Source organism: Salmo trutta, chromosome 19 (assembly GCF_901001165.1).
Source record: "Salmo trutta chromosome 19, fSalTru1.1, whole genome shotgun sequence".
Lineage (NCBI taxonomy): Eukaryota > Metazoa > Chordata > Actinopteri > Salmoniformes > Salmonidae > Salmo > Salmo trutta.
Genome location: NC_042975.1, coordinates 45,560,814 through 45,829,459, shown reverse-complemented (window position 1 = coordinate 45,829,459; position 268,646 = coordinate 45,560,814). Strand labels below are relative to the sequence as shown.

At 42.9% G+C, this 268,646-nt stretch overlaps 17 protein-coding genes, 2 long non-coding RNA genes and 1 pseudogene across 48 annotated transcripts; 9 read left to right on the top strand and 11 right to left on the bottom strand.

Annotated features, from left to right (window-relative positions):
* Positions 1-1,901: 1,901 nt before the first annotated feature.
* sms (spermine synthase) lies at positions 1,902-14,672 on the bottom strand. The gene is made up of 11 exons (XM_029701309.1): positions 14,332-14,672; positions 13,172-13,292; positions 6,305-6,392; positions 5,983-6,047; positions 5,673-5,848; positions 3,463-3,617; positions 3,193-3,282; positions 2,936-3,050; positions 2,637-2,716; positions 2,125-2,240; positions 1,902-1,990 (listed from the first exon to the last, which is right to left on the bottom strand). Exons 1-11 carry the CDS (start codon positions 14,375-14,377, stop codon positions 1,960-1,962), a joined length of 1,083 nt encoding a protein of 360 aa, XP_029557169.1. The 5' UTR covers positions 14,378-14,672; the 3' UTR covers positions 1,902-1,959.
* A 10,049-nt stretch (positions 14,673-24,721) lies between these two features.
* On the bottom strand, positions 24,722-31,921 carry LOC115154758 (transforming growth factor beta-1 proprotein-like). The gene is made up of 8 exons (XM_029701308.1): positions 30,818-31,921; positions 30,411-30,683; positions 27,181-27,450; positions 26,854-26,931; positions 26,587-26,734; positions 25,988-26,138; positions 25,693-25,803; positions 24,722-25,550 (listed from the first exon to the last, which is right to left on the bottom strand). Exons 2-8 carry the CDS (start codon positions 30,679-30,681, stop codon positions 25,503-25,505), a joined length of 1,077 nt encoding a protein of 358 aa, XP_029557168.1. The 5' UTR covers positions 30,682-30,683; positions 30,818-31,921; the 3' UTR covers positions 24,722-25,502.
* Positions 31,922-35,561: 3,640 nt separating this feature from the next.
* LOC115153716 (B9 domain-containing protein 2) lies at positions 35,562-37,575 on the bottom strand. 2 transcript variants are annotated; one of them, XM_029699313.1, is made up of 4 exons: positions 37,521-37,575; positions 37,143-37,256; positions 36,911-37,036; positions 35,562-36,152 (listed from the first exon to the last, which is right to left on the bottom strand). In XM_029699313.1, the coding sequence occupies exons 2-4, from the start codon at positions 37,228-37,230 to the stop codon at positions 35,839-35,841; spliced, it is 528 nt and encodes a 175-aa protein (XP_029555173.1). In that variant the 5' UTR covers positions 37,231-37,256; positions 37,521-37,575; the 3' UTR covers positions 35,562-35,838. The 2 variants fall into 2 exon arrangements, with proteins under 2 accessions (XP_029555173.1, XP_029555172.1); XM_029699312.1 differs by having other exon boundaries at positions 37,143-37,566.
* A 4,354-nt stretch (positions 37,576-41,929) lies between these two features.
* LOC115154757 (tyrosine-protein kinase receptor UFO) lies at positions 41,930-50,216 on the top strand. 2 transcript variants are annotated; one of them, XM_029701306.1, is made up of 18 exons: positions 41,930-42,363; positions 42,772-42,929; positions 43,030-43,130; positions 43,212-43,394; positions 43,541-43,621; positions 43,719-44,033; positions 45,670-45,809; positions 45,916-46,060; positions 46,218-46,347; positions 46,442-46,536; positions 47,100-47,195; positions 47,338-47,415; positions 47,516-47,608; positions 47,739-47,860; positions 48,016-48,125; positions 48,811-48,970; positions 49,116-49,252; positions 49,404-50,216. In XM_029701306.1, the coding sequence occupies exons 3-18, from the start codon at positions 43,073-43,075 to the stop codon at positions 49,867-49,869; spliced, it is 2,409 nt and encodes an 802-aa protein (XP_029557166.1). In that variant the 5' UTR covers positions 41,930-42,363; positions 42,772-42,929; positions 43,030-43,072; the 3' UTR covers positions 49,870-50,216. The 2 variants fall into 2 exon arrangements, with proteins under 2 accessions (XP_029557166.1, XP_029557165.1); XM_029701305.1 differs by having other exon boundaries at positions 42,722-42,929.
* LOC115154755 (ryanodine receptor 1) lies at positions 50,174-122,507 on the bottom strand. Of its 5 annotated transcripts, none has more exons than XM_029701300.1 (108): positions 122,341-122,507; positions 117,674-117,793; positions 117,481-117,582; positions 116,481-116,501; positions 115,186-115,260; positions 114,425-114,503; positions 114,229-114,341; positions 114,016-114,115; positions 113,804-113,900; positions 113,234-113,308; positions 112,974-113,130; positions 112,636-112,800; positions 112,310-112,431; positions 111,913-112,102; positions 111,672-111,807; positions 111,443-111,538; positions 111,214-111,332; positions 110,906-111,039; positions 110,568-110,809; positions 110,296-110,488; positions 109,966-110,182; positions 109,786-109,890; positions 109,585-109,688; positions 109,415-109,498; positions 109,027-109,186; positions 108,409-108,556; positions 107,979-108,184; positions 107,708-107,882; positions 107,367-107,575; positions 106,870-107,228; positions 106,390-106,516; positions 106,057-106,217; positions 105,807-105,969; positions 105,592-105,678; positions 105,172-105,398; positions 98,038-98,482; positions 97,371-97,952; positions 97,058-97,258; positions 96,867-96,978; positions 96,593-96,736; positions 94,177-94,450; positions 93,952-94,066; positions 93,704-93,836; positions 93,360-93,454; positions 93,120-93,255; positions 92,825-93,014; positions 92,585-92,699; positions 92,352-92,472; positions 91,958-92,127; positions 91,556-91,776; positions 91,195-91,285; positions 90,896-91,036; positions 90,604-90,767; positions 90,056-90,134; positions 89,867-89,956; positions 89,604-89,747; positions 89,420-89,497; positions 89,246-89,321; positions 89,004-89,127; positions 88,810-88,925; positions 88,618-88,685; positions 88,370-88,491; positions 88,111-88,160; positions 87,959-88,019; positions 87,727-87,853; positions 87,510-87,621; positions 87,207-87,288; positions 86,773-86,903; positions 86,321-86,641; positions 85,990-86,230; positions 85,702-85,789; positions 84,972-85,064; positions 84,286-84,300; positions 81,547-81,717; positions 81,351-81,410; positions 81,119-81,253; positions 80,342-80,454; positions 71,850-71,946; positions 71,643-71,749; positions 71,478-71,529; positions 71,254-71,346; positions 67,428-67,527; positions 67,170-67,249; positions 67,013-67,089; positions 66,803-66,876; positions 66,246-66,263; positions 64,812-64,892; positions 64,582-64,670; positions 64,295-64,423; positions 64,097-64,201; positions 63,198-63,203; positions 59,197-59,278; positions 57,784-59,093; positions 57,562-57,674; positions 57,237-57,402; positions 57,020-57,106; positions 55,444-55,728; positions 53,293-53,423; positions 53,136-53,178; positions 52,906-53,039; positions 52,621-52,681; positions 52,344-52,490; positions 52,122-52,256; positions 51,857-52,013; positions 51,648-51,712; positions 51,419-51,519; positions 51,279-51,330; positions 50,174-51,154 (listed from the first exon to the last, which is right to left on the bottom strand). In XM_029701300.1, exons 1-108 carry the CDS (start codon positions 122,386-122,388, stop codon positions 51,059-51,061), a joined length of 15,336 nt encoding a protein of 5,111 aa, XP_029557160.1. In that variant the 5' UTR covers positions 122,389-122,507; the 3' UTR covers positions 50,174-51,058. The 5 variants fall into 5 exon arrangements, with proteins under 5 accessions (XP_029557160.1, XP_029557161.1, XP_029557162.1 ...); XM_029701301.1 differs by lacking the exon at positions 63,198-63,203 and adding an exon at positions 62,137-62,154 and having other exon boundaries at positions 71,272-71,346; XM_029701302.1 differs by lacking the exons at positions 63,198-63,203; positions 84,286-84,300 and adding an exon at positions 62,137-62,154 and having other exon boundaries at positions 71,272-71,346.
* A 426-nt stretch (positions 122,508-122,933) lies between these two features.
* Positions 122,934-130,819, bottom strand: LOC115154754 (uncharacterized). 5 transcript variants are annotated; one of them, XM_029701298.1, is made up of 15 exons: positions 130,675-130,752; positions 130,236-130,550; positions 129,897-129,982; positions 129,611-129,707; positions 129,232-129,518; positions 128,957-129,120; positions 128,724-128,864; positions 128,526-128,597; positions 128,259-128,370; positions 126,018-126,076; positions 125,775-125,928; positions 125,597-125,672; positions 125,317-125,475; positions 125,205-125,253; positions 122,934-125,104 (listed from the first exon to the last, which is right to left on the bottom strand). In XM_029701298.1, exons 2-15 carry the CDS (start codon positions 130,350-130,352, stop codon positions 123,576-123,578), a joined length of 3,102 nt encoding a protein of 1,033 aa, XP_029557158.1. In that variant the 5' UTR covers positions 130,353-130,550; positions 130,675-130,752; the 3' UTR covers positions 122,934-123,575. The 5 variants fall into 5 exon arrangements, with proteins under 5 accessions (XP_029557158.1, XP_029557155.1, XP_029557157.1 ...); XM_029701295.1 differs by having other exon boundaries at positions 125,205-125,475; XM_029701297.1 differs by having other exon boundaries at positions 125,205-125,475; positions 125,775-125,925.
* A 4,387-nt stretch (positions 130,820-135,206) lies between these two features.
* LOC115154752 (protein FAM98B-like) lies at positions 135,207-138,245 on the bottom strand (annotated as a pseudogene).
* Positions 138,246-139,626: 1,381 nt separating this feature from the next.
* Positions 139,627-148,450, bottom strand: LOC115154751 (heterogeneous nuclear ribonucleoprotein U-like protein 1). Of its 4 annotated transcripts, none has more exons than XM_029701291.1 (16): positions 148,315-148,450; positions 147,477-147,763; positions 146,865-147,338; positions 146,555-146,771; positions 145,505-145,578; positions 145,266-145,405; positions 144,996-145,095; positions 144,761-144,873; positions 144,391-144,657; positions 144,135-144,257; positions 143,912-144,040; positions 142,385-142,553; positions 141,239-141,496; positions 140,979-141,145; positions 140,678-140,863; positions 139,627-140,583 (listed from the first exon to the last, which is right to left on the bottom strand). In XM_029701291.1, exons 2-16 carry the CDS (start codon positions 147,724-147,726, stop codon positions 140,473-140,475), a joined length of 2,778 nt encoding a protein of 925 aa, XP_029557151.1. In that variant the 5' UTR covers positions 147,727-147,763; positions 148,315-148,450; the 3' UTR covers positions 139,627-140,472. The 4 variants fall into 4 exon arrangements, with proteins under 4 accessions (XP_029557151.1, XP_029557153.1, XP_029557154.1 ...); XM_029701293.1 differs by having other exon boundaries at positions 147,501-147,763; XM_029701294.1 differs by having other exon boundaries at positions 147,591-147,763.
* Positions 148,451-150,286: 1,836 nt separating this feature from the next.
* Positions 150,287-151,886, top strand: LOC115154753 (uncharacterized). Its single transcript, XR_003867940.1, has 4 exons — positions 150,287-150,518; positions 150,603-150,753; positions 150,847-150,952; positions 151,185-151,886. It is a non-coding gene; the product is annotated as an uncharacterized LOC115154753 (long non-coding RNA).
* Positions 151,887-154,943: 3,057 nt separating this feature from the next.
* On the top strand, positions 154,944-158,997 carry LOC115154749 (radial spoke head protein 6 homolog A). The gene is made up of 7 exons (XM_029701290.1): positions 154,944-155,266; positions 155,352-155,580; positions 155,693-155,995; positions 156,087-156,536; positions 156,633-156,777; positions 158,211-158,328; positions 158,458-158,997. Exons 1-7 carry the CDS (start codon positions 155,172-155,174, stop codon positions 158,696-158,698), a joined length of 1,581 nt encoding a protein of 526 aa, XP_029557150.1. The 5' UTR covers positions 154,944-155,171; the 3' UTR covers positions 158,699-158,997.
* Positions 158,998-162,589: 3,592 nt separating this feature from the next.
* Positions 162,590-167,275, bottom strand: LOC115154748 (alpha-soluble NSF attachment protein). The gene is made up of 11 exons (XM_029701289.1): positions 167,056-167,275; positions 166,624-166,706; positions 166,413-166,529; positions 164,957-165,003; positions 164,727-164,804; positions 164,525-164,580; positions 164,312-164,396; positions 164,108-164,212; positions 163,949-164,017; positions 163,736-163,786; positions 162,590-163,651 (listed from the first exon to the last, which is right to left on the bottom strand). Exons 1-11 carry the CDS (start codon positions 167,148-167,150, stop codon positions 163,550-163,552), a joined length of 888 nt encoding a protein of 295 aa, XP_029557149.1. The 5' UTR covers positions 167,151-167,275; the 3' UTR covers positions 162,590-163,549.
* Positions 167,276-167,459: 184 nt separating this feature from the next.
* Positions 167,460-171,507, top strand: LOC115154733 (zinc finger BED domain-containing protein 1). Of its 2 annotated transcripts, none has more exons than XM_029701253.1 (2): positions 167,460-167,718; positions 168,363-171,507. In XM_029701253.1, the coding sequence occupies exon 2, from the start codon at positions 168,383-168,385 to the stop codon at positions 171,008-171,010; it is 2,628 nt and encodes an 875-aa protein (XP_029557113.1). In that variant the 5' UTR covers positions 167,460-167,718; positions 168,363-168,382; the 3' UTR covers positions 171,011-171,507. The 2 variants fall into 2 exon arrangements, with proteins under 2 accessions (XP_029557113.1, XP_029557114.1); XM_029701254.1 differs by having other exon boundaries at positions 167,460-167,906.
* A 532-nt stretch (positions 171,508-172,039) lies between these two features.
* Positions 172,040-182,067, bottom strand: znf541 (zinc finger protein 541). Of its 5 annotated transcripts, none has more exons than XM_029701249.1 (16): positions 181,852-182,065; positions 180,777-181,003; positions 180,401-180,614; positions 178,555-179,692; positions 178,415-178,461; positions 177,574-177,673; positions 177,261-177,392; positions 176,822-177,170; positions 176,674-176,728; positions 174,838-174,980; positions 174,202-174,305; positions 174,028-174,103; positions 173,757-173,845; positions 172,987-173,103; positions 172,661-172,812; positions 172,040-172,474 (listed from the first exon to the last, which is right to left on the bottom strand). In XM_029701249.1, the coding sequence occupies exons 2-16, from the start codon at positions 180,949-180,951 to the stop codon at positions 172,285-172,287; spliced, it is 3,081 nt and encodes a 1,026-aa protein (XP_029557109.1). In that variant the 5' UTR covers positions 180,952-181,003; positions 181,852-182,065; the 3' UTR covers positions 172,040-172,284. The 5 variants fall into 5 exon arrangements, with proteins under 5 accessions (XP_029557109.1, XP_029557108.1, XP_029557110.1 ...); XM_029701248.1 differs by having other exon boundaries at positions 172,041-172,474; positions 172,661-172,815; positions 181,852-182,064; XM_029701250.1 differs by having other exon boundaries at positions 172,041-172,474; positions 172,661-172,815; positions 176,822-177,074; positions 181,852-182,064.
* Positions 182,068-192,026: 9,959 nt separating this feature from the next.
* On the top strand, positions 192,027-195,490 carry LOC115154745 (guanine nucleotide-binding protein G(I)/G(S)/G(O) subunit gamma-8-like). The gene is made up of 3 exons (XM_029701288.1): positions 192,027-192,368; positions 194,805-194,949; positions 195,119-195,490. Exons 2-3 carry the CDS (start codon positions 194,866-194,868, stop codon positions 195,245-195,247), a joined length of 213 nt encoding a protein of 70 aa, XP_029557148.1. The 5' UTR covers positions 192,027-192,368; positions 194,805-194,865; the 3' UTR covers positions 195,248-195,490.
* Positions 195,491-195,974: 484 nt separating this feature from the next.
* On the top strand, positions 195,975-205,079 carry LOC115154742 (transmembrane protein 45B). Of its 3 annotated transcripts, none has more exons than XM_029701279.1 (7): positions 195,975-196,129; positions 198,192-198,290; positions 203,542-203,744; positions 203,875-204,087; positions 204,274-204,458; positions 204,560-204,702; positions 204,844-205,079. In XM_029701279.1, exons 3-7 carry the CDS (start codon positions 203,555-203,557, stop codon positions 204,944-204,946), a joined length of 834 nt encoding a protein of 277 aa, XP_029557139.1. In that variant the 5' UTR covers positions 195,975-196,129; positions 198,192-198,290; positions 203,542-203,554; the 3' UTR covers positions 204,947-205,079. The 3 variants fall into 3 exon arrangements, with proteins under 3 accessions (XP_029557139.1, XP_029557141.1, XP_029557140.1); XM_029701281.1 differs by having other exon boundaries at positions 195,984-196,129; positions 198,196-198,290; XM_029701280.1 differs by lacking the exon at positions 198,192-198,290 and having other exon boundaries at positions 195,985-196,129.
* Positions 205,080-207,611: 2,532 nt separating this feature from the next.
* Positions 207,612-221,228, bottom strand: LOC115154731 (nuclear factor related to kappa-B-binding protein). 5 transcript variants are annotated; one of them, XM_029701243.1, is made up of 26 exons: positions 221,151-221,228; positions 220,590-220,725; positions 217,378-217,579; positions 217,171-217,298; positions 216,914-217,085; positions 216,668-216,766; positions 216,502-216,575; positions 216,228-216,339; positions 215,944-216,133; positions 215,603-215,714; positions 214,689-214,815; positions 214,504-214,581; positions 214,316-214,401; positions 214,169-214,215; positions 213,987-214,047; positions 213,688-213,862; positions 213,499-213,605; positions 213,257-213,380; positions 212,813-212,892; positions 211,904-212,076; positions 211,535-211,787; positions 209,803-209,994; positions 208,905-209,615; positions 208,569-208,675; positions 208,306-208,441; positions 207,612-208,136 (listed from the first exon to the last, which is right to left on the bottom strand). In XM_029701243.1, coding segments are annotated over exons 1-26 (3,822 nt in total). In that variant the 5' UTR covers positions 221,153-221,228; the 3' UTR covers positions 207,612-207,998. The 5 variants fall into 5 exon arrangements, with proteins under 5 accessions (XP_029557103.1, XP_029557105.1, XP_029557107.1 ...); XM_029701245.1 differs by having other exon boundaries at positions 216,255-216,339; XM_029701247.1 differs by having other exon boundaries at positions 217,171-217,215.
* Positions 221,229-235,722: 14,494 nt separating this feature from the next.
* wdr73 (WD repeat domain 73) lies at positions 235,723-238,218 on the top strand. Its single transcript, XM_029701272.1, has 8 exons — positions 235,723-235,846; positions 236,093-236,160; positions 236,265-236,350; positions 236,453-236,541; positions 236,623-236,690; positions 236,883-237,047; positions 237,167-237,535; positions 237,691-238,218. Exons 1-8 carry the CDS (start codon positions 235,785-235,787, stop codon positions 237,927-237,929), a joined length of 1,146 nt encoding a protein of 381 aa, XP_029557132.1. The 5' UTR covers positions 235,723-235,784; the 3' UTR covers positions 237,930-238,218.
* Positions 238,219-239,146: 928 nt separating this feature from the next.
* On the bottom strand, positions 239,147-241,019 carry LOC115154741 (sialidase-3-like). 3 transcript variants are annotated; one of them, XM_029701277.1, is made up of 3 exons: positions 240,813-241,019; positions 240,355-240,603; positions 239,147-240,228 (listed from the first exon to the last, which is right to left on the bottom strand). In XM_029701277.1, the coding sequence occupies exons 2-3, from the start codon at positions 240,583-240,585 to the stop codon at positions 239,236-239,238; spliced, it is 1,224 nt and encodes a 407-aa protein (XP_029557137.1). In that variant the 5' UTR covers positions 240,586-240,603; positions 240,813-241,019; the 3' UTR covers positions 239,147-239,235. The 3 variants fall into 3 exon arrangements, with proteins under 3 accessions (XP_029557137.1, XP_029557135.1, XP_029557138.1); XM_029701275.1 differs by having other exon boundaries at positions 240,817-241,014; XM_029701278.1 differs by lacking the exon at positions 240,813-241,019 and adding an exon at positions 240,627-240,776 and having other exon boundaries at positions 240,355-240,510.
* Positions 241,020-245,607: 4,588 nt separating this feature from the next.
* Positions 245,608-246,832, top strand: LOC115154747 (uncharacterized). Of its 2 annotated transcripts, none has more exons than XR_003867939.1 (5): positions 245,608-245,743; positions 245,883-246,018; positions 246,098-246,187; positions 246,322-246,562; positions 246,753-246,832. It is a non-coding gene; the product is annotated as an uncharacterized LOC115154747 (long non-coding RNA). The 2 variants fall into 2 exon arrangements; XR_003867938.1 differs by having other exon boundaries at positions 246,322-246,363; positions 246,753-246,811.
* Positions 246,833-249,522: 2,690 nt separating this feature from the next.
* Positions 249,523-266,554, top strand: pold3 (polymerase (DNA-directed), delta 3, accessory subunit). Of its 3 annotated transcripts, none has more exons than XM_029701270.1 (12): positions 249,523-249,656; positions 250,138-250,193; positions 250,288-250,387; positions 250,565-250,604; positions 263,832-263,964; positions 264,084-264,330; positions 264,426-264,498; positions 264,617-264,767; positions 264,992-265,101; positions 265,228-265,319; positions 265,449-265,527; positions 266,159-266,554. In XM_029701270.1, exons 1-12 carry the CDS (start codon positions 249,600-249,602, stop codon positions 266,356-266,358), a joined length of 1,338 nt encoding a protein of 445 aa, XP_029557130.1. In that variant the 5' UTR covers positions 249,523-249,599; the 3' UTR covers positions 266,359-266,554. The 3 variants fall into 3 exon arrangements, with proteins under 3 accessions (XP_029557130.1, XP_029557131.1, XP_029557129.1); XM_029701271.1 differs by having other exon boundaries at positions 265,219-265,283; XM_029701269.1 differs by having other exon boundaries at positions 249,524-249,656; positions 265,219-265,319.
* The last annotated feature ends 2,092 nt before the right edge of the window (positions 266,555-268,646 follow it).

Here is a 268,646-nt window from a genome sequence, read left to right as displayed (position 1 = left end):
CTAAGAACTCTAATACAAATTGAACAATATCAAATGCTTCATTCATAGAACCAAAGACTTGAGGAAAGCCTGCTCAAGGAAATAGTGTATTACTAGTGTTTACTTGACCAATATACAAACTCTACGGCAAAACAAACGGTGGGGCAAATACATTTGAGACACAAAGGAGTTGTGACAACTCACAAGTATAAATGTGTGGGTGGATTTTAGAACCACACTGAGTATGCAAACTACTGAAAATGTTATTACAAAAGTTACCACCTGCCATAACACAATTAAATACTTGTACCCCCCAGTTCTCTTTCTGACATTTTGCATTGGTTACTTGATTTTTCTTGATTTTTAGTTGGAACCGAAATTGTCAGTCAGATTAGCTAGTAATCCAAGATGTTAAAACTATCCAATACACTATTGAAAATAAACATTTCCTTGCAAAAGGAACCAAATATTTTTTTCTCCAACTCGTTTTAATAGCAGGTAGTCACTGCTGAACAACATTAATTTGTTTCCAGTGGGATAAAACAGCATTTGGTGAAATAATATCCAATAAATAAATTTAACAAAGCACCACAATAATGATCAAAGGCATGAATGTGCACTGTGTATATGGTAAGCTACATTCAATAAAACTTTCATTTTCCAGCACATGCAAACAGAATTTTAGATTTTTTTTAAAACAAAGTATGTAAAAAAACAAAGCATTACAAGCAAGAAACCGCCACAAAGGAGGACCCTTTTCCCTTTTAAAAACACGTTCGGACACTTCAGCCTCGATGGGCAGAGTCACACTGCCTTTTCAACATCTTGAAAAGCACCTGTAATCAAAAATCACACTCAAGCCACAGTTACAACAGAAGAGGAAAATCAAATCACACAAACAAGACATTCAGTTGAAACTATGGTGAGCACATATTCTATCACACAATCAGAACCCAAAAGCTATTGTATGTTGGTGCTGCTTTTAGAACCCAAATTTGAAAAGTAACCCAGAGGGACAGGTGCATAAAGTGTGTGTCAATACTTGCCTGGTCCCAGATCTCTATGAGCTTTAAGCAACTCCTCAGGAGTATTGTTGCCCTTTCAAACATGTATAAGACATGTAACATGTATGGTATGACAACAATAGTCAGAGAAGTCTAAAGCCCAGACAGGTCTGGGACCAGGCTATAGTCAGAGAAGTCTAAAGCCCAGACAGGTCTGGGACCAGGCTATAGTCAGAGAAGTCTAAAGCCCAGACAGGTCTGGGACCAGGCTATAGTCAGAGAAGTCTAAAGCCCAGACAGGTCTGGGACCAGGCTATAGTCAGAGAAGTCTAAAGCCCAGACAGGTCTGGGACCAGGCTATAGTCAGAGAAGTCTAAAGCCCAGACAGGTCTGGGACCAGGCTATAGTCAGAGAAGTCTAAAGCCCAGACAGGTCTGGGACCAGGCTATAGTCAGAGAAGTCTAAAGCCCAGACAGGTCTGGGACCAGGCTATAGTCAGAGAAGTCTAAAGCCCAGACAGGTCTGGGACCAGGCTATAGTCAGAAGTCTAAAGCCCAGACAGGTCTGGGACCAAGGCTATAGTCAGATAAATCTAAAGCCCAGACAGGTCTGGGACCAGCTATAGCAATGCTGAAATTCTGAGTCATCCTCTACAGTAGGTTTCAGTGTATCCAGTGGTAGCAGCCCCACAGCGCTCCCTGGAGGGCACACGCAAAAACAGCCCAACTCAAACTATCCAATTAACAGAAATACAATCTCTTGCAAGTTTAGACCTAAAATTATAAAACCAACATCTAAAAAGAGTTTGAGAGTTGGACATGGAAGGATAAAAATAAAAATAAAAACAGTGTGAGTAGAGATTTTTTTTTTTTGGGGGGGGGGGGGTCATATCTCCCCTCAGTGCGATAGCGGATCATGGGGGGGGACAGTTTTCACATTCCGGCAGGCAGGGCTTGAAGGGGAGAGAGGGAGCTCTTTACTTCTTCCAAACGGTGTAGAAAACCCACCTGAGTTCATTAAGGAGAATTGCATGCAAACAACAAGCAAACACACATCTCTGTATGAATGTTCGACTAGGTCTGGCTGTAAATGGGACAAGTGTCTGATAACGTCAATATATATATATATTTTTGAAGGATACAGTTCCATATAAGAGGGCACACACACCACCTCCTTGGAAAAGTCCACAGGACATGAGAGCCTTCCCAGCTGTTCCTCATAGAGAGCCAGTGCCTCAGTCAGATTTGCACAGTTTCCCTGAGGACACACAACTCAGGGTTAAAACATGGACCACATGTGACAAAATATATGTATGTATCATTAAACATCACACTTGGATAAATTTCTCTCATAAACAACAAAGACCCAAGAGGCAGACGGCACGGGGCTCCTGAGTGGCGCAGCGGTCTAAGGCACTGCATCACAATGCTAGAGGTGTCATTACAGACCCTGGTTCGCTTCCAGGCTGTATCACAACCGGCCGTGATTGGGAGTCCCATAGGGCGGCGCACAATTGGCCCAGTGTCGTCCGGTTTAAGGTTTGGTCGGGGTAGGCCGTCATTGTAAATAAGAATTTGTTCTTATTAACTGACTTGACTAGTTAGTAGAGTGACTGTATGAAGCATTCAGCTAATATGAGAAAGGCAGTTTTACCTGTGTGAAGTACTTCCCAGTAGGACGCAGTACTTTGATTGAAAGATCCAAGATAAGCTGTAGGAACTCCCATGTAGAGTCTGAGACATAGTAAACCATCTGTCAATCAATTATGTGAGTGTGCCATATAAGCCTATTTCCTCCTATCCAAGAAACAGTTTAACATTACACTGTCCACATTCTAAATCAGATCAATTCTTTGCGATGGGGTACAATGCAGTTCCTCCATACCGGTATTCATCAACATACAGTTAGAAATTCATGTCCAAGAGAACCTCATGAAAGCATCTGTCACTCACCTTCCTCTGGCGCTGTGGAGATTGGAACTGCTGTGAGGTCATTGATGACGTAATCAAACGTCTTCCCTTCCTCAACATACTTTTTCAGAACCGGAACACAGTCCTCCACCAACACCTGGAAATATAGTCATGGTAACCCCTCATAGTAACATAAGAGACCATATAGACCAGTTCAACCCTTTCAAGAGTAGTGGGCAAATGACAAATATTCCATCTCTACTAAGGAAAAGTGCAATGGACAGCACTGTAATCCTCACCTGGTAACAGTCTCCCTTCAGGTTGTCCAGAACACTTCCACAAGCCTTCCTCATGTGCGTCCTGCACCCATCAATCACCATTTGGTCGATGTAGACACTTTGTCAAGGCATTACAAACCAGGCACAGATCACAGACCAGATAGTCCTACCGGGTTACGTCTTAAAAACAATGCTCAAAAGGTTAGTGTTAAATAGTTTGGGTGCAAATCCCTGAAGCAACATGTTAACTGGGCACAGAGGGAAGTGACAGATAGCGTCCTGAAAGGATATCTCCACCATGGTGATCATCTTTGGCTTGAGTTTGACGGCCTCAGCGAGGATTCCTCCATCACCGCCTCCTAAGATCAGCACCTCTTTTCCTGTATAGTTCTCTTTCCCTCTGCCCATGATGGCCTGGGTGTAGGGCAGGTCACTCTCTGCCAGATCTGCCATATAATTACATTACAATATCATTAGATATGCCATTACTGAAACCCAGTCAAATGTTACTCTTATTAGATTCAGATTTCAAATCATGAAAAATTACAATAGTGACCGCAATTACAGTAAATAACAATTATAAAAGTAAATATAAATTAATGATAATCGTGAGCAGTAAGTGATGGAACAATTATCAAAAATGATATCTTAAAAGGGATAGTTCACACAAATATCACATTAGTTTCCTTACCTTGTATGCAGTCTATGGACAAGGTAAGACATGCTTTGGTTTGATTAGATTTTCCTGGCAGTTTTCAAACGCTAATGTTTTAGTATTTGTGGCACAAATCCCATTTAAGTCATGCACTTCTCACACATCATGTCCAATTAATCAGAACGTATGTCAAATGTATTGCGAAGCTCAACAAAAATCATGTATAGATGATTAGAACACAATGTGTGGAAAAACACTAATAAATCGGTACCATGCCTTAAATGGGATGTGCCACAAACGCTAAAACGAGAGCATTTGGAAACAGTGCCCGGGAAATTAAACCAAAGCATGGATTGGTGTCATACCTCGTCCATAGACCGCTTACAGAGTAAGGAAACCAATATGCCATTTTAGTGAACTATCCCAATAAATCACGGCCTGTAGGAATCAAAGTACAGAGTTGAGTGGTTGGAAATCCCGCTCATCGCTTACGTAGCGCCGTTTGCACACTGGCGCTCCACATCCTCTCCAACCGCTTCGCTAAAAACCACTCCAAACTCAAATATATATATATATATATATATATATATATATATATATATATATATATATATATTTTTCTTTTTTTTTAAACTGTCACTCCAAATTTGCTCCATTCATTAAAATCACAATTTAACCAACATCCATCTATTTTAGTGTCTACCTGGACCTATAATATGGTTTTGAAGTATTGAAACCAAACTTCATGATTTCAATGAAACCATATGAGCTACATGTCATATTAAACAGCATATAATCACTAAATAGGTCAGGATCCAGACAGGGATCCTAATAAGGGACAATATATTATTAGCCTATTATTTCAATTATTTCAGGGCTATGGCCTACAAACACATAAATTGTGAAGCATTTGCGAGTTCGACACACTAGGCTGGCAGGGACATTATAGCGCTCAGCATTTAAACATTGTATTAAATCATTAGTCTATAAATTGAGCATATAGGCTGTGACTTACTTAGAATTAAATAAAATGTAAACGAAAAATGCCTTATTAGGCTCAGTCCACAGTGTCTTTGAATTTTGAAACAAGAGTTTGGTCAGAGTCTAACTTCAGGCTCATGCGATGGTGCCTGGAGAGCAGGCCAGCAGTGGAGAATACCCTCTCCACACTTGCAGAACCACTGGGGATGCTAAACACCCTTCGAGGCACTCTTGCCAGGCTGGACAGGGATGAGGAGTTATATTTAGGTAGGCCTAAAAGGTTTAGGCTAAATAACCCTATGAAAACAGAATGCTCCTTGAAAGAGGTAATATGCCAGGCTTATTGGGCCAACATCAATGATAGCCTATCATATAGATAATAGAACGAAAATTAACAAAAAACTTAGAGATCTGATTAAAAAAAAGAGTGTTTTACACACTTTGCTACAATGACACACTTAGCTAGCTACCTACCTCCTTCCTTCCTCATGTGCACGTAGTAAGTACACCATCATGCTTTCAGGATATGGCTTTTCAGATTCCACAATGATTCTTTAGTTGTGGACTCTACATCACCGCACTCCCTCTCTTGCTCTTGGTCCTCATCTTTGTAAGTCACCTTGATTTTGCACCTGTGTGTTTAATCTGTTTCTTTATGAAAATATTTAGCAAAGTCCATGACAGTAGCTAAAGGGGCTATAGCAGCACACCAGTAGCCTACAAATGCTTGCTGGGCCAGGCATGCCCTGAGTGAAATTGGAGCGGGCGAGAAGGCTGACGCTCCAGCCTTTGGGAAACTCGCTCCGTGCTTCAATCATATTGGACACGCTCAGATACTCTGGTAGGAATGTTATACTTTACTCACTAACATCCCCATTGAGGATCAGGATATTGCCAAACTGCTGTGAGTGCAAGATCTTTATGTTCTGGTATGCAGAGTCCTCATCGTATACAACCCGATCGATGTCATACTCCACCAGTCTGCCGTCTGCCGTGGGCCAGTATCGATCAACAGCTGCACCTCGTGTCAGAGCTGGGAGCCTGGGGATGGGGGGGGGAATAGTCAATCATGTTCATGGTGACAGGGTAATCACGTCACACTACAGCTTGTGTAGCTCTCCAGTCATCACACAACAAGGCCACTACAGTATGATCATCCACCACTCGGGGCTTACCTCTTGACCCTCCTAATGTTTCCATGTAGGAGACTTTTTAGCTTCTTTTCCAGTGCATTCAAAAGCTGAGAGAAAAACAGAAAAAATGTATTTATTATGTTGCATATCCCAATGTTACATTAAGCAAAATATCCTAAATGTCAAAATAGTCCAAAGGCCTATGGTCAAGTGTTGCTGTTACGAACTCATGGAAAGGTGTCTTACTAAGGGCATTCTGAAGGTCTGTTAAATAATATTTTTTTTCAAATATATATTTCCGTTATTGTGATTGGATATTAGCAGGTCCAGTGCAAAGACAATTGTTTTTCCTCTCGTCACCTACATTATCTATTTGTGCAATGTTATCTCCTTCACAACACTGCAGATCAACGGTAACCAGACCTTGGGAGTGCACACGCAGAATAACCAACCTGAAGAGAGACAGAGAGAAAGAAGCACAGAGTTAAAGTGAGGGGGAGAATAGCATTGATTCTAGGCTATAACTTCTCACTCACTTCCCTCCTTAAACCTAGAGCTCATGATTAGCAGATATCCTATAGGCTACGGCTGTGGCATGAGAGGTTGTGACCTATTACTGACCTAACCTTTCTGAAAGCACAGTGGAGAGCCAGGGGCAGCTGAAGGTTGAGCATTTTTTAGCCAAAATGGTGTGTTGTGTTGCTGCGGGCAGCCATATTCATGCAGGCTTAGGCCCACACAATGCCTCACCAGCTGTGTTTACCACTCGCCACACAAAACAGGAAGCAGCAAAGCCCTTTGATCCGATACACAAAGCCACTAAAGGGCCATGCTTTCAACTGAACGAAAGCCATTGTTGTACCAATGATACACTTAACTGGCCAATCAATGGTCTTCCTAAAGAGTGTCTGACCACTGTAACACACCTGGTGTTTTCATTAGGCAGTCTGGGTATTGGTAAAAAGAACAGGGATTTTACAAATTCCTCACACACATTAAATATTTCTCAATTCCAACATTTTTGTGCAGCCTGTATAGCCTTCCCTTTCATCCCGACAGATAACTGCCGTTAGAGTATTTGCTGAGGGAATATTACACTGTTGAGCTAACTACATTGTTTGCAATTTCAATTTTGTGATGGATCTAAGATGTTATCTACCAATACAGTTCAGATACAGTCATTTCCATGTAAAAGAACCCATGAGCACCAACATGAAGTTTATAGGAGCAGGTCACATTTTGTGTCGATTGAAGAGAGTCAATATTTTGGGGAAATGAAGGCATTGATAGGTTTTTCAACCATTTTCCATCCTAAAAATAAGGAATAAGCAAAGGCTTTGATTTCTGGTCACACAGATGGAACATAGGACTTTTTCTAGTAATGTTTTTTAAGACCTAAGGTATTAGAAATACATTAAAACACAATAATGTTGAAGTCCCCTGCCAAATAATATAGTTTTACAGAAATTATTTGCTTTCTGTAAAAGCTTATGAAATTGTCATTCCGTTACAAACACCTTTATGTTTTCTAATTTCTCTACCTCGTTTTTCAGCATCACTGTGCCTTCTTTAAGGTCTGAAAAAGGCATGATGCCGAAATGTTAGTAGTTTACCAAATAAATTACTGGGAGTTTGGAAGTAATTAAGTATAGATAGGATGTGGATAGATAGAATGTGCAACAATTTTTTATAGCTTACAGTTTATTCGCTGTTAGCACATCTACACAAAAAAAAATTATATTGGTGCGCATGCTTTTTATTAGCGGTTCACAGAAGTAACAAGTAAAAGTAGACCTACCAATTAGTTTTTACTGATAACAATTTTGTTTACGAATAAGCGATCAAAAATGTGCCACTTACCAAATCAGGCACACCACGTAATTTCAATATGGAAATTTGGGTAATATTTGGTTGAGAAATTTATCAACGAGATTTCAACCTTTATTCACCCATTCAAAAAGACAGCCAGAAGTTTGTTCAATGCCCAATGTGTTATCACTATGGTTTCAACCATCTAAAAGCACAACCAAATTCCAATGGAAAAACAATGTCTGATTTTTGGTTTAGTTGTCATCTAAATGTTTTATCACTGCGCTTTCAACCATTTAAAAGCACAACAAAGTTCAAATGGGATTAATATATATTAAAAATGGGAATACAAATGTCAGATATTTTGTATTTACAATTAAAGTCAGAAGTTTACATACACTTTAGGTTGGAGTCATTAAAACTTGTTTTTCAACCACTCCACAAATTTCTTGTAAAACTATAGTTTTGGCAAGTCGGTTAAGACATCTACTTTGTGCTTGACACAATTAATTTTACACTAAGTTGACTGTGCCTTTTAAACACCTTGGAGAATTCCAGAAAATTATATCATGGCTTTAGAAGCTTCTGATAGGCTAATTCACATCATTTGAGTCAATTGGAGGTGTACCTGTGGATGTATTTCAAGGCCTACCTTCAAACTCAGTGCCTCGTTGCATGACATGATGGGAAAATCAAAAGAAATCAGCCAAGACCTCAGAAAAAAATATTGTAGACCTCCACAAGTCTGGTTCATCCTTGGGAGCAATTTCCAAACACCTGAAGATACCACATTCATCTGTACAAACAATAGTACGCAAGTATAAGCACCATGGGACCGCGCAGCCGTCATACCGCTCAGGAAGGAGATGCGTTCTGTCTCCTAGAGATGAACGTACTTTGGTGCGAAAAGTGCAAATCAATCCCAGAACAACAGCAAAGGACCTTGTGAAGATGCTGGATGAAACAGGTACATAAGTATCTATAGCCACAGTAAACAAGTCCTATATCGACATAACCTGAAAGGCCGCTCAGCAAGGAAGAAGCCACTGCTCCAAAACTGCCATAAAAAAGCCAGACTACGGTTTGCAACTGCACATGGGGACAAAGACAATTATTTTTGGAGAAATGTCCTCTGGTCTGATGAAACAAAAATAGAACCGTTTGGCCATAATGACCATCGTTATGTTTGAAGGAAAAAGGGGGAGGCTTGCAAGCCGAAGTACACCATCCCAACTGTGAAGCACGGAGGTGGTAGCATCATGTTGTGGGGGTGCTTTGCTACAGGAAGGCATGGTGCACTTCACAAAACAGATGGCATCATGAGGTAGGAAAATTATGTGGCTATATTGAAGCAACATCTCAACACATCAGTCAGGAAGTTGAAGCTTGGGCGCAAATGGGTCTTCAAAATGGACAATGACTCCAAGCATACTTCCACAGTTGTGGCAAAATGGCTTAAGGACAACAAAGTCAAGGTATTGGAGTGGCCATCACAAAGCCCTCACCTCAATCATATAGAACATTTGTGGTCAGAACTGAAAAAGCATGTGCGAGCAAGGAGGCCTACAAACCTGACTCAGTTACACCAGCTCTGTCAGGAGGAATGGGAAGCTTATTGTGGGAAGCTTGTGGAAGGCTACCTGAAACATTTGACCCACGTTCAACAATTTAAAGGCAATGCTACGAAATACTCATTGAGTGTATGTAAATGTCTGACCCACTGGGAATGTGATGAAATAAATAAAACCTGAAATAAATCACACTCCTATTATTGTGGAAAAACTGAGTTTAAATGTATTTGGCTAAGGTGTATGTAAACTTCTGACTTCAACTGTATACATCAACTTAATGAGTTATCACTGTGCTTCAGCTAATAGCATAACCAAGATTCCGTGCAGAATATGATTGCATAGGAAGTATAGTTACAGTAAACTAACCTCAAAATGTGGCCATGGATGCGTTACTCATTTTTAAAAGGTTGAATAAATACTGTTACATTCAGGGGTAAAAGTACATTCCATGTCTTACCGGTATGGGACCTACTATATAGTCATAGATTTACATAAGGAACACATTAATTTATGGCGTTTGTGTCTGATTGTCAAACAATCCCTTCAAAAACCGCTCCTGTTGGCTAGCCATGCACGTTTGTCCACTCACAAAATAATTCCAGCATCTCAAAAGTGGACCTGCAATTTGATGAACGGAGAGAGAAATATGTTACAAAAAAAATCTAATAATGTAATGACATTCAGCAATTGTCACTAAGCTTGTAGTATGAATTGATGCATCCACTGCTGTAAGCTACGCATGCACGTCTCAATCTCGGTCACTTATCACCGCCTTAATGTATAACGAAAGTATTACTGAATTCTGTTTAGTTGACAAAAAAACAAAAATCAACATTTGAAGCATTTGTAATGCTTGGATAGTTTCATCTGAGCTACTGGCTTAATCCTAATTTGTATTAAAGTTAAAGAATAGGACTAAATCAAACTTTATTTAAAGCTACAATATGTAACTTTTGGGGGGACTCGACTAAATTCACATAGAAATGATAGTTATAGATCGGTCACTCATTAAAAGCAAGCTTAAGAAGCAGCAGATCCATTTCTATGCTTCCCATTCTTCAGTTTTGTACACCAGCTTCAAACAACCAAAAATATTGTATTTTCAGCTATGTAAAATGTTTCACAGCGGTTTAGATGGTACAAGTTTCAAGTTCCTTCGGCGTACACATCAGCGACAAACTGAAATGGTTCACCCACACAGAGTGTGGTGAAGAAGGCGCAACAGTGCCTCTTCAACATCAGGAGGCTGAAGAAATTTGGCTTGGCACCTTAAACTTTTACAGATGCACAATTGAGAGCATCCTATCGGGCTGCATCACTGCTTGGTCACAGCAACTGCACCGCCCGCAACCGCAGGGCTCTCCAGAGGGTGGTGCGGTCTGCCTAACACATCACCGGGGGCAAACTACCTTCCCTCCAGGACACCTGCAGCACCCGATGTCACAGGAAGGCCAAAAACATCATTAAGGACAACAACCACCCGAGCCACTGCCCGTTCACCCCGCTATCATCCAGAAGGCAAGGTCAGTACAGCTGCATCAAACAGCTTCCATCTCAAGGCCAGACTGTTAAATAGCCATGACTAGCACAGAGGCTGCTGCTCTATATACATAGACTTAAAATCACTGGCCAGTTTAATAAACGTAAAACACCAGTCACATTAAACATTTGTTTATATATCTTGCATTACTCATCTCATATGTATATACTGTATCTTAGTCTATGCCGCTCTGTCATTGCTCGTCTATATATTTATATATTCTAAATTACATTCCTTTACTTAGATGTGTGTATTGGGGTATGTTGTGAAATTGTTAGATATTACTGCACTGTCGGAGCTAGAAACACAAGCGTTTCGCTACACCCGCAATAACATCTTCTAAACACTTGTATGTGACCAATAACATTTGATTTGATTTACAATGATTCCCTGAACAATGACTGCTTGTTTTGTCACAAACTGAAATTAGGCGAACTATTCAACATTTTTAAGCCTTGAGACATGGAATGTGCATGTTTTTCATTCTGAGTGTGAATGGGAAAAACAGAATTAAGTGCATTTGAACGGGTATGTTAGTAAGAGCCTGGCGCACCGGTTTGTGTCAAGAACTGCAAAGCTGCTGGGTTTTTCATGCGCAACAATTTCCCGTGTGTATCAACAATGGTCCACCACCCAAAGGACATCCAGCCAACTTCACACAATTGTGGGAAGCATTGGAGTCAACATGAGCCATCATCCCTGTGGAACACTTTCAACACATTGTAGAGTCCATGCCCTGAGAAATTGAGGCTGTTCTGGGGGCAAAGGGGGCCCACTCTGGTCTTGGCATGTGCACTCCAGTCAACAGCTCGCAGATACAGTGCGGGTAGGCTACCTACATGAGATTACAAATGGACAATTGAGCAATATTTTATTTTGTCACACGGCAGCCAAGCATCATGTCACCAGAATAAGACACTCAATATTTATTGGAAAGGAGCGTCAAGCTCATCATCATGCACGTTCACCACCCTGCGAAGTTCATTATAACTTATTTCATCTGTAGCCTAATAAACTGCACGCTTTCCCGAGTCGTAGTGCTTGGACCACACAACATATTTTTGCGTGACTCCAAATTTACTTCAATATGGTGGTTGTTATCTCAATATTTGCGCATAAAAAAAAAGGTGCCTCCACCTCCATTTCTTACATAATTAATTTCAGGCACAAAAATAACCTACCTTGTCTAGCGTATTGTTTTGTCGACATTTGGAAAGTTTACCGACAAATTTGCTGTTTCCATCAGGCCTGTCGTGACCCTCTTTTATCCAACATGTACTTTACTTGCGTAAAAAAGGTTGGATGGAAATGCGATTATAGAAATATAATTATTTATAATAGGAAGCAGTGGAAAGCAACATCATTCTAGTTTGGAACAATCTGTTGACTGCATTTGACCTAACAGATCAGCATGCAAACTTATGGTGAATCTAAGCAGCCCTAAGAGGAGACAGGGTACAGATTTGGTCCAGTCTGGACCAACCAAATTCGGTATTGTTTGGTGGCGGAGCTCATTAGAATAATAGCCAGTGTGTAGAATAATATCCAAACATGCAAAGGAGCATAATAAAATGTTCTACCTTTGTGCACCTATTCACGAACAGAATTACATTTATAATTAGGCCTTTTTGTATAGTACAGATCAAGGACCCATGATGTCATTCTGTTCCTGCGTTACCTTCTTCTATTCACTTACTGTAGTTCAATAACCAAAATAGATTTTTTCAAACTCAAGGTGTCACGTCATTCTTTCTGCAGACATCTTTGAATCTTAACTCGACGTAGATATTTAACCAAGTTTTTGAGAAATGTAGTCACAAACTGAGGGAGATTTTACTGTCATTCTGTTACCAAACTTTGCATCTGCGCCTCAAGAAAATTGTTGAAAGTAGACTTCTGCATATACATCGGTGTATGGTTTGTTAAACTTTGCAATCAATGTTTTTTGTTTGGCAAACATTTTAAAGTGAAAAAGTGAGTCGGTGTCACATGGAAATGCCCATACATGAACTAGTGGCACCCTGCCCTACGGAGTGCCTAAAAAAATTCATTCACTTCCATTTTATCTTGGAAGATTGTAACCATGACCACATAATCTTCAATTCATTAACCCCTGTGCAAAGCATAGCATGGTAGCTTGTTATCTATCAATAGTTTGAATACATCCCCATTGACTGTCTCCTGTGCTTTTTTATGTCTATTTATTATTATAGCACTTTGACTTTCTGAAGAAAAAAATATATATATTTATTCTACAAAATATATTGATTGTGACATAAATAATGACAGTGTTGATTGAACTGGTGCCTACCTGCCATTCTTGCCAATGAAGGTAGCAAGGTATCCATGTCCCTCAGTGTCATGGACAGTCTCTGTCATTTCCTGCTCTTGAAATATAGACTGCAGCCCACGCACAGTTGAAGGACAGTCAGCTAAACAGAAAAGGAGAGGGGTATACAATGGTGAGAACACAGTTATGACCACAACAACCACCTCGTGAAATAGGCTATAGCTCAGACATCTCGGTGTTTCACAGCTCCTAGTGTGAGTAGGCCTGCTAGGTAGGGGATTAGCCCTGGGAGCCTCTTTCAACCCCAACTAAACAGAATGTATCAGGTGTGTTCGAGAGGGCCAATGACTGCAGTCCCTGTGTAGGTTTAAGTAGGTGTCATCTTCCTAGGTATATAAGAATGGGTTTCTTACTGCACCTTGTAACAACCACCTATAATATTTGGCGAAAATTACGAATAATACTCTTGATAACTAGCTAGCTACTGTATGTTTTAATCTTAACTGAGTGTGCACCATACAGGCAGACCATACTGTTAGTTGAAAGTGCTATGCAGCACAATGCAAAGAAAATGATGGCAGTAGCCTAATTTAACTAGAAAATTAATCTTGCAAGCCTTTTTACAGTGAGTGGCTATGGATATCATACCGATTATTGGCCACTGGGACCTTGTGCTTTATTGATGGCTAGCCTCATCAATAAGCATGGTCACCATTGTTTAGCTAGTCGCAGTTTGACTGTCTGTCCAGTCACGCAGACAGGCGCAGCAGCACACACATGGCTTTGCTAATCTAGTTAGCTTGCTAGCAACTGCGCGAAAGGTCATATTACCCGTTTGCCTGTCAATCTGCTGGCAACCAGTGACTTGGAATTATGCTACCTAGCTAGCTATCAAGATAGCGGATGCCATTTAGCTAGTCATAATCTTACTCAGTATTAACGAGTCGTGTCCTCGGAGAACCCCCACCCACCCCCACTAATCGTGCATAGCTAGCTAGCTATATTATGCAAGTATATTGGACAGACTGCGCGTATTGTCAACGATTAGCTAGCTAACGTACAGTAGTTAGCTAGCTAGATGAGGATAGACAACGGCCCATGTCCTGTAGTGCAACCTGGTCTCAGAGCATTTCGTGCTGAAACCGTTCGTAGTCTAGCGAATGCCCATGTGTGCAATTTACCTGGCGCTGAGAGGTTGAAGTCGAGGGTGTAATGTCGCAGTGCCATGACTGGGTACAGCCGTCAGCCATGCCTGGAGTAGGCAGCCGGTGTGAAAACGGAGTTTGCCTGTGGAGATTGAAGGAGGAACCGTGGGGCCGTGATCGTACTGCCAGTACCGCTGCTGCTGCTTGAGTGAGAGGGTTTTCTAGAACGCAGACTGGTCTGTTTGTGGGCTCGCAGGGGGATGGTCCGATGACTCTGTGACTAGTCTACCTCGTGCTTTGTTCAGACTAGGTCTACAGTAGGCTTCCTGTGAGTTGGGCAGAGAGAGACCTGTTCCCAAACGAACTGTTTTTATATTTCTTGAGATTAAAGGCCCAGTGCAGTCAAAAACGTTTAATATATATATTTCCACACTGAGTTTGGAATACTATGAAATTGTAGAAATTATGATAATTTCCTTCTAGTGATGAAAAGAACACCTGAAATGTCAGCCTGTTTTGGTGGGATGGAGTTTTGGCCTGCCTGGTGACATCACCGTAAACTAGTTAATAGACCAATAAGAAAGAGATCTGCCAATAACAGCTAGTTTTATTTTTTCCCTTCCCCACTCAGACCACTGCCAGACAGTCCTAGAACAATTATTGCTTAAGAAATTGCTCTTTGCTAAGAAGCTATTTTTGTTTATTGGGGAGAATTTTTATGGAAAACAATCACTGTAAGGTACTTAACTGTTACCCAGAAAATATTTGACATTGAGATAAAAATGTCTGCATTGGAGCTTTAATATTTTATATGTGTTCCACACTCCAGTCCTTTGCAGGGATGGGCAACTTCAGCCCGAAGCATCCAGCCAATTTAATAGGCACATCTCGCAGTGTATTTTAATTTAGTTTAATGAAACTAGAGATTTAGCTGAGTAGCCTAAGCAGCTGATTTCTTATGCATTTCATCTCAGTGCTTGGGAAGTGAACTGCTTTGACCAATCAAAAATGTCCTTTTGGTACAAAGATCCTGATTAAATGGGGGAGATTTTGGAGATTTCATATAAGTAATAACAGAAGGGAAAGCTTCCATTCCCACTGAAAGGTGACTTCAAGCTGTGTGGCTCTTAGATGTAAAAAATAAATACAAAAAATCTGCAATTTCAGTGTGTTTAATGAAAACACTTGCAGCCCACATCTTGATATTAAGTAATCCAAAATGTAATTGGCTATTTTTAAGAATGTAACTGTAATCTGATTAGGGCCACACATTTAAGTAATCTGGGTTGATTAGTTACTTAGTTTTCGTAATCTGATTACATTATAATCCTTGTTACATGTAATCTGTTATAGTGTCGCGTGGACGTCCTTCCAAATCCTGTCTCGTTCACTCGACTATTGAAAGTTTGGGAAACTTCAGTATTGGATTTGGCGTTTGAATGGGAGTGCTGGCATTCAGCAATAGTGAACCTGTTTAATTTTAGTGGAGATCCCTCAAAAATCATTCTCACTATAGCACATTAGTAATAGTCAGACAAATACACTGAGTGGACAATACATTAAGAACATCTTCCTAATATTGAGTTGCAACTTCCGGCGCTCGTTTACAGTGAACACTGAGACTGTACCCTTACAGTTTTAGGAATTAGGCTATTGTGGCTATTTGAGTATAATGTAGGCCTACCAACAAAACCAATGGAGCAAATCCCATAACATTTTCACAAAGAAATAGCTTTTGATTTCTATGATATAGCCTACAGTAGCCTATATGTGGCCTCCATTGCATGAGACTTTTAAAAACTCATTAAAATGCAAATCAATTGATAAAATTTTTGACATGTGTTTTTCTGGATTTTTTTTATGTTATTCTGTCTCTCACTGTTCAAATAAACCTACCATTAAAATTATAGACTGATCATTTCTTTGTCAGTGGGCAAACGTACAAAATCAGCAGGGGATCAAATACTTTTTTCCCTCACTGTATGTGAATGCTTCCATACAGCTGTTACACAGTAGGTATTGTACAGCATAGCACAGATCATTTTCGACCAACCTTCACTTGGCAATAGTTTCTCAATTCCCGACTTGGAAAACGACACGTCTTGTGAAAGTCCATGTCTAGCTGCAGGGGGTTCGTTTGAATTTGCACTGAACAAAAATATAAACGCAATAAGCAACAACTTCAAAAAGGAATTCAGTCAATTGAAGTAAATTCATTAGGCCCTAATCTATGGATTTCACATGACTGGGAATACAGATATGCATCTGTTGGTCACAGATACCTTAAAAAAAAAGGTAGGGGCGTGGATCTGAAAAGCAGTCAGTATCTGGTGTGACCACCATTTGCTTCATGCAGCGCAACATCTCCTTCGCATAGAGTTGATCAAGCTGTTGCTTGTGGCCTGAGGAATGTTGTCCCACTCCTCTTCAATGGCTGTGCAAAGTTGCTGGATATTGGCAGGAACTAGAACATGCTGTTGTACATGTCGATCCAGAGCATTCCAAACATGCTCAATGGTTGACATGGCTGGTGAGTATGCAGGCCATGGAAGAACTTGGACATTCAGCTTCCAGGAATTGTGTACAGATCCTTGCGACATAGGGCCGTGCATTATCATGCTGAAACATGAGGTGATGGCGGCGGATGAACGGCATGACAATTGGCCTCAGGATCTCGTCACGGTATCTCTGTGCATTCAAATTGTCATCCATAAAAAGCAATTGTGTTCATTGACCGTAGTTTATGCCTGTCCATACCATAATCCCACCGCCACATGGGCTACTCTGTTCACAACATTAATATCAGCAAACCGCTTGCCCACACGGCACCTCACATGCTGTCTGCCATCTGGCCGGTACAGTTAAAACCAGGATTCATCCGTGAAGAGCACACTTCTCCAGAGTGCCAGTGGCCATTGTGCAAACCCATAGTTTCATAAGCTGTCCGGGTGGCTGGTCTCAGATGATCCCGCAGGTGAAGAAGCCGGATGTGGAGGCCCTGGGCTGGAGTAGTTACACGTGGTCTGCGGTTGTGAGGCCTGTTGGATGTATTGTCAAATTCTCTAAAATGACATTGGAGGCTGCTTATGGTGGAGAAATGACATTCAGTTCTCTGGCAACAGCTCTGGTGGGCATTCCTGCTGTCGGCATGATAATTGCATGCTCCGGGGCATTGTGTTGTGTGACAAAACTGCACATTTTAGACTGGCCTTTAGACTACTCAGCACAAGGTACACCTGTGTAATGATCATGCTGTTTAATCAGCTTCTTGATATGCCACGCCTGTCAGGTGGATGGATTATCTTGGCAAAGGAGAAATGCTCACTAACAGGGATGTAAACAAAGTTTTGCACACAATGTGAGAGAAATAAGCTTTTTGTGCATATGGACATTTTCTGGGATCTTTTATTTCAGCTCATGAAACATGGGACCAACATTTTACATGTTGCGTTGAATTTTTTTTTCAGAAGTAGAAAATGCTTGGTCATTTTTTCGCTCCATAAAGGAATTCAACAATGTGTAAGCTGCCATCTTGTCTATTTAAAATCGTCTCATTGATAAAGACAGGTGAGTGTTATCATGACCCAAGATGGCAGACCCAAGATGGCGTAGCAGTCGGACGTGTGTTTTGTCTTGTCCCGTCCTGTCCCGTGTATATATCGTTTTCTTCTTATATATTTTGTATATATTTTAAACTCACTTTCCATCTACGGACTGAATATACTCTCCTGCAACCCGCCTCACCCAATGGGGTACGGATCTGATATTTTTATACTTTAGAGGCTCCGGACTCGGGAGCGTCGATGGAGGCTCCGGACTGGGGAGCGTCGCTGGAGGCTCCGGACTGGAGAGTGTCGCTGAAGGCTCCGGATTGGAGAGCGCCGCTTCAGGCTCCGTGCCATGGATCATCACTACAGGTTCCGCGCCATGGATTATCACTGGAGGCTTCGTGCCATGGATCATCACTGGAGGCTCCGGGCCATGGATTATCACTGGAGGCTTCGTGCCATGGATCATCTCTACAGGCTCCGGGCCATGGATCATCCCTACAGGCTTCTTGCCATGGATTATCCCTACAGGCTCCGGGCCATGGATCATCCCTACAGGCTTCTTGCCATGGATTATCCCTACAGGCTCCGGGCCATGGATTATCACTGGAGGATTCGTGCCATCGATCATCCCTACAGACTCCGGACCATGGATTATCACCGGAGGCTTCGTGCCATGGATCATCACTACAGGCTCTGGGCCATGGATCATCACTGGAGGCTTCGGACCATAGATCATCACTAGAGGCTTCCTACGTGGAGCTGGAACCGGTCTCACCGGACTGGGGAGACGCACAGGAGACTGGGTGCGCAGAGCAGGCATAGGGTATACTGGGCCGTGGAGGCGCACTGGAGGTCTGGAGTTTAGGGCTGGCACAACCCGTCCTGGCTGGATGTTTAATTTAGCCCGGCAAGGGCAGAGCGCTGGCACAGGACGAACTGGTTTGTGCTGGTGAACAGGGGGTACCGTGCGTAGAGCTGGCGCAGGATAACCTGGACCGAAGAGACGCACTGGAGACCAGATACGCTGAACCGGCGCACTTCTACCTGGCTGACAGCCAACTCTCGCACGGCAACGGTGAGGAGCTTGCACCGAGCGCACCGGGCTGTGAGTGCGCACTGGCGACACAGTGCGCATCACCACATAGCACGGTGCTTGCTCGGTCACTCACTCCCCACGGTAAGCACGGAGAGTTGGCTCAGGTCTCAACCCCGACTTCGCCAATCTCCCCGTGTGCCCCCCCCCAACATTTTTTTTGCCGCTGCCTCTCAGGCTTCCGTTGTTGCCTTGCCTGTTCCTCCCAGTATCGCCGTTCCGCTTTCGCTGCCTCCATCTCCTCTTGCGGACGGCGATACTCCCCAGGCCTTGTCCAGGGTCCTGCCCCATCCAGGATTTCCTCCCAGGTCCAGTCATCCTGCCCACTCTGCTTGGTCCTTTGGTGGTGGGTAGGTCTGTTACGACCGTCGCAATGAGGGGACCAAGGTGCAGCGTGGTAAGTGTTCATCTTGATATTTATTTTTACTCAGAACACTAAAAACAAAATAATAAACAATAGAAACGAAAGCGCACAGTTCTGTCAGGTAAAACACAAAACAGAAAACAACTACCCACAAAACACAGGTGGGAAAAGGCTGCCTAAGTATGATTCCTAATCAGAGACAACGATAGACAGCTGCCTCTGATTAGCAACCATACTCGGCCCAACACAAAGAAATACAAAACATAGAATGCCCACCCCTAACAAAATAGAGAAATAAACCGTCTCTCTCGGGTCAGGGCGTGACAATATTGTTATTTATCCTCTTGCTCTTTTGCACCCAAGTATCTCTACTTGCACATCATCATCTGCACATCTATCAATCCAGTGTTAATGCTAAATTGTAATTATTTCGCCTCTATGGCCTATTTATTGCCTTACCTCCCTACTCTTCTACATTTGCACACACTGTACATAGATTTTTCTATTGTGTTATTGACTGTACGTTTGTTTATGTGTAACTCTGTGTTGTTGTTTTTGTCGCACTGCCTTGCTTTATCTTGGCCAGGTCGCAGTTGTAAATGAGAACTTGTTCTCAACTGGCATACCTGGTTAAATAAAGGTGAAATAAATAAAATAAAATACAAATTACATGCGGCACTTTGGGGTGGACACCCACCTGTCTGAATCAATGAGAGACAATTTGAAATAGTTTCTCAGTGTGGAAGTACTCGCAGTACTTTGATTTGGTAGAAGGACAAAATGACAAGAATATAACTGTAAAAAGTGTAAACTGTGCCCAGGAGAGAAACACCTCTCCACTGCAAGAAACACAACTTCTAACCTCTTGAAGCACCTGCAAAAGCATCACGCCATGACAAAACTCGTAGCGAAAGAACCACGAGGCCTGACCACTGATGCTGAAGATAACTGTAGGCATACTTCCTCTAAACAACCAAGGCTTGATTTTAATCATTCAGGAGGACAGGTTGTAACCCAGGGAGAGCTGAACATGCTAGTAGCTGGGTATGTAGTAGAGGAAATGCTGCCATTATCCAGTTGTGTGCAAGCCTAAGTAACATAACGTTGACATTGGTTACATTGAATGAGAACGCAAAAAGTAATATAAAGAGTGTAACTCAGATAATATAAAGAGTAGTGTAACTAATTACTTTTCCCAGGGAGCAATAAGTAAAGTAATTTGTTACTGTTGAAAGAAGAAATGAGTAGTAGGTAATATATTACTTTTTTGAGTAATGGCCCCAACACTGGTGAAGGTGATGCTAATTGACATTGAGCCCCTACCTTCCCCCTCTATGCTTGTGTAACAGTGTAGGTTCCGTCCCTCTCTTCGCCCCAACCTGGGCTCGAACCGGGACCCTTGCACACATCAACAACTGACACCCACGAATCATCGTTACCCATCACGCCACAAAAGCTACAGCCCTTGCAACGCAAGGGGAAACCCTACTTCAAGTCTCAGAGCGAGTGACGTCACTGATTGAAATGCTATTAGCGCGCACCACCGCTAACTAACTAGCCATTTCACATCGGTTACACTTGCTGATAGGGGTATTCGTTATTGCCTCTCATCAGGGGAAACCATCAGGCCCAGGGTTGGCCAAATACAGCCTGTGACACAACAAAGGTAGGCTACTGTCTGTCCACACAACTATCAGTGGGAAAGGGGAAATAGCAGATTTAGCCATTTAGAAATATGTATCATATAGTTTTGTTGAGCTCTTTATAGATTGGAGTGACTGTGCTGTCCAGGATTCAGGCTAAGACCTGGGCAGCTGATGGAATGCCCGCTGCCCTGGCTGGGTCTGCACTGACATGGCAGGCCCCTAGTCCACCAAGAGCCCTAAGGAGCTCTTAGGCACTTCTTCCTGAGTGGGCCAAGGAGCCACATGGACAGTTGGTGTGGGACAAGACCGTTCAGGAATGGTAGATGGGAGACAGCAGGAAGTTTACCTCATCTCAGAGACTTGAGGTAAATTGCGGGTTCCCCCCTCAAAAAAATATAATATAATAATAAAAAATATATATTTTTAGAGGAACTCAGTCCGGCTTTAAACTTACTCTTGAAAGTTGGAATAGTAGAATGCACAAGGTTCATTTTCGAAATTGTGTAGTACATCATCAGTTCCTCTTGTCATGTCAGCCATTGCGTACCTTAGAGAGCTATTTATAACTGGTCAGAAATGTCCAGATCAACTAGCCCATGTCAGCTAATATTTTTTTATTTAGGTTTTTCACCCCATAGATATTGTTGTAATTTTTTTGTCACTCAAATATTACATGAACACACATTAGACATAGCAAAATGTATAGAATTGGAAGAAAATTAGCTTTAAAACGGCAAAATGTTATTTTCACCCCATGACAAAATGTGTAGAATTGCAAGAAATAAGATTTAAACTTGCAAAATGTTCTCCACCAACAAGAGGGGTGTGAACAGTGTGCCATGAATAGTGCTTGTGCCTACAGAAATAGACAAGTCGCACACGCGGGATAGGGGAGGCGGGATCTTCCCCAATGCTGGGAACAACCTGATCTCCATGAAGGCAGATGCCACTTCATTAAAGCTGTTAGATGCCATTTACCACAGCACACTACATTTTTTCCACAGGTGACAGGTTTTGCACTCATCACTGCATTCTCTATCAGAAAGTAGGCTGGCCCTCTTTCACGTCGCATAGGTAAAAAAACTCCCGCATTACCTATTGCCATTACTAACCTTTAGATGTACGAGATAGCATACCAGGTCACAGGGCTGGCGAACTTTGAAATTCCTTCTGTCACTACAGATTTAGGTAAAACAGCTTTTAGTTTCTTCGCACCTCACTTATGTAACAATCTACAGAATACCCTACGTTTGGTGCCTTTCGGGCAGTTCAGAGAGTTGGTAGAGGACCTCTGCAGTACAAAAAAAAAAAAAAAGGTATGAAATGTATGCATTCACTACTGTAAGTCGCTCTGGATAAGAGCGTCTGCTAAATGACTAAAATGTAATGATTGTGTCTTTAGTTTTTTTTTCATTGTGTGTTTCATATGCTCCTGCCTTGATTGTAACTTTTATTGTGTAATTGCTTGGTCTTGTCATGCAGGGCTCCCTTGAAAAATGGGACTCCCCTGCCTAAATTATTAAAAATATTTTTATATATATATGTCTGAGACAGGGATTTACAGGGAAACCTTGTTCAACACTGTAACTTTGTTTATTGAGTCAAGCCCCTAGAGGGCACTAAAGACCAATCAGACACAGGCCTAGAAAGCCTAAAATAATATTGTCTCAAAAGGCAGCTTTTATTTTGTACAGCCATGCTTCAAAATACATTTTACTAGTAGATTAACTTTAGACTAATTTAACATGTTGTGGACACCTGGGTGTCTCGTTATTTTCCATGTGTTCACCTCTGAAGAAGAGACCCCTTTTATTCAAGCTACTTTTATCTTCCTCCCCCTTATTCATTGTATTGTGTGAATCACCTTCTGACTGCCTCCCACTGAGGGAGTGGTACTGTATTTCCACCAGATGGAATACACTGCGGAGAGGGAAAACGTGAAAAGTGGGCCGCAGGTGTCTGCAAGCACAAAGACTCTCACATGCACTTAACCTTGAGTGAGAGCCAACCAGCACCATCACGTCGACCTGACATACCATCAGAGAGTGTCAGTCAAGCAGCCTGTTAACTTATTTATAGTTAAAGACACATAGTATCTACAAATTATGTAAACTGTTGGTCGAGTACGCTTAATCACAATTAGTTTTTTCTTTTTATTCAATTACCTTCTTGAGACTTGATGAGGGGTGTGATGAAGATGCTTTAAAAGATGAACGGCAACTAATAAGAGGGAGTTCATGCTATTGTACATTCAGTATTTTGAGTAACAGACCCAAACTAATCCCGTCTCCTTCCTCTATACTTCCTGAGGAAGTGCCCCAGGGATCATACAGTGCATTTGGAAAGCATTCAGACCGCTTGACTTTTTCCACATTTTGTTACTTTACAACCTTATTCTCAAATTGATTAAATACATTTTTCTTCATCAATCTACACACAATACCCCATAATGACAAAGCAAAAATACATTTAGATTTTTTTTGCTAGTTTATAAAAAATACAAATATTAAATTTACATAAGTATTCAGACCCTTTACTCAGTACTTTATTGAAGGACCTTTGGCAGCGACTACAGCCTTGATTCTTCTTGGGTATGACGCTACAAGCTTGGCACACCTGTATTTGGGGAGTTTCTCCCATTCTTCTCGGCAGATCCTCTCAAGCTCTGTCAGCTATTTTCAGGTCTCTCAAGAGATGTCCAATCTGGTTCATGTCTGGGCTCTGGCTGGGCAACTCAAGGACATTCAGAGACTTGTCCCGAAGTCACTCCTGCATTGTCTTGGTTGTGTGCTTAGGGTCGTTGTCCTGTTGGAAGGTGAACCTTCACCCCAGTCTGAGGTCCTGACTGCTCTGGAGCAGGTTTTCGTCAAGGATCTCGCTGTACTTTGCTCCGTTCATCTTTCCCTCAATCCTGACTAGTCTCCTACTCCCTGCCGCTGAAAAACATCTCCACAGCATTATGCTGCCACCACCATGCTTCACCGTAGGGATGGTGCGAGGTTTCCTCCAGACTTGACGCTTCGCGTTCAGGCCAAAGAGTTCAATCTTGGTTTCATCAGAGAATCTTGTTTCTCATGTTCTGAGAGTCTTTTAGATGCCTTTTGGCAAACTCCAAGAGGGCTGTCATGTGCCTTTTACTGAGGAGTGGCTTCCATCTGGCCACTACCATAAAGGCCTGATTGGTAGAGTGCTGCAGAGATGGTTGTCATTCTGGAAGGTTCTCCCATCTCCATAGAGGAACTGGAGCTCTGTCAGACACCATCAGGTTCTTGGTCACCACCCTGACCAAGGCCCTTCTCCCCCGATTGCTCAGTTTGGCCGGGCGGCCAGCTCTAGGAAGAGTCTTGGTGGTTCCAAACATATTCCACTTAAGAATGATGGAAGCCACTGTGTTCTTGGGGATCTTCAATGCTGCAGAAATGTTTTGGTACCCTTCCCAAGATCTGTGCCTCGACACAATCACGGGTTTTCGCTTTGTCATTATGTGGTATTGTAAAAACGAATCTGGACAAATGACGGACTATGTAAAAAAACAGTTGGTCCCTAAATCCGTCTAGAAGAACAACGTAAAAACGGTTGGCTGGTATGCCCTCACCCGTCTAAGCGGTCGGCTGTGAATGCCCTCACCCGCTATATACTTATAACTGATTGGTTTGTTTCTGCCCACTATAGTGCTGTCTGGTTAGAACATGATGTTGAGGCCCATCACTGTACTCTTGATAGTCACCTCCACACACACACACACACACACACACACACACACACACAGATGTTTCCATTGAAGATGTTTATATGATTTTGGTAATCCGAATGACTTATTGTTGTGGTTATTTCGATGCACACACACACAACAGTCAGACTTTCGTGTTACTGTCGACAATAAAAAGTCCTCAGACACATGCGTCTTCTCCATTCAGACAACAATAATGCTCTGACCTGAGTGGGTGAGTGCAGTGTCCAGATGCCCCTTTCCAAGCACTCTGATTGGTTGGGAATGGCAGGGCTATGATGGGTGAGGGATAACTTAGGTAGGCTGAGCAGCCAAACTAACGGGACTTATGGGAAACTGAAGGAACTGTGAAGGGGAAGTTAGGTAGAGAGGAGAGGAGGGGGACAACCTTTTTTACAGGTATTGTGTGTAGATTGATGAGGATTTTTATTTAATTTAATCCGTTTCAGAATAAGGCTGTAACGTAACAAAATGTGGAAAAAGAGAAGGGGTCTGAATAATTTGTGAATACACTGTAAATACTGAAACACAATGACAATAAGACAAGTCTATTGACACACCCAGGACATTGGCAAATCTAAATAACTATTAAAAAACTCCATAAACCACTATATATATATTTATATATATATATATAAAATAAATTACAATAAAAAAAAAAAAACATCCACTAATCATTGAATAGGGAAATCCTCAGCTGGGAAATATGTGAAATAATATTATTAACATTCGGAAATGATGTCTGGACTACATCCAGATTTTCGCCAGGACTCCATGAGTACAAGGAAATACGATGAATAAGAAAATGGATATATATGTAATTCTAGCTACACTTGCAGGACTTAACAATCATATTGGACAACTGCTCCACCTGTGCAAGAAAAGGGAAAAAAAGGAAGAGTACCTTCAGTGGATAGACATTGTTCAGAAACATTTTAACCCAGCAGCTTCGTTGACTATCATTTCAATTCAGTGAAGATGTTATGAGAGTTAACAATACAGTATTCACAGACCTTGTGTTGTCTACCCACATAGTAGAGAATGGGTAGGGGCTCCAAGACCTGTGGAACACAGCAAGGTTGGGCAGAGGCTCCAGGATTGTGGTGCTTATACAGAGCCAGTACCTGTGGTTAAGTAAACAAAAGGTTACTAGATATCTCATTGAACAGTTACAGACCATCTCGTTCTGTATATAGTCTCAATCTCACCCCGTGGCTATATAGTGGCATTACTTAAAGCCCCAACTGTACAGATCCTTTAGACAATAAACAATAGGGAGGCTTACAGATACATGATTGGTAGCATTACCTGGGAGTACTTGTTCTCTGTGTTCCATATATAGGTGCATGGGCCCATGCAGTAGTTAGCAAAGTAGCCAGTGGGTTCATGGATCCATTTCCAGCCCAGGTCCTTACGGAAGTCAATGTAAAGCTTTCGCACACAGCAACTCTCCGATTTGCTGGGGGTACACACACACACCTGTGAGTTATACACCTCATCTCTTAAAAACAGGGCGTTAACAAGGCGTCTAAGTAGGCCTACACTATATCCATCAGCTAAAAGAGATTATAAACTGGGTGGTTCGAGCCCTGAATGCTGATTGGCTGACAGTATACCACGGGTATGACAAAACATTTAGTTTTACTGCTCTAATTACGTTGGTAACCAGTTTATAATAGCAATAAGGCACCTCGGGGGTTTGTGGTATATGGCGAATATACCAAGGCTAAGGGCTGTATCCAGGCACTCCGCGTTGCGTCGTGCGTAAGAACAACCCTTAGCCGTGGTATATAGGCCATATACCACACCCCCTTGTGCCTTATTGCTTAATTAACACACATTTAAGAGACATGAATTGATAGTTATAACATTTTCTCTTGGGCCGGTGGAATAAAGGATAGTCTCACTCTGAGCAGATCTCTTCAGTAGTGGTTTGTCGTTTCTTCCGAGAGCTATGCTGGCTGTGGCGTTCCACAGGAAGTGACATCAGTAAAATGTGAGGCTTTGGCATGTTCATGAAGAGAGTTTCTTTATCTCCCCTGGGCTTGTTCATCCCTTTTGTATAAAACATTGACACATTTGTTAGTAAAGAGATTTACAGTGGAGGTTTGTCAGAAAACGTGTGGCTTGAGTTGATTTCAATATAGTGAATATAGCTAGTAGACTGCAAATACCTGCTATTTCAAATCGGAATTCTTCCATTGTTTTCCCACAATCACAAGGCAACTTCAATTGGAATCCTTGCTCCTTTCCTGTAAAATGTTGTAAAAATCCAAATATGAATTGTGTATCAAACCTCTTTTTAAACCTGAAGGAATAGGTCTGCTGTTTTAGGTGTAAAAGTCTATTGGAAAGTTCTTACACATGCTTTGCCATAGGCCTTCTTTGTAGTGCCACTTAAATCAAACACAGATTTGTAACAGGATATGATTGTCATTGATTCAACATACTGTTTGTGTTATGCAATTATGACTACAACCCTAAAGGAAATTGTAACTTACCAGCCCCTTGCAGCCACTCCCTCAGAGTCTGTGTAACATCAAAGGAGATCCAGCGATTGGCCCATTCCTTTGAGATAAAATGGGACTTCATGTAACGTGCCTTATCTCCAACGCCTCTGTAGAGTTCCAGCCTCTGCTCGCTGCTGTCCTGCATGCCACGATTTTTGATGAGGAGACGGAGCTCAGCTTGAGAGAGCAGTCGATCTGTCCCTAATACAGACCGCATCTCAGACATGTTGAAGAGCATTTGGTGCTTAATGTTGTTCTCACCTGGGAATGAAGGAGTCAGTCAGTGATTGTTTGTTATTTCTACGACAGGACCAGTCAGTGCAAGAGAAGAGGCCATAGAGAAAGCATTGTACCGGTAATAAAACTATTGTGGATAGATTCTGTTATATAAAAAGACACTCTCAGGGAGAGGCGAATGCAGTTTCAGGTTTGGCTTTTCCTCAAATACTATCCGCTGGAGCCAAAATTACCCCTGTGAGTCTATAACAATAATTACACATTGGAAAGGCCGCTGAGGAAGTGAGCCTGCTCTGGGGGCCAGATCACACCATGCTGTGGCCTCTAGCTAACTCTAGCATCTATTCACAAAGGTATCTTCTGTCGCGGTGGGGGACGGGGAACCCTAACCTTTATAAGGTTAGGGTTTCCAAACAGCCATATTTCCATGTTACAGCGATTGGTTACGGAAGACAGACAGAAGACAGAGGCGACTACCTGTGCTAATTAGCTATCTAGAGTGCTCCGAACACCTGTGTGTAACGGAATAAGGAAGCCAAAAAGTGTTATAACTGAAAAATACTGTTGGCTGCAACAGTAAATGTATAATTTGCATTTGTGAAGTTATTTTTATGTGATGTGAAAGGAGAGGGCTTTATGTTTCCAAAACCTTATTGCAAGTGAGGATTATTAACGTTTATAAACATTAAAGCAGAGTGTCGGGATTGTAGTTCACATGGTCCCAGCCTCTGGGCGATACTTACGCCTGAGAACTCTAAGCAGAATGCCACCTTGGGTTCTCGAGAGCAAACCATGATGCATCACCACATAGCATTACACTAAACCAGCAGCATAAAAAAAGGAGTTCATCAGAGGTCACGATCCTGACCTGGGGCAAGCCTAACCGGCTCAGTGACTGCCTGGACAACAAGTTTGCACTGCAGAGATTTATACTGTATTTTAGACAGAAAAGAGGAAGGATCCAGCAAAGGGAAGGAAACATCTGGTAGGGAGAGGTAAAAGGTTGAGGCAGGCCGTGGTTTTAAACACAGCAGACAGGGCCATTGCAGTCAGTTCAGTAAACCAATGGAAGAAACACCCATTTCCAGTCAACAACCTTATCTAAAGGACATAATTATACACATTTACATCCACCAACTGCAGTTTCTAAATTTGCTCAGTCAGAAACTACAGCACTATTTCAAATGCATCATATTCACAACATATGACATGGGTGAAATAGCCGTGCTTAGCTTAATCATTTGCAAGTCTGCTAACCCTCTCTGCATCATCCTACGTTGCACAATCCAGTGTGGTGAAAGGTTAGACAGATGCTTCATGGTATACAGGGATAGAAGCCATTTTATTTGCAAGGGCACGACTTGAGTCATTTAACAGAATGTATCCTGAAGTGTTCCTTCCTGCCAGCTGTTCAGATAAGCACACGGGAATCAGTCCGAGGAAACCTCCCTTGCCCCATCCATCGGTCTGACCCTCCACATTCTAAGTGACAATATGGTCTAACATTACTCTGGTCCAGCTGTATAACATTGAGCCAACTTGCGAGTTTGCTGACACGTAGCTGTGCCCGTTTGGCTACACTTTTTCCACATCGGAGAGCAGATCAGTGGTCGGTTGACGGTTCTGATAAGGAAATCGTTGCTTGCATCGCTGAGTGGTGCCCAGGAAAGAATGACATCCAATTGTTACATTTCCCCACTCCCTCTAAATCAAAACCAAACATGGATTCCATGTTGTGTCTAGCTTAGCACAGACACTGGTGTTTCACATGTTTGTCTAGAATAGATAATCAGACCCGCAATTGGGTAACTTGCTGCCTCAGACGGGAAGTAGAACTGAGCATGTTTGGTTTTGATTTCGAGGGGGGTGGTAGCATCTGACAATTGGACTTAATTCATTCCTGGGCACTGCCCAACGATGCAAATGACAATTTCCTTATCAAAACCGTCCACGGATATACTCTCTGACGTGGAAAAGCGTTGCCAAATAGGCATAGGTCTGCAAATATCTCGCACGCCTCTCCAATAGTATGCCCTAAGATGAAACGTTAAAATAACTGTACATGACGGCCAGCCTTGATTAAAGATTTATACCTTAAAATCAACCTTTGAAGATCCCCCCTACACACATCAACCATTTAACACGCCTATACCTGACTAAAGTAAGGCTAGGGAAACATCCACTTTAACTTGACAAGCTACTCGCAGGCCTGGGCAACTCCAGTCCTCGGGGGCCTGATTGGTGTCACAGTTTTGCCCCAGTCCCAGCTAACACACCTGACTCCAATAATCAACTAATCATGATCTTCAGTTTATAATGCCATTAGTTTAAATCAGCTGTGTTTGCTAGGGATGATATTATACTAATACAATTGCACAGAGAAATATATTTTGTTACAAGTACCAAAATATATTTTGTTACTTGCAATGGTATGGTGTTATGGGGCCATTTTGCTTCCGCTAGTCCTGGGGCCTTTGTTAAGGTCAACAGCATTAGGAACTTTACAAAGTACCATGACATTTTAGCCAAAACCTGGTTGCCCCTGCCAAGAGGATGACACTTGGCCACAATTGGATCTTCCAGCAAGACAATAACCTAAGCACACATAAAAAATCCACAAATAAATGGTTAATTGACCACAAAACCAACATTTTGCAATGGCCATCTCAGTCTCCAGACTTGAACCACATTGAAAACCTCTGGTTTAAATTGAAGAGGGCAGTCCATAAGCGCAGATGAGGGGTATCAAGGATATGGAAAGATTCTGTATGGAGGAATTTTTTATTTTACCTTTATTTAACTAGGCAAGTCAGTTAAGAACAAATTCTTATTTTCAATGACAGCCTAGGAACAGTGGGTTAAATGCCACTAGGCTACCTGACGGTCTAAGATCCCTTCCAATGTGTCCACTAATCTCATAAAACATTTTAGAAAAAGGCTCAGCGTCGTTATCCTCGCAAGGGTAGTGCGCTGAGTGTACTCACTTTGTTTCATGTTGAACTTGTGGACCTCCTTTGCAAAGTATGCAACCTCTTCTGTATCCTGAGTTGGTGGTATGCACGTGTGCACCTGCTCCTCACTCAGCTCCACTGTGCTGTTGTAGATGGATATCAGGGAGGTTGGGACTTCCTCGGAGTCTCCCTGGTCAATCTCTGGCTCCTTGGGCAGCCGCAGCTTGCTCAGTATCTGTCCACGGATGGCCTCAATGCGTTTTCTCTTCACCAGCTCCAAGTCCAGTGACTTACAGGTGGACATGGCTTCACTCCGACACATATATTCCAGCGCCAATAAGACAACCAGCGTCAAACATTCTGCCCTCATGGCACACTTTAAAAGAGGAACAATGTTTAAAGACAGCAGGCTTTCAGAGGTGACTATTATGTGGATTTACCGTCCTGTTTGAGCTCGCCGAGTCCCGTTGCGTGAGCTGATTTCAATGGACTACTCCTGCTGCTGTCACAATACTCACTGAAACACAGGAGGCTCTTCAGGATCTCAAGTTGAGCTCCTCTGTGACTGGTGCACGCTGTGGAACCGAGGTCAGACCACGGAGAAGCACCACAAGAGCTCAGCCTAGACTGAGTCACTGTCTCACTGGTACGGTGCCTCACAGACTCTCAGTGCTCCCTAGAGGCAGTCTCAATTCAGGAATGAATGAACTACAGCACATCACCACATTACTACCTGTCCCTGGGACCCAAATACACACGCACGCACACACACACACACACACACACGCACGCACGCACGCACGCATGCACGCACACACGTTAATATAACAAACAAGCTCTGGAAACAGGGGGCCCTGTGTAAACTGTGAGATTTGGAAAGTAACATTATGAACTATAAAAGGGAAATCTCAATGAAAATTGTCAAGCTGTCTCAACTTTCTTCCCCACCCTCTATAAACTGTACATTTGTTAAAATCAGTTCCTAAACACATTTTTTTGCAAATTCTTACAACATTACTGAACACGTTTTAGTCCGTTGACCCAATTCCCTTTCCAAGCAAAAGGGCCGTTTCATTAGTGTAGAAAAATCACGATATTGAGAAATGAAAAATGTCTTAACGAGTTATTCATAAACACACGCACACAGCATATTGCATTAAGCAAAATAAATGTTAGGAGTCAAAAACTACTGCCTAGCTTCAATTCAAATTCTCCAAGACTGATGCTGTCACTCACTAGACCAGTAGACGCACTTTCCAATCCCAACCTTGCCAGAGAACACCACAACAAATGAAAGAGCGGAGACATCCTAACAGCAACAACAACCTCACTCACACGTAGTTACAGCTCCTTCTCTAGTCTTTACTATATTCAGACCCAGTTAGTTAAAACGTTTCAGACTAAAATAAAAACTCTGCACACAATCTTTCCAGTTAGACTGTTCACACATTCATTGTGCGGTTTGTTTTACTAGTCATCCTCAGCCACTGATATTTTTCTCCGGTTGTTTGAATTTCTGTCTAGTTCCTCTCTTGAACTAAAAATGTATGACACTCTAAATCCAGGAAGTGAGCAGCATTGTGAAACTTCTGCCATTTCAAAGCACAGTGCTGCTTGTTCTGTTAGCTTTGCTGGAAGACAAGACACATGGAAGAATTTAAAATAACTGGTTGATTTGCTAAGTTCAATCCACCTGCAAGTGCTAAAAACGTAGCATCATCCACAGTATCATCTAAATAGACTGCATTGGCTACAATATCTTTATAGTTCATATACAGTTGAAATCGGAAGTTTACATACTTAGGTTGGAGTCATAAAACTTGTTTTTCAACCAGTCCACAAATTTCTTGTTAACAAACTATAGTTTAGGCAAGTCGGTTAGGACATCTACTTTGTGCATGACACAAGTAATTTTCCAACAATTGTTTACAGACATTATTTCTCTTATAATTCACTGTATCACAATTCCAGTGGGTCAGAAGTTTACATACACTAAGTTGACTGTGCCTTTAAACAGCTTGGAAAGTTCCAGAAAATTATGTCATGGCTTTAGAAGCTTCTGACAGGCTAATTGACATCTTTTGAGTCAATTGGAGGTGTACCTGTGGATGTATTTCAAGGCCTACCTTCAAACTCTGTGCCTCTTTGCTTGACATCATGAGAAAATCAAAAGAAATCAGATGAAAAATGGTAGACCTCCACAAGTCTGGTTCATCCTTGGGAGCAATTTCCAAACGCCTGAAGGTACCACGTTCATCTGTATAAACAATAGTGCGCACGTATAAACATCATGGGACCACGCAGACGTCATACCGCTCAGGAAGGAGACGTGTTCTGTCTCCTAGAGATGAACGTACATTGGTGCGAAAAGTGCAAATCAATCCCAGAACAACAGCAAAGGACCGTGTGAAGATGCTAGAGGAAACCGGTACAAAAGTATCTATATCCACAGTAAAACGAGTCCTATATCGACATAACCTGAAAGGCCACTTAGCAAGGAAGAAGCAACTGCTCCAAAACTGCCATAAAAAAGCCAGACTACGGTTTGCAACTGCACATGGAGACAAATATCATACTTTTTGGAGAAATGTCTTCTGGTCTGATGAAACAAAAATATAACTGTTTGGCCATAATGACCATCGTTATGTTTGGAGGAAAAAGGGGAGGCTTGCAAGCCGAAGAACACCATCCCAACCGTGAAGCACGGGGGTGGCAGCATCATGTTGTGGGGGTGCTTTGCTGCAGGAGGGACTGGTGCACTTCACAAAATAGATGGCATCATGAGGACGGAAAATTATGTGGATATATTGAAGCAACATCTCAAGACATCAGTCAGGAAGTTAAAGCTTGGTCACAAATGGTTCTTCCAAATGGACAATGACCCCAAGCATACTTCCAAAGATGTGGCAAAATAGCTTAAAGACAACCAAGTTAAGGTATTGGAGTGGCCATCACAAAGCCCTGACCTCAATCCTATAGAACATTTGTGGGCACAACTGAAAAGGCGTGTGCAAGCAAGAAGGCCTACAAACCTGACTCAGTTACACCAGCTCTGTCAGGAGGAATGAGCCAAAATTCACCCAACTTATTGTTGGAAGCTTGCGGAAGGCTACCCGAAACGTTTTGACCCAAGTTCAACAATTTAAAGGCAATGCTACCAAATACTAATTGAGTATGTAAACTTCTGACCCACTTGGAATGTGATGAAAGAAATAAAAGCTGAAATAAATCATTCTCTCTACTATTATTCTGACATTTCACATTCTTAAAATAAAGTGGTGATCCTAACTGACCTAAGACAGGGAATTTTTACTAGGATTAAATATCAGGAATTGTGAAAAAACTGAGTTTAAATGTATTTGGCTAAGGTGTATGTAAACTCCCGACTTCAACTGTACACTGACAGTGCAAAACTGAGTATACAAAACTCTTTCAATGACTATGATCCCTTATTGTTATATTTTTTCAATCAGTGTAGATGAAGGGGAGGAGACAGGTTAAAGAAGGATTTTCAATCCTTGAGACATGGATTGTGTATGTGTGCCAGTGAGGGTGAATGGGCAAGACAAAAGATTAAAGTGCCTTTGAAAGGGGTATGGTAGTAGCTGCCAGGCGCACCGGGTTGTGTCAAGAACTGCAACGCTGCTGGGTTTTTCACGCTCAGTTTCCTGTTTGTATCAAGAATGGTCGACCACCCAAAGGACATCCAGCAAACTTAGCATTGGAGTTAACATGGACCAGCATCCCTGTGGAACCCTTACAAAACCTTGTAGAGTCCATGCCCCGATGAATTGAGGCTTTTTTGACGGCAAACTGGGGGGGGGGGGGGGGGGGGTGCAACTCAATATTAGGAAGGTGTTAGTAATGCTTGGTATATTCAGTGTATTTTGTCTCCACCCTGTGTTTACTACAATCTACTACCAAACTTTAACGACTGCATATTATTACGAAAAATAAAATTATTGATGAGTTAATTAATTGTGTCATTCGATATGAAACTTGCAAACTTTGAGGGAATATTTGTAAAGCAAAATGATGCAGGTTAGGTTATAGATCACAGGCATGCAGGTAATGATTTATTTACATAATTCTACTATATATAAAAAAAAAAGTTCATAGAAAAATAGAAAACTGAAATTAAGTACAGTACAAAATCTGGTTTGCATTTTTAAATACCTCCAGTTATATACATTTTTTCAAAATATTGAAAATCAGGAAGGCAGATGGTGTTGAAAGGCTCACACCCCCCTTTGTAGAGAAAGAGGGGAAAGACACACATTTGCATGTTGGGGTCTTAGCATACACTACATGACCAAAAGTATGTGGACACCTGCTCGTCGAACATCTCATTCCAAAATCATGGCCATTAATATGGAGTTGGTCCCCCCTTTGCTGCTATATCAGCCTCCACTCTTCTGGGAAGGCTTTCCACTAGATGTTGGAACATTGCTGCGGGGACTTGCTTCCATTCTGCCACAAGAGCATTAGTAAGGTCGGGCACTGATGTTGGGCAATTAGGCCTGGCTCGCTGTCGGCGTTCCAATTCATTCCAAAAATGTTCAATGGGGCTGAGGTCAGGGCTCTGTGCAGGCCAGTCAAGTTCTTCCACACCGCTCTGCAAACCATTTCTGTATGGACCTTGCTTTGTGCATGGGGCATTGTCATGCTGAAACAGGGAAAGGCCTACCACAAAAATGGAAGCACAGAATCATCTATAATGTCATTGTACGCTGTAGCTTTAAGATTTCCCTTCACTGGAAAAAAGGGGCCTAGCCCGAACCATGAAAAACAGCCCCAGACCATTATTCCTCCTCCACCAAACTTTATAGTTGGCACTATGCATTCGGGCAGGTAGGGTTCTCCTGGCATCCGCCAAACCCAGATTTGTTTGTCGGACTGCCAGAATGTGAAGCTTGATTCATCACTCCAGAAAACGCGTTTCCACTGCTCCAGAGTCCAACTGCGGCGAGCTTTACACCACTCCAGCCAACGCTTGGCTGCTCCTGACAAACAGTTATTGTGCTGACATTGCTTCCAGAGGCAGTTTGGAGCTTGGTATTGAGTGTTGCAACCGAGGACAGATGATTTTTATGCGCTACACGCTTCAGCACTGAGCCGTTATTGCTCCTAGACGTTTCCACTTCATAATAACGTCACTTACAGTTGACCGGGTCAGCTCTAGCAGGGCAGAAATTTGACTTGTTGATTTTATACACCTGTCAGCAATGGGTGTGGCTGAAATAGCCGAATCCACTCATTTGAAGGGGTGTCCGCATACTTTTGTATCTATAGTGTATGTATGCAACATCAACGCATCTCACATGGCAAAATATCTAATCTGACCTGCTCAGTCTTTATGTACCCGTTGCAGATATGGTCAAAATCCCCACCCACTAACAATACAGTGCTCCATTCAGGCCTCTCTCCATTCACCCTTTGCTCTGTCCCATCTCTCAACATTTCAGCTCTCTACACCATATCTGTCAAAGTGTCGCATGATGATGCCTAGCTCCAGCTCTACAGTGCCCATAGCCACTGTGTGCAGCCTATATCTGTCCGCCCCACTGTATATGATGTCTGTGGAGCGCAGCTGGGGACCTCCACCCACAAAGGTTTGAGCTATCTGCTCCTGCCAGGATCCCAGTGGTCTCCAGGTCACACAGCGTACATGGTGGTGCCCTGGGCTGGAGGGCACATGGCAATATCCATAACCATACAGCTGACAGCGCCCAAATGCATCCTGGTGCCAAACCTGCAGGTGAAGCTTGGGCCAGCCTAATGGGGAAGAGAAGTCAAATTAGTCAATCAAACCAAATACAACAGGTGTAGACATTACTGTGAAATGCTTACTTACAAGCCCAACAACGCAGAGTTAAAAAGTAAGAAAATTAGCAAATAAAAATAGAAAATAGTAACACAATGAATAACAATCATAATAAATAACAACAGCGAGGCTACATATAAGTACCGGTTCTGAGTCAATGTGCAGGGGTACGAGGTAGTTGAGGTAATATGTACATGTAGGTAGGGGTAAAAGTGACTAGGTAATCAGGTTAGAAAATAAACAAAGCAGCAGCGTATGCCGAGAATGTGAAAGTGTGTGTGTTTTGTGTGTGTGAGTGTATGTAACGTGTGTGTGTGCATGTGTTGGAGTGTCAGTGTGTGTGTGGGTAGAGTCCAGTGAGTGTCCACGCATAGAGTCAGTGTAAAAGAGTCAGTGCAAAAAGAGGTCAATGCAAATAGTCCGGGTAGCTATTTGATCAACTGTTCAGCAGTTTTATGAATTGGGGGTTGAAGCTGTTCAGGTGCCTTTTGGTCCCAGACTTGGCGCTCTGGTACTGCTTGCCGTGCAGTAGCAGAGTGAACAGTCTATGGCTTGGGTGGCTAGAGTCTTTGACAATTTTCCAGTCTTACCCTGTTATTATTAACCTGAAAGCTAGGCTTGGTAGATGTAGGTATGTAAGTTATGTAGCTTTTAATTGACGTCTGTGATGAACTGCTACTTATAAATTGTCAGGAAGCTAGCTAACTACCTTGCAGTCCTTTAGTGGTGTAGTGCAGATCAATGGGATGACTCCAGTATGCCATGTCCCCTGTCTGAGGCAAATCCACTTGGGTCTGCCCCTCCTTCAAGCCAGAGAGAAGTCGCCATGCACCCCCTTACATAACGAAATAGACGTGTGGTTGGAAACAGAGTATCACAATCACAACGGATGAGGTGAAGTAAAATGCTCAATAAAATAATCTGAATACAACAAAAGACACCTGTATGAATTCCCCACTTGCAGAAGAGACTACTCTGAGGGAAGCCGCTTGCCCCGACGATCTGACCGATAATGTGCAGCTCTGCCATTACCGGTATATGTGCAGCTCCTCTGCCTGCAGGTAGAGCACATAATAACGCTGAATTGAACATCTGTTTACAGTGTCAGTGGCTAGCAGGGATTAGTTAGCTATCTGGCTAACGTTAGCTAGCTAGCCTCGTAGTCGTAGGTTCAAATGATAAATTCGTCAACATAGCTGGCCAGAAATATGGTTGTTTGTTAGCTAGCAAACTAGAACATTTGATGACCGTTTTAATACATCACTTTATACAAAACATAGTCAGTAAAACAAAAGCAATAATGTCAAAAACACAGCTACCGCTTAGATTCAATCAGATGAAAATGCTGAAGCCACCATGATCCTCATTTCCTTGGCAACCAAACAAGAAACTACGGAAGCTGAGGTTGAGAGAAATCGGCAAAAGGTTTTGACCGCTCTGTTCCCTTCCTTCCACAAGGGAATCAAATATATATGTCAAGAGAGGGAATTTGTCTTTATAAAGTTTTTTCTTTTTATATACGTTTTTTTTAATCAATAATTGGTGTTTAACTAATGCTCTTATGGTTGTACTCCTTGCTTGGATGACCTTGTAGAAAACTAGGGAAATTGTGAACTGCCTTATTGCAATGGAAGACAAAGATGCGCAACAGTATAGCCGACTGTGTACATTTATATCAATCAAATGTTTGTGATGATGCATTATTGTGTACTAACTAGGGTACACAAGGCTGCAGATTGCTCGCTATGGGGGTAAGAGACAATTAAACACTTTTCCATTGGACCCTGGTATTTAATTAAGCAACATATAAGTAAACTAAAAACAAATAGTTGAAAAGAGAAGGTATGCTTACATTACATCATTAAAAACAGTATCAAGAAAGCCGTGCTCTATCCACAGCCAGAGAATGGCATCAGACAGGTTGAAAACAAACAAGGATAAAACATAAGAAAATAGAGCTTCAATGTTTTTTTTTATCAGCACATATCACTTACAAATGGGCCAGCAATAAGAGGCAATTGCCCTTGTATTTTCATAGAGTACCACGGTATGAGTCATAATACCCATAAAACCTAGCGGTCAAACAAGGAAATGGTTCCAATCATTTTTCCCATAGGGGATTTTAGAAGTCACCTTGTCCGAGAGAGATTTACATGGTTATCAAAACGTCATGCCATGGTAAGCCTACACAAAACACAGCCCTTATTTTAAGTGTTTCTAAAATTCCCTATGGGAAAAATAGTGTAAAAACAATTGGAACCATTTCCCTGTTTGACCGCTAGGTTTTATGGGTATTATGACACCTCCACTGTGGGGCTCTATTAAGGAGGGACAGGAGGATTGAAAGTCTTGGCAGTAGATGTCATCATTTTCCCACTAGAATGAATGTCCCCCACAGTCAAAGGCATCAAAGTCAGAGTCAGCCCCCTTTAAAGTCAAAGTTGTGGAAGTGAGGAGAGTCAACAGTCTGGTTGCAGGAGTGGTACACCCCTGCTGAGCCCAGGTCAGAGAAGTCTGTGGTGGGGGCAGGTCAGGAGGCCTTGCGTCAGAGTTAGCAGAGCATGCACCCAGGTAAGCCATGGCAGAGGAAGCAGCAGACCTTCTCATCAGTAAATACACAACCCTCGCTGCCCAGGCATCATGGCTGGTGCCAAGGCACAGACAGTCCACTGGACTATTAGTCCCTTTGTTCCTCTTCATCTGGAGAGATTGCATGCCTGTGGTGGATGGTTGAGAGAACATCTATGTCATGCACATCCTTAATTGAAATGTACACCACTACACGTCGCATAAAACTCTACTTTTATCAAAAACTACAGCTTTCAGCACCCGAAGAAAAGCTTGCATTTACACAGGACAAACATAGATACAAAGAAAGCATTAAAGAATGAAAATTTGTACTATCGACAGATAGGGACTCGATGTATTCGGGGGTGCAGTCCGCCCACACTCATCGCCACTGAACTCCATCGTATGTCGTGGGAACTTGTCAGGGATCTTCAGGTCCAGTTCCCGACTTGGAATTCTGAGTTGGATGACTGTTCAAAACGATTTTTTCCCAGTCGGAGCTCGTGTTTTTTCTGAGTTCCCATATTGTGTTGAACGCACCGAAGTCGGAAGTCAGAGATTTCCAAGTTCCCAGTTGTTTTTAACGCGGCATTGTAGATCAGTCAGCCAGCAGTCGCCTTCACTGTCGGCTGCATTGTCGAACAATCCCTGTTTCCACATGTTAGAAACAAACTGGCTAGTTATGAGGAGGGAAAATCCACTCGAATTCAATCACTTTTTGACAGCAACCCTTTTGATTTAAACAAACCTTTCCATACATGTTTGCCCATGGAAGAAGTGGTCAGAAAGTTACTTTTTGTACCTGAATACCAAAACATTTAGGAGATAAAAGGGGCTCAAAGTTGACCCATTTTGCATAGGGTGAATTACGAATAAGTGGGACACTTTGCATTTCCGTCTTCTGTACCCTCTTTCGACATCTATTTAACATATTAACCCAATACATGATACATTTCTGAAATCAAGATTTTTTATAATTAAAAAAAAAGTACATTTTGATATCATATTTACAGGAGGCATGCATGACACACCCATTTGTGCTAAACTGGGACACCATTATTATAGTCCTAATTGTACCCCAATGACAATTCAATAAACTTTTGTGTGATTAGGAAACTTCTGAGGATTTCAGAAATGTATCACGTGTTGGGGATAATATGTTGGATAGATGTCTGAAGAGGTTAACTCAAATAACAGTACTACAAGAACCAGAGCCCTGCCTAACCGAAGTACATGGGATCTCTAATAAAAACGGGATCTCTTTTCTCCATTGGAGAAGTGTATTATGCTGTCCCACTTTATCTACTCCATACTGTCCTACTTTAGCTAGCTATGGTTGGTAAACAAAAAAAAATGACAATTACAAAATTGGCAACTTTCTATATATTTTGATGCACCAGTACATAGTATGCACAGTGCATTATTTTGGACAGTTTTAGAACCTTAACATCAAAGAGAAAAAAAGCCTTACCTTGAGCTTCGTGTTTGTAGCTTGCTGTGCCCCCCTCTGTGATGTCACACCCATGAAGTGATGGAATTTTGAATTTTGTGGATTCTCTGCAAGGGTTTAGTAACAATAGTTTAGATTTTCTCTTGTCAGACCAAGAAATAAACACGGCAGGATTAAACTGTCCCAGTTTATATGATGTCCCACCATTTCCAAATTCACCCTACCACAACATACGATAAGACATCCATGCCTTCATCACTGGAAAAGATAAACGGTTGTGTTTGATATTATTTAATTAAAAGCTAGCAAACAGTCTTCTCAAACTATTGTATAATTTCTTGAAAGAAAATGTTTTTGAATGAAAATAGTTTTTCTTAACCTTTAACGTAAAAAAATGTTTGTGTTGTGCCTGCCATCGGTTGAGACACATCATGCTCTTGAATACAGTATGGGTGTCATTTTAATCATAGAAATATAATTTATAGAATGGGCATATCCCTTCAGACCACTGCAATTTAGTTGGTACACAATTGACATTTAAATTTAATTAAAATTGTAACTTCTAATTACTGCCACAAAGATGGCCACCGGTCCTCCCACAGTCTAATTTAAACTTTAATGGTCATGTCTATTATTGTCTATATTTCTATGATTTCAATATGGAGGATTGACAGTATAATTTAAAACAACAAATATTCCCATCTAAGTCAACATTCTCTGATGTGTGAACCTCCAACCACCATCTTTGTGGTGCCATTCGAAAGTTGACATTTCATTTCTCCCATTTTAGTAAATTTATCAGCCTAAACATGTATTCAAGAGAATGTTGTCAACCAATGGCAACACAACACGAAAAAGCTCAGATTATGTAAAATAGGGTCTAAGCTACAATATATGTGAATATGAAAACAATTGGAGTTTACAGGTTTTTAGATGATTGACGTTTAAGGTTAAAAATGACATAATTTTTTTCAACAAATTATTAAATAGTTTGACAACCCTGTTTGTAAGCTTTTAAATTATATCAATATCAACCGTTTATATTTTCCAGTGATGAAGACATGGATGTCTCATGGTATGGTGGGGTACGCAAAATAGGTGAGCTTTGAGCACCTTTATTTCTTGAATGTTTTGTCATTCAGGTCCAAAAAGTCACTTTCTGAGCCCTTCTACAATGGGCAAAATATGTATGGAAGGTTTCGTTCAAATCAAAAGGGGTGCTGTCAAAAAGTGATTGAATTCAAATGGATTTACCCAGGAGGGACATTTGCATCTTAAATTATATTTATTTTATTGACATAATGCTTGTTTGCCATTAACAAATCAGCGTTTCTAAAAGACTTCAGACCACTTGAATGCATCCAACTGGTACTTACGACTTCACAACTGGTAAATTCCCACATCCCATTTGGTTACGAACGCAGCATACTTTCTAACGTCAGATAAATAGAAAAACTATTTCTTCATAGTATGTAATGTATGCTAGGGGCGGAACAAATTCTCTAAAAGTATACAGTATTCTCAATTTACTATTTCTTCAACGTTTGAGTGTGCATGAAAGTCAGAAAAGTGAATGAAGAAGAGGGAGTAATGGAGGGAAAATAAATGTCAAGGGCTAGCCCAACCGACCGCAAGAAGGCGCTATTATTTCGCAATGGAATAATAGCGCCATCTTGCGGCCAGTTGAGCTAGTCAAGAGCTAAAGTTTTCCCTATGAGTAATTCAACCCTGAGACATGCCTAATACTCGCGGACTATTTGCCTATTAAACTAAATTCAGTCTCGGGGATCGGCTACATCATATCCAGCAGTAGTAGGTTATATTGTGAATTCGACTCCTGGAAGAAGAAAAACTGTTTCAATAATTGCTCATGAATGGCATAGTCTACTCTCAAGGATAACTTTTTGGAAAGCGTCTGAAACCTTCAAGAAATAGTCTAACGTGGATAGTGTGCGAAGAAGAAGATGACACATTTCTTGCCAGGAAGAATGTAAAGATGTCTGTCTGAGGCATAATTTTAGTCGTAGTAGAGACCAATCTTGTTCTTCAAAAGCAAACCGGAACGAGGATGAAGGGCAGCAGAGGGTGTTTGCCGTTATTTGTTCTTCTGTTGATGGGTATAGGTACAGTGGTCCCTGTGCCAGGTGAGAGTCAGCGTTGATGATAACAGAGATTATGTTATCATTTTAGCAATATAAATTACCTCTCAGAAATGATCATAACGTATGTTTTATCATTTGAAAAACTTTCTAAATTGTATTATTTGAAAAACGTATGTGCTTTTCTTTCATTACGGTTTATCTTACTTATGAACGTTTTAGGCTGGTATATAGGGTTAGGTTAATATTACAGTTAATTGACAAGATAAGTTTACCTTTAAATATAGTGTAAAATTAACTCACGCTTCCCCAAGTGAACTTGGTATGCATGAATCTAATTTAGGGACAATATTTACTGAATGTCAGTTTAACATTCAGATTAATGGGTGTCCTTTGAATCAAGTGTTTCAGTTTGTGAAGAGCCCAGCCAATGTAACCTCATCCCTGGGTAAGCCGGTGCAGGTGCTCTGTACTCTCCAGGGAGATGGAGGTGGAGAGGAACCTCCGGATGTGGTGTGGTTTAGGGACGGTAAATCCTTGGATTACTCTGACACCAATCAAGTCCAAGTGCCTGTCACCGAAGGAAGTTGGTTGACCATCAGTGAACTCAGGTCATTCTCCATTACGACTCTCTCCCTCTCTGTTTATGTCACACATTCTTGGTCTGACTTGTCTTTTTTCGGTGACAGTAATATGTCTGTCTGTCATCAGAATTGATCATGTGAAACTGTCAGACATTGGGAGATACCGTTGCATGGCAACAGTGGGACGGAAGGACTTGATGTCTCAGGAAGGGGTCATTCAGCTAGAAGGTAGAGTTTCTGTCTGTCTCTTCAATAATCTGTCTTTTTATTTTCTACAGTATCTTACTCACAGTTCATCGTCTTTTCCAGGAATCCCTAATTTCGCAGTGGAGCCTCATGACGTGACAGTAGTGGCTAATGTTAGCCTCAGCCTGCAGTGTATGGCCCATGGGCCTCCAGAACCTGTCAGGATCATCTGGCTGCAGAATGGAGGACCACTCAACACTCTCCAGGACCCGGTATCCCACTCTCCCTCCACTCTCAACATCACAGGTAAAGACTTTTCTCTTACTTTTGCATTTTGCTTACAAACAGCACATTATACAGACTTAAAATTGAAACCGCATTCTGTAACTGTCTATTTGCTTTTCTGTCAGTCTTCCCTCTGACCGACCACCTCCTTGCATCCCTGTTGTTAGGCCTCAACCATACAAGCAGCTTCTCCTGTGAAGCACACAACAGTAAAGGTGTAGCTACCTCGGCCTCCGGAACAGTGACAGGTCTGTACCAACAGGGAAGGCGTTCAACGTAAACGACTTATGATGATGTGGATTTCGTTGGTCTTATTCATGACTACCTCTCTTGTCTTGGTTTTAGTGGTTCCCTCCCAGGCACATGAAGTCCAGGCTGTAGAGGTTACCATCTCTTCCCTGCTGATCTCCTGGGAGCCTGGCTTTGGAGGGGTGTATCCTGTCTCTGTGTGCTCTATACAGGCAGCTCCATCTGGTCCTGACCGCACTGCATTGCTTAATCACCTGATCCACAATCAGAATGTAAACGTTGTCCCACCTGCCCGACACCTGATCCCAGACCTGGAGCCCTACTCCTCCTACGACGTGAGGGTGGCTTGCCGTAGCAGTCAAGGTGCTTCCCCCTGGACACCATGGGTAACACTGCGCACATCCGAAGGAGGTAAGCTGTTTGCCACAGTCCTCTACCCACAACCCATCAGCGTGTGTTTATAGCATTCTATTACCGATCATGTATTTTGTTATATGTATTCACATCTACAACTCTTAGGTATTCTAGCAGATGATTTCGTCCTGAGTGACTTACAGTAAAATAAGTTCATGTTAAAGTGCGATACCTATGTAGCAGAGGTCAGTGACTTACAGGGGGAACAATGAGAGTTGAGTGACTCGCTGTGAAACTAGGCTGGTTATGGGTCAAAGATTGTTCTGGGGAGAAAAAAAAAACGTTTTGGAATTGGTTAAGGAATCTCAAGTGTTTTTGATAGAACAGACAGAAGAGATACAGGTTTATGGTTTTGAAAAGCAGAGGGGTCTAGCGTTTCATTCTAAATATTCATCTGAGAAGGGCCAGATGGATGGAACCTGACGTTAAATCAAGATTTTCAGTGCTATTCCTCTGAGCTGGCAACAGGCAGTCACATTTGCCAGTAAGAACACCCTTCTCTCCATCCAAAGTGTTCTTAAATATAAACTTCTATATTGAGAAAGTTGCTTGAGCGAAGGAGGAGGTACTGAGGGCAGGAGGGAAACAGATTAAACATTCTCTATTCATGGTTTGGCAGAGGTGGCTCAATCCTGCTGTGTCCATATAATGCTGCAGTGTGTTTGAATTATGGCGAGTGGAGAAGCGGTTTTTCCATGCCAACTCATGCTTTCCGCAGTCTGTAATGTAGACATGTTTGTGTAGAAGGGAAATAGAAAGAGAGACCTTCGGAGAGAAGGGGAAAGGGGGAAACAGCCAATTTCACAGTGGTGCAGTGCACATCAACACACCATCAACTGACCAATGAAGAATTTTCCTCTTGAAGAAAAAGTCCTCGTTCTATCAAATCAGTTACCAGATGTCAGGCTTAAAAGAAAACACCCTTCTTGTGCTGGGAAAATGCATGTTTGGATTCATTTGATTCCATTAGCTAAACGATGCTGACCGTGTGAAGCAAAAAGAAGTCACCGTCAAATTGATTTATTTCAAACACTTTTTTGTTGTTGCATGCGGTAGATAACTCATGACTCCTAGTTCTTAGCGTAACCAAACCATTTAGACTCTTTGCTTTTGTCTCTCCTATTTATCTGAAAATAACATGCGCGCATGACGTGGCACAGACCTGTAAGGTGTGTGTGTGTGTGTGTGTGTGAGCGAGCTATATTCCTGACCTCCCCACAAAGTAAAAGTATCTTATCCCTCCCATCTACATCTCTCTCCACTGCTCCTGGGTCAGAGGTAGAGGGGAGTGAGAGAGGCGCGGGCTGAGGGAGCGAGCGAGAGAGAGCCGGGTAGATGGAGGGAGAGGGGAAGGTGCTTGTGTTTTTGTTGGCTGAGGTGGAGCCACATGTGGAAACGATCAGCAGTGGAACACTCACCGATGACATCACCAGGCAGGGTCCAGCCGCAGCCCACGCTATGACTCACAACGTGACAGACAAAGATGCCTTTATTTACATTGTTGTCTCAATTAGATAAATATTACACACGGAACTTTGCACACTGGTTTTAACAACATGAGTCTGGTAGTGTGTGTTACAGGTCATTTTGATATGTTGTGAAAATGATTCCTTTTTTGGCATGGATCTGACAGTACCAGAGGCAGCACCAGACAATGTGAGTGGACTGTTTAATGGAACAGAGGTTATTGTCAGCTGGACCAAGCCACCAGGCAGACTGAATGGCCAGATACTAGGGTACAGAGTGGAGTACAGAACCCCTAACAAGTCCAAGGTAACCCATGTCACAGTTGTCAAAGTAAACATATGTTGTAGGCATTCTCTCTCTCTCTCTCCCCCTCACACACCATCTTTGCTGTTGTTTTGTTTTCCTGCTTCAGGCTGTTATGGAGTCAGTTCAGTCCTCTGAACTAGCTATCCCTCTCTCCAGCCTCCTGGACAGTGTGTCCCTGAGTGTGAGTGCCTGTACTGTGGCAGGGTGTGGCCCCTGGAGCCCTGTCCAAACCCTCAAACAGAAACAGCCTGGTGAGTCTGGACAGAACAGAGGGAGACAGTAGGATGGTTGGGATGGGCCAAAGGAGAGGAGAAAACAGCAGGAGATTCCAAATGTTCTAGGTTGATTCATTAGGTAGCCTATTTTAGTGTGTAATAGCTGACATACCTCTCTTTCCTGCCTTTTTAGATTTCTCCCCACGTCAGGCATTTTCCTGGCATTGGTGGTATGTGATCATGGGGATCGCTGTCAGTCTGGCCTTGATAGGGTTCATCGTGGTATATGCAATCATATTGCGTCAAAGAGAGACATGCTTTGGGTATGTACCTATGGGTCTCCCTGTATCCCTTTGTTTCATTTTTTGTTGTTGTCATTACTGTTCGATGATCAATTGTTTGTGTGTTGCGCGACAGGAAAACATTTTACCCTATGAGAAACGGCGGTGGGGACTTCGTAGTAAGATACAGAGCCCGACGCACCTACAATCACCAGTCGAATGAAGCCACATGTGAGTTGTCATGCCAGTGACGTCAGAGAAACAGTCACCAGTAAACGCCTTGGAACCAAATGGTGTGTCATGAAGTGTGGGAGTTCAGGAACAGATGTTGAAAATCAGATTTCATCCGTTTGCTCAATGTTGTTCTGAGCCAGATGTGGTGGGGCAGAGTGGTGTCGAGATCTGGCTGTTAACACAATCCGCTGGAGAACACAGAGATATTAGTTTGAGAATGGAGTTCAAATCTTTGTCGAGTCACACTGCTATTATTCTTAGGGGACAAGGCTTTCAGTACAATTGGGAAATGTTTTAAATCATAGTTTTGGAATGTGTTTGTTCCTAGAGCATTTTGTTTCAACACACATTGTTGTGAAAAGGCAAACAGGAAGAGAAAACAGACTAAGCCTAGAACAGTCGAACAATAACGGACTCATATTCTGTATTGTTTTTCAAAACGGAATTTCTCATTTGTTTAAGGGCAATGGGAGAGGATTAACGCAAAAGTTATTTTCCAATATTTAATGTTTTAAGAATCCCCGTTTCTGTGTAAGAGAGAGTATTAACCCTTTCCGCAGTGAACAGCCTGGTGATCAGTGACGAACTGAAGCAGAAGTTGCAGGATGTGATGGTGGACCGACACAAGCTGACCCTGGGCAAGACCCTCGGAGAGGGTGAGCTCTGACTGAAGCCTTCATCATACGTTATGTACTGTAACCTAGTCAGTCATGAACTACTACATCCCAGACCCTTAAGAGGCTTAGATCCCCAGATACACCCAGCTGACTAACAACATGTCCATGTCTTGATCTGCAGGGGAGTTTGGCTCCGTCATGGAAGGCCTCCTGGTGCATGAAGAGACTGTCCTGAAAGTGGCTGTGAAGACCATGAAGAGTGAGTGATCGGACAAGTGTCGGATGTCCCCACGTCCGTCTCCCATGGTGCAGTATGTGTCAGTTTGACCTCAGCCACCCTCTCCTTCTCCCTCTCGTAGTTTCCATCTGTACTCGCACCGAGATGGAGGACTTCCTCAGGGAGGCTGCTTGTATGAAGGAGTTTGACCACCCCAACGTCATGAGACTCCTCGGTGAGAGACTGGGCTGATTTTGTTTTGTCACTTATGGCGCTACTATTAACACGCTGTCGTTTTTGTCTCGCAAGAGTCCTTTTACCAAGTAGGTAGATTCATTCTGTTGTTTCCCCAACCCTCCCTGTAGGAGTGTGTCTGCAGACGGTAGAGAGGGGAGGCTACCCATCCCCTGTCGTCATCCTGCCCTGTATGAAACATGGGGACCTGCACAGTTTCCTGCTCTACTCTCGACTTGGGGACAGTCCTTTGGTCAGTTCCCTCCACTCCCACGCAGATGGGGAAAGTTTTTGTTACACAAATAAATTGTAGTGTTACGCTCTTTTCTCCTTTCATACATGTTCCATTTGTGCTGCTGTATAGCCACCCCCTGTCTGTATCTTATCGTCTCTGTCTCCATCCATCAGTCCCTGCCTTCTCAGATGTTGGTGAAGTTCATGACAGACATCGCACGGGGAATGGAATACCTGAGCAACAAGAGGTTCATCCATAGAGACCTGGCAGCGCGAAACTGCATGTGAGGATTCTCACCTCTGTTCTGTCTGTGTCCCCTGTTTCTCACACATACTCTTCAATGTTTTTTCTGTGATAGTCTGAGAGAATGATTGTGAAACAAGTTGAGTGATACGAGTAACAGTACTGTTTTATGTTGCTATTACGTTGTTTGTGCTCATCTGCATACACACTGAGTGTACAAAACATTAAGAATGCCGTAATATTGAGTTCTACCCACCCTCTTTTGCCCTCAGAACAGCCTAAATTCATCAGGCATGGACTCTACAAGGTGTCGAAAGCGTTCCACAGGGATGCTGGCCCATGTTGACTCCAATACTTCCCACAATTGTGTCAAGTTGGCTGGATGTCCTTTGGGTGGTGGACCATTCTTGATACACACGGGAAGCTGTTGAGTGTGAAAAACCCAGCAGCGTTGCAGTTCTTGACACAAACCAGGGCGACTGGCACCTACTACCGTACCCTATTCAAAGGCACTTAAATCTTTTGTTTTGCCCGTTCACCCTCAATGTCACACATACACAATCCATGTCTCAATTGCCTTAAGGCTTAAATCATCTACACTGATTGAAGTAGATTTAACAAGAATAAGGGATCATAGCTTTCACCTGGATTCACCTGGTCAGTTTCTCACGGAAAGAGTAGGTGTCCTTAATGTTTTGTACACTCAGTATATATCTGTCCTGCAGGCTGAACGAGAATATGACTGTGTGTGTGGCTGATTTTGGCCTATCTAAGAAGATCTATAATGGAGACTACTATAGACAAGGACGCATTTCAAAGATGCCAGTAAAATGGATCGCCATCGAGAGCCTGGCAGACCGAGTGTACACCACCAAGAGTGATGTGGTGAGCTATCCTAACTTTGTCCAGCTACATTGTGACCCATGTCTCCTACTGTATTTGGGTTTTAACATCCTGCAGCAGAATTCATAACAAAGAGTAAATACAAGAACATTCTTTTTGTGACGGCGCTTATTCCCCTCTCTCGAAGTGGTCGTTTGGAGTGACTATGTGGGAGATAGCCACTCGGGGGCAGACGCCCTACCCTGGAGTGGAAAACAGTGAGATCTACGACTACCTTAGACAAGGCAACCGCCTGAAACAGCCCCCTAGCTGCCTGGACACCATGTGAGTGCCTGTTTCTGGATCTGTACATATAAATAATTGAGTAGTATGACTTATCGTTATTTAGTGGTGGATAGTAGAGGCAACCAATGTACCTCTACCTTTCCTGGAGTATCTGGATTTTGGGGAATTTTGTATGTCCTCTATACTGTAGCTACTCCCTGATGTTCTCCTGCTGGCTACTGAGTCCTAAGGACCGCCCGGGGTTCCCCTCTCTGCGCTGTGACCTGGAGAAAGCCCTGGAGGAGATGCCCGAGCAGGAGGAGGCCGATGACCTGCTCTACGTCAACATGGAGGAGCCCTCAGGCTCTCTGTCGGGGGCCGTGGGGGGCTGGGAGCCTTTTGGACTGACTCACCCGTCCTACCAGAAGAACATGGGCCCTCTGGAAACCGCCCAGGTGCATCGTCATCACGCTGATCGCTATGTACTCTGCCCTCAGCGCGAGGCCCAGCCCTATCTCAATGACTCTATTGACAGCCTGAGCTGGATGGCCTCCTCGTCAAGCCCCACCCTGCAGCTCCAGGCCTCCTGCTCCTCCTCCCCCACCTCCTCTCTCCTTCTCGACGGGCAGGACAACAGGGAAGGAGAAGGATGGGACCGGAGGGTCTTCAGGAAGTGAGGTATAAAGGCACACAGAGGGACTTCCAGTAGTTGTGAAGAAATACTGAAGAAAGTAGACAAGTTCACTACAATACGGTAGTCCAAATGAACAAGATCAAAACAAATCAAGGATTGGTTGTGTTACGGACAGTTCAACAGTTGTGTACATACTGTATACACTGTAGTCAATTGCCACCAATCACATGCTAAATAAATATTTATCTTCCCAATATGAATATTAAGAAACCAAATCAACTAATCCGTTGGCACGGACTGTGTAATAAATTGGTATAATCCTTTACTGAAAGGAAACTACATCAAACTGTAAGTGCATCAAAGCCTTTATTTAATAAACCAATGAACAAACCCATTAATAAACCAGTATTTTTTTGGTTTTAAGAAAACAAAATAGTGAGTTCCCTCAAACTAAACAATGTACTGGATACAATAATGCATTCATGGCGTTCAGACTAGCCAGGCTTAAAATACATTCAATAAATTAAAAACAAATAAATACACAAACCCTAGTTACTACGTCAACAACACAGTAACCATCGTCAGTTCTGTTGAGAGAAATAGTAATAATTAAAACAGATACAAAGAACATTTCAGGAAAAACCTTGTCAGTTGAAAAGCAGCAGCTGAAGAGCATTTAAAGTCAATACTGTACTGTATGTAGTGGTTATAGAGCTTTTCCAGTGGGCTGGTAAAATATTATCTAAGAGACTGTTGTGTAAATAGCTTTAAAGGATAAAGTACCATCAACTATACTCCAGTTGTGTTTACAGTATATCTGGTACCGGTATCTCTTGCTTTATGAGTAGGAGGAGATAGCCGGGTATCAAAGTACTATACCAATAATGACAGTTTTGGTACAATATCAAGATGCTGCTGTAGCATGCGACTAATAAAGTTTGTTCCAATAATTTAGGCACTGAAGTTTTAGAAAATTGACATGCATAATGCACTTAATTATTGAGAATATTTGTGTGTGTTGGCAAACGGGAGTATTTTCCCACATTCACTCGCACAATGACATTTCAAGAATTACTGTCACTGTATGTTTCAACTTGACATTGCTACAAACACTTCTAAACGCAGTTATTTAGTTTGCATGTGTTTGGGCCCAACTCTCTTCCATACAGTATAGTACAGTTATTTTAGTACGGTTTAATATGTTATTAAACCTACGAATTGTAGTAGTATGGTTATGCAAGCTGATCCTCATATTGCTTCCTGAAACAGTCCCCAGCAGGGAAGAAGTCCCACGCTCGCTCCTGGTACATCTTCCACACATACGACTCCTGGAACAGAGGAGAGGAGGAACCAGGACAGAGGGAGAAAAGAAGAGACAGCCAATTGAAATGAATGGCTACAAAACGTGAGGCATTTGGTGCCACGAACACAAAGACCGACTGACAGACTCACCTGGCCAGTATGCTCCGTTTCATCTTTGTTGATGAGGTACATTAAGAAGAACCTGTAGAGAACAGACAGACAGGCAGGTCAGCGTGATGGCAGATGGACATGGACACACACTGTTGACTGATGACAGGCAGAACACATACATGTAGTTGGCCAAGTTGTGTTCCTCCAGGGTGTGGGTCTCGAAGCCGTGCGGCGTCGTATCGAAGTAGTCGCTTCCAATTCCACAGATGAAGCACTTGGTCTACAAGAATCAAATAAACAGAAACAGTAGGCAAGATGGTGATATGTGCATAACTAAGTTACTGACTTAAACTCACCTAAAAATGATGAACGCCAAAGATACAATATATATATTTTAAAGATCTGTACCTCCATGTCTTCCTTAACCTGCTCTTGTTGGTCTCGGAGCTCTCCGAAGGCGTCAATGATCAGACCTGTAGGAAACACACAATCTCACAGCCATCACATCCCTTACAGCCGAATGGAATTATGACTAGATATCCGAGATTGCCCTTGCTTGAGGTACTGTACAGTGGTGGAGTAGCGTTTTGGAATGCATAAGAGGGACGGTGCCATACCCTGGATGATGGCCAACAGGATGACGATGACAAAGAAGAAGAAGGTGATGTCAAAGACCACCCGGTAGAGCTCGTACACGTCTCCCGCCGGGTCCTCGATCTCGTCCCCTATGCCACCGCCAGCACGCACTCCCACGTACATGTGGAAGAGGTAGCACTGACACAAGTGGAGGGAAGAGAGCACATTGAGTATAGTGAAGTAGTAAGTAAACTCAAACATACTGTACGACTACAGAGTATATGGTATATCATAGAGCTGACTCACAGTCATCATGTCATCACATTTCATATCCGGCTCATCCTCATCTTCACTCTTGTTGTAAAACTTGCGGAAGAAGATAAAGGCCACTACAGTGTAGAGATACACCACCACTGCCAACAAGCCCAATGTCATCATGAGCTAGGAGGGGAAACAGGAAATGAGTCGTATCAGCAGCACATTCACTGAAAAACGGAGGCTGGAAGGGTGTTACTGTTCAGGTCCTACCTGTTTCCCGTTGTGGGTGACAGAGGACAGGATAGTACGCAGATCCTTCACACCGATGGCTATGTCCAGCAAGTGACAGGCATAGAAGAAGTTGTTGTAATGTCCAAGCAAGGACATGATCGTGTACCAACACAGATAGAGAAAAGTCTGGGGGAAGAGATTGAAATAATAATATAAAGTTTGTCTTCAACTTACAGTATGAAAATGAACAATTATTATAACCAATACATCTACAGCACAAATCTAGAAAATACTATTCATCTATGATCCCTCTTACCCCGTCTGTGAACACAACTCCACATTTCCAGATCTGGTACTTAAAGTCAATAGATGTACACCTGAAAAATATATGATTGGATTTCAATGACAAAATGTTCTTATATTTATGTAGCTAGTAGGGTTAACAATATACTGTTAATTTAAGTGGCTCAATAACCCCATGAAAAGCTCCCCTATCAAGATATGCGTATCTTGTGTGTATAACAGCATTGGAAGTGTGTATAACAGCATTGGAAGTGTGTATAACAGCATTGGAAGTGTGTATAACAGCATTGGTTAATACCAGGCCAACGTGGAATTGTCTGGTTCCTCCGGCTTCTTATCAGTTTGTTGACTGACGTCCAGCGAGGCTAAATCCATGCCTAGGAGCTCTGCGATCCTCTCTCTGCCGTAAATGTCTCCATACTTATCCAGGACCTGGCCACACAGACATACAACATGGACCATTCCATCCTGAGACCAACTCAACCAACTTCCTCCCTACATAGCCTCCAAAACCAAAAAGTGTCTTACCTTTCGCTTAACAAACTTGTCCCAGTAGTTGTTTGGGAAAGAACTGTGAATAGAAATGTGGAAAGATGTGCATCATTTAAGCTGTAATTCCTCACATTTTCTGAAAGGAGATGATATAATATTATTGGTAGAGGTGGACTTCTAGGAGCTTGCTTACGGTGTGTTGAGGACCAGTCTGTCCCATTGGCCTTTGATGTCATCATCCTCAGGCTGCTCTGTGATGTAAAGACCATCAAACTCCAGCTTCCTGGCCAGCTCCTTCTCCCTCTTAAAGATCACCAGAGGTATCTGAGAGGAACACACATTGTCTGTTGTCATTGAGATGTTTATTTCATAATACAGATCACTCATGTTCTTGATGAAAAGAATCCCACTAACTGTTATGGGGCAAAGATACACTTGATGTCTGTTGTTATTGTAGTTGTATGTATTAGTAGTGTGTAGTATGTAGTAGTAGTAGTATGTCGTAGTAGTAGTTGGTAGTAGTAGTGTGACTCGCGCAATACGAAAGCGGTCAGATGACGCGGATGCTACGCTACAGGATTGGAATATGTTCTGTGATTCATCCAATAGCATTGAGGAGTATACCACCTCAGTCACCAGCTTCATCAATAAGTGCATCGACGACGCCGTCCCCACAGTGACCATACGTACATATCCCAACCAGAAGCCATGGATTACAGGCAACATCCGCACCGAGCTAAATGCTAGAGCTGCCGCTTTCAAGGAGCGGGACACTAATCCAGACGCTTATAAGAAATCCCGCTATGCCCTCAAATGGACCATCACACAGGCATAGCGTCAATAAAGGACTAAAATTGAATCCTTCTACACCGGCTCTGACGCTTGTCGGATGTGGCAGGGCTAGCAAACTATTACGGACTATGAAGGGAAATACAGCCGCAAGCTGCCCAGTGACGCGAGCCTACCAGACGAGCTAAATGCCTTTTATGCTTCGAGGCAAGCAACACTGAAGCATGCATGAGAGCACCAGCTGTTCCGGACGAATGTGTGATCACACTTTCCTTTGAACAGGTCAACATTCACAAGGCCGCGAGGCCAGACGGATTATCAGGGCGTGTACTCAGAGCACTCGCGGACCAACTGGCAAGTGTCTACACTAATATTTTCAACCTCTCCCTGACCAAGTCTGTAATACCTACATGTTTCAAGTAGACCACCATAGTCCCTGTGCCCAAGAACGCAATGGTACCTAAATGACTACCGCCTTGTAGCACTCACGTCGATAGCCATGTAGTGCTTTGAACGGCTGGTCATGGCTCACATCAACACCATCATCCCGGAAACCCTAGACCCACTCCAATTTGCATACCGCCCCAATAGATCCACAGATGACGCATTCTCAATCGCACTACACACTGCTCTTTCCCACCTGGACAAAAGAGACAGCCAATTCCTGTTCATTGACTACAGCTCAGAGTTCAACACCATAGTGCCCACAAAGCTCATCAATAAGCTAAGGACCCTGGGACTAAACACCTCCCTCTGCAACTGGATCCTGGACTTCCTGACGGGCCGCCCCCAGGTGGTAAGGGTAGGCAACAACAATCTGCCACGCTAGTCATAGACTGTTCTCTCTGCTACCGCACGGCAAGCGGTACCGGAGCGCCAAGTCTAGGTCCAAGAGGCTTCTAAACAGCTTCTACCACCAAGCCATAAGACTCCTGAACGTCTAATCAAATGGCTACCCAGACTATTTGCATTGCCCCCTCCCCCCTTTTACACCGCTGCTACTCTCTGTTGTTATCATCTATGCATAGTCACTTTAATAACTTTACCTACATGTACAGATTACCTCGACTAACCGGTGCCCCCACACATTGACTCTGTACCGGTACCCCCCTGTATATAGTCTCGCTATTGATATTTTACTGCTGCTCTTTAATTACTTGTTACTTTTATTTCTTATTTTTATCCATATTTTTTTAACTGCATTGTTGGTTAGGGGCTCGTAAGTAAGCATTTCACTGTAAGGTCTACACCTGTTGTATTCGGCGCATGTGGCTAACACAGTTTGATTTGATTAGTATGTAGTAGTACAGTAGAGGCTGCTGAGGGGAGGATGGCTCATAATAATGGCTGGAATGGAGTGAATGGAAGATACACTTCTACTACAGTGGAGGGCGCTGAGTGAGTATGTATGTATGTATGTATGTATGTATGTATGTATGTATGTATGTATGTATGTATGTATGTATGTATGTATGTATGTATGTATGTGTAGTAGTAGTATGCATGTATGTAGGAGTAGCAGTAGTTGTAGTATCTACTATTGCATGAACCTCACCTTTAGACAGTTGTAGCCGATGATGCAGAGGAAGGCGATGACTGTGTGCAGGGCGGCCAGGAATGTGAGAGTGGGCTGCATGTAGCCAGTGCTCTCCTCCAAGAAGAAGTAGACTGGGCCCTCCTCCTCCTCCTCGTCTCCTCCTTCATCCCCACCAGATCCCTCCATCTCTTCTGCTGAGCCCTCAAACAGCCCACTGCCCTCAAACAGCGCCCCCACCCCCGAGCCCTCAAACATGCCAGAGCCCTCCACCTCATCACCTTCTCCAGGGGGGCTGTCCGACACCTGAACAATGGACACAGGCAGAGACACAACACAGATGCATGTGAACATTTAACACTTGACGTGTTATGCAGGGATGAGGTCAATTCCAATTGAAGGCAGTCAATTCAGGAAGTGCTTTGAATTTCAAATTCTAAAACCCTGGTTATATGTAATGTTTAGGTCAGAACACTATACAACCACATGTCACTTCCCACCTGGAGAGGGTATTACACATAAAACAAATCAAATGATGGTCAGATACTTTTGGTCATGTAGTGTATGTCGACACCTGCTCGTCAAACATCTCATTCCAAAATCATGGCCATTAATATGGGTTTTTCTCCATTTTACTGCTATAACAGCCTCTACTAGATGTTGGAACATTGCTGCGGCCGGGGACTTGCTTCCATTCAGCAACAAGCATTAGTGAGGTCAGGCACTGATGTTGGGCGATTAGGCCTGGCTCACAGTCGGCGTTCCAATTCATCCCAAAGGTGTTCGATGGGGTTGAGGTCAGGGTTCTGTGCAGGCCAGTCAAGTTCTTCCACACCAATCTCCACAAACCATGTATGTACGGACCTCGCTTTGTGCACGGGGGCATTGTCATGCTGAAACTGGAAAAGGCCTTCCCCAAACTGTTGCCACAAAGTTGGAAGCACAGAATCGTCTAGAATGTCATTGTATGCTGTAGCGTAAAGATTTCCCTTCACTGGAACTAAGGGACCTGAACCATGAAAAACAGCCCCAGACCATTATTTCTTCTCCATAAAACTTCACGGTTGGCATTATGTATTGAGGCAGGTAGTGTTCTCCTGGCATCCGCCAAACCCAAATTCGTCCGTCGGACTACCAGATGGTGAAGCGTGATTTATCACTCCAGGGAACACATTTCCACTGCTCCAGAGTCCAATGGTGGCCAGCTTTATACCACTCCAGCTTGGCATTGCGCATGGTGATCTTAGGCTTGTGTGCGGCTGCTCGGCCATGGAAACCCAATTCATGAAGCTCCCGATGAACAGTTCTTGTGCTGACGTTGCTTCCAGAGGCAGTTTGGAACTCGTTAGTGAGTGTTACAACTGAGGAGGACAGATTTTTACGCTCTACGCACTTCAGCACTCGGTGGTCCCGCTGTGAGCTTCAAATCAAATCAAATGGCCTACTGTACCATGTTTCCACTTCACAATAACAGCACAGTTGACCGGGGCAGCTCTAGCAGGACCGGAAATTTCTCAAGTGGTGTCCACATACTTTTGTATATACTGTGTATTTCAAGTGACAGCTATTTTTATATATACTGTAAGAAGTTGTTCACCTTGTAGAAGAGTAGAATGAAGTTTAGAGCAAATGCAATGAACAGTGCCAGAAAACGCAGATTGTAAAAGTTCCGAGAGAGGTAGTTCTGGGAAAGAAAGAGACAAAATGTTCTATTAATCACAGGTGGACAGAGGAATTGACAGTATCCAAATTGCCACATCAGCACATCACAAAAACGATTAGAGGAAAGCAATTATTGAATTGCCATGTCTAACCAAGAATTTGTTTCTTTGGATGTCCAGCTCAGTCCAGAGTTGGAACCCTTGCTCCCGGTGTTGTTTCTTATTTTTCTTATCCTTGGCCTTCTTTTCCTTCGGTTGCTCCTGTTTCTCCTCCTCTTTGGTCTCGGCTTCCTTCTCAGCCTTCTCTCCATTTTCAGTGCTGAAAATTAAGTAAATGGGGTGTTTGGTTTATAGCACGTTCCAACACCAAAAGATGAACGCATGTACAGTATTGGTTAATAAAGGGGGATGGGAGAGTGTAGGGAGGCAGGACAGGTTTATCTACTGTACATGTAGGAAGATGGCCTGAGGTACTCACTCTGCCTTCTCAGGCTCTGGAGGGGGCTCCTCTATGGCAGGAGCAGGAGCAGGAGCAGGAGCAGGTTCAGCAGCTTGGCCATCAGCAGCTGCAGCAGCACCCTCCTCTGGTTGCTGCAAACCACAAGAAAAGCTAATTAGTATAAGTGAATGTAGACATACTTTACTGAAAAGCTCACAATGCACCTTTTAGTCTCTGCATTAAATAGGAAAGGTGCCTCACCTGTTTCCTCCTGGTCAAAGGAGTACCCTCAGGAGTAGGAGGCTCAACAGTGGCCTCAATTCCCATGTCACCAAGTCCTCCTGGAGCATCAATGCGTGGTGGCCCCCCACCTTCCTTGTCTTGGTTGTCCTCCTCCTCCTCCTCTCCACCGCCTGTGTCCATTTGGTCAGTCACCCCTCCTGCTTCCTGCTCCTCCCCAGTCCTAGGCTCCCCTGGCAGGTCCCCGTGCACCTCGTCCTGGGTGGGGTCGGGCATACTGGCCAAGATCTCTGTCACTGTGATGTTCTTGGCTCCCTCCACCAGGCCTCCTCCAAATAGAGTTTGCCAAATGAGCAGGAAGAAGCCCTTACATACACTGTAAATGAAGTGCAGGATGCCAATGAGGATAGTCCAGAAGAAGGTGGCCAGACCCACCACTATCTGCTTGATGGTCATCTTCCTCACTCTGCGGTACTGCCTGCGCAGGTTACGGAAGGTGAAGATACTCAGGAAGTTCAATAAGCTGTTGATGAAGTCTGCAAAGGCAGAGCTGGACTCTGGCTCTCCTTCCTCTCCATTGCCCTCTTCATCTCCCCCTCCACCTCCTCCTGCCTCAGCTCCTCCTTCAGCTGGCTCATCATCATCCTCCTCCTCCTTCTCCTCCTCCTGCTCTGAGATCTGGGAGGCGATGTTCATCTCAAAGATGGTGTCCTCGCAGAAGTTGACAAACATCTCCATCTTCTCCGACTCGCCCCCCTCATTGACCACATCAAAGATGAACTGTCGTTTGGACTCTCTGACCTGAGGCATCTCCCACTGTGTGCGGTTGACCTCGCTGATCTCAAAGTAAATACGCTCTATCTTCCTGCTGGCACCCATGATCTCTATACGGCCCAGGAAGGGGCGGAAGTAGTTGAGTACACTCTCTGCCTGCTCTAAGAAGTTCTTCAGCCTGAGGTCATGAGGGACATGTTCAGACAGGTTGGTCAACAACACTGCAATGTTAAATCCAATGTCTTTAGCTGGCTCCTGGAAGCGGTCGGCAAACTCCTCAAAGTTGATCATGTCATTCTCATCGGCCTCTGAGCAGGACAACAGGAATTGGATCTCAGAGGGAGAGTACTGTTTCTGGCTGTCCATGGCCTTCTGAAAGTCCTTCTTAGAGATCAACCCTCGGGGGTCGGTCACGTAATCACGGAAGGCGTCTGACGCCACAATGTCCTTCAGTTTGAGAAACATGTCAAAGAATTTGAGGATCATCTCCACATTGCTGGACGATTCCACCAGCATGTCCACCATCTGACGGGCAATGGTGCCATTCACAACATTACCTGAAACATGGCATAAAATGGAGGCAAATAATAAAGGAGGTCAGATAAATTAAAGAGAAGGCAGAAACAGCAGAAAGATTCTGTCATAAAAATGCATTTTTACCCTCCAATAGAGAGAGCAGCATAACCACCATGTCTTTTTGGAGGTCCAGTAGCTCCTTCAGCAGGCCAATCTGGCTGGAATCCTATGAGACAGCACAAACGCATACAGTGCCTTCAGAAAGTATTCACGCCCCTTGACTTTTTTTGTTGCGTTACATAGTGGGATTAAAATTGATTTAATTGTCTTTTTTGGTCAACGATCTACACAAAATACTCTGTCAAAGTGGAAGAACTTTTTTTTTATTGTAAAAAAAATATATATATAAAAAGTTTAACACTAATACATCTTGATTAGATAAGTATCCAACCCCAAGTCAATAATTGTTAACCTTTGGCAGCGGTTAAAGCTGTGAGTCTTTCTGGGTAAGTCTCTAAGAGCTTTCCACACCTGGATTGTGCAACAATTGCCCAATATTCTTTCAAAAATTATTCAAGCTCTGTCAAATTGGTTGTTGATCATTGCTAGACAACCATTTTCAGGTCTTGCCGTAGTTATTCAAAACAGAATCAAGTCAAAACTGTAACTCGGCTACTCAGGAACATTCACTGTCTTCTTGGTAAGAAACTGCAGTGTAGATTTGGCCTTGTGTTTTAGGTTATTGTCCTGCTGAAAGGTGAATTCATCTTCCAGTATCTGGTGGAAAACAGACTGAACCAGTTTTTTCTCTAAGATTTTGCCTGAGCTTAGCTCCATTCTGTTTATTTTTTATCCTGAAAAACTCACCAGTCCTTAACAATTGTAAGCATACCCATAACATGATGCAGCTACCACTATGCTTGAAAATATGGCGAGTGCACTCAGTAATGTGTTGTATTTGCCCCAAACATAACAATTTGTTTTCGGGATGAAAAGTGAATTGCTTTGCCACATTTTTTGCAGAATTACTTTAGTGCCTTGTTGCAAACACGATTTTGTAATATTTTTGTTCTGTAAAGGCTTCCTTCTTTTCACTCTGTCTGCTTCTTTGCGAGGCATTGGAAAACCTCCCTGGTCTTTGTGGTTGAATCTGTGTTAGAAATTCACTGCTCGACTGAGGGACCTTACAGATAATTGTATGCGTGGGGTACAGAGATGAGGTAGTCATTAAACAAATAATGTTAAACACTTATTGCACACAGAGTAAGTCCATGCAACTTATTATGTGGCTTGTTAAAACCTCTTAGGATTAGCCCCTTTTTGTCAATTTTCACCTAAAATGAAATACCCAAATCTAATTGCCTGTAGCTCAGGCCCTGAAGCAAGGATATGCATATTCTTGGTACCATTTGAAAGGAAACACTTTGAAGTTTGTTGAAATGTGAAAGGAATGTAGAAGAATATAACACAATAGATCTGGTAAAAGATAATACCATGAAAAAAATATATATTTTGTCTTTTTTTGTACCATCATCTTTGAAATGCAAGAGAAAGGCCATAATGTATTAATTTAAGCCCAGGTGCAATTTAGATTTTGGCCACTAGATGGCAGCACTGTATGTGCTGATCCAATGAACCATTGCATTTCTGTTGAACATTTTGTAGCAAGACTGCCCAAATGTGCCAAATTTGTTTATTAATAACTTTCGTGTTCAAAATTGTGCACTCTCCTCAAACAAAATAGCATGGTATTGTTTCACTGTAATAGCTACTGTAAATTGGACAGTGCAGTTAGATTAACAAGAATTTAAGCTTTCTGCCAATATCAGATAGGTCTATGTCCTGGGAAATTCTCGTTACATTCAACCTCAGCAGCATTAGCCTACGTTAGCTCAACCGTCCCGTGGAAGGGACACCGATCCCGAAATTAAGCACAATTTTACTCTTGAACTTATTTAGGCTTGCCGTAACAAAGGGGTTGAATACATATTGACTGAAGACATTTCAGATTTTCATTTTTAATTTGTAAACATAAAAAAAAATATATCTATTTTGACATGATGGGGTATTGTGTGTAGGCCAGTTACAAAACATCTAAATGTAATCAATTTTAAATTCAGGCTTTAACACAACAAAATGTGGAAAAAGTCAAGGGGTGTGAATACTTCCTTAAGACACTGTACAGAACATTTTAGGCCTGTAGACTTATAATGATAATGAAGATAATTCTTATGCCAATGGAATCTAGAAGTATTCATGCAGTATGACAGTAGTGGGATGGCCCAAACCCACATGGTTTGGATTTCAGTCCAAACACCTTTCATTAATGAGTATTCAATGAGTTCACCAGCACAATGAGTCTCCAAATCTAAAATGTCCTTTCCCACCGACAATGTGCTCTACCACTCCTGAGAGTCATGCTATATCTTCTTTGATAAATTCACCCACAGTGGTTGAATAACAACTCCTGTACGTCATCTGGGGTCTGCGCTGTATATACAGGTAACTGCCAAAATAAAGGATACACTTGGCTAAATGAGGGATACAAAGTATATTGAAAGCAGGTGCTTCCACACAGGTGTGGTTCCTGAGTTAAAACAAATAAAACATCCCATCATGCTTAGCGTCCTGTATAAAAATGCCTAGTTGCCCATTATTTTGGCTACCATGGCAAAAGAGATCTCAGTGACTTTGCAAGAGGGATGTCAAAGGAGCATAGGGGGTTTAAAGTGTGTGTGTCTCAGTCATCAGATCTCAACCCAATTGAACACTTATGGGAGATTCAGGAGTGGCGCCTGAGACAGCGTTTTCTACCACCATCAACACCAAATGGTGGAATTTATCATGGATGAATGGTGTCGCGTCGCTCTGATAGAGTTCCTGAAATGTATGCGAAGGCGCATTGAAGCTATTCTGGTGGCCAACGCCCCTTTAAAGACACTTAATGTTGGTGTTTCCATTATTTTTGCAGTTACCTATATGTACTCCAAGAAATACATTATGAACTAGTACGAAACTGCCATTCGAGTAAATGTGTCCATGTTAAGACATAAGGAGCTGAAGGTTAAAGGGATATCACCTTACCCTTAAGATGATCCTTTGCTTGCATTTTATTGAGACACACATTTAAAATATCTCACGATAAACAATGAACAAATCAGGAGAAAAATCAAAATGTACCACACACACATCAAGTTACATTTTACATGTACGGAACTTACAATTCAAGAGAACCTGTATGTTAACTTGTTTTTTTGGCCAACAACATTAGTTGAAAAACTATTGAAAGTGAAAAAGAATATTAATTGAACACAGAAAGACTAGAGAGTAGCATGCAACTCCAACTTTATGCTAGGGCAAAGTAAGAATTAGTCAGAAAGCATCAGGTCAGAAGTGAACAGTATACAGCCAACCATCCGTTACTGTGTATCTAGGTCATCCAAGTCATAAATGAGGTCACACAGAGGGGCAGATTAATACAGTGTATGCTCCATCAGGGATTGTTAAAGGGCTGTCTCTTTCCTCAGTTAGCTTTACATTCACCTGCTTTGAAGCGTTTCATGTTACTATGCCTAATGCAGACCGTTAAAGGGGCAATCAGCAGTCGCTACATCCATTTTATTTAAATGAATAATGTAAATGTAAACAAAAAACATGGTGAAACCCGTCATTTTGATATAATGTATGGTCAATCCTTGCATCCATAGCTCGGTCTATGAATTTGAGAGTGGTTACATTTCTCCAGCCCCTTCCCTCAGCTTTTTACCCGAAACGGGGCAGGGAAAACGCTTTGTTATTGATTCGACTGCTGATTGCCACTTTAAAGAAGTTGAGTAAAGTCTGGAATGAGAATCCAATATACAGCAGGTAGGTTAGTAATGTAATTTTATAAAGCACCTGACGTTAACCAAATAAAGCAATGTGGACCTCTGCCTTTCATTGTTGCAGTAGGTTGTTTTCAGTTGTTTTAATTGTTTTGGATGTTGCATTACAAAAACAATGAGTACTTTCTAGTTCTTATTCCAGCTTTAAAAGGCAGGTGAGTATAAATCAAACCGAAAAAAAAGGAAACCAGGGATGAATCAGGAAAAAAACTGGTAAACACTCAATCACGTCAATGATAGATAAATAAAATGAATACATACTTTACCCTGCATAGACCATGTGAAAGACAGTTTACATAATCATTATCTCATACGATTTGTAAGCAGAGTAAAAACGTAAAGACAGTGCTGCATTTCAAAGTACTTTGCTTTTTCCTGTTAAACTTTTATCAAGGTGTTAATGTACTAACATTACATCACTAATATACGTAATTCTAAGTACTGTACATATACTTTAGCAATCTACTAACTATTTCCTTGTAAGTAACTAACATACCTAGAGTACGATACAAATATGGTGTTCATTTCTTCAATTGCCACTGTTCAATAGCGTGTCATAGTCATATAGGTGGTATGTCTGCAAGCCAGTGCATTTCTGTGAATGTCAGGTAAAAAGAGAGCATGAGGAGATATCTGTGAGGGGGGGGGAGTAAGAGCGGACACTTTGATGTAACAGGGGTTTTAGCATCACAATAATATTTAGTTCACCATTCCAGATTCAGTTTCTGCAAACTACTTCTACCGTAAATATATAGATTTTTAGAAATGACAGACTCAAACAATGCAACAAAATAATTCAAGTTGTTTACTTGAAAAGTGTTTGTTAAATGCAAAGTTGGCAGTCAAGTGTAAGTTCATAACAAATGTTCACCCCTGCAACGGTAGCACAAATCACTTTGATTGCGAAACCACAATCTTGTAGGTGCAGTTGCAAGCTGATCGTGTATTTTGTGCACAGCAAGCAGTGTATACTAGATACATACAGATTTGTACGTTCACATATCAGATACATGTGTGTGATATTTCAACTGTGTCATTTCCTCATGCACAACAAATCAATGTTCGCTTAAGGTAGACCATTTGTGGTTTCTAAATGCTGCTGGCGGTGTTTTGTATGGTGAGAGATGGGTACTGTATGTGTTGAGGTAGACAGCTTGTACCTGTGCCAGCTTCATCATCATGTGGGCAAAGACGTGGAGGAAGCCCACCACTGCATCCCACAGCCTGCTGTGGGTCAGGGACTGCTGGTTGCCTGTACACGGACCCTGAGGGGGGGCACCAGGTACGGTCACACACATACCATACCCAGTAACATCCAGTCATCTACATGCTGTACAGATGAATGGGTTTATACTCACCTGGATGTACTCAGTCAGACTGTTGAAGATCTGTTTGGCCACTGTCATGGCCTTGGAGAAGTTCTTCTTGCCTGGCTCATCAATGATATCTTTCCCAGAGTAATACCAGTAGAAATCACTGATTGACTCCTTGAGAGAGAGAGAAAGAGGAGAGAGAGAGAGAAAGAGAGAGGAGAAGTGAAGAGAGAGAGAGAGAGAGAGAGCGGGAGAATGAAATATGTGCATGGTGAAAGGGATAACAGGACAACTCTTTAACAGGTATGTGTTAATAATCAGAGTCCCAGTACCTGCAGTCGGAGGAGGTAATCCACAGTGCAGATGATGATGTTTATAGTGGTGGTGCTGCCTGTCTGTGTCCGCAAATAGTTCTGGAAATCTGAGACAAAACATACAGTAAGAGTCCACTCAAAGACTGCCAACTGTTGACGAGCATTACAGCGAGTCATGATTCAAGTCATGATTCAACGATAAATCTGTCATTCCTTAAATAGAACACCACTGGCATAATTCCTCTCACCGTTATTGTGGCCCTCACAGAGCAGCTGCAACATGCGGAAGAGATCGCAGGTAAACTCATCATCCGCCATGACTTTCTCACCTGGGAGGGGGAGAGACAAAGGCACAGAGCATCAGACTAGTTCTAGGAATACTGGAAGTCTTTAAGAGGTGGGGGGGGGGGTTCAGTCAGGCTGCCTCTATCTGTATGCGGTGTAGGCTGGAGGCTAACTTGACAATTTGAGCCATTCATCGGAGTGTTAGCCTGTGTGCGCCATGGTCAGCAGCACACAAGCTTGCAGCAATAAGGTGAGCGTGATGGTCATTGCACAGCTCTCCATCACTTCTGGGTAATCGTATTAGTAAGAGCTGCAATGACCTCCTTACAGGCTGTCCATCTTCCTGATCACCTTGGCAACATAGACGAACAACCGTTTTAGTTGGATACCGGGTTGTTCGCTGTAACTACAAAACAGGAAACCTCAAACCCTTGCTGGAATCACGGCCAAGAGGTTGGCGTGTACCGTAAAAGCACATTCACAGCAACAAGCTATGATAAGAAGAACTTCTGCACTTTTAGACACACAGACACCATTAACGTCACATACATAAAACACGTACAGAAACAGTTGTCCATAAACACTGAAAAACACAGTATACTATATACACAGTATACACAGAAAAAAGTACATGGTCACATCAACATGGATAGATACAATGGACATCACAGTATACAGACATACAACGTAATGGAGAAGTTCACTCCCTCAGTTCCTTAGTCAGTACATGCAGAAACACAGTCATGCAGCACAGACCTACTATACTCCTCTAACTCCCCTGAGTGTAGGTTAGGGCCAGAGTTTGGTGTTCTGTCCAAGCGCAAGGTAAATAGGAGGGTTGATGTCATTGCGGGGGGGGGGGGGGGGGGGGGGGGGGTTACAGCGTAAGTCATGCGAGTGTTCACAGAGTTGGGTGGAGCAGACACAAAGGGCTTATCGGGGAATCATGGCCAGGGACCAGGGTTAGCGGGTCAGCACTGAGGATGAATTTGAGAGATCGATGGGATTGAGATATTGCGCTGATTCCGTGCTCAGGAATTCTTAGAAATCACAATAGTAGTGAGCTTCGGAGTTTCAGTAGATCTGCGGTTAGACACTCAAGGGGAAAGAATGCTTTTCAGTCATTGTCTGTTGCTAGTGCAATGAACTCTTTGAGAGTTTAATACGTTTGCCACGTATACATAGACATGTATTCACCTGAAGAAAACAACGGCATTGGCATTACTTGACATGACTGAAAAGTTATTTCATAAACTCTTTGAGTGGGAAATTGAATAGAGGTGGGCGCCACAACACGAGATCATTCAAAAGAGCTGAAGGAGATGAAGAGACAGGGAAGGTGACAGGGAGAGAAAGAGAAAAAGGTAGAAAAACAGAGGGACAGAGGTATCATTTACCCCGTTCTGACTTCATGTCTGAGGACCAGCAAAGGATGGAATGGGAGAGGGGAGGGAGGGACGCAATGATGGCAAGGTAGGGAAAGAGAGGGGTAGTGAGTTGACAGACAACAGTAGAATACTTAGGAGTTGGGAGGGGTGGTTAACAACAGTCTACTGTCAACAATTCTAACTTAGAATTAGTTTACAAGTACATTAGACTTACAAAGTATTCTACAAATAAACACTGAGTGTAAACAACACAGAATATTAGCAGGTCAAAATACAGTACTAGACAGACACTCTGTAAATTCAAATCACCATCTGACAAAATTACACAGTTAGATCAAAACATTGAATCATTCAATCATTATTGGACAGTAGAGTTTATGGATGTTACTACTAGTTAACACTCATAAGATGAGGAATGAAGTGGAGGAACTATCACTCTGACCATAGGCCCTGAAACTGAACAAGTGTGTGTGATTGCCTGGACAGGACATGGATGCAAAGGTGGTGCAAGGTGAAGCAAAGGTGGAGAACCAGTGTCCAGTATGGTCAGCGCTTTAAACACTTACTTGTTCCCTCCTCCGACACCATACCCAGCCCCTCTGCCTTGTTCTGTCTCTCAAAGGCATTCAGGTCCAGGACACTGCCATGAAAAACCAACACTTTTCTAAGCATACATAGTCACCTTTAATCAAACTTCATAAGCTGTTGACTCCGTTTTCTAGTATGTATGTAAGTTCTATTCTATACTTGAGTAATTCAGGGGTGAAGACAAAAACCTGCACGTCTGCATTAGAGCCTGGACACTCAAAAAGAAGCCAACGTCCTTCTTATCCTTCAGGTATTCAAGCATTTTCTGCAAACAGATAGTGAGACCAGTCAATAACGATTATAACCTCAGGTCAGATGGACAGAGCCCACTGGGGTGACACTAACCTGTTGAACCTCAACGTTACCCCCGTTTAGGATGGAGATGCCCAGTTTAAGAGTGGAGGACACCATGCAGCCAGTCTCACCTAGATGGAGCAAAAAGTACTCTTTACCATTCTAGATGACGGGTACAAATAATGTCTTCGTAATGTGTCGACCATGACAGGTATCCTTCAAATACACGCACTGTGACTGAGAGACGTTGACTTGTAGGGTTAGTATGTAGGGAGCATGCATGATGTACTGTACAGGCCGTGGAAGTACCTTTGCAAGCGCTGATCATCTGCAGCACCATCTCAGCCGCCCCACGGTTGTGGAGACGGGACTGCTGGTATAGGAGCCTCTGCTTCTCCATCTCTTTTTCCTGCGATAAGAGACACAAATGCTGTGACTGTGTCCTGGCGGTCACACATCCCCCCCGCAGTCGCTCTGCATTCACACAGCTAGTTCCTAGCTGGCTAGACGTTCTCCCTAACCTCCACTGACTTACAGCCGTAAATGTTTTAATACTGTAGGCCTATAGTTTTACATGCTACACGTCACAGGCGGCAGGTGGCAGCTTCATTGGGGAGGAAGGGCTCAACGTAATGGCTGGAACGGAATAAATGGAACGGTATCAAAAACATAGCTTCCATGTCATTATTATGAGCCGTCCTCCCCTCACCAGCATCCTGTGCTACATACTGTAGCGGTCTACATTTGATATGGTTTCTCATTCTCAGTATCTACTCTCCGTCTCTATTTCTTTCTTGTCATTTTCCTCTCATTGTGTGGAGAAAAAAAAACGAATTCAAATCCGCATGCTTGGTGTGCTTTTTGACTCGTTTTTCCACTTTTCATTACCTTCAGATCAGCTGTCTGTCTCATTCTCTCTCCCCGGTTAATTAGTCATGGAGTCGTTACACTAGTTCTTGACGTTTGCCGACTTGGGCAAACGTTCGACTACAGCAAACAGCCCTGATGGCCTTGCATAATGCAGTGGTAGCAAATGCAAAGGGACCATACAGGATCTATTGAATAACCACAGCGTCTCCCCTTGGTGTCTTAGATCACATGTTGAACTTTACACAGCCCTCAGAGTGGAGCTGTTCTGCTCAGGAATATTATGGCGGTTCTATCTAAAAAAAGCAAACCTCTCTTTGTCACAGAACCACATTTACTGTAATGCAGTTCAGCATATATAAGGTATAAAAACGAACCAGATCTAATATTGTAACCGACATTTTCTTTAAAACATGATTTAATTCAAACAAAATACAAACATGTTTTATCAGTATCACCACCCACAGCCTCCCACCCCCCTAAACCACCCACACCCACCCGCCGCCCGCGTATGCCTGACCATGGTCTACCCAGTAAGTGTGGGGAAGGTGCACTTGACATTACTTAGAGGGTTTCCAATCCATGGAAACAATAGGGATTTTTGGATAAGCCCTGCCTGAGGTGTAGTATACAGTTTGTCTACCAGTGAATGTGTTGTTGCTGTAACTATGTGTACACATACTGTTACTGTATGTGTCTGCCTATGTGTCTAGGAGAGTAGACTGGCTTTCACTGTAGTCTATTGGTCAATACGCTAAGTAAGTATGGAAAGGAACAACATTGATTAGTAACATTCAGTTAATAGAAATGAACGTGTTATGCCAGAGTAAGTGGGAGAGTGGAAAGAGAACATGGAACTGCCACGGACAGAGTCAGTCAAGGGTTCATTAGTTGGTTACGGTCTGAGAAACAGACAGGATCAGTTCTGTTAGAGATTCCCATCTGAGAAACAGACAGGATCTGTTCTGTTAGAGATTCCCATCTGAGAAACAGACAGGATCAGCTCTGTTAGAGATTCCCATCTGAGAAACAGACAGGATCTGTTCTGTTAGAGATTCCCATCTGAGAAACAGACAGGATCAGCTCTGTTAGAGATTCCCATCTGAGAAACAGACAGGATCTGTTCTGTTAGAGATTCCCATCTGAGAAACAGACAGGATCAGTTCTGTTAGAGATTCCCATCTGAGAAACAGACAGGATCTGTTCTGTTAGAAATTCCCATCTGAGAAACAGACAGGATCAGCTCTGTTAGAGATTCCCATCTGAGAAACAGACAGGATCTGTTCTGTTAGAGATTCCCAACTGAATCTACATGAAAGTCCATACAGTACACAAGGGGAATGAGCTAACAGTGATAGGCTAGACTTGGGACAATGTGTAGTAGTATACATGTAGCTAACAACATGGCTAATGACCTCCTCCACTCTAAAAGGTAACTATTTACAGAATTCCTATTCATCCAAACATAACACTTACTGTATATAAATATTAAAATATACCGATATACACTACCGATATACACAATTTATTAGGTACACCCATCTACTACCGGGTCGGACCCCCCTTTGCCTCCAGAACCACCTGAATTCTTCGGGGAATTGACACTTTTCTCAATTGGTATCAAGTGACCTAACGTGCGCCAGGGAAACATTCCCCACACAACTACACCACCAGCCTGTACCGCTGACACCAGGCAGGATGGGGCCATATAATATACGATATAAAGGTAATGCCGCATACGCCAAACCCTGACTCTGCTTGGTCCGTCGAATCCCAGTTCCTGTTGCGTCATGCTGATGGCAATCTTTTTCCACTCCTCAATTGTCCTGTGTTGCTGATCGCGTGCCCACTGGAGCCTCTTCTTGTTTTTAGCTGATAGGAGTGGAACCAGGTGTGGTCGTCTGTTGCAATAGCCCATCCGTGACAAGGACCGACGAGTTGTGCGTTCCAAGATGCCGTTCTACAAACCACTTGTTGCACTGCGCCTATATTTGCCTGTTTGTGGCCTGCATGTAAGCTTGCACAATTCTTGCCATTCTCCTTCGACCTCTCATCAACAAGCTATTTTCGCCACAGGACTGGATGTTTTTTGTTTGTCGTTTCAATCTCTGGAAAACTCTAGAAAATGCTGTGCGTGAAAAGCCCAAGAGTCCGGTCGTTTCGGAGATACTGGAACCGGTGCGCCTGGCACCGGCGATCATACCACGTTCAAAGTCACTTAGGTCACTCGTTTTGCCCATTCTAACGTTCAATCGAACAGTAACTGAATGCCTTGATGCCTGTCTGCCTGCTTTATATAGCAAGCCACGTTACTCACTGTCTGTAGGAGCAAATCATTTTCGTGAAACGGGGTGGTGTACCTAACAAACTGGCCACTGAGTGTATATACGAATTATGGAAAATGTCATTTGTATTTCTGGCGAAAAAAAATGGAGGATCCATTATATCTTGACAACATTAATTTGACCCATGTAAACACATTCTGCCTGCCAAAATGAAGGAATACACATCAGTGGAACTTTGTGCTTAGCAGGTAGGTCGATGCTTTAGGAGGGTCCACATGATTTTGTATGGTCTACAGCAGGGTTGCTGAACTGACTGCCGAATTTGGCCCCCAGGTGTTTTCTGAGCAAACATTTTTAATATATATACATATAGTATTTATATTTTGTTGTTGTTGGACATAAAAAAACTTTAAAAACACCAGGAAATCAGCTCCAAGTGATTTTAATTTTGGAAATCTGTTCCCAAGTATTCCCACGCATAATAGAGAGACGTGATCATATACAAATGTAAGCAAAGTTTGAAATGATTGTTTTAGTCCAATATTATATCAATCAATTTGCAGTCTAAAAATTATTAGTAATTATGTTCCACCCCCCCCAACCATGCACTCAATATTTTTTTTTTTCCTGCGGCAGAATCTAGTTGATGATCCCTGGTCTACAGAATGTGTTTTTTTTCCGGATCACTTTGTCATGCAACATCTCCAGAATGTTAACCACGATGTTAACCACAATGGCAAGGTACAATCCAGAAACATTTGGGTTGACGCAAAACACACATAAGGAGAAAGAGGGACCGAACAGATAAAACATTTTGATGAAGCAACACACATACAGTAGAAAGAGAGACGAAAACAGACAGGAGAGACAGAAGAAAGACATGTGGATGCGGGCTGATGTGCAGTGAATGATGTGGTCACTCGATGCGTTGAGAGCTACCGCTCCAGTGTCTCCCCGGTCCCCTGTCCCTGGTCGCCCCATACCAGTTCTGTCTGTCGCACCTCAAAGGACATCTCATCCTCAGCCCCTTCCTCCACCTCCTCTCCCCCTTCGTCCTCCTCACCAATGTGGCAGCTCTACAACACAAAGAAAATGAAAAAAAACATGACATACTGTAAACAAAACAACAACACATTAACATACAAATAACCATAACACGCTAAAACGTTACCTCCTAAAATGTAATTCAAACAGAAAGATTACTCACCTTTGCCATAATATCAGCGTATGCCATATATAGGTAATCTGTATCAAGTTTACTGTAACAAAGAGAAGGAACAGAGGCTTAGGCAACATATCAAAGGTGGAGATGTGTTGAATTCAATCCAAAAGCTGCTCAACTAAAATACTTGAGGGAGAAAAGGAGTCCCACCTCTTTTCTGTGAGAGCAGTACGGCTGAAATGCAAAATGAGCTGGTGAAGGGGGTCTGGCTTGGTCTCCGTCTCTTCCTCCTCCTCTCCTTCCTGCTCCATGGCTTTCTGTGTTAGAGAAAGAAATGGGGGAGTAAAACTGTAGGAGGAAACTCGCAGATCCTGACGTCCTCAAAAGGTGAATCAAGCATGCGGCGGCAGAGCTTACAGACAAGTCGTCTATCATTCTGTCCTCAAAGGAGTAGCCCTCAGTATGGATCCAGTTGCGTTTGTACCCTTCCAAGAACATATTGGAAGCTCTATGCCTGTGAGTCAGACAGAAAAACGATGTTAGTATCTGTATTTTACTTGTGGCTGTGTGTTACTAACTATACAGTGGCACCAAAAGTTTAAAAAGTGTTGATAGGGGACAGAATGCGGTCGGTCCATCACATAATTGGCATATATATTACTCCTACAGAATTTCCACGTGGGCGAGGATATTGGAAATTTTACCAAAGCCAATTGAATGATAACTTGTTTTTAACTAGGAAAGAAGAACTTCTAACCAACTTTTTCCAACATAACATAGGTACAGCAGATCCGCTTATTGTATGGGACACTTTTAAATGTACATTTGGAGGCCATGCAATTCAGTACCCATCTCTAAAACAAAAGCAATTTGGGTCGAAAGAGTCCATAGGAAAATGGAGGAACTAACAGTACAGTAACAGTACAAACAGCAATAAAAAACTGTACAATAGAGGCTCAGAATAAGTTAGAGGGAAAACAAAAAGAAATGGAGGAACTTATTCAAGAAAGATCAAGTGAATATACACTACCGTTCAAAAGTTTGGGGTCACTTAGAAATGTTCTTGTTTTTGAAAGAAAAGCAAATCTTTTGTCCATTAAAATAACATCAAATCGATCAGAAATACAGTGTAGACATGGTAAATTACTATTGTAGCTGGAAACTGCTGATTTTTAATGTACACCTATCTACATAGGCGTACAGAGGCCCATTATCAGCAACCATCACTCCTGTGTTCCAATGGCACGTTGTGTTAGTTAATCCAAGTTTATCATTTTAAAAGGCTAATTGATCATTAGAAAACCTTTTTACAATTATGTTAGCACAGCTGAAAACTGTTGTGCTAATTAAAGAAGCAATAAAACTGGCCTTCTTTAGACTAGTTGAGTTTCTGGAGCATCAGCATTTGTGGGTTAGATTACAGGCTCAAAATGGCCAGAAGCAAAGTACTTTTTTCTGAAACTCGTCAGTCTGTTCTTGTTCTGCGAAATGAAGGCTATTCCATGCAAGAAATTGCCAAGAAATGAAGGTATACCAAACCTTTTTTGATATACTCAGATGATTGATATACTCAGAGGACCGTTATGTTTTAACCACTCCTAAATAAATGGTAGATTATCGGACGCTCAACAAGAAGGTCTGCTTTCATTATTACTGAAACAGGATCCAAGTGGTAAATATAAAGATCTAGTCCATTTAAAAAAATGATAGTAAAATGCTTGGCGCATAGAATTAAAAAAGTATTGTCGGATATTATTAATACTAATCAGACAGGTTTTTTACATGGACGATACATTGGAGATAATATAACACAAGCACTGGAAACAATAGAACACTATGAAACATCTGGGAAACAATGCCTGGTATTCATAGCTGACTTTGAAAAGGCTTTTGATAAAGTCCGACTGGAGTTTATATATAAATGCCTGGAATATTTCAATTTTATAAAATGGGTTAAAGTTATGTATAGTAACCCTAGGTGTAAAATAGTAAATAATGGCTACTTCTAAGAAAGTTTTAAACTGTCAAGAGGAGTAAAACAAGGTTGTCCACTATCGGCATATCTATTTATTATTGCCAACGAAATGTTAGCTGTTAAAATCAGATCCAACAATAATATTAAGGGGTTAGAAATCCAGGGCTTAAAAACAAAGGTGTCGTTGTATGCTGATGATTCATATTTTCTTTAAATCCACAATTTGGATCCCTCCACAGCCTCATAGAGGATCTAGATACTTTTTCTAACCTCTCTGGATTAAGTGTACTATATTACGTATTGCGTATTGGATCACAAAAAAATACAACTTTTACATTACCGTGTAGTTTACCAATAAAATGGTCTGTCGGGGATGTGGATATTCTCGGTATACATATCCCGAAAGAAAGAAATGATCTTACGCCAATAAATGTTAATCAAAAGTTAGCAAAAATAGATAAGATCTTGCTACCATGGAAAGGAAAATACCTGTCTATTTGTGGGAAAATCTCCCTGATTAACTCCTTAGTCATTTCCCAGTTTACCCATTTGCTTATGGTCTTGCCTACACCTAGTGACCCATTTTTTGAAATTATATGAGCAAAAAATATTCCATTTTATTTGGAATGGCAAGCAAGACAAAATTAAAAAGGCCTATTTATATAATGAATATGAATTCGGAGGGCAGAAATGATTAAATATTAAAGCATTAGACCGCTCACTAAAGGCGTCAGTCATACAAAAGTTATAATTCAATAAAAACTGGTTCTCTGGCAAATTAGTAAGAATGTCTCCCCCATGTTCAAGAATGGCCTTTTCCCTTTATTCAGATTACAACCTCTCACTTTCATTTATTTGAGAACGATAAAAAATATTGTTATTTTTAAAACAAGCCATAGAAAGTTGGTTGCAATTTCAGTTTAATCAACCAGAAAAGACAGAACAAATAATAGAACAAATATTGTGGATACTCAAATATAAAAGAAACATAATTGTTTTATAAAAAAATGTAAAATGTATAATCTTTGTAAATTATATCATAAATAGGACTGGTGGAGTTATGTCACACATGCAGCTAACAAAAATATATGGAAATGTTTGCTTTACCCAAAATTACAATCAACTAATTGCAGCATTACCGCAAAAATGGAAGAGGAAAGTGGAAAAAGTAAGGAACTTGTCTGTCGGCCCGGCATTAAAGACCAAAATTTGTTAAAGAAAATGGTGATAAATTAAAATATGTACCAGTTTCATTTAAGGACCAAAAAATGAAACAGCTGTACCATATAGATTGCAAAATAGTTGGGAAGAGATTTTCGATGTATCGATTCCATGGAACGTGGTTTATGAAATGATACGAAAAACGACACCGGATTCAAAACTTTTTCAATTGAAATTATTATACAACATTCTTGCAACCAATAGAATGTTTATATTTATATTTATATTTATATTTATATATATATATATATATATATATATATATATATATATATATATATATTGGTACTGTCCATATGTAGCTAGTTTTTGGTCGCAGGTTCAGGAATGGCTGAAGAATTGCAACATTTACCTGGAGCTAACTCTGCAGATAGCAAAACTGGGTGATATGAAAAGTCATAGTCAATCAATCAATAATATAATAATACTTTCAGCAAAAATGTTTATCTTTAATTTACAATCTGTAGAAACTATGAAAATAGAAAGGTTCAGAACTTTTCTGAAGCATCACAGCGCAGTTGAAAAATATAAGAAAAATATAAATACAATATGGATGGTATTAAGAGATAGATGGGAGGAGTTGAATGGAGCTGAAAGGTGGGACAAAAACAAACTAAATATAACTATTGTAAAATAGATTGTGTCTGTGAATGTATTTATGTATAAGATAGAAGTAGAAGCCTAAGTGTTGTTGTTCATTAGTTTACTCCAATTAGGGGAGGGGGGTGGTAGGGTTAGTGGAAAATATATTTTAAAAAGATGTCTGTACATACATACATACATACATACATACATACATACATACATACATACATACATACATACATACATACATACATACAGTGCCTTGCGAAAGTATTCGGCCCCCTTGAACTTTTCGATCAAACATAAAGATATAAAACTGTAATTTTTTGGTGAAGAATCAACAACAAGTGGGACACAATTATGAAGTGGAACGAAATTTATTGGATATTTCAAACTTTTTTAACAAATAAAAAACTGAAAAATTGGCCGTGCAAAATTATTCAGCCCCTTTACTTTCAGTGCAGCAAACTCTCTCCAGAAGTTCAGTGAGGATCTCTGAATGATCCAATGTTGACCTAAATGACTAATGATGATAAATAGAATCCACCTGTGTGTAATCAAGTCTCCGTATAAATGCACCTGCTCTGTGATAGTCTCAGAGGTCCGTTTAAAGCGCAGAGAGCATCATGAAGAACAAGGAACACACCAGGCAGGTCCGAGATACTGTTGTGAAGAAGTTTAAAGCCGGATTTGGATACAAAAAGATTTCCCAAGCTTTAAACATCCCAAGGAGCACTGTGCAAGCGATAATATTGAAATGGAAGGAGTATCAGACCACTGCAAATCTACGAAGACCCGGCCGTCCCTCTAAACTTTCAGCTCATACAAGGAGAAGACTGATCAGAGATACAGCCAAGAGGCCCATGATCACTCTGGATGAACTGCAGAGATCTACAGCTGAGGTGGGAGACTCTGTCCATAGGACAACAATCAGTCGTATACTGCACAAATCTGGCCTTTATGGAAGAGTGGCAAGAAGAAAGCCATTTCTTAAAGATATCCATAAAAAGTGTTGTTTAAAGTTTGCCACTAGCCACCTGGGAGACACACCAAACATGTGGAAGAATGTGGAAGAAGGTGCTCTGGTCAGATGAAACCCTAACTTTTTGGCAACAATGCAAAACGTTATGTTTGGCGTAAAAGCAACACAGCTCATCACCCTGAACACACCATCCCCACTGTCAAACATGGTGGTGGCAGCATCATGGTTTGGGCCTGCTTTTCTTCAGCAGGGGCAGGGAAGATGGTTAAAATTGATGGGAAGATGGATGGAGCCAAATACAGGACCATTCTGGAAGAAAACCTGATGGAGTCTGCAAAAGACCTGAGACTGGGACGGAGATTTGTCTTCCAACAAGATACAAAACATAAAGCAAAATCTACAATGGAATGGTTCACAAATAAACATATCCAGGTGTTAGAATGGCCAAGTCAAAGCCCAGACCTGAATCCAATCGAGAATCTGTGGAAAGAACTGAAAACTGCTGTTCACAAACGCTCTCCATCCAACCTCACTGAGCTCGAGCTGTTTTGCAAGGAGGAATGGGCAAAAATTTCAGTCTCTCGATGTGCAGAACTGATAGAGACATACCCCAAGCGACTTACAGCTGTAATCGCAGCAAAAGGTGGCGCTACAAAGTATTAACTTAAGGGGGCTGAATAATTTTGCACGCCCAATTTTTCAGTTTTTTATTTGTTAAAAAAGTTTGAAATAGCCAATAAATTTCGTTCCACTTCATGATTGTGTCCCACTTGTTGTTGATTCTTCACAAAAAATTACAGTTTTATATCTTTATGTTTGAAGCCTGAAATGTGGCAAAAGGTCGAAAAGTTCAAGGGGGCCGAATACTTTCGCAAGGCACTGTACATACATACATACAAAAATATTTTGAACATAAATAAGCCGCACATGTCTATAAGCCGCAGGTGCCTACCGGTACATTGAAACGAATGAACTTTACACAGGCTTTAACGAAACATGGCTTGTAACAAAAATAAATAGGCTTTAACGAAACACGGCTTGTAACAAAAATAAATAGGCTTTAACGAAACACGGCTTGTAACAAAACATTTAAAATTAGCAGTAAGCTTTAGTTGTCTTATTGCACTGAGTCAATTCCTCACGCTGCTGTTTCCAACGTCTTATCATCGACTCATTAAGACCAAGCTCCCGTGCAGCAGCTCTATTTCCTTTTCCAACAGCCAGATCAATCGCCTTCAACTTGAAAGCTGCATCATATGCATTTCTCCGTGTCTTTGCCATGATGAGGGTGACAAAATGACTACCGTAATCAGAATGATGGGAAGTTTGAGAGCGCTCGATTTAATCTAAACAGTAAACAAAAAAGTTGTTTGACCGTAACCCGTTCGGCAATTTCATTGGTCTAATGAAAGCTTCATGCCACCAAAAAACTGAGCACGTCACAGAATGTGTTTTTTTGGAGAAAAAAATTGAAAGCGAGAAAAATACATATATTAGCCGCATCATTGTTTAAGCCGCAAGGTTCAAAGCCTGGGAAAAACGTTGCGGCTTATAGTCCGGAATTTACGGTACTTGGAATTGTGATACAGTGAATTATAAGTGAAATAATCTGTCTGTAAACAATTGTTGGAAAAATTACTTGTGTCATGCACAAAGTAGATGTCCTAACCGACTTGCCAAAACTATAGTTTGTTAACAAGAAATTTGTGGAGTGGTTGAAAAACAAGTTTTAATGAGTGTTTGTAAACTTAATAAGTGTTTGTAAACTTCCGACTTCAACTGTATATATACACACAGTTGAAGTCGGAAGTTTACATACATTTAGGTTGGAGTCATTAAAACTACCAAGTTCTCATTTACAACTGCGACCTGGCCAAGATAAAGCAAAGCAGTGCGACACAAACAACAACACAGAGTTACACATGGAATAATCAAACGTAGAGTCAATAACACAATAGAAAAAAAGTATATATACAGTGTGTGCAAATGACGTAAGATAAGGGAGGTAAGGCAATAAATAGGCCATAGTGGCAAAATAATAATTACAATTTAGTAAGTAAACACTGGAGTGATAGATGTGCAGAAGATGAATGTGCAAGTAGAGATACTGGGGTGCAAAGGAGTAACAACAAAAAAATAACAGTATGGGGATGAGGTAGTTGGATGGGCTATTTACAGGTGCAGTTATCTGTGAGCTGCTCTGACAGCTGGTGCTTAAAGTTAATGAGGGAGATATGAGTCTCCAGCTTCAACTGTAAATATACACACACACACACACACACACACACAGTATATATTTTCTACATTGTAGAACAATAGTGAAGACATCAAAACTATCAAATAACACATAGAATCATGTAGTAACCAAAAAAAGTGTTAAACAAATCTAAATATATACTGCTCAAAAAATAAAGGGAACACTAAAACAACACATCCTAGATCTGAATGAAAGAAATAATCTTATTAAATACTTTTTCTTTACATAGCTGAATGTGCTTACAACAAAATCACACAAAAATAATCAATGGAAATCCAATTTATCAACCCATGGAGGTCTGGATTTGGAGTCACACTCAAAATTAAAGTGGAAAACCACACTACAGGCTGATCCAACTTTGATGTAATGTCCTTAAAACAAGTCAAAATGAGGCTCAGTAGTGTGTGTGGCCTCCACGTGCCTGTATGACCTCCCTACAACGCCTGGGCATGCTCCTGATGAGGTGGTGGATGGTCTCCTGAGGGATCTCCTTCCAGATCTGGACTAAAGCATCCGCCAACTCCTGGACAGTCTGTGGTGCAACTTGGCGTTGGTGGATGGAGCGAGACATGATGTCCCAGATGTGCTCAATTGGATTCAGGTCTGGGGAACGGGCGGGACAGTCCATAGCATCAATGCCTTCTTCTTGCAGAAACTGCTCACACTCCAGCCACATGAGGTCTAGCATTGTCTTGCATTAGGAGGAACCCAGGGCCAACCGCATCAGCATATGGTCTAACAAGGGGTCTGAGGATCTCATCTCGGTACCTAATGGCAGTCAGGCTACCTCTGGCGAGCACATGGAGGGCTGTGCGGCCCCCCAAAGAAATGCCACCCCACACCATGACTGACCCACCGCCAAACCGGTCATGCTGAAGGATGTTTCAGGCAGCAGAACGTTCTCCACGGCGTCTCCAGACTCTGTCATGTCTGTCACATGTGCTCAGTGTGAACCTGCTTTCATCTGTGAAGAGCACAGGGCGCCAGTTCCGAATTTGCCAATCTTGGTGTTCTCTGGCAAATGCCAAACGTCCTGCATGGTGTTAGGCTGTAAGCACAACCCCCACCTGTGGACGTCGGGCCCTCATACCACCCTCATGGAGTCTGTTTCTGACCGTTTGAGCAGACACATGCACATTTGTGGCCTGCTGGAGGTCATTTTGCAGGGCTCCGGCAGTGCTCCTCCTGCTCCTCCTTGCACAAAGGCGGAGGTAGCGGTCCTGCTGCTGGGTTGTTGCCCTCCTATGGCCTCCTCCACGTCTCCTGATGTACTGGCCTGTCTCCTGGTTGCGCCTCCATGCTCTGGACACTACGCTGACAGACACAGCAAACCTTCTTGCCACAGCTCGCATTGATGTGCCATCCTGGATGAGCTGCACTACCTGAGCCACTTGTGTGGGTTGTAGACTCCGTCTCATGCTACCACTAGAGTGAAAGCACCGCCAGCATTCAAAAGTGACCAAAACATCAGCCAGGAAGCATAGGAACTGAGAAGTGGTCTGTGGTCACCACCTGCAGAACCACTCCTTTATTGGGGGTGTCTTGCTAATTGCCTATAATTTCCACCTGTTGTCTATTCCATTTGCACAACAGCATGTGACATTTACTGTCAATCAGTGTTGCTTCTTAAGTGGACAGTTTGATTTCACAGAAGTGTGATTGACTTGGAGTTACATTGTGTTGTTTAAGTGTTCCCTTTATTTTTTTGAGCAGTGTATTTTAGATTTTAGATTCTTCAAACCCTTTGCCTTGATGACAGCTTTGCACACTCGTGGCATTCTCTCAACATATATGCTCTTAATGTTCATCTATGTTCTTAATATGTTCTTAATGTTTTGGACACGCTGTGTATATGTGTTTGAATACAAGACTGTGGTAGTCTCTCTGACCTGGGTAGGTTGTAGAGTGGCGTCATCCTAAAGCAGGCTACCACAGCCTTGCGTCTCTGCTTGGACAGCAGCTTGTGCCACACCATCTTTTTGGATTTGAAGGGGTGCTCCGTCTAAGTGAGAGAAGAAAGAACAGAGAAACGGCACCACTGACATCATGCCATGTGTGTCAAGTAGGATTATAGGGACGCTGTAGGATTATACTGATGCTGTAGGATTATATTGATGCTGTAGGATTATAGGGACGCTGTAAGATTATACTGATGCTGTAGGATTATATTGATGCTGTAGGATTATAGGGACGCTGTAGGATTATAGGGACGCTGTAGGATTATAGGGACGCTGTAGGATTATATTGATACTGTAGGATTATAGGGACACTGTAGGATTATATTGATGCTGTAGGATTATATTGATGCTTTAGGATTATATTGATACTGTAGGATTATATTGATGCTGTAGGATTATATTGATGCTGTAGGATTATATTGATACTGTAGGATTATATTGATACTGTAGGATTATATTGATGCTGTAGGATTGTAGGGACGCTGTAGGATTATATTGATGCTGTAGGATTATAGGGACGCTGTAGGATTATATTGATGCTGTAGGATTATACTGATGCTGTAGGATTATATTGATACTGTAGGATTATATTGATGCTGTAGGATTATAGGGACGCTGTAGGATTATATTGATGCTGTAGGATTATACTGATGCTGTAGGATTATATTGATGCTGTAGGATTGAACATGGGTGTATTACTCTACTCACCACCTCAATGTGATAGAGCACAGCTGACACCTCCTGCACCCTCTTCACCACTTTCTCTGGAGCGTCAGCATCCTCAGCCTTCCCTGCCATCTCCTTATACAGGGACATCTGCCAGCGCATGGACGGGTTCTCCACCTGGACACAACACACACACACTGCAGCTGGGGGAACACACACTGCAGCTGGGGGAACACCATGTATCACTTTACTGTACCAACCCACTCCATCTTACCTTGCCTTGAAGATGCAGGTTGTTTTGCAAGAACTCCCTTACTTCCTCATCAGTGTCCCTCTGGAAGAAAAATGTTTAGATATTTATTTTGGGAACAATTTCTTTGTCTAGATATACAGCCCTATGGTCCGGCACATAAGACTAGTCTACATGGTTACTATGGCAGAGTTATTCAAGACAGCCGAGGGCACACTACCAACGAGTATCGGATCTTGGCCAGGTTGATAAGCTCATGATCAGCAGGGGAGCACATGTTGAGGCCGATGGGGAGCATCTTTTTCAGGGCAGCCACAATAAGTGACGTCTGCACCGAGTAACGGTCTCCCCGTCTCTTCTTCTTGGTACGCTCCACGTCTGAGCCACCAGCCTGGAGAACATAAGGAGGGACCAAGGCGTTACGCATGTCTTCCTCATACATACGGTTGGCGCCACACCCACTATACGGGGGCACTGTACCACGTATCAATTAACACTGCTTAGCATTGAACCCATGACAGCACTGATTCAATGTCACAACACGCATTATTCCCAGCTTGCTACCTGTATTCCAGTGGACATGTGACCACTGCTTCTCGTTTGAATGACCTGTTGAGTTAGACAGTGTCCCCCTACCTGTTCACCCGGACAGTAGCTATCACAATACCAATAATTAACACCCTGTAATATCAAGAGCCATGGACTCCTCTCTGAACCCTTGAGTCTAGGTCACTTCCTTTACATGACCATATCCTTCAGTGTTTGCTGCGCGTGGACAAGCAATGTACTGAATGAGCAACCTACGGATACCCAGAATGAGGGCTACATCTCAGCACCATAACGATCCGAATCTCTGGCTGGTAAAGGGGAGGGGAATGTGAGAATGTAATACTGTATTGAGAAGGACTGGGGGGGGGGGGTGATGGGGTTGGGGGACGACAACTGAAAGGAAATCATTCTGATCTGTAGGACAGGAAATCAGTCAAACTGCACAGATAAAAACATGCTTACAACACACACACACATTACGTCCACATGAAAAATCATCCAGCATTCGATGGAAACACTGGCGAAAAACAACCTTCTACGGTATGTTTCTCAGGTGGGTTTGGCACCAGCAGAACTAGGTGAAGAATGAATACGTTACATGGTGTCGGAGAGTAACAGAAGCTCCTGTTGAAAACACACAAAACTATTTGCTGTTAGTAGCATTATGTTGATGGGAACTACAATCAGACTAATGGTGTTAGCTACCAACTAGCAAATCACACAAGCAAACCAAATGTCCGTGGGATACGTCCCGTCGCCCCTGTGCTCTCCTCCCGCACTCCTGTGCTGTTTCTGTGAGGGAACATTGTCTGTTGTCTGCCCTCTCTGACGTCCCCAGCAAGCTTGTATGCGTGTGTCATACAGCAGGCTGAGGACGGCCAAAGGAGTGAAGATAACGGAGGACCCCACAGTAATGGCCGCCCCACAAAACAGGAGAGGATGCAAAGCCCATAGAGATCCTATTAAATGAGTATTCTAACTGCTACTTCTATGGCAAAGTCGCTACGAACAGAGAATGTGTCGTAGATAAACGCACTGAAGGACTAAGGGAATCTGCAGTGGTGAAAAGTGAGAACAATGTGTTACAGTGAACTGCTCTATGTATCTGCATCTCAGAGTATGCCCTTTCACGCACCTAGCTTTTCCCCGTTACGTTTCCCTGTGAGTGTGAGTGGTAGGAGTGTTTCAAAGCCACTGATAAGTCCAGGCAGATTCAACCGCTTCTCCAAAACAGTACTTCAATGCAAGGAGTGTGTTACGAATAAGGCTGGTTTAGAGGAAGGTGGGTGCGATGGTTTTAAGGGAGATTTTAGAAGACGGGTTTGATTAAAATAGAATGAGGTGAGGTAAAGTCACATCGGGCATATTCTACATAGGGTAGTATAGAGCTCGTTCCAGAGACCTGCTTCAGTCCTGTTAAATATAGTGTCAGGTCAGGGTTAAAGTGGGACAGGTGGGTGGGTGGAGACTGACTGGCGGATAATGATGAAGAACAGCCATGGTCTGACACGGCAGTTAAAGGGAGTCAGTGCTGAGCGCAGAGAGGGGGGCTAACAGCATCCCCTTGTGGAGGGAGCTTGATCACAAACGCTATAGACCAACCAACCTTCAACAGAAAAGTAAAGACATGACTCCAACCCAACTACAATCAACTAAGTGCAAACTCATTGGCAGGATGATGGCACTCTGCTCCCACTGCTGCTTTGGGCAGGCCTAGTGCGGAGCCTAGTGTCATGAGCCCGACTCTAAGGCAGAGTACTTTCATCAAGCGCCTCCAGACTCCCTCCGTCACACACTGGCAGGACTGAGGGTGGCCCACGGTGGCCCGGCCCTTCATCCAATAGTGTTGTATCAGTATGCTGCATGTGTGCTTTTTTTTATCTGGCCTTTTCTACTGTGCCCGTCACACACTCGGTCACACAAGTGTGCTTATGAATGTAATTCTATGCAGATGACCAGTAAATGTTTTATGAGAGACTAAGAGTTGACGTTTAGCTGAGTGTATGTCACCGTCTAGATATGGGAACACAAGCCTGTCCCCAGTGTCGTCGACAGGGTAACTGGATCCAAAGCATATCAGTGACGCATGTAAGTCAATACAGACCAACTGTTTTCTATTTCTGTGTGTCATAGTGCAGATATAAACATGTGAAATGCTGGACCCAGTTTCGTCCCATTGGTGTTGCAGTAGAGTGCGAAACACGTAGCTAGTTACTGAGTGGACATGCACACCTGTCTCTATATACAAAGTATTTGGCTGCTAGTTGTGTGTGGGTGTTGTATTGGAACACGCTAGAAGCGTGGTTGTGGTGTCCCGGTGTGCCAGTGTGTCGGAGGGGTTGATGAAAAGCCCCTCAAAGTGAGGTGCCATGCGGTCAGCACAGTGGTCGTGCAGAAACAAAAGTCTAACCTCTGAGTCGCTGCCCTGGAAACCCAGCATCAACACAGAAAAAGAGGACAAGGGACAGTCAAAGAGAGAACACTTAACACACCTGCTAACGTTTCAATACTCGACCGCTCTACTGACATATACACGGCCTAATCTTATAGATTAGGATCGTATGCTTCTCTTAGTCCTCAAACGGAGAGAGAGAGAGAGAGAGGCCAAGGCCGGCATGAAAAACGGCTGAAAAGTTGCCAAAATGATCTAGCAAAAAAAAAAAAAAAAAAAAACGTTTTTAAAAGGCTTCCAATATACAATACCTGCTGAAGATGTCGTAGGGAAAAGACTTGAAAGAAGAGCCTTTTCTGTGGGGTTATTGTCAGTGATGATACAGCATTGTGCTATGCAGATATCAAGTACACAGTTTTGAAAAAGATACACCCGATTTGTATAGGTAAATTAAACACAACATGGTTAGCTCCAATAGGCTAGGAGAAGATCAATGAATGAATTGACAATTAAGTACGTGAGACATCTTTTATTTTTTTTTTGCTGCTGAAACATTTGAAAGCAAATGACGCAGGACATGAAACGCCGGCGTAAATGATGACCTCATTTATGATCGACGTTTCAGAAATTCATAGTCTTCCCAAATCCGCTGACATCAGTCTAACATGTCACATCACCTCAACGCTGAAGGTTGGTGGTCTCACCTTGCTCATCTTGCTCTTGCTGTCAGCAGTGAGGAAAGACATGTTATTAATCTCATTCATCACCACAAAGTTCTGCTCCTCTCGCTTGAAGTTCTACAGAGACACAAGAAAGAGAAAGATAATAATAATAATAATAATAATAACAGATTGGGTTTATATAGCACCAACTAGACCTCAAAGAGCTTTACACAGTAAGGGGGAAACTCACCTCATCCACCACCAATGTGTGGCACTTACCTGGGTGACGCATGGCAACCATTTTGTGCCAGAACGCTCACCACATATCAGCTTGCATGGTTTGCGCGGTAAGGAGTGATATATGCGAATTAGGAATGATTAGGTGGCCATGATGGAAATGGGGCCAGGTCGGGAATTTAACCAGGACTCCGGAGTTAACGCCCCTACTCTTACGAAAAGTGCCATGGGATTTTTAATGACCACAGAGAGTCAGGACAGCCGTTTAACGTCCCATCCGAAAGACGGCACCCTACGCAGGGCAACGTCCCCTTCACTGCCCTGGGGAATTGGGATTCGATAATTTTAAGACCAGAGAGAAGTGTGCCCCCTACTGGCCCTCCAACACCACTTCCAGCGGCATCTGGTCTCCCATCTAGGAACCGATCAGGACCAACCCTGCTTAGCTTCAGAGGCAAGCCGGCAGTGGGATGCAAGGTGGTATGCTGCTGGTGATATGACAGAAAAAGTTGTCACCTTTCAACCATTTACTCACATGAGATTTGGACCAGAAGATGAAGACCTCTCCAACCATTCTGAAGAGCTCCTCTGCATCTGGGTCCGGGCATGTCAACCACCTCGCCCTGCAAATGGAGGACATCTCTTTAAGGTTCTAGTGACCGAGAGACCGCCAACACCACAACACACATGTAGGCAAAGACAACTGGCAGGGGGAATGGCTTCTAACATGGACTGTTAGTGTACAGTAGAATACTGGCTATGATAGGGTGTACATTTCTAAAGAAAAAACATGACTGGCCACTAGTTTGCCTGTGTGCTGTACCTGTTATTGTCCACATAGCGGATGAGGAGAGGGTAGAGGGCGTACAGGTCCCTGCAGAGCACAGCAAACTCATCCCTGATGGTGCCCTCCTCCTCGTCCCCCTCGGCCTTCCCCTCCATACGCAGGTGGTCCTCCTCGGCCACCACCTTCCCTGTCCTCTTCTTCAGCTTCTCCATGGTGGGGATGAAATGGGACTTGAGCATCTCTGGCCTGGCCCTGCTCACAATAGGCTGGGAGAAGACTAGGGATAGAAGAGGAGTGGCCATGGTGAGATGGCAAGAAAACACACACAGACAGGCATAGTACACACATAGCATTGTGGCAACCTCACCAGCCAGCCTCTTCATCCAGGAGGCCTCGTCAATGCCCAGGTTGTTGACCACGATCTTCATGATGCTGCCCAGCAGCTGGTTGAGCTGGTCAGAGGTGACGTCGGTGCAGATCTGGCCCTCCAGCTCAGGGAAGTTCTCTACTCCTCTCTCCCACCAGCGAGGCAGGTAGTTACACAGCATGGGCAGAGTGATCTCGATCACATGGGGCATCTCAGTGTAACGGGCACCTGACTCTGCCAAGTCCCCGATCTCTTTCAGCAGAACGTCTAGCTCTGGTATGTCCTGGCATAACTCCTGGACCTCGTTGGGCAGACCCAAGACTATGGACATGGACAGAGACAGAGCGAGAGAGTCAGAGAGAGAGAGACCGGAGGTTAGAGGAGAGAGTGTTGAGGAACTCAAAAGTCAGGGTTGGACAGAGAACAAGTCACAGGAGCAGATGGGCACTCACTGGCTCTTTCTCTGGGGGTCTTGGTGGTGTAGACAGAGAAGGCATTGTACTCATTGAGATGGGGCTCGAGGTAGGCCACAGGCATAGCAGCCGCCAGATGGGCTAGACACTCCCCCAGGGCTGGCCTCTGCCTGGAGGAGGGATGTCAAGGCCAGTCAAACTCACAGATGATCAGGTGTTGTATTACTGTGCCGTTCACACAGAGAAACAACCACTTTACAATAGTACATCTATATCTTTTGGGGGGGGGGATAGGATAAAGTAATCCTTCTACCCCCCCCCCAAAAAAAAAAGATATAGATGTACTATTGTAAAGTGGTTGTTCCACTAGATATCACAAGGTGAATGCACCAATTTGTAAGTCGCTCTGGATAAGAGCGTCTGCTAAATGACGTAAATGTAAACGTAAGAAACAGAGCCTGACCCAGACTCACCTCTCCACATGAGGGTTCTTGACACTGCCCAGGGAGTAGATGGCGCACATGATGCGGTAACACGACATCTGGAGATCATCCACTGACCACCAAGAACACAGACACAAAAAAATTTAATAATAATAAAGCATTTTTTTTAAATCAACTAGACACTTTTCACAGTTTTGAGAGGAAGTAAACTGGAATGCTGTGTCATCACATGAATGCTGTGTCATCACATGAATGCTGTGTCATCACATGAATGCTGTGTCATCACATGAATGCTGTGTCATCACATGACTGCTGTGATGGCATATGACTCACGCATGACATCATCTCCAAACTGGTGCTGAGAGATGTGGTCGAACAGGGAGGTGAGGACTGGGAGCAGAGCAATGGTGGTGTAGTTGATGTTCTGGGACACGCCTTTCACCTGCTGTAGACGGACCATACAGTAGGGCAAGACATTTCAGACCAAAAGGCAACAGTTCTGGAATTGTTCAATTCCTACCTGTTTCACTTGTAGACACTTTGCTCTTACCTGGTTGCCTTTAGACACCTTTCCCAGTTTGAGGTTCTCCACCATCTTCTCGATATCATCAGCTGCACCCTCAAAGAACGACCGGAGCCCTGCCTTCACAATCTCAGGCCCAGACTTCATCACCGTCCTGAGGAATACGGAGCAGGGATAAAAAAGGACGGCTATGAGAAAATCTTGATCGAATACCTTTGTATTCGGATTGTGAAAACATTTTCCGACAAGTGCCGATTACCTTGCATCGAGTGATCGTGCCAGGATGTGAAGACAGTTGACGATAGCAGCAGCGTCGTTCCCTTAAATAGTGCAGAGGAAAACATAAGGGAAAAGACAACGGCTGACTGGACGAGACAGAACTAAATCATCAGGACAATGCGGATGTCTTACCGAAGAGAGAAACTCTGTGTCTCACCAGAGCAGCCATTTTACAGAAGATACTACGACAGGAGAGAAATCCAACAGGAAAAAGAGGAGGAAATGCAGAGAAAGGGAATGAATTATGAAAATAAAGGTACGAGAAAAGGAGAAATTACAGCACAGGTTCAAAAGAGAGACTTGAGAGGATGAATAGAGATAAAAGTGGCTAAAGCCAACTAACTAAAGTGAGGCGTAACAATATACTTAAGACGATGTGACCGAGAGTTACCTGGCAATCATCTCTTTCTCCTTGTTAGAGGAATGTCCTCCACTACCCAGGACTTTGGCCGGTGTGGACAGGAAGTACAGACAGTGGTTTTTAAAGTACTGGTTGATCAGGGGCAACAAGATCTGAGACAAACACAGTTCATCATCACATATATTGTTATACCCCTGCAGTAAACATGTAACAGCTGGATCAAATGTCATCTGTCCTCCCCTCGAGTCGGGCCTGTTTCAAAATGATTCTGCTCTCACCTTGGCAAAGAATTTGATCTCCTGCTCATGAGGCGACTTCTCCACTCTGCCACTGCTCACCACAGCCTCTGGAAAAACACACAAGAAAAACATTTTGGAGTGTTGTTAACAAGTGAAATGTCAACACTGACATTAATTGAGCACTATTTCATTGGTTATTATCATCCACCCTCCTCCCAGAGCCCACTCTACCAAGATGAGCTATGAACTCTTGGGCGATCTCCATCCACTTCAACAGCTTCTGCAGGAAACCATAGGCAAAGCGCTTCTCGATAGATGAGATGTCTGACTCCATGTCTTTCATTCCCCTAGAGAAAGCATTAAAAAGCATGACTTGTTAATACATATTCAGTTGCTTCTATAACGTCAATGACTTCTCCTTTTACCTGGTGACTGCAAATCCATTGAGTTGAAGAAATTTGAGAAGCTCGTGAGCCTTTTCCCTGTCTCGTGCCTTCTCCTTTGCTGTCAGGGTGTCATAGGGTACAAGCAAAGGGTGGGCGCCTCCTCCTACACACAGTCAAAACACACAGAGTTGCCATTAACTTTGCTAAAAGCGAAAGGTGACTGGTAATTCTGTAGTCTATATCCTCCCTTTTCTTCCCCCCAGAACAGAATGACCTCTGACCTTTGGACTGCAGCTCCATCTTCTTCTTTCGACCCCAGGTGTTGTGATAGTTCTCTGCAAGTTGTTCTGCCATTGACTGGGCAAATGAGAAATTAAAAGAAGAAAAAAAACATGGTCAAATAACAACGTGTGAAGCAAATAAGACGGACGGTCCAAACTTCAGTGTCATCATACCTGCAGCTCTCTTGACAGTGCCATGTGGGATATTTCAATTGGTTGGGGACTGTAGCCATGGCTGGGGTCATATGTTGCCTGAAAGACACATATTTGTGTTCGTAACGTTCGTTAAGACTTCTCATCATCTCTGTCTGATCTGAAGAACGGTTATTCATCCTTTGATCTTCCCACTTCTCTGTACCTGCGCAGTCTGAGAGATCTTCCGAGCTGCCTTCTTCTGCTCAGCCTTGGCTTCATCTCCTTCCCTCGTTTGATCCAGAGTCCACTCCCATGCAATCATGGCCTTCATGGACTCTTTGATGGGCCAACGGTAGATCTCTTTGTCCTATAAGGGAAGAGATCGTTACAGACAGAGGGCATCAGTGAGCAGCAACATAAAGACCTGCGGTGGTTGACAGAAATCACTATGCATTGCGGAAGAAAATGATCAACTGTGCCTCTTACCTTCTCGGAGAACGTTTTGTACGGTCGGAGCATGGGGTGAGTTTTTGAATTTTCATCCAACATCTCTCCATACGTCCAGTTATTCTGAATCTGCAGGTGAACAGACATGCAGCAAATTACTTCAGTTACACCGTACATTGTACAACTGATGTTGATACACAAATACTTCAAGTTGATATTTTTACTGACCTTTTCAAAGGCCCACTTGTCATGTGTGTACTCAGCATATCTGTTGATGAAGCCATCCAATCTCTCAGGGATGATAGTACTGTAATACAAAACATTGTAGACTTCAGTACGCCATTGTCATAACTTACTATACAGTAGCTAAAAGCAGAGGATGTTGTGTAATATTTATAAAAATATCAACACTGTCCGTTGATACGGTGTCTTATCTATTTAAGCTGTAAGGCCCGAGGGGGTGTGGTATATGGCCAATTTACCACGGCTAAGGGCTGTTCTTACCCATGACGCAACGCGGAGTGCCTGGACACAGCCCTTAGCCTTGGTATAATGGCCATATATCATAAACCACCGAAGAGCCTTATTGCTATTATAAACTGGTTACCAACGCACTTAGAGCAGTAAAACAAATGTTTCGTCATACCCATGGTATACGGTCTGATATACCATGGCCTTCAGCCAATCAGCATTCAGGGCTCAAACCACCCAGTTTATAAATTGTTTTAGAGTATTCTCCTATTGGTTTACTGCCTTCTCCCATTCTAGGGTCTTACTTTGTGGTCTCCACTGGTTTGGGATCAAAGTTTCCCTCTGCATCCACCAAAGCTTTCTTCTCAGTCTTGGAGGAGTAGCTGGCATCTACATAATCTGGAGGGATGGCGCCAGCAATGGCGCATATGCACGGCATGGCAATTTTGAACAGCTCGGCATCAAATTTCTGAAACCAGAACCAGAGGACATAGCGGAAATAAATTCTACAATGATATACCATATCAACGTTTTCTTATTGGAGGAAAACATTTCCTAGGTTTCCATGCAGCTGACAGAGCAGTGTAATAGTGTAACCTTGTGGGCCAGGGACTCAAAGATGCCCCAGAAGAGTTTACGGGTTAGATGCAGCTCCTCCTCTGATGACACTCCAAAGTTGCCCCAGCCGTTGGGCAGGCAATAGTACTTCCAACAACGCTCATAGTGATTGGTCAAAAGCTGCAGCCAACAAAATAAGATTATGAAATCAGCTTCATTTGGCATACTAACATCTGGATGATAAATTCATTGACTATCTTGACGTGGCCATCTTCATTTATTTGTTTTGTTTCTATAAAGTTTTGATTGGACAATGACCGGTTAAGACATGTCCATACCTTGAGTGGCATTTTGGCATATTCATTGAGAATTGGCACATCAAATACCAGCCTTCTCAACAGGTGTTGTAACATGGATGGCCGCAGATTCCTAAGAAATAGAGGCAAATAAATCAGCACATGTAAATAATCGAAATAAATAATAATAAGAAAATAAATGCATCAAACATGGTTAAACAACTCACTAAAAGTTCACTGTACAAATAGTTTACGGAAGAGGACATCCCAATGTCCAGGAGATATTAACATTAACTGATAGGGGGAACAAAGAAAAAAAATCCACTTATGCAATGCAGAAAGACAGATTTTAGATAACGACAGTTAGAAGGTGAACCGTGCCAGGGTAATAAGTCCAACTCACTTGCACAAAGCCATGAGACACTCCTCGATAACATCCCTCTGGGCCTTAGTGAAGGCTCGTCCGCGGGACAGACGGTAGATGGTGTGCAGCATAGAGTCGATCATGATGGCCCGGTGGTCAGTGCCAGCGAACAAAAAGGCACACTTGGTGATGAGGGGCAGCACGGCCAGAGAGAGGTAGCGGTTCAGTGCCAGGGCCATCTCTGTGGTGCAGAAAGCCGCCTAGTGGGGAGAGATCCCTTTAAACGGTCATATTCGCTGCATTCAAAAGTCCACACACTACCTATTCAATACAAAGCAAGTGTTTATATGACACCTAAATCAATGAGGAGCGTAAAGCGCAGACAAGGTGAATGTCTTATGTGGTGTATATGAGTAGTGAGATAGAGAGAGGATGACTCACTGTGTCCAGAGAAGCAGCTGCCCTCATGTCAGGCAGGAAGCCCACCTCCAGCACATGAAGCAGGAAGTCTTGGTTGTCAATACCATACACTCTGTCAAGGAACAGCACCATGGGAGCCTTGTGGTCCGGCACAAAACTGGAAGACATCTTGGGTTCAATGACGCTGTTATCTAGACGTCACAAAAAGACAGAGGGAAGTTGGAAGAGGAGAATAATGTTAGGATTCACATTATTTAACGATTCTGACTAATTACAGATATAAAATTGAATATATTATGATCAAACTAAACTTAAACCCTCTGTTGTTCCATTTCCTCATCAAGACGTCAAGATTCTCTTTCCTTGAGCCAGCACAAGAGTTCATTGAATCCAAATGGTTTTGCCTCGGACTCACCTTTTCCAAAGTCTGGTATCTGGACAGACAGGCTGATGACTCCCACCAGGTCCTCCATAGGCACCAGGGACCTCAGGATGGCCCTGATCCTCAGAGCCTCGCCCTTCCCAGCCTGGATCAACTGCGGGGCAAACAACAAATAGCAACGTCTTAGAATGAACCGCAGCAGCTTGCCAGCTCCATTCCATAACCCTTGGCTTCTCTCTCAATGTTTTCCAATGCTCAGTACTCACATGCATCTCTGGAGCGCAGCGTCCCAGCAAGTCAATGAGAGCTGAGTAGAAGGACATGATGGCATTCCCCAGGTGAACCTTGTTCTCCTCGTGCTGCTCCTCCCCACCAGGGAACCTACCAGTGAAGAAGGAAGAATCAACACGCAGGCCCAAAACTTGTCAAAGGAGAACATGTTCTCATCTACTACACTAGTAAATACTGTAGATATTCAATCAGTGCCTCGGTGGTTTGGCTCTTACATGCCGGGGAAGCGCCTGTCTTTCTTCACGGTGGGGCCGTCCCTGGCAGGATCTTCAGAGATCTTGATGGCCTCCTCTATAGCAGCCAGCAGGCCATTCCCACCCTCTCCTCTCAGGGCCGGGCCAAAACACTCTGGCCGACGGATCAGAAGACGCACCACCACATTGGCATTCTCCTCTACGCTCTCTCCTACAGGGGGGCATAGAGCCAAACCACGCTCAGTGATGAAAGGTAAACAGAAAGACATCATCCCAACAGTAGTGTATTCCATTACGAGGTCCGCAAAACACAGACCATTGACGAAGACAGCGAAGCGGAGGAAGTCCAGGTATTTCTCTCCGCCACACGGGTTCCAGCCAATGTCAGGGTAACCCTTAGCCAGGAGCTGGGGACAGCTCTGGAGCCCACAGCCTGCGAGGTACTTCACCACCTGGGAGGAAAAACACAGGACAAAAGAGACAGAAAGAGAGATGACCAATGTGCTATATGCAGCTGCCTCAGAGAAACTGCACGTGTTTGTTGAGGCTGTCCAACCTTCTCCAGGTCTTGTTCCTGTAGAGCCAGAGCCAGCTCATTGTTGTCAATGCAGGATGCTGCAGCCACGTCTAGAGGGGTGGAGCCACGCATTCCTGAAAGACATCCATAACATGTTCAGTCCCAACACACAGACAAACTATTCTGCCTTTAGAGGGATTATGTCAACCTAACCTTATAAGAATACAAACTTGTATTGGCAGAAGATTTTTGATTTAACCCTTATTTTACCAGGTAAATTGACTGAGAACACATTCTCATTTACAGCAACGATCTGGGGAATAGTTACAGGGGAGAGGAGGGGGGGATGAATGAGCCAATTGGAAGATATCAATGTCCCTCACCAAGGCCAATGCCACTGTTCTGTAGCAGGTAGCTGAGGTGGTCGAACATGGAACGCTGGTTCTGGCGACTGATACGACAGAAGTAGCACAGGAAACGACAGCAGTTGGTGACCATACGAGGGAATCTGATCTCCTGCGGAGGAACACACGCAAGGGGAATCCACTGACTACGGCGTAATACCATTTAACGCATTCCCATTTTCAGCCAAGCATTGATCCTGTTGTTATGAGCCACGTAACCACTTTACCTTGGAGTCGCCACCACCCAGCACGTTGACCATCACCTCCATGACAGTCTCGTGCATGCCCAGCGCTCGCATCAGGTTGGGGTGCTGATAAAACACTTTGTTGCTCATGATGTTTCTGATGGAGAGAGAAGGCTCATGTTGACTCTCAGTTCCTCCTGTTGATCCTCAATCCATCCAGTTTTCTGTATAGTAAATTATTTTACTGGTCTACTGTGTACTACTGACCCGATGCTCTGGATCATGAGTCTCTCCTCCTCGGGGCCCATCTGGACGATGAGCAGCGAGCGGATCTGTCCCAGGCACTCCAGCAGGTCCATAGTATCCTTTATGGAGATGGCGTTGATGGTGTAGGCCTTGGGCAGGGCCCGGATCAGCTCCCCCAGCCCGTCATACTGACGGTGCAGCAGGCTGAACATCAGACGCACCAGCTCAGGGTTCTGGATGAACGACTCCTGGGCCCAGTGGATCATAGTGTGGGAGATTAGCTCCTGGAGGGTGCCTAGAGGAGAGAGAGGGGAGGTTATAAACAAGAGGCATCACTTGATTGATTGATTGTTGAAACCGAATGAAATTATCCCATGACTAGACTGACATTTCAATTTTGTAATGTTGTCTCCAGCTGGAGCAGCCTCCTGCTTTTAAAGGTGCAATATGCAGAAATCACTATGCCATTTGCTGGTTGCTAAAATTCGAATAGTTCGCCAAATGTCAGTTTATGTGACAAAACAAGCACAAAACAAGTCTAGAGAATCATTGTAAACCACTGCGAAATATCTTTTCAATAACCCATTTTTTTTTTTGCAGCTGTTTGAAGCTAGTGTACAAAATTGAAAGTAATAGATGCAAAAACTAAACTTACAGTTGAAGTCGGAAGTTTATATACACCTTAGCCAAATACATTTAAACTCAGTTTTTCACAATTCCTGACATGTAATCCTAGTAAAAATTCCCTGTCTTAGGTCAGTTAGGATCACCACTTTATTTTAAGAATGTGAAATGTCAGAATGATAGTAGAGAGAATTATTTCTTTCAGCTTTTATTTCTTTCATCACATTCCCAGTGGGTCAGAAGTTTACATACTCGCAATTAGTATTTGTTAGCATTGCCTTTAAATTGTTGAACTTGGGTCAAAGGTTTCGGGTAGCCTTCCACAAGCATCCCACAATAAGTTGGGTGAATTTTGGCCCATTCCTCCTGACAGAGCTGGTGTAACAGTCAGGTTTGTAGGCCTCCTTGCTCGCACATGCTATTTCAGTTCTGCCCACAAATTTCTATAGGATTGAGGTCAGGGCTTTGTGATGGCCACTCCAATACCTTGACTTTGTTGTCCTTAAGCCATTTTGCCACAACTTTGGAAGTATGCTTGGGGTCATTGTCCACTTGGAAGACCCATTTGTGACCATGCTTTAACTTCCTGGCTGATGTCTTGAGATGTTGCTTCAATATATCCACATAATTTTCCTGCCTCATGATACCATCTATTTTGTGAAGTGCACCAGTCCCTCCTGCAGCTAAGCACCCCCACAACATGATGCTGCCACCCCCGTGCTTCACGGTTGGGATGGTGTTCTTTGGCTTGCAAGCCTCCCCCTTTTTCCTCCAAACATAACAATGGTCATTATGGCCAAACAGTTCTATTTTTATTTCATCAGACGAGAGGACATTTCTCCAAAAAGTACAATCTCTGTCCCCATGTGCAGTTGCAAACCGTAGTCTGGCTTTTTTATGGCGGTTTTGGAGCAGTGGCTTCTTCCTTGCGGAGCGGCCTTTCAGGTTATGTCGATACAGGACTCGTTTTACTGTGGATATAGATACTTTGTATCTATTTCCTCCAGCATCTTCACAAGGTCCTTTGCTGTTGTTCTGGGATTGATTTGCACTTTTCGCACTAAAGTACGTTCATCTCTAGGAGACAGAACGCGTCTCCTTCCTGAGCGGTATGACGGCTGTGCGGTCCCATGGTGTTTATACTTGCGTACTATTGTTTGTACAGATGAACGTGGTACTTTCAGGCATTTGGAAATTGCTCCCATGGATGAAGAGGTCTTGTGGAGGTCTACAATTGCTTTTCTGAGGTCTTGGCTGATTTTCCCATGATGTCAAGCAAAGAGGCACTGAGTTTGAAGGTAGGCCTTGAAATACATCCACAGGTACACCTCCAATTGACTCAAATGATGTCAATTAGCCTATCAGACGCTTCTAAAGCCATGACATCATTTTCTGGAATTTGTCAAACTGTTTAAAGGCACAGTCAACTTAGTGTATGTAAACTTCTGACGCACTGGAATTGTAATACAGTGAATTATAAGTGAAATAATCTGTCTGTAAACAATTGTTGAAAAAATTACTTGTGTCATGCACAAAGTAGATGTCCTAACCGACTTGCCAAAACTATAGTTTGTTAACAATAAATTTGTGGAATGGTTGAAAAACGAGTTTTAATGACTCCAACCTAAGTTTATGTAAACTTCCGACTTCAACTGTATGTGAATTTGGTCAGGTCGCCCAAAACGTTACATTAATTAATTATCCAATAAATGCAATCAATCAATCATTCAGATTGTCTTCTGGCATTGAAGGTACATCTTTGGCTTGATTTTACTGTTTTTCAGTGGGACAAGTGATAAAGAGTGAGACTCACTGGGTTTGGTCTCTTCTACAGGTTCCGGCTCCTCCTCTACCTTCTTCTTGCGGAGGTGCCTCAACTTGTCCAACATTCTGAAGAGTCGTCCTTTGAGAGACATATCCAACTCCTCCTCCACCTCTTCCTCTTCAATGTGTACACCTGACGGTGACATGAGGGATGAAAGACCATTGACACTAGCTGCTCACCTCAAATTTCGGCTATATACATGTATACAAGTGACGTTCTAAGTTACATTTGGCGATATAGGTACTGAATGAGTTTGACTGACCGCAGTGTGCAAGCAGGTTCTTGTGAAAAGACAGCAGGGCATCGCGGACCTCGTCAGGCACAGGACACTCCTCATCCTCCGCAATGCTCTTAAAGTTCATCAGCATGTTGACCTGCAGGTGAAAATCAACACGTTGTTGTCACCGTTCATGTACTGTTATAAGCGGGACGGTACACGGAGGCTGAAGGTACCTGCTCCTGCGGTGGGGAGCGGAACTCGCGGGTCTTGCGGGCAGTCTCGGCAGCGCTCATGGTGAACGCCAGCATGAGCTCGTTGTAGCGGGCTCTCTGGTTGGCCTGCACCTGGCTCACAAACTGGTCTGAGAAGGCTATGATGGCCTCCACCCTGTGGCGCAACTCACAGTCACAGAAATACTGAAGCAGAGTGCACATCTGACGGACAGAAAGGAAAAGACATGAGATGAAGCAATATTGATTAGTATAATTGGTCAAACTTTGGAGGATTTTGAAAGTTACAGTGATGTGATAAGAGACACACACCAACCTGTAGCTTGACAGACTCTGGCAGCTTCATGTGCAGTAATCCCTCTTCCAGACCTACTTGTTCTTCTGCCTCTCCGTCTGCCTCTCCAGGCGTCACCTCCTTCTCCGTCTCCTCAGCACCTTTCTCTCCATCCACTTTCTCTCCGTCCTCCTCCTCTTCTTCCTCTTCTTCCTCTTTTTCTACCGGCTCCTCCAGCTCTGCCTCCAGTTCCTCATCTTCCTCACCCATCCCCTCGTCCTCCATTTCTGTTTCATGTCCGCTCTCTACTGCTCCCTCCTCTTCCTCCTTCACCTCCTCCCCCCCTTCTTTGAGCGCCAGCGTTTGGCTCCCCGCGCCCTTGGCTGTGGCTTCTGCTTCTTCTGCAGCAGCCTCTGCCTCGCCACTGAACACCGTGGGCTCTATCATCTTCAGGATGTGCTTGACATCTTCATTCTCGAACACGCCCATGATGAGCAGGGTGCTGATGAGCTTGAGGATGGGGACAAAGTGGAACTCAACACTGCCTCCTACAGGATCCCTCATGGCCTGACCACCGTCTTGTACAGCTTCTGTCAGCATGGTCAGGGCCTTCGCCTTCAGCACCTACAGGAGAGAGACATTAATCACCATTGGTCAGTTCAAACAGAAAACCCTTCCGCTCTTGCTCCATCAGCCTGAGGCTTTTTACCTGTAGGGGGATGAATGGGCTGAGGGTGTAGATGTCCAGGTCTGTCCCCACAAAGCCAGTGGGGGAGAAGTGGAGTTTGGGGCGCAGGCAGGTAGTGAGGCCCACCCCTGGTAAAGCATGGGAGTTGTCAGTGTCTGAGTAGAGGTTGATGCTGCGTGTCTCGTCTGTCATGGGCACGATGAACTCCTTGTTGGTCATGAGGCGGTTCCTCTTGGCCGACTCCAGGTGCATGCTGATGAGCAGGTCGTAGTAGCCGCTCCTCATTGGTCCAGGCAGGTAGGTGTTCTCTATGGCGTAGAACAGCTGGGACTCGTCAACATGACTGCATAGGGCGTGAGCCACGCGGTTGTTCCCCAGAGCACAGACCGAGCCGTATAGCTTCAGAGTGTGGTAGTGGAACTTCAGCAGGTCCATACGCTCCGACAACTCCAGGACGTCAATACATCTAGAGGGGACAAAGGGAATAGAACTGTATGGCACAAGGCTGTATAGATTGACAAGTCTATTGCATCAGAGCTAGAGTGGGTGGCTATATTTCTTTTCCAATACTATAGCAAATACTGAAATCAACAAAAGCCTGTCCATTTCATCATGTGATCTTTGTTAAAAGCTGCAGTGCCTTCAGAAAGTATTCACACCCCTTGACTTTTTCCACATTTTGTTGTGTTACAGTCTGAATTTAAAATGGATTGGATTGAGATGTTTTGGTCACTGGCCTACACACACACAATACACTATAATGTCAAAGTGGAATTGTGTTTTTATACATTTTTACAAATGAATTAAAAATGAAAAGCTGAAAGGTCTTGAGTTAATAGGTATTGGCTCACGAGTGGCGCAGTAGTCTAAGGCACTGCATCTCAGTGCTAGAGGCATCACTACAGACCCTGGTTCGATTCCAGGCTGTATCACAACCGGCCGTGATTGGGAGTCCCATAGGGCGGCGCACAATTGGCCCAATGTCGTCCAAGTTAGGGTTTGACCGGGGTAGGCCGTCATTATAAATAAGAATTTGTTCTTAACTGACTTGCATAGTTAAATAAATAAAAATATTTAACCCCTCATGGCAAGCCTAATTAAGTTCAGGAGTAAAAATATGCTTAACAAATCACATAATAAGTTGCATGGACTCACTCTGTGTGCAATAATAGTGTTTTTGAATGACTACCTCATCTCTGTACCACACACATACAATTATCTGCAAGGTCCCTTGGTCGAGCAGTGAATTTCAAAGACAGATTCAACCACAAAGACCAGGGAGGTTTTCCAATGCCTCGCAAAGAAGGGCACATATTTTTTTAGTTATTTCACCTTCATTTAACCAGGTAGGCCAGTTGAGAACAAGTTCTCATTTACACCTGCGACCTGGCCAAGATAAAGCAAAGCAGTGCGACAAAAAACAACAACACAGTTACACATGGGATCAATCAAATCAAATGTATTTATATAGCCCTTCTTACATCAGCTGATATCACAAAGTGCTGTACAGAAACCCAGCCTAAAACCCCAAACAGCAAGCAATGCAGGTGTAGAAGCACCTTGGGGGGATAAACAAAAGTAATGTCAATAACAATAGAAAAAAAATCTATATACAGTGTGTGTGCAAATGGAGTAAGGAGGTAAGGCAATAAATAGGTCATAGTAGCAAAGTAATTACAATTTAGCAAATTAATACTGGAGTGATAGATGTGCAGATGATGATGTGTAAGTAGAAATACTGGTGTGCAAAAGAGCAAAAAAAGTAAATAAAAACAATTTGGGTATGAGGTAGGTAGTTGGATGGGCTATTTACAGATGGGCTGTGTACAGCTGCAGCGATCGGTGAGCTACTCAGATAGCTGATGCTTAAAGTTAGTGAGGGAGATATAAGTCTCCAACTTCAGCGATTTTTGCAATTCGTTCCAGTCACTGGCAGCAGAGAACTGGAAGGAAAGGCGGCCAAAGGAGGTGTTGGCTTTGGGGATGACCAGTGAGATATATTTGCTGGAGCGCGTGCTACGGGTGGGTGTTGTTATGGTAGATGACCTGGAGCCAGTGGGTCTGGCGACGAATATGTAGCAAGGGCCAGCCAACAAGAGCATACAGGTCGCAGTGGTGGGTGGTATATTGGGCTTTGGTGACAAAACTGATGGCACTGTGATAGACTGCATCCAGTTTGCTGAGTAGAGTGTTGGAGGTTATTTTGTAAATGACATCGCCGAAGTCGAGGATCGGTAGGATGGACAGTTTTACGAGGGTATGTTTGGCTTCATGAGTGATGTAGGCTTTGTTCCGAAATCGGAAGCCGATTCTAGATTTCATTTTGGATTTTAGATGCTTAATATGAGTCTGGAAGGATAGTTTACAGTCTAGCCACACACCTAAGTATTTGTAGTTGTCCACATATTCTAAGTCAGAACTTTCCAGAGTAGTGATGCTAGTCGGTCGGGCAGGTGCGGGCAGCAATCGGTTGAAAAGCATGCATTTAGTTTTACTAGCGTTTAAGAGCAGTTGGAGGCCACGGACGGAGTGTTGTATGGCATTGAAGCTCGTTTGGAGGTTTGTTAACACAGTGTCCAAAGAAGGGCCAGATGTATACAGAATGGTGTCGTCTGCTTAGAGGTGGATCAAGGAATCACCAGCAGCAAGAGCGACATCATTGATATATACAGAGAAAGGAGTCGGCACAAGAATTGAACCCTGTGGTACCCCCATAGAGACTACCAGAGGTCCGGACAACAGGCCCTCCGATTTGACACACTGAACTCTGTCTGAGAAGTAGTTGGTGAACCAGGCGAGGCAGTCATTTGAGAAACCAAGGCTGTTGAGTCTGCCGATAAGAATACGGTGATTGACAGAGTCGGAAGCCTTGGCCAGGTCGATGCAGTACTGTCTTTTATCGATGGCGGTTATGATATTGTTTAGTACCTTGAGCGTGGCTGAGGTGCACCCGTGACCAGCTCGGAAACCGGATTGCACAGCGAAGAAGGTATGGTGGGATTCGAAATGGTCAGTGATCTGTTTGTTAACTTGGCTTTCGAAGACTTTGGAAAGGCAGGGCAGGATGGATATAGGTCTGTAACAGTTTGGGTCTAGAGTGTCACCCACTTTGAAGAGGGGGATGACCGCGACAGCTTTTCAATCTTTAGGAATCTCGGACGATACGAAAGAGAGGTTGAACAGACTAGTAATAGGGTTCGCAACAATGGCGGCGGATAATTTTAGAAAGAGAGGGTCCAGATTGTCTAGCCCAGCTGATTTGTACGGGTCCAGGTTTTCCAGCTCTTTCAGAACATCTTCTATCTGGATTTGGATGAAGGAGAAGCTGGGGAGGATTGGGCAAGTAGCTGCGGGAGGTGCGGGGCTGTTGGCCAGGTTTGGGGTAGCCAGGAGGAAAGCATGGCCAGCCGTAGAGAAATGCTTATTGAAATTCTCGATTATCGTGGATTTATCGGTGGTGACAGTGTTTCCGAGCCTCAGTGCAGTGGGCAACTGGGAGGTGGTGCTCTAATTCTCCATGGACTTTAGTGTCCCAGAACATTTTGGAGTTAGAGCTGCAGGATGCAAATTTCTGTTTGAAAAATCTAGCCTTTGCTTTCCTAACTGACTGTGTGTATTGGTTCCTGACTTCCCTGAAAAGTTGCATATTGCGGGGACTATTCGATGCTAGTGCAGTACGCCACAGGTTGTTTTTGTGCTGGTTAAGGGCAGTCAGGTCTGGAGTGAACCAAGGGCTATATCTGTTCTTAGTTCTCAATTTTCTGAAAGGGGCATGCTTATTTAAGTTGGTGAGGAAATTACTTTTAAAGAACAACCAGGCATTCTCTACTGACGGGATGAGGTCAATATCCTTCCAGGATACCCAGGCCAGGTCGATTAGAAAGGCCTGTTCGCAGAAGTGTTTAAGGGAGCGTTTGACAGTGATGAGGGGTGGTCGTTTGACCGCGGAACCATAACGGATGCAGGCAATGAGGCAGTAATTGCTGAGATCCTGATTGAAAACGGCAGAGGTGTATTTGGAGGGCAAGTTGGTCAGGATAATATCTATGAGGGTGCCCATGTTTACGGATTTAGGGTTGTACCTGGTGGGTTCCTTGATAATTTGTGTGAGATTGAGGGCATCTAGTTTAGATCGTAGGACGACCGGGGTGTTAAGCATATCCCAGTTTAAGTCAACTAGCAGAACGAACTCTGAAGATAGATGGGGGACAATCAATTCACATATGGTGTCCAGGGCACAACTGGGAGCTGAGGGGGGGTCTATAACAGGCGGCAACAGTGAGAGACTTATTTCTGGAGAGATTAATTTTAAAATTAGAAGCTCAAACTGTTTAGGCATAGACCTGGAAAGTATGACAGAACTCTGCAGGCTAACTCCTCCCCCTTTGGCAGTTCTATCTTGTCGGAAGATGTTATATTTAGGGATGGAAATTTCAGGATTTTTGGTGGCCTTCCTAAGCCAGGATTCAGACAAGGCAAGGACATCAGGGTTGGCGGAGTGTGCTAAAGCAGTGAGTAAAACAAACTTAGGGAGGAGGCTTCGGATGTTAACATGCATGAAACCAAGGCTTTTACGGTTACAGAAGTCAACAAATGAGAGCGCTTTGGGACACATAGGGCCTGGGTTAACCTCTACATCATCCGAGGAGCAGAGGAGGTGTAGGACGACGGTACAGCTAAAGGCAAGCAAAACTGGTCGTCTAGTGCGTTGGGGAAAGAGAATAAAAGTAGCAGATTTCTGGCCGTGGTAGAATAGATTCAGGGCATAATGTACAGACAGGGGTATGGTAGGGTGTGAGTACAGTGGAGGTAAACCTAGGCATTGAGTGACGATGAGAGAGGTTGCATCTCTGGAGGCACTAGTTATGCCTGGTGAGGTCACCGGATATGTGGGAGGTGGGACAAAAGAGATATCCGAGGCATGTTGAGTGGGGCCAGGGGCTCCAAAGTAAAATAAAACAATGATAACTACCCTAAACAACAGTATACAAGGCATATTGACCTTTGAGCGAGGCATAAAGCAATCACAGGTGTTTATTGGGAGAGCTAGCTAAGACAACCATGGGTAAGACAACAACAGCTAATCAGAGTTCGAGGCTGGGACCAACAGATAAACAAAATGGAGCACCATGATTAATGAACAGTCCTGCAGGCATCAGCTATGTAGCCAGGTGATCATAGGGTCCAGTGAACAGCAATAGATGAAACAGGGAAGCCATTAGGTAGTCATTCCTACGCTAGCAAGTGGGAGACACGGCGTTCATAAAGATAGCAAGCCGGGGCTAGCAGAAGCGTCTTCACCGACGTCCGGCAAAGGCCGGTTGAGGGCACAATGGACGGAATTACGTCGGCAGACCAGTCGTGATGGATCGGCGGGGCTCCGTGTCGATAAAGGGTCCAGGCCAATTGGGAAAAGAGGTATTGTAGTTGGAGTAATTTCGTTTGCTAGCCGGGAGATGAGCCTGGCTCGAGGCTAACTGGTGCTAGCTTCGGGACAAGGGTGTTAGCCACTATAGCCACTCGGTAGCAGCTAGTTAGCTGCGATGAACCGATGCAAAGGTCCAGAGCTTACGGCAGGAATCCAGTGATGTAGTGGCTTCTAGTCATGTTAGTGAAGAGTCCGGGAGGCATCAGCTGTGTAACCGAGTGATCATAGGGTCCACTGAGCAGGCCGGGAGATTGGCCTGGCTCAAGGCTAGCTTCGGGGCTGGGCCACTCGATAGCAGCTACCTAGATGCGATGATCTGGAGTAATGGTCCAGAGCTTACGGCAGGAATCTGGTGGAGAAAAGCAGTCCGGTATGCTCAGGGTTGATATCGCACTGTGCAGACTGGCGGGTATTATCCAGGCTAAAAGCGGCTGGTGTCTGAGCTAAAAGGTAAAGGCCGCTAGCAGTGGCTAACAATGACTAAATAGCTAATAGCTAATTAGCTGGTTAGAATCGGATGGCTAGCTTCTGATGGATGTTCTAGCTATAAGGTCTAAAAATAGCTATTGGTAACTGAAAAAAAAAGTATGCAAATAAATAAAATAAAAGCAGACATTGAATATCCCTTTGAGCATGGTGAAGTTATTAATTACACTTTGGATGGTATATCAATACACCCGGTCAGTAGAAAGGGTCCTTCCTAACTCAGTTGCCAGAGAGGAACACCCAGGGATTTTTGCCATGAGGCCAATGGGGACTTTAAAACAGTTACATTAATTGCTGTGATAGATGAGAGAACAGATCAACAACACTGTAGTTATTCCACAATACTAACCTAATGGACAGAGTGAAAAGAAGGAAGCCTGTACATAATACAAATATTCCAAAACATGAATCCTGTTTGCAAAAAGGCACTAAAGTAATACTGCAAAAAATGTGTTATGCAAATCCAATACAACACTCTCCATATTTTCAAGAATAGTGGTGGCTGCATCTTGTTATGGGTATGCTTGTATTCGTTAAGGACTGGGGAGTTTTTCCGGATAAAAAAGAAATGGAATGGAGCTAAGCACACGCAAAAACCCAGAGGAAAACCTGGTTCAGTCTGCTTTCAACCAGACACTGGGAGATTAATTCACCTTTCAACAGGACAATAACCTAAAACACAAGGCTAAATCTATACTGGAGCTGTTTACAAAGAAGGCAGTGAATGTTCCTGAGTGGCCGAGTTACAGTTTTGACATAAATCTACTTGAAAATCTATGGCAAGACTTGAAAATGGTTGTCTATCAATGATCAACAACCAATTTGACAGAGGTTGAAGAATTTTGAAAAGAATAATAGGAAAATATTGTACAATCCAGGTGTGGAAAGTTCTTACCCAGAAAGACTTTAAACTGTAATCATTGCAAAAGGTAACTCTAACATGTATTGACTCAGGGGTGTGAAAACTTATGCAAATGAGATATTTATGCATTTAATTTTCAATACAGTTGAAAACATTTCTAAAAACATGTTTTCACTTTGTCATTATGGGTATTGTGGGTAGATGGGTGAGAAACATATATTTAATTTCCGTGTAATAAGTCAAGGGGTATTAATACTTTCTGAAGTATTTGTAAGTTCAACATATGAACAATAGCTACCATTCTTGATTACTTGATAATCAGTTCATCAAATACAATAATCCTCTGCTTAGAGGTCAGTAACTGTGGCCGTGTCCTGACCTGTTCTCCTCAGGGATGTGCAGGGCCATCATGGTGAGAGGCTCTCTACACTCCACCATCCAGCCGTGCCTCTCGTTCACACGGCCCGTCTCTGGGGACAGGAAGTGGTTGGGCATACGGCTCCAGATGACTGGGGTCAGCATCTGGACGTCCAGCCTGGGAGGACACTGGGGGACCGGGTTCTTACGCTCACTGCGGAACATGGCTGCCGAGATGGGCATGATGTTCTGCGGCGAGAGGAGAGAACAAACACTTACTTTGGAGAGTAGAAGGGTGGTCGTTGAAGTGACATGATAGGTTGAGTGAGAGAATTAAAGGAAAAAAACACATCCATAACAATTTAAAAGCAGACAGTAATGAGCTAACACTGTAAAAGCAAACAGTGACAAATCTACTTGAGTGATTCTCTGTGAGACTGACCTTGAGCTTGCCCAGCTCCACTTGCAGCATGTTCTGACTGGAGGGCAGGACAAAGACAGCTGGGAACAGTTTAGTGTTGGGCTCCACCTGGAACAAACAACCAGTATCACAGACGAAGCCCATAGCAGTTTGTACTTTTCCCAGTAAGTCCATTAACCCTTGACAAGCTTCTGAGTAAATAAATACATGTTTACACTGTGAATACAGCATCTCACCTGGTAGAAGGTGTTGATCTCTTTCCCGTTGGCTGTGAAAGTCATGAGGCCAGTGTCCAGGTCAATAAGGCAGCCAATCACAAAGTCCTCCTGACTGACACGGGTCTGCTGGGAGCTGCTGAACTCCCCTCCCCACACCATGTAGCAGTTACTGCGCTTCATACTGAGGGAGACAGAGAACAGTACGCTAAGATAATATCTTAATATCTCTGTGTATGTGTGTGTGTGTGTGCTTGTGTGTGTGCCTCACCTGTCATGGATGTTGCCTTTGTCATCTCCCACGGTGACAGTGACATTTCTGACTTTGCTGAGGTCAAAGTGCAGGTCGTACTGGTGGTAGTCCGGGGTGATCCAGCCCACCCACACACCGCTGGGTTCTTGTCCCGCAATCACTCGCACTGAATAATAGTACTGCACACAGAGGAAGGGGGCAGAAAACATGACTAGCAATGGATTGAACTAAAACAAACAACAAATAATAATCATCACTCCAAAAATGTCCTGGTGAAGAGAAGTGATTATCCAATCAGAGAGTTAGGTTTAGACACTGGGGTCTGAAGAGGTCACATGTCAAAGGTCATACTGTGGTGGTGTTGAGGATGATGTCGTCGTCATCTCGATCGTCTGGTACAACTTCCTCCATGAGGCGGGGCATGGTGGGAACAACAGGGGGCGGAGTGAAAGCTGCCTTCTTGGCCTTGAACAGGAACCTGAGGGGCACACGAACAATGTGGCAGTGTAGTAGGACCTCCTATACAAGACGACTGACAAAACATGACGATGATTACCGTTAAAGTGCAGTTTTCAGCAGTTAAATTCAGGAAGTCAATTGAAATTGCAATTTAATAGGGTAAAAAGGGCATCTGTGCTCAACGATTTCTCAATTAACTGATTTTCACATTTTCAATTCAAATCACTTCCTGAATTGGCTTACTTCAATTCAAATTGACCCCAATCCTGGTTTTCAGCATTCACTTTCTACTTTTTTCCAACAGAGTTGTTGTAGCCTATCCAAAGACTATGGTCTTTCTCTTTACCTATCTGACCCCTGCTCAGTACTGACCCCTTCTTCTTGCTCTTCTCTGTAGAGGCATCTTTCACGTTCTCTCCTCCTTCGTTGACAGGGATCTCCTTAGGCACAGAGGGCTCCTTCTTCTCCTCCTCCTTCTCCGTGCGGCTGGCAGACTTCTTCAGTACCTCAAAGTCAGAGTCGGGGTCAACCTCCAGAACCTCGTCCTCAGGGATGGTCAGAGCTCGGGTGAGGGGGGTGGTCCCGGCCATAACCTTAAAGGTCTCGTGGAACTCCACGGGCATGCTGAGCCTCAGGAACAGCAGGTCTGTGTTGGCGTTCTGAGAGCCAAAGGTCTTATGGGTCAGCTTCAGACACGGAGCGCTGTCCACTGTCCCATCCACACGGGACACCTACAAAGGGTACATGGGACGGTGGAAATCTAAGAGAAACCTAACTTTGACATTTGTCAATTTATGATCATGTAATATGGGAACAGAAGCCATTTCTAAGTATAACGAGCCACTGTTACTGAACAAGATATGCTGTACCTCAATGTGAGGGTGTTCTGTAGGAACAGGGATGAACTGGGGTAGGCTCTTGCTGAACCACATGGTAATGTCTCGCTTCATGTTGATGGCGAAAGGCTCAAAGCCCTCCTGCAGGCCACAGATGGTGAAGTAGCGCAGGCTGCTGACGTTCTGGCCCAGGTTGAGCCGGCCAACCTGAGACAGGCCCAGACTACACACAGGGATAAAGCCTGGAGACAGAGAGACACAGTTTAATGAATGGCATAGATCTAAATGACACTGAATCATACTGAATCATACTATCCACCTGTTGAGCAGCAGATCAAACCTACAAGGATTTACCTGCCACAGCAGTCACTCACCATCTCCTGTGTCTATGTCCTTGAAGGCCATCTCAGAGCCAGAGTCGCTGATCAGCATCTCTCCGTTCAGGGTGAAGAAGATGTTCTGCTCTACCAGGTCGATCATACAGCCTACCACGTCACCTGGCAACCAGCTACGACCAAACGGCTCATTGCCCACATGCCAGCGCTGAGCCTACAAAAAAGAAAAGTCAAAGTTTAAAAGTAGGACACATTAGTAAATGTTTTCCTTAAAACAGACACAGAACAGATCCTTCATCACCGACCATACCTTGAAACCATTGAAGACGTAGGCGAGCTCATCTGCCCCCAGCTCTGTGTCAGCGCGGACACTGGGTCTGGCCCAACCCACTCTCATATCCCCCACAGTGACAGCCTCAAACTCAAAGTACCACTTCCCCTGGGTCACTGCGTATGACTTCTCAGCCCGAAACACCCGGATCTTATTCCCACGGGAATGACCTTCCCCATTACCACCTTGCACAAACAGAGATACAGGTGTCATTATTAAGAGATATATATATATATATGCATATATATATATATATATATATGGTACATAATTATTGGCACCCTTGACCAGTAGTATATATATGTATGTGTGTGTGTGTGTACAGTATATCTAGCTGTATTTAACAGGACTAGTAGCTAGTTCAGTACAGTACTGAAATATGAACAACTTGGCAGACAGACAGACTCACTGCTCTCCTGGTCAGGTGGCTCAATGTTGTAACCGTAGCCGATGAGAGTGCGGACAGCTGCACAGACAGTGTCTCTGTTGGTCTTCTTGGTCTTTTCGTCCAGCAGGTTGTACGGCACCAGGCGCGGGTTGCGCTTGCTCATAATGTCCTGAACATGGAAACAAAGACTTAAAATCAACTCAAACGATTGTGGGAGTCATAGACTGATTCTGTAAGTCATGGACTTACATCTTGATACATCTTAGAAAGAGTGATACCGTAATAGCTCAACAACAAAAAAAACAGATTATTATTCTATTTGTCTTGAACAGTTACATAAAATGTTGGCTCCGAAAACATCCCAGCTTCAACGACTCATGAGTCAGGTATGAATAATGCATCAGCCAGAGTTCAACTTTTATAAAGTACTAGAGCTGCGTCACTTTAAAGGTGAGCTTGTTGTGTGCCCACCTGCACGCCTACGTGCGCATTAGAACCCACCCCACAAAAACACTACCGATATTCAATAGCCCTTGTTCGAAAAGGACTTGAGCTACAGCATTACCACAGGTTTGGCTTTACTCGCTGTGTGCGAGTCTCCTGCAAGAACCAAGGACAGGCAGAGGGAGAAAAAGCTACCTGGACAATGCTGTAGGTCCATCCCTGGTGGACCCTGTCACGAGCCCACACGTTGTGCCCATTCTCTGCCAGTCTCTCCACTAGGTTGGTCTGGTTGGGTGTCAGCTTGACATGGTTGAGGTCCAGAGGGGCAGGCTTGTATCCACTACTCATCATATACCTAATGGACCAAACGGGATGTCATGATTCCACTCGTAAGTCACATGTCATTACTGCTATTCATCTCACTAAAGTGAACAGGCCTCTACTTAAATGACTATCCAACATTTCGCGATGCACATCTCAGATAGCGTAAAACAATTCACACTTCAACCACGTTAAGTGAATATCAGAGAGTATTGACGTCATGCCTAAATAAGTCAGATCCCAATCTTGAGGTATCGCTCACGTTTTGGGCATCTTGATGTTCTTCAGGTTCTCCTCTGCTTTCTCATCCCCCATGCCCACGTGACAGCCCAGCGCCAGCAGAGTCCTTTGAGGAACAGAAGGAGAGGTGGTGAACACCTAGCACACGCAGACATACTAGGCTGAGAGTGCGCGTCCAAGACCTTGACTCACTTGAGTGTTTCTCCAGACATTGCAAGGTTGTAATTCTTCTCTGGCTCTGGCAGGCTCTGGAAATCTACCAGGCAGGGGTGCAGCTTCTTGTTGTCATCTCGGAACTGGAGGAGAGGAAAGAATCAAGATGTTTGCCAGATTGGATTAAGTAGATATCATCTAGTCATGTGATCTGACTGAGGCAGTATGGGAAGCACTCACCGACCCGTAGGTCCATCCTTGTTCAATGCGAGTGGCGGCCCATAGCTCATGGCTGTTTTCCGCCAGCTTCTCCCGAATGCGCTCCAAGTGAGGCGGAAGCACAATCTGAAAGGACAACGCGGTGAATGGAGGCAAGAGATAGGAGAACGAGATGTGCACAGGTCGTTCAAGGGTTTTTACCTGTACTGTGTCCACAGGGCAGGGGGTGAAGGCGGTGTGCGAGAGGGACTGTGTAGGCCCCAACAGATTGCGGACACCATTGAAATCATGCTTATACTCCTTGATGGGCTCAATACGCAGTCGGTCCTTGGGCAGCACAGCCTCATAGCACGGGGCATAGCCTGGCGGTGGGAGGAATTTGAAGTCCCCATGACGCCCTCCCAGGAGAAAACGAACCCTTGGCGTTTGCGAGAAGAACATGAACAGTGATCACTCATTTGACATCACTCATTTTCTTAAGGCTCATTGTAAAATGACAGCAGCTCTATAAGCCCCATCGGTGGTCCTCACCTGACGCCTGCAGAGAAGCTGACGACAGGGAAGAAGAGGCCGTCCAGGTTGAAGTTCTCAAACATGCCCTGCACCGGGTGCCCGTTGATACGGAACGAGATACTGGGCACGCTCAGATCCAGGCAGCAGCTGACCACATCGTCTGCCGCTAGGATGTGCATGTTGGGGGAGGCGACATGGCGGAGGACTCGTCCTGTGGAGACACACGGATCTATAAAATGTCAACCAGTGACAGAGTTCTGCATTCTAAAGCTAGGCCCTGCTTACCGTACCTGACCACAGGTGGAGTCCATCAAAGGCGTAGGAGTAAAGGTCGTCGCCAACTCCGTTGCCGCCCCAGCCCTCACCACCCCCAGGGTACGGGCTGTAGCCCTCTGTCAGAGCCCAGCCCACACGCAGGTGGAAGGCCTGGGCGGTCAGGAAGGGCTCCACATAATCCACCATCACCTCAAAATACCACTTCTTATACTGAGTGGATCCCTCACAGGTTCCGAGGAAGATGTTGGGTCTCACACTGAGATGAAACATAGTTAATGGTTTGCAGGATAAAACTAATTGCCGTGGTTGTATTTTCACAATTGATATTTAGTACGACCAGATGTCTATATACCTGGTGACATAATTGATGATGTTGGACTGCAGGAGGAGGTCGCGACCTGGAAGCAGATTCTCTGTGATGAGATTCTGATTGGACCTTACAGCCACACCGTTACACACACACAAAGAGCAGAGCACATCCAACACCTAGGGAGAGATAGAATTCTAAAATCAGCTCTCAAATCATAAGGAGATAGACTGTCAACAACATATGAACACTTCTCTGGATAAGCACAGGCCTAAATAATACAACTTAATAATAGTAATAATAAATATAATAATAACAATAAACTTCAATGACCTGCACATGTATTCACTGACCTTGTGATTGCGTCCATGCTTATCCAGTAGAGAAATTATAGATTTAATGTGGTTCTCCTGGATGATGTTCAGGACCTCTGGACTCTCAATCAGAACGCAGTACAGCACCTCCAGGATGCCTGTGGTGAGCATAACACGCAATGAAGCACAGAGGCCACTCCCGGAACACATTCAAGTCAATGTGATTCAGTGCTGAAAGGTGACTGAGTGCGTTGTAGTGGGACTTAACCTGAGGAGGCCTCTAAACGGTCCAGTTTGCTGACCAGCCAATCCAGGTTATCACAGAACAAAGCACAGTTGGCCCGGTTACCTCTGATGAGAGAGGCTTCACAGGAAGAGAATGACAGAGATCAGAGCTAGGTCATGTTCAGATTGAAAGGGCATGTTGCCACAGTAACCACAGCCATGCAGAAACACGATGGGACCTGAAATAACGGGCTGAATAGAAGGTCACATACCCAGCAGCTCGTACAGGAGATTAACGATTTCCTTCCAAGACTCGGCAGCTTCCTCCCCTGCAAACTCTGAGAAGTGGGCCGCCGTGTTGTAGACATTGAGTCGGTCAATACAGTCCAGCACCAGGGTGATCATGCCCTGTGTGGAATGACGCAAATAACATAGGAACACCAAAGGGAGGAGCAGTGCGGGACAAATATTTTCAACGTACATCTTCCTCATCTGTTGTCCGTGAGCACTGACCTCCTCTTGGAAGAGGTTCTGTCTGTTCTTGAGGGAGCGTAGTTTGGTCTGCTTCTCCTCGTGCTCCAGCTCCTCCTCGGGGGGCCGGAAATAGAAGATGAGGTCCTGCAGGGAGAGGGCAACTGAGTCCATGGGCAGAGACGGGGGGCCTGAAGATGACTTGTTCTTCCCACTCAGAGAGTCCAGCGCTCTGGAGACACAGGGAACAGGGAAAAACGTCACTGTGCTGACCATGAGGTCAAACACTAAACCAAGGCGCTCCGCCTCTCCTGAAGGATAACAGTAAGTCAAAGGGGTCTATACATACGTCCATAATGTGTACAAACTCAGAGATTCCTAGCTAAGTATTTTCTCAGACAGCCATAGCAAAGGCATTGGGAGTGGAGAGGGGCCATACTTAATGAACTGGGTGAAGAGGCCTGCTGTGTTGTAGATCATACGAGCAGCCTGGAACTCCTCTGTCTGGGAGCGGGCCACGGTCAGGGCATCGTCCATGTGGCCCTCCTTATGAAGGATGGCCTGAGAGAGACATTGACAACATGGATAAACACCAGTTGCACTCCAGGGGAAAGCGGAGTATTTGAAAAGCCTGAACAAAATGCATTCACAGTAAATCACTATATTACGGGGTCTTCATTATCTCTTAGCCTTCCCTTTGTTGTTGTTCTTCCTGTCCTTTAGCTCAGGTGTTTTTAGGCACCTTGCCACACGATTACTCCGTACCTTCCTCTTAAGAGGTCCCAGGCGAGCGGACTTGGCATCGACAGAGGCGTATGTAAGCCAGAGGCCAGAGGAGACGTGCTGTACAAAACACATGGACTCCCCATACTTAATCTCTGGTGTGCCCATCCCCTCCACATCTCGCTTCTGAGCCACCTCGATCTTTTCCTGCGGGTTGGAACACGGAACAACAAGGAGAAAGAATGAGTATCAACAGCGCTAGGTACGGAGGGATGATATGAACGCTGCCAGAAGCTTTTGTTCCGTTCTATGAAAAGGACCACGTGGGTTTTTCACACTGCTCTTTATATTAACAGAGCGCCATTCGGGACGACCCTGACCTTGGAGATTCTGAAGCAGAAGGCTGACATCTTGGCGTTGGCTTTTTCAGGGTCCACCACCAGCAGTCCTTTCTCTTCATCCAGGCAGAGGTAGCGGCCTGTGGTTATATGACGCACTCGGAACGACTGGCCCCATTTCATGTGACCTCCACTCCATCTACACAGAGCCATAAGTACAACCCCAAGGGAGAACTCATGTAAGACAATTGTAATGTTTTTTTTGTTACATACAGCTGATGAACAGAAGGGCATCCACTCACCCAATCCGGAGGGGTTCTAGTCTCCATAGTGACCGGGCATGGCTACAGACAGCACCCCCTTCATAATGAGCAATTCTGAAAACAGAGATGGGCTGTTAGTGACAGGTGGTGTTTATGCAGTGTCAGAATAAATATCTGATTAACATCTGATTAACCTTCCTAAGTTCTCCCATGTCACACCGCTCCTCCGCACACTTCACTGGCTTCCATTACAATACCATGGTGCTTTCCTACGGAACAGCAAACTGCCCCTCCCTACCTTCAGGCTATGCTCAAACCCTACAACCCAACCTGAGTACTCCGTTCTGCCACCTCAGGTCTCTTGACCCTTCCACCCCTACGGGAGGGCAGCTGTCGCTCAGCTCAGCCCCGTCTCTGTCCTGGCACCCCAACGGTAGAAACCAGCTTCTCCCTGAAGCTAGGACAGCAGAGTCCCTGCCCATCTTCCCAAAACATCTGAAACCCTACCTCTTCAAACAGTATCTAAATTATCCCACAGCACCCCGCCCCCTCCCCATATATATATATATATAAAATGTAAATGTGGAATAGTTCAACAGTGTTCATCACCTGCGCTGGTCGTCTCCTTGTTCGGCAGCAGGGATAGCCAAGCACTCATCCATGTGACCATGGAACAGTCTAAGAACATAGCCTCCAGTCAGAAAGCCTGAGGGGTTGATGTTACACTGGCAATGAGAGAAAGACACGGCAGTCAAGTGTAGTGTTTCTAGACGGTCAGCTAACGACTAGGAAATAGAAAAGCAATCAAAACATATACACACCTTCAGCAAGCTCACAGCCAGACATCACAGGGCTCATGGTCCACAGCGTCTGCATGAAGGAGGCGTCCACCATGAGGTCACCACTGGCGTAGGAGAGATGCTGGAGAGAGAAAGAGAGGGGGGAGAGATAGAGAGAGAGAGAACATGTCAGCTCCATCCATAACCTGGTGGGGTTGAAAGTCCACTTGGCAGTGTGTCACCAACGCGGCTCACCAGGTATCTCTCAGAGGACACGCTGACCAGGATGAGGTCATCTCCCACCCTGACCTTTTCTCCCTCTGACCTCTGCTTGGACGCAGGGTGAATGGTCCACCAGCACGCCTCCCCTGTGGAGGAACGCTTGCGTCACTCAACTGAACACTGTGCAGAAAATTAATATGAGCACTGTTCTCTATGGTAAAGGCCATACCGGTGGAGTCTTCCTGTAAGCCCACATCAAAGGCCAGTTTGTCTGTGAGTGACCTTGAGGTAGTCAAACAGCTGAGGTACTGCAGCACACAGAGAGTAGAAATTACACGCTGAATAATGAAGCGCTAATTGAAAAGCAAACCCATGTAACTGCAACACAGTCTCCCACACTATCTCCCACACTACCACCCACACTAAAAATGTAAAGGGCTGGTATTACGTAAAGGCCTGGTATTACGTGGCTATGGCGAGTGAGATAGAGGGAGAAAGTGTGGGTGGCAATGTGGGAGATAGTGTGGGTGGTAGTGTGGGTGTGGGTGATAGTGTGGGTGGTAGTGTTGGTGTGGGTAATAGTGTGGGTGGTAGTGTGGGTGTGGGTGATAGTGTGGGAGATAGTGTTGGTGTGGGTGGTAGTGTGGGTGTGGGTGATAGTGTTGGTGTGGGTGATAGTGCGGCTGGTAGTGTTGGTGTGGGTGATAGTGTGGGTGGTAGTGTGGGTGGTAGTGTTGGTGTGGGTGATAGTGTGGGTGGTAGTGTGGGTGTTCGTGTGGGGGATGGTGTGGGTGGTAGTGTGGGTGTGGGTGGTAGTGTGGGTGATAATGTGGGTGTGGGTGGTGGTGTGGGTGTGGGTGGTAGTGTGGGTGATAGTGTGGGTGTGGGTGGTAGTCTGGGTGAGGTAGAAGTAGAAAGAAGTGGATGATAGTGGGTTGGTGAAATGAGAAACATGTGAGACTACGCAGTGAGACGGAGGAGGCTGTTTACCATGCTGGAGTGAGTGTGCTTCAGTAGGATGGCATGGCCATACAGCAGGGTACGGTGGCCCCCTCCTTGAGATGACTGGGCAGAACACAGGAGAGCGAGAAGTTAAAAATCCAACCGAAGAGAGTCGTGTATGACTCAACATTCAGCCTGCTAAGGTCAGGCACACAGGACTGTTAAAGACTGAGGAGGGAGGCAGGAGTTGAGGAAGTCATCCTCCTCGTACCAAACTGAGAACAACGTGGCAGGCAACAGAGAACCTGTGTCCTGAACGTATGTGGCTGAGAGGAGTCAGAGAGCCCACCACAGAGAGCCAACACAACACATAGTGTCAATACAAACCAGGGGTGAGTGGAAAGGGAAATTGATTAACAAAAGTCAAATGATTAACACTACTGGAAACAAGAAACAATACCACAGAAAGTCACATGTCGCATTTAACTGGAAGGCAGAAAAAGTGACATTCGGACAATCAAACAATATTGTTTCTTCAACATTTGTTATAATTAGTGGTTATCATTTCCACCGTCAACGTTGTTATCATCATGATTATTCATTGAGTAAGTGGAGAGTCAGAGCACAGCGCAAGACTGACTTCTAGGTCAGATTTAGTGAACCCGTGTGTGTGTGTGTGTGTGTGTGTGTGTGTGTGTGTGGTGTGTACGTACGTGCATGCGTGCAGTTTGATATTCAAGGTTACACTTTGCCCTACATTCCAGACTTCCTGAAGATTAAGATGAATTGGCGTGATGGTTTGGTCAAACCACAGTAACTCATGGGATGACGGAATAGCAAGGATTAAGAAAACCTAAAAGGGCTGGTCTGGTCCACATTCAATGAACGGGACTTATGTGCCTGTGAGGAGTGAAGATGGGAGTATGATGAAGGTTGTATAGGAGACTTTCAGAGGGACAAGGTCACAGGGAAGTAAGTGCCTTGTTTCAAATGTCACCATCCAATACTAGGTCTGTGGTCCATGATTCTGCTGTTCGTAGTGTACAGATTACACGGCAGCCAGAAGCCCTCGACGGCAGAGAGCTTCTTAGTTGCTCCTGTGTTGCTGACAGGAATCCTTCCTGGAGTGTCATCTGAAACGCCGCTCGGTATTTCAGCTATGACAACACTGAGCAAAGTGTGGAGTTAGGTAGTATGAGTGAGGGCAGACGAAAGTGGCGCATCACTGTTTGAGACAGGGACATTGGGTGAGAGGTGAGAGCACTCTCACGGTAGACAAGGGGTGGAGAGGAGGGGAAAACTTTGGGGAAACGTGACAGGAAGGGAAACATGAGCAGACATACCCATTTGTCCAAATCGACTGCCTGTGGTTGGCAGGTGAGGGGTCAGAAAAGAGACAAAACGAAGTTAAGTTGCTAAATGAACAAGAGACCTTGATATAATATTCATATTTCAAATACATCAGTGATGTGTCATTAGCACATAACTATTCACGACAACGCTACTTTTACAACTATGTGTCGATGACATAAGAGAGGATGTTCTCACTACCATATAAGGCATAACAGTATTTTCTGAAATGTTTAACCAAAAGCACTGATTCTCATATTATGGGAAAAACATGACATTTTTTTGTATTAGTTCGATTCAGAACGAACTAAGCCCACCAGACACTACACAAAGACCACCTCTATTTTCCAGCCAAATAAAAACTATTTCCACGTACTGTACACTGAGTGATCAAAACATTAGGAACACCTTCCTAATATTCAGTCGCATCCCTTTTGCCCTCAGAACTTCCTCAGTTCATCGGGGCACGGACTACAAGGTGTCGAAAGCGTTCCACAGGGATGCTGGCCCATGTTGACTCCAATGCTTCCCACAGTTGTGTCAAGTTGGCTGGATGTCCTTTGGGTGTTGGACCATTCTTGAGACACATAGGGAAACTGTTGAGCGTGAAAAACCCAGCAGCGTTGCAGTTCTTGACTCAAACCGGTGAAGCCTGGCACCTACTACCATACCCCGATCAAAGGCACTTAAATCTTTTGTCTTGCCCGTTCACCCTCTGAATGGCTCAACTGTCTCAAGGCTTAAAAATCCTTCTTTAACCTGTCTCCGCTCCTTTATCTACACTGATTGAAGTGGATTTAACACGTGACATCAATAAGGGATCATAGCGTTCACCTGGATTCACCTGGTCCGTCTATGTTATGGAAAGAACAGGTGTTCATAATGTTTCGTACACTCAGTGTATCCTGTAGAATTGTTTAACATCAGATGTAAAAGAAGCTCCTTTAATCCCAACACACAACAGAACCACCAGCCCCTCTGCTGGTCTCTTACCTCATTGAGCTCCATGGTGTTGGACAGCATCTCCTGTAAGGCTCGTACCGACAGGGATTGCTCCAGGATGAAGCAGCAGATCGCCAAATCAGGTGGCACATTCTACGACACAACACGTCCGTCAGCAAAACCCCGGGAACGGCAACGACTAGAATATAGACGTAATCAGAGCGTGGAACGTGGTTCTCTCTACCTGAGCATTGGAGGTGGTCTCCAGGAAGCAGAGGCGGTTCCCAAAGCCCTCACACGAAAGACAAAGTTTGATCTGTTCTTTCAGAATGGAGGCAGTGCATTGTAGCACAACCTGGTCATCCTACATACAGGGAGAAAAAAAGAGGTCAGAGGCCAAAACAGATGAAGTTAATCAGCCGAGCTAGTCTATATCACAATTATTATTTAATTGTTTTACATGATGATGTTTCATCACTTGGGTAACATTTCAAAAGTAGTATTTTATATTTAACTTGCCATTCATAACCTTGATAGGCCCATATGACATGAATACTGGCCAGGATTAGAGTTACAGCCAAAACCCATTTAGAGGGGCTTAAGTGTGGATGTGTAATGGTTATAGCGGAAGAGAACATAGTAAAAGCGTGATTATGATTCCTGTGCACCAAACAGGCATATTTTATGTCACATAAGAACAAGGCTGCAACCCTGACCAACATATGGTAACAATAACGTGAGCAGATAGAGCCAGCAGAGTGATAAATCCGTCGTAACAGGGAGCCTAAATATAGTAGGTCAAAAAGCAAACAAGGAGTGGTCGGCAGAACCTCTCTGGTCTTGAATCTCACATTCCTAACCTTCACATTCACATTTTCTTTTGTCATTCTTCTGTGCCTGGCCCTGTCCTAACACTAATCTCCTTGGTAGTCGGACTGTGGGGAAGAACCCACCCCTCCCGTCCCTCTATTTCAGAACCCTGCACCTGCTGCTCACACATTCCCCTCAGTGGAGCCGTGGATATTTGAGACCCAGTCAGCCTGGCATAATCATTTGTAATGCACTCACACAGAGAGCAGTGAGACAGACAGACCCGGCGTCAAACTATCATTCTTAGACTGACAGCTCAAGTCACACTAAACTTGGCCAAAGTCAACCATAGAGAGCAGCCAAAAGTGGGTAAAAGTCATACTCCTTAGTTATGACAGAAGAACAGTGGGCACTGATAAGTTTACATTGTAACAAGAAACCTTTTTACAAAGCCTACAGTGCTGTAGAACTCAGTGTACTTCCGTTCATTTGTACTAGTACTACCGCTGCCAATCATACCAAAACTATCAGAACACATGACACATATACGACATCATCACTCTAACCTGGCAAAGATAATATAAACAAAAGCACTTCATCATACTCAATATGTAGAGCGAGTGCAGTTCTCATAGGGCCAGAACTAAACAGGTGCTCCCATGGCCCTGGCTATAAACCTGCTAATCCCAAGACTCCGTAAATATAGACCTCGGCAGAGTTCAAGATGAACAGCATCAAAGCAAGTGACGGCCAGCCTCTCTCACACCTCCAAATTCAGCTGACCAACTCAAGAAAATGGTTCCCTTCTTGGCGAGACGTCATCTTTATGAGTGTACCGTGGCTAGGGTACACTCACACACAAACGCATACATGAATACAGTAGATGTCTTTACACTACTTTATGTTCATAGTAAGTACTGTACTTTTACAGTAAAGTACATGTCCACGGCTCTCAAATACAACTCCAATAAGAATCTAACCGACTCAAGTAACGATCATGAGAGAAGCACTAAACAGACTTAAAGGCCCAGTGCAGTCAAAAATGTGATCTGCCTGTGTTTATAGACACTGAGTGTACAAAACATTATGAACAGCTGCTCTTTCCATGCCAGACTGACCAGGTGAATCCAGGTGAAAGCTATGATCCCGTATTGATGTCACGTGTTAAATGCCCTTCAATCAGTCTAGATGAAGGGGAGGAGACGGGTTAAAGAAGGATTTTTAAGCCTCGAGACAATTGAGACATGGATTGTTTGCGTCTGCCATTCAGAGGGTGAATGGGTAAGACAAAAGATTTAAGTGCCTTTGAACGGGGTATGGTAGAAGGTCCAAGGCGCACCGGTTTGTGTCAAGAACTGCAACGCTGCTGGGTTTTTCACATTCAACAGTTTCCCGTGTGTATCAAGAATGGTCCAACACCCAAAGGACATCCAGCCAATTTGACACAATTGTGGGAAGCATTGGCGTCACCATTGGCCAGCATTCCTGTAGAACGCTTGAAACGCCCCCAGTTATTGACACAAACTGGTGCGCCTGGCACCTACTACCATACTCCGTTCAAAGGCACTTAAATCTTTTGTCTTGCCCATTCACCCTCTGAATGGCACACACACACACACAATACATGTCTCAATTGCCTCAAGGCTTATAAATCCTTCGTTAACCGGTCTCCTTCCCTTCATCTACACTGGCTGAAGTGGATTTAACAAGTGACATCAATAAGGGATCATAGGTCAGTCTATCATGGGAAGAGCAGGTGTTCTTAATGTTTTGTATACTCAGTGTATATTTCCACACTATGAAGTTGGAATACTACTGTGAAATTGATGATAATGCCATTTTAGTATAAGAGCTGTTTGAAAAGACTGCATGACATTTCAGCCTGTTGTAGTGGGATGGAGTTTTGGACTGCCTAGTGATTGAATGAATAAATCAATAACATTTACATTTCAGTCATTTAGCAGACACTCTTATCCAGAGCGACTTGCAGTAGCAATTAAGGTTAAGAACCTTGCTCAAGGGTAGATTTTTCACCTAGTCGGCTCGGGGATTCAAATCAGCAACCTTTCGGTTACTGGCCCAACACTCTTAACCACTAGGCTACCTGCCGCCCCAATAAGAAAAAGAGTTTTAAACTTCTCTGCCAATAACAGCTAGTTTTCCACTTTCCCTCTCCCCACTAAGACCACTCCCAGACAGCCGTAGCATTTACATTTAAGTCATTTAGCAGACGCTCTTATTTACATTTACATTTTAGTCATTTAGCAGACGCTCTTATCCAGAGCGACTTACAGTAGTGAATGCATACATTTCATACAATTTCATACATTTTTTTCTGTGCTGTATTTCATACAATTTCATACATTTTTTTCTGTGCTGTATCCAGAGCGACTTACAGTATTGAATGCATACATTTCATTTTATGCATTTTTTTTTGTACTGGCCCTCCGTGGGAATCGAACCCACAACCCTGGCGTTGCACACACCATGTTGGCGTTGCAAACACCATGCTCTACCAACTGAGCCACAGGGAAAGCAAAATTATTGCTTGAGAATTTGCTCTTTAACAAGAAGCTATTTTTGTTTTCAATTAAAATGGGCAAAACAAATAACAGTAAGGTACTTAATTGTTACCCCAACAAAAGATTGGATATTGATATAAAAACAGCTGCTCTGGACCTTTAACAAAGCAGAGAGGCAATGTAGGACAAAGCCAGCCTGCTATGCTCTTTATATGCAGCAGGCACTATAAAAAGAAAGTGTTCGTGCTCTGTGGTGAATAATACCTCTACAAGTACACACAACACCCCATCTCTGCCTGGCATCAGTCAGGTTTGACACAGCAATACATGTTATATAAAAGCCTTCCTTGCCTTTGAAATATGATTTAGCCTCACGTCAGCATGGGAGTCCCTAATGAAGAAAAGAGCTCTGCCTAAATCGAAACAGGAGAGCCTTTTTCAAAAAGGCATGTTGCATGCCATGCTCTTTGTCAATATCTTGTTGTGATTGTACATTCTACGTAGCTTACAGGTAGTCTTTGAGAGAGATATATTCACTTTGAAAATAATGTGTACAGTATATAATACAGTATGTCAATGCCTGTTACCAAAAATATCAGTGCTTAGCGTTATACTTGTTTCCACTAACTCGTTTCTCGGTGTATCTTAATATAACAGATATGAAATGCTACATGCTTCATTCATCCGAGGCCTTTGGTCCCTGTGAGAAAACCTTCACCCCATCAGTTTTGTCTCTGCTCCACCATGTCCCCAGAGGTTCAGTGAGACGCAGTGCGAGAGTGTCTCTCCACACTGGCTCAGTGGTGTGAATGGTCTAACCCTCCACAAGCAGGCCGGTCTCTAATTACTGTACTCAAATCTAAGAACAGGTCACGACACACCATTAGGAAAAAATGTGTCTAACACAAAACCTCTTCTACATTCAGAAGATGAACAGTGTGGAAATCAGCATCTTCATCATGCTGGTCTCAATGGTGTCAAAATGTGCTGTAGTCAGTCACTAAATTGCCGTGAAGACATGCCTTCTCTTGACTGGACCAAATGCGCCGACGCACCAACGTAACCTACCACTCCTTTCCATCATGTCGCCACCTCATGACCTGATATGTCAGTAAACCCATATTACTGCACCTAAAAGTAAAAATCAATATGATAGTCAATCTGATTTGACTATCTGATTTCCCGTTACATCTTTATGTTCGTCATTCTTCGGTTTTTTTTATTACTACCCCTCGTTTTCATGCGTTTCTATTTGCCAGCGTCAGCTGTTACTTGGCACCCAGCAAGCTGCCCAACTCCTAAACAGTAACATTTCAAGCTGCTCTGGTATATAAATAGATAACAATGCAGACAAGCCCAGCACCTGTCCATGTCAATCTGGTCTTTCCAAAGTCAAAGGGAAGCCATGAACAAAACGTATGAAAGTTAATACATTGGACTATAAGTTACACCAAAGTCACACATTAGGCCTACGGCAAGATAAGGCAAACTGATCGTAGCTATACTGCAGTATGGTTTCTCTCACAGCCTTTATCAGTTATCAAAACGAACAGAGCAAAAGGAGTCCAACATCACTCACCGTACGTAAGAACTGAATCTCCTCCTCTCCATCTCCTCCTTCCGCCATCCTCTAATGTATTACTTATCACTCTATTCTCCCTGGTTGTTCCTCAGCAAGCCTCGCTCTCTCTCTCTCTCTCCCACCTCTTTTCTCTCACTCCCAGCGTCTGTCTGCGTGTGGGCGTACTGAAGGACAATGTGGGTCCAGTGGCTGTGTTATGAGACAGTGACAGTTAACTCCTGCTCACTGCAACATGAAAAGGGAAAAGTGGGTGGAGCAAACTGTAAAACATTGTGCCACCTTTACCAAGTCCTATAGAATTGTTGTACCATATTAACAAAATGTACTGGTAAACGTGTGCCAATCAGATTTTAAATATCTACAATATGTGTCAATGACCAAGCCATAGCCCAAAAGGTTTGTGTTGTTGCATTAGTCCCAAAGGGATTCCCATTGGTGAGGTGTGCAACAGGTTTGTGAATACACAGATTTTTAAACCTTGGTACTTACTAGGTCAGAAAAATTAAGTCAACCTCTAAACAATCAGGAAAACACCTCTAATTTTACTAAGAGGGATAGACTAATCTGATGGAAATGAATAACTCAAAAGATTAAAATAAATCATTTAATTCAAACTGAAATACATACATTTACACAAATGATATATAGTCAGATATGTAAAACGCAACTTGACAATAATAAAACACAGCAGAGACTATAATAAATCAAACGCGTGAAAACACCTTAAAAAAAGGGTCAATCAGTTGCTACATAACATAATTTACTTGATATGATAATGATATTTACCCATTGATTGACAGCTTAGTAACTGTTGTACACCATCGGAACCCAAAATAAGCTTATTTTACTCCAATGTTTGAAAAACAATGTAAACAAACACGATATAGTCTCAATACATGATTAAAACTATAATTGTTATATTATGGACAGGCAGTCCTTGCATCCATAGCTTTGTCTATACATTTGAGAGTGGTTACATTTCTCCAGGCCCATCCCTCGGCTTTTTACCGAAACGGGGAGGCCACTTTGTTATTGTTCTACTGCTGACTGCTGCTTTAAAATACTACTTTTCTAGGATAACCTAACTTGGCATAACAGACAATTAAATATATATAAAAATAAAAAAACATGGCATTCTTCATGCAAGTGATCTTATTTTCCCCATTTTTAAACCCTACTACTCAAGACCAATGCGTTAGTTACGGAGTACCATTTAGTCTGTCCTGTACCCCTCAGATCTGCAGAGTGTCCCCTGTGGCCATGCTAATCTCATGGACGGGCCAGCAGGGCGAGTCTCTGTAGCGTCTCTTGGTGGCCGGGAGTCTGAACTGCAAGACTGGTGATGGAGAGAGTTCAACGGGGACAGAACCCCCATCACTCACCCCCATGTCTATCTCTATGAAGCCAAAAGTCATGACAGAGGAAAGGGAGCAGTTAGCCACCAAGTGTGCAGTGTAGAGGTCAGTTGATGTTCTGTCTAGTGGTGTGGGAGAGGGTCCACTGGGAATGGGAGAGCATGTTTCTGTTTGAGAGAGAGGGGAGGGCTTGGAGGGAAAAGGGAGAGGGAGTTTGACTTCTGTACTTTTGGACTCCTGCTGTAGGGGGGCCATGGTCTGAGGTGGAACATCTAAGACCGTGTCGGTCAGAAACGGTCTATTCACCTGCATTGGAACTGTGATGCGTTTCTCTTGCTCCTCCTTTGGATTGCAGGTATTCAAGTGCATCTCCAGCAGATCATCATGTAGCTCTGACTCCTTAGGTTGTTCCTCCACAGGTTCCAATTGTCTTTCCTTGAGATTCAATTGTGATTCTTTAAATAGCCCTTGGCAGGATTCCTTGTTCTGCTTTGGATTGGGTGACGGAGGAGCGCACAAATCCTGGATGGTCTGCATGAGGTTTTCCTGTTGTAGTTGAGGAGTATGTTGGATTTCAAACTGTCCCTCTTGGGCAAATGGATAAACACTAAGAGCGGGCTCTGGAGGTGGACATAGGACTGGCTCACTGAGGCTTTGAACAACCACTGGCACCTCTTGATGATTTTTAGAGGCTTGTCCTGGCCAAGGTCCGGGGACACCATCATGACTGATGGAGCGTCCAAACCGCCGTGCTCCCTGCCGGCGCAGACGTACAACGCTCCGCTGACCCCCCTCCCGTTGACTCTCATGCAGGACATCATTGAGCTGAGGTTCAGGGGGCCTTGGAGGAACCCTGGGGTTACGGAGCAGCGTTGTCAGAGCGTTAAACCGTCTAATGCGCTCTGCTACAGACATGTGCTGGTGTGTCCTCTTAAAACCCAGTCCTGACTCGGTCACCTTCCCTTTCTTCACCGGCAGTTGAAGTGTGTCCTCAGAGACTCCATCTTCTTTCTCGATCATCCAATCTGTTTTCTCTTTCTTGTAAATTTCATCTTGAATCCTCAGTTGGTCCAATGTCACCTCGGGCATACTGATGGAGCGACGAGGGTGACGGGGCTTCTGACTGACAGATATATCCACTTCTGACTGCTTCTTGCTTAGACCCACGTCTTTAGGGTCCTCTTTTATCCCAACCTGCTCTGGGCCCCTCAATACATGGTTCGTTTCATACCGTCTAACGGTTTCCTCTATTGTCTCGTTTTCCAACTTGACACCAGAGCATTCACATGATTCCCCAGCTTGTGTCCTGATAGGAGAGTCCAATGTCGCGAGATCTAGGAAGTGATCAGGATTTTCAGCAAAGCTGTAATTCAGCAGATCAGGGTCATCCTCCACTTCATTCCCCACTAGAATTGAATACAGATAAAATGTCACATTGAGTATTTAAGTGACTAACATGTAGATACATGGATGTAACTGAAAAAATATATATAAAAAAATATAAACCTTGTCCTGGGCAATCAGTCATTATGACAGGAATCCTGGCTGGTCCCACCTCAGAGCTGGATGCTTCAGTCATACCATCAGTCATTATGACAGGAATCCTGGATGGTCCAACCTCAGAGCTGGATGCTTCAGTCATACCATCAGTCATTATGACAGGAATCCTGGATGGTCCAATCTCAGAGCTGGATGCTTCAGTCATACCATCAGTGACCATTATATTGCCCATGATCCAATTCTCAGTGTCATTCCCAATGGATGTGGGGGAAGGGTCCTGAGAATAAAGTCGTAGAGAAAGTAGATAAGTCAAATAATAGAGCTCAGCGTCAAAAGAGAAGCATGAGCAACGTGAAGACCCAGTGTTAGGACAGAATATTGGACAGCGCCAGACTTACAGGGCTGCTCCAGATTGTCATGTTGAAGAATCTAAGAGATGTCCTTCGATGAGCCTTGTCCTCCTGACCCGGATGCCTTCAGGAAACACAGATACAGTCAGACACAAAAACAAGGCAATAGACAAACAAGGGTTAAATATAAGAACTAGAATCAATGCTTATGATGCTTTAGATTAACTTGTTTGATGTTTTATAATCTTTCTTGTGATTCCTCCTCTTCTCTGGGGCAGTGAGAGTGACAGAGAGCTCGTGCTCCCTACTGCCCTCCACTCCACTCAGGACAGAAGTGTGACAGCGGGTAGGGCTTTGGCCGACTGCCGCCTCAGAATCTACTGGGACAGTCAAAACATAGAACTTGTCATACAGTATCTTATGCGACTGACTAAAAGCTATTCTGCAGTACAGGCTATAAATACATCACCATTGGAGGGTTGTTTGCTCATGGATTGGTTGTCTTCTCTAAGGTCATGGATAGACCGTCTGGTTATACAGAGAATAATAATATTAGCATCAATAATAATATTAACATCAAATTGATCAGAAATACAGTGCAGACATTGTTAATGTTGTAAATGACTATTGTAGCTGGAAATGGCTGATTTTTTTATGGAATATCTACATAGGCCCATTATCAGCCCATTATCAGCAACCATCATTCCTGTGATCCAATGTGTTAGATAAACTTGGATTATCATTTTTTATTTATTTCACCTTTATTTAACCAGGTAGGCAAGTTGAGAACAAGTTCTCATTTACAATTGCGACCTGGCCAAGATAAAGCAAAGCAGTTCGACAACATACAACAACACAGAGTTACACATGGAGTAAAACAACATACAATCAATGATGCAGTAGAAAAAAATAAGACTATATACAATGTGAGCAAATGATGTGAGATAATGGAGGTAAAGGCAAAAAAATGCCATGGTGGCAAAGTAAATAAAGTATGGCAAGAAAAACACTGGAATGGTAGATTTGTAGTTTGAAGAAAGTTAAAAGTTAAAATATAAATAATATGGTGCAAAGGAGCAAAATAAATTAAATAAATAAATACAGTAGGGGAAAAGGTAGTAGTTTGGGCTCAATTAAAGATGGGCTATGTACAGGTGCAGAGATCTGTGAGCTGCTCTGACAGCTGGTGCTTAAAGCTAGTGAGGGAGATAAGTGTTTCCAGTTTTAGAGATTTTTGTAGTTCGTTCCAGTCATTGGCAGCTGAGAACTGGAAGGAGAGACGACCAAAGGAGGAGTTGGCTTTAGGGGTGACCAGAGAGATATACCTGCTGGAGCGCGTGCTACAGGTGGGTGCTGCTATGGTGACCAGTGAGCGGAGATAAGGGGGGACTTTACCTAGCAGGGTCTTGTAGATGACCTGGAGCCAATGTGTTTGGCGACGATTATGAAGTGAAGGCCAGCCAACGAGAGCATACAGGTCGCAGTGGTGGGTTGTATATGGGGCTTTGGTGACAAAACGGATGGCACTGTGATAGACTGCATCCAGCTTGTTGAGTAGGGTATTGGAGGCTATTTTGTAAATGACATCGCCGAAGTCGAGGATTGGTAGGATGGTCAGTTTTACGAGGGTATGTTTGGCAGCATGAGTGAAGGATGCTTTGTTGCGAAATAGGAAGCCAATTATAGATTTCACTTTGGATTGGAGATGATTGATGTGAGTCTGGAAGGAGAGTTTACAGTCTAACCAGACACCTAGGTATTTGTAGTTGTCCACAAATTCTAAGTTAGAACCGTCCAGAGAAGTTATGCTGGATGGGCGGGCAGGTGCAGGCAGCGATCGGTTGAAGAGCATGCATTTAGTTTTACTTGTGTTTAGGAGCAGTTGGAGACCACGGAAGGAGAGTTGAATGGCATTGAAGCTCGTCTGGAGGGTTGTTAACACAGTGTCCAAAGAAGGGCCAGAAGTATACAGAATGGTGTCGTCTGCGTAGAGGTGGATCAGAGATTCACCAGCAGCAAGAGCGACATCATTTATGTATACAGAGAAAAGAGTTGGCCCAAGAATTGAACCCTGTGGTACCCCCATAGAGACTGCCAGAGGTCCAGACAGTAGGCCCTCCGATTTGACACACTGAACTCTGTCAGAGAAGTAGTTGGTGAACCAGGCGACGCAATCGTTTGAGAAACCAAGGCTACTAAGTCTGCCGATGAGGATGTGGTGATTAACAGAGTCAAAAGCTTTGGCCAGGTCAATGAATACGGCAGCACAGTAATGTTTCTTATCGATGGCGGTTACGATGTCGTTTAGGACCTTGAGCGTGGCTGAGGTGCACCCATGACCAGCTCTGAAACCAGATTGCATAGCGGAGAGGGTGCGGTGGGATTCAAAATAGTCGGTAATCAATTAGCCTTTTAAAATGATAAACTTGGATTAGCTAACACAACGTGCCATTGGAACACAGGAATGATGGTTGCTGATAATGGGCCTCTGTACGCCTATGTAGATATTCCATAAAAAATTGTTTCCAGCTACAATAGTCATTTACAACATTAACAATGTCTACACTGTATTTCTGATCAATTTGATGTAATTTTCAAAATGGACCAAAAATGTGATTTTCTTTCAAAAACAAGGACATTTCTAAGTGACCCCAAACTTTTGAACGGTAGTGTGTGTATTTATTTTTTACAGACAGTTAAATGCAAGTACCTTTTTTTAGCAGAGCTCTCAACATCAGGGACAGGATCTTCAGTCGATTTTCGTTTAGATGTGACTGGTGATTCAGGTGTTTTGTGGTGAGCGGTCTTTGTATTTTGCTGGCCTGTGAGGTCAAGGTTATAAAGTCAGAGGCAACACACTTATTGGCCCTTACTGACAACAATCATTTCAGCATCACTTTTTACTAAAAGCATTTGAACTTTGCAACCAGTTAATAAGCAGCAAAATCATATCATTACCACAACATTATGCACGTACTGTCTGGGGGATGTAAAAGGCCAGTGTGAGTGCGGCCTGTCTTCAATTTACTGAGAGCGTCCACAAATATCTCTGGAGAGATCAAGCAAAAAAATCATAAATATCTGAATTGAATTCATACATTTTCCAGCAACGTATTTATTCAGAAATTATTATCACAGTATAAACCTCATTATCCAGTCATTGCAACACTCTCACCTCCAACACTGCGCCTCCTTTGATGTGCTAAAAGTCTATACACACCAAGTCCTGCCCTCTCCTGAAACCTCCCCCCATCAACTGGGGGTGTGGAGGACTCTGCTACTGTTGCCATGTCCATAATAGAAGGGGGGACAACACCTGGGGACATATAGAAGAGTGAAATTAGTATCAACTTTAAGTCTAACATCCGTCATCAGCTACTATACAAATGTATATTTCTCTAAACTTACCAATGCGATCAGCGTGTATTATGAGTTTCTTGATCACTGCTGCTTGTCTATGCAGTCGTCTCTCTGTACCTGCGGTCAGTTTAGAGCCCCCAGCTGGACAATGTAGCAGATTAGGTGCAATCACAAGAGCCAGATTGCCCACTTCCATACGATTCTCTTTACATCTAGTGAATGTGAGGGATAGGAGATGGTGGAGAAACTTAGGCACAGAGAGACACAGATCTCCCTCTCGAAGCCCAGATAAAGGAAGAAGTCATGAATTTCTGGAAACAAACCTTTGAGCCGTCTGTCTCAGGAAGGTGCAGAAATATCGGAGGGCCCGTGAATGCGAGGGGGGGAACAGGGCTGTGAGAAGAAGAGCTCCATCCTTGCCTTGCTCCTGCCCCCCCTCCTCCTCCTCCTCTAAGCCCTGTGCACGACACAGTGGCACCTGTAGCTCTATAGGGATGAGGGGCAAGGGCAGCTCCCGTAAGAACTGCTTCACAAGAGACGCCACATCACAGGGCTGCAGAGTGGCTGAATGTGGCAGAGAAAAGACTGGCTCCCCCTGCTCCAGGCCAGCCTGTCATGAGGAGGTAGAGCGTCAACATAGAAAATATAGACCCATGGAGGTAAGAATTGACATTCCTGCACATCCCTCCTGTGCCGCCTCACCCTCAGAGCTCGCATCCGACTAAACGACCCGGTCTTTCGAAACAGCCCTTCAGTATGAAGATGCTGGGATAAAAATTCACAGGCATCCACCAAGAACCTATGGAATAGTTAGATCACTCAAATGGAAGTTAAGTCATGACCAACCAAAACTTCGGGCTTTCAGTTGTTCATTGTAATCAGAATAGGCCACATTAGATTTTACTTTTTTTAATCACATCTCCCAGTTATGACTGTATTTAAAGCAACAATAACAACTCAACAACAATAACAACTCAAGTTTACATACTTTGGCACTGTCCCACTCATATCAGTTAAATCACACTGTGGCAGCAATATCAGGTCCCGACCAAAAGCAAATTTAGATTGGTTCTCCTGAAAGACATCCATCAACAACAGATCATGGTGATGTGCTAAAAAGGCTTTCTACAACAAATCAATACCTCAACATTGGTAGTTTGCAAATTATGACTGGTAAATTTGAATATTTAAGAAACGTGACCTTGACATTATCAATCACGTAATCAAAAGTCTGTGGCAGCATATCGTGTTGTGGACAATGGAAAACATGCTTTATTGACGCATCGAGATTGACTGATTGAGCAAACATATTGGCCTTGTTGGTTACCTGTCTGACAGGGTCGCTCGTGTATGGCCCATTCAAGAAGTTCTTCCAGTTTTTCACGCGAACTCCAGATGCTTTCAACGCGTGTATCACCGCCACCACGCGTAGACGGTCGTCCATGGGGTTTGGCGTTGGTAGATCCAGGTAGGATGTGTTCTTTAAAAATTAAATAAGTTGAAAGTAGTGGCTTTTGAAAACTCCATCACTATTAAAAACCGACATTTCGTCAGCGCTAGGTAGCAAAATGATGTAGTCTACGTTGTTGCACGTCTTTGAGCCTTTCATCCCGCCGCCATCAAACAAGATACTTCCGGTCACCTGTGCACAAATAAGGCGTAATGTAGGTGTGATGGGCACGGTTCACAGAGACGCTTGTCTGTTCTGAAGTCACAAATATAGTTTGAAATGGTCAGTACATAATGAAAAAGAGCCCCATACATACCCGCCATACAGGAATGGACATATTTCACATTTATTGACATTGACTCATAGGGCATTTTCTTAAAAGCGTGTTAACAACCCTCGCAAACCCGACGGCATCTCTAGCCGCGTCCTCAGAGCATGCGCAGACCGGCTGGCTGCTGTGTTTACGGCATATTCAATCTCTCCCTATCCCAGTCTGCTGTCGCCACATGCTTCAAGTTGGCCACCATTGATCCTGTACCCAAGAAAGCAAAGGTACCTGAACTAAATTACTATCACCCCGTAGCACTCACTTCTGTCATCATGAAGTGCTTTGAGAGACTAGACAAGAATCATATCACCTCTACCTTACCTGTCACCCACTTCAATTTGCTTACTGCCCCCAATAGATCCACAGACGATGCAATCGCCATCACACTGCCCTATCCCATCTGGACAAGAGGAATACACATGTAAGAATGCTGTTCGTTGACTATAATAGCTCAGCATTCAACACCATAGTACCCTCCAAGCTCATCGTTAAGCTTGAACCAACTGGGTCCTGGACTTCCTGACGGGCCGCCCCCGCGTGGTGAAGGTAGGAAACAACACCTCCACTCCGCTGATCCTCAACACTGGAAAGGGAAATACCTAGTCAGTTGTACAACTGAATGCCTTCAACCGAAATGTGTCTTCCGCATTTAACCCAACCCCTCAGTCAGAGAGGTGCGGGGGGCTGCCTTAATCGCCATCCATGTCTTTGGCCCCTTGGAACAGTGGGTTAACTGCCTTGCTCAGGGGCAGAATGACAGATTTTTACCTTGTCAGCTCAGGGAGGCTACCTGCTGCTACTGTGGCCCCACAAGGGTGCTTGCTTAGCCCCCTCCTGTACTCTCAGTTCACCCATGACTGTGTGGCCAAGCACGCCTCCAACTCAATCATCAAGTTTGCAGACGACACAACAGTATTGATTACCAACAATGACGAGACAGTCTACATGGAGGAGGTGAGGGCTCTGGGAGTGTGGTGCCTGGAAAATATCCTCTCGCTCAACAAAACAAAGGAGATGATCGTGAACTTCAGGAAATAGCAGAGGGAGCACCCCCTATCGACGGGACCGTCGTGGAGAAGGTGGAAAGCTTCAAGTTCCTCGCCGTATACATCACTGACAAACTGAAATGGTCCACCCACACAGACCGTGTGGTGAAGAAGGCGCAACAGCACCTCTTCAAACACAGGAGACTGAAGAAATGTGGCTTGGAACCTAAAACCCTCACAAACTTTTATAGATGCACAATTGAGAGCATCCTGTCGGGCTGTATCACCGCCTGGTGTGTCAACTGCACCGCCCGCAACCGCAGGTCTCTCCAGAGGGTGGTGCAGTATGCCCAACACGTCACAGGGGGCAAACTACCTGCCCTCCAGGACACCTACAGCACCCGATGTCAAAGGAAGGCCAAAAAGATCATTAAGGACCACAACCACCCATCCCACTGCCTGTTCACCCTGCTATCATCCAGAAGGCGAGGTCAGTACAGGTGCATCAAAGCTGGGACCGAGAGACTGAAAAACAGCTTCTATCTCAAGGCCATCAGACTGTTAAATAGCCATTACTAGCACATTAGAGGCTGCTGCCTATATACATAGACTTGAAATCCCTGGCCACTTTAATAAATGGAACACTAGTCACTTCAAATCAAATGTATTTATATAGCCCTTCTTACATCAGCTGATATCTCAAAGTGCTGTACAGAAACCCAGCCTAAAACCCCAAACAGCAAGTGTAACCGATGTGAAATGGCTAGTTAGTTAGCGGTGGTGCGCGCTAATAGCGTTTCAATCAGTGACGTCACTCGCTCTGAGACTTGAAGTAGAGTTTCCCCTTGCGTTGCAAGGGCCGCGGCTTTTGTGGCGCGATGGGTAACGATGCTTCGTGGGTGTCAGTTGTTGATGTGTGCAAAGGTCCCTGGTTCGAGCCCAGGTTGGGGCGAAGAGAGGGACGGAACCTACACTGTTACACAAGCAATGCAGGTGTAGAAGCACGGTGGCTAGGAAAAACTCCCTAGAAAGGCCAAAACCTAGGAAGAAACCTAGAGAGGAACCAGGCTATGAGGGGTGGCCAGTCCTCTTCTGGCTGTGCCATGTGGAGATAACAGAACGTGGCCAAGATGTTCAAATGTTCATAAATGACCAGCATGGTCAAATAATAATAATCACAGTAGTTGTCGAGGGTGCAACAGGTCAGCACCTCAGGAGTAAATGTCAGTTGGCTTTTCGTAGCCGATCATTGAGAGTATCTCTACCGCTCCTGCTGTCTCTAGAGAGTTGAAAACAGCAGGTCTGGGACAAGTAGCACATCCGGTGAACAGGTCAGGGTTCCATAGCCGCAGGCAGAACAGTTGAAACTGGAGCAGCAGCACGGCCAGGTGGACTTTAATAATGTTTACATAGCTTGCACTACTCATCTCATATGTATATATTCTATTCTACTGTATCTTAGTCTATGCCCCTCTGACATTGCTCGTCCATATATTTATATATTTATATATTCTTAATTCATCATTCCTTTACTTAGATTTGTGTGTATTGGGTATATGTTGTGAAATAGTTAGATATTACTGCACTGTCAGAGCTAGAAACACAAGCATTTTGCTACACCTGCAATGACATCTGCTACCAATAAAATTTGATTTGATAAAAGTTAACAGATCTTACTGTGCAAGTTGTTTTCTTATGATGACAAAATAAGAAAAAAGTACAAGGAAGTACTTGTCTTTATTTAAACAGATACAACTTGATTACTTTATCTTTTAATAACTGTAAATCAAACGATGAATAGACTCTACAGGGTGGTAGGTAGCCTAGCGGTTAAGAGTGTTGGGCCAGTCACCGAAAGGTTGCTGGCTCAAATCCCTGAGCCGACTAAGTGAAAAATCAGTTGATATGCCATTGAGCAAGGTACTTAACCCTAATTGCTTCTGTAAGTCGCTCTTGGTAAGAGGGTCTGCTAAATGACTCAAATGTAAATATATATACTGCTCAAAAAAATAAAGGGAACACTTAAACAACACATCCTAGATCTGAATGAAAGAAATAATCTTATTAAATACTTTTTTCTTTACATAGTTGAATGTGCTGACAACAAAATCACACAAAAATAATCAATGGAAATCCAATTTATCAACCCATGGAGGTCTAGATTTGGAGTCACACTCAAGATTAAAGTGGAAAACCACACTACAGGCTGATCCAACTTTGATGTAATGTCCTTAAAACAAGTCAAAATGAGGCTCAGTAGTGTGTGTGGCCTCCACGTGCCTGTATGACCTCCCTACAACGCCTGGGCATGCTCCTGATGAGGTGGCAGATGGTCTCCTGAGGGATCTCCTCCCAGACCTGGACTAAAGCATCCGCCAACTCCTGGAAAGTCTGTGGTGCAACGTGGCGTTGGTGGATGGAGCGAGACATGATGTCCCAGATGTGCTCAATTGGATTCAGGTCTGGGGAACGGGCGGGCCAGTCCATAGCATCAATGCCTTCCTCTTGCAGGAACTGCTGACACACTCCAGCCACATGAGGTCTAGCATTGTCTTGCATTAAGAGGAACCCAGGGCCAACCGCACCAGCATATGGTCTCACAAGGGGTCTGAGGATCTGATCTTGGTACCTAATGGCAGTCAGGCTACCTCTGGCGAGCACATGGAGGGCTGTGCGGCCCCCCAAAGAAATGCCACCCTACACCATGACTGACCCACCGCCAAACCGGTCATGCTGGAGGATGTTGCAGGCAGCAGAACGTTCTCCACGGCGTCTCCAGACTCTGTCACGTCTGTCACATGTGCTCAGTGTGAACCTGCTTTCATCTGTGAAGAGCACAGGGCGCCAGTGGCGAATTTGCCAATCTTGGTGTTCTCTGGCAAATGCCAAACGTCCTGCACGGTGTTGGGCTGTAAGCACAACCCCCACCTGTGGACGTCGGGCCCTCATACCACCCTCATGGAGTCTGCTCAAACGGTCAGAAACAGACACATGCACATTTGTGGCCTGCTGGAGGTCATTTTGCAGGGCTCTGGTAGTGCTTCTCCTGCTCCTCCTTGCACAAAGGCGGAGGTAGCGGTCCTGCTGCTGGGTTGTTGCCCTCCTACGGCCTCCTCCGCATCTCCTGATGTACTGGCCTGTCTCCTGGTTGCGCCTCCATGCTCTGGACACTACGTTGACAGACACAGCAAACCTTCTTGCCACAGCTCGCATTGATGTGCCATCCTGGATGAGCTGCACTACCTGAGCCACTTGTGTGGGTTGTAGACTCCGTCTCATGCTACCACTAGAGTGAAAGCACTGCCAGCATTCAAAAGTGACCAAAACATCAGCCAGGAAGCATAGGAACTGAGAAGTGGTCTGTGGTCCCCACCTGCAGAACCACTCCTTTATTGGGGGTGTCTTGCTAATTGCCTATAATTTCCACCTGTTGTCTATTCCATTTGCACAACAGCATGTGAAATTTATTGTCAATCAGTGTTGCTTCCTAAGTGGACAGTTTGATTTCATAGAAGTGTGAATGACTTGGAGTTACATTGTGTTGTTTAAGTGTTCCCTTTATTTTTTTTATATATTTTCTCATATATAAAAAAAATACAATGACTTGTATCCATATACTCAACTTCCTATTTGTCCAACAAAAATAATATTATATAAAACGGTTATAGTCTGTCCTTATTTACACATGCGTCATCGAACATAGTACAATTTAATTAGAAAGTGCACATTCAAATCTACACATTGTTTATGAATTTGACTTTTAGTAAAATGTCAGAATGCCACTTTTGTGGATCTGCATGAATAATGTAATCTCCCCCCTCTCCATTTTGATCAATTCTGACACATAAAAACAAGACTGAAATATTTTTTTCCCCAGAAAAGTTCTAATGTTGCTGACGTGGCCCTTCACGTCCTCCTCCATGCCACCTGCCTCATCCCTCTGTCCGGCCCTCCCACATGGGCGTGGGGGCCTCAATTTCTCTTGACCGTCCAACCCGGAATGGTACACCACCCATCAATACCTTCACAGAGACAGAGGAGGAGACAGAGGAGAATCAGAGCAGTTTCTCTCTTTATCTTCAATATCAAAAAGTCAAACATAAAACTCAGAGTTACTCAGCTATAGTATGCCTTGTAGACTGCAGTGCTTTCCCCTGCCTTTACTGGCAAAATGTAAGACTGATCCTTTCTTGCTGCAAGCAGAAGAGACGGGGAGACGAGGAAGCGATGAGATGGGAGGTATTGAAGCATGCACAGCACTGCACTGCGCAGCTGTGGAGAACATGGAAAAAGGTTCACCATTAATATAGCTATTAACAATACAAATAAATATAACCAAAAAATATATTTTGGGGATATATAAGAGTTACTGTGAAACGTCAACATCCATATGCACTTCGTATAATTATGCTAAATGTTCATGCTGACTGACTTACACAGACGTCCTCATACTAATTTTCCTGCTGACTCGAGCTGTACTCATCTTCTGGTTCTGACTTCCTCACTGCACTTTGCTGTGCCCGTTTAAGTGCTGAAAATGATGCTGCTCTTCTCTTCCCTGAGCTCACAAGCTGAGGCCAACATTTTGCTCCTGACTAACAAGATGTATTTTAGCGCTGTAAGGATACAGGTCAGTTAACAGGTCCGAGCCCAATTTCCCGATAGCATTGGAATTTAGGTTTAGGAATGGTTTAACTATGCATCTTTCACCGATTTGACAGACCATTGCGCATATGTTAGGCTACACATCATTAAATATATTGAGACAAATTACAGACAGTAGCCTACAAGTAGAAACATATAACGTGATTGAACATGAAACATATTTCAATATGATTGAAATAGGCCTATAGACTACTGTTTATTTAATTTATGTTTTCACTTGAAACATATTTTATACATCGCTCGTTTGTATCAATTGCAGACATTGGCAGCTTTGTATTTGTTGTCAACTTTGTTCTGAAGTTATCCGTGGTCCCAGAGAGACGGATAAACCATGTGATGTTATGTTTAGCGGAGATCTAAATATGTATATGTGACGCGGGAGGGCAACAAAGCATCCACTGATGCACTTCTATGAGTAGTCTGAGGCAAGCGTTTACACGGAACCCAAACCGGCTGCGCGCGTGAGCCATCGTGCATGCATGTATTTTGTCCCCCCCACACCAAACGCAGGTTAAAATATCAAAACAAACTCTGAACCAATTATATTAATTTGGGGACAGGTCGAAAAGCATTAAACGTTTATGGCAATTTAGCTAGCTTGCTGTTGCTAAAGGTTTAATGCATTTCGACCTGTCCCCAAATTAATGTAATTTGTTCAGAGTTTGTTTTGATATTTTAACCTGCGTGTCGTGATCGCGTTTGGTGTAGGAGAACAAAATACATGAATGCACCATGGCGCACGCGCGCAGTCGGTTTGGGTTCCGTGTAGATGACGAGCGTTAAAGTACAACGTTCATAACGATTGTTTTGGGAAACAGCTCGGAGATGTAACGATGCTTTTGGGAAACCGGGCGCTGATTGAATACGGCCCTTAGGGTTGGAGAGGTAATATCTTATCACTCTATCATATTTAGCAGATATGATCTGTGCCTTGCCCAGACTACTCAGGGTGGTGCGCGTTTAGCCCTACAAGTGATAATCGGAACCAGATCAATTTCTGTGCGCACACGCCTCTGAGTTGCACTGGCTCGTTCTGCCCGATTTGAGAATGTTTGCGCACCATTGACTAGAATTCAATCTTTGCGCTCTAGTGCTTTTAATGTGGACATAGATTTAGCCTGCATATTAACTTTATTTTAGTATACAGGCGATATTGCATACCTTTTTCTTCTCTCCCTAGGCAAAGGACTGAAGCGTAACCTGAAAACGTTTGATTATCATTTGGCGTCGACACTGATAGTCCTCCAATAGATCTTGATTTATTTTATGGATTTGCCTCTAAATGGGTTTTAAAACATATAGAGAAATGAATCCCCTAGTGAAAAGTAAGGCTATAAAACTCAGACATTCTTCAGCACTGTCATGAGGAAAACCAACCCCCTCCTTTGACAAACTACCAATTGCTCAGAGTTGAGATTGGTGTCCAGCAGAGGCTCTGTCATATCACGGCAATACAGCAAGACGTGACTCCACCTGAATAGAAGAAGTCCGTGAGAGAAATGTGCATCCACAGCATAATTCTGCTGACACTTTGCATATCACATTCCTGTCGGAGTCCGTATCATCCTTACCTGATGGCGCACATCTGTAAGCAGAGAAGACTCCTCCATGTTCAGCTGTCAAGCTCCCGCCTATTCCTCTTTGGATTGGTGGATACATCTCGTTATTTTAACACTTTTTTTTAAATATTCGATGAGGGGTGTTGATATAAACCCCCTGTATTACAGTTTGGACTTAAATCGGCTGGGAAATCTATGGCAATACTTAAATGTCTGTCTAGCAATTACCAACTTAAAAGTTTGAAGGATTTAAAAAATGTGTAAATATTATACAATCCATGTCTGCAGAGACTTACCCAGAAAGACTCACAGCGGTAGTCACTGCCAAAGGTGATTCTAACATGTGTTGACTCAGGGGTGTGAATACTTATGTAAATTAGATATCTGTATTTAATTGAATACATTTGTTCCATTTCTAAAAATATGTTTTCACTTTCATTATGGAGTATTCTGTGTTGATGGGTGAGAACAACAATTGAATCCATCTTGAATTCAGGCTGTAACACAAAATGTGGAATAAGTCAAGGGGTAACGTTATGAGTACTTTCTGAAGGCACTGTGTGTGTATATATCATATATCATTTTATTTTGCTACAGCAAATAGTGTTTTATAAGCTCATGTGGGCTGGGGATCCCTGAGAAGATGCATGACACCATAATAAAAATAAATCAAATCAAGCAATATTGCTTCTGCTAGCTTGTCTTCAGATAACAAATCAGCATATCAGTTTTCAATATACTCGCCCAAATAGCATCTTGTTCCTTTCGCTCTCCATTATATTCACAAAACCCTGAAACTAGCTCTTGCACTTACTGCGAGTAATGTTCTTATTCAGGCTTTCGCAAATGTTTTGTTTACAAAGACACGGAAACTCTAACTTCCTGTTTCCATGTGTCGATAATCGAGTCAAGATGATGCACCGATGCGAATGTCAAATTGTATCAAATCACCACACATGACATACATGAAATATCCACTTCTGTGTAGTTCTTAATTTGACCTATATTGCAATTAACTCATGTGCATTGGGGCATTTGTAATCATATTAGTTGTTGCCTGCAGTGTTATACTGTGTTGGGGGAAAACGACCCCTTAAATGTATTTTATGAGAACCAAAAAGCAACATTTGGTAAGATTTAGATATGTACATAGAGTACTGTCTATCCTGAGGCAAACACATTTTAACGAGAAGTGGGCAGAAATACGTTTTTTTTTTTAGATCGGGGCAAAACACCCCCTCAATAGGGCAAACTGACCCCTGAAGGTTAGTGTGTTAATCTATTTTATGTGTTACTTTGACATGTAAAAGCTAAAGTCTAGGTATTTTAATTAAATAAATCAAATATCAAAGTAAAAAAATGACACTACACATCTCACTATTAATATCCCCATTATGATGGGGGTGGGGGGAATATTATATCAATGTATTCAAAATTGTTTTGAGATGAGACAAATTACATTTTTAGATGAGCAAGAGTAGTGGCAGCCAATGAAAGTGTAGGGGAAAAAATAGGTTTCTGTGAGAATTACAGGAAGTTAAACCCAGGGAGGTGTTTAACCCCAAGCCACCTAATTACTTCTTTACAATGTGCCTTTAAAAACACTAACTTTTAGGTGTCCAATGTTATAGCTGTGTGGTTCTTGTAATGATCCATAATTAAAATCTGGACTTTTGTGAGCTGTACTCAAGGAAACAAGACAGAAAAAAAAAAAACTAGAGACAACCAAATAAAATTACATTTTGAAGTAAAAATCTTCAGATTATATTCTCAAATACAAAAAAAATACATTTTGTTTGAACACAGAACCATATGCAGATACTGTTTTACATACATGGTATACCGTTTTACAACCACACAAACTAGTTATTGATCACAAGATTCAAAAATGACATGTTACAGAATATTTTAAATGGTGTGAGAAATGCTGGTAAATGTGGGTTTTTACAATCACTGTCTTTTTATACAAGTTATAGGAAAAAAAGTCATCAAAATGCCTGTCTTCAATTTCAATAAATACAGGCAAAATATTAATGGTTAAATCAAAACGAGAATAATAAGTCCAGACTCAACACCAAATTCTTTAAAACGTATGGTTCTTTGATCTAAAACTAAAAAATGTCGTGTCAATGGCAAAATATGAAAACAAAAACAATGTTGTCCAAAAATATTCCATCTCTTAAAAACACATTGAAATGTACACATGCAAATCCCAGCTACCTTTTATGAGCTCTAATAAACATTCACTGCGCAACACTGAACTGTCCTACATCTGCATGTTAAACTACACCTCGGTTGCTCATTTCAAATAGCCAACGTCTAGAACAGGCAAGAAAAATAAGCTGTGTTACTAAATTGTTGCTGGACCTACTGCAAAAATAATGCTAACGTCGTGGCAAGAACAAAAATCCTGGATCTAAAAAGGCAGGGAAGAAAAACTGAACCCTTACAGAAAGCGAAGGCTAATCATTAAGATGTATGACAATGAAAAGGTAGAGGTCTAGCCTGCAGGCAGGATAAGCAATGGAATGCTGCTGAGGGAATGAGATCCGTCTCATCAGCACACTACTTTCGGCCTACTGTGTTCCCTGGGGGCCCTGAGAACCCTGGCTGTAGTTTCCATATTGGCTGTAGTACTGATTCCATTGGCTCTGGTTCTGGTAATACTGCTGCCACTGCTGTGCATACTGGATCAGAGAGAACAAGACATTACCGTTACAGTTTTAGACAGGTGAACATGATATATGGGACAACCTAAGAAACTAGGTTGGCCCGACTCACCTGTTGATACTGCTGGTTGTAGGTCTGTTGCTGCTGGTTGTAGGTCTGTCCAGTGGCAACAGGAGCAGCGGAGGCGGCAGGAGTTTGGCTGTAGCTCTGGCTGTAACCTGGGTACTGGCTGTAGCTGCCGTAGTTGTAACCCTGGTTGTAGTTGCCCTGATTGTATCCCTGGTTGTATGTCTGTGGCTACAAATGAAAACATACGATGTCAGAAAGTTTGAAGGTCTGGTGAAGAGTTGACAGAGGAACAAATTCCAGAGGGAGAACCACATGTAGGGAGATGCCATTTAACACAGTTTACCTGTCCTTGGCTGTAACTCCCAGTGGCTCCCTTGTTATATTGTCCTTGGTGGTGCTGATTGTAGCTCACTCCAGATTGTTGGTTGCGGTTGTAGCCATGTTGTCCTCCTGCAGCACCATCACGGTTGCTCCCCCAGCGGTTCTGCTGGTAGCCTCCATGGTTATACCCTGTAAAGTGTAAAGCAAAAGCAGTTAAGAAGGCTCACTAACACGTACATTTAAAAAAAAAAAAAAAAATTCCGCAGAAACCTTCCACCTCACCTCCTCTGAAGTTGCCACCTTGACTCTGATAGCCTCCCCTTCCTCCTTGGGAGCCACCACGGTTGTCATAGCGCTGGTAAGGTGCACCGCGACCACGGAATCCTCCTTGGCGGTTGTCGAAGCGTTTGTCTGGGGGTGGGCCGGCCTTGCGGCCCTCCTCATTGTATTGCTTTACCAGTGTGTCCGCCTGTTCTCGTTGCAGCTCGATGAAGGTCACGTTGTCAAGAAACTCACCAGCTTCTGGGAGCACAAAGTTGGCTACAGGAAGCAGAGGGGTAGGCGTTGTCAGGACGAGTATAGCGGCGCCGTCGAAAGAAAGAAAATCATTATTACTATCTGATAGACAATACTAGGAAGGGGTAGGAAGGGAAAAGAGGGAAGTGGGGGAGAGTTATACCAGAATTGTAGCAAAACATTACCTCAAGGGACAGGGGAGAATTTGCTCCAGTTTAGGGAGGAATTGTATTTAACTAGGCAAGTGAGTTAAGAACAAATTCTTATTTAAAATGACAGCCTACCCCGGCCAAACCCTAACCTGGACGACACTGGGCCAATTGTGCGCCGCCCTATGGGACTCCCAATCATGGCCGGTAATGATACAGCCTGGAATCGAACCAGGGTCTGTAGTGCCTTAGACCGCAGAGCCACTCAGGAGACCATAGAAAAATAACAAAACTAAGGAGAGTGATGAATACGTAGAGTTTTCAGTTGTAAACCAGAAGCATAGCTTACGGAAGCATAGCCTGTGGGCGTATGTCCTCAGTTAGTCCTTAAGTAATAAATGTCTTTTTGTTTTTTCCACTCCCCTGATACTGGAAATTGCACTGCCAATGTAGTTTTTTTTTTACATTTTCAATTAATAATCTATTAAAATCTCATCCTTCAAGGGTCAGTATCCAAACCAACACTTGAAATGGATGTCACCCTGCACCCTGAGTTTGCAGTGCAAAATAGATGAATGAGAAAGATGAAAGAAATGGTTGAAAATAAGAGAATGATAGATGATAAAGGGGGAAATAGTGGGAATAGCTCTTTGAAGGGGGGCGGGGGACGGGTGGGATCTTCCAAGTTTCGATAAAACAAAAAACATAGGAAATGCATTGTCTTTGTGTGTTTTTTAATTTTTGTTATCCATGGAATTCCTACCTTTCATTTCAAATACAGCATGATCGGGAACATCCTTCCCTTCCTCATCAGTTCGCTTTAACGTTCGCTCTTTTAAATCCTCGTCCGTGGGACAAATTACAATAGCCTTGCGTTGAAAACCTTCAAAAGGACGCATTTTTCGTCTCTGGGCTGATCCATATACATTTGTCTAGCAAAGTTGACAAGAAAGAAGTAGAAGCTGTTTATTATTGTTCACTTGTCTGCTTTTGTTATGGCTTTGCGTTCCATAGGAGGGAAATTGGATTCCTGCAACGATGAAAGTGAGTTTCCCCCCCATACTGTTCTATCTCACAACCCAACAACTTACTTTTGTGTCTGGGATACATTTCCTGGTAGAAAGAACTTTGGGGACCCATGTTAGCCATCTATTGGGTAAATTCTTGCAAGTTCTCAACTGGTCCACATTTTCAATGAAAAGTTAGCTACTTAAGGCCAGTTTCTACATTACAAAATAACAGTTGCGTTTTTTTTATTTATTCTGTTACAAAAATATGCTGCATCTTTTAATCTATTTTTGCCATGTTTACAACGCACCCTTACAAGGTTGAGCAAATAGATTCATGTGCCCATTAATCCCTTCTGCCACACAGCTCACATTCACTTCCATATAATTAACAGTAGAAAAACTAAATCTGTAAAATCAATTGAATTGTCTCCAGGTAAACCCTTAAGGACAATCAATGAACTGTTTTTGGAACTATTCTCTGTGGCAGGTATTTGCTATGCCACTGCTCTGATAATGACCTCTTTAAAAAAATCAACAAATAATGAATCGTTTAAAATTGCGTAATATTTCAGCTACAATAACAGGGTCCCCATTTACTTACCAGAACTTACCTGTTTGTCAATAGCCCAACTGTCTCATGACAATAACAACAGACAATACCTACCTGTCAATACTCACTTACTCTGTGGCACCCATTAGAATGTCCAGGACCTTACCTACCTTGAGTAACTTGAGCAAACGCCCTGAAAATTCAAACATGTTAGTTCACTTACCTTAAGGTTTTATTTATTTAACATACAACATTAAACAAGTTCCATATGCTGTCTGTATGTATAAATCAGCTATCATACATCAAAGGTGATGTGAGTTTAAACTTGAGCTAATCTTACAGTTAACGAACAACAGAAGGTGTATTTCTTACTCACCACCCGGCAGTGTTTACTTGTTTTTCAACATCTTATTACAGACATGGACTATTTGTACAGCTTATAGCTCTTTAAACAGGACATAGAGAGGATATCCCCCCAAAATATTGAGTAAAAACATACAATTGCAATACTGCTTTCATTTAAGCAAAACAGAAAGAATGATTTCAGCAGCATGTTCAGGGTGATAACTTCCAGGAGTTCAGATGTCGATCAAGGCCTCTACACTAGAGAGACCGCATCACAGAGTGCATTAATGGACATGTGCATCAGTGAACAACAGTGAACAGGGTTGGGAAGGAGGGAGGGTGAGCATAGTATGGGATGAGTATGGGGTGAGAAATCAGACAGTACCTGATCCAGGATGTAGTTACGCTTCTTGCGGGCAGCGATCTGGATCAGCCTGTTCAGACACTGTGTGGCCTGCTGGATCAGGACATCCCACCGACCAGAATAGTTCTTCTGACGCCGCAGCCCCATCACCTGAGGGTGGAGGTTTTCATTACGCTAGAGGGGAACTTGACACTAAAAGACCAAGACTAAAGGATTCTGTGTTCAAACAAAGATAACAACTGACCTTCATCTTCTCCATTATGGCGTTGGTGCCCAGGATGTTGTAGTTCTTTGCAGGGTGCTCCTCCGCGTGCTTCAAGGCCCAGGTGGTTTTCCCAGACGCAGGCAGGCCAACCATCATCAATAGCTGAGGTAAAACAAGAGGGTCAAACATGCAATTGGTCATGGCATCTCACAGCTACTGATGACAGAAGCAATCTAGTCTAATGAATACAAAAAAATCATGATCCACTTGATGATCCAACATGGCTGGCACTCACCTCACAGTCAGCCTTGATGGCAGGCCCAACAGTCCCCCGCATCCTGTTCTCCAGAGGGACGTCCTGAATGAAGGTGTATCCCTCAGGCAGGGGGAAGAAGGGCTCCTCTTTCTGGCCAAAGTTGAATTCAATGGCACAGTTCTTCACAAGAACGTGGGGAAAGAGTGGCCGCTCGGCCAACTCCTCCCGTGACACACGGAAGGCCACATCCAGCCACTTGCCGTTCTTCGAGAAGGCCATCTCCACTTCCTCACCGCTATCGAAGTCCTGAACATGACATGGAGAGGAAAACGTTTAGGCTTATTGAGTACTCAGCTTCTATTAGTCAGATGAATCTAAGTGAATCTTCTGCAACATCACAAATACTTACAATGTAGCACCCAAGGACATCGTTTTCACCAAACTTTTCCCCGTAATCCTCGAATTTACACTTGGAAGATTTCTTGCCAGTTCCTCCATAGCCATAAGAGAACGGTTCTTCACCTGTAATGGCAGTACAAATAGGAGTTTGTGTGTTGTTTCAAATCACATAAAATATTGATAATAACAAGGACATAATCCTGAATGTTCCAGCTCAAGTACAGAAGCATTTTTTTTAAACTGACCGAGCTGTGTGTTGCAGGTGTCCAGAGACCAGCCAATGCGCACAACATGAGGATCAGGCTCACTGCTGGGAAGGTGCTTCACAGAGATCTCCTCGTTTATCTGGGCAACAAAAACACATATACATATACATATATATATATATAATATATATATACACACACATACATACATACATACATACATACATACATACATACATATATAATATATATTCCATCTGCAAAGCACCGAAGTGAAATGCAACTTAATTTAAAAAGGAAATACTCTACCTTCATTTCAAAGCAGACACGCCCTTTGTTGACACCATAGGAAGCTCGTGCACCTGACCACAGGTATGCAAAACCTTCAATGGTCAGCGGGTATCCACTATACCGGTCACGTGATACCTTGAAGTGCAGATCGCAATTATCTGTGAAAAGCAAAAAACCTCATCAAAAGTCAATAATAAACCATTTAAACCATTCAAACAAATCCTACTACCATCCCGAAACATAGTACTTTCACTCACAAGTATCAATGGCCACAAGAGTGTCATCAAAGTCTTCTTCCTCTTCCTCTGCTGGAGGCTGGGGAGAACGTCCCCTATGTGACGAGAGTGTGGAGCATAAGCAAGAGGTGTAGTTCTATAGAATGTTTTCAAGACACTTTAGTGAAGTAGTTTTCAAACTACCCGATGTGCACGGTTATTGGAATATCCGAGCGGGCGTTAGTATTGGAATATTGTGTGAGTATAATTTGTTGTGCCAAAACATTTTATGGGCTTGTTTTAACACTGGAAATGCTTTTTCTAAATTAAATTATAATATTAATGTGATACATGTCATACAAGGATATACCATGACATTTCAAATGTTTTGGGGTGGCAGGTAGCCTAGTGGTTAGCGCGTTGGACTAGTAACCGAAAGGTTGCAAGATCAAATCCCCGAGCTGACAAGGTACAAATCTGTCATTCTGCCCCTGAACAAGGCAGTTCCTAGGCCATCATTGAAAATAAGAATTTGTTCTTAACTGACTTGCCTAGTTAAATAAAAGGTAAAATAAAAACAAATAAAACATTTTAAAAAATATTGGTAGCTTGTTGTTTATGTTGGCCAATCAAAGCGGCTCAATGTGTAGTGAGAGTTCACTATTGCAATGCAAAACAGAATAAAATGACTGAATTAAAAGTTAGCGAAATTAGAAGGAGTATGCTACAACGAGCAACCAACAGGTAGACTGTTTTATCCGAATGGGTTTGGGGAGAAATCACTAAATGTGGCCTCAACTAGCTATACAGTGTAGCTAGCTTCTCTAGGCTACTCCAGTCAAGACAGGCACTGTTATATGGGATGATAAATAACATCGTGGCTGCTACACCTCCGCAGATGCAGCAATAGAGCGCCGGCCGTTCCCCTCGCACAGGTTAAAAAACTTGAGTTAAAAAAAAAACATGCATTTCAAATATCCGGATATCCAACAAAAATTCATGATACTATTTGAATAGTGAAATTATTTTAAACCCCCATCACTATTTCAAACTTGTTCCACTTAGAAACATTTTAAACACACACAAGTGTACCTTTTTTCCTCCCGATGTTCATAGTATCCATAACCGCGGCCTTCATCGCATGGCCTCTTACGGTTGTATCGGTTATCCTCCGTTTTGGTCTGGGTCGCCTGCTCAGCCTCCCATTCATTGGCTGGCTCTGGATGATGAGCCCTTGGCTGCTGTGGCTCCTTCTCTTCCTTCAACTGGTCCTGCTCCTTTTTCAACTCTGCTTTCATCACAAAGTCCTCTGCACCAATGAGGTCAATGTTGTCAATAATTACTGCTTGAGCAACAGTGTGAATTGAGAGAACATACCAAGCATGAACAAGTTATTACTCACCTGGCTTAATTTCAGGCATCTCCACAGGCTCAATTGATGCCGACTCCAGTGGTTCTTGTTGCACAGGTTCTGGTTGCACTGGCTCTGGTTCTTGTTGCACAGGTTCTGGTTGCACTGGCTCTGGTTCTGGTTGCACAGGTTCTGGTTGCACTGGCTCTGGTTCTGGTTGCACTGGCTCGGGTTGCACAGGTTCTGGTTCTTGTTGCACAGGTTCTGGTTCCTCCATCTCCAGTTCTAGCACCTGCGGCTCTTGTCTTTTGTCCGACTCATACGCCTGCGGAATCTGTGGCTCCATCACATCTTCTGTGAAATCGACCATCCCGTATCCCACTGTAGGGACTTGACCACACATCCGCGCCCCATCCCGGCTGTCTTCTTCACTCTGTTCATTATCACCATTCGCCGAATCAGCCTGCGAGACAAACTGTACTTCATCGTCCTCAATATATTTTTCTTCTTCCCCATCATCTTTAACTAATAAAGAAAACAGTGTCAGTATCACAAGCTACTTGTTTTACATATTTGGAGTAGTACAGCAGTTTCATCTGCAAACAATCTGTGAACAACAGTATACGTGGCTGTGTTGGTGCAATCTTACAACTGTCTACATACACTTTGAACAACTAATATTTGTACCGTCATCACCATCTCCAGCGTCTCCGCCAGTATCGTGTTGCTGATCCCCCTCCTCCCCAACATCGGCAATCGGTGGCCCGTCCCCCTCACCTGCAGCCTCCGCCTCAAGTGCTGACTGCAACCTTGAGACAAGATCCGCCTTCAGGCCACGAGTATCCAGGCCTCGCAGCTGAAGCGCCTCCTTCAGCTCGTTGACTTTGAGCTTCTTCACATTGATTCCACTCATTTTTCATGCAACTTTTTCAGTGATCAGAAATTCCAATCTATAAGAAATTAATGCACAGGCAAGGAATTTAGTTTAGAAATGTACTCAACCGCCTGGTAGTGGTAACGTTAGCTAACTAGCTAGTTACTGTAGCTAGTTACACATCTTATTGCCCCATCTGAGCTAGCTAGCTCGCTATTTCGTTGCATTACAAGACCATGCATGGACATCGCTCGCGTAGCAAAAACATACAATACGCTGCGAAACAACGCACGGGTCAAAGGCCAACAGTTTCCTTAAAGTTAGCTAGCTAGCTAGCTAGGTAGATTTCTACTGGAGAGCCAGTCTGACGTCACCACACACCAACACAACTAGCTGTATACAAACATGTTTTTATTTTACCTTTATTTAAATTAGGCAAGTCAGTTAAGAACAAATTTGTATTTACAATGACGGCCAATTGCGCGCCGCCCTATCACGACCGGTTGTGATATAGCCTGGAATCGAACCAGGGTCTGTAGTGACGCCTCTAGCACTGAGACCGCTGCGCCACTCGGAAGCCCATAGATAGTATAGTGTAGCTAAGACATTTTTATTTACATTACTAACCTCTTTCCTCACCCCTATAATGTCCTTGTTAGAGATTCATGCAGCGACCAACTCAACTGAAACAAAATGGACGATTTTGTCCCTACCGAAGCCCTCCCTCCACTGCGAAGCTGTAAACATCTTTGCGCCGTCTGTTTCTTCTTCTTTAAGTTTTTAATTGGTGAATCGCAACCAACTGACAGCTGCATACATCGCCACCTACTGTACTGGAGTGTGAGACTGGTCACAACCTATCTATGCCTCCATATTTTATTAACTAACCCAACATTTCTAATAAAATAATTCAGTACAAACCTCATTACTCCCATCACTCCATTCCCGTCCAACCTCTCTGACCCTGTCCAACAACCTCTTCCTTTCTACATCATACATTTCATGTTCAACCATTTCCTCTACCATACAGCCATTACACAATCCAGTATCATGTTTCCCTATCAATTTCAAAGAGGAATTCAAACCTGTATGCCCTAATCTTGTCCTATACAACATAACTTCCTCCCTTCTGTTCCCATTATATGACATTATCTCCCATACAGATTTCCTTGTACTATGAAAATGTCTGCCCTTTCTACTTTCATCCCATTGTCTCTGCCAGCAATCTAACCCATTTTTCTGAATCAATGTTTTAATTTCCCCTCTACCCAGCTGCACCTGTATATCCACAATAATATTTTACACTGCTTTTTTTTGCTATTATATCTACTATATAATTTCCATAAACACCTGTATGATCTGGAATCCAACAGAACTGAATTTCAATATAATTTCTTTCTAACCCCAACAACAACATCATTATTTCGAACCATAAATCGTCACGCTCTCACTTTCCAGATCTTAAACTACACAAAACTGAGTCTGAACATATTTTGTAGTTTTAAATGCACCATTGTGCATCCTGAGTGCCCTCGCTTGCATCCTATCAAGGCGCAACAGCGATGTAAAATCTGCAGAACCATATACAAAGCACCCATAATATATGAACTATCTCATCAAAGTACAATAAATATTAAGTAAAGATTGCCTATCTGCGCCCCAATCATCCCCAGCTATTGTCCTCATAAGATTTAATACTTTCTTACATGTAAGATGACCTCTCCGTGTAAGCTTTTCATCAAACCATAGCCCCAAATACTTAAATTCTATTACCCTTTCCATTCGTTCTCCATATAATTGAACATTGACATCTTCCTTAATCTTTTTGTTAGCTAACAACATGTAGCAAGATTTAGATAAAGATAACTTGAAACCCCATGATAAGGACCATTCCTCTACTGCTTCAACAGCACCTTGCATTTTCTCTATTACATAAGGAATATTCCTTCCTCTTTTCCAAATGGCATCATCTGCATATAAGGCCTCTCTGTCCGATATCCCGAAAGAGATCATCAATCATCAACATGACTAAGATAGGACTAATTGCACCAACCTGTGGAGTTCCATTTTCCACCTCATATTCTCTTGATATCTCCAATCCCACCCTGACCTGAAAGGTTCGGTCAAACAAGAAATCCATAATCCAGTTGTACATTCTCCCACTAATACCCATTCCATTCAATTTAATCAGTAGACCTTCCCGCCACATTGTATCATATGCTTTTTCAATGTCAAAATATACTAAAGTGGATTTAACAAGTGACATCCATAATAGGTCATAGCTTTCACCTGGATTCACCTGGTCAGTCTATGTCATTGAAAGAGCAGGTGTCACACTCAGTGTACATGCACAAAACATTAGGAACACCTGCTCTTTCCATGACACAGACTGACCAGGTGAATCCAGGTAAAAGCTATGATCCCTTAATGATGTCTGTCACTTATTAAATCCACTTCAGTCAGAGTAGATGAAGGGGAGGAGACCGGTTAAAGAAGGATTTTTAAGCCTTACGACAATTGAGACAATGATTGTGTATGTGTGCCATTCAAGTGAATACAAATATGAATAATTCATATTTCTCTTGTTTTTGTAGCCAACCTAGCCAACACCTAACACTGGCCAAGTCTAAGGTGAGCAGTGTACGCAAGAATCTGAAGCTGCACCTGTTGGCGGTGCTCAAGCACCCCTGCAGCCTGGAGTTTCAGGGTCAAATCAGTACTCTCCTCCTGGACCTGCGGATGTCCCCGAATGAAATAACCCGCAACACCCCAGCCCCACACGAACAGGCCCTGCCATGAGCTCTACACCGAGAGCATAAAGATCAAGACTGGTGAGTTGACTCCCACACCCCATACATCCTGTTATCAACCTGCAGTTCTGTACCATCTCTAATCTACAGTTTTTCTACTTTCAGAGCCTGCTCTTATAGAAGATGATGAAGATAAAGAAGAGCCAGCCCTCCTTCGGTCCCCAAGCCCTGCTCCAGGACAGTAGCACAGTCAGCCATCGACCTCACGACTGAGTTCCTTCACCCCCTGCTCGCCCCAGAGAACATGGCCAATCTGGTAAACTGCTGTGGTAGACTGTGGTTCATTCATCTTTGACACCAGGAGGATGTGAATGCCATTCTCATGTTTGTGTTGCTCTTCCACATACAGGTACTGATCAGCATTGTATCATGCCAGCGTCCTTCCAGGCCACATACACACCAGTGGAGTCTGCAGGAACAGATGCCCAAATCAAACATTTGCTATAGAGTATAGGGTCGGGAACACTTATGTAGATGTAATATTTCAGTTGTTTGTCATTTTTATTGGAAAAATTTCTAAAAACCTGTTTTTGCTTTGTCATTATGGGGTATTATGTTTTGATTGATAAGGGGGAAAAAGTATTTAATCAATTTTATAATAAGGCTGTAACGTAACAAAATGTGGAAAAGGTCAAGGGGTCTGAAAACTTTATGAATGCAGTGTATATGTCCCTGTTTGTTGTGCAGGTGTGGAAGTATCCTAAGGTGTGGGAGGGCTTTGTGAAGTGCTGCCAGAGGACCAAACCTCCTGCAGCTCCCCCCAGCACAGCTGACTAGTGTGTTTGAGTGCTGCCCTGCGATGAGGGAGCCTATTCTACAGCATGTCCACTCTTTTAGCCCCCACCAGGTAACTAACATCATCTCAGGTCCTGTGTTGCTCAGTTGGTAGAGCAAGGCACTTGCAATGCCAAGGTTGTGGGTTCAATTCCCACTGGGGAATAATATAAATATCTAAGAAAATTTGTGCACTCACTATTGTAAGTTGCTCTGGATGAGAGTATCTGCTCTTGAATCTCTCATTATTTTAGTGGTAAACATTCTAAGCAAACACCAATGAAATGCACCTGTGATTGACAGTGTCTTTCTATTGTTCATCAATTCGAAACATATTGATCCAATTCCCTATTTCTCTCTCTCATAACTAAATACTCCCTTGCTGTGTTACAATAAGCCCACATTCCCTCCTCCACTATGACAGTCCTGGAGGACAACAGCAAGCACCCAGAACCAGAACCCTTGCAGCCTGTAGTAGTGGAGAGACAGGTAATGGGCACGGCAACTCCAATGGCGGCTGTAATGTGTGTCAATAACTGTTTTTTTATGTTTGATATTTTTTGTATTTTACCCCCATTTTTCTCCCCAATTTCGATCTTGTCTCATCGCTGCAACTCCCCAACAGGCTCAGGAGTCAAAAGTGGAGTCATGCATCCTCCGAAACTGTGCTCCTTAAAACTTGTTCGGGATCGATGTCCCATCCACGGGACGGTTGAGCTAACATAGGCTGATGCGATTAGCATGAGGTTGTAAGTAACAAGAAAATGTCCCAGGACGTAGACATATCTGATACTGTCAGAAAGCTTAAATTATTGTTAATCTAACTGCACTGTCCAATTTACAGTAGCTATTACAGTGAAAGAATACCATGCTATTGTTTGAGGAGAGTGCACAATTTTGAACATGAAAACTTATTAATAAACAAATGAGGCACATTTGGGCAGTCTTAATACAACATTTTGAACAGAAATGCAATGATTCATTGGATCAGTCTAAAACTTTGCCCATACACTGTTGCCATCTAGTGGCCAAAATCTAAATTGCACCTGGGCTGGAATAATACATTATGGCCTTTCTCTTGCATTTCAAAGATGATGGTACAAAACAAATACAAAAGAACAGTTGTTTTTTTCTTTGTATTATCTTTTACTAGATCTATTGTGTTATATTATCCTACATTCCTTTCACATTTCCAGAAACTTCAAAGTGTTTCCTTTCAAATGGTACCAAGAATATGCATATCCTTGCTTCAGGGCCTGAGCTACAGGCAATTAGATTTGGGTACAGTGAGGGAAAAAAGGATTTGATCCGCTGCTGATTTTGTACGTTTGCCCACTGACAAAGAAATGATCAGTCTATAATTTTAATGGTAGGTTTATTTGAACAGTGAGAGACAGAATAACAACAAAAAAATCCAGAACAACACATGTCAAAAATGTTATAAAATGATTTGCATTTTAATGAGGGAAATATGTCATTTTAAGCGAAAATTTTAACACCCGCCAGTTTAACCCAGAAGCCAGTCGCACCAATGTGTCAGCGGAAACACCGTTCTACAGCCTGCAGGCACTTGGCCCAACACAAGGAGTCGCTAGGGTGCGATGAGCCAAGTAAAGCCACCCCGGACGACGCTGGGCCAATTGTGCGCCGACCTATGGGACTCCCGGGCCACGGCCGGTTGTGGCACAGCCCGGGAATGAACCCGGGTCTGTCGTAACGCCTCTAGCAATCTGATGCAGTGCTTTAGACAGCTGCGCCACTCAGGAGGCCAATGCCCTTCATTCTTAATTACAGCATGGTCTCATAGACTCGACTTAACATAGTAAAGGTACATTTGGGTGTTCAAATTAGTATGATATGTTACGTTTGGTATGGCTACATAAGACAGATGGTTACTTAAACCAAAACGAAAGTAGGGTGGGTGGTTTGGGTGAGTCGGGTTGGGTTGTTTTGGACAGGTGGGCATAAAAGGCAAATATCTAGCAACCCAAAGGTTGCGAGTTGAAATCTCATCGCGGAAAACTTTAAAATTTTAGCTAATTAGCCACTTTTCAACTACTTTTTACCTACTTTGCAACTACTTACAATGTTAACTAACCCTTCCCCTAACCTTAACCCTTTAACCTAACTCCTAAACGTAACCCTAACCGCTAGCCTAGATAATGTTAGTTAGCTAGCTAACGTTACCCACAAAGCTAGAATTTGTAACATATCATACGTTTGCTAATTCGTAACATATTATACGTTTTGCAAATTCATAACATATAATACAAATTGTAATCCGTAACATATCATACGAAATGGGTGATGGACATCACAAATGAATACATACCATATGAAACGAAACATATCATACGAAAATGTATCGAATTTACGTACAGAATAATACGAAATGCTCTGAGACCAGGTTGATTGCAACAATCCCACCTGTTGCAACTTTCGCACCCCATCCGGTACAAGCAGAACCTTTTTCAGCACCACTGAAAGAGCCAGTGCCACCAGTCCAGCAGTTTGTGCCAAATACAAAAGAGGAAGAGGAGCCCATGGAGGAAGGAGAAGCAGCCCCCGCTAGACGAAAGGAAACTGCTAACATAATTTTGCAGGTAATTTTTTGTCACTGGTACAGTGGCTGGTTGTATTCATGTGAAAGTTTTGAAAAGGTATAGCTTTAATGACACAACTGGTATCTTGCAACCGATAACGAGCAGAGTAATCTACAGTCACTATGGGTATCCCCTCAAAATGACACTCATAAAAGCCATCCTGAAATATTATTAGATATACTGTAGATAGATGGTATATAATATAACTCAAATCAATTATGTTTCTACCAGGTGGATTTGTCAGTAGTGGAAGAAAACCCCACTCCGGACACTATAGAGACAGTGGGAGCCTATGAAGGAGACACCTACGGATCCTTCAGATGTCACTAACCAATTAAAAGTGGTCATCGAAAGACAGTACCACAGAACCTGAGACTGGCACAGGAAATGCAGAATTATGCTCCATCTGAGGAAGGGTGTAAAGAACAATATTATAAACTGAGGAGGAGCAATTGCAAAATTGTGACAGCACCTCTATATTTGTACTGGCTCTTAACACCATGAACCTATTGAAAGTAGACACTGATTCTTGTTCATCCCAAAATATCTATGCTATGTGTCCTTAGTTTCGTATTTGTCGAAATTGCCTGATGCACTGGGGCAATCTAGTGGGAAATATATTTACTAAAATGTAATAGATTTTTCTTTTGAAAGTCCTTAATAGAAAATCTCTGTCATGAGAAGAAAAGAAAACAGCTTTTTGTTTGTTATATTTTTCCCATGTCTTTTAATTGTGGCCAATTTGAAACAAACAACGTATAGCCTATGCATATACTGATCAGCTCTCTGTCAAAGGTGGACGGTGAATTCAACCTTTATTTACGGCTTTTGATTGAGAATGCCTGCAAGTCATTTAACTTTTCAAGACTGTTTTAGGAGGGAAAGGCTATGCAGACACACCTGATCTGCGAACTGACATTTAATTTCAGAATTGGTCAGGGTTAAGGGTTTAGTGAGGGTAAGCTAAGGATCCGTTTGAGAGTTTTGCAGGTCAGCAGTGCCAGGGGGTGACGGATGTGCTGCCGCTTGATGGACGTTCTATGCATATCAAAGTACCACGAGCACAGCAACAGTATTGTTTACCCTAGCAACGGGCTGCTCTTGTCGGGTTTTTTTACTGGTGAAGAACAAGAACTCGGATAGCTAGCATACCCCCGATTTTAGAAGTTTTAACGTTTTGGAAAAGTGTTGATAAACAACCTAAACTTAACCACGACACTGGTGCGTATTGGGTGTTAGCAATCTTGTTTTCACCACAGGACCGTTTTTTTGTTGAGTTGTTAGGAACGCAAGAAAAATGTCAGAGGGAGCACTGAACAACCAACGGGAGCACACGGCGATCTGCTTCAAGGCCTTCATGCTCAAGAATAGTACAAAAAGCAATCTCAACCTGTGAGTATTTGTATGATTGCCATAGTGGATAGTGAAGGTAGCGTGCTAGTAAAGTGAGTATGACATTGTTCTCCAATCTTTTCAGCTATGACCATCTTTCACGATTACTGACCAAGGTGATGGATGAGCGTCCAGAAAATGTGGTTGACATAATTGAAGACATGAGCCGTGAGGTGAAGCAGGAATTGCTGCAGGACAAGCAGAGCACCTTGAGAGACATGCCACTGGCAACGGCTGCACAGCTCCTGGCTGAGCAGCAGAGGTTACTGTTTTCACGGAGAGGGGGTGATGATGGAGAACAAGAGGAGGAACTGGTAAGAGAAGAAATGACCCAGGTCCTTGCACATTCACTTTACCAAGACTGATTTGGGGAATGAATGAGCAAGTTGTATAGTGTAATCAATAATTATTTCATTATCTCAATAGGTAGAAACACCGCTCCCCAATGTGAGTGAGCTTGGCTTCTTCCTGGAGCAGGCTGGAGTGGGACTGGGTAGAGAGGAGATGCTGAGGGTCTTCCTGGCACTCAAGCAGCTGGTGGATTCCCAACCGCTAGTGCGCTGCCGACTCTGGGGCAAAATCCTGGGCACAGAGGGCAACTATCTTGTTGCTGAGTGCGAGTACAGAGAGGGGGAGGAGGAGGAAGAGGGTAATGAGGAAACAGTGGAAGATGAGGAAAGAGATGGAGAACCTCGGGATGATGATGAGGAAGCTGATGTGGTGGAAGTGGTGAGTTACTGAAAAAAATGACTGTCTTACTGTATGTTGCTTTCATATTACGTTTCTTGTATGAAAAGTTTATGATGACTTTGCATTTTAGATTGATACGCTCCCAAGATCCACCTTCAAGCCCCCGCCTGTGGTGCCAAAGGAGGACAATCGCACAGGTGTGAACAAGTTTACTTACTTTGTGTGCAGAGAGCCTGGCCTTCCCTGGGTGAAGCTGCCCACTGTCACTCCCACCCAGATCACAGCCGCACGCCACATCCGCAAATTCTTCACAGGGAGACTGGATGCCCCCATCATCAGCTATCCTCCTTTTCCTGGCAATGAGGCCAACTATTTGCGAGCCCAAATTGCTCGCATCTCTGCCGGCACACAGGTCAGTCCCCTCGGGTTCTATCAGTTTGCAGAGGAGGAAGGTGAGGAGGAAGAGGAGGGAGCCCGAGACAGCTTTGAAGAGAATTCTGACTTTGAGGGAATTCCTGTTCCTGAAATGGCAGAATCTCTATCCACCTGGGTGCATCATGTCCAGCACATCCTTCAACAGGTAACACTCAAACAAATTCCTTTTCTAATGTGATTCTGATAAGCCATTTGTAACCCATTTTTTGTGCCCTGAAAATGATCACATGGCCTCTCCTAGGGTCGCTGTGTGTGGGTGAACCTGGCTGACAAGCCTGAGGATGACTTTGAGGAGGAAGCAGATGAAGAGGAGAAGGAGGAGGAGCCTGATGAGCCTGATCCAGAGGTGGGGCCTCCCCTCCTCACTCCACTCTCTGAGGATGCAGGTCAGTCTATTCCAGCGGAGAACAACTGCCCCCTCACGGAAGTTAAAGTCCGACCGCGGTACTGAAGGCATTGTTTGCACAAAACAGGATCCACATTATAGTGAATGGAAATATGTCAATCTTCGTGTAAATAAATACAAAATTTGAAGACAATCATGGTACCAATAATTGCTTCTAATACACCAGATGTATGTCCTTGAACCGATTATTTTAAAATCGCACAGAGAAGAAGTTATAACGATAATTTAGTTAATGGCAGCCTGCAGTACCCCGGTCGGCCTTCAACTTGAGGTACTCAATGAGAGGGGGCAGCACTGAGCTAGCCTGCAACGTCACTTCCTGGAGTAGCTCCAAATAGAAGAGACCATAAGCAAAGACAGTACAGTATGAAGGTAGGCTTAAACTGCTTCTCCAATAGAAATCCCTGATCAAACTTGTAGGCGATGTCATGGCGACGTAGGCTAGCTAGAAAAACGTCATTGGGTCTAGTGGTCATCTCACACAGAATGTGCAAGCCGTCAAATCAAAGGCACTCATTTTTGATGACAATAAAAAGGTGTCAGCGTGTCACTTTCACAAGGTTGGAGTAATAACATGTTCAAATACATATGACATTGGCTCAAATCTAGGTTGTGCCTTTAGATTTCGAGAAAATTCACAACTAAGGAAGAATTTTTCACTTCTCTCATTGACCTCTCAAACGCCAAACCTTGGTCTGCTAAGCCTGCTTCGCAAGCGTTCCCAGAAGTCAATGTTTTGTCTTTGGGTTGAGAAACTCTGCGATAAGGACACAGCTGACGCTTACACCGACTACATGGTTTGGGGGTGCTGTCGAGAAATATCCGCCAACGGGCGAGGGAGGGGGGATTGAGGGAAAATAATGACCTGCTCATAGAGTGCTGTCACCAGGAATAATAAAGGCCTAGTTCACTGATTTAGTTGAAAAAACACAACGGCCGGAGTAATGAAGGCCTAGTTAGATTTTTTTTTTTTTATGGTATATATTTTTGTCATTACGATTTATCAGGGGTTGCTGCAGCACCCTCAGGACCCCTACTTCCCGCGGCTTTGACCGACTAGACGAAACCTTAACCAAACCCTTAACCCAGATCCTAACCTAATATTGATAAATTCTGACATTAAATATCAGTTTGAGCGTCAGGCGTATCCTTATAGCCTTTTTCAGCTCAAACTGCGCATTTTATGTCTCCATGAGACGCCATCTTAACCAACTTCATTTGGCTTCAATGCGCTATTGAGTCTTCACATAGGAATGAATGGTGTCGGCTTTGTCCATTCATAAATAATCATTGGTCTGTTCTCAGTCTATTGGTTGGCCTACATTTTCACTCCACGCTGGTGGCATGTCTATTATGAACATTCCTCCCTATGTGTTAAACTCATTTCAACTGCATGATGTGTTTGCGTTTCAGAGACTACCAACACCCCTCCCTGGAGCTCCAAGATGTCCTCCACCCTCATCTCTCAGTTTGCTATTGCAGTGCTACGCTCAAACCTCTGGCCAGGGGCTTATACTTATGCCAGTGGAAAGTAAGATTGAGTGTCATTTATTTATTTTGAGAACTTTGTAGGGGTAATGTATTATATATTATTATAACTGTGGGATACAGACAATATCCCCAATCAAATAAATCTGTTTTTTGTTGTTTCCTAATTTAGGAAGTTTGAGAACATCTACATTGGCTGGGGCCTGAAATTTGCAGGGGAAGGGTACATCCCAACTGTTCCAACAATGCCCCAGAGAGAATACCCCAGTGGGCCAGAGATCACAGAGTCCTTGGACCCCAGTCTGGAAGAAGAGCAGGCCCTGAAAGCAACCCTGGAGGAGCAGAGGGCTGCCCAAGAAGAGACAGAGGGCCTGGGTGAAGACGAAGAGGAGGAGGAAGAAGAGGATGATTAAAGATGACTTTGTAGTTAACAAACACTACATTACAAAATAGGCAACATTTACTGTTGACTAAAGCCCTAGGGCTCTATTCAATCCACGTCGCAAATTTCAGCTTTACAGCGTGATAGAAAATTAAAAGCAATGTTCCGGCTTTAGCTGAGACTGCATTCATGGCAAATGCCGCATCTGTCGGCTCAAAATTACCTTTACATTTCTACTGCGGAATCTGTAACGCTTCAGCGATAGATTAAATAGAGCCCCTAATTTATTAAGAACAAATAAAACAATTCGTACAGCAATGTCCACTGAGAGAACAGTGCTTGTACATGTTTTTTTTAGTAGTCATTTTTTAAAGATTATACAGACAAACAGGTAGAGAGCAAAACACACACTGATCCCCTCCCAAATCGAACCCACCCTCACCCACCACGCTCCAACAGTGTCCCACCCCAATACCAGGTTTTAATTAAACAATATTTGTGCATTTAATTTACATACTTTTTTAGACATCAGGCCATAGTCAGATGTGTTGGCAAGGCAGACTTCACTGTTTATTATTTTCCACATGAAGCAGACAAGTAACTCAATACCTCAGTAATTGCTCCTGTCCTTAATTGGCCATGTCAGAACATGTGGGGTGAGCCTTCAATATGTATATACAGTACCAGTCAAAAGTTTGGACACACCTACTCATTCCAGGGTTTTTCTTTATTTTTGCTATTTTCTACATCGTAGAATAATAGTGAAGACATCAAAACTATGAAATAACACATATGGAATCATGTAGTAACCAAAAAAGTGTTAAACGAATCAAAATATATTTTATATTTGAGATTCTTCAAAGTAGTCACCCTTTGCCTTGATGACAGCTTTGCACACTCGTGGCATTCTCTCAACCAGCTTCATGAGGTAGTCATCTGGAATGCATTTCAATTAACAGGTGTGCCTTCTTAAAAGTTCATTTGTGGAATGTCTTTCCTTCTTTGAGTCAATCAGTTGTGTTGTGACAAGGTAGGGGTGGTATACAGAAGATAGCCATATTTGGTAAAAGACCAAATCCATATTATGGAAAGAACAAATAAGCAAAGAGAAATGACAGTCCATCATTCAGGAAATGACAGTCCATCAATCAGGAAAACTTCAAGAACTTTGTAAGTTTCTTTAAGTGCAGTCGCAAAATACAATCAAGCGCTATGATGAAACTGGCTTTCATGAGGACTGCCACAGGAAATGAATACCTAGAGTTACCTCTGCTGCAGAGGATACGTTCATTAGAGGTACCAGCCTCAGAAATTGCAGCCCAAATAAATGCTTCAGAGTTCAAGTAACAGACACATCTCAACATCAACTGTTCAGAGGAGACTGTGTAAATCGGGCCTTTATGGTTGAATTTCTGCAAAGAAACCACTACTAAAGGACACCAATAAGAAGAAGAGACTTGCTTGGGCCAAGAAACACGAGCAATGGACATTAGACCAGTGGAAACCTGTCCTTTGGCCTGATGAGTCCAACCAGCATGGCTGCAACAGCATTCTGCAGCGATACGCCATCCTATCTTGTTTGCGCTTATTGGGACTATCATTTGTTTTTAAACAGGACTATGACTGTTTGACCAAGGAGAGTGCTGGAGTGCTGCATCAGATGACCTGGCCTCCACAATCACCTGACCTCAACCCAATTGAGATGGTTTGGGATGAGTTGGACCGTAGAGTGAAGGAAAAGCAGCCAACAAGTGCTTAGCAAGACTGTTGGGAAAGCATTCCAGGTGAAGCTGGCTGAGAGAATACCAAGAGTGCAAAGCTGTCATCAGGGCAAAGGGTGACTACTTTGAACACTTTTTTGGTTACTACATGATTCCATATGTGTTATTTCATAGTTTTGATGTCTTAGTTATTATTCTACTATAGTAAAAATAAAGAAAACCCCTTCAATGAGTATGTGTGTCCAAACTTTTGACTGGTACTGTATATCTCTATAACCATAAAAGAGCATGACAGAAACAAGGTAGAGAATAAGAAAGACAGATTTTGTATTCATTTTGCATTAACAAAAAACATGGAATGCATGGCAATGTAACGTAATAGGTAAAACATTTTATTATTTGTTGAATCTCTGCTAACCCTGTGAATCAGGATCATTAACTATCATCATCCTTCTGTTTAATCTGTTGCTCTGTAATACAGATGTTTGACTAATGTGTAATGTACATAGTTGAAGTCGGAAGTTTACATACACCTTAGCCAAATACATTTAAACTCAGTTTTTCACAATTCTTAACATTTAATTCCTGACACCACAATCCCTGACATCCTAGTAAAAATTCCCTGTCTTACGTCACTCAGGATCACCAGTTTATTTTAAGAATGTGAAATGTCAGAATAATAGTAGAGAGAATTATTTATTTCAGCTTTTATTTCTTTCATCACATACCTAGTGGGTCAGAAGGTTACATACATTCAATTAGTATTTGTTACGATTGCCTTTAAATTGTTTAACTTAGGTCAAACGTTTTGGGTAGCCTTTCACAAGCTTCCCACAATAAGTTGGGTGAATTTTGGCCCATTCCTCCTGACAGAGCTGGTGTAACTGAGTCAGGTTTGTAGGCCTCCTTGCTGGCACACGCTTTTTCAGTTCTGCCCACACATTTTCTATAGGATGAGGTCAGGGCTTTGTGATGGCCACTCCAATACCTTGATTTTGTTGTCCTTAAGCCATTTTCCACAACTTTGGAAGTATGCTTGGGGTCATTGTCCATTTGGAAGACCCATTTGCGACCAAGCTTTAACTTCCTGACTGATGTCTTGAGATTTTGCTTCAACATATCTTTATAATTTTCCTTCCTCAGGATGCCATCTATTTTGTGAAGTGCACCCGTGCCTCCTACAGCAAAGCACCCCCACAACATGATGCTGCCACCTCCGTGCTTCATGGTTGGGATGGTGTACTTTGGCTTGCAAGCCTCCCCCTTTTTCCTCCAAACATAATGATGGTCATTATGGCCAAACAGTTCTATTTTTATTTCATCAGACCAGAGGACATTTCTCCAAAAATAATTATCTTTGTACCCATGTGCAGTTGCAAACCGTAGTCTGGCTTTTTTATGGCAGTTTTGGAGCAGTGGTTTCTTCCTTGCTGAGCGGCCTTTCAGGTTATGTCGATATAGGACTTGTTTTACTGTGGCTATAGATACTTTTGTACCTGTTTCATCCAGCATCTTCACAAGGTCCTTTGCTGTTGTTCTGGGATTGATTTGCACTTTAAGCACCAAAGTACGTTAATCTCTAGGAGACAAAACGCATCTCCTTCCTGAGCGGTATGACGGCTGCGCGGTCCCATGGTGCTTATACTTGTGTACTATTGTTTATACAGATGAACATGGTATCTTCAGGTTTGGAAATTGCTCCCAAGGATGAACCAGACTTGTGGAGGTCTACAATTTTTTTCTGAGGTCTTAGATGATTTCTTTTGATTTTCCCATGATGTCATGCAAAGAGGCACTGAGTTTGAAGGTAGGCTTGACATACATCCACAGGTACAACTCCAATTGACTCAAATTATGTCAATTAGCCTATCAGAAGCTTCTAAAGCCATGACATAATTTTCTGGAATTTTCCAAGCTGTTTAAAGGCACAGTCAACTTAGTGTATGTAAACTTCTGACTCACTGGAATTGTGATACAGTGAATTATAAGTGAAATAATCTGTAAACAATTGTTGGAAAAATTACTTGTGTCATGTACAAAGTAGAGGTCCTAACTGACTTGCCAAAACTATAGTTTGTTAACAAGAAATGTGTGGAGTGGTTGAAAAACGAGTTTTAATGACTCCAACCTAAGTGTATGTAAACTTCCGACTTCAACTGTATACTACGCATTACCTCTTATTAAATCAAGCCACAAGATAATTTCATCATTTAAAACAAAATGTTTAATCAAAGAATAATCAAGATGGGAAATAAATAAAAATGGTTAAGTGCAAGATCGTAATAAGCCACCACCTTCATGCGCATGGGCAGGCTGCTAGGAATCATCTTAGTTCTACCCATAGCACTGAGATAAATCCATCTCCCTGTGTGGGAATTTAAAGCGATTTCCTTTGGAATGAGAACATAGAAACAGTATCTATTGTATAATAATAAATCAAAATTCAACATGTTAACATTTAAGAGATCAATAAATAATGATTAAAAAGTGAATGGCTGCTAGCAGACTCCTCTGAAATAATGTATACTTTTCTCCAGAGTTGAAAAATGTGTACCATCTTTCCAAAGTCTAAACTCAATATAAGATGCCCAACAAAAACTTCTTTGGCTGACGACTTTCCTATTGTGTAAAACAAGAGCAGCATTGAGCAATGTCCAACATACTTCACAAAAGTAAATTAGAAGCCTTGACATTTTATGACTGAAACACTTTAACAAACCAGTCCATGACAGTATGTTCCAGTACTATATAATGTTGCCTCTGGAAACGTCCAGGACGTACATTACCTAAAAGCATGTGACGTGGAGTTACTGTGACAGAAAACAACACATGACAAGTAATAAACTACGACAATGTTTAGTCTCAGGTAATTATCCATCTTATTTAGATGGGATAGCTACACTTCTTTATCTACCTGGTGCTATTCTACACAGGATTTTGCCAGTAGTTTATCTTTGGGTCTGGGCCAGGACCTTTATTGCTTGACAACACATGAGAGATTGATAAGTGGATAGACAGGAAACACTCATTTAAAGGGTTCAATGCCTGTGATTAAAGGATGAGACCAGCCAGAGAGAAAAATGGAAAGTTATTCAGGAATTTGACGTGATATATAGCGGTACACTTCCGGGAGTGTTCTGATGGATTAGCAGAGGGAAGGATTAGCGAAGGTCGCTCTCATCATCCTGTATTTGTTTCTTGATCCGAAGTAACATAGTGGTGTTCCACTGATCCAATCTTGAGATGGAGTCAAAGTCTTTCACCTGTTAGAGAAGAACTGGTTTAATGGACAAACATCATTTAAACATGCAATTCTGTCATTATGGAACGGCATGAGAAAAACCTACCGCATCAGTGAATGCATCCACATCATGTTCCTCATATGCATCTAGAAGTTTCTGTTAAAATTACAGCAGCACAATACGTATCCCTCATTAAATGTGTCATGTTTGCTTTTATATCCACTCAGATTTAAAGCCATTCAAAGAGATGTTTAACTTTGAAAATAAAGCAGAAATACAAAACACAAACAGTGACCCATGATTTAATAATAGACCTACCTTAATCAGTTTGCATTCTCTAGCGTCTGAGAAGGCTGGGAACATTTCCTCATATCTCTGCACAGACAGCTGACGGTAGACAAGAGATCAGAGCAAAGTCAAAACTACTACATGGAGGCAAAGCATTGATGTGTAGGTATGAGGAATATAAAGACTCACCCTTGCATTAAGCATGTCCACACAGAAGTGACAAAGAGCTGCTTTGAAGAAATGGTCTTTAGCACCATACTTCAACAGGACGCTGTCCATTGCATATGTTCCGATCTAAGCATCACACAAAACAAACTCATGAAAGGATAATTGGGAAAGCCCACTATAGCAGTTAGTTGGTCATTTAATACACATACATATGTAAATACACACCTGTTCATAAATTTCAATGGCTTTTTGGTACTGTTCCAGTTGGGCAGCATAGGTGGCCACTTTCAAAAGGCACTTATTTGCAGCACTACAATTAGATTGGCAGGAAAATAATCCGTTCAAAAGACATTCACACAACACTAAAATAAATGTATGAAAAGTGGGATGGAATAGACCAGTAAAACCATAAGAGTTTATGCCAGAACATTGAAACACCTGTTTGACTCCTCCCCTTTGTAGTAATCTGCTGCCTGTTCATAGTGAGCAATGGCCTGTGGATTAAAGATGCACATTTACTAGTCATGGCCTCTCATTAATATCAAAGGACTGAAATATGTGAAAGATCTAAAAAAAAAAAAAAACGTAAAAAAACGGTACATTACAGGATACAACACTCTATAAGGCTCTGATAACTTACCTTATCAACGTCTAACAGCTCACTCTCGTAGATCTCAGCAATAGATATGTGGTGTTTGGCTGCAATGGTGAAACGGCCCTGCAGACCAGAAGAGGTTAAATAATAATAATCAACACCATACAGCTAGTGCTCCTGAACACTAGGCACAATTTTACGATCATTGAGCAGGCTTGAGATGTAGTTATTTGTTACACTGTGTAGGAAATGCAGAAATACTCCTAGCTTCTCACCATGTCTGTGTAAATTTCAATGGCTTGGTTCAGGCAGTTGATGGCCTCTGTGGAGATGAAAAGTACATTCAAATGGAATCAAAGTCACACAGGAATCACTGTTTACCTTGGATCTTCAGTGTAGGGTTCTAATAGGGCAGTGGTCACCAACCGGTCGATCACCAAACATTTCTGTAAAAAACCCAATGATAAAGCCTTGTGTTCCTATTTTATTTTTTTATGAGTCTCGGGCTGTTGGTGGTAGGTGCAGCCAATTCAGCTGCCCTTCGCGCCGGATAAGCAAACTGTTGCCATTTCATGTGTCTGAAGGTACAAACTCTGCCTTCCCGGTGGGCCTGGAGAGGAAATCAAGTGCACTATGCCACCCATGGCCAATCAGATTGCTCAGATGACCGAGTCTGCAGTAACGTAGCAGACATAGAAGAAATCTACCGCAAAATTTATACTGTGAGATTTCAAAACGTTTAAAACCATGACTAGAGAGTGTCAACGAATACAGCAAAGAGCAGCTGTTTTTATGAGCGAGTTCATGTTTAAGTTCTTACTCAGCACTGTCAACACTTTGTATTCAACACTTTTATAAGCCATAAAATACACTTCCTTTCTATTTACACTCAGCGCTACAACAAGCAGTGCAGCAGTAATGAATAAGTAGGCAAGTGTATGTATAGGCTTGCGAAGTTGTTATTATTAGTGGCTTGGGTCTTTTTTAATATCAAGGAATATTTCATTTTCTCTATTGGAATAACAACATGAATTTGTGCATGAGGCAGAAATAATGCGGTGCGACTCATGTTTTGCCATCAACTGGAAGACAGTGTCCCCTTTTGGTCAGTGGAGGAAAGGGAGAGTGGAGGAATGTTGAGAGACACACCCTCAGTCTGCTGCTCTCTCCCTCCGCTGAGACTGACCATCAGATGCAGGCACCATCAGCCCAGTAAAATAAAAAGCAAATTATTTAAATGCATGCTCACTCAGCTGTGCCTCACAAGTAATACAACAATAGATCTATTACTGGTGTGATTATACAGCCTACCTCAAATTTTGAAATATATATATATTTAATATATTTATATATTTTAATGTCCCAAACAACAATGCATTGGCAGGTAAATTCAAGCAAAGCCAGTATGTGGTGATAATGTATTGGGCCTATAGCTTACTGCACAAACCTCATTGCTACAGTACTGTTTTTAATTGGTTATTGTTGCATAGGCTTACATTCTTTAAGTCATGTTAATAAAACAATCAGAGTGGTCGATTGCGGCATGCATTTTGACTCAGAAAGTGATCTTGACTCAGAAAAGGTTGGTGACCACTGTAATAGGGCATATACAGTGGCACATATTGTTCAACCCTTGAGGACATAATACAATGTATATTTAATGTCTGTTCCATAAACCCAACTATAATTTTGATAATGCAATTGTAATCTCTTTAGTAAAATGGGATGTACCTTGTGGGTCTGCTTTTTTGTACGCATTGCCTGCATTAAGTAAATTGATGGCTCCATCAAGTTTGTTGTCCATTTGCAGATGGAGGTGCGCTGCTTGGGAGAATGCATTGCCAGCAGCTGGAACAAAATGTGAACCAATATTAGGTTGGTTGCATCCAACACAATCCCTCTTGTTCTAAATGTCCACTATAAAACTCGAACCAAATCTTACCACTCCAATTTTTGGCCATTTTGAACATGTTTGCTGCCCTCACATACATGTCACACGCTTCCTCATATTTCCGGGATGAACCTCTAGAGAAATACACAGATAATGCTGTTTAGACCTTACGAATACTACATATCAATACCAAACATGTTTGGCGTGGCAATGACCGAACAAGGCAAAAATTCGATATAGCCAGGTTAGATGAAAAGGGAATATTTGACTGAATAGTCCCTGTGGCTCACAATTTGGTATAGCATAACTAGCTAGCCAACGTTATCGTCACCGTATATATAGTTATTCTTAGGTGAGTATTTTCGTAGGTCCATACATTGATGTTAAAATACTTATGGGATGAGGATCTGAATTAGTAGTAGCTAGCTAATACAATTCAAATAAACAAGCTAACTAGGATAGCTAAACTTATTAGGCACATACCCGAACAACGCCCCAAATCCTCGTGAGGATTTCGTCTTTTTATCAGCCTCAGCGATGAGAGCCAAAGCCTCCTTCTCTTTCCCAGAATTATCCATATTTTTAAAACAATTTATTATTCGTTAGCTCTGGAAATTGTACGTGGTATTCAATGCAGAACACAGTACGCTCTGTATTTACATTTAGCCACGCGTCACATCCGTTGTTATTATACGGTCGCGTCACACTGAAGCCGGAAGTACAAATCAGGTGAGCTGTCATAAAAACACGTGATGGTAGGCAGCATTGGGCGTTTCGTCTGTTGCAAAATGCTTTGCAACAGAAACCGTTTACTACAAACGGAAACTGCAAACGACAGCTTCTATTGGACAAATCCCATTTCGTTCCGTTTGTTTCGGTAAATCGTTTCCATAATGAATACGCTCCTGCTGTGACACATTGTAGCAAGAATAATTCTGGATACGTTTGTGTCATTGCGCGTATAACCGACATATTACTACAAACAATGGAGGACTATCAGCCACTCAGATGAAGTTTACATAGACGTTTTGGCTATAAATTGGATGCTAAAAAAGGCATAGTTTACTGTTCTCATTGTGCGCAAAGCTTTTCCTACCATCACAGCAATATACGCTTGCAATACCATTTGCGGGGGAAAAAACACAGGTATTTTAGGATATCATATATGAGTTCATTTGGGCAAAATTGTATTTGGTTATTTGAGGGTTTCTCGTTTTTAAGAGCTTATCTGGAGCGCATGAACGTTTGACTATAACCCAAAGTATTTGATCCTTTACGGGTCAAAGGTCTCCAGCTGTTGATAGAGAAACAACGGGCGCCGTAATTTTATGAAGGTATTCACGTGGGGTTCTTATATTTGTGTGAATGTTTTGTTTTTCATATTCAAATTATTCTGGACTCTAGATAGTTAGTGGCTGGTTGGACATAATTGTTTATCTCAGGTGATCAACAGTCCCTAGTCTGAATTGAGACAGCCCAGGAGTTTAGGAACCTCAAACTCATTGGTGGTGAAAATATTTCAGTCAGGAGAACATCTTGAGATCGTTATTCTGTTTTGATATATATAGAAAGGAAAATCTCAATGCATGCCAAAAATGATGGTGTATCATCATCCTACAATTAGTGCATGTTCGCTGTGCCCTTTTGAATGAGTTGTTGTTGTTACTGTGTAGTAGGCTACTGATCGAGTTAAATGGCAATTATTTGTACATCTTAATATTTTGAAGCTATGTAACAAAACACAATTTAACCTAACACTGAACATAAATTGTTTTTATCTTCCATTCCAGTGGTCTCCGACGACTCTAACATGGATTTCCGAGGGTACCCCCTGTCCAGCAGTCTGGCCACACATTTGAGGAGAAGGGGGGAACGGGGAGCAACAGGACTGGTTCTGGACAGGCGCAAGTCAACCGTTTGGAATTACTACATCCAGCTTAATGAGATGTATGTTGAGTGTAATATATGCAAGAGGCAGTTGTCTTTTCACAACAGCACTACGACTATGAGGGAGCACCTTGTCCGCAAACATAATATACGGGACAACGCGCCACCTGTATTTGATAACACAGCAGTGGCCGGGGCCCCGATTCCAGCTACATCACTCCAGCCAATGGCCCAGCCCGGATTCCCCTGCAACATCTCTACTACATCTGCCACAGCCAACACATGCATGTTCCAGACAGATTTACACATAGTTGTAAAAGAGGAGCAGCAGGATGCTGACTTATCTCCTGAACAAGGGACGGCCAAACGTGCCCGAATCACATGTGCTCCTCCCCTAGATGTAGGAGGCGGTGCCAATGCAATCCCTGTCACCAGCCAAGATTTGGAACCGTCAAACTCAAATACTGGATTACTATACAGTGAGAACAACAAATTTGGTGATACCAACCGTAGTGGCACTGCTGTCAAAGAATCCAATGGCAAGCGTACTGGGGTTCTGACTGACCGAATATTGGAAATGGTGTACAGGGACTTGCAGCCACTGTCTGTGGTGGAGGAGAGGGGATTTCGTCTTCTATTGAGCTGCTTAGAACCGCAGTACCCAGTGCCGTCTCCCTCTCAGCTTGGCAGCCTTCTTTGGTATCACTATGATGTTCTGAAACGGCACCTGCAGCAGTATCTTCAGTCTGGCCTGGCGCCACGTTGCATAACACTTTGCACTGAGTACTGGCAGTCCGTAGCAGGTTGTGCGGTGGGAGCAGGCGGTCGGCTCTTCTTCACTGTAAGTGCACATTTTGTTGACAAAGACTGGCGCTTGGCCCGTTGTGTGCTGCAGACCTGTCCCATGCCCGATATCAGAGAGAAGATTTGTGAAAGAGGGTTCATTCAATTTGGGGACACCCTGAAGGCAGTTCTTTCTGAATTCCATCTTCCCCTGAGCGCTGTTTTCTGTGTTGTACATGACACTCCCAGGATCTCAGAGGCCAGAGGGACTGAGAATATGCGAGTTCTGAAAGAAAAAGTGAATCGTACTGCTGGACCACGCCAATCACCTCAGGATCTCCCAGAAGGTTGGGTAGCGTTACACTGTGCAGGGGAAGCCCTCAAACTCTGCATCCAGGACGGACTATGGATGGAACCTGTCAGACAGGCTCTTGCGGAGGCCCGCAGGATTATCTCACATTTCCAGCATGACACACCTGCTGCCGCCGCTCTGATCCACAAGGCAGAGGCGGCGAATAAGGCAGGTGCTTGTCTAGTGCTGGATGACCCAGGGCGCTGGGCAACCGCTATCGACATGTGTGAGAGTCTGCTCGAGCTGAAGTGGGTGGTGAGCTCAGTTCTCGAGGAGCAGAAAGCTGCTCCAAATTTAGCGGACCACCAGTGGCGCCTCCTCCAGGAACTGGTGCCAGTACTTAAGACCGTGCGCATCGCTGCCTCCTTCTTGAGCGAGGACATCAATTTGTCCATCTCCGCCCTTATGCCGTGCCTGCATGGCATATCTCGTGTCCTAGAGCAACATATCTCAGAGACCAGCTGCCCTGTGGCCCGGGAAGTAATGGAGACGGTGCGGTCAGGGATGGAGCGACAGTGGAGACTGGGTGAAGAGGAAGCCTTACTGGACAGCCCTGCCGTCCTCTCCTCATTCCTGGACCCGAGGTTTAAGGAGCTGCGCTTCCTCAGCCCACATGCACGTAGTAGGCTGCACGACAAGGTCAAGGAACTATTATCTGCTCAAGCACAAATAGAGGTGGAGGAAATGAGCAGAGAGTGTGACAAAGGAGGCGAGGATGGCGAAGAGGGAAGGGAAAAGGAAGTGAGGAATCGGGGATTGGATCACTCACAGTCAACCACCGCTCCTCTGGATTCACCTGTGTCCTGTGAATCAAATGAAGAGGGGGACATTATTGTGCTGCAGCAACAGTTAAAGGGGCTGTCCCAGACTGCCCCGTCACAGGTCAGTGGAGAGGGACTGGGTGAAGGCTCGCGCTGCAGTGCTGGAAATGGTCCTAGGAGAGTAGCTTATAGGCAAGTGAGTCATGTGCCCAAAAGCATGTACGACATACTGCTTGGAGAGGATCCCACTGAGCGAATGCCTGAGATCCACCAACAGCTGGAGAACTACATTGCAGAGCCGCTGTGCAAACGCAGCCTGTCACCTCTCCACTGGTGGCGCTCTAAGGAGCATCGCTTCCCTGCCGTGGCCAGACTTGCCCGTACATTTCTGGCTATCCCTGCTACGGCTGTGCCTGCAGACAGGGCCTTTGCTCCTAGAGAGACTACTGTTGCTCAACGCAGGGCCATTCTGGGGCCCCAGCATTTGGATCATATTCTATTCCTTCACCAGAACAGTGACTATGTGGAGAAACTGATGGGAGGGTCTACGGGGCATGAAGAGAGGGGCAGTGACAGGAATGGAGCCAAGCAGACTCTGTATCAGTCTTTAGTGTCCTACGAGAGCAAGGCTTGGGTGGGAGGGGAGAAGTTGTGATCAGTCTACATTCCTTATTTTATAAAGTAAAGAACTATGTTGTACATAGGCCTGTCAGAAAAGATACATCCATTCATGGCCAAGACTTATCTGACTTCAACTCATCTAGGTGAAGAGATTGAAAAATCAACGACAAGGCAAAGCAAATAATGCAGCTATTGGACTCAAAGCCACACTTGTGTGGCGTCTGTATTTACATGTAAAATAGTGTCTGGCCTACATATCTACATTTGACTTGTGATTTACATCATACATCGTTGTAAAGTGCTTTTAAAAATATGTAGCCTATGTGTAAAGGTGTGAGAAATTGTAGATGTACAGTCACTCTTGTTGAATGGCAACAGAAATGCATGTTATCCTTGGTTTGCATAAAGTAAAAACACTGGTTCAAATGAGAAGCTTGTACAGTAATTGCAGCGTGATGTCGATTTAGAAATTAGAAATGTCTCTAACACTGTGAAAAACTGTTGTAATTAAAGGAATGGTTGAAAACAACATTGTTCAGGCAAACACATTTATTTTAAAACATAACCTGAGTGAGACAACAAGTTTAACTTTCATCAACACTCTCACATAGAGGACATGCCAGTCAGGTAAAGGCCGTACTCTTGCTGAACTAGTGGATTGTTCATCAAGAATTTTAACTTAAAGAACATAACACAAGATCCAATCCAGAAGTGTTAAACTCAGGCCAAAACTGTTTGTGAGGAGCGGGCCACAGTTCAGTAAATACATTCTCTGTTCTCAGCTGCCCAGGATCTAACCCTGATTCATATGCATTTTTTCTAACCAATTGTCAATGTCTTGTAGTTGTATACAAAGAGTAATAACTCCAATAATAACTGAATTCTATTACAATGGATTATTCAATTGAGCATACCAGGCAAACTTTGGCTTTCATATTGATACAAATGTAATTAAAACCACAGGACATTTTAGAAAGGATTTCAGGTTGCTTAAAAAGAGCATGTTTAGAAACTTTAGGACAATGTGAACCAACAATAACAGAACCAGTTATCCAACAGCAGAGAATGACAAAGGAACATGAATGCAACATCACAGAAAGTTCTAAACCTTATAGTATGTGTGGGTGTTTTTTTGGAGAGAAAAAAAAAAAACATGTCAATTGTTGTTGCTTTCTTTAGTTAAACATTATTTTGAAGTGATTTTCAATAAATACCTGCCAATATGAATTCATAGTGAATTTCGGTCATGTGTAAGATTTTGACGTATACTTCGACTTGTCAGTAACTGAAACAGTCCTGTGCTCACCACTATGTACTATAGAGGACTCCTCTCGTACAGTAGAGTAAAGGCACCTTGGCAGAGTCCTGACCGGGATCTCCTTGATGAGGGTTGTCTGCAGGGCAGCCCATAGGCCAGACATACCTGGTCAGCCACTCCCTCTCCTGCTGCCGGTGGGTTTTCATATGAGCACTACGACTCTTCACCTTGTCAAATACCCTGGAGGGGGACAGAATTATACATGTCAGTATGATGATGTGAGAACGATCAACGGTGCTCAGAAATAGAGGGGGGTCAACATGTCATCCAGGATTAATTAACCAAGGGGATGCTCAACAAGACAGCAGTGTTTTGCGATATCATTGTGACGTGTCCCTGGCATCGTTTTAGTGAAGTTCCACTGACCGCCCACACTCTCGACAGATGTACTCCAAAGCACCTCCTGTGGTAGTCTGCTCCTCCTGTACCCCTTTTGTCCTGTTCCCTGGTTTAGTAAGTGTCCTCCTGGGCCCTCTCCGTCCCACATGGTTGTCCTCATAACAGCAAGGTGACTCCATCTGCTGATATACAGGAAGTGGAAATTATTTCACTGGAAAATATTGGCCGAATTGTTTGACATAGTAAGTAAATCTGTTTCTGTAAACCTAAAACTGTTTGTACCGTATAGGTTTGATACATATTTTACAATACTATACTACACTATACACAATACTATACTACACTAAACTCACAGGCTCTTCTCCAACTGCTTCCTTTCTGTCTGATCCTCGACTGCGTTGCTTGAACTTCTTGAGCTTCTTCATTGCATAGTAGTACTCCACACACTGCGTCACGGACTTAGTCTGTAACTTCAGTGTGAGACAACTGTCAGGTCAATGCCATTTCTTCAGTCTTCCTTCTCTGTCTATACCCTGTCCAATGGCAGCACAACATTACAAGTATACACTGAGTGTACAAAACATGAACACCTGCTCTTTCCAAGCCAGACTGACCAGGTGAATCCAGGTGAAAGCTACGATCCCTTATTGATGCCTCCTCCACTTCAAATCAGTGTAGATGAAGGGGAGAAGACACCTTAAAGAATTTTTAAGCCTTGAGACAATTGAGACGGATTGTGTATGTGTGCCATTCAGAGGGTGAACGGGCAAGACAAAAGATTTAAGTTCCCTTTAACGTGGTATGGTAGTAGGTGCCAGGCTTCACCGGTTTGTGTCAAGAACTGAAACGCTGCTGGGTTTTTCACGCTCAACAGTTTCCCTATGTGTATCAAGAATGGTCCAACACCCAAAGGACATCCAGCCAACTTGACACAACTGTGGGAAGCATTGGCGGCAACATGGGCCAGCATCTCAGTGGAACGCTTTCGACACCTTGTAGAGTCCAGGCCCTGACAAATTGAGACTGTTCTGAGGGCAAAAATGGGGTTGCAACTCAATATTAGTGTTATTAATGTTTTGTACAGTCAGTGTATTTGGGCATTTCAATATTATGATTCTCTTACCACACTGTGAATAAGCTGGAAGTCCTTCTCATGGGTGAGCAGCGCTTTACGAAATAGTTTCTTCTCTTGAGGACTCCAATAATCTGACCCTGTCAGCCATAGGTTTTATGACAGTTTTATGACGAGAAGTTAAAGTATTAGTAGCATGTACGGCATGGCTTGAACTAAACATGTAAACATCAAAGAACATAATTGAATTGTCTTGAAATGTGCGTCAATATTCATAACTCGTTTATCTTCATTCCACTTTTCAGAGTATCAAATTTGGTACCTGGGTAGTGATAGTCACACAAAGGGTGTGTTGAGGAACGGAAGTCTCCCCTGACTAACAGTAAATCGAGTGCAGCCTAGGGACACAACACACAACATATCCCATAAGTTGTCCTGAATCAACATCGTCTTCAATTTGAGCTGAGCTCAGGTACCATACTGTTGTACTGCTCACCAGAATGTCTCCCTGCACCTCATGTAGACAGTGGAGGGCCAGTTCTGTGTTGGTGCCCCCTCCTGGCAGCACGCTGGAACAGCACAAGTCTATCAGTTCAGTCACTGGAAAAACAGACAAGCAGACAAGTCACCTCTCACATTTCATGTCAATATCAGGTCTAGGTTGAAGATACCCAAGTTAGGACAAGAGAATTCTAATATCCCATAACTCTTTGCATGAATGCGGAAGAATTCTAAACAATGGGACCAGCAATGCGAGCTAAAATTGCTGGAAGTGAGTTTTAGCAGAACAGAAATTTCGCCATCAAAGTGAGAAGCGTTGTGAATTTCGGCTAACTACTCAGCAAACACATAGCATAACTGCTTTACTGTCATTCTATTCGTTTCAAAGTTTTAAAAATGATCTACAGCAACTTTATTACTTGATTCCCCCGACCGCGGGTCATGTTTTCAATGATCCTGTAGAATCAGCAACAGCGCTGGTCCCATGAATTTGTCTATTTTCGAACTGGAATTATTATGTTATCCTAACCTGCATATATTCAACCTAGTATCAATTGTACTACCAATACAGTAGCTCATACCAATATATAGTACAACCGTGTGTGTGTGATCGTTAAAAAGAGAAACACACCCCCTTTTTGTGTTTCCACGTTGCTGGATACATCTCCCCATGGAGCCCAGACAAGCTGAGCAGGGTGCTCATCATAGAGCATTAGAAGCAGGTTACGAATGGGTGGGATCTCAGCCTGGAAACGTTGGCCCACGTTGATTCTCCTGGAAATCACACAGGCTCCTTAATAGAGTGCCTTCGGAAAGTATTCAGACCGCTCTACTTTTTCCGCATTTTGTTACCTTAAAACCTTATTCTCGAATAGATACAAATCCACAGGAATCTACACACGTCACCCCATAATGATGAAGCGAAAACAGATTTTTAGAAATGTTTGCAAATTTACACACAAAAACAAAAACGTATTTACATAAGTATTCAGACCCTTTGCTATGAGACTCGAAATTGAGGTCAGGTGTATCCTGTTTCCATTGATCATCCTTGAGATGTTTCTACAACTTGGAGTCCACCTGTGGTCAATTCAATTGATTGGACATGATTTGGAAAGGCACACACCTGTCTGTATAAGGTCCCACAGTTGACAGTGCATGTCAGAGCAAAAACCAAGCCATGAGGTCGAAGGAATTGTCCGTAGAACTCCGAGACAGGATTGTGTCGAGGCACAGATCTGGGGAAGGGTACCAAAACATTTCTGCAGCATTGAAGGTCCCCAAGAACACAGTGGCTGGCCTCCATCATTCTTAAATGGAAGACGTTTGGAACCACCAAGACTCTTCCTAGAACTGGCCGCCTGGCCAAACTGAGCAATCGGAGAAGGGCCTTGGTCAGGGAGGTGACCAAGAACCCAATGGTCACTCTGACAGAGCTCCAGAGTTCATCTGTGGAAATGGGAGAACCTTCCAGAAGGACAACCATCTCTGCAGCACCACCAATCAGGCCTTTATGGTAGAGTGGCCAGACGGAAGCCACTCCTCAGTAAAAGGCACATGACAGCCTGCTTGGAGTTTGCCAAAAGGCACCTAAAGACTCTAAGACCATGACAAACAAGATTCTTTGGTCTGTTGAAACCGAGATTGAACTCTTTGGCCTGAATGCCAAGCATTACGTCTGGAGGTAACCTGACACAATCCCTACGGTGAAGCATGGTGGTGGCAGCATCATGCTGTGGGGATATTTTTCAGCGGCAGGGACTGGGAGACTAGTCAGGATTGAGGCAAAGATGAACGGAGAAAAGTACAGAGAGATCCTTGATGAAAACCTGCTCCAGAGCACTCAGGACCTCAGACTGGGGTGAAGGTTCACCTTCCAACAGGACAACGACCCTAAGCACACAGCCAAGACAACGCAGGAGTGGCTTCGGGACAAGTCTTTGAATGTCCTTGAGTGGCCCAGCCAGAGCCCAGACTTGAACCCAATCTAACATTTCTGGAGAGACCTGAAAATAGCTGTGCAGCAGCGCTCCCCATCGAACCTGACAGAGCTTGAGAGGATCTGCAGAGAGGAATGGGAGAAACTCTCGAAATACAGGTGTACTGAGCTTGTAGCGTCATACCCAAGGAGACTCAAGGATGTAATCGCTCCCAAAGGTGCGTCAACAAAGCACTGAGTAAAGGGTCTGAATACTTACGTAAATGTGATATTTTAGTTTTTAATTTTTTATAAATTAGTAAACATTTCTAAAACCAATTTTTGCTTTGTCATTATTTGGTACTACGTGTAGTTTGATGAGGGGGGAAAAAAACGACTTAATCAATTTTAGAATAAGGCTGTAATGTAACAATGTGGAAAAAGTCAAGGGGTCTGAATACTTTCAGACTGCACTGTATATAGACAGACTTACTCTCAAGGATTGTAACACTAAAGCTTTGGCTGAACACACTTCAGAGAGAAACGTACGGCTCTATGTTGACCACTGTGTCGTCCATCATCAAGGAGATTCCATCAGCTCCATCTGAAAAGCAGAAGCCATGAAACACAAAGTTCTTCATGTATTTCAGTGGCAAAACTCTGAACCTGGGAAGATACTTCCTAATGCGAAACAAACCCAAAGAGGCGGTGTAGCTGCTGGGCAGAGGAGGGCCGGGGTGAAGCCAAGGCACTGTGCTGAAGTACAGGCCAGTCCCTGGGCGTAGGGGGCTCAGCATGGGTGGGGGTGTGTAGGGAGGAGGCTGGAAGCTGGGGTTGAGCAGGTGGTCTGCCAGGTACATGGGGGAGCGTAGCTGACTGGGGTAGCTGCCTGCTGCACGACACCAGGAAGCACCCCCACCCTCCTCGCCTAGGAGCCTCCGTGGGGACGGCTGTGGGAGCATGGGGGGAGGAATGATCAGAGTCTTCATGAAGTCAAGACGCCGGCTCCTCTTTGACCTCCCTGAACCATTCTGAGGGTTCTCTGCCTGCCACACAACCAACCACAGGGGGGTTATCAGTGTACAAGTAATGACTTATGGCACTGACCGTTGTAATCTCTTTTTTCCTATACTTACATTGAGTGATGAAGGAGTGTCAGGATCAGTCTTCGCAGAGACTGGAACTGAAACAGGGATGACCAAAGGAGACAGAGGCATGTCTTCTGTTCTAGATGGAGACCTCGGAGTCTGTGGTGCTCTCTCTCCAGGCTGCAGGAAACATCATAGGCACAAATAGACATACAGTCTGTAATGACAAAGGTTTGACCTAACAAAAAAAGACATTTTTGCTTACTTGACATCTGGACATGTAATACATATAGTGTCCCAAGATGATTCATGTTTAATAATATCATAATGTAAATAATAATATGGCTAAGTAAGCTGTTACCTCTGGAGAGTAACGTTCCATTTTAATAGAGGGTGCATATGGTCCACTTGAGGACCTGGCCTTGTTGCTCTGTTCTGTCTTGTGAGAGCTAGGGAATATCCTATGGGAAGAAGGCCAGCAGTTAAGAGGCCAATCTCTACTGATCAAAAATATAAACACAACATACAACAATTTCATTGATTTTACTGAGTTACGGTTCATATAAGGAAATCAATCAATTGAAATAAATTCATTAGGCCCAAATCTATGGATTTCACATGAATGGGAATACAGATATGCATCTGTCGTTCAGATACAGATTTTTTTTCTTCATAAATGGGCCTGAGGATCTAGATAAATTGCAATTGTGTTCGTTGTCTGTAGCTTATGCCTGCTCATACCATAACCCCACCGCCACCATGGGGCACTCTGTTCACAACGTCGACAACAGCAAACCGCTCGCCCACACGACGCCATAGAGAAATTAAACATTCAATTATCTGGCAATAGCTCTGGTGGACATTCCTGCAGTCAGCATGCCAACTGCACGCTCCCTCAAAACTTAAAGACATATGTGGCATTGTGTTGTGTGACAGAACTGCACATTTTAGAGTGGCCTTTAATTGTCCCCAGCACAAGGTGCACCTGTGTAATGATCATACGGTTTAAACAGCTTCTTGATATGCCACACCTGTCAGGTGGATGGATTATCTTGGCAAAGGAGAGATGCTCACTAACAGGGATGTAAACAAATTTGTGCACAAAATTTGCGAGAAATCAGCTTTTTGTGCGTATGGAAAATTTCTAGGATCTTATATTTCAGCTCATGAAACAGTGTATTTTTATTTCTATTCATTATTACCCGTCAATACACTGTTGTCCCTCTCCTGGCACACTGACATTTCTTCCCTGTACGGAGGAATATAGAAATATTATAAATACAGTATTGATAAACAAACTGGCATGTGTTCAATTGTTGAGCACTGCTAGTAGTGCGCATACCTGGAAGGTCTGACGAGGGTTGCTGTCTGAGCTAAAAGAGGCCATAGCCACCTGGCTTGGGGAGACGAGGTAGTGTGGCCGAGGGCGGGGACGTCGGGGAGCCAGGAGAGAGGTGGGGCGAGGTGTGGGGAGAGGTGGAGCAGGAAGCTCTACAGCCCTCCCCTTCTTCCTCCTCTCTCTCTTTCTCTTACTGTCGCTCTTTGTATTACAAGTCTCTGACTTCAGCACACTGTAGAGGCAGGGTAGAACGATGGCTGGTGGCGGCGGGATAGGTGGGACTGGGTTGGGCTTGTTTGGAAGACTTGCGCTTGAGTGGATGAAAACAGTGTTGGGAAACGACGTAGATGTTACACTGGAATCTGAGCTTGCTGTTGGTTCAAAAGAGTGCAGCTGAGTGTTAACTTGGGGTTTCCCTTCCGAGTTCATCTGGACATAAGTTGACTGCTCCTGCTTGGATGGGGAGTAGCTCTTCTCCGGGGACGCTGGCTTCACTAAACACTCCCGGTTACCAGCCTCACTACAGGGATGACAGGACAATATTTCTTCAGGCACTTGGAGGTCAGACACAGGGAAGTCAACTACACTCTCCCAGCCATGAGGACTTGGGCCATCCACTCCAGGAGGTAGTGATGGTAAAGTAGCAGTGGTGATGTTACTAGGCTCAGGGGCCCACTGGGGTGGATTTAATTCACCTGGGCACTCACTACAAGGACCTTTGTCAGACTGCTGCATCCAGGTGTCCAGGACTAAGATAGGCCTTGACTGAGAGATGTTCTGCTCTGAGTAGTTGTTCAGTTGTAGGCCACTTGGAGGAGCAAACCCCTTGTAACTGTTGAAGCTGAAAAAGCCAGAGTAATCAGCGACCTTCTGCTGAGTGTCTGATATCGGTTTGGCTTGGGTCAGGAACATGGGGTGGTAATTACATGCAGCACTATCCACAGGCTCCCACTGGGTAGTAGCAGAGTGGGCTGGGTGGGTTGGGTGAGGCGGACTTTGGGACATGGGCGGGATGAGAGGGAGACCATGCTGAGAGATATAGTGGCGCTTCAGGGAGTGAGAATCACAGTAGCTCTTCTGGCACCCGGGTTCAGCACATCGGAACGGCTTGCGTTTCTGATGGGTCAACATGTGGCCATTGCTGCAGAGAGAGATGTTATCGTTTTCATCAGGGCACTGAAATGTCAAATGACTGTATCAAAAAACATACGAGTGTACAAAACATTAGGAACACCTGCTCTTACCATGACATAGACTGACCAGGTGAAAGCTATGATCCCTTATTGATGTCACATGTTACATCCAATTAGTGTAGATGAAGGGGAGGAGACAGGTTACAGAATAACTTTAAAGCTTTGAGACAATTGACACATGGATTGTGTATGTGTGCCATTCAGAGGGTAAATGGGCAAGTCTGAATATTTAACTGCCTTTGAACGACGTTTGGTAGTAGTGTCAAGAACTGCAATGCTGCTGGGTTAGATTACTCGTTGGATATTACTGCATTGTCGGAACTAGAAGCACAAGCATTTCGCTACACTCGCATTAACATCTGCTAACCATGTGTATGTGACAAATCAAATTTGATTTTTTCACGCTCAACAGTTTCTCATGTGTATGAAGAATGGTCCACCACCCAAAGGACATCAAGTCAACTTGACACAACAGTGGGAAGCATTGGAGTCAACATGGGCCAACATCCCTGTGGAACACTTTCAACACCTTGTAGAGTCCATGCCCTGACGAATTGGGTCTGTTCTGAGAGAAAAATGTGTTCCTAATGTTTTGTACACTCAGTGTAATTGTTAATCCAGAATTATTGCTTCTAGAGCGAGGGGATATGACTCACAGGTGATCATGACGTTTAAATGCTCGTTGGCAGATGGGGCAAACATGTGGTCTTTCCTGTTGGTGGGTCAGTAAATGTTTGTTGAGTGTGTTGGCGGTTCCAAACATCTTATGGCAGAGCGTACACTCATAAGGTGAAGACCTGACAGGTACTGTCAATGAAAATGGCTCCAACAGAGTGCCCTCTCCCACGATGACAGGACCAGAGGAGTTATCTGAAGTGATATTGCAGAAAAAGGAATATAGCTAAGCACACCTAGCTAATACTCAAACATAAAATTAACACAAATAGGGATGGCATTATCATTCTTCAATTCATTACTGCTCACTCAGACAACACATTTATTCGGCGATATTCTGCTACAACAACTCCTCACCAATCTCCATGTTTCTATTTGGCTCACATCCCATCCAAGGCTCTGGGTGAAATGGGTGCGAGAAGGGAAGTGGTGGGTTGGGGGCGTTGAGGACATCAACATCATCAACAGTGAAGTGTTCACTGGTAGAATGAGGGTGCAAACACCCCTTGGCGCATTCCTCAGTCTCCAACATTGTCTCTCTTAAGAGTGCGCCTTGATACAGTATGTCTGCTGCTTTGCCATATCTGCAACCAAATGTAGTTACTTCCTTCATTGACAGTAACGTTAACGTTACACACACTCATCTTGTCTAAAGCACAAAAATACAAAGTACCAGTCATTGAACGGAGTTAATTATTTGACGTGTTTTAATTTGTAGGGTAAAGGAAGGACAAACAGTAACTTAAGCCCAACAGCATGTGGAGTTGAGAGCAGTCTGAGCCTCTACTCACTGGGCACAGACGTCGTGGTGTAGTTTTGATTTATTTTTGGTTGAGATGTCAACTAACGTGAACTCAATAACAAATGTCACCATGTCATTGGACTTAGATTAACAGTTTGGGTGAAAAAAAAACGGTTGGTTAATCAATAACCTATTGGTTAATCAATAAGCGAGCTACCTAGCTAGCTAAAAGCTAGAAAGACGTACTTGCTTGTTACAGTACACTCAGTTCCAATTTGTGAATGATTCGCCTCAAGTAGCTAGCTCGTTAAACAAATTGTGTTGTTTTAGCTAACGTTATTTCTTTTAAATCTGCTTTGACATAGCGTTAGCTATCTGATTAGTTGGCTGAAAGATCTTCATCCACTTGGTAGTAAGCTAACTTAGATAGCTAGCTAGCTAGTAAAACAGAATCACCTCAGAATTTCCTATGCTACTAGAGAGTAACAGTTAACGTTACCTAGCTAGCTATCTTAGCTAAGGAGCTAGCTAGCATGCAAGGCGAAAAAGTTGATGTTGAGGTCAAAGCCAGTAGCCTTATTTGTGGTGCGGCCATGAGAAAGCTAGCTATAGATCACCAATTAGAAAAATCTTTGACTGTTATCAGCCAATTTCGCTAACTAGCTAGTTAATAGTTTAGCAGGAACTCACCTCTTATCAATTCTACTCAAGTCATCCAGATATTTTCCATAGCAGGTAGCTAACTGCTGAAAACTGTAGGCCTACACTTCAATATCTGAATTGAGAGGGAAAACGGATGCCGACGGTTAGCTGTCTGTCTGTCCCCGATCTGTCTCACCCAGGCCTGACAGGTTGGGTGTGAGGTATCACAGCCAGGTCAAATATCCGTTTTTTTCAACTGACAGAGCACTGCCACTTCAGCAAACCCTCGGCCTTGGAACGTTCATCAGATGGTTAATTCGATTTTTCATTCAATATTACAATGTTACTTACACTCGATGGAATGGATTACTTTTAATATATTAAATCCCATTCCCATCCAAACTAACTGTCGTCAATGGCTGGTGAAATCCATAGGCCTACTTGCCTTCCTATTTTCCTTCTACGCTGTACATTCTTATGTCTGAGCCCTTTCTCATTCACCTTTTTAGTAAAACATTGCAATCCTCCAACTAATCCCAACTGACATTTTGTCTGTGTTAGTTGCACTTGTACAGCTGTGGTCAACACCCTCTGAGTATGTAACAGAGGCATCATAAGATCTGAGAGCACTGTTCTGCTCACAATTTCCAGCTTTTTCTTCTTTTATTTTTTAGAGGAAGTGAAAACACTTTGCATACTTTTACTGCAGAATAAGAGACTCACCAACACTTCAAGGACTGTTATTTGTTCTACAGGACTAGGCCTACACACTCCACCATCATGTCTAGTGGGGGGATGAAGGACACAAATGCTGAAACGCTGTAGGATGTCAACATAGTCACAAAAGACCTCACGTATCTATATTACAAGAGGCTGCCCATAGAGAAACAATATGGCTTCCATTACTTTCACTCTCTCAGCTTTGAGGATGCAGATGTTGACAACAAACCGATGGTGGTGGGTCAATACTCGACAGTGAAGACTACTTTCAAATCTATTGTAAGGGCTCATGGGCCTATGGCACAGATATTTGCCATGCAAATGTCATTCTTTATGTGGTTTACCACTGCCATCATGCACAGGAAGGTAGAAGGACTGATCCCAGGCAATGCTCTGTCAGTAGACCCCAAAAATCCCTTTGGCCACTTCAACTCTTTTGGAAAAACCTTACTAAACAGGTAAGAGGACATCCGGGCAAACTTTGTCTGTCGGAAAAAAATAAATGTTTGAAATGAGGTACAGGGACAGGAAATAAAACCATGCCAACATTGCAAATAAAGGAGTGGATGGAAAAAGAGAGGACATGAGAAAAGAGATAGAGGACTCTATTTTAGCAAACATAACGCAATGGTAAATCTAAGCCTTGGCGGTAGCGCTATAGGTTCGGGGGTGTGTCAGAAATATTTCTGCTATTTTCACCACCGCAATTATAGGTGCAGTTGCTGGAGGTGGAGTGAAAGGGCTGGGTTTTGGTGAATAAACCAGTTGAGTTGTGGGTGTGTCGAGGATTGGCCCCTCATTTGCCAATCAGAACGTGCTCCATGGCTAAACGTTTGGTTCCTTCAAGTTGTGTACTTTATATATTGCGTTGTCATCGACTCCAATTCATTAAATAGCCTGCCCCTTATTTGCTAAATATGTTGAACATGTTTGCAGTCCACATTGTTCTAATTGCTTCAATGTGGAAATACATTGTTAAATATAGGCTATAGCATTTGCACTGATATAGAGGCTAGGCCTACTGTAACTTGCAGTCTGGACATGCCAAACGTAGTCAATAAGCAAGATTAAATTCACTAAGGCCTAAAAAACAGTGTATGACTAATTCTAGTCGTTCAGGCAGAACACATTTAGTTTTTTCGGAATTGGAACAATGATGGAAGTTTTGAAACAGGCAGGAACAGTGCATTGCTCTAGTGAATGGTTGAATATGTCAGTGAAAACAGGGGAGAGCTGGTCAGTGCAGTGCTTAAGTGTGGCTGGATAGACCTTATCCGGGCCGCAGCCTTCCTGCTGTTCTGTTTCCTATAGAGTCTGTTGACCTCCTGCTCTGTGATGACCAGGGGTCCCCCTAGGGCAGCCTAGGGGGACAGAGGGGGATTCCTGGGATGGCAGGGGTGGGGTAGATTGAGGGTGAAGTGGCAAGGAGGGGTAGGTGAAGGGGGCATTGTCCTGGTGATTGAAGGGCATTTAGGTTTGTAGTTGGTCATTTGTTTCATTCCTTTCCAGACAGACGAACAGTTGTGCTGGATAACTGTTGCTCTATCCTGTCTTTGTACTGCTGTTTGGCTGCCTTAATCCCTGATGGTAGCTTTTTCTTGGTCTCTATATCAAATCAAATCAAATTGCATTTGTCACATGCGCCGAATACAACAGGTATTCAACCTTAACGTGTAATGTTTTCTTACAAGCCCTTAACCAACAATGCAGTTAAGAAAATAGATTTAAGAAAATATTTCCTAAATAAACTAAGGTCAAAAAAAGTAACACAATAAAATAACAATAACAAGGCTATATACAGCGTAGGGTACCGGTACAAAGTCAATGTGCGGGGTACAGCTTATTAGAGGTCATTGAGGTCATTTGTACATGTAGGTAGGGGTAAAATGACTATGCATAGATAATAAACAGCAGGGTAGCAGCAGTGTAAAAGATGGGGGGGGTCAATGCAAATACTGGCCATTTGATTAATTGTTCAGAAGTCCTATAGCTTGGGGGAAGAAGCTGTTAAGGAGCCTTTTGGACACAGACTTGGCGCTCCGGTACCGCCCATTTAATAGTGCTGTAAACAGGGTCCAGAATTTTTTGCTTGCCTCGTTGAACATTTCACCAATTCTTCGTATGTGGGACGTTCCTGTTGTGCGCTGGTGTGGTTAAAATCCCTATGATATTCAAAGTAGAATCCGGGTACTTCCTTTCCACCTCTGTGATCTGAGTCTGATCCAGCAGTAGATGTTGCACTGTATGTGCACAGGGGCTCGACGCAATGTAGACTCCGACCAGAATGACTGAGGCAAATTCACAGGGTGAATAAAAGTCATGTTTTGTCAGAAGTTGTAGCTGGTCGGTTTTGTTGCCGAGTGAACGCACATTGGAGAGGAAAAGGCCCGACAGAGGGGCACGGAGTCCTCGCCTTCTGAAACGCACTAGAGTCCCGGCTCACCTCCCCCTGTGTCTCCATTGCACAGCCCCATTGCTTCGGTTTAAAATCCGACAGTAGTATATCTTCTGATGATGACAGAATTTTCGGACAAAAGCAAGCCGGTAATGTGTCTCTAATACTCAGTAGCTCAGATTTTTTATTGTTTTTTGCGATCCAAAAAACGATAATCGACCAAAACACCGTGGCTGCCTCAACGATGTGTGTGCTCACCTCGGTCATCGTCAAGACCTTATTTTCAAATCAACTGTTTGATATGAAAAAACGTGTCAATAGTGCATGCCTACTGCATATACGTATCCTAGCATTTTGCCTTGTAGAGCTGGTGTTGATTTGAAGCAGAATGGATGATGTCACTAAATGACAGTATGTATGGGACAGGAGGACAGATGGATTAATATATGTGGACATATTGAGATATTAATCTATGGGTGGAGCTGCTAACAATACTCAATCAAATACAATATTTGAGGTCCACTGGGATTATACATGTTGACCTTATTCATGTACTTTTTTCCATTGTTTTTAATGCATTCATAAAATTACTGTGCTGTTCTTTCTTATCTTAGGGTATGATTTCCCAGCAGTGTTGCACTGGTTTGCAGAACGTGTCGACCGCATCATCCTTCTGTTTGGTGCACCTAAACTGAAGTTCTCTGGTGGGCTCACACGTGCCTTTGGGCCTCTGCATGGCTATGAAGACAAGTTCCATGTGGTACTGAATAAAGCAGACAGGGTCGATTGCCAACAGCTGACGTGAGTGTATGGTACACACTGGTCACTTAAGGAGATACCTGTACCCCTTCTGTCCACACAAGGCAACCATGAATGTGATGATCGTTCTGCTTCGCACTACTTTGTGCTTTGAAGTCCGCAATGCACAATGCCGAGAACCCAATAGGTTGAAAGAAGCAGACAGCGTGAAGTTTTGTGCGTGCATATTAGAGGACAGTCACTATTATTGCGAGCACATTTGCGCGGGAGAGTACCTTGATGCCTACCCACCCACTGGGCATGCACTGGTTGAATCAACGTGGATTCCAATTACGTTGAACCAACGTGGAATAGGTGTTGAATTGACGTCCCTATCATCAACCGCATCTCTTCCTTGGTTGTGACAAAGGGTTGCAGCCTCACTGTTTGGGACTACACCAAGAAAAGAAGAAGCAGATCCAAGTTCATGGTTGGAATCAAATATCACCTCAAAGATGTGATGCAAAATTTAAGCTCATGGGGAAAAGACATCTCTGGATACTATTGTGTGTGCTAGAGGTAGATATCCTGTCACCTCGCTCACCAGACACTTCTACCCATTCCTAGGAATTGCTGTGCGTAATTATCCTGAGGTTTGAGATCATGCAAGAAATGAGCGCTAACAGGAGAGTCTGCCAATCAAGACAGAGACTATGGCCGCATGATGATGATATCCTGTGTCTTGAGAAAACATTATTAATATACACTAACGGTCCAAAGTTTTAGAACACCTACTCATTCAAGGGGTTTTCTTTTATTTGGGCTGCAATTTCTGAGACTGGTAACTCTAATGAACTTATCCTCTGCAGCAGAGGTAACTCTGGGTCTTCCATTCCTGTGGCGGTCCTCATGAGAGCCAGTTTCATCATAGAGCTTGATGGTTTTGGTGACTGCACTTGAAGAAACTTCAAAAAGTTCTTTAAATGTTCTGTATTGACTGACCTTCATGTCTTAAAGTACTGATGGACTGTCATTTCTCTTTGCTTATTTGAGGTGTTCTTCCCATAATATGGACTTGGTCTTTTACCAAATAGGGCTATCTTCTGTATACCACCCCTACCTTGTCATAACACAACTGATTGGCGTAAAAGCATTAAGAAGGAAAGAGATTCCACAAATTAACTTTTAAGAAGGCACACCTGTTAATTGAAATGCATTCCAGGTGACTACCTCATGAAGCTGGTTGAGAGAATGCCAAGCGTGTGCAAAGCTGTCATCAAGGAAAAGGGTGGTTATTTGAAGAATCTCAAATTTAAAATATATTTTGATTTGATTCACACTTTTTTGGTTACTACATGATTTCATGTGTTATTTCATAGTTTTGATGTCTTCACTATTATTCCACAATGTAGAAAATAGCAAAAATAAAGAAAAACCCTTGAATGAGTAGGTGTTCTAAACTTTTGACCGGTAGTGTTTTTGCCTATGTGAATTTGTTACAGGAAATATGTTTTGTTCCGGTAAGTTCATAATAACAGGCCTTAAAACTAAGTACAGCTTTAAAAAATATATTTTGAATATATTCATTGACTAAACATGAATGGAAATGGATAGGCAGCATGGTATAGAGTAAGGAACAACTGCAAAATGCACCTGGATAATCTCACGTGTATTCTGAACAAGTTAGTGTCTGACAATGGGCCGTCATTATCGTCTGCAGAATTCATTCAGTTCAGTGGGGATTATGGATTTCAGTACAATATACTGTATCATCAAGTGTACATGGAACTGCTGTTATTTAACCCATAAACATCTGAATGGCCCATCCAGCTGCATAGCCCTCATACTACTGTGGTAACTGCCATATCATTACACCATGGATACACTAGAGTAAAAGTTGTATAAAATAACATCAATTCAATAAAAAAAAAATCTCTACTTTACAGACAAAATGTATATGGGCAAACTTTCCACCTATGCCCCCAGCAGCAGAGAAGCAGGTTGGCATTTATTGGGATGCCTCATGTACTAGAGGCAACCGGTACCCCCTGTATATAGCCCCGCTATTGTTATTTACTGCTGCTCTTTAATTATTTGTTATTCTTATCTATTACTTTTTTTTTTAACTGCATTGTTGGTTAGGGGCTTGTAAGTAAGCATTTCCCTGTAAGGTCTACACCTGTTGTATTCGGCGCTTGTGACAAATATAATGTGATTTGATTTGATTTGAACTCTGCAGAGTGGTCACTGGCACAGCTACAAAGTAATAAAATCTGATTTGAAACCTAACCTTAACCACACTGATAACCCTAATGCTAACCCTAATCTTAAACCCCTAGAGTCGATTTCTGCACCCCCCACAGAAATCTAATTCGCATAATATTTTTATATTTTTGTCAGTTTATCCACCCCTTTTTTCAATTTTCGCCTAAAATTATATACCCAAATCTAACTGCCTGTAGCTCAGGCCCTGAAGCAAGGATATACATATTATTGGTACCATTTGAAAGGAAACACTTTGAGGTTTGTGGAAATGTAAAAGGAATGTAGGAGAATATAAAACAATAGAACTGGTAAAACATAATACAAAGAAAAAAACAACCGTTCTTTTGTATTTTTCTGTACCATCATCTTTGAAATGCATTATTCCAGCCCATGTGCAATTTAGATTCTTGCCACTAGATGGCATCAGTGTATGTAAAAAGTTTTAGACTGATCCAATGAACCATTGCATTTCTGTTCAAAATTCAAAAGACTGCTCAAATGTGCCTAATTTGTTTATTAATAACTTTTCATGTTCAAAATTGTGCACTCTCCTCAAACAATAGCATGGTATTTTTTTCACTGTAATAGCTACTGTAAATTGGACAGTGCAGTTAGATTAACAAGAATTTAAGCTTTCTGCTTATATCAGATACAGTATGTCTATGTCCTGGGAAATGTTCTTGTTCTACAACCTCATGCTAATCACATTAGACCTATGTTAGCTCATCCGTCCCGTGGATGGGACACCGATCCCGAAGAAGTTTTTAAGATAGAGATATCTAAACTCAGCAAAAAAGAAACGTCCTCTCACTGTCAACTGCGTTTATTTTCAGCAAACTTAACATGTGTAAATGTTTGTATGAACATAACAAGATTCAACAACTGAGACATAAACTGAACAAGTTCCACAGAAATGTGACTAACGGAAATGGAATAATGTGTCCCTGAACAAAGGGGGGGTCAAATTCAAAAGTAACAGTCAGTATCTGTTGTGGCCACCAGCTGCATTAAGTACTGCTGTGCATCTCCTCCTCATGGACTGCACCAGATTTGCCAGTTCTTGCTGTGAGATGTTACCCCACTCTTCCACCAAGGCACCTGGTGAGACAAAACCGCGACTCGTTAGTGAAGAGCACTTTTTGCCAGTCCTGTCAGTGACGGTGGGTTTGTGCCCATAAGCATGGGAAACAGTGTTTAAACCCTTTACAATGAATATATGTGAAGTTATTTGGATTTTTACGAATTATCTTGAAAGACAGGGTCCTGAAAAAGGGACATTTATTTTTTTGCTGAGTTTATTTGTGCACTGGATGCGTCTTAATTCACCGCATCTGCCGATGTTGCACTTCCGCATCTGTGGTGACAGAGCTAAAGCGGAGTTTGTCAGACCATGAGACATCCAAAAATCGGTCTTCTCACAAAATCGTCTCTGGTGTCTGAACAGTTTGGGCTCCATGCTAAGGTGAGACTCTCACGAACACGTACACAGTTGTTCAAAAGTTTGGGTCACTGAGAAATTTCCTTGTTTTCCATGAAAACATACATGAAATGAGTCGCAAAATGAATAGGAAATATAGTCAAGACATTGACAAGGTTATAAATAATGATTTTTAATTGAAATAATAATTGTGTCCTTCAAACTTAGCTTTTTTCAAAGAATCCTCCATTTGCAGCAATTACAGCCTTGCAGACCTTTGGCATTCTTGTCAATTTGTTGAGGTAATCTGAAGAGATTTCACCCCATGCTTCCTGAAGCACCTCCCACAAGTTGGATTGGCTTGATGGGCACTTCTTACAGCCAAGCTTCTCCCACAACAGATCAATAGGGTTGCGATCCGTGAACTGTGCTGGCCACTCCATTATAGACAGAATACCAGCTGACTGGTTCTTCCCTAAATAGTTATTGCATAGTTTGGAGCTGTGTTTTGGGCCATTGTCCTGTTGTAGGAGGAAATTGGCTCCAATTAAGCACCGTCCACAGGGTATGACATGGCATTGCAAAATGGAGTGATAGCCTTCCTTCTTCAAGATCCCTTTTACCCTGTACAAATCTCCCACTTTACCATCACCAAAGCACCCCAGACCATCAAATGTCCTCCACCGTGCTTGACAGATGGCATCGAGCACTCCTCCAGAATCTTTTAATTTTTCTGCATCTCACGAATATTCTTCTTTGTGATCCGAACACCTCAAACTTAGATTTGTCTGTCCATAACACTTTTTTCCAATCTTCCTCTGCCCAGTGTCTGTGCTCTTTTGCCCATCTTAATCTTTTCTTTTTATTGGCCAGTCTGAGATATGGCTTTTTCTTTGCAACTGCCTAGAAGGCCAGCATCCCAGAGTCGCCTCTTCACTGTTGACGTTGAGACTGGTGTTTTGTGGGTACTATTTAATGAAGCTGCCAGTTGAGGACTTGTAAGGCGTCTGTTTCTCAAACTAGACACTAATGTACTTGTCCTCTTGCTCAGTTGTGCATCGGGGCCTCCCACTCCTCTTTCTATTCTGGTTAGAGAAAGTTTGCGCTGTTCTGTGAAGGGAGTAGTACACAGCGTTGTACGAGATCTTCAGTTTCTTGGCAATTTCTCGCAGGAATAGCCTTCATTTCTCAGAACAAGAATAGACTGACGAGTTTCAGAAGAAAGGTCTTTGTTTCTGGCCATTTTGAGCCTGTAATCGAACCCACAAATGCTGATGCTCCAGATACTCAACTAGTCTAAAGAAGGCCAGTTTTATTGCTTCTTTAATCAGTACAACCGTTTTCAGCAGTGCTAACATAATTGCAAAAGGGTTTTCTAATGATCAATTAGTCTTTGAAAATGATAAACTTGGATTAGCTAACACAACGAGCCATTGGAACACAGGAGTGATGGTTGCTGATAATGGGCTTCTGTACACCTATGTAGATATTCCATAAAGAAATCAGCCGTTTCCAGCTACAATAGTCATTTAGAACATTAACAATGTCTACACTGTATTTCTGATCAATTTGATGTTATTTTAATGGACAAAAAATATGCTTTACTTTCAAAAACAAGGACATTTCTAAGTGACCCCAAACTTTTGAACGGTAATGTACATGTATGTTGCTTTCCTCTAAGACTCCCACAGGCCTTACAAGTCTAGTCTGAAGGTCCCCAGGTACCAGTTGAAAAATTGAATGGAAGTACAGTATATATGGAGATTATATGAACCTTTCTTATATCTCACAGATATATGACAGACACTTCAGAACAAACTTCCTTTAGATTTTTTGGGGGGACTATCTGTTGTTCCATATAGTGAATCTGTTATTCAATGCGTTTGTATGAGCTAATAGCTTAGACTGTTATGGGTTAAATTTAAGACCAAAAAGCTCATTTTTTGTTTTCAGGAAATGCCCATTTTGATTTTGCAGCTGGTCCATCTAGTGGAAACTGCTCAGTTCTGCCTCCAGGGCAAGATGAATGACAATTAACATCAACCTGCAGCAGAGAAAGGGTAAGTGTTGAAGGACTTTACCTGGCTGTGCTGGTTGGAAGCCCTCTACTTGCAGTGAGACAACCAATCAACGCAGGGAAACACCTGCTAATGAGGCACTTGGCATTAAACTATGAGGCAGGCACTGTTGTCCCTGCTGTAGCCTGGCAACCCTGCAAGCCCTGCTAGAGATACTGAAAATCCAGACAGTACTTAGAGTTACTGGAAGCTAACTGTAACTTCTCCTTCAGAGACTCCACATCACACTCTATTTTAGACCATCAAGATCCCTAACCACACAATATATGGTATTAGACACTATAACACTCCGTACTACACGAGTATTTAAGTATGCCACAGTGAAGCATAACAACGGTGGTATGAAGCCTCCACCTTGTAATCTTTCAGGTAAATATTTGTTATGGGTAGTATGTGGAAAACAACCACTAGGCTTATCTCTCATGACACCTCTCCTGCCTAAGGCTCTTGGTTACATGCAAATCACTGACTTTTTCCACAGAACTGTAGTACAGTAATACAACAATACAAAATGAATACAGTCTTAAACAGAAAATGTAAGAGCAACACAGATTATTTTCTGTTTATAATAAATAATAAGAACTAATAAGCATAACCCAAATTTGCCGGAAAAAAATGATTAGAGGAAGAAATGACAACCTTTTACAACAAAACTGCACGTGTCTCAAATGACAAGTCTGATTGATGACAAGCAAATGATAGACACTTTCAAGAGAGGAAGGTCACACCCTATGTCGTCTGCTACCGTTGCATTGAGCCCAACATGGGGGAAGAACGAGAGGTAATTACTGTATGAGAGGAGGGAACCTATTCAAGCCCTCCTCCCCATCATACTCACTAATCTCTCTCCATTTGGAACTCTCCATTTGTTTGTAGAGAGATTGCCTTGTTCAACCATCCCAACTCAACTCGAGAGCCCTGGACCTACCAACCTGGCTGTCTTGTTTTTGCGGTAAGTGGCTAATTATAATCCTTAAATTAGATTGATTGTGTTCTGGTCCATAGTGACAGTTTATGTTGTTGGTAAATAGAATATTGATATACACTGAACAAAAATATACATGCAACATGTAAAGTGTTGGTCCCATGTTTCATGAGCTGAAATAAAAGATCCCAGACATTTTCCATACATTTTTTGGCACACATTTGTTTACATCCCTATTAGTGAGCATTTCTCCTTTGCCAAGATAATCCATCCACCTGACAGGAATGGCATATCAAGAAGCTGATTAAACAGCATGATCATTACACAGGTGCACCTTGTGCTGGGGACAATAAAAGGCCACTCTAAAATGTGCCTTTTTGTCACACAACACAATGCCACAGATGTCTCAAATTTTGAGGGAGTGTGCAATTGGCATGCTGACTGCAGGAATGCCTACCAGAACTGTTGGTAGAGAATTGAATGTTAATTTATCTACCATAAGCCATCTCCAACGTTGTTTCAGAGAATTTGGCAGTGCGTCCAACCGGCCTCACAAACGCAGACCACATGTAACCACGTCAGCCCAGGACCTCCACATTTCTGCACAATCTGTCTCAGGGAAGCTCATCTGGGTGCTCGTCGTCCTCACCAGGGACTTGAACCGACTGCAATTCGGTGTTGTAACCAACTTCAATGGGCAAATGCTCACCTTCGATGGCCACTGGCATGCTGGAGAAGTATGCTCTTCACGGATGAATCACGGTTTCAAATGTACTGGGCGGATGGCAAACAGTGTGTATGGCATTGCGTGGAAAAGCGGTTTTCTGATGTCAACATTGTGAACAGAGTGTCCCATGGTGGCAGTGGGGTTACGGTATGGGCATGCCAAGCTATGGACAATGAACACAATTGCATTTTATCGATAGCAGTTTGAACGCACAGAGATAACGTGATGAGATCCTGAGGCCCATTGTCGTTCCATTCATCTGATGCCATCACCTCATGTTTCAGCATGATAATGCCCAGCCCCATGTGGCAAGGATCTGTACACAATTCCTGGAAGCTGAAAATGTCCCAGTTCTTCCATAGCCTGCATAATTACCAGACATGTCACCCATTGAGCATGTTTGGGATGCTCTGGATCAACGTGTACGACAGCTTGTTCCATTTCCCGCCAATATCCAGCAACTTCACACAGCAATTGAAGAGTGGGACAACATTCCACAGGCCACAATCAACAACCTGATCATCTCTATGTGAAGGAGATGTGTCGAGCTGCATGAGACAAATAGTGTTCACACAATACTGACTGGTTTTCTGATCCACGCTCTTACCTTTTTTTAAGGTATCTGTGACCAACAGTTGCATATCTGTATTCCCAGTCATTGGAAATCCTTAGATTAGAGCCTCATTTATTTATTTCAATTGATTGATTTCCTTATGTGGACTGTAACTCAGTAAAATCGTAGAAATTTTGTTGCGTGTTGCGTTTACAGCGCATTCGGAAAGTATTCAGACCCCTTGACTTTTTCCACATTTTGTTACATTACAGCCTTATTCTAAAATGGATGAAATAATTGTTTTTCTTATCAGTCTACACAAAATACCCCAGTATGACAAAGCAAAAACAGGTTTTAAGACATTTTTGCAAATGTATTACAATTATAAAACTGAAATACTGAATACTTTCCGAAGGCACTGTATGTTTTTGTTCAGTGTATATTTGGCTGTGTTCTGATGTAGACAACAAACTATAAAGTTTGAGATATGTGCTGTTGTACAGTCCATTAAAGTGTAGTAGGCCTACATGTTATGTAAATGTTCATGTAAAAAACAAAGCTAGTTTTCATCATCAATTCATTCAGTTGACTATGAAATTGGGGACAAATTAAAGGCTGAGAAAAGAAACTGCCCTCTGAAGGGGCCCGAGTGGGCAACTGTCATTAAGAGCCACACTGTGCCACATGTTGACCAGCTACATAATTGGGTATGGAGGGATGAGAGAGGTGATTGTGGAATATCCTCTGTTATTTGCTTTATTCACATGCAATTTGTAAGAGAACTAATGCTACTAATTTCAATCATCACAAATACAGTAAGACCATCATGACAAGGTAATAATGAGTGTTCAGCACATTTCATTTACAGATAAAGCAACAGGGAAACAGGTGATGTGCTAGCAGAAACCCCCTGGGTAATTTATTTGTTTATTTTATTTCACCTTTATTTTATCAGGGAATCATAATGCTGCTGCCTATGCATGCCTCTCCCTGCACCTCTTCCCTCTGAGGCCCTCACTGTGACACTTCCAGCTGAGACCCAGGCAGCAGCAATAACAAGCAAATGAAACCATTATACACTGGCATGGTTCCATCTCATGCTTTGGCATTTATGTCTGATGCATGGTATATGCACTACCTGTATAACTGATTCAAACGTAACTCTGATCATTCTTCTTAAAAGCATTAACATAATACATGATCTACAAACTGGACCAGGCTGAGGTACAGTGAGAGGAAGCAGGATGTCCAATAACATGGCTAAGATTGCAGATACCCGCAAGACAGTGGAACAGCTGAAACTGGAAGTCAACATCGAAAGAATGATGGTGAGCAAGGAATGGTTATTAGGCACAATATCCTTTTTTGTTTTATTTTTGATCTCTTTATGTACCAAAAAAGCTGTCCATTATCAATTTACATTGTAAATCGAGCACATTGGCTCCCACTCTCCAATCTGATAGCTTTGTCCTTGTTAATCATGTGCTCTATGTGCAGGTGTCCAAAGCAGCAGCTGATCTGATGGCCTTCTGTGAGGCTCATGCCAAGGAGGACCCTCTGGTGATACCAGTGTCATCCTCTGAGAACCCTTTTCGGGAGAAGAAATTATTCTGTGCAATACTCTAATCCCCACAAATTCACGTTATTAAATACAATAACCCTAAGTTTTGTGTCACTATTAGCAATAATTCATTGACAGTTCTCAGGACAAATAATGCTAACACATTTGAAGAACCCTTGAACATTTTGGTTTTGGTAGGCCTAATCAGTGTGATGATTTTGTATTTTTAAAAGCTGTATATATAAGTGCTTGAATTATTTATCTGGATTGATCTGATTGACTGAAATAAAACCTTCTTTACGATGGGAGCAAAGTTCATTCGAGTCCTACAAGCCTAGCCTACATACTAACCTCTCCCTTTCAGCACACTGCCCTGACAATTAGAGATTACACATTAACTTAAATTGCACCTAAATCTTTCTAGAAACCTCAGCAATACTTTTCTGTAAAATGTCTAACATCTCAGAGTGATGTGAACCTTTTCAGGGGTTAAACACCAGTAGTGCCAATAATAGCCCAATTTTGGTTATTTCGAAATTGACAACTTTAACACAAAATAGCTATATTATATTGAAGATCAAACTGTTTGCATATAAAACTAGTATTGTATTATTATGCCTACACTGCAGGTGCCTCACATCATTCCATTGACGCGTTACAACGATCAAAGAAAAATAGATTAATTAAATGAACAGATAGTCAACATAAGTGTATCATGTGTTATCCATTTGTAGATAGTACCCTGGGTGCTGTGCTCCTTGGTCGCAGTCAAGTCATGAAAAGCAAGCAAGGGCGTTGTCACGTGATGCTTACACTACAGGTAGATGAGCAGGTGTGTGTGGACACAGGTACTAGACCCACTGTTAGTTCAATATTCATCTCAACTAACAGGATTCACTGATTTGAGAGAGGAGAGGTCGGCCAACTGCGCCGTGACAACGAACAAGGTATGAACATTTCAAATTGTCTCTGTGTTTTTGTGGTTGTGGTGTAAAAACATTGTTCTCTCATGATTGATGAGTGAGGGTCCAAAGTCTATGGCGTTAACCCGACAATGGGCCAAATGTCAACAAGTCTGAAGGCTACATTTATAGGACTGAACAGAAGAGGAGAAATTGCTCCAACCAAACTTAAAAATCAATGTTTCCTAGTTTATCATTCTAATGAGAAAATACAAATTGACAGAAAATAAGACTATATTCTATGCAATGTCGAATGCGAGGCGACCAGTCGAGAAAACCTTGTCTGACAAATAGTAATCCAGGTAGAAATACCTACCACTCCTCTTCTATGTTAAATATGCACTCTCAAACACTTGATTATTTCGGCCAGTAGTTTTGAAAGTGGCGTTCACGAGCCAAAAGTGGGCCCCGTTTTTTGTGTACTACTTCATCAAATTGTGTATTACGTCATCCATTTCATAAAATATGTCACAGCCGGCAAATTATTATTATTATTATAAATATTTTTTGCAATTCATATGATATGTTATGAATCCAATTTGTACTATATGTTACAAATTTGTTGTGCTTAAGATCCTGGAGTCAACACACACACACCTTATTCATATGTCCTCTGTCGAAACAACAGTAAGCTTTAACCAACCAAAGGTATACAATACATTACATTACAGCGAACGTAACAACCAACAAATAAATAGGATGGCACTTTAGCCTAGTGTAAAGTCTAATAAACAAACAACAAACCAATATTCACTGCAAGCATGACTTAAAGGACAATGATATCACCTACATCACTCACACAGCCAGTTTTCAAACTCTTGTTTTTCAAGTAAAGACAACATAGCAAAGTGTAGCCTACATAGTCAACACACCATTTTTAGTAAGGTACATTCACAATAATACCAGGTGCCTTTTTATAGATTTGCTGTCAATATCTCACAAACAAAAGATTTTATGACATATTTTAACATCAATTATCTGACATGGCTGGAAACAACAAACTGGTGTGCAAACTACAGAATTGTCTTGGCTTGTTATCCTTTACTATCCACCTCAAGTTTCCTTCTACCCTTCTCTCCTTTGAGACTGCACAAATTAATAGGCATTTTCTATTTGCAAGACAAATGGTTTGAACTGGTATCTATCTCGTGGAGGGTCGGATTACCGAAAGGACATGCAGAGCAAGTGCCCCGGGGCCCACGACCTCCAGGGGGCCCACAACCCCCTCTAAAAAAAGGGCATGTGCCCTGCGTGCCCTTTTGATCATCCGGCCCTCCAGGAGATAGATCCCATTTCTCAAACTATTCGTCTTGAACACGTCATAAGCAATGGAAAAATGTGTATATTTGCAGGAAATTTGCCCCAGGGCCCCAAATGCGGTAATCCAGCCCTGTTCTGGATGCATGGGAGGAATTACCTGTACACAATGCCTGTTCTAAATTGACCTCACAAGATGAACAAATACTACAATCTGGATTACTAATGACTGAATAGGCCTATTTTAAAATAACTCCCATTTGCATTTGTAGGGAGTGGATCCCAAAGACCCTACCCATTTTTGATTAAGGGGACCTTAAGATTCATATGTTTTGCTGCAGGCCTTATAATAGATACTGTTGCTATGTGTCTAAAAGCTCTGCCACTATACTTTGCACAAGCTATCTATATTAGTATTTGTGGTTAAGCCCTGGCTGTTGTGAGAGTGTGCTTGCAGGTCTGAGTCAGACCGAAACTAGATAAAGAGAAGTAACCACTGTCTGGTTTTGACATTTTTGATCTTGTGTGACAGTGGACAATGCTAATAAATTCTGAGAAGCTACTGTACTAGGTTGCCTTATAAGGTAACCTCAGTTTATTGATAAACACATACATTGACGTAGGTGATCATACCACTAGGGAGTGTATAAAATCAGCTGCACCCTTAGGTGGGGTGCAGAACTTACTCTGAAACATGCGTGCTGTGTTTCCATTGTCAACTTCTGTCTGCAATTGCATTCATTGATTTACTTAAAGAAGATATTGTCTGATTGCTGATTTCACCAATAAGCCAGTGATTGACAAGGAATAAGGAACCTATCAGGAGTGAGTGTCAAGTCCGGTTGGAGGAGATTCCACACCAGTGTGCCAGAGCTCCAAATCAAACAAGGTAAGCAGACACCTGTTTAATCTAAGTCTGTAATTAATTGGCATTCACCAAGTAAGTGGCACCTCACTCAACCCAAATATATACATAAACTTTGAATATGACATAGTCAAATTCTAGATTGGAGATATTACATAACTGGCTATTGGTGAAATGCATGATGTCAATATATGAATTTTTTTTTTTTTACCCTTTTTTTCTCCTCAATTTCATGATATTCAATTGGTAGTTACAGTCTTGTCTCATCACTGCAACTCCCGTACAGACTCGGGAGAGGTGAAGGTCAAGAGCCATGCATCCTCCGAAACACAACCCAACCAAGCCACACTGCTTCTTGACACCAATGCCCATCCAACCCAGAAACCAGCCACACCAATGTGTCGGAGGAAACACCATACACCTGATCAGCGTGCACTGCACCCGGCCCACCACAGGAGTCACTAGTGCGCGATGAGACAAGGATATCCCTGCCGGCCAAACCCTCCCTAACCCGGACGACGCTGGGCCAATTGTGCGCCGCCCCATTGGCCTCCCGGTCGCGGCGGGCTGCAACAGAGCCTGGGCTCGACCCAGAATCTCTGGTGGCACAGCGATGCAGTGCCTTAGACCACTGCGCCACCCGGGAGGCCTGGAATGAATGATTGATGAATAAATGTAGTACTCCAGAGTGGTAGGATGATTTTGTAGAGATAATTCAGCGTCAATTACCTAAATAATGAGTTGAATTGTTTATGAATATTGTGTTGTGTTTTATTTGTTTGTTTGTTCTTGCAGATTATGGTGGTTTTATTGAGTAATGGCCCAATGGTGGAATAAAAAGTTAGGAGTAGGACAGAACTTATTTGAATAAAAGGTTGAACATATTTGTTAGTGACACTTTCCTACCATTGGACAGTATAGGAAATGTACAACCCTTAGTGTACCAGTACAATTACTACAAGGAAGTTGTGTTCTGTAGAGATTTTCATAGAAAATTACTTTGTGATGCTTTCACCAGGGGCACTGGTGAATAGAATATTACTGTTACTCTACACCCTTAAGATATAATATTAGGAATTGAAGTCTATCATGCGGTTGTCTCTGTGAGGCCCACGTGTGAAATATATTTGAGTTTAGTAGAACCGTTTACTATAGCCTGGATTAAGTGAGAGTAGAATTAGGATTACAGTGTCACCCACCGTTGTTTAACACACACTGAAAGGAGATAGAGAAGAATTTGTATAGGCATATTCATACATATTACACCCACTGTAGAATGACCCTATAGAAATTGGAAAACAATTTACCTTTATTTAACCAGGTAGGCTAGTTGAGAACAAGTTCTCATTTACAACTGCGACCTGGCCAAGATAAAGCACAGCAGTTCGACACATACAACAACACAGAGTTACACATGGAATAAAACAAACATACAGTCAATAATACAGTAGAAAAAAGAAAAATCGATATACAGTGAGTGCAAATGAGGTAAGATAAGGGAGGTAAAGGCAATAAATAGGCCATGGTGGCGAAGTAATTACAATATAGCAATTAAACACTGGAATGGTACATGTGCAGATGATGAATGTGCAAGTAGAGATACTGGGGTGCAAAGGAGCAAGATAAATAAATAAATAAATACAGTATGGGGATGAGGTAGTTGGATGGGCTATTTAAAGATGAGCTATGTACAGGTGCAGTGATCTGTGAGCGGCTAAGGCAGCTGGTGCTTAAAGCTAGTGAGGGAGATATGGGTCTCCAGCTTCAGTGATTTTTGCAGTTCGTTCCAGTCATTGGCAGCAGAGAACTGGAAGGAAAGGCGGCCAAAGCAGGAATTGGCTTTGGGGGTGACCAGTGAGATATACCTGCTGGAGCGCGTGCTACAGGTGGGTGCTGCTATGGTGACCAGTGAGCTGAGATAAGGCAGGGCTTTACCTAGCAGAGACTTGTAGATGACCTGGAGCCAGTGGGTTTGGCGACGAGTATGAAGCGATGGCCAGCCAACGAGAGCGTACAGGTCGCAGTGGTGGGTAATATATGGGGCTTTGGTGACAAAACGGATGGCACTGTGATAGACTGCATCCAATTTGTTGAGTAGAGTGTTGGAGGCTATTTTATAGATGACATCGTCGAAGTCGAGGATCGGTAGGATGGTCAGTTTTACGAGGGTATGTTTGGCAGCATGAGTGAAGGATGCTTTGTTGTGAAATAGGAAGCCGATTCTAGATTTAATTTTGGATTGGAGATGCTTAATGTGAGTCTGGAAGGAGAGTTTACAGTCTAGCCAGACACCTAGGTATTTGTAGTTGTCCACATATTCTAAGTCAGAAGCGTCCAGAGTAGAGATGCTGGACGGGCGGGCGGTCAGGTGCGGGCAGTGATCGGTTGAAGAGCATGCATTTAGTTTTACTTGCATTTAAGAACAGTTGGAGGCCACGGAAGGAGAGTTGTATGGCATTGAAGCTCGTCTGGAGGTTAGTTAACACAGTGTCCAAAGAAGGACCAAAAGTATACAGAATGGTGTCGTCTGTGTAGAGGTGGATCAGAGAATCACCAGCAGCGAGAGCAACATCATTGATGTATACAGAGAAGAGAGTCGGCCGGAGAATTGAACCCTGTGGCACCCCCATAGAGACTGCAAGAGGTCCGGACAATAGGCCCTCCGATTTGACACACTGAACTCTATCAGAGAAGTAGTTGATGAACCAGGCGAGGCAATCATTTGAGAAACCAAGGCTGTTGAGTCTGCCAATAAGAATGTGGTGATTGACAAAGTCGAAAGCCTTGGCCAGGTCGATGAATACGGCTGCACAGTAATGTCTCTTATCGATGGCGGTTATGATATCGTTTAGGACCTTGAGCGTGGCTGAGGTGCACCTATGACCAGCTCTGAAACCAGATTGCACAGCGGAGAAGGTACGGTGGGATTCGAAATGGTCGGTAATCTGTTTGTTGACTTGGCTTTCGAAGACCTTAGAAAGGCAGGGTAGGATAGATATAGGTCTGTAGCAATTTGGGTCTAGAGTGTCTCCCCCTTTGAAGAGGGGGATGACCGTGGCAGCTTTTCAATCTTTGGGAATCTCAGACAATACAAAAGAGAGGTTGAACAGGCTAGTAATAGGGGTTGCAACAATTTCGGCAGATCATTTTAAGAAGAGAGGGTCCAGATTGTCTAGCCCGGCTGATTTGTAGGGTTCCAGGTTTTGCAGTTCTTTAAGAACATCAGCTATCTGGATTTGGGTGAAGGAGAAATGGGGGATGCTTGGGCGAGTTGCTGTGGGGAGTGCAGGGCTGTTGACCGGGGTAGGGGTAGCCAGGTGGAAAGCATGGCCAGCCGTAGAAAAATGCTTATTGAAATTCTCAATTATAGTGGATTTATTGGTGGTGACAGTGTTTCCTAGCCTCAGTGCAGTGGGCAGCTGGGAGGAGGTGCTCTTATTCTCCATGGACTTTACAGTGTCCCAGAACTTTTTTGAGTTTGTGCTACAGGATGCAAATTTCTGCTTGAAAAAGCTAGCCTTAGCTTTCCTAACTGCCTGTGTATATTTGTTCCTGACTTCCCTGAAAAGTTGCATATCACGGGGGCTATTCGATGCTAATGCAGAACACCACAGGATGTTTCCGTGCTGGTCAAGGGCAGTCAGGTCTGGAGAGAACCAAGGGCTATATCTGTTCCTAGTTCTACATTTTTTGAAAGGGGCATGCTTATTTAAGATGGTGAGGAAGGCACTTTAAAGAATGACCAGGCATCCTCTACTGACGGGATGAGGTCAATATCCTTCCAGGATCCCCGGGCCAGGTCGATTAGGAAGGCCTGCTCGCTGAAGTGTTTTAGGGACTGTTTGATAGTGATGAGGGGTGGTCGTTTGACCGCAGACCCGTTACGGATGCAGGCAATGAGGCAGTGATCACTGAGATCCTGATTGAAAACAGTAGAGGTATATTTGGAGGGCAAGTTGGTTAGGATGATATCTATGAGGGTGCTCGTGTTTACGGATTTGGGGTTGTACCTGGTGGGTTCATTGATAATTTGTGTGAGATTGAGGGCATCAAGCTTAGATTGTAGGATGGCCGGGGTGTTAAGCATGTCCCAGTTTAGGTCACCTAGCAGCACTAGCTCTGAGGATAGATGGGGGGCAATCAGTTCACATATGGTGTCCAGGGCACAGCTGGGGTTAGAGGGTTGCAGGAGGTTTGGTGATTTTGGCTACTGTTTGTATTTGTAAGAAAATGACTGAAACTGCTCTTGAACATGCTGGAGTGATGGTGTTGGTGGAAGCTGATACAAATCGTGCTGAAGGTGAGACCGGTGCATTTCTGGTTTCTCTTAATCCCATTGTCTATCCATCTCGTGAGGTTCTTCCCAGGACTCAGGAGGAATGGGAATATAGACAGACTCACCCCACCCCACCAGCATTCCAGGTAACTCAGGAGTTGTTTCTCCCTTTAGCAGGCCATCCCTGGGATCAAATGGATCCTGGGGATTTGCCAATTATTTTTATTTCAGAGGAGAATGTTATGATTGAACCTGTCTCAGAGGGGGGAATGTACGGGGTGGGTCCCAAAGACCCTACCCATTTTTGATTAAGGGGACCTTAAGATTCGTATGTTTTGCTGCAGGCCTTATAATAGATACTGTTGCTATGTGTCTAAAATCTCTGCCGCAATACGTTGCACAAGCTATCTATATTAGTATTTGTGGTTAAGCCCTGGCTGTTGTGAGAGTGTGCTTGCAGGTCTAAGTCAGACCGACACTAGATAAAGAGAAGTAACCACTGTCTGGTTTTGACATTTTTGATCTTGTGTGACATTGGACAATGCTAATAAATTCTGAGAAGCTACTGTACTAGGTTGCCTTATAAGGTAACCTCAGTTTATTGATAAACACATACATTGACGTAGGTGATCATACCACTAGGGAGTCTATAAAATCAGCTGCACCCTTAGGTGGGGTGCAGAACTTACTCTGAAACATGCGTGCTGTGTTTCCGTTGTCAACTTCTGTCTGCAATTGCATTAATAAAGGTTTGATTGATTTACTTAAAGAAGATATTGTCTGATTGCTGATTGCACCAATAAGCCAATGATTGACAAGGAACCTACCCCGACACATTGTTTAGTTCACACATGCCTTTTTGCACATTTTTATTAAAGTTTCGTGAAAATAGTAAGTTGCTCAAACAATTATTTGCCATGGTACTTACTTTTAGCACAAAACAACTTTCCTATCATTTATTTCACATTTAATGCATAATTCACATTTCTCATTTGTCAGGGTTGACTGGAGGATGGCCAACTTCAAGGGACATGCCCTTCCTGGCAGCTGCTTTCTGCTGTTAGGCCTGTGTTGGTCAGTGATGTACCCTCTCCGACACTGTTGGAGGAGGCATCAGCCTAAAGGAAGACAAAAACTGCCCCTGTTCTTTAACAGAATAGACTTAATCGAGGGGGCACTCATGATTTTCTTTGCCTTTGTGGGTGAGTCTTCCCTGGTGCACTTATTTGGACTGCTCTCTCTTTAAGATCTTACACTTTGGAATCTCTCAACCTCTGAAAGATCTGACAGAGGCTTGCTGTTTGACCCTGATATTGTCCTGTCACTCTGTAGGCATCATGGCAGAGCAGTTTGTGCCTGATGGGCCCCATGCCCACCTGTACAACAGAGAGACCCAGTCCTGGGTGAAGCTGATGAACTGGCAGCACAGCACTATGTACCTCTTCTTCAGTATCGCTGGAGTTGTTAAAGTCCTCACTATGTCATCGCTTCCAGTCCCACTGGGTCTTGACCGCCTTGCTCTCTCCCTGGCTTTTTTTATTGAAGGTACAGTATCAAAAGTTTGATTGTTATTTCTTACATATCCCTTACCAGACTAGAGGCAGATTTTAATTAGCAGGTATTCCTACCATCAGTATAATTGTCCGTTTTTATTTGCTCTTTGACCGGTAGACAGATTAGATGTTATCTGCATATTGTATCAATATTCCAGGATGTTCCATTCCTCTCCAGGGCTCCTGTTTTACTTCCATGTGCACATGCGTCCTCCTCTGGATACCCACATCCACTCCATGCTGTTTATGCCGGTGTTTGGTGGGGCGGCCATCACCCTGTTGGAGGTGTTCATGCGAGATAACGTCATACTGGAACTGCTCAGGACCAGCATGACCATCCTGCAAGGCTCCTGGTTCTTTCAGGTAAAACAGTAACCACCACCAAATGAACCACTGTCATTTTCAAACGAGTCAATCGCATCACGCTCCCACAGAGGAACTGAGCAAAGTGGGTACTCTTTCAGATTGGATTCGTGCTGTACCCATTAAACGGAGTACAGTGGGATCTGCAGGCACACGATAACACCATGTTCATCACCATGTGCTTCTGCTGGCATCTAGCTGTGGCCCTGCTGATCGTTGCCATCAACTACTGCATCGGCTGGTGGTGAGCATCTTCCTTTTTATCAATATATCTTTGTCATATCGCATCATCAAATAAACTCATTACATTGACATAGCTTGGGTAAATTCACTGCCTGTATGAGCCAACTCTAATCCATGGCTTCTTCTTCTCTGGTCCTAACAGCTGTGTACAAAGATGTTCGGGAAGAGGAAGTGACATAGAGATCATGATGAGAAAGACATCTAGCTCCCAGAAGGCTCTGCTACAGGAGTCAGATGAAGAGTAGACAGACGCATCATGAAGTGTTTACAGTAGTAGATTCTCCACAATTGTTTTGTCTGAAATTTGGTTAACTGGTTTCTCTTGTTTCAAATCAAATTGTATTAGTTACATGCGCCAAATACAACAGGTGTAAACCTTACAGTGAAATGCTTAAGAGCCCTTAACCAACAATGCAGTTTAAAGGGAAAAAAATTAATAAAAATACAAAGAAATAAAAGTAACAAGTAATTAAAGAGCAGCAGTAAAATAACAATAGCGAGACTATATACAGGGGGGTACTGGTATAGAGTCAATGTGCGGGGGCACCGGTTAGTCGAGGTTTGTAACCCTGCTACTGTGTATGTGTATTTTGAGCGTCATTTTATCAATGAAATAATGACATGCCTTGTCGAGTTCAGATTCAAGACAAATGAATTTGAAATAAAATGCTTTGCTGAGCCCTGACAAATGTAATGTAATTCAAAGTATAAAAGCTAATAATTGATTTTCAAGACTGAGGTTGCTATGAGACCGGGGAAATAGGTGAGATGTAAAAGTATTCCTTGGAGGTGAGAGAATTTCAACGTTTCTTGTTGTGTTGTGACACATTAACACCCGTTGTGTATTCATTACGTTGTGGAAAACCAATGGAAAACCATTTACAAACCAAACAGAACGAAACGGGGATAGGACCTACCTGAATTTGTCCAATATAAACATATTGTATTGCAATGGAAACGTTCTCAGTTTGGAGTAAACGGTTTCTGTTGCAAAACATTTTGCAACAGACCAAACATTTTGAAAACACAATCTGACTAATGAATACACCCGACATTATAACCCGCCATCGACAATGTTACCTGCCAGGGTTTCCTCTCCTCTTAAGACAGTTGACACATTTGCATACTCGTCCCGCCTATGGCTATACAGAATGGAGAGCTACCGTCCTGTAGCTTCCGCACCAGTCCAAGTTGTAACTAGCCTAATTCAGTTGATCAACCGGCTAAATATTAAAATCAGGTATGCTAGGTTATGGTTGGAGAGAATTTACAGGACAGTAGCTCTCCAGGAACAAGGTTGGAGATCCCTGCTATTGAGCAACATGCTTCTTTCCCTCCGGAAAACAGAATGTCTAATGATTGTCAGAGATAATATATTTCCAATAAATGTTTTTTCATTCATTGTGTAGTTAATTTTTTAAAATTATTATTTATTTAAGGTACAAAATACTTACAAGACCACATAAAAAAATACTTTATTACTACCAGATTCATCAAAATGTAACACAAACAAATGAGACAAGATTATGGAGCGATTACATTCTGTGATCATATTTTCATACCATACCCAAAAGATGGAACTACAAACTTTGCACTCCAATCTTCACTAATCGCAGTCATAAGATAAGTCTATGGAGGGCCTTATCACCTCATCCATGAGATTAAAGATACCTAGAACAATGTATCTGCTTACTGGATAAGACATCATACTAGTCAGGCGTTAAAGTGGATGGAAATGAATAGCAAATCAACTTGAAATGTTTTATATAAATCAACAGGTTGGGTGAAAAAACACCTCCAGTCTGTTTACCATGAGAAGAAACTAGGGTAGTTTCAGTCTAGTTTGCATAATGACATTTGCAAGCTGTTGACCGAACACTTACTGTAGTAAAGCAATTCAATTCCATCTATTCCACGGTGATGCAAAATCTTAGCCTTGCACAACAGATACAGTGCCCTCGGAAAGTATTCACACCCCTTTACTTTTCCCATACAGCCTGAATTTGAAATGGATTAAATGTAGATTGTTTTTGTCACTGGCCTACACGCCACACACACACACGTCAGTTGAACAACGGAATGCATTCAACTGAAATGTGTCTTCTGCATTTAACACAACCCCTCTGAATCAGGATTTCACCAACAGTGACTTTAAAACAGTAACAGAGGTTAAAGGCTGTGATAGGAGAAAACTGAGAATGGATCAACAACATTGTAGATACTCCACAATACTAACCTAATTGACAGTGAAATAGGAAGCCTGTACAGAATAAAAATATTCCAAAACATGCGTCCTGTTTGCAACAAGGCACTGAAGTAATGCTGCAAAAAATGTAGCAAAGCAATTAACTTTTTGTCCTTAATAAAGTGTTATGTTTGGGGCAAATCCAACAGAACACATTACCGAGTACCACTCTCCATATTTTCAAGCATAGTGGTGACTGCATCATGTTATGGGTATGCTTGTAATCAGTTGAGGCTGCTGAGGGGAGGACAGCTCATCGTAATGGATGGACTGGAATAAATGGAGTTAATAACAGGCAAAATCCTAGAGGAAAACCTGCTTCAGTCTGCTTTCCAGACACCGGGAGAGGAATTCACCTTTCAGCAGGACGATAACCTAAAACACAAGGCCAAATCTACACTGGAGTTGCTTACCAAAAAGACAGTGAATGATCCTGAGTGGCCGAGTTACAGTTTTGACTTAAATCTGCTTGAAAATCTACAGCAAGACTTAAATGGTTGGCTAGCAATGATCAGCAACCAATTTGACAGAGCTTGAATCATTTTGAAGTGAATAATGGGTATTGTTGCACAATCCAGGTGTGGAAAGCTCTTAGAGACTTACCCAGAAAGACTCACAGCTGTAATCACTGTCAAAGGTGCTTCTACAAAGTATTGACTCAGGGGTGTGAATACTTATGCAAATGAGATATGCATTTAATCTTCAATAAAATGTGCTAACATTTCTAAATACATGTTTTCACTTTATCATAATGGGGTATTGTGTGTAGATGGGTGAGAAAGAAAATCTATTTAATCCATTTTGAATTCAGGCTGTAACAACGAATGTGGAATAAGTCAAGGGGTAGGAGTACTTTCAGAAGGCACTGTATGTCAGGTGAAAGCAAATGTCTCACGCTGTCCTGGGGTTACTCCTCCGTTCATCTGCTGCAAACTCTCCAGACATCAGTGTCCTCCAAAACATTGAGAGACATTGAGATGCGCTACGGCTCCCAAGCATCACTTGCCTCTGAAGCGCAGGTCGTAGCACCGCACAGAGCAGTAGCAGGCGTCTCACTGTGCCGGCGGCGGCGGGTCCGGGGTCCGTTTGGGTGAGGGTGCGGTGGTGACTACGACAGCGGACACAGACTCGGGGGAGCCTGCTGCAGAGCGCTGCTGGAGCTGCTGGGCTGGCACCGTCTGGATACACACCTGGGGGAGACAAGGCACATCAACCACTCCTACCAACCACTATTCCCCCCCCCCCCCCCCCCCCATCACATGGTCAGGAAATGCTCCTGCATACTAAACGTTACTTTTCCTACAACTGAATTCAGTTTGTTTGGGTGCTGGGTGAGTATTGAATAAGCTGCTGACTGACCTGAGTGGCCTGTCCCTGTTGCTGCAGCTGCTGTAACTGTTGCGCCGCGACAAAGCTGACTGGCTTGTTCCCAGCTATCAGCTTGGTGCCTGCAGGCATGGTGGTGAGGATGATGTTCCTGCCCAGACTGCTGATCCTGCACAGAGCAGAGACCAGAGAGAGACACCCCAGTCAGTCTACACCAGGCTGCTTACTGCCATGGGGAAGACTTGACACATATATTGTTACAGACCATTAAGGCTGAACTGAACATGATGACTCACTTCGTACTGATGTTCCCTTTCAGTATGGGCGTGGTCATCCCACTCTTGCTTTTAAGTGGTTGGCTGAGGACAGACAGAGGCACTGAGATCCGAGCTGGTAGCTTCCCCTGGGGAAATAAAGACAAAGATGGGGAGAATCATTGGAAGACCATTTCAAAAGGTGGGGTGGTGGGGGCTATAGAGAACGTGGCTAGATAGAATGTCTTGAAAATAAAACATATCCCTTTACGATAAACCTCCCGACTCCTAGAGTGCTGTTATTATACAACCATCCTGAATCCCACAGTAAATAGAAGAGGTAGATAATAGTCATGTTGATGAAGCTGTGGGTCTTACTTGTTGTGTGGACACCACTGTGGCTGTGACGGGGACCTGGCGAACAGTAGCCGTTCCCTGAGTCAGAGAGCCTGAGGCAGAAGGGCAAATCGTCACCCCTCTAGCTACGGCCACTCCGCTGGTGGCTATGGGGACAGTCGCAGCCCCAGTGGAGACTGGTTTGCTGCCGGTGTTGGTTGTCACGGTGATGGCTTGACCCCGTTTCTGTGGGATGACCCCGAGGCCGGGCATGATCCGTATGGTGGTGCCACTCTTCGAGTCAGACGAGGAGACGGTGGAGAAGGTTCTGGCCTTCTGCTCGGCCATAGCGACTGCCAGGGTGGGCATCAGGCGCATAGCGTCCCCTGCAGCCTTCAGCAGGGTGGTGGTGCCAGCGGAGGCCTTGCTCGTCAGAACGTCACCCAAGGAGGAGGCTGGGCTGCGGGGGGAGGAGTGGTGGGGTGGGGTCAAATGGAGAGTAGCGGATATCCTCTTGGTGGTGGCGGTGCCTAACATGTCGGGGGTGAGTTTGAAGGTGGTGACGGGGGACTTGGTGAGGGTGGCCATCATTTCAGGTGTGATCCGCAGCACCGTCTGTCCTTTAGAGTCTGTGGTGATGGAGGAGGGGGGCAGGCGGAGCACATCTTTGCCCTGGACGCGGAGATTCGTAGCGGGTATTGGAATAGCTGCTCCACCTTGAGCCTTCACGCCCATCTGGCCTGTGATGGCCACCTTTAGAGACAGAAATGATGTGAGCATGAAACACAGAAAACGATTTCAACAAAATGTAAAAAGAAGGCTCTTTCGTGAACACATTACATTGAAACTATAAAGATTAAAACGTTCTCTTTGAAAGCTTATTTCCATGCAAACCCTTCTTAAAATGGCACCTACGGAAATATACAATTTTCCTGTTCACCTGTTGGATGATGTTCTGGCTGGTGACTCCCTGTAGGACAGCGGGGGAGGCTGGGTGGTGTGCAGGGCTGCCAGGGAAGCCAGTCTGAGCAGTGGTCAGGCCTGACATCGACAGGGTCGTCTGCCCTCTGGCTGCCTGCCCCAGGATGGGGCTGCCAAAAGACTGAGTCCTTAGTGGTAACGACACCACGGTCTGCTCACGGTAACAGTGTGAAGAGAGGAAAAACACAACCCTTCAATTACATGCACCGGTGCATTACAGCAAAGAAATGTCTCTTGTCTGTGGTTCAAGACCATGTCTGATTAATAGTGCTGAGCGATTAGTGCTTTTTGAGGTCGGTTCAATTCCGAAAAAATGATCACGGTTTTTGATATCGATAATTTTTTGGGACATTAAAACGCACTATGAACTATGTGGGTTAAATGCTGTGACACAGAATAATACAATTTATAAAAGTCCCATGATGGTAGAGACTGTCCAGCAGTGGTGGAATAAGTACTCTATTGTCATACTTGAGTAAAAATAAAGATACCTTAATAGAAAATTACTCAAGTAAAAGTCACCAAGTAAAATACTAAAAGTATTTGGTCTTAAATATACTTAAGTATCAAAAGTAAATGTAATTGCTAAGATATACCTAAGTATCAAAAGTAAAAGTACAAGTTTAAATAATTTCAAATTCCTCATATAAAGCAAATTATACGGAATAATTGTATTTTTATTTTATTTACTGATAGCCAGGGGCACACTCCAACGCTCAGACACAATTTACAAACGAAGCATGTGTTAGTGAGTGCGACAGATCAGAGGCAGTAGGGATGACCAGGGATTTTCTCTTGATAAGTGTGTGAAATAGGCCATTTTCCTGTCCTGCTAAGCATTCAAAATGTAATTAGTACTTTTGGGTGTCAGGGAAAATGTATGGAGTAAAACTTACATTATTTTATTTAGGAATGTAGTGAAGTAAATGTTGTCAAAGTACAGATACCCCAAAAAACAACTTAAGTTGTACTTTCAAGTAATTTAGACTTAAATACTTTACACCACTGCTGTATTACTGCTTATCACTTATTAACCATAATTTATTCACTTTACTTTAATATTTGTTTTATTTGATGACTTTATTACTTCATTCCAAGTCATCTCATCTCTATAGAGCTGCTGCTTGTGCTGTCTGACAAAAATCACTATTTTAGTAGTTCTTCAAAGTAAATAAGGCATACTTTTGACTGCTGAATAACTATCAATCACACAGTACTTTCATGCTCTCAAAGCAAATGCTTTAAATCCCTCTCGATTGCGCATTCTCTTCTCTGCTCCGCACAGACCGGACAAGTTTAACCGGCCGCGCAATGGATTATGGTTGTTGTAGTTAATTACCATGTTTTCTGCACTAAACTATGTAGAATATTGGCCTGTAACTACAGCTCGTTACTACGTCGCACAGTTCAGGCCTGATCTGATTTCTCTCTACAGAAACCGCACATCGAGCTCAGGAAAAGAACAAACAAAATGGAATTCAAATAATTGAACAGACATCGGTCAGTTAGTTGTTTAAAAAAATGAAAATTAACCAAAGTTTCGGTTAATCGCTCAGCACTGCTGATTAATAGAGTTAAATACGGTGCAAATTCCAGGTAAATATTTTTAGCTCTTCTCAAAATTGATTTCAAACTAAAGAGACTCAGTAGTCAGAATAGGATTGTTGGTAACAGAATGGTCAGTTATTCACCTGTGTGATGCCCTTAGCACCCACGGTGACTGGCACTCTGATCTGTCGAGGGGTCTGGTGCACCAACATGGCCTGCTGTCCTCTTGCTGTCTGGGCAGAGACCACTCTTACCTGAAGCAGAGAGCCTGACTGGTGGCCCACTACCCTGGCTGAGTGCTGGGAGGTAGCTGGCTGAGAGACCTGTGGGCCAGACTGGCTGCTGGACAACAGGGTCCCCAGTTGAGAAATGGGGGGAGGAGACACTAAGAGAACACTAAGAGGGAAGAGAACAGGGCATTAGTACTTCCATAACATCAAGAAAATACAAATACTGTATGTGTTTAATTGAGCCTGAAAAGACTTCATCCACGGAAGCTGTTTTATACTGACCCAGGACCGGTCTTGACTGAATCTGGGATCCCAGCTTTGGTGGGGGTTGTGGCAACAGGGGCGAGGGGTGATTTGGGGGTTCCAGGGGTGCTGGGAGTTGGGGACATGGGACCCACCATATCACCTGCATCCAGGCCTCCAGAGGTCTTACCACTGCCCTCCTTACTGCCAGACTTATAACACACAGGATGGTTAGTCACCATCAACACACATACCATAATATACACTGAGTGTCCAAAACATTAGAAACACCTTCCTAATATTGAGTTGGGGCATGGACTCTACAAGGTGTTGAAAGTGTTCCACAGGGAGGCTGGTCCATGTTAAATCCAATGCTTCCCACAGTTGTGCCAAGTTGACTGGATGTCCTTTGGGTGGTGGACCATTCTTGATACACATAGGGAAACTGTTCAGCGTGAAAAACCCAGCAGTGTTGCAGTTCTTGACACAAACCGGTGCGCCTGGCACCTACTACCATACCACGTTAAAAGGCACCTAAATAGTTTGTCTTGCCCATTCACCCTCAATGGCACACATACACAATCCATGTCTCAAAGCTTAAAAGTCCTTCTTTAACCTGTCTCCTCCCCTTCATCTACACTGATTGAAGTGGATTTAACAGGTGACATCAATAAGGAACCATAGCTTTCACCTGATCAGTCTATGTCACGGAAAGAGCAGGTGCTCTTAATGTTTTGTCCACTCAGTGCATGTCAGACAACAACGACGCTCATTATATAGAAACAGTTTGATTAGTCCATCAGGATCCCATTGACAAGTGGTTCAGCCAAGACTTTCCCCATTCAAAGATGCCAAGTCTCCAGAGAGGGTATGTAAGAGTATACAGTATAGAGGTTATGAACCATCTATTTGTCAGCAGTACAGCAGAGTAGAGGCGGTGGGACTCACAGGCTTGGATGCAGGTTTAAGTTTCTGCTGCAGTGTCTTTCTGGCCTTGGCAGCGGTAGCTTGAGCCTGGTGAATTTTCTCTGGACGGGGAAAGTATAACGACTTGTAGTTAAAGTAGTTGTAATCGTCAAACTTGGCCTTTTGTTAGCCAACACAGAGAGCCGGGAGAAACTCTCGGCGCATTGGCTTAATCTACCAACAGATCTCCCACAACACCTTCACCCATTCGCTAGCACGTCAAAAGCAGAGCCACGCCTCGCAGTCGTGCGATTCGCTAAAATTAAAAGACGACAAATATTTTACTCAGTAGGTCACTCCCACTAAGGCCAACTTTGAGTGGTTGATATCCCAGGTGTATATGCACGGTGCACAATAGCCTGGGGACGAGGTTACGGCATTTGTGACAATTCCTATCCTATTCCATTGGCAGAATGTGCTGCTCACCAAACTCCTCCTGACCGCGGTCGCGGTGCAGGTAGATCCACAGCTTGCGGACGATGTCGTACTTCACACAGGGGTCCTTCTCATAATGCAGCCTGTCCAGAGCCCCACTCACAACCGTGTTCACCTGCAGGAAACAGCACACCAGGTGCCTTGCTCAGTCAGACAAACACCGACCGAACAGCTGTGTCAAAACATTGTGTATACGAGTGACAACAATAACCCAGCAACAGTGAATCTCTAACCTGAGCACTGGTGACATCTGGTGCCAGGAACTGCGAGTCCTTGAGCAGCTCACAGATCTCAGCCCTGGTCCCCTCTCCGTTGGGCAGACGGGCTGCTGCGTCCCGCACTGAGGAGGAGCAGCAGTCGAGTCACATCTAACCTAAAGCTACCGCAACAACATCTCACACTGACGACGGGGTCAGTCTTACCCAGGGAGAGGATGGTGACATAGGCTGGGCGGTCCGAGCGCAGCAGAGTGTGTTCTCTGGCTTTGTTGAGAGACATCTCCTTGTCAAAGACCCCCTTAACAGGCCCCACCTGAGACTCAAAGCCATGCATTCTGAAGGTGAAGGCTTTGTGTGGCTGGTCGTACCGCCGTTGCTCCTGATGATCAAAACAAGAACATGGACACGTAACGATTGCAGAAAATGTGTGTGGTCTTTATGAATAATACTCGATACAGAAGAGATCCTAGACAAAAAAAAAAAGGTAGAGACGTGACACTGACCTGCACTTGAAAAACATGCCTCTCGTCTCCAGTGCTGGCCCGCACCACGTAGTCTATCCAACTGCACGGTTCCAGAGAGAACAGCAAACAGTATTACAATAAAATCCCTCTATGGCAATGAACACATACACTAAGTCATTCTGAGTAAGGTCATCCGTGACATGAGTAACATGGAAACTTACGCTCTAGGGGTGGGAGAAGTCATCTCTCCTAGTTCTTCACATTCTGCCTGTAGAGGACATTGTTATTTTAGTCAAAGTGGACAGAGAAGAGAAAACGACCACCCTGACAAGAGAGGAGTGAGAGGTGAAAATGAGTAATTGTAATACCTTGACCACAACCAGGTCCTTGGAGTCGACCCATAGCTGCCACAGAGCACTCAAATCCTCTCCATCCTGACTGGGACCTTCAAGACCTGAGATTGAGACAAATCTTTACGTCTCAAACTTCTGAAATATTTTAATTTGCATTGTGCCAGAATTTGGACAAATCAACTAACTGACAAAAGAGCTCTTACCAATCCATTTCCATTGCTGTGAGCGTTCCCTGAACACAACATAAGGGGTGAAGCCACTGGGAAGAGCCATCATACCAACTGAGTGAGAGATCGAAAGATGGTGAGCGAAGAGCAGAAAGAAAGATAACGATATGACATATTACTGCTTTAAATGATCCAGAGGAGAGGGAGTCTGCCGTGCTCACCTTTAGTCTCCCCAGCCAGGAAGTGCAGGGCCGGCAGCACCATCTCTGACCAGCAGGAGGCCGAGGAGAACCGGGGGTTCAGGGAACTAGCTGGAGATGTCTGCCACTGTCGGACCTTCTCCTCCAACTAACACCAGGACATGCATGAATCATTAGATCCTTTTCAAGTCTTACAACAGTTCCAATACAAAGTTAGAGTTCAGCTCATCACATACACCAGTGGTTCTCAAACTGGGGGTCGCGAGTGTAAAACTGACCCATTTTGATCTGGTTACTAACATAAGCCTACGGTATTGCACCAAATTGTTGTCTCAAAAACATCTCATCTGTGCAGAACCAAAAAGTTGCACGTCTTGACTGTTGACCAATGACCAGTCATCAGAATTGCTGGGCGCACATCACTAGATTAGTCAGCATTGGTGGGCGCACATCCCTAGATTAGTCAGCATTGGTGGGCGCACATCACTAGATTAGTGACATTTTCCCTGATTTTGCCTGGCAAAAACTATTTCTCAAAACAGCAGTAACATCGCACTACCTTCAATACTTATGGGATGAAGATGTAACATTCTGGCGAATGAATTACGATATTTGTGAGGAAGAAAAAGGACATACTTTTCATCCACTCCTGCAACCTCTGCTGCATACAAGCAGGCTGTATCCTACTGTAGCTGCTTGCTCTGGACTCCAGAGAAATGGCATGATATCTCTACTTGATATTGGCTCCTAACATGAATGACTTTCAGCTAAAAATGAAAGTATAAAATGTAGTTTATTTCTGTATCTTAAGTTTTCAAAACGCAAGATTTGAACCAAATCTTGCGTTGGGGGTCGAGGATCAAACGTTTGAAAACCACTGACAAAAAAAACCTTTGTGTGGCTATGTACTTGTGTAGGTAGGCATGAGTGAATACCATGGCTGTGCTGGCAAGCCCCTCTAGTCTCAGGATATTCTCCAGCAGGTTGAAGAAGGTCACAGCAATCTCCTCCACCATGACAGGGTTGTCCTGCACCTCCCCCAACGGCCTGTAGATGGCGATAGAAGATGCACATGAGAGCAGGCCTACGCAGAGTGAAAAGCATGGAGTGCAGTGTGCAATTGAATTCATGACCGCATAGAAATGTCTGTAGCACAGGAATATCAGTAAAGCTGTATGACCACAGATGTCCTAATGTATCAATAGCATTCCATATTTAATTAGAAACTCTTGTCCGGTAAAAATGCCATCTTTGTGGGATGACTACATAAACTCACTCTTCCTTGACACTGGGCAGTGGAGTGACTGGGGTGTCAGGAAGAGCAGCTGGGATGTCAAGTGATGGAGCTGGAGCTTCTGAAGGCATCAGAGCCTGACAGGGATCCTCGGACTCCACTTTAATTCTCCTCATCTTCTTTCTCCTCTCCTCCCTCATCTTCCTCTTGGGCAGAGCCGGGTCAAACAGTGCTAGATAATAGAAGGTACAAGTTCAGAGTGTTTTGACATTAGCTGTGATCACAGGATCTTAGAGTCCAGCTATGTACGATTCATTTCGCTTTACGTTTATGATGTTGGTGTTTGTACTCGCCCATCATGGCGCCTTTACGACCCATGTCCACTCTACACATTATGTCGCCCAAGTGGATGTCAGAGGTCATCAAATCTGGATGATCCTGTGCAAATAAGAATGACTAGGATTAGGACGCGAGGGGATGTTGTACAAGATGATATTAGGTCGAGAGTGTCCCTCATATCCATTCACACATTGATTTCAGGATTCAAATGGACGGCAGATTTCTGGGATGTTTTTGTGGAGATGCATAGAAGAAACTAACCGGTTGTCGTCTCCTCTTTTCTCTATGTCTCCGTAGCATGGCTCTCATGTCCTTCGCTCCCAGCTCTGGCTTATCTGTGTGAGCAAACGTCCCAAATCTTCAGTCGGTCTATCTGCACAGCCTATACATACACTACAGTAGCTGTATAAGATAGACTGTAACTGACCGGTGGTTTTCATGTCCTGGGTGGAGAGACTGGGCAGACCCCTGACAAAGACAGTAGGTGTGGGAGAGGAAGAAGACTGAGGTGTTGGCAGCGAAAAGGCTGTACCCGCAAACACAAAGGACAACATATGATTGGTTCAGATTTGGATTGACCCATAGCAAACAGTGAAAGATGAACTCTATGACTTTTAATCAATGCTGCTAAACGCAATTCCATTTCAATCCAGGCTGATGAAAGCAGGCTCACCATCATCGTCAGATGACGGGTACCGGTCTCCACACTCCGTTTTAACTTCCCTTAGTATCCAGCAGACTCTTCCTCTGACCCTCTGTTCCTGCATCTCACCAGGCGTCCGGGCGGGGCACTTTCTCTTTACCGCGATGTCAGGGCCACTGCGGACCGCCAACTCCAGTAGTTCCTAAACCCGCCGAAATAACATGAACATACTGACGGAGGCCATTCAGCTTGTGCTTGAGACCGAAGCTTGAAGATGTCTGCCGTACCTTTCTAGAGACCAGGATCTGTTTGAGGAGCTTGTGGTAGTACTGCTGCAAAAAGGAGAGCTGACGTTTTTTCTGGGACTTGGCACACAGCTCTCTGTACATGACCACTTCTGGATTAAAATGGCCATCTGGGGAGAGCACAGAGTCACACATAATCCAGAAACGTACTCAAAAAACTAGCAGTTTGAGAGAGATGGGATGTGTTACCTCTGAACAGTTCCTGTGCAAGGTGCAAGGGGTTTCCGAAGCAGAAGTTCTGGTTGTTGAAGAGGTCGCTGATGGTGCGGTCCTGCTCAGAGGTGTTGTCGTCGGGAAAGTGCGGTAACAATTGACGGAGATGCTGCCTCTGTTCATCGGTCAGCACTTTAGACCATGTGCTTTCACTCAGCACAGCGAAGAAGATTTCAGGCTGTTTGCAAAACAACATATACACAGAATTGTAAATGCAACGATCACGATACAGTAAACATAATGGATACACAGCATATGATGAGAAGCAATTCCACGAGTACCAGAATGATGCAGAGACTCCGATTATTCACTTTAAAAAGTATGCCAAACAAAAACCATTGATTGCAAAGCTAATCAAACCATACAACTCTATCCACAAGCAATCATTTGAATAGAACATGTTACAAAGACACATTTACTCAAAGAACAGAAGGAATGGTGGTGTCAGCTATGATATAACACCTTGAGTTTGAACAACAATAAATCTATTTTGGTTATTGAACTACAGTAAGTGAAGTGGATCGACACCCAGTAACCGAATGACGGTAACAGAATGACATCATGGGTTCTTGATCTGTACTGTACAGAAATGTCTAATTATGAACAGGCACACAAAAGGTAAACACATGTAATATCCTCCTTTGCATGTTTGGGTATTATTCTACACACTGGCTATTATTCCAATGAGCTCTGCCACCAAACAATACCAAATTTGGTTGGTCCAGATCGGACCAAATCTGTGCCAAGCATAGAAATATACACAAACGTGGATTCAGTGGGTTCGGTTATTTCAGCCACACCTGTTTCTGACAGGTGTATACAATCGAGCACACCGCCATGCAATCGCCATAGAGAAACATTGGCAGTAGAATGACCTTACTGAAGAGCTGTGACTTTCAACGTGGCACCGTCATAGGATGCCACCTTTCCAACAAGGCAGTTCGTCAAATTTTTGCCCTGCTAGAGCTGCCCCAGTCAACTGTAAGTGCTGTTATTGTGAAGTGGAAACTTCTAGGAGCAACAACGGCTCGAATGTGAAGCGGTAGGACACAAAAGCTCACAGAACGGGACCGCTGAGTGTTGAAGCGCATATCCCATAAAAATCATCTGTCCTCGGTTGCAACACTCACTACCGAGTTCCAAACTGCCTCTGGAAGCAACGTCAGCACAAAAACTGTTCGTTGGGAGCTTCATGAAATGGGTTTCCATGGCCGGGCAGCCGCACACAAGCCTAAGATCACCATGTGCAATACCAAGCGTCTGCTGGAGTGGTGTAAAGTTCGCCGCCATTGGACTCTGGAGCAGAGGAAACGCGTCTTCTGGTGTGGTGAATCATGCTTCACCATCTGGCAGTCGGATGGACGAATCTGACGGATGCCAGGAAAACGCTACCTGTCCCAATGCATAATGCCAACTGTAAGGTTTGGTGGAGGAGGAATAATGGACTGGGGCTGTTTTCATGGTTCGGGCTAGGGGCCTTAATTCCAGTGAAGGGAAATCTTAAAGCTACAGCATACAATTACATTCTAGGCGATTCTGTGAGTCCAACTTTGTGGCAAAAGTCATGGGAAGGCCCTTTCCCATTTCAGCAAGACAATGCCCCTTTGCTCAAATCGAGGTCATTGGTTTATCGAGATCGGTGTGGAAAAACTTGAGCCCTGACCTCAACCCCATCGAACACATTTGGGTTGAATTGGAACACCGACTGCGAGGCAGGCCTAATCGCCCAACAAGTGGAAGCAAGTCCCCGCAGCAATGTTCAAACATCTAGTGGAAAGCCTTTCCCAGAAGAGTGGAGGCTGTTATAGCAGCAAAGGGGGGACTAACTCCATATTACTGCCCATGATTTTGGAATGAGATGTTCAACAACCAGGTGTCCACATACTTTTGGTCATGTAGTATATACATATAAACAGTACCAGTCAAAAGTTTGGACACACCTTCTCATTCAAGGGTTTTTCTTTATTTTTAATATTTTCTACATTGTACATTTTTTTCTTTGCCTTGACAGCTTTGCACACTCTTGGCATTCTCTCAAACAGCATCATGAGGTAGTCACCTGGAATGCATTTCAAATAACAGGTGTGCCTTCTTAAAAGTTCATTTGTGGAATTTCTTTCTTTCTTAATGCGTTCGAGCCAATCAGTTGTGTTGTGACAAGGTAGGGGTGGTATACAGAAGATAGCCCTATTTGGTAAAATACCAAGTCCATATTATGGCAAGAACAGCTCAAATAAGCAAAGAGAAATGACAGTCCATCATTACCTTAAGACACGAAGGTCAGTCAATACAAAACATTTCAAGAACTTTTAAAGTTTCTTCAATTGCAGCAGCAAAAACCATCAAGCGCTATGATGAAACTAGCTCTCATGAGGACCGCCACCGGAAAGGAAGACCCAGAGTTACCTCTGCTGCAGAAGATTATTTCATTAGAGTTAACAGCTTCAGAAATTGCAGACTAAATAAATGCTTTACAGAGTTCAAGTAGCAGACGCATCTCAACATCATCTGTTCAGAGGAGACTGCGTGAATCAGGCCTTCATGGTCGAATTGCTGCAAAGAAACCACTACTAAAGGACACCAATAAGAAGAAGAGACTTGCTTGGGCCAAGAAACATGAGCATTGGACATTAGACCAGTGGAAATCTGTCCTTTGGTCTGATGAGTCTAAATTTGAGATTTTTGGTTCCAACCACTGTGTCTTTGTGAGAGGCAGAGTAGGTGAATGGATGATCTCCACGTGTGGTTACCTCTGTGAAGCATAGAGGAGGAGTGATGATATGGGGGTGCTTTGCTGGTGACACTGTCTGTGATTTATTTAGAATTCAAGGCACACTTAACAAACATGGCTACCACAGCATTCTGAAGCGATACGCCATTCCCTCTGGGAAGCTGTCAAGGCAAAGGGTGACTGAATAAATATATTTTGATTTAACACTTTTTTGGTTACTACATGATTCCATATGTGTTATTTCATAGTTGATGTCTTCACTAATGTTCAACAATGTAGAAATTAAAAATAAAGAAAAACCTTTTAATGAGTAGGTGTCCAAACTTGACTGGTACTGTAAATGCTTTAATATAAAAAAAATATATAGACTCAGCTTTAATTTCACAATTTGATGTGATCATAAGAATTTCACGTTAGTGCTCATGTGGCTTTTTACATGGAAACCCTAGCTACTTACATCCTCAAGCAGGTCTTCTGGAAGGCTCACTTGAAAGTCTCCCAACATGCACTCTTCAGTGATGCGCCCATCATTGGCCTTCTCTGAGTCCAGGGGGTCTGTCAGCATGTGATCAAGGACATCCATTCTGTTATTCCTATAGATAAAAAAAAATGAATAAGAATGAATTGCATTGGTATCTAGATAAAATCACACGAGTCCGGCATTGACAGTTAGCGAACTAGCTAGGATAAGGTAAACTTAACTAGAAGCGTTTTAGCCTACGTTAGCCACATTTCTACAGAAAACAGCTACCTTGCTAGCTAGCTGGCTAACTATATATTATATTCTCATGTCATGGATGAAAAACAAGCCAATGCAAACTAGCTGATTTATGAACGCTAACGACGTTAGTTAGCTAAAGAAAAATAAGACACCAGCAAAATTACGATTCAATTGAGTATTCTGCACACTTTGGATAGCTATGCTGGCTAGTATTGTTTGCTTAAACAATATATAATTAGCTAGTTTTGCTAATAAAGCCAAAATTAACGAATTTACCTGAAAATAGAGCACACTTACATCGGACAAGAGTCAGCTGCGGGGGATCATAATAAAGACGTACCGATACTGTTTCCGGTCTGCAGCCTTGGGTACTTCCGATTTCCCAGATATGGGTTGTGTTCGAGGCCAAGCGATGACTAAAACAAGCTAGGTTAGTGGTAAGGGTTACAGTTTGGATTAACTTTAGGTTTTAGTTTATTAAAGGGTTCGGGGAAAAGTTAGCTAAAAGGGTTAGGAGAAGGGTTAGCTAATATGTAAGTAGCCAAAAAGTAATTGAAAAGTTACTAATTAGCTCAAATTATAAAGTTGTCCGTTACGAGATCCGATCAGGTTTACTGAGGTACAGCAGTCTGAAGTGCAATTTAAAAACTATATATATTTATAGGCAATGAAAACATTTCCTTAAAAACCCCACCTTACTTTAACAAAACACAATACAAAAAGACAAATGAGATTATAGTAATACACAAAACTTCATAGAACTACAGTCGTGGCCAAAAGTTTTGAGAATGACACAAATATTAATTTTCACAAAGTTTGCTGCTTCAGTGTCTAGATATTTTTGTCAGATGTTACTATGGAATACTGAAGTATAATTACAAGCATTGCATAAGTGTCAAAGGCTTTTATTGACAATTACATGAAGTTGATGCAAAGATTCAATATTTGCAGTGTTGACCCTTCTTTTTCAAGACCTCTGCAATCCACCCTGGCATGCTGTCAATTAACTTCTGGACCACATCCTGACTGATGGCAGCCCATTCTTGCATAATCAATGCTTGGAGTTTGTCAGAATTTGTGGGGTTTTGTTTGTTCACCCGCCTCTTGAGGATTGACCACAAGTTCTCAATGGGATTAAGGTCTGTGGAGTTTCCTGGCCATGGACCCAAATATCGATGTTTTGTTCCCCGAGCCACTTAGTTATCACTTTTGCCTTATGGCAAGGTGCTCCATCATGCTGGAAAAGGTATTGTTCGTCACCAAACTGTTCCTGGATGGTTGGGAGAAGTTGCTCTCAGAGGATGTGTTGGTTGGTACCATTCTTTATTCATGGCTGTGTTCTTAGGCAAAATTGTGAGTGAGCCCACTCCCTTGGCTGAGAAGCAACCCCACACATGAATGGTCTCAGGATGCTTTACTGTTGGCATGACACAGGACTGATGGTAGCGCTCACCTTGTCTTCTCCGGACAAGCTTTTTTCCGGATGCCCCAAGCAATCGGAAAGGGGATTCATCAGAGAAAATGACTTTACCCCAGTCCACAGCAGTCCAATCCATGTACCTTTTGCAGAATATCAGTCTGTCCCTGATGTTTGTCCTGGAGAGAAGTGGCTTCTTTGCTGCCCTTCTTGACACCAGGCCATCCTCCAAAAGTATTTGCCTCACTGTGCGTGCAGATGCACTCACACCTGCCTGCTGCCATTCCTGAGCAAGTTCTGTACTGGTGGTGCCCCGATCCCGCAGCCGAATCAACTTTAGGAGACGGTCCTGGCGCTTGCTGCACTTTCTTGGGCGTCCTGAAGCCTTCTTCACAACAATTGAATCGCTCTCCTTGAAGTTCTTGATGATCCGATAAATGGTTGATTTAGGTGCAATCTTACTGGCAGCAGTATCCTTGCCTGTGAAGCCCTTTTTGTGCAAAGCAATGATGAAGGCACGTGTTTCCTTGCAGGTAACCATGGTTGACAGAGGAAGAAAAATTATTCCAAGCACCACCCTCCTTTTGAAGCTTCCAGTCTGTTATTCAAACTCAATCAGCATGACAGAGTGATCTCCAGCCTTGTCCTCGTCAACATTCACACCTGTCCTAACGAGAGAATCACTGACATGATGTCAACTGGTCCTTTTGTGACAAAGAGGGACTTTGCAATTAATTGCAATTCATCTGATCACTCTTCATAACATTCTGGAGTATATGCAAATTGCCATCATACAAACTGAGGCAGCAGACTTTGTGAAAATGAATATGTGTCATTCTCAAAACTTTTGTCCACGACTGTACATTGTGTTAGCGCTGTGTTTGGAAAAACAAACTACTCTTACTAGGGCTGTCAATTGATAAAAATAAATATATTGAGTTAATTGCAGGATTTGCTGTGCATTGTCTGAATTTGCTCAAAGTGAGCTTGAATTTAATATTTTTCATACAAAAATAGAAGAATATTGACTTCTTGATTTAAAGCAACATTTAGCAAAATTGAGAAAGCGCACTTTCTTTAAAGATGGAATCCACCATGGTAGGAGGAAACGGCGCCACTCTTTGCCCCACTGCCATTGTTTTTGTTTTGTTGACAAAGCAGTGGGGAGCATGAAGGTAAAAAATAAATGCAGTATATATTATGCTGTTCTATCGCACATGCAATGATGTCTGAGCGAAAAAAAGTGTTGCTTACTGTAACTTCTTTTTTTGTTGTAATATTGCAAATGGACGTGGCATTTTCAACATTAAGGATTTCACCTTTAACCTCAGTCACAACTCTTTCGGCCTCCCGAGTGGCGCAGTGGTCTAAGGCACTGCATCGCAGTGCTAGCTGTGCCTCTAGAGATTCTGGGTTCGAGTCCAGTCTCTGTTGCAGCCGACTGGGAGACCCGGGGACAGTTGCACAATTGGCCCAGCGTCGGTTGGGTTAAGGGAGAGTTGGCTGGCAGGGATGTCCTTGTCCCATCGCGCACTAGTGACTCCTGTGGCGGGCCGGGCGCAGTGCACGCTGACATGGTGCACAGGTGCACAGTGTTTCCTCCGACACATTGGTGCGGCTGGCTTCCGGGTTAAGTGGGCATTGTGTCAAGAAGCAGTGCGGCTTGGTTGGGTTGTGTTTCGGAGGACTCGCAGCTCTCGACCTTCGCTTCTCCCGAGTCCGTACGGGAGTTGCAGCAATGAGACAAGACTGTAACTACCAATTAGATACCATGAAATTGGGGAGAAAATGGGGTAAAAAAAAAAGACAACTTGTTTTCACATCGCAATGTAGATTTTAGCTGTATAAATTATGTACTCGAGTTAACTGATTAAGGGTGCGTTCATAAATTTGCTCTGGCTATCTACTCCAATTTCAGAGCACTCTTGTCTGAGTGTGCCTGAACGCAGAATAACTGATGAATTTAAAAACGATCAGCACCCATTGAATATGCTTCTACATCTGCATTGCTTGCTGTTTAGAGTTTTAGGCTGGGTTTCTGTATAGAACTTTGTGACATCTGCTGATGTAAAAAGGACATTATAAATACATTTGAATAAATATGTCTGGTGTCAGTAAACGTCAGCAATTTTTTACAATTCAATTGTTGACAGCAGCACAGTTTCAGTCACTAATGCTCTGGATAACATAAAAACAGCCTAACCAGCTCTGCTAGGGTGAGTAAAATGGTCAGAGTGAGGTGTTCTCTACTGGAAGTAGCTAGCCAACGTTAGCCAGTTAGCTTGGGTTCTTGTGAGGTCAGATACTTGGACCAACCCTACTCCTCGGCCAGAGCGTCCAGTGTGCGCTCTGAACGTTCCGAGAGCGAAACGCTCTGAATTTACGAAAGGACAATCAACGCTCTGGAAATAGCTAGCCAACGTTAGCCAGTTAGCTTGGGTGCTTGTGAGGTCAGATACTTGGACCAACCCTACTCCTCGGCCAGAGCGTCCAGTGTGCGCTCTGAACGTTCCGAGAGCGAAACGCTCTGAATTTACGAAAGGACAATCAACGCTCTGGAAGTAGCTAGCCAACGTTAGCCAGTTAGCTTGGGTGCTTGTGAGGTCAGATACTTGGACCAACCCTACTCCTCGGCCAGAGCGTCCAGTGTGCGCTCTGAACGTTCCGAGAGCGAAACGCTCTGAATTTACGAAAGGACAATCAACGCTCTGACTTTATTAACGCCCAGAGCCAACTCTGGCACTCCAGATTGAATTTACAAACATGCCCAAGGTCACAAAAGAAATCAATGCTTACTATACTTACTCAATGATATTTCTCTAAGCAAGATAATAACACAGCCAAAGTGAGTGTACTGTAAGTATGTGAGGATGGCATTTTTTTTTTGAAAGTCATTATTGTGGATAGAACCAAACACCAAGTATAACTGTAAAATAATTTTTAAAAACAAATGTGATGTGTCTTGTAGAGTCACAGTTAAGTCAGGTGTTATGCACACCAATCAAAGGCCTGTGGATTTTAAGAACTTAGACAATGACCAATCTCCTGAGGGCTGAATGTTGATCAGGCTCGTCTTCTCTGCTGCAGTCAGACAACCTGGTTTCCCACTCAGCTACACCTGTCTTCTCAGCTATACCCCAGTCCTTGTCTGCTACACCCCAGTCTTCTGCTTTATCCAGTCCCTGTATTTGGTGATGTAGATGACAGGCTTGTTTCTGTGGGCACGGCCATCCCCCCAGCTCACCACTCCAGCCAGGAAGATAAAGAGCAGGGCAACGATGGCATGAAGACGATCTAAAGTAAGGGAGGATAAAACATGCGTCAAGTAGGATAGACTAGCTGCTGGCTGGGTTACCTGACAAGCATCTACTCCTCCTTACAGTACACCAGCACATAACATGTTGGAAGTGGTCTGTCCTTCCTTCAGGGTGTTGCACACTGTGGTATTAATTGATGCGGACCTCTGCCTTCTACAACATTGATGTTGCGAAACCTGGGATAGTGAATGACACTCAAGATCAACAGTAGTCGGAGATTAAAATAAGAGGAAATGTCAAGTGTATTACTACAGAACATGGTGAGGGAAACTACAGCAGCTATACACCTGATTCCACCCCCCCCCCCCCCCACACACACACACACACTCTCTGGTGGCCCCCCAGCCAGTGATCTACACTGGCTTGCCAGCAGGGAAGTCATGTGTGGGAGTGGGCAGACAGATAGTTGAGTGCACAGGAGGTTGGTGGCACCTTAATTGGGGAGGACGGTCTCGGGGTAATGACTGGAGCGGAATCAGTGGAATGGTATCAAATACATCCATGTGTTTGATGCCATTCCATTTGCTCCGTTCCGGCTGTTATTATGAGCCGTCCTCCCCTCAGCAGCCTCCACTGGTTGAGTGTGACAGGACTGTCAGTTCCATAAGAGTCATTGTCAGAGGTGTGGCGTGGTAGACAGAGTGCTGAATGATCTGCTTCATCTTCACTTTCCAATCGTTATCTCTTTGACCATTAAAGCCCAAGGTAAGCCTCCCATTGTTGAGGTTGAGAATACCTGTTGGATACACACTCTTAGTTCATGATCCTACATTTCACAAAGATCACAATGATTTTGAAAGCTGAACTGAAAACAGGAGAGGTTACAGGGAACAGTCCTCAGAGCAGTTGGGAAACGTAGCTCAAACGTACAGTAGTGTGAGTGACATAGTTGGAACAATAAGGTGAGTACGTACTTGACTTTGACGTCATCCTGGACACGGTGGGCAGCAGTGACAGGCCAGCGGTCGTTGATAACTGAGGCTTCACACACATGGCTATACCCTCGGAGGCGAAGGCTAACCTGCCAGGGTCACTCTCCCTCACTGGAGGCCTGCCCACCCACAATACGGGAGTGTCTGTAAGACCGTGTACCACACTCTGCACACCAGTGGAGGCTGCTGAGGGGAGGAATGCTCATAATAGTGGCTGGAATGGAGCAAATGGAATGGCACCAAACCATGTGTTTGGTGTATTTGATACCATTCCACTGATTCCGCTCCAACCATTACCACAAGCCTGTCCTCCCCAGTTAAGGTGTCACCAACCTCCTGTGCTGCACAGGGACACACACAAAAACATATTGGCAAATTAATGACATTCAGAAGCCAAAAGTATGATATCACAATCTAATCTGATTATTCTGACCAATGACCAGCCATCTTTTATTTGCATATGTATCCCCCTACTTTGAAGGGGTAAGCAGGGTAGGCTGAAGAGCAGGGATATTCAACTCTTAACCCATGAGGTCTGGAGCCTGCTGGTTCTCTGTTCTACATGGTAATTAATTGCATCCACTTGGTGTCCCAGGTCTACATCAGTCCCTGATTAGAGGGGAACAATGAAAAGAGGTCCAGAGCTGAGTTTGAGGGCTCTAGAACTAACTGCCAATCAGGACTGTATGTAAATATATACACACACACTTGTATCAACACGCCCACGTGATCAGACTGAGCATTTAAATTGCTGAAGGAGGCTCAAGGAAATCAATTATTACAAATATTTTTTGAGTTATTTTCATGAAATAAACAGATTTATTAGACATACAGTGATTATTTAAAAATACTATTTAAAAGACTGCATGGGGGCTTTAAAAATAAACAGATTCTCACTCTAAAAAGTCAACAGCAGCAGGAGGAGGCTCCACAAACAAAACAATGTACCTTTTTTTTTGAGAAATCAGCTTAATAACTTCCTGCGTTTCAACACATTTTGTGTAGAAAAATGTTTCAGTTTTATAATGCTATTCTACACATGTCATGAGGCTAAGAGAAAATGTTGCAGTTTCAAAGCTAATATCCTGCAATTCTACACTTCTGCGTGGCCATTTGATAATCTGGCCCTGCAGACACGCTTGCTCAGAGGTGGGTAATGGGAGGGAACATTTGGAGAAGTGAAGGTGCCTTTAAGTCCTGATAGTTTACAGCCACAATCTATGCAGGAAGAGAAACGAATAAGGAGTATCATCACCATTGGGGACACAAAATTATATTTATTCCATAGTATATCCACAGCAACCAGCGTCACCGTGGCCCTATGGGAAGCTCAGAGTAAGTGGCTCTGAAGCCAGGGAAGTTCTTCTCCTCGTTGGTTACCAGCATCAGCAGCATGACGTTTCCAGAGGAAATGAACGACAGATGCTCATTGCATGTATAATATCCACATTTCCTGCACAGAGATCAAAACATGATTTAACTGAGGCAGACAATTGCACTTGGATAGAACTCATGAGTCATGAGTCAGGCATCTTAAGTAAATATCAATGGGGAAATGTTGACTGTTTCTTGTCTCCACTTTCTCACTACTCACTCTGCCATTGGCACCAGGGAGTCATACACATTGATGAAGTCGTTCTGACAGTCATCCTCCAAGTTGAAGGTGTCAAACTCCAGTTGGACCTTGTAGCCTCGATCAGCATGTAGCCTCCACGCCAAGTCTGTGTTTGGAGGGTACGGAGAATCAGGAAAGCCAGGTGACTAAGGTGCCTGTGCGACGCTTACGGGTGTGATAGGAATAGGTTTGGAGGGGCTGAGAGACAGACGAAGAGACAGACGAACAGACAGGCAGAGTAGACAAGGTCAGTTAAGCTGCACATGGATGGCCTGTGACATCCAGAAAGATAATAGTTGAAACCTAAACAGCAGATGTTGTTTCTCACCATTGATGGCCTTTGTCATACATGCATTCAGAGCTGTAGGTTTATATGAGACAGAAGTATGGAGCAAAGCAAAACATCTGATCTGATCTTTAACAGACCTCTTTTTCATCCTTGCAAAAGAGAATTAGAAGGAAATGACTACAAAAGGTCATAATAACATATGCTTTAATAGATAGGGATGGAGATACTGTAGTACAATAGGGAACGTCACATCCCTGTACTGTATCTACAGACATTACATTGTTGATGAGCAGGGAGCTGGTTGGCCAGCGGCCCATCCCCATGCCCATCCTCCCCTGCTGACTTCGCTCTAGCGGATCCATGGAGCCAAGAGTTTCACTGCAGAATCCTGACCAATCGGTACTTCGAACTCAGACAGGTAGTAGGCCACTACATTGTCCTCACTTCATCCGTTGCCTTCACTACAGTGGACAGACACATAGTGCATTGTGATTTCAATTTATATTTGAGAGATTAAGCAGCAAGAAACATAACAATCATGGGTCGAATTTAAACAAATGTACATGTACTGTCTGCTGTCACGCCTGCTCCCGCTCTTCCCCCCAGGCACTCAAGGGCGCCAGGCTGCCCTGCATTACGCACTCCTGCCACCATCATTACACACACCTGCCTTCCCTCGTCACGTGCATCAGCGATATTGGACTCACCTGGATTCAATCACCTGTTTATTACCTCCCCTGTATTTGTCAGTTCTCCAGCTCTGGTCCCCGCTGCTGCATTGATTGTCATCTGTCTTTGTGTTTCCAAGTTCTGACGCTGTTCCTGTCCTGTTGCATGTCCGTTCCTAATTAAACGTCAACTCCCCGTACCTGCTTCTCTTCTGCAGCTTCGTTCCTTACAATCTGCTACCCTTTGTTGTAATGTCTTCTTGGGAGTGGTTGAGTGGAGAACAAATAGCTAAAGGCTTGCACTGTGGAGCCCATAAAATATTTATCCAGTTATTTCATTTTTGAGTAGATCACCTTCCGCTGAAAGTAGCAAGATAAAACTGGTTATTGTAACTGGCAGGAACTGAAATGTACAGTACTGCTCAAAATAATGGAGAAGGTGATACAGTGAGCAGAAGCAACAGAAAACTGACACACTCTAATCCTTTATCCAAAAGCCATTTAGCAACATGTAGTTTTAGTGTAGAGAACTCATAGCGTTAAAGATCGTCACCCTGTCTTATCTGCTGTGACACCTGCATGTCCAGTTGTGTGAACTCTTTGCTGTTGGGGTTGTCATAGGAATCTATTCATCTTTGGTTAATGATACTCATAGAGCCAAAATACATCTTTGTCAATCTTACTTCTGCTCGATTCACTTTAAAATAAAATAAGAGAGCGACAGGAGTGGGGACCAGAATAAGTGTATATTTATACTAATGGCTGGGTAGGAGTGGGGTGACACTCAAATAAGAGACAGTGGATAATACTCACAGTGAAAAAGAAAAAACAGTATTCTGTTGTGAGCGCAATACCTGCTGCCAATCCCACAAAGCCATTCCCATGAGGCCAATCCCACAAAGCCAATCCCACAAAGCCAATCCCACGAGGCCGATCCCACGAGGCCAATCCCACAAAATGTTTGCACCTTCTTCACCACGCTGTCTGTGTGGGTGGACCATTTCAGTTTGTCCGTGATGTGTACGCCGAGGAACTTAAAACTTTCCACCTTCTCCACTACTGTCCCGCCAATGTGGATAGGGGGGTGCTTAGGCCTAAGGCTGAGACAATAAGAAGACACAGTGGCAGAATAAATTCAACCACACATTTGTTTCATCACAAAACCAGAGAGCAAACTCCAGTGAAGTCCACACAGCATATTGCATGTAACAAACAGTACATGACCTACAGCATGGGAAAAGCAAGTTAATGTTTCCGACATTTTCGGACTACTAAACAACTACTGATTTAGAACCACAGAGAGTTAGTGCAAGTTGCAAAGAAAACAGGTGTTGCTTCCACGATTCCAGCACCATTTCAACTTTAACATTTCAACATCATCAAATCACTTATGCTTAGTCTAATACAGTGACAACAATTTTTTTTTTTTTTTTAAATGTGTCCATCAACATAAGCTAAATATGATGTGGCTGTCCATGGCACAAATGTGTTTGTGTTTTGTGTGTGTGTGCGTACTCGCAAGTAGAAAGAAATTTCTGCACAAAATTTGAGAGACATTTTTGTGCATATGGAACATTTCTGGGATATTTTATTTCAGCTGATAAAACATGGGACTATGCATTTATATTTTTGTTCAGTGTATATGACCACAAGTTGGTATGCTCATGAGGCCACATATGGTATATTTGTCTCTCACTGGAGGGCCAGTAGTCTGTCTGACCAAGCAGCACTAGAGGGCGTAGAATAGGCTACATGTGAATGTGAGTGTACGTGCTTATCATTGTTGTGCAGTTAACAATAGCTCCTGCATCATCAGAGTGGTATGTTTTGTGCAGTTTGATTGCAGTTTTACAGCATCAGCAGTATCACAAAAACGACTGCCATATTTAGACCTGGGCAGAGCGGTGTGTACTGAAACCCCATGGAAAAGACAGACGGCTGGATGAGTGGTTGGTTTGTTTCTAATTAAATAGATGATTGAGTCACCTTAAACTGTGTGATCTGACTTGGCGACCTCATTCTTTTGAGGGAATCGTTTGTGGTGGTAGTTTTGCTCATTCTTCTTCTGACTCACTTTGCTGGACTATGCTGCAGCTGTCCAGTCATAGAGGTTTATGTAAGTACAAGTAAATTGAGTCAGGTACTAAACAAAAGCCCAAATTTGCCTCTCCTCATGTCTCACAAATTTTGAGAAAAAGTATTTGGTAATTCAATTCATTCTTAATCTATGCTGGACTCTATCATAGGATAGATTCCACAATGTTGTTCTGCCCATATAGTCAGAAACATTTCCCTAGCAACAAAGTAACAGAAAGTAACAAAAACAGCCCCACATTTCCAAGAACCTGCAACTGATGTGTTCTGTAAGGATATAGTACCCATTTTAACCCCCAAAAACACCTTTCTTTCAATAATACTCTGCAACTGTGATTTGGGCAGTGCCCATCGACTCCTCCCCCTGGGGTGAAATGTTGTATAAATGCAGCATCAGCCCTGGAAATTGCATTTGCCTAAGAACTTAGCAGTGCCAAAACATGAAGGGATTGGGCCTGGTTGTCCTTGTACTTCTCCTGATGCTCTCAGCTGTTGAGGGTAAGCAGTGGATACAGTACCTTGGCTTTGTTATGTCATGGTGCAGGTGTGCATCATACCTGTAAAATGGGATTATATTAGTGGATTTTCTGATGTGTATTGGGGAGAAATGAAACGGAATTCCTAACAGTTGATATGCTTTCGGAGTTATTTTACCATTAAAGACATTATTGCAAATGCCTTATTATACAGATCATACAGTAAATGTGTGATCTTTAATGTTAGTGTTTTAGCTTGACATTAGTTATACTGTTAACATTGATTGATCAACATCAAAGCTAATATAATAACAGTTCCTGATTTGATCAGATGAACATTTGATGTGAAGGTATTCTCGTCATTAGCAAATGACAAAAATGGTATATATAGTATATATATATATAGTTGAAAAGTTATTCTGCTACTTATTCCATGATCGTTTTACTGTTCTAACAGCTGATGATGCAGAGATGCAATATTGGACGTGTGGTTATAGAGGACTCTGCAGACGGTTCTGTTATGCCCAAGAATATATTGTTGGACACCATGGTTGTCCTCGCAGATACAGGTACATGAATGATCTATTTGAAATGTACACACGTAACGTTTTGTATCATGAATATTGTCTAAGAGACCTTGATGGTGTCTGATCAGCATTGTCAGACATCCACAATAACAGTAGTATGTTGGATTTTTGCTGTTCTGATGTAACACTTTTTTGTGCTATTTCCTGATCCTTCAAATTCTGTTGAGTTCTGTCAGCTAAGAAGTATCTGAGAGGACGTTTTGCACAAGCCCTCACTGTGTTTTTGTTCATTATTTGCAGGTGCTGTGCTGTGCGGTTTTAGCAGTGACTGACAGTCTCATACCTGCGGCAGGACATCACAGGCTGAGGACTGGTCTGTGTTTTTGACATGGCTTGGATTGAAAAGGGTACACTGCTCTTGCATAGAAATAGATGATCATGGTGGCACCTATGGAACTAATCTTGGAGACTCCTTTGGATAAAGCCTACTGTGAACAAATTGCAAGCCTTATGGTAAACGACAATGACAATGTTTGTGGAAATTTCAGATGATGTCAAGATCAATTGACAGTATTTTGGAACCTGAATATGTGTATCTGAAAGCATGTAGTTGTGACTGCTTTCATTACAGTATATGGAACATGATACAAGGTAATGCAACTAAAATAGAGTTCATTTGAAAAGCAGCACTCAAACTACTGAAATCATCTCTAAAACACTGTCGGCTCAATCTTATAGTCCACAGTGAAATGATTTCCATAGCTATTATTAATGCATTTTCAAACAGTGGATATGCGCTTTGGAAATGAGTGGTTGACTGACAATAAAGGCATAATAATACTTTATTTGTTGTTTTGTTTTTTATTCAAAATATCAGGTATTTTAATGATATAACGTTAGACGATAGATTCCACTCTGTTGACCAGAACTGATGATAAGTCAATAATAAAGGGTGTATCAGGTGCTTTCGTTTTACATCCTTTGACTGATGTAATGCTGTTAGTCAATAACATTGTCATGGAAGGAAAGATATAAGACATATAGATAGACGCATGTACTCTGAACAGTGGTTGAATCAACGAAGACAAAAAAATAGTTTCCTTTATTTTTTTGTAACTTTCTACAAATAACTGGTGTGCTTTGTACAACGAGGGGACAATGACAGTCAAGTGACTGACCCCAATAGCAGCCAGCCAGCCAGCCAGCCAACCAGCAGCAGTGGTGGAATGGTGCTTTTGTGAATGAAGTGTAATAATTCATGCTCATGTTTATGTCATCTCACCAGTCGTTCTATGTATGAATATGTTTGTTTGGCATATTCTATGGCATAACTCTGTCATAGGCCATTATACTATGTTATATGACAATTTATTACAATGCCAAAGCACTGCTCTTTTAGTGGGATGGCTAATATCGCAGACACTGCAGATGTACAGTAGCCTCTAGACTTGTTTACCTGCTGCTATCTTGGACCAGGTCACCTTTCGGTATAGTACAAATATATTGCGACCAATTCACAAATAGTAATACGTCACCAAATTGTATAAAACTTCCCACGGAATTCTAATTGATGGCTACTCAGTGCTTTAACTAGTAACAACCGCTTATGGACTTGTAGATATCACTGAAGATATCAGTGCTGGAAAAAGTTCTCAATTGCTAAACTTGAGTAAAAGTAAAGATACCTTAGTAGAAAATTACTCAAGTAAAAGTGAGTCATCCAGTAAAATACTACTTGAGTAAAAGTAAAAAAGTATTTGGTTTTAAATATACTTAAGTATGAAAAGCAAATGGAACTGCTAAAATATACTTAAGTATTAAAAGTAAAAGTATAAATTGTTTCAAATTCCTTATATTAAGCAAACCAGATGGCACCATTTTATTTGTAAATGTTATTGATGGATAGCCAGGGGCACACTCCAACACTCAGAAATGATTTGCAAACTAAGCATGTCTTAAGTGAGTCCGCCAGATCAGAGGCAGTAGGAATGACCAGTGATGTCCTCTTGATAAGTTTGTGAATTGGACCATTTTCCTGTCCTGCTAAGCATTCAAAATGTAACGAGTACTTTTGGGTGTCAGGGAAAATATATGGAGTATAAAGCACATTATTTTCTTTAGGAATGTAGTGAAGTAAAAGTAATAATTGGCTAAAATAAATAGTAAAGTACAGATACCCCAAAAAACTACGTAAGTAGTACTTTAATGTATTTTTACTTAAGTACTTTACACCACTGGAAGATACGGCTTGTGACTGGCCTGGTGCAGTAGAGGTTAAAGGCGTGGATGTTATCTGTAAACAAGTGCCACTGCTTTGTGCACTGCTTTGTATTCTTCGTCTATCATTCTATCTTTGTACCTCTGCTATTCAGTCAGCACAGCGTGACACTACCACAATGGAGTAAACCCCACAAATCTGTTTACATGAGGCTTTCTATCGTCACAGTTATATCACAGCAAACCACACAGACCTTACACCAGCTGGTTTAGCCCAGCAATTTAGGGGGAGTGAACAGGGTGGGTTTCTGATGTTATTCACTAGTACTTTATTTTGATAAACTGAAACTTTTTCTTTTGAAAAGAGACTTTAACAAATACCCTACTCTATTTGAAATTAAGAATAATTGTGCCGAGTTGAACGTTGTTTAACAGAATCATGAATGCTTTTTTCTGGAACAACACGGTGTAACTTTGGATATTTTTCTCTTTAGTACTGTACTGTTTGATGTGTGTTAAACATTAAAGAGTAAGATTAAATGATGGGCAGATAATTAAATGCATGCCTTGCTTTGAAAGTGAGTCAAAAAGACTCACTTTCTTGGCTGGCAGAACAAACAGGCTGGCAGAACAAACCTACCTCCATGTCATGACTGTTCATGGCCTTATCTCTGCAGATAGCTAACCTGTATCTCTGCAGATAGCTAACCTATAGCTAACCTGTATCTCTGCAGATAGCTAACCTGTAGCTAACCTGTATCTCTGTAGATAGCTAACCTGTAGCTAACCTGTATCTCTGCAGATAGCTAACCTGTATCTCTGCAGATAGCTAACCTGTATCTCTGCAGATAGCTAACCTGTAGCTAACCTGTATCTCTGCAGATAGCTAACCTGTAGCTAACCTGTATCTCTGTAGATAGCTAACCTGTAGCTAACCTGTCTCTCTGCAGATAGCTAACCTGTATCTCTGCAGATAGCTAACCTGTAGCTCGGTTACAGCAGGTGTAGATCTTACAGTGAAATGTTTACTTACAAGCACTTAACCAACAATGCAGTTATTTTTTAAGAAAAATACCTACAAAAAACAAGAAATAAAAGTAACAAATATTTCAAGAGCAGCAGTAAAAACATTCTTAAGTTTTTGTTGTCATATTAAATATGAAATCAAGTGCTATTTGCATGTGAAAATGTAACGGGGTGGATGTATCTGCTTCATTGTTTATGTTTTGGTTGGTGGACTTGGCCCACTCTTTGACTGTATGCACATTACAGAGAGTTGCTCTGATCTACACTCCAATCCGCTAGGTGGCAACACCGCTGCTTATCTGCTACAAATCAAATACAGGCGAAGGTACAGAAGTTGTTCAGCGGCGGACGAGATGGGTGAATCCTCTTCGGTTGAGAATGAATTTGATGACTGGTTTATCGAGTCGTTGAAAATGTAAGTACGAATTATTTTGTGAACTAGTGAAAGTGAGTTGAGACTTCCTTGATATTTAAGTTGCTTAAATCATGCTTCACGTGTCTCTGTGGGAAAACAATAGGGGTACATTCACAGGCGCAATGTTTTAGGACGTTGCAGATAAGACTAGAATATCTCTAACAGTACATACTTGCTGCTTTTCTTATTAAATGTGCTGCACCCGCTCTAAACCGAGTTCACCTTACACACGTAGTTCTCTTTCAGATACAATAATATTCACGAGTATCAACTTGAACATCCTACAAGAGTAATTGAATGGACATCAGAAAAAAGTAGGCCTATTCATAATTTTCACATTTTGCAAGGCTATAGTACGTTTTGATTATAACCAACCACATTGATTGTGTTTAAATGACTTTTTGTCTTTATCCCACAGCTATATGTGTTGCAGGTTACAGTTCAGATAAAAATGAAATTTTAGAGCTGCTTTTGCCACTGAAACTTTTCGCTGATGAAAATCAGGTAATGGATTGAAATGATTAAAGCATGAAACAAAACGTTTCAAGATATCAATTATGTATTGGAACGTCACTGACTACCAATGTGTCTATTCAATGTGGGCAGGGTCTTTGTGCAGAGCGAGATTTCAAAGTGGTCCATGGAGGTTTCTCAGATGGCTCCATTCATTGCCTCAAACACATTCCAGGAACAAGGTATATCATAGTAGCCATTGATTATGTAACTTATTTTTGTTGTCATGAGCTTTCATCTTCAAACTGTTGTTTCTTGTTAAGGTGTGTCGTTACCAATGATGGCTTCAACTCCAATCTCCAGGTGTGGGACTTAGGAGGAGACGATTGTGGTGAGTAGACCTACTGTTTCCTTGTCTCCTTTTCTGTGTATTACAGTATAATCAGACTGCAGTTCCTATCTACTCTCCACTTTATACTGCACATTCAAATGATGATTTACAACGTGATTAGGCCCCGGTCAGCATCGGTTTTACCCACATTGAAATCTTATTTCTGTTGCGTGATTTGTCTTCAAATGATAGATGTCATAAAGAGGACAGGAGTTTTACAACTGAAGAGTGCATCATCAGATAAAGGTGTCAAAATAACCCCTGGGTTAACTGGAGGCCCATGTGTTCTTCATGGCTCTCAGATCAGCGATATTCAACTGACTGAGCTGACGTCAGGGAAGCCACTCTACTCTCTGGGTAATAACCCCTTTTATATAGTGACACTGAAGCATTCCAGGCAACTCTAATTTCCTATAGAGTATAATGTTGGTGTACGTGTATAACAGTCACGGATATCTTTTTTCCTTCCATCTCAGGGAAGGACATTCCAGATTTACTAAGCTCCCTGCAATTTGTGAGTGGCAGTGTATTTGTCGCTTGTGCCTGCAATGGTGACCTGTATGTGGGGGACACACGGAAGCCTTCCGCTCTTCAGAATAACCCACCTGGAGGGAGAGAGGGCGCCCACTGGTGTATGGGTGTTAAGACAGACCTATCCTCATCAGACCCATCCTCCTGTAGTGTAGCACGGCTCTCCTCCTCCTGCCAAGTGGTTGTGTCTGATCTAAGGGACCTAAGAGCCCCCTTGTGTCAAGCCCAGCTTCATGTCCAAAGGAAAACTACTGGTGATGACTTCATGAAGGTGACATGGGCGCCTGCTTTAGACAACTGTCTTGCTGTGTCAGGTGAGCAAAATGGCACTGCTTCATCCTGCTTTATGTGATTGATTAATTAATGTCTTATGGATAGTACAAAGTCGTTTCTTGCTTTCTAAATGCACATTCCAATTGAAGGCTCTTGTAATACAGAACTTTTCCATTGAATTTGTCATCCCTTCTAGGTTTTGATGGAATGGTGCAAATCTACGACACTGCCTCTTGGAGACCAGAGTTGATGGAATTCCAGCCTCTTTTTATCCACCGAGGTCACATGATGTCCGATGATCAGTTTGACACTTCATCAGCTGTGGTCACCACTCATGTTTGGCATCCAAGTCGACCCAGGACTGTCCTCTCTGCTGCTGTAGACGGGTCTGTGCATGTATGGGACTGGGTCGACAAAGCCACTGCCAGCTGTTGACATTCAAACACACTTACAGCTCAATGTTAATCATTATCCAGCTTTGGACCTTGCCTGAAGTCTACATGTTCTTTTCATTATGTAAGGAATATGTAAAGCACTATTTGTGATAAGATGACATGAAAATGACACTTGTTCGTCTTCCCATCGTTATGAGTAGTTGTTATTCCCATACTGTACACACATTTACATGGAAGGGGTATTCTGAGTTTGTACTATTATATTTTGTAAGAGATATTTGATTCTAACATTTTCATTAAACTGATCTCTTCATGTACCTGCTAAATAAGACAAACCCTGGACAATGAACCTAAAGGTGGACGGCAGTATCACTTGCATCGCATTTTCTTCGCTCACAATATTATGTCAATCAAAAAGATAAACACAGCCTGTTAGATTTTTAAAATTTTATTTTCAAAAGAGAGCTCTGCATGCCATTCACATGAATGATTAACAATGTTTTAATGCATCTTCTGCATAGCCAAGGATGCAGGCAGGATAGTAATGTGGAGGTAGTTGAGGCAGGACTACTATTGTAGCATCATTTAGAGATAAGGAACATATTCAACTAATTTTGCACATTGGAGTTATCGCCTGTGCATTAGCAGGCACTACAGAGAGGCTCACTGTCAGTGCATTACATAGGGTCTGAACAACAGCATACATTTAACAAAAAAAACATTTACAAATTAACTAGTCATACATTTACAGTGCTATGAGGACTGTTTGTGAACTGTCCAACATAAGCTATAAAGTGCTTAAAGACAGGAATGGAGTGTGGGTTTAGGAAGCCAATGCAGTTTGAACAGATGAGTCACAGTAGATGAGCATGCACTTGATGATACAGGGATGTCTGTTCATTCAATGGGGCGCATGACTTAAATTAACGCCTGAGGAGCAGAGGCCTGTGGGTGGTTGTAGTCATCAAAGTGTACTTGGAATTGCATGACTACATTGAGGTGAAAGGAGTTACATTGTACAACTGCAAGTAAAAGTATGCCATTTAAATAGACCACTGCTTAGAGATTAGCATCCGATGACAGCATGCATTGCAGTCCATACAGTAAGACTTCATAAAATGATCACATCTACATATTATATTACATTTGATTTAACTATGATCGCATTTCAATAAATTGTAGTGTCAGTTGCCTTTTTTACACAAAACAACTTTGATATAAATGTTTCATTGTCAGATTGCTTCTTTTTTATATAAATTGAGGATAAAGATGATTGTGTGCCTCTACTGACCACTGAATCTGATTGGAATTGGAGTGTAATACTGAAATAAAAACCCCACAACAAACTAGAAGGTATTTCCTTTCTCATCAACGGTCTGCATGACATCACTGAGGGGAAAAGACACAAAGGCAATCTGTTCAAGCTCACTATTCTCACCACATTCCATCAGGCAAGCAAAGTGCTCAGTGTCCTCACTGTAGGCCAGGTCTGAGTAGCCACTGGGTCCACTGTGGACGATCCAGGGCTGGTCCCAACCTGACGTGTGCAGTGGGGAACGGTTCAAATACACTCCCAAGTCTTTCCTATTCCTCTTATTGGTCGGGTGGGTGAAGAGTAGCCAGGTTTGTGTGTCTGAGGCCAGTGGTGATGTGGTACCACCCATACCCTCTTCACCTTGCTCAGGGGCAGGGAAGCCAATCACACTGCCTTGGCAACCACCATGGCCTGGCTCCACTAACCTTGGAGCCAAGCGGGGCTTGTCAAAGTAAACCCCACTGCTCTCACTCAAAGCTTCCACTCTGTGACCTCTATGGCGGGCATTGCAGTACAGGTGACTGCTGCCCTCGTGGTCTATGATCTCTGCCATCTCACATTCACAGGACTTTCTTTGAAGCATCCTGCCCATTTGCCATGTCTGACCGAAGTCGTCACTGTATATTGAGAAAGCATGTGGCTGTACCGTGAAGGGGAAGGGGAAGGAGAAGCATTTGAAGTGGATATAATAGGCATAGGTAGGAATGATCAATCTTCCATTCTCCATTTGAATGCCATGGCCTGGTCCCACAGCAAACGTAGCCCACCTTCTGACCGTTTTGCCAATCACACTCTCTGTCAAGTCCTTAGTCTGGCTCCAGCTCTGGCCCTCATCATTACTGGTGATGTAACACAAGTGGGCCTTATTCTTGCCTGTCCAGATCTGATGGTGCTCTGGAGTGTTCCCCAAAATGCAGATGAAAAAGAGGAATATAGTCTTGGTATTCTTTTCATACACTGGGCAGGGGTTCATGGTGCGGTGGTCTGGTAAACATGCTGATAACAGCTCCTGGGAGTCTGACCACTGGGGAACAAGGTGAAAGTATTGAAACAATCATCAATAAGAAAAAAAAATTAAGAAAGTAACTAAATTAAACATGAAAACCTTTATTATGACTATGATGTGTTTAGATTTGAAGTCGACATTTACCTGAGTGGATCCATTTTGTTGAGTGCCTCTCCTCATAACAATAATTTTTGCATCACTGTCACTGGGGGAAGAACGCTTTTCTGCAAAGGCAAGGAATGTCTGACTCTCTTTTAGGTAGATGAGAGCCGGGATTCTGTATGTCGTCCCAGTTTGCTCCTGTTTGAACAGAGTCGTTTTATCAGGTTGCATTTTGATTCCTTGGAAATAACTCCTTGATGAGGTATTCCCCATAGCTAAATGTCCTGGTTCCTGCAAACAGAGGGATTACTTACACACATGACAAATCACCTTAGACACAAATTTCACAATATTCCCTGCCTAGACATGAAAACACTGTTTCTCAGTTTAATCGGCTAACGTTACGCTCTTATTTCACGACAGCTGACGTTCAAGAAAAATGACAAACAACATGCAAAAAGATAGGCTAGTACTACGTCGAAATTAGTCAAAACACATACTTACGGGAGCTGTTTTTTTAGGCTACAAATCACACCGTTGTGTCGTGAGACCCAGTTAAAACTGTCATAGTTTAGCTATCGCTAAAACAATTTGTTGGCTAATTTGGAAGAGTGTCGTGAAATAGAAGCGTAGTTGGCTCATCCGTTGTGCTGTGTGAAGTCAGTAGCGCCGCAAAAGACCAAAATCTCTTATCTAGTACCGCCGACCGCTGGTGGGAATGTGGTACTAGCGTGTTGCTAGGATACCTACAAATTCCCATATCGTGAAAAGGGTATTTTATTTTTTGATATCTGGTTGGTTAGTTATGGGAGAGAAAGTAACATCGGGAAGTAAGTTGTGTATATATTTAACCAGTACAGCTCACGACAAACATAGGTTGCCTACTCAGTGGCGATTTTAGTATGGGTTGGAAGTGGGATGCATGCCAACAAAACCACTACACAACACTAAACAATACATTAATTGCACTATAACGGTGACAAACGGTGCCCACAAACTGTTAGGGCCTACATAAAGCTGTCCCAACAGCAGTCCCAACATCTTACCACTGCTACACCTAGCTCTCAGCGGAGCCTTGTCTGGCAACAAAACAGTTCATTCAGCCTCATTTACTGCCTTTTAAAAAAACATAGCTGATGGCTGACTTGCTTAAACAAATGTGGTTTCTAATGACAATTGAGATGTACAAACTATGACATAAGGAGACGACAAGCTGATAAGAGGCAATCTGTAATTTCGATAAAGACATTAATGAGCGAGCTAGGACGGACGTAGTCAATATAACTATTTGTTCAGCACCTTTGAAATGTACAGTTACAGAATTCTGAACATGGGCCGTTCTTACAGAGTTCTACCTGTACACCAAGTCAGAACTGTAGGATAAACAAAGGGGGCATACAAGCAGACAATGAAAGTGTCACACCCTGATCTGTTTCACCTGTCTTTGTGATTGTCTCCACCCCCCCTCCAGGAGTCACCCATCTTCCCAGGGTATTTATTCCTGTGCTCTCTGTTTGTCTGTTGCCAGTTTGTCTTGTCTTGCTTACCAGCGTGTTTTTCCGAGCTCCTGTTTTTTCACAGTCTCTGTTTTCTAGTCCTCCCGGTTCTGACCTCTTGCCTGCCCTGACACAGCCCGCCCACCTGACCATTCAGCCTGCCCTGACCTCGTTATCGAAAGCTCTTACAATTTTCGATGATTACATTTCTCTAAAACAGGTTATAGGCTACATGTGTACCACCAAGTCAGAAAAGTAGGCTAAATTAAGAGGGGTAAATAGACCAAATTATTAGGGTGAGGAACATGGGCTACTAACATCTTACAACATTCACTTAGTATTACTTTTTTAGCTACAGTATACATATCTCCCTGGCATATTACATAATTTATGCAGCAGCATAAAAAAATGCTTTCAAAACTACTGGGAACTCAGAAAAAAACATGGTCAAATCATGATGACGTCATAATCTTCAGGTTGTAGCTCTAGAAAGAGGCTGGATTTACAATTCTGAGTTGGATGAGTTGTATTTTCCCAGTCAGAGCTCGTTTATTCCCGACTTCCCAGTTGTCTTGAACTCACTGAAGTCAAGTTTCCGCAGTTCAGAGTTAACAGTTGTTTTGAGCGCAGCACAAATCATGCTTCATTGACAGCATGGCCAATGTTGAATGTTTATCATTTTAAACTTGGAAAAGAGCCCCTTAATCCCAGATTTGGGACCACACAGCCACTCCACCGAGTAGCAGACTACTGATTGCTTTGCAATGCTTGCAGTTAGCCACTATCACTGATTCCTTCCAAACCACTCATTGTTGAATTTGCGATTTCCAACTTGTTGTGTATTGTTTATGTCCAATGGCCGATAAGCAACGGTACGTTTTATCTATAATTTCTCTTCATTATTTCTCTTCATATGACAAGGATTAAAAATGATTTGCCAGTAGATTGTCGACTTGATTCATGATGATGACTGCTAGCTAAGATTTTGAAAGTATGATGTTGACATGATCAGTCCAATCAAAGCTACTGTACATATAACGTGATTTGCCGTAATTTTACCTGTGGCCAATGACCTTGAGTCTTCTTGGATGGGGACTTCTAATCTAACTCTATGGCAGCACCAAAGGGGCTAGAATTTTCTAGCTCTACCCTTAGACTTGGTGGTGACGTAGTGTCCCCATGAGTTACAGAACACTGAGCCAATCACGGTGCAGCGCTCTGTATTTTCTGCTGGCTTGCCCCACCACCACAGAAAGCACTGAGCAAGGCTGAAACACCTGCATTTTGGAGCTGCCTGACTCAAGAAAACAAAAAAAGAGACCATGTTTGTATTAACTCAATGATATAAATATATATTTTTACATTGTTTGCAAACGTATATGTGACACGTATTAATGCCAAAATAACATGCAAAACAGGCAAGCCCTCCCAAAATTTTTGGGATTTACTGGATTTTGAGAATGTTGCTTATGTCACCGCCAACTGTCTAACCATAGGTATCATATCATATAATTATGTGTTTTCATCATTAAACCTCCTAGACAAACATTTTAATTGGAACAGAATAGAAAAGTAACAAAAAACATGTTTCCTTTCTGACTTTCTCAGAGCCTTTTGGTAAATTCCCCTTCCTGGGGGAACTTGAGCTTTCATTGAATGGCCTCTGCAACGTGACACTCAATGCTGAGGACTTCCCTCACCTGGAGGTAAAATGACTCTGTGGTTCCACAATACCCTGTACTCACATAATCAACATGTCATCAAAAGTCTATTGGAAAGGCATATACATTTATAGTTCACGCCAGATGTTCTATGATGTTCTAATTAAATCGCTACAATGACTTGGATTGATATGTGTAACAGTACTCTTCTTGCGTTGTGTACAATCAATCATCGACACGAACTCCAACTTGTAACACCAGTCATGGAGCTTTAATCGCTGGTTGGTGCTTGTTCACCGGGCAATGTAGTTACCAAAATAATACAATTACAATATAATATCTTTAACAATGTACCTGATAGGAACAGCACAAAATTGCACGTCATGCAATGCACGGCTCACCATCCAACTCTGCACTCACGCACTGTACAAAATATACAACCCCTCCACCAGACACAGTAAGTTGCTAGCTAGTGTTAGCTGTAATTCTCTACAACAAAATGCACAACAAATATTCCCCAAAAACCGCTGCATCTTATGTGTGATGTTCGAATAACATTTACAAACAAATTGATATAAATTGTACATTTAAATCATCACTTTTGACGTACACTGCTTTGCAACCATCAATTTACCGCTGGTTTGGTGTTTGTTCACTGGGAAGATTCTAACTGAAACATCCTCCCTCGTAAACAAGCTACGCAAACCAGCCGATAAGATGCCATGTTGAGTAGGTGAAGGCAAGACAAAAATAAAACCAAAACCCCATTGGTTTAACAATAAAGTGGCAAGGGGAATCACCAATATAATCCTGTTACATATGGAATTACCTTCAATTTAATATCTGTTAATCCAGAAGTAACATTTTGCGTAATTTGGTCATCAGAATCTGCCCCTGGGAGATTACCTTCAATTTTTTACATTTTAGTCATTTAAGCAGATGCTCTTATCTAGAGCAATTTACAATTAGAATAACTTTATGTTCATCTGCATTTGACACAGGTGTTAGATTTGTCCTACAACAATCTGTCTGGAGATGTCCGTTGGTCTACTTCTCTATCTGAAAGTCTCATCTCACCTGGATCACAACAAGGCTGCCCCTCGCCATGACCTCTCACAGCTGTGAGTTCATGTTCATATTGGAATCACATTTGTTTTTATTGTAGATTTTAAACTGTAGGTAAGTGCAGTTTTCTGGTTTAGTTCCCTCAGTCATAGATAACCTTCCTGCTCAACACGGTTTAACCACTAGAAAGAAATGAGTGGCTTCCTGGTGTGCAAGTGCTCAGAAATGTGGCTCTTATGATTTGTTATCTGGTAAAAGTTTATGGTGCAGTACCTTACATTCCACTGGGTGGCAGTATAGGATGACAAAGAGGAGAAATTGACCAAGTGCTCATAATACACATTTGAACAGAATACCTGCTAGTAGGGATGGACAATAGACGCGTAAGTAACTTTTTGAATACTAGAAGTATGTGGAATATGTTAATATTTACTCCTACTGAATAGGGCAAAGGATAATGGCATGCGATTTTAAACTCTTGAGGTGCTGATGCTACAGTAGATGACAATAAGCTGTCCCCTGGTGTCTTCAGAAGCCTTGCCAACCTGAAAAGGTCAGTCAGTTTCAAAACGTAGTATTATTCCTGTCCACAGTATGGTAAATGAAAGAAAACAGTGTAGTACATTACAGTGCATAATGCACACCTACCTGCATTCCTGTCTATCTGTAAACTGCTGTGGTAATACACTGAGTGTACAAAACATTAAGAACACCTGCTCTTCCATGACATAGAGCAGTGGTTCTCAACTCCGGTCCTCGAGTATCCCCCACAGTACACATTTTTATTGTAGCCCCGGACAAGCACACCTGATTCAATTTGACAACTAATCATCAGGCCCTCAACGAGTTGAATCAGGTACGTTTGTCCGGGGTTACAACACAGATGTGTGCTTTTGGGGTTACTCAAGGACTGGACTTAGGAACCACTGACATAGACTGACCAGGTGAAAGATATGATCCCTTATTGATTTCACTTGTTAGATCCACTTCAATCAGTGTAGATGAAGGGGAGGAGACAGGTTAAAGGAGGATTTTTAAGCCTTGAGACAATTGAGACATGGATTGTGTATGTGTGCCATTCGAAGGGTGAATGGGCAAGACAAAATATTGAAGTGCCTTTGAACAGGGTATGGTAGGGTGAAACTTAACATTAGGAAGGTGCACTTAATCCTCCTGTCTCTGAGGGGTTGGAGACTGAATACATTAATGGTTGGTATACTATATTGTCAAAATAACATAGTTGGCTTGTATAAAGTAGATTTTTGCTCACTTTGCTTTTATTACTACTTCATGCTCTATAAAACCAACACGTACTACTTGTTTTCTGCATGTTTTTTTTCTCTTATAGGATGTGTGGTCAATCCAAAAACTATTCCCCCACTCACATATTCCTTGACACTGGGGCTGAGGACAGAGAGGAATTGTATGGAGCATACGCTTTGCCACTACCAGAGCTTTGTTTCCTCAATGTGGCTGACAATAAGGTATGTACATTGTCAAGATATATTTCGGGAGGACTATACAGTGAGTCAGTGAAGTCCCTTGTCTCATTATTGCCTCCAGATTGTCGAGGAAGAAGCAGTGTCTGTAGTTGTGTTTTCCTAAGATCAGTGAGATTGTTATTCACTCCAACCCACTGACCGCACAGAAGTGGTATGTTAACTCTATACTTATGTGAAGCCATTATTAGCTACGAATTTGAGCTTTTGTTAAATAGTCCATTCAAGTACTAACAGGCATTTTATTAATGTAAATGTTTGCTTATCATTCATTGTATTTCCATCCAGGTGCCCCCCTACTGCTGACTTACTTCCTCCAGGAAAGGCTGGGTATTAGAATTAGGAGCAAGAAGACATCAGGGGCTGGTTTCCAAGACCCAGATTAAGCCTTGACTAAAACACATCCTCAATAGAGAATCTCCATTGAAAGTCCTTTTTAGTCCAGGACTAGGCTTTATCTGTGTCTAGGAAACTGGCGCCAGAAGTTGTGAAACCCCCTTTGATATTATGTATTGACTCCAAACAAAAGGTTCAAATGCAATTTTATTTTTATTTTTTAAAATAATTATCCATATTTTGGCTTTGCATTCAACTGGAAAGTTAAATGACTGCACATTCTTTGTTTTCATTTCAGTATTTTTCAAATGTGCTACATTTTGGTCTAACAGTGACTCACTTTTCATATTGAAACTAATTGATGAACATTTCTTTCTCTTTAGGTAAAAATGAAAATTCCAAAGGTGCCTTTATTGACGCTGCTGGCTCTGTGGAGGTGAAAGCTGTTGAAGATCACACTATACAATAGTCATCAGATGACCCTTCCAAAATGAGGAGTCATTCTTTGTGGTGGCTGCTGAGGGGAGAACTTTTCATAAGTGGCGGTCAGTGCTGTTTATGATGAGGAAGGAATTTTTTTTTTTTCCCTTCGTGAGCATGTCCTCTATTACAGCGTGTTGGATGACTGTCATTCATATTGTATTCACCCAGTTCAATGTAACATTGATGGTTTAGGCTATTACGTGATTCTCAAATTTTCCCTGTACCCACCATGATGTTGCTACAACCTAGTTTATGTAATTTAAGATTAGACAGTGACACATTCAATACTGCCTTGCCTGGTGTAATTATTAGTACAACAGTTACAAACATGTTTCTATTGGACAAATCCAGGTGTTCTTTTTATCCTAATTTTGTTTGCTTCCGTTTTAAGCAATATTTTTCAACAGAATCGTTGGAATGAATAAACCCCTGATCAAGAATAAACAAAGTTCAGCCTCATTGTATTCCTTCTCGCCTCTATGCACTCGTCCTTTCACCTTCCCCCTTCGTTTGTGGATTTCAATGAACACATCAGCTGTATGTGACCAGGTGGGGGGAGGAAAAACATGCCATGTCATAACCGCTACACACAGCCTACATCGTTGTCCCCATATTAGCTAAAGTAATGTCCTAGTCAACATAGCTAATAGAACTAACATGTTACTAAACACACTACACTCTTGCAGTAACGTTAGTGTACAGTCAGTAAGCAGATTAGCAGTTACACCAGCAGACCCTGGTGGTAATAAATTTGTAAAACCAAAAGCTTACCTTGGAAGAGTTCTAGTGTCGGCTAGTCATAGCCAGCTAGCTAACATAGCATCCCTCTGTTAAAACCAGGTGTTTGCGTAACTAAACTAGCCAGCTGCATTTGTTAAGTGAAAATGAAGAACGTGACTCACTCTTGCTGCTTCATTTTTGAAGAAATGTGTTACTGTTCAGCTACTGTCTGTTTTATTTTTATGAAATTCACTGAGGATGGTTCTCCCCTTCCTCCTGCGAGGGTCCTCCACTGGTTCATAATGGCAGGAACAGCGCGAATGGCATCAAACACAAACTATTTGATACCATTCCGTTCTAGCCAGTACCATGAGCCCGCCCTCCCCAATTAAGATGCCACCAACCTCCTGTATTTGTGACACAGGTGATTTTCATGGTCTCTTTCATGATATTCAGGAGGATAGTTATTTGCTTTGTGGTTTAACATGCCTATGTACAGTATGGTGACATGAGTATAATACTTGTTCTCAGGTGACAGATTTACACGATGAATCTGAATACCATCTATCTGACGAGACAGAAGACGTCAAAGAGTTTGAGAAAAATGAGTCAAATGCAATTCCAGGAGAATTCAGAGGCTATAAATTGATATTGGTTGCCAATCCAGATCCAAACATGGTGGAGCCTGTTGGTGAGGGTCCTTTTATGATTACTTGAAGTAGAGTTTTTCTACAAATCAAAGCAATTTGGTGCAATTTCAATGCTACACTGCAGTACCTTAAGTAATGTAAATGTGTGTCATACAGGAATAGAACCTATGGCGAGAATGTTGGAACACTCAAGAATCTCCAAGTGTAAAGAAATCCCAAACCTAATCTTGATTGCATAGAGAAACCATATAGAAGGGGGGGAAAAAGGTGAGCTACGTGAATAACTATTGAAGGATGTGCCTAATGAAAATGTCAACATATGATTTTATCTGTCACGAGGTATCTGCTTCAAAAGTAATGTCAGTCATCCGTATTTAATAATGAAACAACAACCTTTAATTCTCAGATTGGAAATCTATCATCTGAGACCAATACAGCAGAGAGGAGAAATAGTTGAAGAGATGCTCATACAAATAAAGGAGAGGACGACAATCAGCGAAATCCCTCTAAGTAGGTAAGCCTACTAAACCTATTTTTATCCTCATCAATTACATGAAGTGCATATCTATTGTATGTAATAGTATTTGTTGAATATGTAATCCTGTTTGTTTTGTAGCCAGCGTCTTAGAGGGCAAGGGTGTTTTTCAAGGAAGAGGCTTTGACTTTGCTGAGGAGTATGAAGAAAAAGTAGGCTGCAAGATGGTTCACATGAAAGCAGTGGAGCAAGCAGACCGTATTGAGTGTGAGGACCACCATCCAGAAGTAGACAAGTAGAGATTCACAAACTCTGTTACTTTTATCAAATATGCACATGAAACAATTAACCAAACATTCTTCTTCCATTTTTGTTGATTTTCTTCCATTTTTATTGATCAGCTACAAATTATGATCAACTTCAAATTATTTTTGACTGAAGGGAAAACGTTCTTTATTGAGTTTCTTTAGCCTATTACAACTGTAATGTATGACATCATGCATTTGTTTGCCATGGTAGTCTGTTATATTATTTCAAATAGCTGTTTAAACTTTATTCAACCTTGACAAGAGGGTGACAGTGGATCTTGCAAACGTCCGGGCTGTCATCCAGGCTTGTGGAATACTTTTGTAATTCAGATGGGTATCAATAAAATCTGTGTTAATAAATGAGTTTATAAAACTGTCCGTCTTTCAAGGGGCCAATGTGATATAGCATCAACTTTGTGTGTCATGGTGATTCTGTACAAATGCAATGCACAGACCCCGAACACTTGATGTTCTTGAACATATCCCACAAGAAAGTAAATAAAGCGCGTCAGTGACGTCAGTGTCTTCCCTTCCCGCCTGAAACAGAAACTGAGGTAGAAGAGCTATCGACTCGTTAGCTACATACATTGCACAATGGATGACCTTTACTTGGATAATATTGATGAATTTGTCAACGACCAGAATAAAATCGTAAGTCACCTAGTTAACTAATATATCTCGATCTATCCACCTACTGTTAGCTAGCTGCTGGGGCCAATAGAAGTTAGCTACAGTAGCTATCTGACTGTGCTCAGGCTAGCTAGCTAACTTTAGCCATCACTCGCCCAGCTTGAATGGTGCAGTGGGTTTGGACAGCATCATCAGGCCCCACATTTTGAGACTAGCTACAGTTGGTTGAATTGGGGAAGGTTGGAGCTGCAATCCTAGAAGATAGGAATACACCAGAACTTACAAAGTTGTCAGGGTTAAATACATTGTTGTAAGTTACGTTGTTAGTTAGGTACTGTAGTTAGTTATGCATCCCTAATCTCTCGTGGACAGACCACGTTAGCTGCGTAAACGTCTGACCAATTACGCAATACTTTAGTTCTGGGTTAACCGAGTTGAATGCATCCCGGCCACATCTATGTTGACAACAGACTGTTGTGTTCCCTTGTGTGTGTTCAAACAGGTGACCTACAAATGGCTGAGTCTCACCCTTGGGGTCCATGTCAACCTAGCCAAACAGTGAGTAACGTTATCCAGAACCACCCATATTACTTGCCCTCCAACGTTTTGTTGTTTAAACCACTATGGGTCCATCACAATGTGTCTATTTCAGAATGCTCTACCATTACTTGGATCAAAAGAGGAAAGAAGGCTCTGCTCGGCTCCATGCTACCTACCTTGTGTCTGGGAAGTTTGTTGAGAATGGTACCACGGTAAGAGAACAAGCCAAAATGCCCATTTTTATGCACAATGCACACAACTGCTCACCATGCCCCTTCAGAACATGGCATAAGCCTATTTGGACATAAGATTCTTGCATTGTTTTAGTTCCAGTGTTTTACGCAGTGCTTAGGTCTTTTCAATGTTTTTTTTTAATGCTTTCTTTTCAGAGTCACAAGGTGTCGGTAGTGCGAGAGGATCAGCTGGAGGGTAAGTTGTAAGGATTTAACAATTCACCGATATGCATCGATACCGTTTCAAATGTTTAATATATGAGCGCATCGGTCCGCTGGAGTCCAAACCGATCCGAATGAAGTATTCATTGGTCAGAAAACTGATTCAAAAGCTATGAATCATTTTCTTTCTGCCTTATTCTGAAATACCTCAAATCTGTTGACTGAATTGATGCGTCCTCTCCTTCTGTAGCCTATCAAACCTTTATGCGTGTGAATGAGTATGACATTGATCTACAAGTGCATTTGGTCATTTTTACATGAACAGGGTAAAGTTGTAATTTCATGACAAGGACAGCAATCATTTTGCAAGTTCCAAATGATCAAAACTGGGTGAAGTCTCAAACTTTTGAGACTGGGTGAAATCTAAAGCTGTGTTAGAATTTTGCTGTTGTTGTGTTTAGCCTTTTATTTGACCAGGGAAGACCTATTGACACCTAGGTATTTTTTTTTCAAATGTGCCCTGTATGATACAACATGAATATACACATTATACACCCCCTTCAAAAAATACAAATATATATATATTTGGAATGGCTGATTTAATTAGGGCCGATTTCAAGTTTTCATAACAATCGCCAATTATGGCTGATTATATTGCAATCCACGAGGAGACTGCATGGTAGGCTGACCACCTGTTACACGAGTGCAGGCAGCAAGGCACCATGGTAAATTGCTAGCTAGCATTTAACTTATCTTATAAAAAAACAATCAATCTTAACATAATCACTAGTTAACTACACGTGGTTGATGATATTACTAGTTTAACTATCTTGTCCTGTGCTGCATATAATCAATGCGGTGCCTGAAATTGTGTCACTTCTCTTGTGTTCAGTGTAAGCAGAGTCAGGGTATATGCAGCAGTTTGGGTCGCCTGGCTTGTTGCGAACTGTGTGAAGACCATTTCTTCTTAACAAAGACCGTAATTAATTTGCCGGAATTTTACTAAATTATGACATAATATTGAAGGTTGTGCAATGTAACAGCAATATTTAGACTTAGGGTTGCCACCCGTTCGATAAAATACAGAATGGTTCAGTATTTCACTGAAAGAATAAACGTTTTGTTTTCGAAATTATAGTTTCCGGATTTGACCATATTAATGACCTAAGGCTCGTATTTCTGTGTGTTTATTATACACTGCTCAAAAAAATAAAGGGAACACTAAAATAACACATCCTAGATCTGAATGAATGAAATAATCTTATTAAATACTTTTTTCTTTACATAGTTGAATGTGCTGACAACAAAATCACACAAAAATAATCATTGGAAATCCAATTTATCAACCCATGGAAGTCTGGATTAGGAGTCACACTCAAAATTAAAGTGGAAAACCACACTACAGGCTGATCCAACTTTGATGTAATGTCCTTAAAACAAGTCAAAATGAGGCTCAGTAGTGTGTGTGGCCTCAATGTGCCTGTATGACCTCCCTACAACGCCTGGGCATGCTCCTGATGAGATGGCGGATGGTCTACTCAGAGATCTCCTCCCAGACCTGGACTAAAGCATCCGCCAACTCCTGGACAGTCTGTGGTGCAACGTGGTGTTGGTGGATGGAGCGAGACATGATGTTCCAGATGTGCTCAATTGGATTCAGGTCTGGGGAACGGGCGGGCCAGTCCATAGCATCAATGCCTTCCTCTTGCAGGAACTGCTGACACACTCCAGCCACATGAGGTCTAGCATTGTCTTGCATTAGGAGGAACCCAGGGCCAACCACACCAGCATATGGTCTCACAAGGGGTCTGAGGATCTCATCTCGGTACTTAATGGCAGTCAGGCTACCTCTGGCGAGCACATGGAGGGCTGTGCGGCCCCCCAAAGAAATGCCACCCCACACCATGACTGACCCACCGCCAAACCGGTCATGCTGGAGGATGTTGCAGGCAGCAGAACGTTCTCCACGGCGTCTCCAGACTCACATGTGCTCAGTGTGAACCTGCTTTCATCTGTGACGAGCACAGGGCGCCAGTGGCGAATTTGCCAATCTTGGTGTTCTCTGGCAAATGCCAAACGTCCTGCACGGTGTTGGGCTGTAAGCACAACCCCCACCTGTGGACGTCGGGCCCTCATACCACCCTCATGTAGTCTGTTTCTGACCGTTTGAGCAGACACATGCACATTTGTGGCCTGCTGGAGGTCATTTTGCAGGGCTCTGGTAGTGCTCCTCCTTGCACAAAGGCGGAGGTAGCGATCCTGCTGCTGTGTTGTTGCCCTCCTACGGCCTCCTCCACGTCTCCTGATGTACTGGCCTGTCTCCTGGTAGCGCCTCCATGCTCTGGACACTACGCTGACAGACACAGCAAACCTTCTTGCCACAGCTCGCATTGATGTGCCATCCTGGATGAGCTGCACTACCTGAGCCACCTGTGTGGGTTGTAGACTCCGTCTCATGCTACCACTAGAGTGAAAGCACCGCCAGCATTCAAAAGTGACCAAAACATCAGCCAGGAAGCATAGGAACTGAGAAGTGGTCTGTGGTCACCACCTGCAGAACCACTCCTTTATTGGGGGTGTCTTGCTAATTGCCTATAATTTCCACCTGTTGTTTATTCCATTTGCACAACAGCATGTGAAATTTATTGTCAATCAGTGTTGCTTCCTAAGTGGACAGTTTGATTTCACAGAAGTGTGATTGACTTGGAGTTACATTGTGTTGTTTAAGTGTTCCCTTTATTTTTTTGAGCAGGATATTATAATTAAGTCTATGGTTTTATATTTGATAGAGCAGTCTGACTGAGCGGTGGTAGGCAGCAGCAGGCTCGTAAGCATTTATTCAAACAGCACTTTCCTGCGTTTGCCAGTAGCTCTTCGCAATGCTTGAAGCACAACGCTGTTTATGACTTCAAGCCTATCAACTCCCGAGATTAGGCTGGCAATACTACAGTGCCTATGAGAACATCCAATAGTCAAAGGTCTATGAAATACAAATGGTATAGAGAGAAATAGTCCTATCATAACTACAACCTAAAACTTCTTACCTGGGAATATTGAAGACTCATGTTAAAAGGAACCACCAGCTTTCATATGTTCTCATGTTCTGAGCAAGGAACTTAAACGTTAGCTTTTTTACATGGCACATATTGGGCTTTTACTTTCTTCTCCAACACTGGTTTTGCATTATTTAAATCAAATTGAACGTTTCATTATTTATTTGAGACTAAATTGATTTTATTTATGTATTATATTAACTTAAAATAAGTGTTCATTGTTCATTCAGTGTTGTTGTAATTGTCGTTATTACACACATAGATAAGATAGATATATCGGCTTTTTTTGGTCCTCCAATAATCCGTATCGGCGTTGAAAAATCATAACCTGTCGACCTCTAATATACACACAGTACTAGTCAAGTTTGGACACCTACTCATTCAAGGACTTTTATTTATTTATACTATTTTCTACATTGTAGAATAATAGTGAAGACATCAACTGCTTCATGAGGTAGTCACATGGAATGCATTTCAATTAACAGGTGTGCCTTGTTAAAAGTTAATTTGTGGAATTTCTGTCCTTAATGCGTTTGAGCCAATCAGTTGTGTTGTGACAGGTAGGGCTGGTATACAGAAGATAGCTGTATTTGGTAAAAGACCAAGTCCATATTATTTCAAGAACGGCTCAAATAAGCAAAAATAAACGACAGTCCGTCGTTACTTTAAGTCACAAAGGTCAGTCAATCTGGAAAATTTCAAGAACTTTGAAAGTTTCTTCAAGTGCAGTCTCAAAAACCATCAAGCGCTATTATGGAACTGGCTCTCATGAGGACTGCCACAGGAAAGGAAGACCCAGAGTTACCTCTGCTGCAGAGGATAAGTTCATTAGAGTTACCAGCCTCAGAAATCGGAAATTAACTGCACCCCAGATTGCAGCCCAAATAAATCTGATTTATTTCGAATTCAAGGCACACGTAACCAGCATGGCTACCACAGTATTCTGCAGCGATACGCCATCCCATCTGGTTTGCTCTTAGTGGGACTATCATTTGTTTTTCCAACAGGACAATGACCCAAAACACACCACCAGGTTGTGTAAGGGCTATTTGACCAAAGAAGGTGAGTGATGCAGTACACCATCAGATGACCTGGCCACCACAATCACCCAACCAATTGACATGGTTTGGGATGAGTAGGACCACAGAGTGAAGGAAAAGCAGCCAACAAGTGCTCGGCATATGTGGGAAGCTTGTTGCGAGAATGCCAAGAGTGTGCAAAGCTTTCATCAAGGCAAAGGGTGGCTACTTTGAAGAATCTACAATATATTTTGATTTAACACTTTTTTTTGTTGGTTACTACATGATTCCATATGTGTTTTCATAGTTTTGATGTCTTCACTATTATTCTACAATGTAGAAAATAGTAAAAATAAAGAAAAACCCTTGAATGAGTAGGTGTCCAAACTTGTGTGTGTGTAAAAACAGTCATGGGAAGCACAGATAAAACATCACAAATCAACCAGAAAAATAGTTACATTCCTCCCCAAATAAGTCCCCAATCAAAGCTTTAAATTGCCCCAATGGCACCAGAACATCAACATGAAATGTATTTTGAATTTTGTTCCAGGAATACGGTGCATTAAAATTAAAAGTAGACTTATGTAGTCAGAGACCTTAGGAACCTCGTGTTAACCAATTATGTGAACGGGTTAAGCAACTCCGATACATATACTTCAACAGCATAGTTCGATAAGACGGACGTTTATGAAGTAGGGCCTTATAAACAATGTAGAGCTCGACGGGTCTTTAGCAAAGTCCAGCCAACCTTTTGATGCAGTGGTGAGTATCAAAAAAGGGCATCCAAAGGTTTAAGAGTTGTAGCAGCTGCACTTTGATAAATAATATCACCTTAATCACGAACAGATAAAGATTGACTGAATAATCTGTTTCCTACTGCTTAGAGGCATGATCTGTTTAGGTAGAAAAGCCAACTTTAAATCTTGGCTTCTTAACCAGGTCATCTATATGTTTTTTTTTTATTACATATTTTTTAAACGTCAACTCCATATCAATCCAAATCAAAGAAGGTTGGTGACACTTTAATTGGGGAGAACTGGCTCGTTGGTAATGGTTGGAGTGGAATCAGTGGAATGGTATCAAACACATGGTTTTTATGTGTTGGATGCCATTCTATCAGCCCCGTTCCAGCCATTATTATGAGCTGTCCTCCACTGATCCTAATGCCTAAGTATTTATATGCGGCAACAGGTGTGATTGGTGAGCCATCTAATGAGTGAACATGTAGTTCATCTGAAACATTGTTATGAGAGTTTAAAAACATATTTTGTTTTGCCCGTATTAAGCACAAGTTTTAAATCGTCAAGGGATTCCCGCACAGCTATAAAATCTGACTAGTTTTGACACAGCCAGATCAACAGTCGGGGCAATGGCATGCATACTAGTATCATCCGCATATACAGTGCATTCGGAAAGTATTCAGGCATCTTAACGTTTTCCTCATTTTGTTACATTACAGGCTTATTCAAAAATGTATTAAATAAATGTTTTTCCTTATCAATCTACACACGCTACCCCATAATGACAAAGCAAAAACAGGTTTAGAATTTTTTGCTAATTTATTAAATACTGAAATATCACATTTACGTAAGTATTCAGACCCTTTACTCAGTACTTTGTTGAAGCATCTTTGGCAGCGATTACATCCTCGGGTCTCCTTGGGTATGATGCTACAAGCTTGGCACACCTGTATTTGGGGAGTTTATCCCATGCTTCTCTGCAGAGCCTCTTGAGCTCTGTCAGGTTGGATGGGGAGTGTCGCTGCACAGCTATTTTCAGGTCTCTACAGAGATGTTTGATTGGGTGCAAGTCTGGGCTCTGGCTGGGCCACTCAAGGACATTCAGAGACTTGTCCCGAAGCCACTCCTGCGTTGTTTTGGCTGTGTGCTTAGGATTGTTGTCCTGTTGGAAGGTGAACCTTCACCCAAGTCTGAGGTCCTGAGTGCTCTGGAGCAGGTATTCATCAAGGATCTCGCTGTACTTTGCTCTGTAAATCTTTCCCTCATTCCTGACTAGTCTCCCAGTCCCTGCCGCTAAAAAACATCCCCACAGCATGATGCTGCCACCACCATGCTTCACCGTAGGGTTAGTGCTAGGTTTCCTCCAGACGTGATGCTTGGCATTCAGGCCAAAGAGTTGAATCTTGGTTTCATCAAACCAGAGAATCTTGTTTCGCATGGTCAGAGTCCTTTAGGTGCCTTTTGGCAAACTCCAAGCGGGCTGTCATGTCAAATCAAATTAAAGTTTATTTGTCACGTGCGCCGAATACAACAGGTGTACACCTTACAGTGGAATGCTTACTTACAGGCTCTAACCAATAGTGCAAAAAAGGTATTAGGTGAACAATGGGTAAGTAAAGAAATAAAAACGACAGTGAAAAATAACAGTAGCGAGGCTATATACAGTAGCGAGGCTACATACAGACACCGGTTAGTCGGGCTGATTGAGGTAGTATGTACATGTAGATATGAGATATGATTAAAGTGACTATGCATATATGATGAACAGAAAGTAGCAGTAGCGTAAAAGAGGGTGGTGGGTGGCGGGACACAATTCAGATAGCCCGGTTAGCCAATGTGTGGGAGCACTGGTTGGTCGGGCCAATTGAGGTAGTATGTACATGAATGTATAGTTAGTGACTATGCATATATGATAAACAGAGAGTAGCAACAGCGTAAATAGTCCGGGTAGCCACTTGATTACCTGTTCAGGAGTCTTATGGCTTGAGTGTAAAAACTGTTTTTGTCCTAGACTTGGCACTCTGGTACCGCTTGCCATGCGGTAGTAGAGATAACAGTCTTTGGCTGGGGTCTTTGCCAATTTTTAGGGCCTTCCTCTGACACCGCCTGGTGTAGAGGTCCTGGATGGCAGGCAGCTTAGCCCCAGTGATGTACTGGGCCGTACACACTACCCTCTGTAGTGCCTTGAGGTCGGAGGCCAAGCAATTGCCGTACCAGGCAGTGATGCAACCAGTCATAATGCTCTCAACATTGCAGCTGTAGAACCTTTTGAGGATCTCAGGACCCATGCCAAATCTTTTTCGTTTCCTGAGGGGGAATAGGCTTTGTCGTGCCCTCTTCACACCCTAAGTCCCGTGTGGCTCAGTTGGTAGAGCATGGTGTTTGCAACGCCAGGGTTGTGGGTTCGATTCCCACGGGGGACCAGTACGGGGGAAAAAAGAAATGTATGCCTTCACTGCTGTAAGTCGCTCTGGATAAGAGCGTCTGCTAAATGACTAAAATGTAAAAATGTAACTGTCTTGGTGTGTTTGGACCATTCTACTTTGTTGGTGATGTGGACACCAAGGAACTTGAAGCTCTCAACCTGCTCCACTACAGCCCCGTCGATGAGAATGGGACGTGCTTTGTCCTCCTTTTCCTGTAGTCCACAATCATCTCCTTAGTCTTGGTTACGTTGAGGGATAGGTAGTTATTCTGTCACCACCCGGCCAGGTCTCTGACCTCCCTATAGGCTGTCTCGTCGTTGTCGGTGATCAGGCCTGCCACTGTTGTCATCTGCATACTTAATGATTGTGTTGGAGTCGTGCCTGGCCATGCGGTCGTGGGTGAACAGGGAGTACAGGAGGGGACTGAGCACACACCCCTGGGGGGCTCCAGTGTTGAGGATCAGCGTGGCAGATGTGTTGGTGCCTACCCTCACCACCTGGGGGCGGCCCGTCAGAAAGTCCAGGATCCAGTTGCAGAGGGAGGTGCTTAGTCCCATGATCCTTAGCTTAGTGATGAGCTTTGAGGGTACTATGGTGTTAAACGCTAAGCTGTAGTCAATGAATAGCATTCTCACATAGGTGTTCCTTTTGTCCAGGTGGGAAAGGGCAGTGTGAAGTGCTATAGAGATTGCATCATCTGTGGATCTGTTTGAGCGGTTATGCAAATTGGAGTGGGTCTAGGGTTCTGGGATTATGGTGTTGAGGTGAGCCATTACCAGCCTTTCAAAGCACTTTATGGCTACGGACGTGAGTGCTACGGGTCTGTAGTCATTTAGGCAGGTTGCCTTCAAGGTCTTGAGCACAGGGACTATGGTGGTCTGCTTGAAACATGTTGGTATTACAGACTCAATCAGGGACATGTTGAAAATGTCAGTGAAGACACCTGCCAGTTGGTCAGCACACGTCCTGATGATCTGTCTGGCCCCGCAGCCTTGTGAATGTTGACCTGTTTAAAGGTCTTACTCACGTCGGCTACGGAGAGCATGATCACACAGTCGTCCGGAACAGCTGATGCTCTCATGCATGCCTCAGTGTTGCCTGCCTCGAAGCGAGCATAGACGTGATTTAGTTCGTCTGGTAGGCTCGTGTCACTGGGCAGCTCGCGGCTGTGCTTCTCTTTGGAGTCTAATAGTTTGAAATCCCTGCCACATAAGACGAGCGTCAGAGCCGGTGTAGTATGATTCAATCTTAGCCCTGTATTGACGCGTGCCTGTTTGATGGTTAGTCGCAGGGCATAGCAGGATTTCTTATAAGCTTCCGGGTTAGAGTCCTGCGAATGTTGCCTGTAATCCATGGCTTCTGGTTGGGGTATGTAGGTACAGTCACTGTGGGGATGACGTCCTTGATGCACTTATTGATAAAGCCAGTGACTGATGTGGTGTACTCCTCAATGCCATCGGAAGAATCCCAGAACATGTTACAAGTCTGTGATAGCAAAACAGTCCTGTCATGTGCCTTTTACTGCGGGCGTGGCTTCTGTCTGGCCACTCTACCATAAAGGTGTGATTGGTGGAGTGCTGCAGAGGTGCTTGTCCTTCCGGATGGTTTTCCCATCTCCACAGAGGAACTCTGGAGCTCTGTCAGAGTAACCACCGGGTTCTTGGTCACCTCCCTGACCAAGGCTCTTCTCCTTCGATTCCTCAGTTTGGCCAGTCGGCCAGCTCTAGGAAGAGTCTTGGTGGTTCCAAATAGAGGTCGACCGATTATGATTTTTCAATGCCGATTATTGGAGGCCCAAACAAAAAGGCCGATACCAATTAATCGGCCGATTTGTATTTATTTATATATATATATATATATATGTATGTATGTATGTATGTATGTATGTATGTATATATATATATATATATATATATATATATATATATATATATATATATATATATATATGTATATGTATGTATGTATGTGTATATATATATATATATAATTTTTTTTTTTTATGCCATTTATTTATTTGTAATAATTACAACAATACTGAATGAACACTTATTTTTATTTAATATAATACATCAATAAAATCAATTTAGCCTCAAATAAATAATGAAACGTTCAATTTGGTTTAAATAATGCAAAAACAAAGTGTTGGAGAAGAAAGTAAAAGTGCAATATGTGCCATGTAAAAAAGCTAACGTTTAAGTTCCTTGCTCAGAACATGAGAACATATGAAAGCTGGTGGTTCCTTTTAACATGAGTTTTCAATATTCCCAGGTAAGAAGTTTTAGGTTGTAGTTATTATAGGAATTATAGGACTATTTCTCTCTATACGATTTGTATTTCATATACCTTTGACTATTGGATGTTCTTATAGGCACTTTAGTATTGCCAGTGTAACGGTATAGCTTCCATCCCTCTCCTCGCTCCTACCTGGGCTCGAACCAGGAACACATCGACAACAGCCACCCTCGAAGCAGCGTTACCCATGTAGAGCAAGGGGAAAAACTACTCCAAGTCTCAGAGCGAGTGACGTTTGAAACGCTATTAGCACGCACCCCACTAACTAGCTAGCCATTTCACATCGGTTACACCAGCCTAATCTTGAGAGTTGACAGGCTTGAAGTCATAAACAGCCCTTCGCAATGCAGCCCTTCGCAATGCACTGCGAAGGGCTGCTGGCAAACGCACGAAAGTGCTGTTTGAATGAACGCTTACGAGCCTGCTGCTGCCTACCATCGCTCAGTCAGACTGCTCTATTAAATCATAATCAAAGCAAATGCGCTTTTGTTAAATCATCCCCCGTTTGGCGACGTCGGCTGTCTTTGTTAGGAAGAAATAGTCTTCACAGTTCGCAACGAGCCAGGCGGCCCAAACTGCTGCATATACCCTGACTCTGTTTGCAAGAGAAGTGACACATTTTCCCTAGTTAAAAGAAATTCATGTTAGCAGGCAATATTAACTAAATATGCAGGTTTAAAAATATATACTTGTGTATTGATTTTTATGGTTGGAGCAACGTGTACCTAAGCGATTATATGCAACGCAGGACAGGCTAGATAAACTAGTAATATCATCAACCATGTGTAGTTAACTAGTGATTATGATTGATTGTTTTTTCTAAGATAAGTTTAATGCTAGCTAGCAACTTAGCTTGGCTTCTTACTGCATTCGCGTAACAGGCAGGCTCCTCGTGGAGTGCAATGTAAAGCATGTGGTTAGAGCATTGGACTAGTTAACCGCAAGGTTGCAAGTTTGAATCCCCGAGCTGACAAGGTAAAAATCTGTCGTTCTGCCCCTGAACAAGGCAGTTAACCCACCGTTCCTAGGCCGTCATTGAAAATAAGAATGTGTTCTTAACTGACTTGCCTAGTTAAATAAAGGTTAAAAAAAAACGGCCAAATCGGCATCCAAATATTCTGATTTCCGATTGTTATGAAAACTTGAAATTGGCCCTAATTAATCGGCCATTCCGATTAATCGGTCGACCTCTAGTTCCAAACTTCTTCCATTTAAGAATGATGAAGGCCACTGTGTTTTTGGGGACCTTCAATGCTGCAGAATTTTTTTCGTGCCCTTCCCCAGATCTGTGTCTCGACACAATCCTGTCTCGGAGCTTTACGGACAGTTCCTTCGACCTCATGGCTTGGTTTTTGCTCTGACATGCATTGTCAACTGTGGGACCTTTATATAGACCTGTGTGTGCCTTTCCAAATCATATCCAATCAATTGAATTTACCACAGGTGGATTCCAATCAAGTTGTAGAAACATCTCAAGGATGATCAATGGAAACAGGATACACCTGACCTCAATTTTGAGTCTCATAGCAAAGGGTCTGAATACTTACATTAAAAAATATATATATTTAAGTTTTTATTTGTAATACATTTTCCAAAATGTCAAACAACTTGTTTTTGTATTGTGTGAAGATTGAGGAAAGCTATTTTTATTTTACCCACCTTTTTCTCCACATTTTTTGTGGTATCTAATTGGTAGTTACAGTCTTGTCTCGTCGCTGCAACTCCCATATGGACTCGGGAGAGGTGAAGGACGCAGGCCTAAACCCTGATTGGTTTACATTCTAAATACATTTCTCAGATACAAAAAGAGCAAAATTGTACATTTTACTAAATATTCAATAATCTTAGCTAGACAAGGAAGCCTTGAAGTGGGGCGATAATGTTGTAAGATCTTTACTATCCCCGCCCTTATGGAGTGGCAGCACAAGCTGATTTCTCTACTTTTTTTGTAGCTTTTTCTTCTCGTGATAACAATGTTAAATGTGGGATGTTAAGCCAACAATGATGGGCCCCGCACACTAAAGCAGGGATCCAATTGGTCGGCCCCTGTGGATTTCTTGCCTATTTCTAGCAAAGCGTCCAGGACTTCTTTTTCTGTAAATAGCCTAAAAGAAAAGCTTTATCTATAATTTCTCTGATCATTCAGCAGTTTTCCCATATTAGCATCCAGCCCATTATCATTGTGAATTGGCTTCAAGTTTTTTCAAAGAGAGCCCGCTGAAATAAAAAGGTGATTTTGAAATACATTAGTGATGCGCTATGACAAAGCCAATATAAAGATATTGACATATTACTAGCTCAAACTATTTTTGCTGTTGCTAAAATTACAAGTTAATCAGTGGGGGCGACAAAAAGCTAAATCAAACCAGATTGTTTGAAACAATCAGTATCGTATCAGTGTCTTCAGAAGGTATTCACACTCCTTGTCTTTTTCCACATTTTGTGTTACAACCTGAATTTAAAATGTATTAAATTGCGATTTTATTTTTTTTGTCTCAGTTCTACACACAATACCCCATAGTGTCAAAGTGGAATTATGCTTTTTGTTATTTTGACAAATTAATGAAAAATAAAGCTGAACTGTCTTCAGTCAATAAGTATTCAACCCCTTTTGTTTATAGCAGGAGTAAACATGTGCATAATAAGTTGCATGGACTCACTCTTTGTGCAATAATAGTCTTTAACATTGAACGACTACCTCATCTCTGTACCCCACGCATACAATTAGGTCCCTCAGTCGAGCAGTGAATATCAAACACTGATTCAACCGCAAAGACCAGGGAGGTTGTCCAATGCCTCACAAAGAAGGGCACCTATTGGTAGCTGGGTAGAATTTTTTTTTTTTTTTAAAAAGCAGTGGATGGTGTATCTACAAAAATTCAGGTGAAAAGAAAACACTTGGGAATTTCACCATGAGGCCAATGGTGACTTTAAAACGGTTACAGAGTATAATGGCTGTTATAGGAGAGAACTGAGGATGGATCAACATTGTAGTTACTCCACAATACTAACCTAATTGTCAGACTGAAAATAAGGAAGGCTGTAGAGAATAAAAAGTAATACTGCAAAAAAATGTGGCAAAGCAATTCACTTTTATTTTCCTGAATAGAAAGTGTTATGTTTGGGGAAAATACAACACATTGCACAGTACCACTCTCCATATTTTCAAGCGTAGTGGTGGCTGCATCGTGTTATGGGTATGCTTGTAATCGTTAAGGACTGGGGAGTTTTTCCAGGATAAAAAATAAACTGAATGGAGCTAAGCACAGAGAAAATCCTTGAGGGAAAACCTGGTTCACTCTGCTTTGCACCAGACACCGGGAGATTAATTCACCTTTCAGCAGGACAATAACCTAAAACACATGGCCAAATATACACTGGAGTTGCTTACCAAGAAGTGAATGTTTCTGAGGGAATATCTAAATGTTTTCACTTTATCATTATGTGGTATTTTGTGTAGATGTGTGGGGAAAAATATATTTAATCCATTTTGAATTTGGGCTGTAACACAAATGTGGAATAAGTCAAGGTAGGAATACATTCTGAAGGCATATCTACAATGGATGTGTATCAAATTGCGCTTGAAAGGAAAGATTCAACTAATTTACTAGGGATCTGTTCACCTGCCTCATTTCCTGACTTGATTTGTTATGGTGTTTCCTTCTCATCAAGATGAATATGAAGTGTTCTGAAATTGTCACCTAAACATAATCTGTCGTCCTTTGTAGATGCGAAGTCAAAGATGAGCCTGACGGTCAGCGTACACGTGTACAGTGTTCAGAAGGCTGTGCTGAAAGACAGTGGTCCTCTGTACAGTGCTGATTATGACGCTGTGAAGGAGAATCTAAGAAATTGCAGCAGGTACATCGGTCCTTACACTTTAAACTTAAAGTGAAAATAATAGATTTGAGAAATTATGGTGAAATATTCAAAGGTTTAGTGACCTAGGCTATTTATCAGGACATAATATCTATTTGCAGGTACAGTGCAATTCGTTGTGCTGATGCGGTGCCTATGTCCTCGGCAGAGGTGCAGCAGGCCTGTGAGACGACACAGGCCCCACCACCAGAGACGGAGCAAATCAAAGCAAACCATTCTAATCTGGCCTCTAAACCCACCTCCAAGCAGCCCAAAGGCATTATGGGAATGTTTGCAAACAAGAATGCCTCCAAGAGTCAAGATTCAAGCAAAGAGATTAAATTGGAGCAGAAAGAGGATGCACCTGTGGTATGTGTTTGTGTTTCTTAGGTTAGTGTGTACATGTGCTCAAAATTGCAAGACGTAATGTTAACTTGCAATGTCACATTTGTTTGTTGTTGTAGGTTGAGACCTCCAAAACTAAACCTGCTGCGAAGACAAATCCTGTGAGTAACTTCTTTGGGAAACAAGCAGCCAGTAAGTATTTCAACAACCCCATATCATATATATGGTGGATGTCTTTCTATAGTTTCACATGTAAATACTACTATTGTCCTTTAAATCTCTTAAAATAAATCCTGTATATCCACCACAGAAAAACCTGACAAATCCATCAAGGAAGAGGTAGAAATAGCCCAGACATCCTCCTCAGTGGATGAGAAGCCCTCTAGTCCACCTCCTAAAGCAGAGACTCCTGTCAAGGAGGAACTAGCAAAGGATTCTGTGGTTGAGAAAGATATTACAAGGTGTGTACTATTAAACCTGGTAGGAGTCCTTGTATGAATATACAACTTTTGTCCTAACGAAAGTAAAATGGGTACTTTAGCGATTTATAAAAGTTAGTATTTTTTGGGACACTATGGTTGTGTAGTATCTCAGAACAAAACCTTTTTTTTTAAATCTTGTCTTTGTGGTGAACATTGACATTTTGAACGGAGTATGCTTTAACAGGATATTTTCCTCTCGGTAGTAAGACCAAGCGTCTTGAACATTCTGATAGTGAAGAGGAGAAGAACGAGAGTCGGAGGAAGAAGAGACGGAGGATAAAGAAGCCTGAGCCAGACAGTAGTGACGATGAGGGTAAGGCCAGCTGTAAAGGGACGGGAAGCGTATTGCTCGGGCTCCCCTCGACAGTCACACTGGACTTCATTATTCAATTGTTTCATGATTGAAAACAGAACTATTCTATGTTAACAGTTATTCCAGACTCTCCTCCACAGTTGCAAGAAAAGAGGGACCCATCACCAAGCCTTGAGATTCAAGTAAAGAAAGAACCAGTTGCTGTTTCCCATTCAGATGTAAGCTTTTCACATTTTACTGCTATTTTATTTGGGTACTAAACTGTTGACGTTGCAGGATATATAATTAGCGTGTTTAACTTAGTTTTAATCACCAATTTGTGATCGACTACCTGTCGATCCATGCAGGATCTTTCAGATTGTAAACGAAGGAAGAGGAGACGTGTCTTGAAATCGCACACATTTGTGGATGACGAAGGATGCATTGGTAATTTATTGAGTTATGTTTTGAGTTTTGTTTCTATTCAACTTTTACATGGAAACATTTTGCTTAGGCCTAAGTCCTCTGGCATAAACATGAAGGTTATTTACAGTACCAGTCAGAAGTTTGGACACACCTACTCATTCCAGGGTTTTTCTTTATTTTTACAATTTTCTACATCTATCTTCCGTATACCCCCCCACCTTGTCACAACACAACTGAACGCATTAAGAAGGAAAGAAATTCCACAAATTAACTTAACAAGGCACACCTGTTAATTGAAATGCATTCCAGGTGACTACCTCATGAAGCTGGTTGAGAGAATGCCAAGAGTGTGCAAAGCTGTAAAGGCACCGGGTGTCTACTTTGAAGAATCTCAAATATAAAATATATTTTGATTTCTTTTAACACTTTTTTTGGTTATTACATGATTCCATGTGTGTCATTTCGTAGTTTTGATGTCTTCACTATTTCTCTACAATATATAGAAACCCTTGAATGAGTAGATGTGTCCAAACTTTTGACTGGTACTGTATATTCCCCAAAGTTACTAAATCCATTCTTTATATGCAAAATAAAAAATATATTCTATAGGCTGTCTGAGCTGAAAATCATTTAAATATTGTCTACCTTCCAGTGACTGAGAAAGGCTATGAGAGTGAATCCTACTCCGAGACTGAGGATGACTTTAAGTTCAGTAAACCAACACCGAAGAATCCAAACCCACCAAAACCATCAACTGGCAAAAAAGAGGAGAAGAGAAGTAAGAAAGCTGCCGCAGCCTCTAATAAATCTACTAAGCAGGCTTCTATTATGGGATTCTTCCAGAAGAAATGACAGACATACTCATGTTGTTGCACTGAATAAGGAGCTTGAGGCCCAAGCAGTGGCGGTTCTAGACTATTTCAACTGGGGGGGCCAAGCTGGGGCCAGTTGTACTGTTAGAGGGGCCAGTTACATTAGACGTTATTGTTGTCATATCGTTTTCTTCACTGCATTGCAGGCATTAGCAGGCAAAATACCATGTTCATAATCATCATCGTTGCCACTGTCTAATAACGGATGTAAAAAAAAAAAAAAAAGAATGATAGCAAAAATTAGTTATGTAAAAATTATTTCGTACTCCCCCCCCCCCCCACCAGAACCGCTAGTGGGCCCAAGTGAAGAAAATCTAGAGCGTGGATGGATGTCCCATCATTTGGTGGAATGCTGTACTACTTTCTTTTTTTTTATCATGCTTTTCAATCAATTTCCACATTACTGTATATGATCAAATTGAATAGATATATACACTTGCATTGCAAAGTACCATCAGAGCTAATTTATCATTGCAGCATTTATATTAGTTTTTTTTTTTTACATTTTGTTACAATTCTGCAAGTATTGAAGGGTTCATGTTGTGGTGAACCAGTACAAAACAAACATGTCTATGATATTTTTGCTGGTAGAATATGATCTTCAATGTTTTAACGTGTCTATTCATTAAATCTATTTTCATATATTGTGTTCTGTACACCATGTTAAAGCCAAGTTGAACCGTGCTCAATATTCACAATATATGAACAATCACGTAACTGGTTTGTGTAGAAAATACAGGTGTGGCATTTCAGCTGTATCTTGTTTTATCTTTGAGTAATAGGTTTGCTTCCTGTGGTTTTGACACGTCACTCAGGCTCTCCGATTGTGATTGATAGAAAATGGTCAGCCGTTGGCAAGGCTTGAATCTGGAAGCACACTTTGGAATCAAATGACGTGTCTGATCCAGTGCCATAGCTGTGTTATTGATTGCTGCATGGCTTACTACACCCGTTGATGCAAGAGAATACCCTTTGACAGGCTGTATTCTGACAAATTATAAACCAACTCGCTGTAAGCAATTGAAACTGGCTCTCCAGAAATTCCCAGGATAAGATTAAACAACGTTCATGTGCTTTGGGAATGTATGTTTGGATTAATTTAATAAATTCAATGGAAACGATGTTTGCGTAGTGCAATAGTTCAGCTTTGACCGCCAGGAACAACATCTGAACTGACCCCAATCTTACTTTTGGGGCTCTGGATGCGTTTACACAGGCAGCCCAATTCTGATATTTTGCCCAATTATTGGCAAAAATGTCTGATCTGATTGGTCAAAGACTAGGCTAATTATTGGCAGATCAGAATTGGGCTGCTTGTGTAAACACAGATTCTGAGTCACGAACATGATGGTTCATGTGTCATTTTAGCAGCCAACATAACGAAACTCACATTTATAAAATATATTAGTAAATAAGTCGTTTTTTTCATGAGTTAAAGGCAACTGTTAAGCAAACACATGCAATGGAAAAACAGGCCATGGATGGTCTAAACTGAGGCAGGGTTCCATCTCCGAGACTTGGCTATGCAATGAGGGAACATGATAAACGGTTTCCAGGTTTCTTCAAAGGTACGTTTGTGTGAGGGAGGACCTGGGTGATACATTTACTATCAAAAGCAGGCAGCTGGTTATAAATCTTTTGGAGGGGATGGGGCATGCAGGTATGTATTTTGGACTAATGAATTGTAGTTTAGTACATGAAACAACACTGTCAAAATGTCTACATCTAGGCTGACAAAAACCTATCCTCAAAGAAACAAACAATGGAAACGAAACAATGTCAAAACAAAGGAAACCAGGCAAATAAAAGTTGCAACACCTTGAAGGACTTGTTATTTGCAGATCTGATGTTTCAGAACCCAAGAACAGCACAACATCAAATATACTACCTGAGTCTAGAACAGGGGTGTCAAGCATACAGCCTGCGTGTGGGGCTGCTGGTGGTTTAAGTAAAAAAAAAATAAAGGTATTCCTTAACTGAATTCAAGGAAAGAAAGAAATGAAGAGTGTCAGCTGTGTTTTAGTGAAAAGGAGGGACATAACTTTTCTCAATAAATGTCTTTACTTCAGAATTGTTCACATTTTGTTGCGTTACAAAGTGGGTTTGAAATAGATTTGTGTTTTTTTTTGTCAATGATCTAAACAAAATACTCAATGTCGAAGTGAAAAGAAAATTCAAATTATAGTGGTTTATAAGTATTCACCCCCTTTGTTTAGGCAATTATTCAATTAGTTCAAGGGTAAAAGTTGGTTTAACAAATCACATAAG

Bases quoted from the DNA above. Each gene is read 5' to 3' on its own strand.
- sms (XM_029701309.1), bottom strand. From the start codon at position 14,377: ATGGCACTGCGACATTACACCCTCGACTTCAACCTCTCAGCGCCAG. The intron at 3,051-3,192 runs GTGAGGATTACA...CTATATTTCCAG, and splicing joins TGAAGGGAGACTGTTACCAG to GTGTTGGTGGAGGACTGTGT. The intron at 1,991-2,124 runs GTATCCTTCAAA...TAATGAACTCAG, and splicing joins GTGCCCTCTTATATGGAACT to GTGGGTTTTCTACACCGTTT.
- LOC115154758 (XM_029701308.1), bottom strand. From the start codon at position 30,681: ATGTCCACCTGTAAGTCACTGGACTTGGAGCTGGTGAAGAGAAAACGC. The intron at 26,735-26,853 runs GTATTTGCAGTC...TTTATACAAAAG, and splicing joins ATTCCGATTTGAAATAGCAG to GGATGAACAAGCCCAGGGGA. The intron at 25,551-25,692 runs GTCTGTGAATAC...TTTCTTGCACAG, and splicing joins ATGTGGGTAGACAACACAAG to GTGGAGCAGTTGTCCAATAT.
- LOC115153716 (XM_029699312.1), bottom strand. From the start codon at position 37,293: ATGTTCAATTCAGCGTTATTATGTGCTCTACCTGCAGGCAGAGGAGCT. The intron at 37,037-37,142 runs GTGTCTTTTGTT...TCGTTATGTAAG, and splicing joins CAAGTGGGGAATTCATACAG to GGGGTGCATGGCGACTTCTC. The intron at 36,153-36,910 runs GTAGTTAGCTAG...CTTCCCCATTAG, and splicing joins CACCACTAAAGGACTGCAAG to GCTGGCCCAAGCTTCACCTG.
- LOC115154757 (XM_029701305.1), top strand. From the start codon at position 42,288: ATGAAGGGCAGCAGAGGGTGTTTGCCGTTATTTGTTCTTCTGTTGATG. The intron at 45,810-45,915 runs GTAACCCATGTC...TTCCTGCTTCAG, and splicing joins GAACCCCTAACAAGTCCAAG to GCTGTTATGGAGTCAGTTCA. The intron at 47,196-47,337 runs GTGAGCTCTGAC...CTTGATCTGCAG, and splicing joins GGGCAAGACCCTCGGAGAGG to GGGAGTTTGGCTCCGTCATG.
- LOC115154755 (XM_029701300.1), bottom strand. From the start codon at position 122,388: ATGGCGGAAGGAGGAGATGGAGAGGAGGAGATTCAGTTCTTACGTACG. The intron at 71,347-71,477 runs GTGAGTAATCTT...TTTGTGTTGTAG, and splicing joins ACGCTGATATTATGGCAAAG to AGCTGCCACATTGGTGAGGA. The intron at 51,155-51,278 runs GTGAGTCTGTCA...CCTCTGTTCCAG, and splicing joins AAACGGAGCATACTGGCCAG to GAGTCGTATGTGTGGAAGAT.
- LOC115154754 (XM_029701296.1), bottom strand. From the start codon at position 130,352: ATGGACGACCGTCTACGCGTGGTGGCGGTGATACACGCGTTGAAAGCA. The intron at 125,929-126,017 runs GTGATGTATTTA...TGACTGTCCCAG, and splicing joins GAGCAAACAACCCTCCAATG to TAGATTCTGAGGCGGCAGTC. The intron at 125,105-125,204 runs GTTTATATTTTT...ATTCAATTCTAG, and splicing joins GACTGATTGCCCAGGACAAG to TGGGGAATGAAGTGGAGGAT.
- LOC115154751 (XM_029701291.1), bottom strand. From the start codon at position 147,726: ATGAGTGGAATCAATGTGAAGAAGCTCAAAGTCAACGAGCTGAAGGAG. The intron at 147,339-147,476 runs GTATGTAGACAG...TTTCTTTATTAG, and splicing joins AAATATTAGTTGTTCAAAGT to TTAAAGATGATGGGGAAGAA. The intron at 141,497-142,384 runs GTAGGAATTCCA...TGCTTCCTGTAG, and splicing joins TGCTGTATTTGAAATGAAAG to CCAACTTTGTGCTCCCAGAA.
- LOC115154749 (XM_029701290.1), top strand. From the start codon at position 155,172: ATGTCAGAGGGAGCACTGAACAACCAACGGGAGCACACGGCGATCTGC. The intron at 155,267-155,351 runs GTGAGTATTTGT...CAATCTTTTCAG, and splicing joins ACAAAAAGCAATCTCAACCT to CTATGACCATCTTTCACGAT. The intron at 156,778-158,210 runs GTCAGTCTATTC...TTTGCGTTTCAG, and splicing joins TCCACTCTCTGAGGATGCAG to AGACTACCAACACCCCTCCC.
- LOC115154748 (XM_029701289.1), bottom strand. From the start codon at position 167,150: ATGGATAATTCTGGGAAAGAGAAGGAGGCTTTGGCTCTCATCGCTGAG. The intron at 164,581-164,726 runs GTAAGTTATCAG...TTTAATCCACAG, and splicing joins AGCTGTTAGACGTTGATAAG to GCCATTGCTCACTATGAACA. The intron at 163,787-163,948 runs GTAGGTCTATTA...TAATTTTAACAG, and splicing joins GAGAATGCAAACTGATTAAG to AAACTTCTAGATGCATATGA.
- LOC115154733 (XM_029701253.1), top strand. From the start codon at position 168,383: ATGGATTTCCGAGGGTACCCCCTGTCCAGCAGTCTGGCCACACATTTG.
- znf541 (XM_029701248.1), bottom strand. From the start codon at position 180,951: ATGTTGGAGACTGAGGAATGCGCCAAGGGGTGTTTGCACCCTCATTCT. The intron at 174,981-176,673 runs GTACGTTTCTCT...TGTGATTTCCAG, and splicing joins ACAGTGGTCAACATAGAGCC to GAGAATCAACGTGGGCCAAC. The intron at 174,104-174,201 runs GTGAGCAGTACA...TTGTGTCCCTAG, and splicing joins AGGTGCAGGGAGACATTCTG to GCTGCACTCGATTTACTGTT.
- LOC115154745 (XM_029701288.1), top strand. From the start codon at position 194,866: ATGTCCAATAACATGGCTAAGATTGCAGATACCCGCAAGACAGTGGAA. The intron at 194,950-195,118 runs GTGAGCAAGGAA...CTCTATGTGCAG, and splicing joins TCAACATCGAAAGAATGATG to GTGTCCAAAGCAGCAGCTGA.
- LOC115154742 (XM_029701279.1), top strand. From the start codon at position 203,555: ATGGCCAACTTCAAGGGACATGCCCTTCCTGGCAGCTGCTTTCTGCTG. The intron at 204,088-204,273 runs GTACAGTATCAA...ATTCCTCTCCAG, and splicing joins CCTGGCTTTTTTTATTGAAG to GGCTCCTGTTTTACTTCCAT. The intron at 204,703-204,843 runs GTGAGCATCTTC...TGGTCCTAACAG, and splicing joins AACTACTGCATCGGCTGGTG to CTGTGTACAAAGATGTTCGG.
- LOC115154731 (XM_029701243.1), bottom strand. The intron at 216,134-216,227 runs GTAAAGCGAAAT...TCTATTATCTAG, and splicing joins CAAACACCAACATCATAAAC to CACTGTTTGACCCGGCTCTG. The intron at 214,216-214,315 runs GTATTACAATTA...TGTCCTCTACAG, and splicing joins AGGACCTGGTTGTGGTCAAG to GCAGAATGTGAAGAACTAGG.
- wdr73 (XM_029701272.1), top strand. From the start codon at position 235,785: ATGGGTGAATCCTCTTCGGTTGAGAATGAATTTGATGACTGGTTTATC. The intron at 236,542-236,622 runs GTATATCATAGT...TTTCTTGTTAAG, and splicing joins AAACACATTCCAGGAACAAG to GTGTGTCGTTACCAATGATG. The intron at 236,691-236,882 runs GTGAGTAGACCT...TTCAAATGATAG, and splicing joins CTTAGGAGGAGACGATTGTG to ATGTCATAAAGAGGACAGGA.
- LOC115154741 (XM_029701277.1), bottom strand. From the start codon at position 240,585: ATGGGGAATACCTCATCAAGGAGTTATTTCCAAGGAATCAAAATGCAA. The intron at 240,229-240,354 runs GTAAATGTCGAC...CTTGTTCCCCAG, and splicing joins AACAAAATGGATCCACTCAG to TGGTCAGACTCCCAGGAGCT.
- pold3 (XM_029701269.1), top strand. From the start codon at position 249,600: ATGGATGACCTTTACTTGGATAATATTGATGAATTTGTCAACGACCAG. The intron at 264,331-264,425 runs GTATGTGTTTGT...TTGTTGTTGTAG, and splicing joins AGAAAGAGGATGCACCTGTG to GTTGAGACCTCCAAAACTAA. The intron at 265,320-265,448 runs GTAAGCTTTTCA...CGATCCATGCAG, and splicing joins TTGCTGTTTCCCATTCAGAT to GATCTTTCAGATTGTAAACG.